Source organism: Panthera pardus, unplaced genomic scaffold (assembly GCF_024362965.1).
Source record: "Panthera pardus isolate Hobbes unplaced genomic scaffold, ASM2436296v1 HiC_scaffold_21, whole genome shotgun sequence".
Taxonomy (NCBI): Eukaryota; Metazoa; Chordata; class Mammalia; order Carnivora; family Felidae; genus Panthera; species Panthera pardus.
Genome location: NW_026526777.1, coordinates 1204902 through 1440932, shown reverse-complemented (window position 1 = coordinate 1440932; position 236031 = coordinate 1204902). Strand labels below are relative to the sequence as shown.

Below are 236031 nucleotides of genomic sequence, written 5' to 3'. Positions count from 1 at the left end.
TAAAATACTCTCGATAAGAATCTGCTACTTACTACACAGCTATTACCTCTGGGTCCTTGTTCAGTATATTACCACACTTTTTCTTGCTGAGCTCAGAAAACACTTCAGAATTCCTCCTGGCGCTCCTGTTGGTTGTCACTGCCAGCCGTTCAGACTTCTGCCAGATCTCGGGATCTGGAGAGAATATAGGCCTTCTGTACAAAATGGACTTAAATAGCAGACCTTGGGGGCACCCAGGTGGCTCAGTCGGTTAGACGTCCGACTCTTCGTTTTGGCTCGGGTCGTGATCTCACAGTTCATGGGTTCAAGCCCCACGTTGGGCTCTGCGCTGACAGTGCAGAGCCTGCTTCGGATTCTGTGTCCCCCTCTGTCTCTGCCTCTCCTCTCCCTCCCACGCTCTTCCCCTCTCTCTTTTCCCCCCTCTCTTTTCCCCCTCTCTCTGCCCCTCCGCTGCTTATGCACACAAGCTCTCTCTCAAAATGTATAAACTTTAAAAAAAAAAAGGGGGGGGGGACACCGGGGTGGCTCAGTCAGTTAAGCGTCCGACTTCAGCTCAGGTCACAATCTCACACTCCATGAGTTCGAGCCCCGCATCGGGCTCTGTGCTGACAGCTCAGAGCTGGAGCCTGCTTCGGATTCTGTGTGTCCCTCTCACTGACCCTCCCCCACACTTGCTCGTTCTCTCTCTCTCTCTCAAAAATACATAAACATTTTTTTTTAATTAAAAAAAATAAAATAGCAGACCTGAGACTTGTATTCTGAGAAAGGCCTGCTTGCAAGGTTGGGCATTGGCTGGCATCTGGGAACTTGAATATCTAACGTTTTCCTGTCAATACAAAACTTTCCTGCACGCGAATGTCTTCGTGTGCCCGCTGTGTATTCACTGTATGGTTTCTGCTGAACACCTGCTTTCATTTGAAGAGTCTAGAATCTGGTACATTCTAGACAGAGAGTAGCTGTATGATCAGCCACCAATCAAAACCTTGAGCACTGAGTTTGTAATGAGCATCCTTGATAAACATTTCACACGTTGTGTTCTTCCCATATATTGGCAAAGATTGTGTCCTGTGTGACCCCACTGGGGGGAGAACTTGGGTAAACTTGGGCCTTGTTTCTCCCCCCGTTTTGCCGGTGCATTTTCTCCCTTTACTGATTTTGCTTTGTATCCTTTGCTGTAATGAAGTACAGCAGGAACGTGACCACGCGCTGGTCCTGTGAGTCAGCAGACCCGAAGGTGGTCTCGGGGGCCTGGACAACCCGCGCAGGCCAGCCCTCTCGTGGCCAGATGGTCTTGAACAAGTCACATACTCTTCATTTTACCGTCTTCACGTATGTAGCGACTACCTTCAACCTGACCTGTGAGGACAGAGTGATGCTTACTTTGTATTTAGCACAGGGAATATAAATTTAAGGGTATAATCCACGTTTTGACAAATAAGTATTTGTCATGAAAAGTAAAATTTTATTTGAAATGTACTTCTGTAATGAAACAATCCTGATTTCCTTAAACATTTAAAAAAACTGATTTGTTTATTTTAATGTTTGTTTATTTTTGACACATCAAGCATGGGGGGGGGAGGGACAGACAGAGAGGGTGACACAGAATCCGAAGCAAGCTCCAGGCTCTGAGCTGTCAGTGCAGAGCTCAACGTGGGGCTCAAACCCATGAACCATGAGATGATGACCTGAGCCAAAGTCAGATGCTTAACTGACTGAGCCACCCCATCGCTTAATGGTGAAATATTCAGTGTTTCCTCCTAAAACTGGAAAGAAGGTAAAAATGTCCACCCTCACTACACTATTGCACATTCTTCTGGATGTTCTAGCCCGTGCAGTAAGGCGGGAAGATGACAGAAGTTATGAAGACCAGGAAGGAAGAAGTAAAACTATTCCTGCTTACAGACCACATAATCGTAAAGTCCAAAGAGCTGCACAAGAAAGCTACTGCAACTGTTGAGCAAGGTTACTGAAAACAAAGTCGTTATATAAAAATCAGTTGTATTCCTATAAAACTAAACAGGCTCTCACCATACCATCCGACATTTCCACTTTGTTATATTTACCCAGAGGAATTGAACATTAATGTCTACACGGTAACCTGCACACAGATATTTTATAACCGTCTTGTTCATAACTGCCCAACCTTGGAAGCAACTGAGATGTCCTTCAGCAGGCGAACGGATAAACTGGTCCAGCCAGACAGTAAAATGTTATCAGCACTGAAAGGAAATGAGCTATCAAGCCTTGAAAAGACCTTGAGGAACCTTAGAATCATTATGACAAGTGAAACAAGCCAATCTGAAAAGGCTAACATTCTGTAGGATTCCAAGTATATGACACTGTGGAAAAGGCAACACTGTGGAGGCATTAGTGGTATCGGGTCGGGCAGGAGGGATGAATCAGCAGAGCACAGAGATTTTTGGGTCAGTGGAGCCATTCTGCATGATTCAGTAATGGTGGATAGCTGTCATTACACAGTTTTCCAAAGCCATGGAAGGTACAGTGATGATGATGTGTCCGTACCGGCCCATCAGCTGTTAAGCAGTGCACGGTTCTAGTGAAGAGTGTTGGTGACACTTAGGGCCGGTGTGTGCATTGGACATCTCTGTGCCTTCTGCTCAGTACTGCTTTGAACCTAAAACTACTCTAAAAAACAAAGTATTTTTTTTAAAAAGCATGTGTAGGGGCGCCTGGGTGGGCCGGTCGGCCAAGAGTCCGACTTCAGCGCCGGTCATGATCTCACGGTTCGTGAGTTCGAGCCCCATGTCGGGCTCTGTGCCGACAGCTCGGAGCCTGGAGCCCGCTTCGGATTCTGTGTCTCCCTCTCTCTCTGCCCCTCCCCCACTCATGCTCTGTCTGTCTGTCTCTCTCTCAAAAATGAATAAACATTAAAAAAAAATGGTTTTTAAACCATGTGTAGTAGTGTAATGAATCCACAGTAATCAGAGGGGCACCCAGCTGGCTCAGTTGCAACTCTTGACCTCTGGGTCACGAGTTCAAGCCCCATGTTGGGTGCACGAATTGCTAAAAAAAAATTAAATAAAAATTTAACACAATAATTAGAAATAAATTTATCTAGTAGGCAAGAACTGTATACTGAAAATTAAACATTTATTGGAGAAATTAAAGAAGACCTAAGTAAATGGAGAAAATGCCACAGTTAGAGATGGGGAGCCTCCGTTGTTATTACTTCAGTGCAATGTAGATTATACTATCAGTAGGCTTTTCTGTAAAAATTGATAAGCCGATTTTCTTCAGTGTTTATTTAGAGAGAGTGTGCAAGCAGGGCAGGGGCAGAGAGAGACAGAATCCCACGCGGTGTGCTCACTGTCAGCACAGAGCCCAGTGTGAGGCCCGAACTCACAAACCATGAGATCTGAAATCAAGAGTCAACATGCTTAACCAACTGAACCACCCAGGCACCACCACCCCCCCCCCCCCCCCCCCGTAAGCTGATTGTCTAAACATTATGTGGAGATACAAAGGACATGCAAAGTGATCTTTTTGTTGTTGTTTATGTTTGGGGGGGGGGGGGGTTACAGAAGATCCGAAGCAGGCTCTGCACTGAATGCAGCAAGTCTGATGCAGGGCTCAAACTCATCAACTGCGAGATCATGACCTGAGCCGAAGTCAGACGCTCAACCGACGAAGCCACCCAGGCACCCCTGTTAAGTGTCAACTCTTGATTTCACCTCCAGTAAACAATCTCATGGTTTGTGAGATTGAGCCCCAAGTGGGGCTCCCTTTTGCAACACAGAACCTGCTTGAAATTCTCTCTCCCTCTTTGTCTCTGCCCCTCCCCTGCTTGCAAGCGTACATGACCGACCTCTCTCTCTCTCTCTCTCTCTCTTTCTCGTTCTCTCTTGCTCTCAAAATAAATAAAGTTTTAAAAAGCATGAGTTGCCATAAAACAGTTTAGACTTAAAACTGGCATTAGAGGCGCACCTGCCCGGCTCAGTTGGTGAGCATGCGACTCTTGATCTTGAGGTGGTGAGTTCGAGCCCTGTGTTGGGGGTAGAGCCGACTCAAAAGTGTTAGTAAACTTTTTAAAAAATAAATAAAATATAAAATAAACTGACGTCAAAATAGATCTCCGGAACAGAGTAGATAGCCCAGAAATCGACCCACACCTTTGTGGTCATTTAATTTGGACACAGGCATCAACGCAATCGAGTGGGAAACAGTGCCCTGCAAGGAATGGTGCCGGAACAGGGAAACGTGCACGTGAAGAAAATTAAACTTTGACATCAACCTCACAGCTCCTACAGACCGGATTCGGCACACATCACAGACTTCAACAGAAAAGCTTAAACGTAACAGGAGGTGTAAAACTTCTAGAAGAAAGCGTAGGAACATACCTTCATGGCCTGCAGGTGACCAAACGTTTCTTGGACGGAGCCCAGTCAGCAGTGACCGCCAAGCCAAGCGCCGGTGGTTGATACGCTGACAAGATGGGAGCATGTCCGTCACAAGACACCATCTCAAAAAGAAACAGACGCAGCACAAGCTGGGAGAACATATTCGCAAACTGTATGTGTCCTGAATACGTAACTCCTACAAATGTATTTATTTAAAAAAAAAAAAAAAGACAACCCAACTTTAAAGTGAGGATTTCAACACTTTACCAGAGGAAACTTCGTACACAGGCCAATAAACACGTGAAAAATACTCAGCCCCATAACTCATCAAAGAAATACAAATTAAAACCACAATGTGTTGGCACAACCAGATTGTTTATAAACAACTGTGGCAGAGTAAAATGATACAACTTATTTTTAAAATATGGCCGCTTTTGTAAAACTAGACTTAAACGTACATACACAATACATATGTGTGTAAGAGTGTGCATAGTAGCTTCATCCATGATGCCGTGAGCCGGAGACAGCCCAGGACCCCAGCAATAGGGCGGATTAACAAACTGTGTGTTCATATGGTGGACTATTGGCCAGCAACTAAAACGGGGAGAAAGTCCACTGCCAGGGTGCTGCCTCCCTGGGCCTCAGCTGTGCCCCGTGCCCCACGCTGGGCTCCATAGTTGCCAGGCTCTGCGCCCGCCCTGCCACTCCTGCACCCGGGCCCTTGGCGCTGGTCTGAGCGCACATGGACCTCCTGCTCCCCCGAGGGCCTTCCCGCTGTGGCACCACTGAACACCCACGGACGCAAAGCTTGCTTGAGTTCCTGAGTGCTGTGAATAAGGAGGAAAAGAAGATCTAGAAGCATAGGTCCCTCCCCAAGATGTCTGGGGCCTGGGAGCTGGAAGTGGATGGGATAGAAACCAAATTAGCGTGGAAAGTTTCCGGAGGAAAGATGACTGTGACTTTCAACATGAACAACAGCATCCCAGCAACGTGTGATGGGGGAAGAGCCCTCCCAAGGGCAGAAGGTGGAAGAACAGGAGCCTGAACTGACGTCCATTCCCAGTTTTGTGGTGGAAGGTAAGAATGGTGGCAAGAAGGGCCTGGTACTGGACTGTCCCTACCCAGAAGATGAGGTGGGCAAGAAGAGGAGGACGGCAGTGACATTTGGCCATCAGAGAGGTGAGCGGACAACATCAGTCCGTTGTCGAGTCTGAGTGAAAGGACACAAGTTACAAGCTCACCACCGACTCCCTGGCCTGGACCGTTATGACACCAGCTGGATCTTCTGGCCAACCGGGGTTTGGGGGGAGGGCAGTTGGACAACACTTTTGCAGGTGAGCACAGCCCTCGAGCACCAGGAATACGTTACTTTCCTCAAAGATCTGAAAGGTTTTGTCAAGAGCCAGTAGAGCAAACAAGACAAGATGTTGAACATCTCAAGTTTATGGCAGGCTCTGGCCAGGGAACAAGCCTACTCTTAAACCAGACACACACACACTTTGAGATGGTTTTCATCTGAGCACCGTGGAAAATAGAGCAGATACAAAGTAGTTGCATTGCCCTCTTTTTTACTGTTAATCTCTTTCTTTCTGTAAACTCTGTTGCTCCTCGATTTTTGTATAATGTAATGACGAACAGTACAATTGGCTTATGTCCTCCAGAAAGAGGTAGAGAGAAGAAGGCGGACCAACTAGGGACCTTAGGACTGAGGAAGTTCATGGTGATGAGTTCCCTGAGTCTTCTTTCTACCTCCTGTATCCCAAACTTGAAGCTGAGAAAGCTAGCGACCTGGAAACGCCATCGGGCAGAAACAAAGCAAGCAAAAAGACGCCTGCTTTCCGTAGCCAAAAGAAAGGGAAAGGGGCAACCTAGCAAGACAGAACACTTTTAGGCAATATCCTCCAAACCCTAGTCAAATGGCACAGAACAAAAAACCGTTCCGCTGCCCACACTCTCACCAGCAGGTGCCAAGTGGGGAGCCTCAACTTCCATGCCCGCCTGGGAGTACGAAGGCATCCCTCCCTGGCCCGTGACCTGTGCGATGTCAGAGGAAGGCTAATACGAGTCAGGACTTTTACCATCACTAGTAGTGACATGGCCACTCCCACCATGGTGTTGGGGGATGCTGCGTGGGAAGCTAGAACTCCCACCATCCCCTAGCAGTGACCAGGAGCAACACTCAGGTTCCAGGAGCAGGTGTGGAAAAACCCACCCAAAATAGAAGGTTTTTGTAAGATCCAGAACCTGGTAACTTAATACAGAAAATATCTAGGTTTAAACTGAAATTCCTGTGTCAGGGACCCCTGGGTGGCTCATTCGGTTAAGTGTCCAACTCTTGATTTAGGCTCAGGGTGTGATCTCGTGGTTGTGGGATCGAGCCCCACATCAGGGCTCTGCACAGTACCTGCTTGGAATTCTCTCTATCTGAGGTTTAATAAATAAGCTTTAAAAAGAAAAAAATTAAAAAAATAAGCCAAGAGGAAAAAAATCATATGTCATACTGAGAACCAGGGAGATGTTAAACTGAAAAATTTTTTTAACTTTTTAGAATGTTTATGTATTTATTTTGAGAGAGAACAAGCGGGGGTGGGGGGGGGGGGGTGGGGGGAGAATCCCAAGCAGGCTCCACGCTGCCAGTACAGAGCCCAACACAGGGCTCAGTCTCACAAACCATGAGATCATTACTTGAGCCGATATCAAGAGCTAGACTCTTAACTGACTGAGCCACCCCCTTTGACTGAATTTTAAAAAACGGTCAAGGGGCAGCTGGGTTGCTGAGTCAGCTAAGCATCCGACTTCGGCTCAGGTCATGATATCACAGCTCATGGGTTCGAGCCCCACCTTGAGCTCTGTGCTGACAGCTCAGAGCCTGGAGCCTGCTTTGGATTCTGTGTCTCCCTCTCTGTGTCCCTCCCCCACTCGCACACACTCTCCCTCTCTCTCCTTCCTCTCTCACTCTCTCGGTCTCGAAAATAAACATCAAAAAAGTTTTTTCAAGGCGGTCAATATATGCCAACACCAACATGTTAGAATTACCTGACAAAAATTTTAAAGCAGTTAGATTGAGAAAAAAAAAAAAGGCACTTCAACAAGCAATTATGAATATGCTTGAAACATGAAAAGAAGTTGAAGCCTCAGCAACGAAATCGAAGACATAAAGAAAAACCAAACAGGAATTTTAGAATTGAAAGACGCAGTAACTGAAACAAAAGCTTAGGGGTGTGCTCGGCAGCAAGGTGAGGAAGACCGAAGAATCGTGGGCCAGGTGATGGAAGATGTCTGACCTGAACAAAGGAGGAAGTAGACACTAAAAAAAAAAAAAAAAAAAAAAAAAAAAAAAAAAAAAACCACAGAGGCTACGGGATCATGACAAAAGCGAAATTGGTATTCTCGGTGTGCTGGATGGAGAGAAGACGGGCGGACAAGAAAATACACTTGCATGAACAGTGGCTAAAGGTTTCCCAGATTTGGCGGGAGACACAAAACTACTGGTTGAGGAAGAGGGTCACACCCAACAGGACCCCATTCAGGAGATCCCTGCTGAGACAGGGTCGTCCCATTTCAGCCCACTCACTGAACACAGAGCAGCTTTACATCCGCGCGAGAGAAATGGGTCCCCACCGACCTACGGAGGTGAGACAGCTCGGACGGCAGTGGTTGCTCGTGCGAATCCGTGCAGGTGGCACTACAGTGCAAGCGCTGAAAGAGAGACCGTCTACCCAGATGCCACACCCAGCAAAAGTAGCCCTGCGGGGATTGAGTGGGAGTCAGAGCACTCCCAGACTGAAAGAGTGTGCTGCCAATCGACTCACCCTGTGTGTAAAGAAAGGAAGTCCTCTAAACAGAAAAGAAACAGGGGCACCTGGAGGGGCTCAGTTGGTTAGGCATCCGGCTCTTGATTTCGGCTCGGGTCATGATGTCACGGTTCATGGGTTCGAGCCCTGCGTCGGGCTCCGCGCTGATGGTCAGAGCCTACTTGGGATTCTCTCTCTCCCTTTCTCTCTGCCCCTCACCTGCTTGTGCTCTCCCTCTCTCAAACTAAATAAACATGTTTTTAAAAAAAAGAAAAGAAATAAAGAAGGGACCTCGGAACCTCAGGAGGGCAGAAAGAACAGTAAGTAAACTTACGGGCTTTCCTTCTCCTTTGAGTCTTCTGTGTAACTTTTTAATAACAAATGAGGCAAAAAAATTGACACTGCTGTATTTTTAACAACTTGTTGAGGCATAATTCATATATCCTCCAATTCACCCATTTAAAGCATACAGTGGTTTTTGATACATTATCTTTCTTGTAGTAAATTACACGTAACTTAGGATTTGCATTTTGCATTTCCACTTTTCATTGTAAGGTTCGGTGACGTAAAGTACATTCATACTGCCGCGCAGCCGTCACCCCAACGCTCTCCAGAACTTTTTCGTCATCCCAAATGGAAACTCTGTGCCAATTAAATAATCATTGCCCGTTCCCTCAGCTCCTGGCAACCACCGCGGTTCTTCTCACTGCTATGAATTTGACTGTTTTAGGATCCTCGTACGGTGGGGCCTTCCAGCGTTTGTCCTTTCGTGCCTACCGTAGTTCGCGTAGCGTGACGGCCGCAAGGTTCTTCTGTGTTCTGGCGTGTAGGAGACTTTCCTTCCTTTTTAAGGCTGAATAACACTCCTCTGTGTGGGTGCACACACTCCGTGCCCTGTTTTCGCATTCATCCGCCGACGGACATCTCTGTTGTTTCCACCTTTTTGCAGTTGTGAATAATGCTGCTGTGAACATTGGTTTACAATTCTCTGTTGAGGACCCTGCTTTCAATTCTTTTGTATATATGCCCAGAAGTGGACTTGCTGGATCCTTTGGTAAGTCTGTATTTAATGTTTTGGGAAGCGCCGCACTATTTTCCACAGTGGCTGCACCATTTTTATATCCCCACCAGCAATTCTTGAGAGTTCAGTTTCCCCACATCCTCAATAACACTTGTCATTTTCTGTTATTTTTCATAATAACCATCCTAATGAGCGTGAAGTGGTAATCTCATATGGTTTTGATCTGCATTTCCCCTCTAGTGATGTTGAGCGTCTCTTCGTGTCCGTTTTGGCCATTTGTATGTCTTCTTTAGTGAAATGTGTATTCAAGTCCTTGTCCGCTTTTGAGTTGAGTCATTTGTTCCTTGTTTTTGAGCTTTAGGAGTTCTGTATATATCTGGATATGAATTATCAGATACATGATAAATAGAATATCTTTATGACATGGACACAGAAGACCACAAAATGTATAAACACCACTGGAAAAGATCGATAAACTTAATGACATTAACAACCATATACAAGAGAACAGCTCTAGTAATCAGGGTTGAATATGATTGTTTATGATAACTATGTTAAAATTACAGACTTTTTTTTTTTTTTTTTTTTTTAATTAGATCAGGGGAAAGGGGCAGAGAGAGAGAAAATCCTGAGCGCAGCACGGAGCCCAACGCAGGGCTCGATCCCATGACCCTGGGATCATGGCCTGAGCTGAAATCAAGAGTCGGACACTCAACCGACTGAGCCACCCAGCACCCCAGAATTACAGAGTTTTAAGTAAGGGTTAGAATGAGGCAAACGGACACCTGGCCGACTCAGTTGGTGGAGCACGCAACTCTTGATCTCAGGGTTGTGAGTTCGAGCCTCACGTTGGGTGTAGAGATTACTTAAATAGAAATAGAAAGAATGAGGCAAATGGCTTAGTTTGGTGGAAAGGATTCAATTTTAGGTGGGAGAAATGACACATGAGAATGTGAAAGCAAGAGGAAGCTGGTTGTGTTTAAGAAATTGTGCTGGTACAGCCATTATGGAAAACAGTATGGAGGATCCTTGAAAAACTAAAAATAGAACAATCAAATGATCCAGCAATTCCATTTATGGATATATATCCAAAGGAAATGAAAACACTAACTCAAAAAAATATCTGCTGTGCCCTCCCCGCCATGTTCATAGCAGCATTATCTACAATAGCCAAGACATGGAAACAACCTAAGAGTCTGAGGGATGAGTGGATAAAGAAGAGGAAGCATATACATACAATAGAATATTACTCAGCTATGTTAAAAATAAAAGGAAAGAAAACAAAAGGAAGGAAGGAAGGAAAGAAAAGAGAAAAAGAAAATCCTGCCATTTGTGACAACACGGATGGACCCTGAGGGTATTATGCGAAATGAAATAAGTCAGACAGAGAAAGACAAATACGGTGTAACCTCGCCTGTACCTGCACTCTTTGGGATCTACGAAACCAAAACAAACTCCTAGAAAAGGAGATCAGAGGCACCTGGCTGGCTCAGTCAGGGGAGCAAGCAACTCTTGATCTCTGGCTTGTAGATTCAAGCCCCACGTTGGGTCTAGAGATTACTTAAAAATAAAGAATAATAACAACGCAAAATCTGTTCAAGAAAAAAAGAAAGTGGATCAGATTTGTGGTTACCAGAAGCAAAGGGAGGTGGGGAGGGTATTAGGAGAAAGGTGGTCAAAAGGCGTAAACTCCAGTTACAAGACAAGTAAGTATCGAGGATCTACTGTACAGACTGATGACTGTGGTTAACACTACTGTTTGCTGGATCGGAAGACTTAAGAGAGTAAATCCTAAGAGTTGTCCTCACAAGGAAAAAAAAAAAATTGTTGTCTTTTTCTGCTTCCTCTTTATCGTATCTATAAGAAATGCCTCGTGGACACTAAACTTCTAATGGTCATCACTTCGCAGTATATGAAAGCGAGTCCACTGTGCTGTACATCTTTAACACGTACAGTGATGCCTGTCAATTTTATCTCAATAAAACCAGGGGAAATTAATTAGAATGCCAGGCAGGAAGAAAGAAAGAAGAAACTGCTTAGGAAGAGTAGAATTCAAGAAGCAGTGGGGATGATGGGGATTAAGGGAGCACTTGTGATGAGCACCGGGTTATTAAGATGAAAACTTACTAAAAAAAACCATACACACTGTGGGGACGGGTGGTGCCGCCTGACAGCTGGTGCAGTCCCTCGGTGTTTGTTCCTCAGAAGACACCTCTGCGTCCGTCCGTTCCAAAAATACTTGTTCAGCGCTGCCTGTCGTTTGATCAGGCAGTTTCCTACCTGCTTGGGATACACCCGTAAGCAACACAGGTGAAGATCCTTGCCTCTGGGGCTGGCAGTTTTCCACTGGGGGGGATCACACTATCCCTATGTTTCTGGGTCTCACTTCTTTTTCGTCAGGCTGACAAAACAAAAAACTTGAATTCTAGTGTTTTCTTTCGTGAAATTTAAACAGTTTCCTGTAAATATCTTTGATCCTTATTTATAATCTCCTAAATGGCCCACACCCCACTGATAATACTATGCCTTTCAGTGACCCACTACAGCAGAAGGCGCATGCGAGTGGGGAGGGCAGAGAGAGAGAGAGAAAATCCCAAGCGGGCTCCACACTCAGCACAGAGCTCCACGTGGGGCTCGATGCCACGACCCCAGCATCGTGACCTGAACTGAAATCAAGAGTCAGACACTCAACCGACTGAGCCACCCAGGGGCCCCTGCTACAGTTTTCTTGGGAGAGAATACCAGAGCCATTTACACAGGATAACAGAGGAAATGAATAATTCTTATCTGTTTGTAAAGTGATGTTAGAATTCCGTACTCAGGTTATATATAAGCAAACAGCTTTATCTCAGGCCCGCCGTTTTACTTAAAAAATGCCAAGTTTTCGTCATAGTTTAAGATCTCTTCTTGAAAAGGAAGTTCTCTTTCTCCTGTCTGTTGAGTAGCCCCCTCTCCTTTGAGCTCCTCGCCTGCCGGCTGCCTCATTAACAACTAGGCTTTGCAGTGATGTTCTCAGTCCTCCATTCCTCTTCGTGTTAGGATTGATGTTATGAAAGGAAATCATCGTGACTTCCCCCGTTAGATTTCAAGGTCAGCACAGACTTTAGAGCTTTTGTAACAAGTCTCCTCTTTAAAATGACTTTGTTGCACAAATTCCGTTTTCTTTCAAAGAGAAAAGGATCTCTTTGCTCCTTCCCTAGCGAGCAGTGGCAGTACTTAAGATCTCAAGGCTTTAGCACACAATAAGAAAAATCCACAAAAGATGTGATTTCATCTAATTTTCACATGGCTATAAAGTGATTTTTCCCCCAGTTTTAAAATGCGGGTTAGCTACAGAATCACTGTTGTAAATGAGATTTTCCTGATTAGCTTCCGCTGAGGTATCATCTCTAGCAGAATTTGGTTAAGGAAACCGTTCAGGTAGGTCTCACTTCTTAGAAGTGAATCACCCGGCGGTGGTTTCAGAGATGTTGGAGGACAGAAGAGTGTGCCATCATTTCTTCCTCCGGCTCTCAGGGTGGGGACTGAGGGGAGGGACACAGATCGGGCCAGGAAAGGCACCGGGATTCATCCGAACGAACTGAGAGGTCACTGGCCTCGTCCCACAACACATCCCAGCCAGCAAGTGGACAGTTGCTCCCAGGAGCTGCACAGAAAGGCAGAAGGGGGGAGGGGTAAGGAAAAGGGCAGCTCACCCCATGTTCCTCAGGGGGATCTGGAAAATGGTCTGTGTAGCAGATTTTGTCACTGGTGCTGACCCGTTAAGACTGTATTTCTGGAGAAGATGTAAACAGCTGTTAGGTTAGAGAGCAAGCCCTTGTGTGGTGACTTGGCTTAACCCAAGTGACTCCATTTGGGACCTGTCGTCTGTCTCTCTCTCTCTCTCTCTCTCTCTCTCTCTCTCTCTTTAATGTTTTTTATTTATTTTTGAGAGCATGTGAAGGGGGCGGGGGGGGGGGGTTGGGAGCACAGAGACTGAGATAGAGGATCCAAAGCAGGCCTTGCACTGACAGCACAAAGCCCAACACGGGGCTCGAACCCACGAACCAAGAGATTGTGACCTGAGCCGAAGTCGGACGCTCAACCGAGCCACCCAGGCACCCCTCTTTTTTAATACATCTATGGAAATTCATTGCGAGCAAAAGTCAAGATGTTGGACTGTGGGAAAATTATGTCTTTGAGGTTGGATGAAGTGGATGTGGAGGATATGGATGCTTTCTTAGCGAAAAAGTATTCTTTTAAAAAATGCATAACTTACTGGATTCTCCTTCACTCTTGGACACACCCTTCAGAAAACATACCAGATACTGCTGGCAAAGAAAGGAGTTAATCCTTCACATTAAGGGGTTTGTACTATTTCTGGGGACCGATTTTGACTTTTTAAAAATTATATTTGTATTGTTATTAAGAAACAGTACAGGGGCGCCTGGGTGGCTCAGTCAGTTAAGCATCCAGCTTCAGCTCAGGTCATGATCTCACAGTTTGTGGGTTCGAGCCCCGCGTCGGGCTCTGTGCTGACAGCTTGGAACCTGGAGCCTGCTTCGGATTCTGTGTCTGTCTGTCTCTCTCTCTCTCTGTCTCTCTGCCCCTCCCACGCTCATGCTCTGTCTCTGTCTCTCTCAAAAATAAATGAACGTTAAAAAATTTTTTTCTTAAATAAAAGAAAAAGAAAAAATCTGGTACGTAGCTAAAATCTGGGTTAGTTGTGTGACCTTGGAAAAGTGACTTCGTCTCTCTGATTCTCAGGTTTTTTTGTTCGTTTTTGTTTTTTTAATCAGTAAATGGAGACATTGTGGAGTTGTGTGTAGGGTGAAGATGTGAGGTAGTTTGTGTAGAATCCTGGTCTGGGACCTGGTACACAGTCGATACTCAATAAATGTTAGGCAAAAGTAAAAGTTCTGTTGTTAAGTAATTTCAAGAAGCAATTATTAAGCACCCGTTGTGGTCGCACAGCCCCGCGTCCAGCTCTGTGCTGACAGCTCCGAGCCTGGAGCCTGCTTCGGATTCTGTGTGTGTGTGTCTCCCTCTCTCTCTGCCCTCCCCTGCTCACACTCTGTGTCTCTCTGTCTCTCAATAATAAATAAATGTTTAAAAAAATATATTTTTTTAACGTACCAAAGTTTCCCCTCTTGATAAACCTTTAAGTTGTTTCCACTTTTCACTGCAGACTTTGTAGTTAGGTATTCAGCTTCACTTCCCTATCAGCAAGTGGACTCCAGCTGTAACCCCAAAATTATTGTTACGTTAACTCCACACATCTGATCTCCCAGGATACGCCTGTGATCCGTGCTGCTGTATCCTCAGATCTGTCCGATAAACTCATTGCACATTACATGTTGACGTAAATAACATTTTTATGAGAAATAACTTTCCCAAAGAAAAATTTAATGAGAAAAGTGACTTATTTCACATTTTTGCAAATCTCTTTGATGTCTGATTTAATGTAAGACATCTGGATTTTCTAATCTTTTTTGCATTCAATCTATTAGGATGTTACTGTGGTTCAAATACATGAAGAAATCTGTTCTCATGCAGATAAGAATATTTTAATAATTTCAGATAATTCTTCTTTGACACTGTAGCAAAAATATAAACGTAATTGTTCCTTAAAGGTGAATTATAATGTGGAGTATGAATACTGATGAACTTCTTGTATTCTGGTACATTAAAGTGATTGCTCTCTCTTGGTATTTAAATGCATTTTTTACCTGGGTGGCTCAGTCGGTTAAGCGTCCGACTCTTGGTTTCTGGTTTCGGCTCAGGTCACCATCTTGCAGTTTCGTGAGTTGGAGCCCCACGTCGGGCCCTGTGCTGGCTGCGCAGAGCCTGCTTGGGATTCTCCGCTTCCCTCTCTCTCTCTGCCCCTCCCCCACTTGTGCTGCCTCTGCCGTTCTCAGGATAAATAAGTAAACTTGAAAAAAAAAATTTTTTTTTCACAAAAATAAATGGGTTTGTTACCCGTGTGTGACTTTATTGCTTCACGCATTGGCCAGTAAAACAGTTCTGATTCACTGAATTGTATTGTTCTTCCATTCTCTGTGTGTATCCAAAACCATTCGCATTTGTTAATCTTGCCGCTTACTTCACGAGGAGAATTTTGTTGCAGTTCTAAAGACTCGCGTGATAGTCGCCACGAGTTTTCCAAAACGCCAATGTCCACGCTCAAATTTTATCGCTGAAAACAGACCCTTTCAGCTGTTTCTGAAGTAACCGGCTCACTTCGCTCATTTTCAGTTCCCGAGTCCGAACAGCCACAGCTTGTCAGTCATCTGTCCAAGGACAGGTGGTGCCGCGCGGGAAGAGGCTAGCCCCGCTCGCCATTGTGTCTGCGCAAGTGTGTTTCCCGGACACAGCCGTCGAGGATGCGCACTTCTGTTGTGCCGTGCGGGACATTACCATTTCTGACTTGCGGGTCAACATTCCGCAGAATTTTCGTGACTTCATCGAAAGCGCTCACGATGTTTAATGTTTTTATGCTGCCGGCCTGGCTCATTTCCAGTCGTCTCGTTCTCCTAGTCCAGTTCTGTGCCACTTGCCTGAATTCCTGCTAAGATGCCAGCACTTGTACCCACCATCACTTCCCCCGTTAGCACGAATGGCCGCATGGCGAGCCGGCACGTGCCTCCGTAGGACTGGGAGGGCAGTAGACTCGCAGTACTTCGTGGCGTGAAGGCAGTCTTTGCCCCTCGAGTCCCTCGGCATCAGCAGAGTGTCCGCGAACTGCTGGTCCGGAGACAGTGATGGGACGAGCACCCAGGTGACGGAGAAGTGCTTGTAGTTCCTGCGCAGACGAGTCACCTCAAGGACAGAAAAGTCAGAGAGCAAGGAAATAGAAGCAGCCTCTTTAAAGCAGAAAGGGGGCTTTTGACTTTTAATAGAAGGACTGTTCTGATAGAGAGCGGAAAAAATGTTAACAGATCATAAATTGGAATGTAGATACTCTTGAGTTATTTAAATTCAGGGACTCCTAGTTTAGAGAATTCTTATACTTCCCATTTTTACAGACCATCTTAGGTTATTTATAATAATGGAGAACAGACGCCAGATGCTCTAGGAAATAATTTTAATAAACGAACAGTTCTCAGTTTTCGGTTTGCTTCATAACGACCTGTGTCTTTTTTGGTATGTTGTTTCATATAGGCTACTATTAAAATTGATCTTCAGCAGATACCGCATGAAGCATGCTGGAAAAGTGTAGCTAAAATTCAAAATCTGTGATGGAAAAATCTATAAAATTAGAAATTAAATCTTTGTTTTCCTAGTCCGTGTGTATTAGACCTTGTGGCTGTTTGACCCTTTGTATGAACAGATACCGAAATTGATAGTATTTTTTTGTTTCAGGAAAGTATCTAAGGCAAAAGAGAATTGACTTCCAGCTTCCCTATGACATCCTTTGGCAGTGGAAACATAATCAGGTACAGGAGCCTATCTTACAGGTTTTGTTCTGGGGAGGGGGGCCTGCAAGTCTCTGTCTCTGCCTCCTTGTTACGCTCTCATCTTAGGACGTATGGAGAAGTGTCCCTGTGAAGGTTACGGACTAAGGAAAATGAATTTGCATCCATATTTAATGTGACCTATTTGCCTGTATTCCTACTTCAGAATAGCAGTGAGTTCCTGCTTCCCTGGGCAACCTTCTGCATTATTCTGGACTCTTATTCTGGTAGCAGAGATGGTTCTGTAAGAATCCTGTTTGATGCAGGTCCCGGGAGAATTTAGATGTACTGCCAGCGGCACTAAGAAATCTCAGGCTTTATTTTTGTTGGCTCCTTCCCATCAGTTTGGAATTTATTTTTCACATACAAAAGAGGTCTTCTACCAAAGGAAACAAGGGAAACGTTTCAACACTCGTGTACTTTTAACAGATCTTTAAGTGGGGAACTAAAAGTGGGAAGGTGCTTTCTTTTCTCTCCTTTGCCCTAACTGGAAAGTTTCCCCAGTAATGTTTGTGGTGAGCTGGAGCCCCCGGCCCCACGTTGAAAGCAGCAGTGGAAAAGAGTCATGCAAATGTGATGAATAGACTCCTGAGCTTTGCCCAGATTCCACCAAAGTTTAATTTTGGAAAGCCAGAAGCAATGGACCTTCTCTACATTCTCTTCTCTGGTGACCTCTCTTCAGTCTGGGAGGATCGATACGTTAGACATTTGTGTCAGAGTTCATAACCATGAAGGAGACAATGCTCTGACTATCCCCACTGAAAAGTGATGGTGGGGCTTCTCTTACAGGTTAACACGCCCTCTCTTAGGGCATCTGGGGGGCTCAGTCGGTTAAGCGGCCGCCTCTTGGTTTCCGCTCAGGTCCAGATCTCATGGCTTGTGGGATGGAGCCCCGCGTCGGGCTCTGCGTTGACAGTGTGGAGCCCGCTTGGGGTCTTCTCTCTCTCTCTCTCTCTCCCCTCCCTGCCTTGTGCTTGCTGATGCACTCTGTGCCTCTCTCTCTCTCGAAATAAATACGTAAACTTTTTTCAAGTTTATTTTCTTAATTGCAGTATGAAAGCTTTATTTCCTGCCTTCCCTCTCCCCTTTATTCACTAAATTAATTGCCTTAATTAAAATGTGAAATGTGTTTTTCTGGAATACCCACCCTGAAAAGGTCAGGGTGCTCATCTTTTTAATTCCATATATTCCCCCAGACCGTCTCCACAAGCTCTGTGCAACTTTTCCTTTCTTTTCATAAAGGCGAATCAAGCCTTAAGCAATTTTTGTTTAAGTCTAAAACATGCTAAAGAAGCTTATAATTGAAAACGCATTTTCATTAAAGTGTTTACCGTTTCTTCTGTTGTTGAATCTCTTTCTCAGCTCACCCTCCTCTAGTCTAGTAAGTCACTTTTTATTTCAGGGTAAAAAGTGATCACACCAAGAAGTTCCCTCAGATACACACAACCCAGAAAATCTTATAAATATTCCCATGGGAGCAGGGCACATGGATAATTTCTTGTGTTTTTAGTGATTGATGCTGCTGCCTGGCATTTGAAGTTAAATGCTATATCAGGATTTTTCTTTTTTTTTTTCTTCTAGCTATACAAAAAGCCAGATGTCCCGCTATATAAAAAAATCCGTTCAAGTGAGTAACTTGGGAGCTATTTTTTCTGCCATCATACCATCAGTGTTCTTCTTGGCCTGGCACTTAAAAAATGATCTTATATGTTTACAAATTACTCTTTGCTGTCTTCTCTCAAGATGTCTACGTTGATGTCAAACCCCTTTCTGGTTACGAGGCCACCACCTGTAACTGTAAGAAGCCAGATGATGATACCAGGAAGGGCTGTGTGGATGACTGTCTCAATAGGTACTGTACTAAATTGATTTCTCTAAAAGCACAGGCTTCAAGACCTAGGACACTTCATTTGGAGGGAAAAGTTAAATAAGCTCTTTGAATTGCTCTCATGAAGTTGCATAAAGATACATAAAACCTACTTGACGGGCTGTCTTAATCTACTTGGGCTATTACGGCAAAATACCATTGACCTGGTGGCTTAAACAACTGAAATTTATTTCTCACAGTTCTGGAGGCTAGGAAGTCCAAGGTCAAGATGCAAGTATTTGCTGTCTGGTGAGGACCCACTTCCAGGCTTATAGACAGCCACTTTCTGCCTGTGTGCTCACGTGGCCTTTCCTTAGTGGGTGCTCAGGGAGGAGAGCTCTCTGGTCTTCCTCCTGTAAGGGCACTGATCCCATTGTGGGATTCCCACCCTCATACCCTAATATAAGCCAGTTGACCTCCCAAATGCCCTACCACCAAATAACCATCACGCTGGGGGCCGGGGCTTCAGCTGTTCGTTTTGGGGAGACACAGACATTCAGCCCATCACATGGGCTGCGTAGAGTAACAGGGAAAGAATGAGACTTAAGAGTCTTAACCATACCCAGGTTTAAATCCTCTTATTACTTGTAAGACCCGAGGAAGGTTATTTAACCCCTCTAATAAAATTAGTACCTTCTTTATGGGGGGTTGGGAGGGTAAGGATCTTAGGAGACGATGTTCATAAAGTATTCAGCACAGTTCTAGAAACTTTCCTAGATCTCCGTACAATGTCGCCATAATGAGGGCATAAGGTAGGATGGTGGCAGTGAAAGAAGGGCGTGATGCGTTTGGAAGGAAAACTGGTCTGGTGACCCACTGGCATGCGCACAGAGACGGACATGTGTTGACTGAGTCAGTGTTGCCAATGAGCGATGGTAATCCTGTTGCCACAGAATGAAAAGTATGGGGTCTGATTAGTTTGGAGATGGAAACTATTATTTTACTCTGGGGCCATTGAGTTCTAAATGACATGGAGGTTTCAAAAGGGAAATGTCTGATAGAGACCCTGGAATGGAGATCTAATTTGTTGGTTTTAGTAACATAAGCAAATTTACAGTAAAGAAGAACCAGTGATGAACTTTACATCGATACTTCCTGTTCTAGATAGTTTTCCTAGCCAAAGACAACTGCTTCCCCAGTGTCTAGTCAACTGTCCTATGGGCTACGGGAATCAATGTTCTAGTACCTCCTGTATCAGCGTGACATCTGAGAAACTCTGCCTTACACATCATTGTAAATTCACATCTTATATATACATACATGCATACATACGGTTTTACATAGGAGTCATGGCTGCTGGTATAGTCTGTGTTGTGCACTGATTTTTTTCCACTCACAGATGCTTTATATACACACTTTTATGTATCCGTGTGGTCCGCTCACTCACCATTTTTAGGTGCTCTGTTATCTTGTGTAGGTTGATAGCCCCTAGTTTGCCAGCCTCCTGTGGTTCATCATTCACATGACTCCCAATGTTTTGCTATTAAAAATGGCACCACAGTGAAACTGGGCACGTTCCTCTTTCTTTAATTCTTAGGGTGCTCTCTCCGAAGGAGCCTTACCTATACGGACTGTGAATGTTTGCATAATTCCTACTCTGCGCTGTCCAGTGGCTCGCATGAAACGATGAGTGGATTTGGGGTGTCACCACCAGTACCTGAATATACTCCCTTCCCCATAGTTCCATCCCCGCTTAGGGATTCACACCTAACTTTATTTTCGGTGCTTTATATTTCATTGGTTTAATATTTGGGAGTATCATAGATCTTTAAAATTGCTTAATTCGCATTCCTTTATGTGCTAACATTACTGTGTTTTTTTATATGATATTTATTATCTGTGAAATTGCTGTAATACAGCGACTGTCTCATTGGCTACTTCCCTCTCTTTTTCACAGTACTCCAGTGAGATAGGTAATAGTTTTATATTTTATAAATGAAGGATCCTAGAGTCTGGGTGGCAGATTGCTCCATATTGTACACAACACTTGAGTGACAGAGACAGAATTTGAATCCACACATGTCTTAATCAGAATTTGTGTTCTTTCCAGTATATACTCTGCTTACTTTTAAGTCGTTAGTCTTTTAATCACATGGAATTGGAATCCAAATATTTATTACCTTTACATAATTACGTTGGTTGTCTTGGGTCATTTTTGTTGGTATGGGTGTCACATTTATCCTTAACACCGTGTTGTCTTTCTTCAAAAACAAGCAAACAAACAAAAACCTCAGATACAATGCTGCCAACTTTATATCAGGAGAATATGGTTCCTACATATGCATGCATCTAATGAATGATGTGATAAATGCATACATTTAAATACAAATGTATTTATTTATTCTGTATTTAATAAAAATTAAAATTTATTTATTCTGTATTTAATAAAAATTAAAATATAGTATTCAGTGGGTGCTTCCTTATATATTTAAAAGTAACCCACATAAAGATTTACTTAAATGGAGCAACCTAAAATGTCTTTCCTGTCTTTGGGTTCTAGGTTTTGTAAATATTTCAGGGGAAAGCTCAAAGGATCTGTAAGATTCAATTTTGTGTCTATGTTAGGGTTCATATATCCACAGAAAACTAGATTCGGGACTTTTTATTTTTATTTATTTTTTGATGTTTTTATTTATTTGAGAGAGAGACAGAGAGAGAGCGCGCGAGCATGAGTGGGGGAGGGGCAGAGAGAGGGAGACAGAATCCGAAGCAGGCTCCAGGCTCCGAGCTGTGAGCACAGAGCCTGACATGGGGATCGAACTCACGAGCTGTGATCGTGACCTGAGCCGAAGTCGGATGCTTAACTGACTGAGCCACCCAGGTGTTTCAGGACTATTTTTAAAAGCAAGTAATGAGCTTTTATCATCAGTTCAGGTAGACACTCAAGAACGTGTCCAACATTGTTTATAACCTCAGTAACATTTTCCCTAGTAAATATGGTAAAACCTTGGTTTGTGAGCAATCAAGAAGGCACATAAAATCAAGGAGGCATTTTCAGGAGGGATGTTTAGTAGTATTCATGCAGCAAAGAATTCATCAGAAGAAAGCATAAAGGTGATGAATTTGACAATAAGCCAGTGCCTTTCACAGGCTAAGCTGATGGTCAGACCTTGAGGACCAGCCCAGTGGGTACTCTTAACTGCTCATTTCTGTGACAACACTGTGCTGTGTTTGCTCTTTAGATGGGGGTAATGTTGGGGCGCCTGGGTGGCTCAGTCAGTTGAGCGGCCGACTTCAGCTCGGGTCATGATCTCGCGGTCCGTGAGTTCGAGCCCCGCGTCGGGCTCTGTGCTGACAGCTCAGAGCCCGGAGCCTGTTTCGGATTCTGTGTCTCCCTCTCTCTGACCCTCCCCCGTTCATGCTCTGTCTCTCTCTGTCTCAAAAATAAATAAACGTTAAAAAAAAAAAAAATTTTTTTTAAAAAAAAGATGGGGGTAATGTTTATTTGAAGAAAGACTGTGACAGATTATAAAATGTTACATGCTTTTTTTTTTACGAGATTTGTAAGGTGTGTGTGTGTGTGTGTGTACATTATATAAAATATAATGTGATATTTCGATCTACCATTATATTCTTAATCATCCCTTGTTTTAATCCTGTTCAGTAGTCTTACTGGGATTTCAAACCCTATACCAAAACTAAATCACTTCTGTGAAAGATCTAGAAATGTAAAAGCGAAAAGCAGTGAGAAGACAGGTACACAACAACTTTGTCTACTGTGTTCAGAAATTTTGGCTTGTTAATTCACTAGTGGTTATAGGTTCAGCTAGTATATAGACTGGAAATGTTATTTCCAGTATGGGAATGTCATTTACACTAACAAAATATAAAATTCTTATAAAACGACAACAATGCAAATGTACTGAACTGTATGCTTAAAAATATTTACAGTGTGCAGTTTATGTGTGATTTTGCCACAATTTAAAAAGAAAACAAAATCTGTACATACCCATGAGCTGCTTCAAAACAAAAATGCTATGTAATCTGGAAATTATTAATTCCTCTATGGTCTGTGGTTTTATTCTTAGTACAGAGCTAAATATGATACTGTGTTTACCCAGGATGCTTAGTGGACAGTTAGTTTAATCCATCCGGTGTTTATAACTTGACTTGGTAATTTTCAGTATTATTAAGTTTTGGAGTTATGTATTAGTACCTTGTTAACCAATCCAACCTTGTTAAAATTAAAAATTTCGTGTGTTCCTTTTAAGAGTTCCTATAAAAGAAAAATGGGTCCCTGAAGGCATATGTAATATTATTTGACATGCAGTTCTCTCTCTTCTTTCTAGAATGATCTTTGCTGAATGTTCCCCCAACACTTGTCCCTGTGGTGAGCAGTGCTGTAACCAGAGGATACAGAGGCATGAGTGGGTGCAGTGTCTAGAACGATTTCGAGCTGAGGAAAAAGGTTGGGGAATCCGAACCAAAGAACCCCTAAAAGCCGGGCAGTTCATCATCGAGTACCTGGGGGAGGTTGTCAGCGAGCAAGAGTTCAGGTACAGTGATTAGTGGGGACACCCCAGGAAAATGGCAAAGAGACCAGATGAGAATGGAAAATGGAAGATTTCCAATTTACTTTCAACTTAATCATTAATTGGCTTTCGATTCTTCCTCTCCTCTTCAGGAACAGGATGATTGAGCAGTATCATAATCACAGCGACCACTACTGCCTGAACCTGGATAGCGGGATGGTGATCGACAGTTACCGCATGGGGAATGAGGCCCGATTCATCAACCACAGCTGCGATCCCAACTGTGAGATGCAGAAATGGTAAGAGAGCAGGGGCTGGTGAAGCCAAGAGTCCAGCAGCGCGGAAGACACGAGGGTATCACTAGAGGGATCTTGCCGCAGCGTGGGTCAGCCGGCACGAGACCTCCGGCGATCCCGTTACACCGTCTCCTCGCGGCAGAGAGTAAGCTGCTGCTGTTCCCTCACTTCAACCTAACTGCCCCCAGGAAACCACAACAGTACATACGATGCTACAACGGTAATACCCGACACATACTGGCTGCTCACTGTGTGCCGGGCGCTGTGTCACATGGTTCTCCTGTGAGTTTGCTCAGCATATTTATTACAAGCCCACTGGATTTGTCACAGTGAGAAACAAAAATTAGTAAAATAGACTAGAATCTAACTGAAAAGGAAAAAAATTACCTCTTAGATAATTACACGGGCAGAATATGTCTAACATAATAATTTTGGAACTCTGGAGCCTGTTGAAAGCTTGCAGCTACTAGGGGAAGGCTGAGATGGCAAGCTGTGGTTCCTTTTGGTCAGTTTCAACTTAGAACAGTAGCAACCACCCATCCTCTACCCCCAGCCACATGGCAGGCGGCTACGTAGGCATTGCTGGAACAGCTTGCTCACAGGTGGCAGAAGCCAGGCTGGGTAATGAGGACCCTGTCGTCCAAACGCCGGGGATCCCTGTCCTCCACCATTGTCGTAAGCCCCTCTTCCTCCACCTGAAGTGACTACCAAGAGACTTGAAGGGCCCTATTTTCTTCCCCTTCATTTTTCACTTTTCTTCCGCTTGGGAGCTAGAAATTAAAGGTCAGGATATGTAAACACTGGGAAAGGAGGGAGAATCTTATTTCCAGATGTACCACATTATTACGTTCAAACTTGCAGTGTTCAAGGAAAAATCACAAGGAATACAAAGAAACAGAAAACCGTGGCCCATTCAAAGGAAAAAAAATAATTCAAAATAATTTTTCCCTAAAAAAGACTCAATTGAGAATACATTAGACGATGACCTCAAAACAAATGCCCAAAGATGCTCAAAGAACTAAGGGATGATGTGGACAAATTTGTGAAAATGATGTGTGAACAAAATGGAAATACCAAAGAGATAGAAAGCCTAAAGGACCATAATTGAAATGAAAAATCCACTAGAGGGATTCAAAGGCAGATTTGAGCAGACTAAAGAAAGAATCCGTGAACTTCAAGATATGACAATGGAAATTCTCCAAGCCTGAAGAACAGAAAGAGAAAAGATAGAAGGAAAGAGAACAGACCCTAGGCGACCTCTGGGACACCATCCAGCAGACCAGCCTGTGCATCGTGGGTGTCCCAGAAGTAGCAAAGAGAAAGAGGCGGAGAGAATATTTGAAAAAAATAATGCTTGTAAACTTCCTACATTTGATGGAGGGCGTGAACACAGACAACCACAAAGCTCACCGAGCTCCAAGTAAGAAGAACTTAAAAGAGACTCACAGCAAGAAACATAATCAGACTTTGAAAAGATAAAGAGCACATCATGAAAGCAGCATTAGACAAGCACATCATCGCATACAAGGGATCCTCAATAAGATGATAGGCAGGTTTCTTATCAGAAATTTTGGAGGCCTAGGGCACCTGGTTGGTTCACCTGGTGGAGTATACAACTCTTCATTTCAGAGTTATGGGTTTGAGCCCCATGTTGGGTATAGAGATTACTTAAAGCCTTAAAGAAAAAAAAAAAAAAGCGGATGGCTTACACTCTCCAATCAAGTGACAGAGTGGAATTCAACATCCATTTATGATTAAAACTTTAAACAAAGTGGGGATGAGGGGCACCTGGGTGGCCGTTGGTTAAGCATCTGACTTTGGCTCAGGTCATGATCTCACAGCTCATGAGTTCCAGCCCCACATCGGGCTCTGTGCTGACAGCTCAGAGCCTGGAGCCTGCTTTGGATTCTGTACCTCCCTCTTTGAACAAAGTGGGCATGAGAGAACATATGTCAACATAATAAAGGCTACATACAACAAGCCCACGGCTAATTTCATACTCAGTGGTGAAAGTCGGAAAGCTTTTACTCTTAAGATCAGAAAACACTCGGGGTGCTTGGGTGGCTCCGTTGGTTAAGCATCTGACTTTGGGTCAGGTCGTGATCTCACAGTTCGTGAGTTTGAGCCCCACATCACTCTCTCTGCTGTCAGCTCAGAGCCCACTTCAGGTCCACTGTCTCCCTCTCTCTCTTTGCGCCCCCCCCACCTCAAAAATAAACAAACATTAAACAAAAACAGATCAGAAAACACTCTTACCACCTTTATTCAACATAGTACTGGAAGTACTAGCCAGAGCAGTTAGGCAAGAAAAAGAAATAAAATACATACAAATTGGGAAGGAAGAAGTAGAACTGTCTCCATCTGTAGATGACATGACGTTGTATACAGAAAACCTGAAAAAAGTGTTAGAACTGATCGATGAAGTTTAAGTTGCAGAATTCAGAATCAAAATATGCAATTCAGTTGAATTTCCATACTCTAATAATGACCTATCAGAGAAATTAAGAAAACAATCCTCCCATTTTCAACAGTGGCATAAAAAATGAAATACCTAAGTAAATTTAATCAAGGAAGTAAAAAGCATGTACACTGAAACCCTTAATAATTCAGTAATGAAAAAATTGTAGAAGGCACAAATAAATGGACGATATCATATGCTCATGGAATGGAAGAATTAATGTTAAAATGTCCACACTGCCAAAAGCAGTCTACAAACTCAGTGCAATAAAAATCAAAACTTCAGTGGCAAATTTCGGGGAAATAGAACAAAGAATCCCAATACCCCAAATAGTGAGACGAATCGAGAAAGAAGAATAAGGCTGGAGGCTTCCCACTTCGTGATTCCCAACTGTTACAATGCTATAATAATCAAAAGAGTATGGTATTGGCATAAAACAGAAATGGATGTAGTACAACAGAGCGCTCAGAGATAAAGCTGCATTCATATGATCAATTTAAGGCAAAGGTAGGGAGCAGGCAGTCTGTTCAGTAAGTTGTGTGGGGAAAACCGGACAGCCACGTATGAAAGAATGAAACCGGGTGCCTGTCTTACACCATACACAAAAGTCCAGTCGGGATGTCTTGAGAACTTAAAGGTAATACCTGAAACTATAAAATTCCCAGAAGTAATCAGGGGATGAGCTCCTCGACATCAGTCTCAGGGAGGACTTTTTGGGTTTGACACCAGAAGCAAAGGGCAACAAAAGCAGAAATGAGCAAGTGGGACCACGAGGAACTCTATACAAGGGAAACCATCAACAAAAGAAAGCAAAAGAAAGCACCCCGCAGAGTGGGGGGAAAGTAGCGCAATTCATATATCTGGCAGGTGGTTAATATCTAAAATACATACAGAGAACTCTTACGCCTCGGTAGCAACGAAGCAGTCCAGTTGAAAAAGGGCAAATGGTCTGAATGGACATCTTTCCAAAGAAGACATGCAGATGTCCAACAGGTGCATGAAAAAGGGGCTCAACATCCTTAATCGTCAGGGAAACGCAAATCAGAACCACAAGGAGATAGCACCTCATGCCTGTTAGAACAGCCATCGTGAAAAAGACAAGAAATAGCAAGTGTTGGTGAGGAGGAGGAGTAAAGTGACCCCCGTGCACTGTAGGTGGGAATGTGAGTTGGCCCAGCCACTGTGGAAAACAGTATGGTGGGCGCCTGGGTGGCTCAGGGTAAGTGTCCAGCTCTTGATCTCAGCTCAGGTCATGGTCTCACATTTTGTGGGCTCGAGCCCCACCTCATCGGGCCCTGTGTTGGCAGCATGGAGCCTTGCCTGGGACTCTCTCTCTTTCCCTCGCTCTCTGCCCCTCCCTCTCTCTCAAAATAAATAAAACCTTTAAAAAAAAAAACAGTATAAACTTTTCTCAAAAAATTAAAAATCCGGCTGCCTGGCTGGTTCAGTTGGTACACAGCATGTGACTCTTGATCTCGGGACCATGAATTCTAGCCCCACGTTGGACGTGGAGCCTGCTTAAGAAAAAATAAATAAAAAATAGAACTACCATATGATCCCACATTCCACTTCTGGGTATTTATCCGAAGGAAACAAAAACACAGACTCAAAAAGATACTTGCACCCCCATGTTCATAGGAGCCTTATTTACATAGTAGAGACATTGAAATAACCCCAGTGTTCACTGATGGATTAATGGAAGCTTGCTAGCAGAATAGAGCTTGAGCACAAGAAAACACTTTGTAATTGAGTGTGGGGATGGATGTGAAATAGAATTACTGTGGTGATCAGTTTGCAGTGTGGACCTTTATTGAATCGTGTTGTATACCTGAAACTAATATGTGTGTCAGGTTTTTTTCAATTGGTTTAAAAACGATCAGAATAGGTAACACATGATCCAGCTACATGCTGTCTACAGGAGACTCAACTTTAGATCCAAAAACAAACAGGCTGGACGTGAAAAGATCAAAAAAGGTATTTCATACAAATAGTAACCCAAACAGCGCAACAGCAGCTGCACAAAATGGACTTGAAACCGAAAATGGTTACAAGAGACAGAGAAACACATGGTGTACTAATAAAAGATTTTGTGCAACAAGAAGATAAAACCGTTACAAAGATTTACACACCTGGGACACCTGGGTGCCTTAATTGCTTAAGGGTCTTACTTGGTTTCAGCTCAGGTCATGATCTCAGGGGCGTAAGATCGAGCCCCTCCCTCTCCCGCCAGCTCTGCAGTGGGCGTGCAGACTGCTTAAGATTCTGTGTCTCCCTCTCTCTCTTCCTCTGCGTGGGTGTCTCCCCCCACCCTCTCTGTTAGAAAGATGGAAGGAAGGAAGGAAGGAAGGAAGTACAGTAAAACCTTGGATTGCAAATGTGCGAGTGGTCCACAGGATGAGCAGATTTTTTTTAATGTTTATTTTTGAGATCATGAGGGGGACAGAGGATCTGAGGCGGGCTCTGTGCCGAGAGCAGAGAGCCCGACACTGGGCTTGAACCCACAAACTGAGATCGTGACCTGAGCCGAAGTTGGACACTTAACCAACCAAGCCACCCAGTCACCCTGATGAGCAAACGTGTCTAATGCATTTTATCTTGATAAACAAGCGACGTCTTGCAATACGAGTACTACGTGATGCCCAATGTCACATGATCACAACTGAGCCAGTGGTTCTGGAAATTCGCTTGATACATGAGTGCTTTGGATTACAAGCATGTTTCCAGAACAAATTATGCTTGCAAACCAAGGTTTTACTGTACTTGGAGATGAATTAAAATAACACGGCACACCTAAACTTACAGGGCACAGCAGAGGCAATGCTGAGTGGAAAGTCTGTAGGCATAAATGTTCACATTACAAATAAAAAAGATCTCACGTCAACAACCCAACTTTACCACTTAAGGAACGAGAAAAAGAACAAACTAAACCCAAAGCTAGCAGAAGGAAGGAAATCATGAACATCAGAGTAGAGAGAAATAGAGTATAGGAAAAACAGAAAGGAAAATCAGTAAAACCAAAAATTGGTTCTTCAAAAAGATAAAGTCAACAAGCGTTTGCTGGATGGACTCAATAAAAGAGGACTCACGAAATTCAGGAATGGAAGTGGGGTCACCACCAATTCTACAGAGATACTAAGGATTGTAAGAGAACACTATGAACAGTTGTATGCCAAAAAATTGGATTACCTCATTGAAATGGACAGATTTCTTGAAACACAAAACCTACCAAGACTAAAATCATGAAGAGACAAAAAAATCTGAACAAACCTGTAACTGGTAATTCGTAATGTTATGCGTAATCAAATCCGTAATCAAAAATCTCTCAACAAAGAAAAGCCCTAGAACTGATGGTTTCACTGATGAATGCTTCCAGACTAATGCCAATCCTCAAACTTTTCCAAAAAATTGAAGAGAAGGAAACACTTCCTGACTCACTCTGTGAGGCCAGCATAGTCCTGATACCAAAGCCAGACAAAGACCCCAAAAGAGAACTACAAACCAAGCCAGTATGCTTTGTGAACATTGATGCACGAGTCCTCAACAAAATGCTGGCAAGCAGGATTTAGCAGCATATTAAAAGGATTGTATGCCCTGACCAAGTGGGATCTATTCTTGGAATGCAAGAATGGTTCAACGTAAGAGAATCGTAAGAGTTCAATGTAAGAGAAAGTGTGATAGGCCACATCAATAAAATGAGAGGAGAAAAAAAATCCTTTCAATTGGTGCAAAAAAAGCATTTGACAGAATTCAACACCCTATAATAATAAAAGCACTAAAAGGGCGCCTGGATGGCTCAGTCAGTTAAGCCTCCGTCTCTTGATTTCAGCTCAGGTCATGATCTCACGGTTTGTGGCTTCAAACCCCACGTCAGGCTCTTCACTGACAGCATGGAGCCTGCACGGGATTCTCTCGCCACCTTGCTCTGTGCCCTTCCCCTGCTTGCACTCTCTCTCGAAATAAACATTGTTTAAAAAAACAAAATAGGCATAGAAGAAAGCTACCTGAACACAATACAGTAGTCCCTCCTTATCCGCAGTTTCGCTTTGCTTAGTGTCAGTCACCGGTGGTCAGCCTTGGTCTAGATGCGGGTGACCCTCCCTCTGACATACGGCCAGAAGGTCAGGAGTAACCTAACACTATGTCACGATGCCTCCATCATCCACCTCACGTTATCTCATCACGTAAGCATTTCATCATCTCACATCATCACAAGGGAAGGAAGAATAAAATAAGATGGAGAAAGAGACCACATTCAGTTAACTTTCATTACAGTATATTGCTACAATTGTATTTTATTATTACTTATTTGTTATTCATCTTTTACTGTGCTAATTTATAAGTTAAGTTTTATCATAGGTATATATGTTTAAGAAAAGACATAGTATATTTAGGGTTTGGGTTTTGTTTTTGTTTTTTTTTAATGTGAAATTTATTGTCAAATTGGTTTCCATACAACACCCAGTGCTCATCCCAACAGGTGCCCTCCTCCATGCCCATCACCCACTTTCCCCTCCCTCCCACCCCCCACAGGGTTTGGTGCTGTCCACAGTTTGAGATATCCACTGGGGGTCTTGGAATGTATCCCTCATAAAGTCATGAGCGACATGAGGGTGCTTGGCTTCTGCGCTTCCGCTTCCGTTGAACACAGTTTTGAAGTTCTAGCCAGAACAATTAGACAAGAAAGAGAGAAAAGACATTCGAATCAGAAAGGAAGATGTAAATTTAACTTTATTTGCATATGCTATGATCTTATGTAGAAAATACTAAAGGCTTCACAAAGAAGCTGTTAGATCTCATAAACAAATTCAGCAAAATAACAGTACAAAGTCAACACACAAAAATCAGGTGCATTTCCATACACAGTGAACCTGCAAAGGAAATTACAAAAACAATTTCATTTACAATTGCACATAAAAAGAATAAAATACTTAGGAATTAACCAATGAGGTGAAAGAATTGTACCATGAAAAAACTGTAAAACATTGCTGAAAGAAAATTAAAGAAGACATAAATTGAGGCGCCTGGGTGGCTCAGTCGGTTAAGCATCCGACCTCAGCTCAGGTCATGATCTCACAGTTCATGGGTTCGAGCCCTGCGTCGGCTCTGTGCTGACACCTCAAAGCCTGGAGCCCGCTTTGGATTCTGTGTCTCCCTCTCTCTCTGTTCCTCCCTCCCCTTCCCCTCTCTCCAAAAAAGCTTAAAAAAAACCAACTTTTTTAAAAGACATAATTAATGGAAACACATAAGACTTAATATTGTTAAAATATCGGTATTACCCAAAGCCATCTACAGATTCAGTACAACCCCATCAAAACCCCTATGACTTTTTTTTACAGAAATAGAAAAACCCATCCTAAAATTCACATGGAATCTTGAGACCTGAACAACCAAACCATTCTTTAAAAGGACAAAACTTGAAGGACTTCACACTTCCTGATTTCAAAACTTAACCTCAAAGTTACAGTCATCAAAGCAGCATTTTATTGGCCTAAGGACAGACCAATAGACCCATGAAAGAGAAAAGAGAACTCAGAAATAGTCTCTCACATACACAGTCAAAAGAGTTTTGACAAGTGTGCCACAATCATTCAGTGGAAAAAGGATAGTCTTCAACAAATGTTGCTGGGAAAACTGGATATCCATATGCAAAAAAATGAAGCTGGATCCTTACCTAACACCATATACAAAAATTAAATACATCAAGGACCTAAACTAAGACCTAAGACAACCAAACTTCTAGAAGAAAAGTTGAGGCATGGGGCGCCTGGGTGGCTCAGTCGGTAAGCCCCTGACTTCAGCTTGGGCCATGATCTCGCGGTTTGTGAGTTCGAGCCCCTCATCGGGCTCTGTGCTGACAGCTCAGAGCCTGGAGCCTGCTTTGGATTCTGGGTCTCCCTCTCTCTCTGCTCCTCCCCCACTCACACTGTCTCTCTCTCTCTCTCTCTCAAAAATAAACAAACATTAAACAAATATATTTAAAAACAGGATAGAAGCTCACACAGGTAACCAGTGAAAATAGACAAATTGGATTTCATGAAAATTTTTAAATTTGCGCATCAAAAGACACAGAGTAAAGCGGCAACCCACAAAATGGGAGAAGATAAACATCCTGATTCAAAAGTGGGCAGGGGCGCCTAGGTGGCTCAGTCGGTTAAGCGTCCACCCCTTGATTTCTGCTCAGGTCAGGCTCATGATTGTGAGTTTGAGCCCTGCACCAGGCTCCACGCTGACAGCACTGACAGTATGGACCCTGCTTCGGATCGTCTCTCCGCCCTTCTCTCTGCCCCTCCGTTGCTCATGCCTGCTCGCAGGCGCTAGTGCGCGCTCTCGCTCTCTCTCTCTCAAAATGAGTAACTTAAAAACTAATAATTAAAAAAAAGGCAAAGGACTTGAAGAGACATTCCTCCAAAGAAAAGAAACAAACGGTCAATAACCATAGGAAAAGGTGTCCGAGAGCACTAATCCTTAAGAGCGCCACCTGACGCCTGTCGTGTGGCTGCGTCAGAATAACAGAAAACAAGTGTTGATGAGGATGTAGATCAGTTGGTATCCTTTCGCAGCCTGTGGGGATAGAAGTGGTATTTCCACTTGGGGAAACTCAAACAATTAAAAACAGAATTACCCTATGGCCCAGCAGTTCCACCTCCGGCTGCCTCCGGCTGTTTACGCAGGATTGGAAGCCGTGTTTGGAAGATGTGTCTGCACCTTCGTATCCACAGCAGCATTGTTCATAGGAGCTAAACTGTGGAAGCAGCCCAAGTGTCCCTCGGGGGATGCTGGGCCAGCAAAATGTGGTGCATACGTGTGACGGAATTACCATTCAGCTTTACGAAGGAAGGAAAATGCACAATATCCTACATCGTGGATACGGACCTTGATGTCATTATGCCGAGTTAAAAAAGCCAGGCACAAGAGACAAACACTGTACAATTCCACCCGCATGAGGCGCTCAGAGTCGTCAGCATCGCAGATAGTGCGGTAGTGGGGAGCGGTGGGAGGGTAGCAGGTTGTCACACGTGGGGTGTTCAGTTTCACAAGATGAAAAGAGCCATGAGCGTGGTTAGTGGTGACGGCTCTACAACAACGCGGATGTACGTAACACCACTTTTTATCTTATGTGTGTTTTAACACAACTTTTTAAAAGAGGAGAGTTTCAACAGCTTTCTATTTTTGTCAATTTTTTAAATTTACATATTACATAGAGACAGATTTTTTTTTTTTAGTATTTATTTTTGAGAGAGTGTGAGTGGGGTAGGGCCAGAGAGAGAGGGAGACACAGAATCTGACGCAGGCTCCAGGCTCTGAGCTGCCAGCACAGAACCTGACACGGGGCTCGACACCATGAGCCGTGAAATCATGATCTGGGCTGAAGTCTGACACTTAACCGACTGAGCCACCCAGGCGCCACCGAGACACAGATCTTAAATGTAAATCACCACCCGTTTTTACAGACGTGGACACCCACACAAGCCACATCCTTACCGACATATAGAACATTTCCATTGTTTCAGAAAGTTCCTTTCTGCCTCCTTAGAATCTCGCCATCTCAGAGGCAAACAGTGATGTGGTTTCTGTCACCAGATTCATCTTGCCTAGAGCCTGTTGCGGAACTGCATATATACGTAGCCTGTGTCTGGCTTCTTTCAGTTAGAATAGTGTTTTTACAGTGTACCTGTGTTCGGTACATCAGTGTTCTGTTGATTTTTATTCTGGACTAATGTTCCTATATATAAGTATACCACAGTCAGTTTATCCATTTTCCCGAACAGTTTTTTTCTATTGGGAAAGTTAAATGAACAAATTCCTTGAAAAAGCACACCTTACCAAAAACGATACCAGGATAGATAAAAAGTCTGAATGTCTATGAGAAATTGGGTATATAATTAACAGTTGCTGACAAAAGAGCTTCAGGCTCAAATATCTTCATTGATGATTCTTATATATTCTTTTTTTTTTTTTTTTTAACATTTATTTATTTTTGAGAGCTAGAGACAGAGCACAAGTGGGGGAGGGGCAGAAAGAAAGAGGGAGACACAGAATCTGAAGCAGGCTCCAGGCTCAGGGCTGCCAACACAGAGCCTGACGCGGGGCTTGAACTCACGGACCATGAGATCATGACCTGGACCGAAGTTGGATGCTTAACCGACCGAGCCACCCAGGTGCCCCTGATTCTTATATATTCTTAAAGAAGAAATAATGTCTCTACTACCGATATCCTATAAACTCTTGTATTTCATAAGGCTAGTATAACCTTCATCCAAAACCTAACAACAATGTTAAAAGAGAAAAAATATAGGCCAGTATCTCCCATGAACACAGACACAAAAATCCTGATTTAAATGTTAGCAAAAAAAAATAAAATTTTAGCAAATCAGCTCTAGCAGTATATAAGAAAGGTTAATACATCATGACTGTGTGAGGTTTACTCCAGGAATGAGAGGTTGATTGGCTGGTTGAACATTCACAATCAGTGTAACTTAACTACATTAACAGAATAAAGGCAAAAAATCACGTATCGTCCCAACAGGAGCAACAGAAAAAACATTTGATAAAATTCAGCAGTATTTATAGGGGCATCTGGCTGGCTCAGTCAGAAGAGCCACATGTGTGTGTTGATCTTGGGGTTGTGAGTTCAAGTCCCATGTCAGGTATAGAAATTACTTTTAAAAAAATTTTGGGGGTGCCTGGGTCGCTCAGTCAGTTAAGCATCCGATTTCAGCTCAGATTATAATCTCGAAGTTCATGAATTCGAGCCTCACATCGGACTCTGTGCTGACAGCTCAGAGCCTGGAGTCTGCTTCAGATTCTGTGTCTCCCTGTCTCTCTGTCCCTCCCCTGCTCACACTCTGTCCATCTGTCTCTCTCTCTCTCTCAAAAATAAACATTAAAAAAATTATTTTTGAAAATAATAAAAATTAAAAAATAAACTTTCGGGATACCTGGGTGACCAATTGGTTAAGCATCCAACTTCAGCTCAGGTCAAGATCTCGAGGTTCGTGAGTTTGAGCCCCGCATCTGGCTCCACGTCGACAGTGCAGAGCCTGCTTGGGATTCTCTCTCTCCCTGTCTGTCTCTGCTCCTCCCCTGTTTGTGTTCCTCTCTCTAAATAAATAAATAACTTAAAAAAAAAAAAAACAATTCGATTCCCTCGGTTATTAGCTGTGTGACTTCCGATAAGTTACTTAACCTCTCTGCCTCAGCTTCCTCATTTAGAAAATGGGGGCCATAATACTGTCTAATAATAGTATCTTTTAAAAAAAATTTTTTTTAATGTTTATTTAGTTTTGAGAGAGACAGAGACAGAGCGTGAGTGGGGAAGGGGCAGAGAGAGAGGGAGACACAGAATCGGAACCAGGCTCCAGGCTCTGCGTTGTCAGCACAGAGCCCGACGCAGGGCTCGAACTCACGAACCGTGAGACCATGACCTGAGCTGAAGTCGGACGCCCAACCGACCGAGCCACCCAGGCGCCCCTAATAATAGTGCGTTTTTAATACTGTTGTTGGGAGGATTAAATAAGTACAGCAAGATGTTGTAATTAATTTAACAATCACTCAAGTGATAGCTATAATTATTACACAAAGCATCTAGAATAGTGCATGGTAGATCATTAGTAAGTTACATAGAACGGAACCAAAGAGCGACTCCTGTACAGGTGAGAAAGCTGGAGACCAGTAGGAACTAGAAGTTTTACAGATTAACCATAAGAAATAATTTACTTAATAAGTAGACCTACACCATGTTTTAGAGGGACTTTGAATATCAAGCAGGAAACGTTAAGACCTATTCTCGCTGACAGCATGGTCCGTGTTTTCCAGAAAGCTGATTGAGGACTGTTAATCTGGCAGTGTTACACAGGCTGGACAGAATGGAAGAGAGATACTATACTGCAGAGTCTGGCCAGGAAACCTGGGTAATTGGACACAGAAACAAAGGCACATTTGAAATCAGCATACCCGTTTTTCTAGGGTTTAGGCAAGGTATTAAGAATCTCTACCTTCAGGGGCACCTGGGTGGCTCAGTCCGTTAAGTGTCCCAACTCTTGGTTCCGGCTCAGGTCACGATCTTGCAGCTTTGTGGGGTTCGAGCCCCCACGGTAGGCTCTGCGCTGACCCAGCAGAGCCCGCTTGGGCTTCTCTCTCTCTGCCACTCCCCCACTCCACTGTCTTTCTCTCGAAATAAAGAAATAAACTCTAAAAAAGAAAACAAAGGCTCTCTGCCTTTAACCCTGTCCTTTTCTCTAGGTCTGTCAATGGAGTGTACCGGATCGGACTGTATGCTCTTAAAGACATGCCAGCTGGTACCGAGCTCACCTACGATTACAACTTCCATTCCTTTAACGTTGAAAAGCAGGTGAGCATCACGAGTCCGTCAAGAGGGAGGTTGAGCGTCCTCACAGCGCCGTCCCCAGCACCGCCTTCTGTAGACGCATTGACGTACGGCCGCTGTGAAGTGAATCGGAGACGGTGGTTCTCACCCCGCTCGCCGACCCCCTTGCCAGCTCTCCCTGGTCTCGGAACTAGAAAGAGACTGCCCGGTCGTGTTTGGTCCTCGGTCAGTTCTTAACTTGCCTAGTGAAGAAGTTTTCCCGAATTTTAATCTTTCCTTTCCATGGAAACACATGAAGTTTCTCCTCAGTTATTTTCCTCTGTATGAAAATGTCCTGATTCACACTGTTGGGTGCCCAGGTGCTCGGGACTTCTGTTTGAACTTGTAAGTGAACTAGCAGCCGAGAGTTCTCTTCTCTTTCCTTTCAAAGCAACTGTGCAAGTGTGGCTTTGAGAAGTGTCGAGGGATCATCGGGGGCAAGAGTCAGCGCATGAACGGGCTCCCCAGCAGCAAAAGCAGCCAGCCTGTGGCCACTCACAAGAAGTCTGGACGGTCAAAGGAGAAGAGGAAGTCTAAGCACAAGCTGAAGAAAAGGGTGAGTCGTGATCTCCTGGCTCTTTCCCCGAACAACTACTTAGAGGCGCTTACTGGCGGGAAGAGGGGACGGCAGAGGGGCAGCCTCTTACGGCGGCTCTAACGTTCTGCGAGGGGATTTCTCATCGGTCCTTCCCTTCCCTCCCCGCATCTGATCCACTTTCAGAGAGGCCACCTCTCCGAAGAGCCCAGTGAAAACATCAACGCTCCCACAAGGTTGACCCCCCAGTTACAAATGAAGCCGATGTCTAATCGAGAAAGGTAAAAAGGAGCTTTTCTTACCTTGGTGTGATTTGCTCGTCGATTTAGAAAGTTAAGAACCACCTGTGTGGTTGAATCATTTCTCTTGTGCACGAGGTCTCCAGCCGGGAGTCAGGATATATAAGTTGGGGGGGGGGGGTGGGGATTGTCTCTGTTTTTCCTAATTTCTCACTGAAATTTAGCATTTCCGTCAAAAACGATGGTAGGCAGACAGTGCGTGTAGTAGCTGCAGCTTCCACGACTTAACGTTCGCATTTTCGTCGCTTGTAACACAGTTGTCACGGACATGGCAAAGTGTCGTTTACGTGCTCTCTCCCTCGAGGTTGCTGTGCCGGTGAAACCTACCACTGGATCTTGTCATGTGGGGAAAAAGGAACGTTTATTTCTGTATCACAATTTCAGGGGTTTTTTAATATTCTGCAAACTGAATATTTGGTTTCCGTTTAATCCTGTGTGTTACAAAGTAAAAACTGCTTATTAATTTAAAATGTTTAAATACTTTAAGACTTTGTTCAGAGAAGGGTCACATGGGCTTCACCAGCCTGCCAGAGGAACCACGGCACAGAAAAGGTCAAGGTTCCCTGCTTTGTTGATACAGTAATAGAGCAGTGAAAAGGGTCTTTAGGGTCATTTACGCTCTTCCTGTATTCAGGGGAGGTTTGTCCGTGTCAGAAGGAAGCGAAGGAAATATGTATGTCCTGGGTTTCAAATTGTCCTGGGACGTATTCTGCGTCTCCTGTGACCGTACGCTCCAGTATCTTAGAAAGTTCATCCTTGTTTATAACTTTACTGTAATTTTAGCCCCTTTCATCCTGTATCACTTTAAAGTCATAGAAATGTTAAACCTCAGTAAAACAGAGATGATCCAGTCAGGTGGTTTTCTGCTTTGGCCGCATATTAGCCCAGGGAGCTTTTGAGATTCGTGCCGCCCCGGCCACCGTCAGACCACTTAAACCGTAATTTTCAGACGTGGAACCCAGGCATCTACTGATGCCTTCACAAATCTCTTCAGGATACACCTGACTCGTCTAAACTTCGAGGTCTACGTGGAGGCACTTCACCTAACACAGTCTGCCCGGTGTGTCTGTTGTAAATGCCTGCCTTTACCTCCCAGTCCAGTTCTCCCTGTAACAGCGGATCCTGAGCCCATGCTGCATTTTGGCGGCTTCATTTAGAATTTGTGCACGCGCTTTGTAAATCACTGCCTTCCAGTCAGGCTGTCGCAATTGGTAGAAGTTTTGCAGCTCTTCAGTGGTATTTCGTGAGATACTTGTAAATAATACAGGGGAATGTTTTGGGACACCTGGGTGGTTCAGTCGGTTAAGCGTCCAACTCTTGATCTCAGCTCAGGTCTTGATCTCCGTGTCATGAGTTCAAGCCCCGTGTTGGGCACGCACTGGGCGTGAAGCCTACTTTAAAAATGTATATATTTTCTTATATGAATGTTTTATACGGGGAAAAAAAAAGCCAGGATGCAAAACTGAATTATGTGTCCCCATATATAATTATTTTTATAATAGCTGAATTAGCTGATAATTATTCATTTATATCATCTTAATAGTGGCTCATGTAGAGTAGACCTGTAATAAATGCTTATTAAATGAATAAAGGAACTTCCTTCCTTGCTTACAGGAATTTTGTGTTAAAGCATCATGTGTTCTTGGTCCGGAACTGGGAGAAGATCCGGCAGAAACAGGAGGAGGTAAAGCCCGCCAGCGAGGATGTTCACTCAGCATCGCTGTGTACGCGCTGGAACAGTGTGTGCCGAGATGACGGGAACATCAAGTCCGGTAAGGCCTGTTCATCCCGTGCCACGGTCGCAAAGGGATCCCTGCAGCTCCTTTCCGGCGTTGTATTCAAAGATTCTTTTCAGTCTACGCCAAAAATGTTAAGACCCCAACATACAAGCATCGGTCCACAATCAGTCGCCCGTCAATCGCAGACACGAGTCTGTGCCCTGGGGGATAGGAAGACTCCCCCTCACCAGCTTCCCAAACACTGCCCGCAGCCTGAGCGTTCCCAGACAAGTGACAGGCAGTGGGTCTTCTGTCTCCCTTCCTGCCCGGAGAATAACTTGCACACGGCACGTAGTGACGCCGAGCGCGGGAGACGGTGACAGCAGTGTGAACTCGGAGACTTTCCCCCACGTTCAGATGAGCGTTCTACACACAGACCTTGAGATTCCTTTATGCTTCTTGAGCGAATAACCTAACAGCACTCCTGAGTTCGGGTCTGTCGTCCAGAACAGACTGAAAACAGAGAAACTGGCCTCTCCAAGCACCCTTCCTAGGTAGAAATACTGTTCAAAAGCTCACGCTCCTCTTTGAGTCTTTCTTTCTGTCCCTCAAAAAGTAGACACATTGTGCATGGTGTGTGGGGGAACGAGACAGATTTAGAAATTTGCCTCCCATCCTGTCAGTAATTTGATTGGCATCAGTTCTCTGAACTTACGTCCCACTCAGGTCAGATCTTCTGACAATAGTAATTACTTCCTGAGTCTTTGTTACGGGTCAAGCCCTGAGCTAAACACACTAAGAGCGCTATCTGAGTCTGCACAGTTCTCTCACGAGGGAAGCCCTACCACTATTCCCACGTTGCAGGCAAGAAGCCGAGACACAGAGTACGAGTCACTCGCCCAAAATCACACAGCTAGGAGGTAGGGCAGCCAGCGTTCAAACACAGACCCATTTTGAAGCACAGGGTTTGCAGCTGCTGCTCTGTACAGCATTTGGCCACTGAGATCAGGCCCCTCTAACTCGTGTTTCCTGACATTCTTGAAGAAGGGGACAAAGAACTTCGTGATCACTAATCTATCTGACCACTTCAAGGACAGTAGAGCAAACAGCAAGAATCTGTGGGGGAACTGATTTTCACTTGACCCTTGCAGATGTCTTCATGACCCAGTTCTCCGCCCTGCAGACAGCACGATCTGTTCGAACGCGACGGCTGGCAGCAGCTGAGGAGAACATTGAGGTGGCGCGGGCAGCCCGCCTCGCCCAGATCTTCAAAGAGATCTGTGACGGCATCATCTCCTACAAAGGTGACCGCGTCCACCCCGAAGGCTTTCTCCTCCTCTTCCTGTACAAATCCTGTCTCTTACCCCCACCCGAGACACCCAAGATCAAGAACAACGGACGTTCGGGGCTAGGGGTTCAGGAGGTGACTTCACTCTTCCTGGTCAGAGTGTAGAATTCATAGGAGTGGCTTTCGTCTTTGGGGAGTGCTGACAGGGTCTCATTCCTTGATCGCCTCTGTCAGTCCTTGGTATTTATTGGAATTCTACCACAGCTAAGGACTACATTCAGGAATCACAGGTCTTAGCTGTAGAACAGAAAGGGCCAGTCTCTGTCTTGGCTGTAATATTCCTGAATGACACAGTGGATTAGCGATTCAAGGGGAAGGGTGTTGTGAACATACAACATCGGTGTTTCTTAACCTTGTTTTTTCAACTTTTTTTTTTAAGTAATCTCTACTTGGGGCTTGAACTCACAGCCCTGAGATGGAGACGCGCAGCTCCACCAACTGAGCCTGCCAGGTGCCCCCTTAAGCTTTTTTGATTGACCAAAAGACCTGTGAGAGTCTAATAAAAGCTGTGGACTCTTTCCCCAGAAAAATGTATAACTTTGCATGTATTTTGGAGAGTTCACAGGCCCTGGCCCCCACATTAAGGAAGAGGACGTAAAGTTGCAAGAAAATTACTTTAAAAGCATTTTCAGGCAAACACTTCTACCACATCTTTCCTCTTTCGAGACCTCTTTTGAGTATGTGTTGGGGGTGACCGTGGGGAAGGAGAGTTAGCTTGGGGAAGGTAGTTTGGTAACATTCGTGACTTTTTCTGACCAGGAAATTTGGAGATGTTTAGAATGAAAGGTTTTAGGGACATCTGGGTGGCTGATTTGGTTAAGCGGCCAACTTGATTTTGGCTCGGGTCATGTTCTCACTGTCATTAGATCGAGCCCCTCGTTGGGCTCTGTGCTAGATGTGGAGCCTGCTTGGGATTCATTCTCTCTCCCTCCCTCTCTCCCTCTCTCCCTCCCTCTCTCCCTCTCTCCCTCCCTCTCTCCCTCCCTCTCTCCCTCTCTCTCTCCCTCTCTCTCTCCCTCTCTCCCTCCCTCCCTCTCTCCCTCCCTCTCTCCCTTTCCCTCTCCCCATCCTTCCCTGTCTCTCCCCTTCTCCCCCTCTCCCTCTCTCCTTCCCTCCCAACTCCCCCCCTGCCCTCCACTCTTGTGAGCAGTCTCCCTCAAAAAAATAAGTAAAAGGAGAGAGTTTGACAAATACTTGCAGCTTTTTGTTATCAGTTTGGGCCTATTTCTCCCTCTGTCTCGCTAGATTCTGAGGAACTTCGCTTTCCCTCTCTTTTCTCAGTCCATTCCTTAGCTCCATGTTTTAGTGGCTCTTTGCAGTTTTGTTAACCTAAGGATATAGAGAAGAAAGGGGGACCAATCTGTCCTAAGATTTAGTTTTGTGGCACCTCTTCTGTTTCCATCCCCAAAAAGTCACACCCCCGTTGCCAGCCAGCCCTGCCTGTTGGGACGTGAGTCTGCAGCCAGCATGTCTGCATGTCCCCACCTTCTGGGCAGGAGACAACAGGCTTTTTCTCTTTAGTAGTTGCTAGAAAGAAAGGTGGTGAATGAAAGTCCCTCAAAAATTAAAGATGGAAATAGAAAAAGTAAATAGCTAGTAATACCATATGACCCAGTAATCACACTACTGGCATTTACTCCAAACGAAAATTCTAAGTAAAAAAGATAGGTGTGTCCCTGTGTTTTTTGTAGCATTATTTAGAAGGGCCAGGATGTGGGAGCAGCCCAAGCATCCATCCATGAATGAGTGGATAAGGATGATGTCGTAAATACACACGGTGGAATATCACTTGGCCATTAAAAAGAAGGAAATCTTGCTGTTTGTGACAACATAGATGGACTTAACAGGGCATTATGTTTAGTGACATAAGTCAGACAGAGATTTCACTTGTGTGTGGAATCTAAAAAGCAAAACGAGCAAATAAATAGATTCTTAAATACGGAGAACAAACTGGAGGTTGCTGGAGGGAGAGGGTGGGGGAGGATGGGTGAAATAGATAAAAGGGATTAAGATTTGCAGTTGTGAGATAAGTAAGTCCAGGGGCTAAAGACTGCGGCCCAGGGAGGGTCGCCCCCCAGGGAGGGTCGCCCCCCAGGGAGGGTCGCCCGTAGTCCTGCAATGACGTGTGTGGCCACCTGTGAGCAACAGGTGGCGTGTGGCATCATCAGATCACATGTCGCAGGCCTGGAACCAAGACCTCATTCTGTGGTAACGAGTCTTCAGTAACAAAGTCGAATTTTTAAAAAGAAAGGTGAGGTAGGTAGCAGCCCCACAGGTTGAATTCTGTTTTCATGGTCTGGAGAAACCGTGTTATAAGGAAACTGATTCCAGGAAATATTTACACTACCAAATTATTCACTATCTGGAATTTATTTGAATCCACACCAACAGAGTAATATTAACAGTGGGCCATTGACGGGAACTAGAAAATATTTGGGGGTAAGACGTTCTTTGCGTTAGTAAAACGTGGCGAGCGGGGAGTTGCCCTGAGCAGCTGGCTCTGCTGTGATAATTTCCCATCTCTCACTCCTCATAGAAGGTTGTTCTCCTTATCCAGCTAACAGGTGTGGCATTTCAGGCACATCTCCCTCATCTTCACATCCCAGGTAATCCCGAGGGGATCTTCCCTGCCTCGGTGCCCCCATTCCCGAAATGTCCATGGCCACCCTCAAAACACACTTGGATTTTTTCCCCCTAACTTTTAATTTTGGGGATCCTACGTTTTTGGCCCGCAGTTAGTACTGGCCTCTCTTGCATCATGTAGCCCTGAAACCTTGCCTTCTCTGCAGATCCTTCCCGACAAGTCCTGGCCGCGCCCCTTCTGAGCCTCCCCCCGAAGAAAAAGTAAGTTCACAAATTGGGGAATCATCTGAGTTGTAGACGGGTGCCGAGCGCAGCGGACTGATGCCCTGGCTTTGTGCCCCAGGAACGCTGATTATTACGAGAAGATCTCCGACCCCCTGGACCTGGCCACCGTAGAGAGGCGCATCCTCACCGGCCACTACAAGACCGTGGAGGCTTTTGACGCCGACATGCTCAAGGTCTTTCGGAATGCTGAGGTATTTTCCCGGACTTCAGACTTCAGACGTGCATTCACAGTTTTGAAGAGAACTTTTCCAGAAGTTAAAGATTTTTACCCTCTCTTATCAAACTATATTTCTGGCTACAAATGCAACAATTTTTTTTTTTTTTTTTTTTTTTTTTTTTTTTTTGAGAGGGAGAGAGAGAGCGTGCACACTCCAGAGCAGGGGAGGGGCAGAGAGACAGAGAGAGAGAGAGAGAGAGAGAGAGAGAATCCCACGCAGGCCTGTCAGCACAGAGCCCAATTTGGGGCTGGATCCCACAACCCCGGGATCACGACCTGATCCAAAATCAAGAGTCGGATGCTCGACCGACTGAGCTACCCAGGCGCCCCGAAAGGCAACAGTTTTTATTGAATACCCTCTGGGAAAGGGTTACAGCGTACTCAATATTGTAGAGTCTTGTGTAATAACGACACTGATGTGACCAGAATGGAAGGTTAAATTATATTCCCAAAAAAGAAATTTTTGTAAAAGCCTAATTTAGTATTGAATGTTTGTATCACATAATACGTATTACCTTACCACACTTAGGTTGTCTGTAGTTTCTTTCCTCAAGACACTAAGTGTATGTGAAATACACAGAAATATGTACAGTATATCAAACTAAATCTTACGGATGGGATTGAGGGGTGTTAGACCAATGGTTGTAGAATAGCCGATGCTCATTGAAGAGAAGGTGACCTCGACCTGATTTAAAGGAGAGGATGAAGTATTGTAGGGTACGTAGGGATGAGGAGGATTCTCGGTGATTTTAAAATACCTTGGGAAGGACCAGGAAGAACAAGGGGCTGCGAGGTAAGGGAAGAACCGAGGTGGAAGGCAGAAACGAGAGAAAGACGGGTAGGAGGTAAGATAGCTCGGTCTGGAATTACAGCATGCTTTCTGCTGAAACCCATGCATATGCAGAGCTCACGGCTCCGTCCCCGGCACGTGCAGGTGCAGGACAGAGTACGGGCTCTGCCCGCTGCCCCCACGACAGCTGCCGTGTTTGCCCCCTGATGCGCAGTGAGGCCTGTGGCCGAGGCGGGTGGCGGCGGCAGCGTGAATGGGAAACCGTCTTGCAGATTCTGACTTGAGTTCGTGTTAGTTGATATGTGATGGTATTGGAAATCTGTTACCCAGAGCGGGAGGATGAAACTCCTCCTGCCTCCTCAGGCTTGTCCGGAGGGAGCTCTTTGCCCACCACGGGGCTCCGCCTCCCGGCCCCGAGGAGAGGACTCGAAGCTGTGCCGACAGCCGGCCAGCTGCCCCCTCCAGGTACACGCTTGAGCCCTGCTGACAAGAGCACGCGCGTTTCTTTCCTCTGCTCCCTTCAGAAGTACTACGGGCGTAAATCCCCCATCGGGAGAGATGTCTGCCGCCTGCGGAAGACCTACTACAACGCCCGGCACGAGGCGTCGGCCCAGATCGACGAGATCGTGGGAGAGACGGCGAGCGAGGCAGACGGCAGCGAGGCCTCCGTCTCCGAGAAGGAGAATGTGCACGAGAAGGACGACGACGTCATCCGCTGTGTGTGCGGCCTGCACAAGGACGAAGGCCTCATGATCCAGTGTGACAAGTGCATGGTGAGCCTCGGGGGACACGGGCCGGGGCCTCGGCCCTCGCTGCTCCCAGATGACCTTTCTCCTGTCTTCTTCCTCTTTCCCGTTATCCTTCCCGCTTTCCCACCTCTCCCACCTCTCCATCCCCCTGCACGGTTCTTGGGGAGGCCGGACCCAGGGATTGTGTGGGAAGGAGCCGCGCAGAGCAGCACTGCCCTCTGTGGCCCTGACGCAGGCACAGCGAGGCTCCGCACTTGCCACCTTACCAGATGGGAAGGGGGCCACGAGTGACCCACAGGGTGGTCGGGAGCCCGGGATTAGGCCACAGCACGGAGAAACGCTGTGCGGGGCGCCTGGGGGGCTCGGTCCGTCAAACGCCTGACGCCTGACTCTTGACTTCGGCTCAGGTCATGATGTCACGGTCTGTGGGATCGAGCCCCGTGTCGGGCTCTGTGCTGACAGCATGGAGCCTGCTAGGGATATTCTCTCTCTCTCTCTCTCTCTCTCTCTCTCTCTCTCTCTCTCTCTCTCCCCCCTCTGCCCTTCTCTCTCTCTCTTTCTCACTCTCTCAAAAATAAATAAAAACTTTAAAAAAAGAAAAAGAAACATTGTGTGACTAAGGCCTCCGCAGCAGCCGGGTCACGGCTGTGTGCTACCCAGTAAGTAGTTTGTTTCTATAACCCTACGTCCCTCTGTCCTCTGTCCAGCTCCACATTTTATTTGCCCGGGTGTGTGTGTGTCCTAAAGCGATCGGTACATGTACGTTCACACACATTCACATCCCTTAGTTCCCGTTTGACCTCACCCTGTCCCACTGTTTCGTTTCGTTATTCTTTGCCCCCGGCCCTTCTCGGTAAGCGGAAGGCCCCCTCCCAACCGCACTTTGTCCCCACAGGTGTGGCAGCACTGCGACTGTATGGGGGTGAACTCAGACGTGGAGCACTACCTCTGTGAGCAGTGTGACCCGAGGCCCGTGGACAGAGTAAGCTGCCCTCTGGTGACAGTCTGATCGACAAGCGGGAGCGTCTGCGCGCGGCCTCCTACCTGCCCTGCTCCTGATGCACTGACTTTCCTTTGATAAGTTACCCAACCTCTCTGGGCCTCAGTTTCTTACAGTTTACCCTGAGGGTAACAGTTCCGCCCTTCCCTTTCTCAAGTGTGTGGTCAAAGGGGAAATAAAACACTTAGAAACCTGCGGAAGGAATGGTGCTCTATAAACACTGTCTGCTCTCCATGAAAAAAGTACTTGTGAAGTCCGAGCTCAGTACTCTAAATACCACTTAGGTTAAGTAGTGTTTAAGTGAAAAGAGCATTGAGTCCGAGTCCACAGGGTTAGTCTCAGTCCACTTTCCGGGGGAGGCGGTGGGTTGAGTGACTCTCCCACGTTACCAGGTGGGTGTTTGTCTTGTTCTGCTCTGTGTGTGCATGCGGTCTCGGGCAGGGCTCCTCTGTAAAGGGAAGTGTTGTGGGCAGAACGTCTTCGCGGCAGTGTCGTCATTTAGAGCGGCATTTCCGTGCTGCGAGGGACGCACTGCAGAATGTCTGGCTTCCCCGGCACGTGGGTTCTAAATGCCAGCAGCTTCCCTGCATCGCTGTGACACTGCGAGTGTCCCCCTCACGCGCTGTCCCGCTCCCGTGGGGCCCAGGGCAGCCGCACAAGCTGTGCTCCGTGCGGTCAGTCGGGAACGCACGGCCTTCGCTTTCCCGGTCCAGTAGGGTTAGGATGGAGACCAGTAGGCGGGACGTGGCGGTCACGGCCCTGACCCGTTGGCTTTTCGTCCTTACCAGGAGGTACCCATGACCCCTCGGCCCCACTACGCCCAGCCCGGCTGTGTCTACTTCATCTGTTTGCTCCGAGATGACCTGTTGCTTCGTCAAGGTGCGTACACGCGAGCTGGCCCCACCTTTCCTCGCAGCAGGACTGTCTGCCGTCCACACAGCACTGTCACCACACAGCCTTGCGTGGCCACAGAATACAGCTGACCCTGGAACACAGCAGGTTTAGGGGCACCAGCCTCCCCCCGCCCCATGCAGTCAAAAATCCACGTATGACCTTTTGTTTGCTTTTTTTTAAGTTACTTTATTTATTTTGAGAGAGAGCGCAAGCTGGGGAGGGGCAGAGTGGGGAGGGGGGGTGGGGAGAGAATCTCAAGCAGGCTCCACACCCAGCACAGAGCCCGACTCAGGGCTCAAACCCGTGAACGATGAGACTGTGACCTGAGCCAAAATCAAGAGTCGGACACTTCATTGACTGAGCCACCCAGGCGCCCCTAAAAAAGCCACATGTAACTTTTGACTCCCCAAGAACTCTACTAATCGCTTTTTGTTGACCAGAGCCTTCCTTACTGATAACATAGCCCACTAACCTATATTTTGTATGTTACATGTATTTATATACTTCGTGCTTACAATAAAGCTAGAGGAAAACAATGTTAAGAAAATCGTAAGGAAGGTTTTTACAGTACATCTACAGTCCTGGACCATATTTATCCAAAAAAAAAAAAAAAAAAAAAAATCTGCATTAAGTCAGCCCTGTGCCGTTCAAACCATGTTGTTTCAAGGGTCAACAGTATAGGTTTTATTTCCTTTAGTCCTTCAGCTTTATACATTTCCCCTCCACAAAATAAAGTGAATCTGGAGAGACAAGGCTGTCACAAAGCTAGTTTCAGGACTTGGGAAAAACACAACAGGATCCAAGAGCTGGGCACGCTCCCTCGTGGTGTCCTCACGGTCTAGCATGGACGGTCTTCACCGCGAGCCTGCGGCCGTGCTCTCTGTACCCGTTGATTAGATTTTACGTTCTCCTGGGTGGACCTGGGTGGGACCAGTGGACGCCTGGCAGAGCTCATGCTGGCCTCGTCTAACTAACCTCTCCTGTGCCTTCCAGGCGACTGTGTGTATTTGATGCGGGACAGCCGGCGCACCCCCTGACGGCCACCCGGTCCGCCAGTCCTACCGACTGTTGTCACACATTAATCGAGACAAACTTGACATCTTTCGCATTGAGAAGCTTTGGAAGAATGAAAAGTAGGTGTTGAGGTCTTCACTGTCTCCTTCCAGCAAAGAGCTGAATACTGGCCAGGGTCTTGCCAGTTGACTGACCCTGACCCTCTCTCTGCCCTAGAGAGGAGCGGTTCGCCTTTGGTCACCACTATTTCCGCCCCCACGAGACCCACCACTCCCCCTCTCGCCGCTTCTATCACAACGAGCTGTTTCGGGTGCCGCTGTACGAGATCATTCCCTTGGAGGCCGTGGTGGGGACCTGCTGTGTACTGGACCTTTACACGTATTGCAAAGGTGAGTGACCCGAGCTGCCGAAGAAATGACCTTCTGTCCCCTGTTCCTCGATGTGCAGCTGCCACTCCATTCTTCTTGTCTCCGTGTGATGAAAAGAGTCCTCAGGCTAGCTGTGAAGCTTGAGAGAGCTGAACGTTACATCGTTTCTTTCTTTTACCTAGTGCTTGGTATTCAGTGGCTCTTAATTCCTTGCCACCCCCCCCCCCCCCCGCCTTTTACTTATTTAGTTAACATTTCTTCCTTAATATCGCGTGCTCAGCATCCCATTAGTACTGTCGGAAGGTACGTTCTTTCACCCGCCCACTCCAGAGTCCCCAAGGCCATCCGCAACTCTGGACATTCAACCAACCAACCAGAACAGTGCAACGGTTTTATGAGCTCCATGGCCAACAGTGTAGGCTGTGGAGTCAGTCCATTTTCAAATCCCAGCCCCACCGCTCGTTACTTGTGCGTCCTCGGGCAGTCACTTAGTCTCCCGGAAGTAGGGGCTAGCCCCTGTCACAGCATTCTGTGAAGATGAAGCGAAGTGACACTCTACGAGCACTTGGGCCAGTTGGGCTCCCGGTGTGAGCTCCCACGTGCTCACCTGTCTCTTCCAGGCGCTCGGCTGCCTCACCTTCTTGGTATCACAGCAGCGTTGGCTGCTTGGGGCCCATGGTTCTGGGGACTGTGTCCCCCGGTTGTGAAGTGTTTATTTCCAGGGGCACCCAGCGGGCTCAGTTGGGGTCATGAGTTTAAGCCCCGCATGGGGCATAGAGAGGACTTAACGTAAGTAAATATTTACTAAATAAAATGTTTGTTTCCAGATGTGCTCCCTTCCTTTACACCTTTATACCTGCCCTTCTTCTCTGCTAACGTCCCCACACTCTGCTCTGTCTTCTCCGTCATGCCGGTGGCCGTGCTCCCACATTCCTGCAGCACCTGAACAAGCTGCCCGTCTGGTACCTTCCCGCCCTGTCACACACCCACGCACGCACCCATCTGGGGACTCTCCTTCCTTCTGCAGTCATCAGAGGCCTCTCGGAATTGCCATAGCGTCCCCTCTTCACGGTCCCGCTGCCCTCCCAGTGGTGTGGTGTCATCTCTGGGCAGCTCGGGGAGAAGGGAGGGAGACGGGAGGGTTCTTTAGCAGTATTTGAACTCCTAGGGAGACCCAAAGGGGTGAAGGAGCAGGACGTGTACATCTGTGACTATCGGCTCGACAAGTCCGCACACCTGTTTTACAAGATCCACCGGAACCGCTATCCCGTCTGCACCAAGCCCTATGCCTTTGACCACTTCCCCAAGAAGCTCACTCCCAAGAGAGATTTCTCGGTGAGTCTCCGTCCTTCCACCTGTCCGTGTCCAGGCCGCGCAGCTCACGCGTGCCGCTCCGTAGGGTGGGGAGCCTGCTTCCTCATCTTGTTCCTCTGTCCCGGACTGCGGGAACCGGGCAGTTGGGATTTCTAGACAGCATAAATACATTTCCACGTTTCTTCTGCATTTCCTGCCGTGGGCTGTTTCTCGGGAGTTGTCATCTTCCGTGTCGCAGTCGGGTTTCCCTCTTTTTTCTTTCTCACCTCTTTACAGTCTTAGCCCTTGAGCCCCCATCGTAGTTTTTTGTTGTGTTTTTCACATCCATAATTTTAAGAAGTGGAATTAGCAAACCCAGAGAAAACGTCAGTGAAAACAATTCAGTGGTTTTTCCTTGTATCTTTGCATTGAAAATGTAAGACACCATCATTATATAAAATGTGAAAACTACAGAAGCATTAAGAAAAAGTTGTACATTATCCCACTGCCCAGAAAATAATGGAGTTATTAACATTTTCATTTTCTGCCTTTCTCCTGTGTTTTTTCTTTCACTGTCGTGAACATAGTCCTCCATACGGTTATTTTGTGCCATTCATCTTCCCACAGAGGCTTTGGTTGTCCCCCCGTCTACCTACTAAAATGAGACCCAGGACTAAGCTGCTCATCCTTGACCCTGCTTTCTGTGGGCTTGTCCAAAACCGTGGCCATCCTCCTAGAATGGTTAGAAACCGTCTAGCCAGAAAGCAAGCATTCATGCCCCTGCTTTTCCTATTCTTGTTTTTGGATACCTCTGAACAGTATTTTATATTCTGCCCGCCTCTCATCTAGACTTCTTTGGTCTTGCTTGCTCGGGCAACAGCTCACAGGTTAGCTTTGAAGCCCCAACTTTCACTACTTAAACATCAGGATGGGGCAGACAGGACCGGGAGTCCGTCCCTCGTACTGTCGTCGCGGGCTCACGAGACCCCAAAACCACCGTAGCCTACAGACCGATGGAAGTACTGAACTTCAGACCTTACGACCCAGCCGCCCAGCCCTCACCCAGTGAGGGCCTCAGCCCTGTGTTTTCTTCCTGTTTCCTTAGCTGCCCCCCTCCCGCTCCTTGTCCTGAGTTGGCCCCGGGCCGCCTGGTCCAGCTTCGCCAGCCTCTGCCGTAGACTTACCACTTCCCTTTCTTTGCAGCCGCATTACGTCCCAGACAACTACAAGAGGAACGGAGGGCGGTGAGTCCCATGGGGACGTGAGGGGCCTGTAGGAGGCGGCCCACGGCTTGGGCAAGGGGACCGCCATCCACCCGCTCAGCCATACCTGAGGATAGGGACCCTCTGACAGGGTGACCCAGGGGAGGGCCTAGCTGACAGGAGGCACGGTCTCGTCACGGAGCTGGAGGCAGGGCAGGGAGGGAGGCTCACAAGGAACAGGAATAGAGAAGGAGAAGATTTGGGACAGAACTCTAGACAGATTCAGAAAAGTCCCTTTTCAAGGTTTCTGCGAGCTTTTCTCAGTACCCGAGGTGTTCGGTTCCTGGGACCTCAGTCAAGGGCGTGCTGTCAAGCCTCTGCAAGTGCAGGGTTTTGCCGAGCACTGTGCGCATGTGGCTCTGATTTGTCCTGGTTTTGTGCACGAGATGCTTGTTCTGGGAGAAGGGGCACCAGAGGCCTTCCTTCAGTTTCCTTTTCTGTTGAATGGGGGCCTGCCGCCCGCTGTACCGACGTCATGGCTTCCCCTGAGGGGGACGTCCTAGACCGCACATGGGGGGGGGGGTGGGGTACAGGAAAGGAAATGCTCCGTATGAAGTCTTACTGGAGTCAGACTGTGGGCCTCACGGCGCTGGGCCAAACCTCGCTATGCTCACGACGCAGTCAGAACTAGCTAAGCAGTGTTACCAGCTCTGGTACAGTTTGTGGATTCCTTGGATTTCCTGAAAGAAGGAAATTGTATTTTATAATTAGAAAACAGATTTCAGAGAAAGGTGGTGATTTGTGCAAATAATAATAAAGTCACAGCCAGCGCCAAGACTCTAAGAGCTAGACTCAGGGTCTGAAGCCACCTGAGGTGCCTCCCCACCGCCCCACCCCCGCCTCCCCTCTGCTCCCCTTCCCTCCCCAGTGCCCTCCTCAGCCTTAGTCTAAATTCCCACCTCTGCCTCACAGGTCCTCCTGGAAGTCTGAGCGCCCAAAGCCGCCCCTGAAAGACCTGGGCCAGGAGGACGATGCTCTGCCCTTGATTGAAGAGGTCCTGGCCAGCCAGGAGCAAGCTGCTGAGGAGATGCCCGGCCTGGAGGAGCCGGAGCGGGAGGGGGCCGCCGCAGAAGCGAGCGAAGGCGAGAAGAAGGCGGAGGAGAGCAGTCCGGAGCCAGCGCCTGCCTGTACCCCCGAGGAGCGACGGCACAGCCAGCGGGAACGACTCAACCAGATCTTGCTCAATCTCCTGGACAAAATCCCCGGAAAAAATGGTAAGAAGACTCAGGCTCATGTCTCGGGTTTAAGAGAAAGGGGAAATGAGTGCGGAAAGAATGGAAAAGAACAGCTTACGATTACTTGCCCGGAACGGAAAGTATCCTGTGAAAACCTCGCGGTTCTTTTGCGGGCCCGCATCCTGTTGCATGTCGGGAATGGATCTGCGGGTGCGGAGACGGTCCCCCGGAGAACTTCCCTCCCAAGCAAGGCCCGATGCGTTCACAGGCTGGAAAAGGAGTCCCCGGGCTCCAGTGCCCTCCCTCCAGCTCAGATGCGGAGGGAGGAGTGGGGGGCGGGGATTCGATGAGCCTCCTTGGTTCTGTTTTCAGCCATCGACGTGACCTACCTGCTGGAGGAAGGATCCGGCAGGAAGCTCCGAAGACGCACTTTGTTCATCCCAGAGAGCAGCTTCCGGAAGTGAGCCTCAGAGGAGGAGGTCAGGCATCCGCCGTCGGTGGAGCTAACAGTCCTGCCTCTTGTTCCGAGTGTAGACAGGGGTGGGAAGGGGCCGTGTCATTGGCATCAGGTACTTAATAAACCTTGGAGCTAGTGGAGGGGGAGAGGAAGGCGCCTGTATAAACACTCCCGTTTAACTTGTTTTCCTCTCCATTGCTTCGCCCTGAGGGTTCGAGATGGGAGGAGGACAGCGCACACTGGGGGCGGCCGTGGGGGTGGCCAGAGTCTTGGTACTTTTATAGCACTCGCCTCTCCCTCCAGCTTGGGTCTCTCTGTGTCACCCTCTGACCCCACAGGCACTGCTGCGAAGCTGCTTCCTTGTCCCCACGTGTAACTCCCCGTCGGCGGGAGGGGGTCCCTACCCGCCCCGGGCGTCCGTTCTCTGTGGGCTCCAGGAGCTACCCTAGAGACCTACAACAGAAACAGCTGCTGGGGCCTCTTTCCAGATGGATCCTTGACTGGGAAAGTTTCCTCGTCCAATCAGGTCCAAGTAAAACGTGAATTGACAGGTCAAAGCACTTGTATCTGCGGCCCTTTTCCCTCCCTCTCCCCCCCAGAATGTAACCACGGACTAGGGAAGGCCCCCATGGGGTCAGCAGGGCACAGAACTCATTGTAATGATTTTTGTTTTAACTTCATACCCTGCCCAACCTATCTTTTTCTAACGAGAAGGCCAGGCCCCCCGCCAGCGCCTCACCTGTGCCGTTCACGCGCTGTGGCTCTCGGGCGTCTGCTGTGCCGCGAGCGGACATTCGTCTCAGAATAGCCTCGTCGTAAAACCTCCGTACACGTGGACCCTAAACCGCCCCCCCAAAGTCACTACACAGACTGTTGAGCAGTGTTCGCCTAGCAGAGTATTTGTCGTGAGTGTACATTATCGATTGAAAACACTACTCCTGTTTTCCTCATTGTACAGTTTTCAGTGTCCACCTCTTAGAGACCGTGCTTGCCCACCCGCCGGCCTGGGTCCTCCGCCCTCCTGATGACCGCACAGGGGGGAGGGCACGGGCGTCTGCTTCCTTCCCAATCTCTTGGCCAGAACTTCCCAGACAATACTGTCTCTTTAAAAATGAAATTTAAAAAGCTTTGCTTTGTTATCTTCTCAGACATACATATGCATATACGTTTTAGATGTTCTTATAAGAGAAAAGATGGTTTTTAAATGTGCCAAGTTGTGTGTGTATATATATATGTATGTATGTATGTATATATATATATATATATCTGCCGCGTGACTAGGAAGCAATACAGTAGTAACCCCATCCCATTACTTTTCTCCAGTCCCGGACCAACGCTGTCCTAGCTGCACATCTCCCCCGATGACGACGCTCTGACTTGTTTAGGTAGAAACATGGACACCTTCCATTCCATTCAATCTTTTTTTCTTTTTCTCCTTTCTGTGTCAATCTTGAGGAAAAAAAAAAAAACAAAAACAGAAAAAAAAAAAAAACAAAACAAAAGAGACAGGGGAAGCCAAAGATCCCCTTGAGCAGAGAAAAAGCAGAATAAATATTTTATTAAAGAAAACAGAGAATTAAGAAACTAGTTTGGAGTATTTTCTTACCGTAGAGAGGCGCTGTACGTTACGACAAGACCTGGGTGCGAGGTACTCACGTGTGGAGCTGGGAACGCCGCATGTCCAAGGCCCGGCTCAGTGGCTTCCTTTGGTTTTCGTTGCAGGGAGCTGGGTGGGAGGGAGGTGGGAAATAGGGGCACTTTGGGGTGGGGGGTCTCCTTTTAGTCAAAAGCAGGAAAATGACAAGAAAGAGATTAAAATTCAATATTTCCTTGACTAGTGTTAAACACTAAAATTTTAAAAAAGACGAAAAAAGAAAAAAACTTTGTAAAATGTGAGAACAGAAGCAAAAGACACTACGCTCTGTCATTTTATCTTTCTTTTGTTGAAAGACTAAAAACTGAAATGTTTTTTAGACAATCAAATGTTAGGTAAGTGCAAAAACTTGTTTTTTCTTACTGGTGTAGAAATTAATGCCTTTTTTTATTTTTCGGTTATTTTATAATAATGAAATAAAAAGAACCCCCTAGCTGCCAGGCGGGTTTTGGTGTTTGAAACGCGGGGCAACGCACTACATCGCTGCGAATAGATACAGAGTTAGTCTGCATGTCTGTAGGCCGTGTGATTGCGGAAAATATAAATGCTGCTAATATATTTCCTTTTTACAAAAGCATATCTAAATAGATGATTGTTTTGATGTTAATCTTTGTAAATTATGTATTACCAATTTTAACATTGGATGTAATTGCAGAAAAAGCTTGCATCTCAATCCTTGAAAGTCTAGTATTAAATGGAAAAAACTTTTCCTAACAACAGAGTGGTGAGCGTGCCATTCTTTCCCTCTTCCCTATCCTCATCTATCTTCCAGGATCTTCTCCTGCCTGTTTCCAAAGAGGTCTTTTTCACACCGCAGCACCAGCATCCTGGGCCCCCTAGGAGCGCACTCACCAGTGCCGACTCCTAGGTGAAGCCGTTTCCTCAACATTGGGATCTTTTCGGTCTGAGCCCAGCCCAACCAATCAACAGAACGATCGTTTCCCCTTCTGTCCTTGCACACATGCACGCGCACACACATGGCCTCGTTTGATACCGCCTCCAAGGCTGGCGACAGTAACTTCAGGCCACCGTGCTAGACCGTGTCATCAGAAGCAGTCGACGTGTACACATTTATTAATCTTCACAATGGCCCTTTCAGGTCGGTACCAAAACCCAACGTCCCACATGAGGGACTTAAAGCAACAGGTTAGCGATAGTAACTTGCCCAGGGCCATCCGGCTAGTTAGACCAATGACCCTCGTGACAGCTCTGTAGTTCCTACTCCCATTTCGTAGACATGAAAACGGAGTCTCAGCAGCTTGCCAGAGATCACCTGGTACCTAGTGTTGGGCTCGGAATTCCAAAATCTTCATGTTTATCTCCAAATAGAAAGGTGTCCAATAGCCGAGTGTGACCCTACTAATGAGGAGGATAAATCCACTCCGGCCAACGACGGAAACACCTGACAAAATGTCATCCCGGACCTAGGTCACCACTGAGGCTCGAAGTCCAGAAGCATCAAGACCTTTGGCTGCATTCCCAGGATGCAAGGGTAGTTCAATATTTGCAAATCGATCAACGTGATACAGTACGTCCACAAGAGAACGTATAAGAACCACGTGATAATTTCCATAGACGCAGAAAAAGCATTTGACAAAGTACCATTTAATCCATTCATGATTAAAAACCCTTAACAAAGTAGGTTTAAAGGCAACATACCTCAACCTAATAAAGGCTGTATGTGAAAAACGCATAGTAGACATCCTACTCGATGGTGAAAAAGTGAGAGCCTTTCCTCTAAAGATCAGGAACAGGATAAGGATGTGCACTCTTTACCACTTTTAGTCAACATAGTACTGGAAGTCCTAGCCACAGCAATCAGACAAGAAAAAGCAATCAAGGCATCCAGGTTGATGAGAAAACAGGAACACACACTATTTGCAGATGACATTATACTATTATATAGAACACCTGAGAGACCACCAAAAAACCACTAGAACCGATAAATGATTTTGGTAAGGTTACAGGATACAAAATCAATGTGCAGAAATACATTGCATTTCTACACACTAATAATAAGGTGGCAGAAAGATTAATAATCCCCCCCCCCAAAAAAAAAAAAATCCCATCTACAATTGCACCAAAAACAAAAACAAAACCTAGGAATAAACAGAAGGAGGTGAAAGACCTGTACTCTGAAAACTACAGAACACTGATGAAAGGAATCGCAGAGGACATGAACAAATGGAAAGATTCCACGCTCATGGGCAGGAAGAATAAATATTGTTGAAATGTCTGGACAACTCAAAGCAATCCATGGATTTACTGCAATCCCTACCGAAACACCACCAGCATTTTGCACAAAACTAAAATAATCCCAAAATTTGTATGGAACCACAAAAGACTCTGAATGGCCAAAGTAACCTTGAAAAAGAAAAGCAAAACTGGAGGTACCCCAATTTTAGATTTCAAGATGTGCTACAAAGCTATAGGAAAACAATGTGCCCAAAGCAGACACAGATCAGCGGAACAGAGAGCCCAGAAATAAACCTACCATCATATGATCAATTTAATCTTCGACAAAGGAGGCAAGAATATACAATGGGGGGGAAAAGACAGCCTTGGGGCACCTGGGTGGCTCAGTCGTTTAAGCGTCCAACTTTGATTTCCACTCAGGTCATGATCTGTGAGTTTGAACCCCGCATCAGGTTCTGTTCTGACAGCGCAGATCATGCTTGGGATTTTTCTCTCTCTCTCTGCCTCTTCCTTGCTCATGCTCTCTCCCTCTCATTCTCTTTGTCTTTCTCTCAAAGTTAAAAAAAATTAGAGCCCCTTTAACAAAGACGTTGGGAAAGCTGGATAGCCACATGCAAAAAATGAAAACGACCACTTTCTTACAGCATATACAAAAATAAACTCAAAATGGATTAAGGACCTAAATGTGACACCTGAAACCATAAAAATCCTAGAAGAGAGTACAGGCAGTCATTTCTCTGACACTGGCCATAGGAAGGTCTCCTGAGGCAAGGGAGACAAAAGCAAAAGTAAACTATTAAGACTCCATCAAAATAAAAAACCTTCTGCATATCAAAGGAAACAACAAAACTGGGGCTCCTGGCTGGCCCAGTTGGGAGAGCATGTGACTCTTGATCTCGGGGGTTCTGAGTCCCACATAGGGTGTAGAGATTACTTAAAATCTTTAGGGACGCCTGGGTGGCTCAGTCGGTTGAGCGTCGCACTTCAGCCTCCCCCCCCCCCCCCCCCCCATGATCTCACGGTTTATAGGTTCGAGCACCATGTCTAGCTTTGCGCTGACAGTGTGGAGCCTGCTTTGGATCTTCTGTCCCCCTCTCTGCCCCTCCCTGACTTGCGCACGCACTTTCTTTCTTTCTTTCTCTCTCTTTCTCTCAAAAATAAACATTAAAAATAAATGATTAAAAAAATAAAACTAAGACATTCTCCTGAATGGGAGAAGATACTTGCAAATGATATATCCAATAAAGGGTTAGTATGCAAAATATATAATGAACTTCTACAACTCAACATAAAAAAAAAATCAAAAATAGGCGTAAGACATGAATAGACATTTCTCCGAAGAAGACATCCAGATGCCCAACAGACACATGAAAAGACGCTCAACATCACTCATCAGGGAAATGCAAATCAAAACCCCAATGAGGTATCACCTCACACCTGTCAGAGTGGTTAAAATAAAAAACACAAGAAACCGCCATGGAGAAAAAGGAACCCTCGTGTACTGTTGGTGGTAATGCAAACTGGTGCAGCCACTGTGGAAGATGGTGGGCACCTGGATGGCTCAGTTGGTTAAGTATCTGACTTCAGCTCAGGCCGTAATCTCATGGTTTGTGAGTCTGAGCCCCAAGTCGGGCTCTACACTGTGTTAACGTCACAGAGCCTGCTTCAGAGTCTGGGTCTCCCTCTGCCCCTCCCCTGCTCACTCTCCCAAATATAAATGAATAGACATTAAAAAAAAAAAAAAAATAGAATTACCATATGACCCAGTAATTCCTGTACTGGGTATTTACCCAAAGAATACAAACACACTTATTCGAAACGATACATGCACCCCTATGGTTTGGGGGGGCTTAAGATTTTTTTAGGTAATCTCTATATCCAACGTGGGGCTCAAACCCAGAGCTCCGAGATCAAGAGTCACATGCTCCACTGACCCAGCGGGCCAGGGCCCCCCACCCCTATGTTTATTGCAGCATTATTTACAGTAGCCATATTATGGAAGCAGCCCAAGTGTCCCTTGAGAGATGAATGGATAAAGAAGAAGTCGTATACACATACATTGGAACATTACTCAGCCACAAAAAAGAATGAAGTCTTGTCATCTACAACAACATGGATGGGTCTAGAGGGTATTATGCTAATCGAAATAAGCCAGAGAAAGGTAAATACCGTATGGTTTCACTCATATGTGGAATTTAAAAAACAAAGGAAAAGAAAAAAAAGACAAACCTGAAAACAGACTCTTAATTAGAGAGAACACACTGGTGGCCACCAGAAGGGAGGTGGGTGGGGGATGGGTAAATGGGTGACAGGGATTCAGAGTCCACTTAACATGATGAGCCCCGAGTAATGCACAGAATTACTGAATCACTATATTGTACATCTAAAACTAATATAGCAAAGTATGTTACCTGTGTTGGAATTATGACTTTCAACTCATTACTTTTTAAAAAAAGAGATGATCGCGAAGAGCTCGGCGTCTGTCAGCTCCCAGGAGGACGAGAGGCTGTCCTGTTGTCAGGCAACAGGATGCAGTCTCATCACGACGCAAAGGCAGCACGTTGGCAGTTTTTCTTAAACTTTGTACCCTTCATTACTTTTTAGCCTTTGGTACCTACTACAGCTGTTCTAGGTAATATGGAATAGTGCAGGGGGCGCCTGGGTGGCTCAGTCGGTTAAGCGTCCGACTTCAGCTCAGGTCATGATCTCACGGACCGTGACTTCGAGCCCCGCGTCGGGCTCTGGGCTGATGGCTCAGAGCCTGGAGCCTGCTTCCGGTTCTGTGTCTCCCTCTCTCTCTGCCCCTCCCCCGTTCATGCTCTGTCGCTCTCTGTCTCAAAAATAAATAAACGTTAAAAAAAAAAAAAATTTTTTTTTAAATGGAATAGTGCAAAGCTGATTCCGTATCAACATTTGGTCTGTTTCATGATGTCCTTCAAGGAGGTCTGTTACTCTTACTGCCTACACAAGCCTGAGACCCATTAGGCTGTGACCACAAATATCACCATATCTCAGCAATATCGTTTGAGGACACTTCCCAGTTGTTAGAGTTACGCACTGTAACACCTAGCACATGGGGACAGGAGTCAGAAGGACAGGGCAGGTGGGGTCCTGGAACATGACAGCTCCGTGGCATACCCAGGAACGGTGTTTCACTGGGCAGACCTCCCTGTGGGAAACACTGGTCACAAAGCCAAAGTCACAGTAGTCTTCCACAAGTACTGCTTAAGTTCAAACGCCAGAGGAGGAGAAAGCAGTTGGAGAGCCTCCGTGAAGGAGCGCTGCCCTAAGGCTGCAGCTGGCGGGTCCCAGCGGCTCTCAGAATCCGGTGTGAGTGAACGCCACGCTAGAGCACACCTGAAATGCAAACTTAGGCCTGAAATTGGGAGGGCAGCGACACTGGGAGGGCAGCCAGACACAAAACGAAATCAGAGCAAGATTAGTGACACAAGCCGCCAGGAACGGGGAGCAGGAACGGGAGCAGGAAGTCAGGAATGGGAGCAGGAAGTCAGGAACGGGGAGCAGGAAATCAGGAACAGGGAGCAGGAAGTCAGGAATGGGAACAGGAAGTTAGGAATGGGGAGCAGGAACCAGAGCAGGAAGTCAGGAACGGGAGCAGGAAGTCAGGAACGGGGAGCAGGAAATCAGGAATGGGGAGCAGGAAGTCAGGAACGGGAGCAGGAAGTCAGGAACGGGCGCAGGAAGTCAGGAATGGGAACAGGAAGTTAGGAATGGGGAGCAGGAAGTTAGGAACGGGAGCAGGAAGTCAGGAAACAGCAAAAGTGTAAGGCGTCAGGCTCCACGCCACCCTCTCCCTGCGCCAGCCTGTCATCCCCTTGACCTTCCTGCCCCAAGGTAAAGGAAAACGTCAGCATCTTCTCCTCTCCTGGTTCTGTTTCCCCTAGGTGTCCTGTCCTCTAACTTCCTGGTGACGCTCCCCACGGACTAACAGACGTCCCCTTATTGTGCTGTCTGAACCTCTGTCACCGCAGAGTGGGCGCATTACCTGGAAGGGCGTCCCTCCCTGCAACCCGCTAATCCGGCCCAGCACCTCGGTCGGGGTCGTGGGAGCACAGTCGGGAAGCCCAGGCCTCCCCACCCGCCTTGGTCCCTTCGGGCTCCTAAGACACGCAGTCAGGCCTCCACCGAGGAGCACCTGTGAGGTTCTGCACCAATCGGCCGCTTCTCCACGGAGCGGGGAGCAGTGAGGACCCAGGGCCGGCAGGAGGGGGCCTCTCCCCGACCCGCAGCCTCTGCCCTGGAGCCAGTGACACACACACGTTCAGCGCCCACACTTTATTGGGACAAAGGAGGGGCGGGCGGACCGGCACCACGGGCCCACCCGGCAGGGGGGTCGGGAGCACAGAATAAATACAAGCAACGTGGGCGCTGCGGGGTGTCCATGCGCAGGAAGGAGACCAGGCCCTTCCAGTGTGGGGACGGTCCGCTCGCAGACGACGAAGGCAGAGGTGCGGCTGGGAAGGGAAACGGTTCCTTACGCAGGTGGGAAGAGGAGGGAGGTGGAGGGAAATTCCTTTCGTACTTAGAAGACGAGCAGGTTTCAGGGAGGATGGAGAGCGGATCTCACATCGGCAGACACGGACGCGGGGGGGTCGGGGGGGCGACAGGTCGTATTGCAGACAGGCCAATGCTTCTGCGGCGCCTGCACAGGTCACCGTTCCCGGGGGGGCGACGCAGCCGGAAAGGCCCTCGGCCTAGAGGACCAGAGACGTGTACCCCACGGGCACCAGCCCCTCGGCGCCATCGCGCCCACAGCGGAGCCAGTCCTCGTCCACGGTGCCCAGGACTCGCAGCACCTCCCCGCGCCGGAAGCTCAGCTGACCGGGTCCCGCGGCCGTGTGGTCACAGAGCGCGCGCACTGCCCTGCGGACCGGAGGGACAGGCCAGGTGAGGCTCCGGGAGAGGTGTGGGGACCGCCTGCCCGGCCTCCCCACCAGTCCCCCCCTCAGGACCAGTTCCTCCTCCTAGGCCCCCTCGGTTGCAAACACACCCCCTTGCTCTCCCCCACCCTGGGCGGGGAGGAGGGGGGGGGGTCTCCTGCCAGAATGTGCAGCGTCCTGACCCCACATCCAATCGTCCCCACCCCCCGAAAAACTTGTTTGGCGCCTGTATCTCCTTCACTCCGTCTGCCCTACTCTTGGACGCCACTGCCGTCCTCACTCCTGGGCCCCAGGGCAGGGTCTGCTCACCTCTCCCTGCCCCCGTCCCCCCCAGGCTGCCTCCCAGGGCCTCAAGGATGGAGTCCGGGTTCCTCCCAGCCACTGAGGCCTCAGGCATCTCGCTGCTGCCGTCACCCTGGTACCCCCTACACAGCTGCGCCCCCAGACCTGGCCCCGAGGGACTCAGTCCTCCCCTCCCAGAGCATCCACCACTCGGGACTGCGCGTTCCTGCACCGGGGTCCTCCCTGGGCCACGAGCTCCGTGAGGGCACGGACTCCAGTGCCCGTGCCTTCGCGTTCCCTCCCAGAGCATAACGCCCGGCTCGTAAGAAGGACTTGAAAAGAATCGTTGAGCGAAGGAAAAGCCAAGAAACTGAATTCAGGGGCGCCTAGTGGCGCAGTCGGTAAAGCGGCTGACTCTGGATTTCCGCTTAAGTCACGATCTCACGATTCATGGGTTCAAGCCCCATATGGGGCTCTGTGCTGACGGCGCAGAGCCTGCTTGGGATTGATTCTCTCTCTCTCTGTCCCTCCCCTGCACTCGCGCTCGCTCTCCCTCAAAATAAATAAGCTTAAAAAAAGAAAAGAAAAGAAAAGAAAAGAAAAGAAAAGAAAAGAAAAGAAAAGAAAAGAAAAGAAAAGAAAAGAAAAGAAACCTAATTCGGTGCACTGAGACAACCAGGCTGAGGCCAGACTCCGGAGTAGAAGCAGGTCTGAACCTGAAAAACCCTCAGGGAAGCATGACCCCTCAAAGGACAGCAACAAGTGACCTGTCCCAGGCACCCGCGGGGCACCACAGGCCTCACACACTTAGGCTTAGTCTTCCTAAGACCATCGCCAACGGACGAGAGAGAAACGGGCTGAGAGGCAGCAGGGCACACTGGTCACCAGCTGACCTCGTGGCCCCAGGCCTCTGCGCCACGACCCCCGTGACCCCCACTCTCCCCAAGCAGAAGCCGCCCTCCTGACCTGTGGGTCTGCGGGGCGCTCGGGGCTGCGGCCTCAGGCTCCTCGGGGGAAGACAGAGTCTCTGGAGGTGGCGCCCGCCTCACCAGAGCCAACACGCTCACTGTCGGCGGCAGCCAGCTGGACGGTCTCCTGGACGAAGGACACAGGGTCACAGGGGTCACCGGGCATCCAGAAAAAGAACCCAAGAACCCGGGGTTTGGGAGGAGGGAAGACGTGGGGGGGGGCGCCTGACTGAAAAGAGGTCAGGGACGGGTCACTGCTGGGAGCACGGAGGCAGCTGCGGGACACAGGCACCCTCACGGTGATTGGGGGGGGGGGGGGGGGTTGCCCACTAAGGTCACTGATGCCCCGGAAGGGGCCTCTGGGACCAGCGGGCTCAGGGAGGCCCCGAGGCTCACTGGACAGGCCGAGGCCACCGTGGCCAAACCCCAGGGCAAGAGCACGGAGGGCACCTGCGTGCAGGGCGGGCCTAACGGGAACCACCTGCCGCTCGGGCCCTAGGGAAACAAGCCGGCCAACCTCTGGCGCAAGCGGTCTCTATAGTTTCCAACTGGGATGGCTGGGGGCTCTGAGAAGGGGCCAGAGTCCTGGAGGGGCCCGGCTACCCCATTACCTGGACTTCAAGGCTCCACCGTCGGCTTCTGTGACGCCCCCCGGCACCCCAAACAGTCTCCCCAGCCACACGCCTCTGCCTGGTGCCGCTTCCTCCGCGGGCAGGGGCCCGTCCTGGGCGCCTTCGGCGGTGCCGGAGGGACGCCAGGACCTCCACCGGGGGAGAGGGAAGCCCTCGCCGCTCCCGGACGCGTAGACCCGGGAGGCCTGGGTCAGCTGCTCCCACCAGCCGCCGGGTGCGGGGGGGCTCGCGGGAGCTGAAGGGCCTGGAGGCGTCTCCCCGGAAGCCCCCCGAAGGCTCTGGGCCAGCCGCCCCCCCCAGTGCAGCACAGCCCGCACGGTGTGCTGCAGGGCCGGAGGCGAGCCCGGGGCGGGGGCGGCGGGAGGCGGGCCCAGGGGCAGGTGGTGGTGGTGTTCGAAGAGCAGGTCCAGGTGGAAAGTGAGCACGGACAGCGGCTGCAGCAGCAGGAGCAGCTCGGTGGTCAGCGCGGGGCAGCCGCCGCGGGCCAAGGAGAAGAAGCCGGTGGGCAGATACAGGAGGGACAGCAGGCCTGGGGACGTGCAGGCTGCCGTCGGGCCCCGGTCCGGCCTCCGTCCACGCTGGGGGCACAGAGCCCACGCGCCCCTGCCCCAGCGGAACCAGGGCCCGCGGAACAAGGGTGGCACATAACTCGCACGAGGGAAAGGGGGCCTTGAAGGCCGAGGGAGCAACCCGGAGCCCCAGGGAAGGAGGACGCGAGGGATGAAGATGAACAGGCCTCCTGGGGTAAAGACGACCCAAGGAGGGCCGTGGGGCAGGAAGGATGGGGAAGAAGACTGCTCCGGGGCCTGGGGAGAGCCCCAGACCTGGAGGCCGGGCAAGAAGGCAGAGGCCTGCTAACCAAGCTTCTGGAGGTGTCGGTGAGGACTTGGGTCTCTCCTGTTATGGGCAACGGGAAGCACTGAAAGCCTGAAGCGGCAGGGTAATCAAAGTCGCGCCTGGGGCCAAAGTCACTCTGACGTCAGTGGGACCGACAGGAGAGGTGCCCGCCCCCCCCCCTCCCTGCGGCTCAGGGTCTGACCTGCGTCTTCCTGGAGGCTGGAAAACCACAGCTCCAACTGCTTCGTGCTGGGGGTGGCAGGAAAAACGGAGTTCGGGATGAGAGATGAGCTTCGCAGAGGCGACAGCCCTCTCTGGGAACCAGAGCACCGCTGCGTCCCACCAGTGCACCCGCGAGGTCCCCGCGGCTGGGAGGAGCGCCAGAAAACAGGGCCACTCACTTGAGGAGGCCCAGGATGAAGGCGTGGAAGCGGCTGCGGCTGCTGCTCAGCGGGGCCAGACGGCTGACCTGGCTGTACAGGGTCCCCAGCGAGCGGGTGCCGGAGCCTGCGGACGCCGCGTTATCAGCCGGGCCCAGGCCTGCGCGCGCCCCCGCCCCGCCCCGCCCGGGCCCGCCCCACCTGGCTTCACCGACGCCTCCACCACGCTCCAGGGGCTGCTCCGGCGCTGCCCGGTGATGAGGTCCTTCCGGAAAGGCTTCAGCCCGTCGGCCACCAGGGCGTGGAGGGCCGGGCAGAGGGTGGTCAGCACCAGGTGCCCCACGTCTGGGCTCAGCCGGCTGTCCCCCAGCTGCGCCTGGGGGCGGGCACAACGCGGCACGTCGGCCTCCCTGCCAACAGCGCGTGCGGGCCCCAGGGGTCCCCTCTCCCCCCGCTGCCTCCCCCACAGACACCTTCACCTTCTGAACCAAGTTCCGGGCGGCCCCAAAATGCGAGATGATCTTATCCACCGAGGCGCTGACGGCTATCAGGAGCCCTAAGAGGGCCGGGCAAGGAGGTCGGTGCCCGCGCTCACCCGAGGGCCCCGCAGACCCTCGGTTCGCGCACCGTGACCCCGGGGGCCGGGCGCCCACACCAGCCGCAGCCGACTCGGCAGCCGGGGTCAAGAGTCCGAGCGTCCTACCTTTCTTCTGCTCCTGCAGCTGGCCGGCCCCACCCTGGGTTTCTGCCATCCACCGTCGCTGGGCCCCGGGGGCTCCGGCGAACGACCAGGAGCTCCGGGCTGGGGTGAAGGAAGAACGCGGCGGCGTGACCCGAGGGTGACCCGAGGACGCCGGGCCGGCGCACAGGTCGCCCGCAGGCCGCAAGGGGGCAGGGCCGGGGGCAGGGCCAGGCGCAGCGCCCCCCCCCCCCACCCCGCCCCGTCCCGCGCGCGCCGCCCGCACCCGCGCCCACCTCCGCCCCGAAGGCCCCGGGCGGGACTGCGCGCTCCCCGCCGGCCGGACGCGTGTAGGGAGGGCAGCCCGGGGAGCACGTGGGGGGCCTGGGCCAATGGACGGACAGACAGACCGACCTCCGGGAGTGGGAGGAGACGCAGCGGGAGGGGCGGCCGAGGATCGGGAGGCTGGGAGGCGCGGGCGGGGCCCACCGGGTCCCGAGCCAGCCTCTCTCCCACCCCCCGAGCGAGGCGCGGCCAGCACACCGCCCCCCCCGCCCCGGTGCGCAGGGGGCGTGACCCGAGGCCCGTCGCCCGGCGCTAGCTGGGACGCCCTCGGCCCGCGCCCCCCACGCCCGGACCTCGAGGCCCAGGGCCCAGCCCCGCGGCGGGCGGGCGGGCGCGGGGGGCGGGCGGGCCCGGGTCCGTCTTACGTAGCCTGGGCGGAGGCGGCGGGCTCCTGGTCCGGCCGGGGGCCTTCGGCGGGCGCGGCGGCGGTGGCAGCGGGGGGGCGGGCACCTGGCGGGGTGGGGGGGCCGCGGCGGGGAAGGTGCTGCTTCTGGGAAAGAGCGGGGACAGCAGCAGTGCCAGCTCGGGGCTGGCCAGGCAGGGTAGGCCCCCCCGGGCCGGGGGCGATTGCGCGCCCACCGGGGACAGGCGCACTGGCAGCAGCCGCAGTCCCGCGCGGGGCGGGCCGGCCCGAGGCGGGGTTCCCACCGCGCCCGCGCCTTCCAGCAGGGGGCGCGCGTCGGCCGCGGCCCGGGGGGCGGGCGGCGGCGGCGGCGGGGGGGCACCGGCTGCAGCGGGGGGCGGGGCGGCGGGGGCGGGGCGGCAGCCAGGCGGGGCGGGCGGAGAAAGAGGGAGCAGAGAGTTAGTGCCGCGGCCCGGCGGCGCCCCCCAGGGTCCCCTCCCGGAGCGCTCGCCGCCGGCGGCCGGGGGGGGGGGGGGGGAGGCGGTCTGCGGGAGGGGGGCGGCGGGCGGCACCCACGGAGGGGGCGGGCCGGAGGCGGGGCCGGGGCCGCAGCCCGGCCCCCCCACCCCCACCCCGCCCCGCCTCCGCCCCGCGCTTCCCCGCGGCCGCTTACCCGCACGGCCGGCCTGCGCGCCCGGCTCCTCGGGCTCCCGGGCGGCCGGGGCCTGCTCTCCAGCCGCGGGGCTGCCCGGCCTGCCCTCCTCGGGCGGCCGCTCGGCGATGGGCTGCAGCCCGGGCCGGTTCTTCCTCCTCCGCGGCGGGACGGGCGGGGGCGGGGGCCGGGACGGCACTAGGGCCCAGCCAGCCGGGGGGTCGCGGGGCGGCAGCGGCGGGGGCGGGGCGCGGCTCCGGGACCGCAGCTCCTTGAAGGTGGTGACCTCCCGCGGCGGCGCCGGGGAGCCGCCCAGGGAGCCGCTGGGGGGCAGCTCGCTGTCGGGCGAGAAGACTATGAGCCAGTCGCTGCGGTCCTTCTTGACCTGCGGCGCGAGGGGCAGCCCCGGGCCCCGCTTGCGCTTCTGGGCCAGCTCGTGGAAAGACGTGACGGTCCGGCGAGCCGCCGGCTCCTCGCTGACGTCACGCCTGCACCCCGCCTCGGCTCTCCCCGCGTCTGCTTTCCAGCCGGGGTCGGCTACCCCCGAGGCGGTTTTGCGCCCGGAGTCGAGTTGTCCGGGTTCCGTTTTCCAGCTGGAGTTACTATGCCCACTGATTTTGCAGCTAGAGTTATTGTTCTCCGCGATTCTCCAGCCGGCTTCCGCTTTCTCCGTGTCAATTTTCCAGATAGGGTTGATTTTCCAGCTGGGTTCCGTCTTCCCAGCGTCGGTTTTCCCATCATCATCATCCGCCTCTGGGAGCTCGGAGGCAGGGAGGTCCTGCTCCCCACCCTCGTCGTCTTCCTCCAGCCCCGGGGAGGGGGGCTCCAGGCAGGCGGTCAGGGCGTTGCAGTTGGAGTCCAGGCCAGGGCCCGGAGGGGAGGACGCTCCGGAGCAGGAATCGGGCGAGCAGCAGAAGCTGTCCGGGGAGCAGGCGCCAGGGCCTGCGGAAGCCAGTGGGGAGCCCTGCTCCAGGGGGGTGATGCTGGGCCGAGGGCGGACATGCTCGTCGCCAGGGAGGCCCCGCGAGTACACGGAGACGGGGGTCTCGTCAGGGCTAAGATCTGAGCAGGAGCTGAGCGAGGAGGAGCAGCCCGGGTCCGAGGGGGAGGCAGCCCCCTCTTCCTCCTGGGCCGGGTCCTGCCGGTTTTCCAAGCCTGGCCCGTGCTCCTGGCAGCAGCGGCAGGGCACGGCTGGGCTGTTGGAATTGGCATCCACCAGGGCCCCGCTGCAGGGGCCCCGGCTCTCCTTGCCCCCGGTGTCCCCTGGGGGAGGGGACGTGCTCAAGGGCCCCTCCCGTAGCTCAGGACGGCGGGACAGGTGCAGGCCCAGAGAGACATGCTGGAGGTGGATGTGGTTGAGGTTGCAAAGTAAAGCCCTCTGAGGGGACAGCATTGTGCCGCCGGCGACGGGATGGCCTCTCGACAATCAGGAGGATCGGGCCTCTCACACCCGCCTACCTGGCAACCGCAGACGCAGACCTGGAAGACAGGGACGGTGAAACCCAGCCAGAGAGGGCGCGGGCCGCGGGAAGGACACCGAGGTGACTGACAGCTGCAGCAGGCATGAAAGGCGCCGGCCGCTTCGGACAATATTTAAATGAGATGCAAATGTCCACCGACTGACCATTAGTTTCCACTGCAGTATTTGCAGGTGGAGCCGAAGGGAGCCCCCCGGGAACGGGGCGGGGAGGGTCAGAGAATGCGGCTGCGCTCTGGATCTCCGTGGAGGTGCGGGGGCTTGAAAAAGGATGGGGCCCGGAATGGAGCCCCAGATCGTCTCTGCTGCGGTCTGGCCCTGTCCCCCCGCCCCACCCCACCCCACCGCCGCCCCTTCCCCAGCCTGCCCTTCACTCCCAGGGGAAGGGGCCGAGGGAGGCCCCGCCCAGATGCTCTGAAGCCGGGTGGGGGATGGCGCGTCTGGCCGCTCAATGCGCGAAAGGGGCAGCGTGTCGGGTCCGCGTGGCAGGTCGGCCGGCACGGAGCTCGGCGGCCTCGGTGCACCTGCGCTGGGACCCCGTGCTCGTCCATTCTCTCCGCGCTGGTCCCCATCACCCAGCCGCCGCCCCGCTCCTCCTCTATGCAGCTTCACTGCTCCCCTCTCCCGCCCCCCCCCCCTCGCGTCCCGAGGCCGAGCCCTCCTCACCAGGGGCCTCCTCCCGCAGCCGCTGCAGCGGGCTCCTCCTCGGCTCCCAAGGTCCCCGCCGGACCGCACAGACTGGAAGGTGGGGGGGGGGGGGGGGCCGCTGGGACAACCCGCCGGCGCTGCGCAGCCGCGCCCCTTCACGCATGGGCGTGGCGTGGCTCAGACCCAGCCCCCAGCGCCTGACGTCGCGCCTGTGTCACCCACCGAGGCCCAGCGTGCAGCTTTCGAGGTCTTAGGCTTTCGGTCCTCAGGGGTTCCGAAGGCAAGGCCCCCTGGTCCCCGCTTCCGTGCAGCCACCCCCACCCCTGCCCACCCTGGCCGGAGCCGCGTCCCCGACTAGCACAGCAGGAACAGGACCACGACAAGGTTCGACAATTTATTGAGCGCCTCGCGGCCCCGCCTCGCCCAACCCCTCCCGGTCCCCGGTCCCCGGTCCCCGGTCCCCGGGTCACTTTTTCCTCTTGTAGATCTTGTGCGCCAGCCCCAGGAAGATGGCCGGGGGCAGGGGCGCAGAGTGCTGCTCGATGAGGCCCATCAGGCGGCAGTAGCTGTCCTCTTGGTACTGCCCGAACACGGCCGGCAGCTCCAGCTCCTCGTAGAGCGCCTTCACCCGGGCCACCTTCTCGGCCTCCTTTTGCCCATAGTTCTCCTGGAAGGGTTTGGGGGCAGGAGAACGGGCTCAGCCTACCCCACCAGCGCCTCCGGGTGCCCGGCACGCCCCTCATGCACAGATTCCGGAACAGCTCTATCGCTGGTCACTACTTCCCGCCTCCGGTTTCCAGGGTCTTTGAGCGCCTCCGATCTTGAACTTCCGTCTCCCCACCCCAAATGCTCAGATACTGGCTCAGGACTCAGTTTCTTCTCCCCCGGGGCTTCTCAACCTGGGCACTACTCAAACTCAGGGCTGGAGACTCTCCCGCGGGGGGGGGGAGCCGTTCTGTGCATTCTGTGCTTTTGGCGGCTTCCCGGCCTCTACCCAGGAGGCACCTGTAGCGCGCGCGCACACCAAGTTACAACAGAAAAACGTCTGCAAAAGCACCCCCACTTGAGAATCACTGCCCCGTCCCCCTCCTTACGAGCCCGGGTCCACAGCCCTCTCTCCGGCACCTGAAGGACCTTGCGCTGCTCGGGAGAGGCCCGCTGCAGACACTGAACCACCAGCCAGCTGCATTTGTTGTCCTGGATGTCCGTGCCGATCTTGCCTGTCACACTGGGGTCCCCAAAGAGATCAAGGTAATCATCCTGGCAGGAGCAGAAAAGGCAGAGTGGAGAGGATCCGGAGACAGGAAGCTGTGGCCTGCTCCCCCCGGCACCTTCCTACCTGCACCTGGAAGAACTCCCCCATCTCCAGCAGGATCTTCCTGGCGCTGGCGTGCTCCTTCTCGCCATCGATGCCCGCCTACGGCGGAAAGGGGAGCGGTGAGCCCAACTCCAGTGGGGCCTCCGCTTTCCCTGCTGCTGCTGCTCTGGGGGGGGGGGGCTGGCCTCAGCACAGCCCCCAAATCATCTCCCCTCTCCTTTCAGACATGCCTGGCCGCCCGGATGCAGGGTGTCTGGACCGTCCCGACCTCTACCCGCTTATGCCAGCGGGGCCTCCGGGTGAGGGCCAGCAGAGGCGGGTCAGCCCCAGAGGCCTGCGGACCCCAGGCAACACTCTTCTTCCTAACCCTTCACCATTTACCACTTCTGCGCGATGAAAGGGAAATGGAGAAGCGGGGTCTGCGCAGGCAGTTAGCCCAGGGTCCTCCACATCACACCGTGTGACCTCCTCCCCACTCCCGTCCAGACTCGACGGGCTGACTGCTTTCACGTCCCTTGCCTTGGCTAATGGTCATAAAAATCCTGGGGAGGGAACTTTATCATCTTACAGCTGAGAGCAGGCTCAGACAGCTTAAGTGGCTTGGTCGAGGTCACACAGCCACGCAGTGGGGGCGCGAGACTGCCCGAAGATGTCTGCTTTGTGCCCTCTTGTCCAAAAGCCCCATCGGGGGCAGCAAGGGTGGGGAGGCTCACTCACCATGTACATGGCGGCAGCCACAGGAAGATAGAACGAGTAGAAAGCGGTCTTATACTTGACGATGGACTTGTACCTGGGCAGGGGAGAAGATACACCGCTCAGAAGGGCAGTGCCCAGCACAGCCCTCCCGGGCCGTCCAGATGCACTTCCCACCGTCCCTCACCTCTTTTCAGTGAATCTGCTGAGATCCACATTGCCCTGGGGGGCCGTGATGAGGTCCAGCGTCTGTCCGAGCTCAGTCTGATAGGAACTCTGAGGAGAAAGATGGCCCATAACCTTGCCTTTCTCCAGGGCTGGGAAACCCTGAAATCCTGGGACCCACATCCCATGCCATGGGCAGTCAGAGAGGCAGCAAGGACAGGGCCCTTGGGGTGCCCGGGGGGCACAGTTGGTTAAGCGTCTGACTCTTGATCTCGGCTCAGGTCATGATCTCACGGTTCGAGCCCTGTATCGGGCCCTGCGTGGTCAGTGGGGAGCCTGCTTGGGATTCTCTCTCCCCCTCTCTCTGCCCCTCCCCCACCCAGTGGCTCACTCGCTCACTCTCTCAAAATAAATTAAAAAAAAAAAAGAGGGAGAGGGCCCCAAGCCTCATGGCCCATACTGACCCGATCACGGAGACCAGGGAAGCCCTTCCTGCCACCACCCTGCCTGGCACCCTTGCCTGCTTTGTTCCCTTCCAGGCAGACCCAGCGCTCTCCCGCGCCCCGAGCGCAGCCAGATGAAAGTGGCCCAGGGAGGCCAGGCCTGCAGCACACCTGTAGGAAGAGCTCAATCAGGTTCAGGTAATAGGGCTGCTCCCGGCAGTAGAGCCTCAGCACGCGGTAGATACATGCTTCCAGAAGCAACGCGTCATTGATGGCATCCAGACCTATGCCTGGCTGTCAGGGACGCAGAAGAAACGTGCGGTCAATCTCTGGCCACCGTGGACACCTCGGCGGGCTCGAGGCCACCACCACCCCAGGCCCTTTGCCACGCCCACCGCTGGCTTCTCGCCCAGTAGTATCGCACCTTCTGGTACCAGCAGACCTGCCCCCGCCGGGTGAGGGATGAATCCATGATGTCGTCCGACACCAGGAAGAAAGCCTGGAGCTACAGGAGAAGGAAGAGTGGGTAAGACCCTCGGTCTCCTCGGAGGCGCTCCTTCTGCCGGTGACGGAGCGGCCGGGACATCTGTGCTGTGCTGTGGGACTGCGGGAAATCCTAGGACTTCGTTGGATCTGGCGTTCCAGGTATAACGTGGGGTCACAGCTCTCGTTTCCAGAGTGAGAGACTCCCAACGGATCTCGGACATCCCCAAACACGCAGCCCTAGACGACCCCGGGGTCAGGGAGGTTAGATCTTCACAGACTGTTCCCTGGCCAAAAACTTCCTTGAATGCTGAAGGGAAGATTCCTTCATGCAGTCTGACTTTACCTGACTTCTGGAATAAAAGGCAGCTGTTCCCGTGTCGTCCCCGGGCACTCTGCTTACACACCCGTGTGCGGGACAAAGCCCCACCTCAGGGAGCTCATCTAAGGGTGCAGGTCTAATAGGGACAGAACCGAAGTCTGACCCCTGGTAACTTTCACCATGGGTCTTAACCATTTAACCACTCAAACAGCAGCCCAGGGCTTCTAAGTCCCAGCCTTCCTGAGGTCCCCAGGATACACGAGTTTTCCCAGCGGGCTGTGAGGTCCTCGGAGGCAAGGCCAACATCTGCCCCCCCCCGGAGCTCCCAGAGGCTCAAACAGCCGGCCCCGGAGCCGATGTGTAACAAATGCATGTGTAACGGAGAGCGAAACGCCGCCGCGTACCCCAATACTTCTTGTAGTCAGGTTCCGAGACTTCGAACACGGCCTTCCAGAACACGGTTTAGATCTTCACTCCGCCCTGAACTCTGTGCACCAGCGGCCCTGCCTCGCTCGGAGCCCCCAGCGCCACCCGTCGGCTCTGCCGTGCCCCACACAGAAAGGACTAAGGTGGCCGCTGCTCTTTTCCCACGTGAATCCCCGGGGAAGGAGGCGTCCATCCACACCGCCATGTCTGCCCTCACCCTGGGGCAGGCTCTGGGCCCCCACATCGGAGGCACGTGTCCTACGTACATAGTGTTTACTCTGAGTGACATGCTTCCGCTGAAGCCCCCGGTCCACTCTCTTCCACCTGGTCCCAACCGTTCCCACTCAACCCACACGGTCTCCAGGGGCGTTCGTCCTGCGGCTTCCCTCAGTCTCCTCCGTCCCACTGCAGTTCGGAACCCAACTGCGCTTCCTGTTTTGTAGGGGACTTAAAAAATACACACCAGTACCAGAGTGTCAACTAAATGAGAAACCTATCCACAGTATTAGTCAGTTATGCTGGAGGGACTATTCTAAAGATTAAAGATTAAAGGGGCACCTGGGTGGCTCGGTCGGTTAAGCGTCCGACTTCGGCTCAGGTCATGATCTCGAGGTCCGTGAGTTCGAGCCCCGCGTCGGACTCTGTGCTGACCGCTCAGAGCCTGGAGCCTGTTTCAGATTCTGTGTCTCCCTCTCTCTCTGACCCTCCCCCGTCCATGCTCTGTCTCTCTCTGTCTCAAAAATAAATAAATGTTAAAAAAAAAAAAAATTAAAGATTAAAGATCGAAGAAGAACCCATTACTCTTGACTGGATCCTGAGTATTTAAAAAAAAACAAAACAACAACTTAGAATGGACTTTTTGTGGACAATGAGGAAATTTAACTATGAAATATACATTATGGGAATGCAACCTGGTGCAGCCACCCTGGAAAACAGGATGGAGGTTCCTCAAAAAACTAAAACTAGAACTACCCTACGACCCAGCAATTGCACTGCCAGGCATTTCTCCACGGGATACAGGTGGGCTGTTTCGAAGGGACACGTGCACCCCCACGTTTACTGCAGCGCTGTCGACAACAGCCAAAGGATGGAAAGAGCCCAAATGTCCCTCGATGGATGAGTGGATAAAGAAGATGTGGTCTATATATACAAGGGAGTATTACTCGGCAATCAAAAAGAACGAAATCTTGCCATTTGCAACTACGTGGATGGAACTGGAGACTATGATGCTAAGTGAAGTTAGTCAGAGAAAGACAAAAATTATATGACTTTCCTCATACAAGGACTTTAAGAGATAAAACAGATGAACATAAGGGAAGGGAAGCAAAAAGAATATAAAAACAGGGAGGGGGACAAAACAGAAGAGACCCATAAATATGGAGAGCAAACTGAGGGTTACAGGAAGGGTTGGGGGAGGGGGGATGGGCTAACTGGGGGAGGGGCACTAAGGAATCTACTCCTGAAATCACTGTTGCACTCTATACTAACTAATTTGGATGTAAATTAAAAAAAAAAAAAAAAATTCATCAGACTCTCCCAAGGCCAGAAGAGGGATGGATATTGGAAGAATTTTAAGGTCAAGGAGAAAGGAATATGACCTAAAGCCACCAGACAATATATTAAATTTGGCGTTTATGAAATAAAAAAAAAAGAAATATACATTAGATAATATCACTGTACCACGTTAAATAAATTACCCCGGAACGTTGCTATGGCCTGAATGTATCCTTGCAAACGTGTATGTTGAAATCCTAACCGTGGATGAGGAGGCGGGGCCTCCGGGAGGTGTGCGGGCACCCGGACAGGGCCCTCACGACAGGCCTCCAGAGGTCCCCGGCCCCTTTTGCCACAAGAGGGTGTAGCAGGAAGGTGCCCCCCGCCGCAGCCCCAGGACCAGGACGAGGGCCTCACCAACCACCCTAGTGCCGTGATCTCCCACCTCCAGCCCCCCGAACTCGGCGAAATAAACTTCTGTTCTTTATAAGCTACCCCAGTCCGTGTTATTTTGTCGTAGCAGCCCAAATGAACTGAGACACGAGTGATCACGGTACTGAGGATATACGGGCAAATGTCCTCGTGTCTAGGAGGTGAATCCTGAGATAGAAAAGTAAGAGATTGAAGGAAATGAGGCAGAGGTACAAAGATAAAAGCAGAGATTATAACAAGGGGCGCCTGGGGGGCTCGGTTGAGCGTCCGACTCTTGGTTTCGGCTCAGGTCATACCTCAGAGTTTCGGGAGTCCAAACATCGGGCTCTGTGCTGACAGCCTGGGGCCGGCCTGAGATTCTCTCTCTCTCTCTGCCCCTCCCCCCGCTCATGCTCTCTCGGTCTCTCTCAAGATACTTTTTTTTTTTAATCACCCAAACAAAAACAACGGGGGACAGCTCAAAAGCACCTTGGGGAAGGGACAGCGCTACCGCCACGTTTAAAAACCGAAACACTCACAGGTGCAGCTCTAATTCATGACAATTATCTCCAGCAGGTGAACCACTGGGCCCTCAAATCCTCCCCCGCCTGGTCCCCGAGCTCTGCGCCCCTGCTCTGCCCTGGGCCTCCTTGCCCATCACCCTCCCTCAGTGATGCCACTATCCCTTTACCTCCTTGGAGGCAAATCCCTCTTCTCCAGCCCCATCTCACTCACAAGCTACAGACTGGAATTTCCAGCAGCCACACGCCACAGTCCCGCCCGCGCTGCCCAAACCAAACCGAGAATGCGGCATGGCTGACCCCGAGCCCATCACGTCTTCCCCTGAGGCAGGCCACAAGCCTCAGCGTGTCCGTCATTCCTCATGTCCTAAGAGTCTTCCCTTCTGGGCTCACTGCCACCCTCCTCAGAGCCCGGCACCCCTCCTGGGACCCAGTCTCCTTGTCACTAGTGAAGGCGTTAGGCCAGGCCAGGAAACAATGCCCCTTCAAGGGCCAAATGAACCGGGCATAGGAGACGAGGGGATTGGAGCAAAGCAGAGCAGGACGGAGCCACACAAGAGAGCACGTGCCCTGTTGTGGGGTCAGCGGCTATGATTCAATGTCAGCCAGTTGTTGCTACATGGGTATCTGGGCCCGGATCTAGCAATTTTCCAAGCAATGCCAGAAATCTGGGGTTTTATGTGACATCTCTTCTTAATTAAATTTAGGGCCCTTAATTTTTGAAAACTACCAGTGGGCTGAAAGTTTCCAGTCTCTGCTTTGGACTAACCTTCTGGAAGAACAACACCGTTTGCGTGGTTATCCTCTGTTCGGAGGAAAGAGTTGACTTTTTTTTTTTTTTTTTTTTTAAGTAGGCTCCACACTCAGCATGGAACCCAGCTAGGGGCTAAACTCATGACCCTGAGATCAAGACCTGAGCTGAGATCAAGAGTTAGATGCTCGGGGCACCTGGGCGGCTCAGTTGGTTGAGCGTCTGATTTCAGCTCAGGTCATGATCTCACCATTCAAGAGTTTGAGCCCCGAGTCGGGACCTCTGCCGTCACGCTCCTCCACCTCGACCCGCTCTCTCTCTGTCTCTCAAAAATAAATCAACATTTCAAAAAAACAAACAAAGAGACACTCAACAGAATGAGCCGCCCAGGTGCCCCAGAGGTGACACCTTTATGTCCAGTTCCAAGGCCCTGGCCCACCGCTAGTTTGTGGATTAAATATGTACCCCCTGGCCACGAGGTTCTGCACATTTGTTAACCTTGGGGTAATTCGGTGTCCAAATTCGATTACTGCCGCACAGAAACACGTGGATAAACCAGTTTCCGGCTCATCCCTCCCCGCCCCCCAGGATGCCCCCGCCCTGGTAAAACCTCCGCTCCCCCGCCCCATCCTCTCACCAGTTCCACACACCAGCCCACGGTCAGGGCCCGCCGGAGACTGTCGGCATCCTGCTTCCCGGGCTCCACCAGCTGCCGGTAGGCTATCAACACCGTCAGGCCCCGCTGGTACTTGCCTCCGACAGCGTTGTACTCCAGGACCTGGGCGCAGGGGGGAGGGCGGGGCGGCGCGTTCGAGGAGGGCCCGCTCCGAGATTGCTCCCCACCCTCTCTCCCTTCCAACCGCCACGGCTCCTCCTCCAGGGAGTCTCTGGAGTGGCTCCCCCGCCCCCTCTGCTGCCCTCTCTGGGTGGTCTTCCTCGGTACACTTTTTTTCTTTTCCTTTTTTTTTTTTTAAGCAGGCTCCATGCCCAACATGGGGCTTGAACTCACAACCCTGAGATCAAGAGTCACACACTCTACTGACTGACCTAGCCAGGCACTGCATTCCTCAGTAAATTTAAAGCCTCCATACTGCACAGCAAAATCTGTCCCCGAGCCCAAAGCAGGGCTTGAACCCAGAGGCAAGGGTTCACGCCACGGAAATGGCTGACAAGTTCAGGTCTCTCTTTCCCAGGTTCCTGCCCCGTCCCCACCTCTCCTATGCTTCCCAGCCACCTCCTCCTATCCACAATTCAAACTGCCTGCAAGTGAAAAGCCTCTCTCACTGTATTAAAGACAAGGCCGGGGAACCTGGGTGGCTCAGTCAGTTAAGTGTCCAACTTCGGCTCAGGTCATGATCTCACAGTTCATGAGTTCAAGCCCCATGTCAGGCTCTGTGCGGACAGCTCAGAACCCGGAGCCTGCTTCCGATTCTGTGTCTCCTGCTCTCTCTGCCCCTCGCCCACTCGCATTCTGTCTCCTGTCTCTCTCTCAAAAATAAACATTAAAGAAAAAAAAAGACAAGGCCCCAAAGTAGGCCAGAAGAGAGCTCAGGAGGGGACCCACCCCCCAGCCTTCCAGGGGCGTCTCCTCCTGCCGGGAACTCCATTTTTGCCTTCTGCCTTCTGCCGTCCACAGGCTCTAATGCGTTGGGAGCACCTCCCCCTGTAGTCTCCATCCCAGGGTAGGCAAACCTTTTCCTAGCTTCAACAGTATTTATAAAAATTACTAAATAGGGGCGCCTGGGTGGCTCAGCCGGTTAAGCGTCCGACTTTGGCTCAAGTCATGATCTCCGGCTTTATGAGTTCGAGCCCCATGTCTGGCTCTGTGCTGACAGTGTGAAGCCTGCTTGGGATCCTCTGTCCCCCTCTATCTCTGCCCCTCCCCCCCCCAAAATAAACATTAAAAAAAAAAGAATTACTAGATACCCCCCAAAAGAATAAAAGAATTAGGCAACTTAAGTATCCCAGCCAGGGGGCGCCTGGTGGCTCCGGAAGTTGAGCATCTCAATTTCAGCTCAGGTCGTGGTCATGATCCCAAGGTTGTAGGACTGAGCCCCGTGTCAGGCTCCACAAACCTGCTTGTGATTCTCTCTCCCTCTGCCCCTCTCCCCTGCTCAGACTCTCTCTTTTTCTAAAATTTAAAAAAAAAAAAAAAAAAAAAGAATTCCCAGCCAGATTTCTCCTGGAGCAGGGGTTTCTGATGATGCCCTAGCTCCACCTGGCCCGCCTCAGGCTGCCTTCCTCCCGGGTCCCTGTCAAAATAGCATCTTGTGACCTCGGACACCTAATTCCCTTTCTCAACAAAATCAAAGACTTACCAGATTAAAGCCTTCACCCTCTTCGCCCTTCATGCAAAGCAGTCCTGAAGCACTAAGTATCCCTGCCCAGGCCCCGCCCCCTCCAGAGGAGACCCAGAGCCACTCAGGTAAAAGCCAGCTCCCCCCCTATAAGCCAGGACCCCCAGACGCTTATAGAATGAACCAAAGAGTCCCTCTCTGAAGTCACAAATCCCTCACCTCCTTGAGCCGGGCAACGGCATCTCCTATCTCTGGGTGGTCCGTGCCATCCTCGGTCAGCACCTTGACAATCTGGGAGAAGTGCTGGATGAAATTCTGCTTTTCTTGGGCATAAGGGTCCAATTTCTGGTTTCCATTCATTCTGAGGGAGGAGTAAAGTGCTCTGAGGAGAGGAGGCACAAGTCAGAAACCTGAGCGCTGCTCCCCTCCCCAAAGCCTCTCACCCCACCACACTCACCGAGGCTCCTCTGTCCACGCTTGGCACCAGCAGCGGGCACCGTGCCAGGCCCCCGGGGCTGGGCACCCGTGCACCAGGGAGGGCCGCAGGAGGGAACCCAGCCACCTCTCCTGGGGCGCCCAGCAGGGAGCTGGCAACCAGAAGACCCCCACAGATCTCAGCCAGCGGGACAGGGGCATCGCAGGGGTGGCATAGGGAGGGGGCACTGAGCACTCCCTGCAGGGGCAAGCACCACAGGCAGATGCTCGGCTGCGGCTCCCCAGGTCACCCCCACCACCCCCAGCCTTTCACCTCGGGGCCCAGAATGCCCCGCCCTCTCCCGAGCTAGGCTCCAGGGCATTTACAGGAAGAAGTTAATGCGGGGGGGGGGGGGGGGGGGAGTACGGCTGGCCGGCTGGCTGGAAGTCGACTGATGGCACTTAGGTACGCACTTAAAATAACTTAATGCCACCCAACTATATCCCCTCAACGTCAACCCTGCGGGGAACCTCTGGAATTGCTACTGCCTTGGCTTCTTCCCCCAAGTCCTGGAGCACAGCTGGAAGAGCCCAGACTGAAGGACCTGAGGACCAGGGGCTGGGAGGACCCTTAAAGCACCCTATTTCACGAAGGCCAGACGGAATCTCGAAGAGGCAGGAAGATACGTGACCGGTGGCAGAGCCAAATCTAGAACCCAGGTCTCCCCTGGGAGGCGGGGAGGGGGTGCGCAGGCTCGGAGATACCCCAAGAGGACGCAGACTACGCCGCAACCCCGGGAACCACGGACACGAGGTCCGTGGTCCCAGGCAGCGCATGGCCAGCCTCGGAGCAGCCATCGGGCGGCCGGGGAGGCTCGGAGCGCGCACAACGCACATCCCGGCGGCTTCCGCCCACCCAGAGGGTCAGCCAGTCCGGCCCACGGGCTCCCAACACCGGGGCCTCCGACGCGAGAGATTGGCCCTCGTGCGCCTCCAAGTGCAGCCTCGGAGCTGGGGCCGAGCCTCCCACCGCGGCCTGAGCGCCGGCCGGAGACCTGTCTCACCTGCTCCCGGATGCCGGCTCCTGCTCCAGAGTGTTGGCGGGGTACTCCTGAAAGCCGCCGGGCTGCGCGCGCGGCATGCTGGGTCTAGTAGTTCCCGAGCTCCCTTAGCTCTAGGCGGAAAGGCCCCATCAGACTACAATTCCCGGCATGCGGCAGGAGGGACAGGACGACGCGATCTAGCGCGGGCTGGCTGGGCAGAGACGAGCCACGCTGATTGGCTGCATCCCCTCGTGCGAGCATGGGGCCCTGCGTGGGACAACCAATGGAAGGGCTGCGTGCAGTGCCTGTAGGCCCTCTCTTCGCACCCTTGCAACTCGGGGTTACTCCACCCATCCAGAAAGGTTCTCGCAACTCGAAACCGCCGAGGACAGAAGTAGGTTTTGTTTTAAGGAGCGAAAGTCATTGTGGGAGAATACCCACTCTCACCACTGCTATTCAACTTTGCACTGGAAGTTGAAGTCAGAGCTATTAGATAAGAAAAAGAAATAAAAAACAGCCAAGTTGGAAAAGAACTGGTAAAAATATATGTATTTCAGAGACATGATCCTAACTATGGAAAAATCCACAAGACGGCTGCTAAAGCTACTAGAGCAGGGTACAAAAACAACATAGAAAAAAATCAGTTGTGCTTTGGCACACAGACAACGAACAATCCTTTTCTTTCTTTCTTCCTTTCTTTCTTATTTTAGTTTTTAAGTAATCTCCACACCGAACGTGGGCTCAAACTCAGGATTCTCCCCCCCCACCCCACCCCGAGATCAACAGTCCCTGTGCCCTAAAGGCTGAGCCAGCCAGGTGCCCCTGCAATAAACAATCTCAAAAAGGAAGAATGTAATTCTATTTTCAGTAGCGTCTACAATAATAAAATACCTAAGAATAAAATTTAACCAAGGAGGTAAAAGACTTGTACATAGAAAACTATAAAACATTGCTGAAAATTTTTAAAGAAAACCTAAATAAATGGGAAATGTTCTTAAGTAGAAAGATTAGTATTAAGATATTCCCCAAAACGATCGACAGATTCAACACAATCCCTGTCAAAATTCCAACAGATTTTTTTTTCCAGCTATGGAAAAGGCAATCTGCAAATGCATATGTAATTACAAGGGACTCTGGATAGCTCAAATAATCTTTTTTTTTAATGCTTATTTTTGAGGGGGGGTGGTGGCAGAGAGAGAGGGAGACACAGAATCTGAAGCAGGCTGCAGGCTCCAGGCTCTGAGCTGCCAGCACAGAGCCCAACTCAGGCTCAAATTCTCACTACAGAGCTATAATAATCAAAACCATGTGGTACTAGCATAAGGATAGACATACTGGCCAATGAAACAGATTTGAGAGTCAAGAAATAAATTCATACATCTATGACCAGTAGGTTTTTTATAAAGGTACTAAGTCCACTAAATGGGGAAAAGACATTCTCTTCAACAAATGACGCTAGATAAACTGAGTTGTCTTTCCTCATGCAAAAGAAGAATGAAGTTGGACCCTTACCTCACACCATATTCAAAAATTAACTCAAAATGGATTAAAACCTAAATATAAAAGCTAAAACCATAAAAAGTCTTAGAAGAAAACATAGGACTCAGCCTTCATACCTTGTATTTAGTGATGGACTCTTTCTTTTTTTTTAAATATTTTTTATTATTAAGTGATCCCTACACCCAATGTGGGGCTCGAACTCACAACCCCAAGATCAAGAGTCACATGCTCCACCGACTGAGCCAGCCAGGTGCCCCTAGTGATGGAATTTTAAATATGGCACCAAAAGTGTAAATGGCAAAAGAAAAGGTAAATTGAACTTCATCAAAATTAAAAACCTTTGTCCACCGGAGGACAGTCAACGGAGTGAAAAGAATGTGTACAGAATGGAAGAGAATGTTCCCAAATCCCGTATCTGATAAGGGTTTGATATCCAGAGTACATAAAGAACTCCTAAAACTCAACAACAAAAATACAAACAACCTAATTAGAAAATGGGCAAAGGACTTGAGACGACATTTCTTCAAAGAAAATCTACAAATGACCAATAAGCACATGAAAAGATGCTCATCATCATCAGTCATTGGGAAAAATGCAAATCAACCACAATGAGATACCACTTTACACTTATTAGTATGAATATAGCAAAAGCAAACAGATTTTTTTATTTTATTTTTTATTTTTTAAAATTTACATCCAAATTAGTTAGCATATGGTGCCAACAATGATTTCAGGAGTAGATTCCTTAGTGCCCCTCCCCCATCTAGCCCATCCCCCCTCCCACCACCTCTCCCATAACCCTCAGTTTGTTCTCCATATTTATGAGTCTCTTCTGTTTTGTCCCCCTCCCTGTTTTTATATTCTTTTTGCTTCCCTTCCCTTATGTTCACCTGTTTTGTCTCTTCAAGTCCTCATATAAGTAAAGTCATATAATATTTATCTTTCTCTGACTAATTTCACTTAGCTAATTTCACTAATAATACCCTCCAGTTCCATCCACGTAGTTGTAAATGACAAGATTTCATTCTTTTTGATTGCCGAGTAATACTCCATTGTATATATATATATAATATATATATACAATATATTATATTATATTATATATATACAGTATATTATATATATTATATATTATATATAATATAATACATATATAATATGTAATATTATATATAATAATGTATAATAATGTAATAATGTAATATACATTATATATATTATATTATATTATATTATATTATATTATACCACATCTTCTTTATCCATTCATCCGTCGATGGACATTTGGGCTCTTTCCATCCTTTGGCTGTTGTCAATAGTGCTGCTGTAAACATGGGGGTGCATGTGACCCTTCGAAACAGCCCACCTGTATCCCGTGGAGAAACGCCTGGCAGTGCAATTGCTGGGTTGTAGGGTAGTTCTAGTTTTAGTTGTTTGTTTTTTTTTTTTTTTTGAGGAACCTCCATCCTGTTTTCCAGAGTGGCTGCACCAGCTTGCATTTCCAACAGACAGATTTTTTTTTTTTTAATGAAAATAACAGGGGCACCTGGGTGGCTCAGTTGGTTAAGCATCTGACTCTTGGTTTCGGCTCAGATCATGATCTCATGATTCGTAGGTTTGAGCCCCGCATCAGGCTCTGTGCTGACAGTTCAGAGCCTGCTTGGGATTCTCTCTGTCTCCATCCCTCTCTGCTCTCTCTCTCTCTCTCTCCCTTTCTCTCTCTCTCTCTCTCTCAAATAAATTAAAAAACTTAGAAAAAAATTTTTAATGAAAATAATAAATGCTGCTGAGGATATGGAGAAGTTGGACCCCCAGACATCACTGGTGAGAACACAAAATAGTTCACCTGCTGTGGGAAACAGTGGTCTGTTCCTCAAAATATAAGACATAGAATTGCCATATGACCTAGTAATTCTCCTGGTATATACCCCACAGAACCGCAAAGACCCACACAAATACTTGTATGCCAATGCTCACTGCAGTGGTATTCACAGCAGCCAAGAGGTGGAAACAACCCAAGGGTCCATTCACAGACAAAAGGATAAACAAAATATCGTATATACTTAAAATGGAATATTTTTCAGCCTTAAAATTAAGAAAGGAAATTCTGACACATGCTGCCACGTGGATGGACCTTGAAGACATCATGCTCAGGGACTTAGGGCAGGCACCAAAAAACAAATATGCATGATTCTTACGTGAGGTCCCTAGAGGAGTCAAATTCGTAGAGGCAAAAGTTGAATGATGGGTGCTAGGGGCTGGGGGAGGCAGGAATGAAGAGTTTGTGTTTAATGGGTATAGAGTTTCAGTTTCAGTTGAAAAGTTCTAGAAATGGATGGTGGAAATGGTTGCCCGGTGTGAACGCACTGACCTCCACTCCACTGGACACTTAGAGTGGTTAAAAATGGTAAATTTTGTGTTATGTATATTTTGCTACAATTAAAAACAACAACAACAGCTAGGGTGCCTGGGTGGTTCAGTCTGGTAAGCATCTGACTGTTGGTTTCAGCTCAGGTCATGATCTCACTCTCTGTTTGTGAGTTCGAGCCCCAAGTCAGGCTCTGTGCTGCCAGTATGGAGCCTGCTTGGGATTCTCTCTCTCTCTCTCTCTCTCTCTCTCTCTCAACAAATAAATGAACTTAAAAAAAAAATCCTGGAAATCAGAAATCATGTGCTTTACCTGGAGAACTAGAGGGAGGCCCAGAAAAGGTCCCTTGTCATTACCCAGTAAACTACCACCCAGGTCACACGCAGACACTCCCAGAGTCCACCTCATCTGCCTGTGAATCTGCACACCTCACCACAGCTGCCTCTGAGGAGCCTGTGGATTCTGCCCCCAGACCCACCCCTTCCTCCCCTTGCCCTCTCTCTGCCAAGGCCCTGGGTCACTACTGCTGTCCCGCTCGCTCAGTGACTGCGGGCAGGTGGAAAATTAACGAAGGATATGGATACAGAGGAGAGACCGGCCCAGGAGTGGCAGGAATCCCCAAGAGGTCCAGAGAGCAAATGATACAGAGAGCAGGCTGGGGGAAGGCGCTTCAGGAAGGGGCACGGCCTCCTAGGTGGTGGGTAGAGGGGGAGGCGGAGGGCCAACTCTAGGAGAGCTTCTGGCTGATTCAATATCCACCTGGCTTGTCCTCTGTGGTCTGAAGAGAGTTGGGTGCGGCTCCCAGCTAGCTCGCCCCCAGGGAGAGGAGTGAGTGAAGCTCACGGGAAGAGAAACTGGTTCTAGGCGGGGTCCTTTCAGTTCCTAGCGCAGCTGAAGTAGGATCCCTGGGCTTAAATGCTGCCTGGTGCAAGCCTTGGCCCCACCGTAAGCAGCTGGGTGAACTTCAGCAAGCCCCGTGACTTCTCAGAGTGGGCTCTGAAGTCCATTGAGAACACTGGCGTATTTTCGGAGGCCTAGGTGTACTCTTAATGAATCAAAGCACAAATGTCCTATGTAACTAGCTTATAGAGCGGAGTGGACCGTCAAAAGTAGCAAACTAGGGGGAAAGACTTTATAAATATTCAAGTCCACTGAAATCCAAGGAGTTATTAATTCATTGTCATTGCAAACTCCAGGTTAAGGAAATGGGAGAGAGGATTAACATGGGGAAGGCAGTGTCCCCCAGAACTAAAGAACCAAAGGAGAACTCTCATTCCCTCATCCCCAGCCTGGGACCTCCAGGAAGTGATCTTCCCTAGGGGGCTTGGGAGATGTCTGGAGACTCTAGATCAGTGTGGGTAGGATAAGAGCCCTGGGCTCTCCCGGGCCAGCCTAATCCTTGCGGGGAAACGCTGGGCAGGGCCATGGGGGAAGGCCTCCTAAACACACCTTCCCTGGGAAGAGAGAAGGTCCTGGGGCCAGCCCCTCCCCAAGCCCCCTGAGAAGCCTCCAGGGCTCAAGGGAAGAAATGGGCAGGAAGATGTGTTCCTGGGTTCAAACTCTACTTCATTTTTTAATTTTAGGTTTATTTATTTAATTTGAGAGATACAGGGAGAGACCACAAACAGGGGAGGGGCAGAGAGAGTGGGGGGAGACAGAGGATCCAAAGCAGGCTCTGTGCTGACAGCAGAGAGCCTGATGTGGGGCTCGAACTCATGAAACATGAGATAATGACCTGAGCCAAAGTCAGATGCTTAACCGACTGAGCCACCCAGGCACCCCTCAAACTCTACTTCAAATCCTTATTGGTTGTGTGAATAGGGTTAATTACCTAGCCTTTTTTTTTTTTCATGTTTATTTATTTTGAGAGAGAGAGCATGAGCAGGGGAGGGGCAGAGGGAGAGGGAGAGAGAGAGAATCCCAAGCAGTCTCCGTGCTGTCAGCACAGAGCCCAACACAGGGCTTGAACTCACGAACCATGAGATCATGACTTGAGCCGAAATCAGAAGTGGGACACTCAACCCACTGAGCCACCCAGGCGCCCCATTGATTGATTTATTTATGTGCTTAAGTAAGCTCTACACCCCTGTTGACAAGTATCTTACATTTAACTGAAGAAGGAGGTAAGAAACCTATCTAATATTGACAGAAGGGAGGTGAAACTGGGGTGGTTGAACAGGAATTTTGTTTAACAGAAAAGATAAAGAAGGACACACAGGTGTAGGGAACAGTGTGTGCCAGGTCATGGCACTGAGAGAGAGCAAGTCACGGTTGGGGAGTATGGGGAGGGGCGAGCCAGGGAATGCAGAAAGGGAGGGGTGCAGCGAGAGAAGTGAGCTGGGTCTTTGCCTGCCCTGACAAGCCAGTGAGGTCCTAGGTCAGGGCAGAGTAGTCAGACCTGATTCGTAGACAACTTTGACCCCGGTGGGAGGGCCCCTGGCGGGGTGGGGGTGGGGCCTTACCAGCAATGGTAGTGACCACTGCACAGGGTGAGAGGGAGGGTTTGGGAAATGTTTGGAACGTACAGGTTTTGTTGACCGAGCTTAGCTTTGGATAGTGGGAGGCTCTCAGGTTCACTAAGATACAGACACAGTGGAAGGGGCAGGTCAGAGTGAGGGAAGGGAGTGAGGGAAGGCAGGGAAAAGAGGCTGACTTGGCTGCAGCAGAAGGTCCAGGAGGAAGTTGCCCCGCAGGGTGGGAGACGGGCCACTGGGCATGAGGGTCCACATCCCAGGGGAGAGGCTGGAACAGGTGAGCCACCCCGAGAGCTGGGCCCCTGGCCACGCGAAGTCACTTACTGAGCCCCTGCTGGGCGCTAGGAATAGACCAGGGCACCAGAGACACATTGTCCTGGACCGGGCTTTCTAGGTGGGGTGGGAACATGTCCGACAAGTCAAATGTATCACAGCTGAGGAGGAGAGGACAGCAAAGCGTAGGGGAAGCCCGCAGTGGTCAATGGGTGCTTGGAGAAGGCCTCAGCGGTGCCTGGAAAGACAAAATGGGCCAGAAGCAGCGAGCGGTTAGGCCAGCAGGGGGGAGGACAGGCCCCACAGACAGGGAGGGCACGTTGGGGCAGCCACCCTGCCTCGTGTGGGAATGGTGGAGGCCACCGTGCCTGCGTTAAAGCGACTGAGCAGGGGAGGGGGGTGGGGGCATACTGGGAAGGAGGAGGGCCTCATAAGGCCGTCAGCTGCACTCTGTGCGAGGGGGGTCATCGGTGGGCTGTGTTTGCTTCCTCTGCCCCTCCTCTCCAGACCCCTGTCCCTCTTCTCGCCACAGGCAACACCAGAGTCCGGGGGAAATGAGTCAGGCCTTCACGTAAGGCTCCAGGCCATGTACCCGCGTCCACGGCAACACATTCACCCCAGCCGACAGGCGGGAACAACCCGAGGGGCCATTCACACATGAAGGGAGAAACACAGTGTGGGCTAGATTGCCTGTGGAATATTATTCAGCCTTAAAAAGGAAGGAAATTTGACACCTGCTACAATATGGCGGAACCGTGGAAACGTGCTAAGTGAAAGAAGCCGTCGACTAGAAGTGCGCGGTCCCACTTGCACGAGGTCCCTAGAGTAGACAAACCCATAGAGACAGGAAGGAGAATAGAGGTGGGGGGGTGGGGGGTGGGCACGGGGAGTTAGTGTTTCATGAGGACAGAAGTTTCTGTTTGAGTCGGTGAGAAAAATTTTGGAAATAGTGCCCAAAATTGAGAATGTACTCGACGCCGCTGAATGGTACACCTAAAAATGGTTAAATGGTAAATTTTAGAAGATTTTATTTTAAGTAATCTCTATACCTAACACAGGGCTGGGATTTACGGTCCAAGATCAAGGGTCGCTCACTCCACTGGCTGAGCCAACTGGGTGCCCTGGTAATTTCTAGCCTGTGTATATTTTACACAATTTTTGGAAAAACTCAAAGAGACTTGGGCCTGGACTGGCCTCAGCCTATAGCTGCTCTCTGGGCAGAGATCACGGAGGGATTTCCGAGAGGCCATTACAAACGTCGTGGGCAAAACTAAGGGCTCTCTCCATATGCACAGAGTCCAAGCTCTAGGGTAAGGTGGGGTACAGAATGGAGGGTACAGTGCCCTGCTACCACTTGCGTAAAAAAGGGACAGGTTGTGTTTGGCTGGCTCAGTCAGTGGAGCGAGTGACCCTTGATCTCAGGGTCGCGCGTTCGAGCCCCACACTGGGCAGAGATAGGTGAAAAAAATCATAATAAAACAAAATGTTCTTATATCTAAAAGGGAGGGGAGGGATATATATTGTTTGTACCTGTATAGTCCATATCTGAGAGAAGACTCAGAAACTCCAGAAATCTGGTAGAACGCCCTGGAGCGGGGGGAGGGCTGAGAGGCGGGGGCGGGGCTGGGGGCGGGAAGGGAGAAACTTCACCCACACGCTGGACCTCTGAGTTTTGTATATTGCACAAGTGTTTATGCAAATAAACGTAAATATGTTTGAACAAATTCAAATTCTGGAACGTTTGGAAATACAGCCGCAGGGCCCACCCCCCATATTCTGATTCCGGAGGTCGGAGACGGCGGCCAGGCGCATGTCCACAACAGCAGCAACGCGGCCGCCGGTTACCGCGCCCCGCGGGGAAGCTGGTCTGTCTCGACGGAAGAGAAAACCGCCGCTCCGAGTGTCCGGCCGGCGGGGGCGGGCCCCTGACGCCTCAAGGGCCCCGGGGCAGCTCTCAGGCGCCCCCCGCCGGCCGGCCGGGGTCGTGTTGCCGAGCGAGCGTCCTCAAGCTGGGGGGCAGAGGGGGGGACCTTGTGCGCGTGTGAGAGAGCGTGTGTGTGCGGGAGTGGAAGCGCCGGTTCGGGGGTAGGGTGCGCGTGCGCGTGGGCGGACTGGGAGTGTCTGTGTGCACGTGTACCGGCGCTGGGCACTCTCTGTCCTTGGCCTCTTGCAGCAACCCTGCGGCCTCCAGGGTGCAACCTCCTGACCCCCTCCCTCACACACAACATGCCACCCTTCCTGTCCCCTCTGTGTCCTGAACACCACACGGTCACCGGCCCGACACACTTTGTGAAACCTCACTGCCAGCGTTCTTGTCTGTCCCCAGTCCCAAGGCGGGGGCCTGACTTTCAGGACCCAGCGTCGGGCAGCCTTGTGCGCGTCTCGGGGTGTGGGAGGGCTCTCATGGGACAGAGCCAGACAGTCCGGTCCCGCTGGGATGTGCAGGCCTGTGGGCCTGGTTTTGTCGCCTCCAGGCCTCCTGCGCAGAGCTGCCTGGCCCTGGATGAGGAGCAAAATACGTCTCACATGGTGCAGTCGCTTGTGGGCCGGGGGTCAGCCAGAATGCTTTTCCTCTTTGACCCGATTTCAGGCCAAAGCTTTGGTCCCTCTGTAGGACAGGGCCTGCTCTCGGGCATCAACCCCACCTCCTGTTAAGCTACTTGGGGTTTGGATCTCCCGGATTCTCCTCCCAGGTGGCCTTCCAGTCTGTCTGAAGTTGCCAGGCCAGCCTTAAATATCCCATGTCCCTCCCCAACCCCCAAGCACAAGTCCTAATCCCCCAGTCCCTAAAGTCTGTTACGTCCCTTCCCTCTGGTTACAGCTTTCAACCATCTGTATTTCTCTTGTCTTCTAGAAACAGAGCCTAGGGGGCGCCTGGGTGGCTCAGTCGGTTAAGCCTCCGACTTCGGCTCAGGTCGTGATCTCGTAATCCGTGAGTTCGAGCCCCACGTCAGGCTCTGTGCTGACAGCTCAGAGCTTGGAGCCTGTTTCAGATTCTGTGTCTCCCTCTCTCCGACCCTCCCCCATTTATGCTCTGTCTCTCTCTGTCTCAAAAATAAATAAAGGTCAAAAAAATTTTTAAATAGAAACAGAGCCTTGGATCTGTGCTCATTCCCCTTGGTAAGTCCCTCCTGCTACCTGACCCCTTTCTTTCTCCAACTAGAGTCTCACGGGAGGGATGGTGCTTAGGGGCTACAGCTCAGCCTCTGCAACCACTCTGAGTCCGAATCCCAGCTCCACTGCCGACAAGATCTCTAGCCCCAGACAAAGCGTATCAGGCAGGGTTCCATCAGGAACTAAGGGTTCTCTCCAATCAGATAAATTGAGCAACGTCTCCTAGCAGGGTTATATCCAAAGTTGTGCACAGGGTGCTGCTGAACCACAGGGGACAGAGCATTACCCCAGATCTAGAAACAGTGGGCTTAGTGCCACTTTGGGGGCCCAGGGGATGGGGAGAGAAGAGCCCCTAGAATCTGGAGAGGGTCTCTGGTGGCAGCCGTGACCTACAGCATCCTGGCAGGGAGGCGGGGGGGGTGTGTGGAATGCCCAGCCTCCCTCTCCTCCGTCTCATCTCCTGTTCTGTGGCCAAGCCCAACAGAAGCCATGGACAAGCCTTCAGCCTCCTGGCCCCCTGACAGAGCGGACAAGGGTAGAGGAAGGATCTGGAGTGGCGACGGAAGATGCTAGCACACCCCGCGAGCCTCAGTCTCCTCACCATCAAACAGGCTATCGATCCTCCCTTCCTTCTAGGCTGTCACGGTGATAAAGGAGAAGATACCCGTGAGGTGTCGACCACTGGCCCGGCACACCCACGGTGCTCAATGCACACATCCTAAGGTCTGCTTGGGGATGTAACGATTAATTGGCACCTTGAACTTAGCCTGGCTAAAACTGAAAGCTTGAGGGGCGCCTGCGCGCTCAACTTTGACTCAGGTCATGGTCTCGCGGTTCGGTTTCTAAGTTCAAGCCCCGCATTGGACCCTACTGTCAGAGCAGAGCCGCTTTGGGTCCTCTGTCCCCCTTCCCCGCTCTCTCTGCCCCTCCCCCACTCGCGCTCTCTCTCTCTCTCTCAAAAAAAAAAAAAAATAAAACTAAAACCTTGAATGTTTCTCCCACAAACTGGTTACTGGTCTCAGTAAATGGCACTGCCATCTACCCGACTGGTCAAGCCAGACCCCGCCCCCCCCCCCCCCCCCCCCCGCCAGAGCCATCCTTCAGGGGATGGAAGTCTCCATCTGCCTGTCCCCGCATCCTCCCCGCATCCATCATTCCACCCTGTGTGCTCTTGTCCAGACACATCGCACATCCGTCTCTCCACTGCCTCCCACCGGGCTTGCTCCTGACACTGGCCGCTGCTACTCTGTGATCCCCACCTGCCAGTGACAGGCATCTAGAGTATCCGCTGGGTCAGGCCACTCCACCGGTGCCCTCCAAGTCCCTGCTTGTGTCTCCAGCCTCACAGGGCCCATGCCCCTCCGCCGGGCACCCGGCCTCCTGACCCCTGCACATACTCCCCTCCACCGGGCACACGGCGTCAGTGCCCCCCCCCCCCCCGGCCCCAGCACTAGGCCTTTTCTTTCCTCAGAGCATCGACACATATTTCCAACCCCACAGAAAAACTCCTTTCTTCCAATTGTCCCCACTAGCTCCTTCTCATCCTTCAAATCTCAACTTAAATACGATCACACTTCAAAGAGGCCTTACCAAACCATCTCACCTAAAATACATTTCTCAGGACACCTGGATGGCTCAGTCGGTTGAGTGTCCAACTCTTGGTATCGGCTCAGGTCGTGATCTCCTTGTCATGGGATCGAGCCCCACGTGGGGCTTGGAGCTGAGCATGGGGCCTGCTTGGGATTCTCTCTCTCCCTCTCCCTCTCTGCTCCTCCCCCTTCTCAAAATACATAAACAAACTTTAAAATTTATTTTTAAAAATATTTTTTAATGTTTATTTATTTTTGAAGGAAAGAGAGGCAGAGTGTGAGTGGGGGAGGGTCAGAGAGTGAGGGAGACACAGAATCCGAAGCAGGCTCCAGGCTCCGAGCTGTCAGCAAAGAGCCCGATGCGGGGCTCGAACCCACAAACCACGAGACCATGACCTGATCTGAAGTCGGACGCTTAACCGACTGAGCCACCCAGGAGCCCCTAAAATTTTGTTAATGTTTATTTTTGAGGAAGAGAGAGAGAGACAGAGCGCGAGCAGGGAAGGGGCAGAGAGAGAGGGAGACACAGAGTCCAAAGCAGGCTCCGGACTCTGTGCTGACAGCACAGAGCCAGACGCGGGGCTCCAACTCACGAGCTGTGAGATCATGACCTGAGCTGAAGTTGGACGCTTAGCCGACTGAGCCACCCAGATGCCCCTAAATAAACTTTAAAATAAAATACATTTCTCTCTTTCCTCCCTGTTGACTTTGCTGCTCTGACACCCTGATCGGTTCTTTAACAGCACTTACAAACTTTGTGGTTCTATATTCATTTCTTTGGTGCTTGTTTATAGGCTGTCTCCCCACACTGCTAATTCCATAGAGGACAAAGGCCCTGTTTTGCCCACCGTTGTATCCTCAGGACCTGGCACGAAGTAGGTGGTGCATAAGTATTGGTCAATGAGCAAAAGGTAGCCAGCGTCCCGGTGACAGCGATGCCATCAGAGCCCGTCCAGAGACTGTCCCCACACCATCAAAGTGCTCCCCAGGCCCTTCCTTCAGGCTCCAGTCTCTACCATAAATCCTCCTGTTCCCGGATTCATCTAGGGCTCATTTCAGTAAAGGACAAAGGAAAAGGGGCCATATCACCAAAATCTCTATTCAGGTTGATGACAGCATGAGTGGATTGAAGACTTACCGGGAAAAATGGATGAGAGAGGGGGAATGCCAGGAGACGGGGCAGAGCACGTGCAAGCCTGGGGGAGGGACAGCGTGTGGGGACCCGGGCAGCCAGCAGGGCGTGCCCCTCTTCTCTTCTCTGGTCCCTTAGATAAGACAGTAGTTTGCCCATGCTCCCACCCCACACATAGTCCCTTCCTTTGTAGCATGTCCCGCCAGGAGAATGTGCCACCCCAGGACTTTTGGTCAAGGATCTCTAATTCCCTAAGGGACTTCATAAATACCATCCTGATCGGGGCTCCAGGAGGTAAGGAGAGGCAACAGAAGCCACTGCATAGGAGGCAACGAGGGTGGAAATCAGGAGCGGAGGTAGAGATACAAATAATAGACATCTGCTGCCGGCCGAGAGGGCCTTGGCATTGGGGCGGGGGTGGGGGTGGGGGTCTGTGTTTATTGGAGTCTCCCCGGTGTTAAGTTTTGGGCCCTGGCCTGAGCCTCTTTCCCAGCGCCTGTAGGCAGAGCACACAGGAGCCTGCCGCACGGGAACCACGGGGTATGCCCGTGTTGCCTGGACTCTGGCCCCTGGTGGTGACACTTTAACCAGCACACACAACTGCTCCCTAGCCCCGTGCCTCATGCCTCGGCCACAGACAGTGTGGGGCAGACACCCAGAGACAGGAGGGCACCCGGGAGCATGGAGGGTGCGGCTGGACGTGGGGCTCCTCTGGGCTGGGCCGGGTCAAGCTCCGGGGACCCTGGGACCAGAGTAGCATTGAAGGGGCTGGGGAACTCAGAGGAGGGGCTCGGGAAGTCCACCAATTGGAAGGAAGAAAACGGGAACCTTAGGAAAGGGGACTGGGTGATTCTGGACAATGAGCAGCCAGTGTGGACCAGAGATGGTGATGGGCCGAGGCTGAGGGAAGTCAGCAGCTGAAAGGCGGGAGGTCGGGCTTGTGAGGGCAGGCCGGAGTGGGTCAGACCCGGACACGCATCCCATCTCTGTTACTTAGAAGTTCTATGATCTGGGGCAATTTATTTAATCTTCCTCAACCCCTGTCTCCTTCTCTGGAAAATGGGGACACTTGTAGAGCACGTAACGGTACTCGCTCCACAGGATCCTTGGAACTAGGTAGGATAATGCATGTAGAGTGCCCAGGCCCGAGGAAGGACCCCGGGAAACCTGGAGCGCTCAGGGCGGGAGCGCAGCGCTGGGATGAAGGGGGGGGGGTGAGGCGGGGGCCCACACAGCCCTCTTCTGCTGCAGGGCCAGCCGGGTACCTACGGCGGGTCAGCGGGGCCCACCTGGCCCGCGAGCTGGGCACCGCCTTCTTCGAGCGGCAGCAGCTGTCGGCCGCCATGGCGGACACCTTCCTGGAGCACCTGTGCCTGCTGGACATCGACTCGGAGCCCGTGGCCGCCCGCAGTACCTGCATCATCGCCACCATCGGTAAGCAACCCCCCCCACCCCCCAGCCTCCCGGACCTCTGGCCGGGTCATTCATTCAACAGATACTTGTTGAGGCTTGGTAGCCAAGGTGTCAGGCCCAGGCCCTGGGGGTAGATCAATGAAGCAGACAAAGATCCTGACCCCTGGGGAGCTGACAACCCAGCTGGGTGAGACAATAAATACTAACTGTAGGGGCCCCGGGGTGACCCAGTCAGTTAAGCTAACCGTCCAACTCTTGACCTCGGCTCAGGTCACGATCTCCCAGCTTCTGGGTTCGAGCCCTACATGGGGCCCTGCGCTGTTGCAGAGCCTGCTTGGGATTCTGTCTCTCCTTCGCTCTGACCCTCTGCCACGGGTGCTCTTTTTCTCTCTCTCTCAAAATAATAAAAATGGAAAAAGGCTAAACATAATAACTTAAAAAGGAGTAAATATTTAGCACGTGAAAAAGTGATAAGAACAATGGAAAAAAGAAAAATGGAGTGGAGGAAGGGACCAAGGGCGGGGGGTGGGGGGGGGGCAGGCTGCCGTCCCAAGCGGGGAGAAGATCAGATCTGCGCAGAGACGGAAGGAGATGTGAGGAGGGCGGTGTCTGTGGCGGGTGGGGGAGAGTTCCAGACCAGGGGGCAGCCAGCACACAGGCCCTGAGTCAAAGAGGCTGGGACGGTTAGAAGACATCAAGGGGAGAGTGGCCGGATGAAGGTATTGTAGAGAGAAGGCCATGTAGGGCCTGGTAGCCACTGTCACAGTCTGAGTGGGGTCCCCCCACCCAGAGAAGTGGGAAACGACGGCCCAGCAATGAGCAGGAGAATGACTGGTCTCCCACTGCACTAGGGCCGCCCTGGCTGTACTGGGGAGACTGGGGTGGCGGTGGGGCTGAAGAAGGAATCAGAGAGGAGTCAACTAGAAGGTCCCATTATCAACTGAGCAGGAAAGACGGTGGAGGAGAGGTTTTGAGGGGAGGAGATAGGAGCTCGCTAGGGGCGGGGGAGTTTGAGGGGCACAGAGTCAACCAGAAACACAGGTCTGGGTTTGGGGCAGGGTCCGAGTGGCAGATATAAATGTGGGAGGTGCCAGCATCTAGATGGCATTTGAAGCCACCAGACTACCACCAAGGGAGCGAAGAGAATCAGGCATCTGATGTGAAGGGCGAGGGGGAGGGGGGAGCAACAGAGGCAGAGAAGGAGCGGCCGCCCCGGGAGCAGGAAGCCAGGAGGGGCGCGTCCTGGAAGCCACGTGAGGACGCGTGTCAGGTGCTGCCGAGGGGCCAGTGGCCGCATTTAGCGACACCGAGGTTCCCGGTGACCCTGGCAGGAAAAGGTGCCGGCGAGGCGGGAGGCCAGCGCCGACTGGAGCCCGAACAAGGAAGAACAGGGGGCGGGGGGAGGACCAGAGGCAGCGAGCTCTGAGAACTCCTGCGACGAGTTGTTCTTCAAAGGAGAGCAAGGAGACAGGGCTGGAGCCGGAGGGGAACTGGGGCTCAGAGGGTGTTTGGTGATGAAACCGAGAACACAGGCTTCCATGCTGATGGGAACGCTCCAGCAGAGAGGAGAGCACGGATGGCTCGGGCTGGGGAGGTCGGCAGAGCGGGGAGGGGGGGGGGAGGGGGGCAGGGCAGCTCGCTCGGGCCTAGAAGGCCTCTCGGCTCCAAAGGCCCAGACGGACCCCAAATGCCCGACCCGGCAGCCGTCTCCTGCCGTGCCCCCTCCCGCGCCGGGGGACCCCCGCCCTGCAGCACCTACATCGCCGCCCGGCTGAGGACGCTCCCCTCCGAGCCCCCCACAGCGCCCCCACCCCCGGGAGGCAGGTGTTGGCTGCAGAGGGAAGCAGAGCTGCTGACGGGGGAGTAGAGGCTGCTCAGGGAATAAAGGTCGGGTCTCCGGCCTCCCGTGGCGCGGTGATGGGTTTGCTGCCCCCCCCCCACCCCCCCACCCCCGGCTTTGGGAAGAAGGTCGCCTGAGCGGATCCCCGCTTCCAGGGCCGGCCTCGCAGTCGGTGGAGCGCCTCAAGGAGATGATCAAGGCCGGGATGAACATTGCGCGCCTCAACTTCTCGCACGGCTCCCATGAGGTGCGGGGCGGGGCGGGGCCGGGTGGGCGGGGCCAAGGCCTGCGCGGGACGGGGTGGGGGGGGCGCCCTGGCGACCTTCCCCTGAAACGCCCGCTCGCTGGTCCGCAGTACCACGCTCAGTCCATCGCCAACATCCGGGAGGCCGTGCAGAGCTTTGCAACTTCTCCGCTCAGCTACCGACCCGTGGCCATCGCTCTGGACACCAAGGGACCCGAGATACGCACCGGGGTCCTGCAGGGGGTGAGAGGGGCGGGGCTTGGGGGCGGGGCCGGGGGTGGGGGGGCCCGGGGGCGGGTCTCACGGCCCCTCTGGCCCCGCCCCTAGGGCCCCGAGACCGAAGTGGAGCTAGTGAAGGGCTCCCGGGTGCTGGTGACCGTGGACCCGGCGTTCCGGACGCGGGGGGACGCGAACACCGTGTGGGTAGACTACCCCAATATCGTCAAGGTCGTGTCGGTGGGGAGCCGTATCTACATAGACGACGGGCTCATCTCCCTCCAGGTGCAGAAAATCGGTGCGGATGGGCCTCCGCCCCAGCTGCGGGGACGCGGGGTGCGCTCCTTCTCCCTGGCCCCCTCGCCTCGCCTCGTAGACCCGCCGCCCCCGCCCCTGGCCAGCGCCCTCCCCCACCCGTCCCCGGAGCCCCCGGGGTCCAGGCTTGAGGGCTCAACCCGGGTTGGGGCCGGACTGCCGGGTTCGTCGTCCCTCCCACGGACGCCCACCGGTGCCTGTTCCGTGCACGGCCCAGGCCCCAAGGTGGCCAGACAATAGGACACGGGTTCCTGATTTCCTGGGGGCCCAAGCCCCGTGCCCCCCCTCCACGACTCTGCCCCCGGCTCGCCCCTGACCTACGCTGGCTCTTTCCATGCCTGCAGGCCCGGAGGGGCTGGAGACCCACGTGGAGAACGGCGGCGTCCTGGGCAGCCGCAAGGGCGTGAACCTGCCCGGAGCCCAGGTGGACCTGCCGGGGCTGTCCGAGCAGGATGCCCGGGACCTGCGCTTCGGGGTGGAGCATGAGGTAGACATCGTGTTTGCCTCCTTTGTGCGGAAAGCCAGTGACGTGGCTGCCATCCGGGAAGTTCTGGGGCCGGAAGGACGGAACATCAAGATCATTAGCAAAATCGAGAACCACGAAGGCGTGAAGAGGTGAGGCTCGGTCCCTGTCCCCACCAGGCCCCAGCCGTCCCCAAAGCCCTGCCTCTTCTCCAGCCTGCCTCTCCCTGGCGTCTCCTGGCCCTTCCTCAGCCCTGACACCCCAACCGCCCAGGTTTGATGAGATCCTGGAGGTGAGCGACGGCATCATGGTGGCTCGAGGAGACCTGGGCATCGAGATCCCACCTGAGAAGGTTTTCCTGGCTCAGAAGATGATGATCGGACGCTGCAACCTGGCGGGCAAGCCTGTTGTGTGTGCCACGCAGGTCTGGAGTGAGCCCTCGGGGGGCCCCGCGCGTTCTCCGGGCTGGGGGAGGGTGAACATCCTCACCTTCGGTCTCTAGCACATTTTGCCGTCCAGTGTTTGATCCTCAAGCGACCGAGCTGGGAAGAGACACTGTGAGCCCGCGTTTTGAGACGAGGAAACGGGACAGCCAGAGGCACACAGTTCGTGGCTGTGACCCTGGCTTTCAGGGCCCTCTGAGAGTGGCAGAGAAGTAGCTCGGGCAGGGACCCCAGGCAGAGTGTGACTGCTACAGCTCTGACGCCCAGATGTCCGCCAGATGCTGGAGAGCATGATCGCCAAGCCCCGGCCGACTCGGGCAGAGACGAGCGACGTGGCAAACGCCGTGCTGGACGGGGCGGACTGCATCATGCTGTCGGGGGAGACCGCCAAGGGCAAATTTCCCGTGGAGGCAGTAAAGATGCAGCACGCGGTAGGGGGCGCCCCGCCGAGACAGATGCGCCGGAAGCCCCGCCCCTTCCGGGCTCCAGCGCCTCGCCCCCGCCTGACCTCCAGGTGTTCGCAGATCGCCCGGGAGGCCGAGGCTGCCATCTACCACCGACAGCTGTTTGAGGAGCTGCGCCGGGTGGCGCCCCTGAGCCGGGATCCCACTGAGGTCACTGCCATCGGCGCGGTGGAGGCCTCCTTCAAGTGCTGTGCTGCTGCCATTGTCGTGCTGAGCAAGTCTGGCCGGTAAGGAGGACGCCGGCAGCACCGAGAGAGAGCTTTGGGTCAGGGGCACACTGGGACGGGCCCCGGGCCTGGGTTCGGCCTTGTCATCAGGGACGAAGGATAGAATTCTGGGGCCAGAGCAGAGGGAGCTCCAGGAGAGCGGGAGGCCAGCGGGGGCGGGCCTTGGGCACGGCAGGAACTGTGCTAGTGAGCTCCAGGGAGCTGGAAGGGCAGTGTGACATCACTGGGCACATTGGCTTCCAGGCCATCTGGGCATCTGGGGCCCCTGAGCAAGTCCTCTACATTCACCCCACAAAGCCTTACAGTGCTGAGTGTTCCAGAAGGTCCCAGAAGGTTTTAGTTCAAGTCTTTGCTCTCAAATCGGCCCTGAGACCTCGGGTAAGTCACCCAGGCTCTATAGACCACTTTTTCTCGTGGAGTCGTCAGGATTAACAAGAGACGTTTGTGAGTTAAGTACGATAGGGTTTCATGTTTCTCCAGAAGTTTCTTATTATCTGCCTTGACATGTCCTTCATTGCGTCTTATCTTCCTTATGTGGTAAGAAGGGCAGGCATTCTTATGCCCATTTTACAGGTGAGAAAAACAAGGCCCGGAGGTATATGATGACTTACCCAGGGCCACACAGCTTGTTTGTGACACCTGGGACCAGAACCCCAACTCTTGTTTCCTGGCTCACTACTGCCTCACTGTTCTGAGACCTTCTCCACCTCCTGCAGCTCAGCACAGCTGCTGTCTCGGTACCGACCTCGGGCAATGGTCATTGCCGTCACCCGCTCTGCCCAGGCTGCCCGGCAGGCCCACCTGTTCCGAGGGGTCTTCCCCGTGCTCTACAGTAAACCTCCAGAGGCCATCTGGGCAGACGACGTGGATCACCGGGTCCAATTTGGCATTGAGAGTGGTGAGCCACCTCGGTTTCCTCCCCACCCAGCCCTAGGTCTGTGTCATCAGGCCCCCGACCCCACTTTCCACACCCACTCGAAGGGCCTCGCCTCCCTCCTCTGGTCCCAGATTTTCCCTGAGAAGGTCACTAAGACACCGGGCTATTTGGGCCTCCGGGGGCCAGGGGACACACTGAGGAGGGCAGTGGGAGAGGGGTCGGCCCAGCCGCCGCTGCTGGAGCTGGATGGGACGTAAGGAGTAAGAGGTGAGAGTACAAGGGGGACCCCGTCCCCCCAGCTGTGTGGCTGTGAGCATACTCTGTCTCCTCCCGGGGGCGTGGCAGCACTGGCAGCAGGCCCAGTACTGAGCCGCCCAGCCCGCACACCCGCGGCGGCCACACTCTCTGTGGCGCCACCTATGGGACACTGTGCACTGGAGGAGACGGAGGGTGGCGGCTGGTTCTCACTGTGGGGCTGGCCAGCGTCCCCCAACGGCTGATGGTCATCTTCCTCCCGCACCCCTGCTAGGAAAGCTCCATGGCTTCCTCCGTGTTGGGGACCTGGTGATTGTGGTGACAGGCTGGCGACCTGGCTCTGGCTACACCAACATCATGCGGGTGCTGAGTGTGTCCTGAGATGCCGTGCCCCGCTGACACAGCCCAACCCGGACCCCCACCCCCTCCACCCCACACCCCTACGGCCCCACGGCCGTCTTCTCTGCTCTCCTCCCTCCCTGCCTAGGCCACATCTGCCATCCAGCCCCATCCCAGGGTGCCCCTTCCCCGCTCCATTTCACGCAGGCCCCTTAAGTCTGTGTCCAATTAAGCACTGGCCATCTGGAAGCACCAGTCCTCCCGTCCCTGCACCCAATGCTCTCAGCCTAAGATGCTCTGAGCCTTTAATCCTAGCTTAACTGGTTAATTCTATTCCTCTGGGCTTCCCATACCGGGGGGGGGGGGGGGTTGCGGGGAGGAGGGGAACAGGGCCATCATGTCCACCGTCTCCACAAAGTCACCATTTAAAAAATGTTCCATATCCATGCAGTCTGATACCCTCAGTGTGGCCCTCATGCATCTCCTGGGGAGAATGCCACCTCTTTCCTCACCGTGACACGGTGACGTCAAAGCACCACCGTTCTGGGGGAAACTGGGGTAGACCAGTGCCGGGGAGCACAGAGAGCCGCGTGGGCTCATCCCGTCACTGTCCTCACCAGTAGGCCGCTCCCTGGCTGTTCTCATGCCCACCTCGTGCCTTGCTGGGTCAGAGGCCCCGCTGCTTCCTCCTGCACCCAGACATTCCTTCCTGCCCACCTTGGTCCCCACACAAACCAGGAGCCAAGACAAGTATCTCTAGTTTCTTTCTAAACCCAGCTGTTTGGGAGTGATTCTAAAACCCAGGACTCTTCACCCAAGAGAAGGATGACTTAGGGTCCTGGCCCTGCATTCTCTGCTACTGTAGAGCAGATGTGGGGCCTGGGACGTGGGGTAAGGGGTTCCCCTTGTGCCTGCGAAGGCAAAGGTACTGAAGGGCCTGCCCTTCCCCAGGCTCGGATGTCTCGGGTCCTCCCCTTTCTCTCTCACCAATGGTAAACTCTAAACTCCGAACAAAACCCTTAAAAGTAGCAAGAGTCCACCCTTCTGCAGCTCCCTGTAGGGAGAGGGCTCAATATTGCTGCCTGCTGATAGAGCTGAGCGAGGACCCTATAAGGACAGGGAGGGAGGGAGGGATAACGGAATGGCTGAATAAAATGAATTAATGATAAATAAAACTAGCAAATGAATAAATACAATTATTACATGATTGAATAAATAAGAATAAACAAGGAAGGGAGGAAGGAAAGAAAAAAATGGCCACCTAAGGATTCAGCCGCTTGCCCCCCACCTGGGGGATCCAGGCTGGCACATTAAATAGGGACGTGCCAACCGTCCCTTGGCCTCAAGGGGGACACCACTGGGGCAGGGAAGAGGCTGCTCCCAGTTTACAAAGACAGTTGTACCACAGGGACAGAAGGTGCAGCGAACTTGACAGGAGACAGGTGTTCCCACAGTAGTGTGTGTGTGGGGGGGGGCAGGAGGTATGGAGGGGGAGGGGCCACACGCGGCAGTGATGGTGGGTGCCCACGCTGGGGAGCCAAGACATCTGTTGACAGAAGCGGAGGCACAGGTGACTGGCAGTGCCCAGCTGTGCCAGGGAGACAGAAGTCAACCCACAGCAGGTGGTTCCTGCGGGGTCAAGGGCAGGGAAACAGAGACATCTAGTTGCTTGGCAGTGATGGGGGGTGGGGGGGGGGACAAGGACTTGTGCTTCGTGAGGCGGGGGCCTGGGGCTGAGCCTGCGCCTGGCAGGACTATCGCAGGAGAAACCCTGCTCGGAGGCCTCAGAGTCACTTCTACTTGGCAGTGAGGACATGTAGCGCCTGGCACAGTGTCTTGAATGTGGTAGGCGCTCAGTACATTTGATGAACGGGTGAGTGGATTAGGAGGATGTCAGACAGACTGCAGGGTGCCCGAGCTGAGGACAGAGGCCATCTCCTGGGGAGATATTCCCACAGGGCCGTGTTTCGGGTCTCCCTGACCTTCCCCAAGAGGCATCTGCCCTCGGGTGCGCACTGGCGCACCCAAGAGCTTACCCAAGGGTTTCACATGTTGGCAGAGAGCTGGGGGCCCCGGGGGGCAGCTGGCTCAGGTGCTGATGGCCTGGGCGACTGAGCTGTCCCTGGCAGCTTGGCCAGGAGTCCTGAGGAGGACAGGCGTTCACTTCCCGAGCCCTTACGCCCAGGAGAGCCGTCACCAGCTGCCCGTTGAGGCAGAGAGGGTTGGGAGGCGGAGAGGGGACGGCCCCGAAGTCCTAGTCGCCGTCCACCTCCTCCTGGGGGGGGACCCAGCAAGGACACCTGGGAGCGCCCAGCCCGGGACAGGCTGGCATGAAGGGTTCGGGCAGGTGGGGCAGGCAGGCGGGAGGTGGATGCCCACGGGCCCCGGGCCAGCAGAGGGCCGGCTCGGACGGGCACTAGTGGGGAGGCCGGGGAGCCTGCTGAGCGTCGGGCAGAGCGAGCGAGGAGGGTAGCTGGAGAGTCAGGGGAGAGGGGCAGAGGGCCCCGCTGGTGAGTCAGGGCGATGGCCACACTGGAGGTCACGGCGGCCGCCTGCAGAGGCGCGTGCACCAGGGGCTCCCACAGCACTGGCTTTCCGCTGAGCCGAGCTCCTGTGCCCGGGGCTAGGCCCCGAACGCCCCGGGCCATGTCCCTGTCGTGCTGTACCAAGTGCTGCTCCATGGTGCCCCCGCTGCTGCCCGGACTTGGTTCGGAGCGTTTCCGCTGCAGGACAGAATTCTTCTTGCCTAGAAATGGTCCCGGGAGGGAGAGAGTGGAGATGGGGAAGGAGTCCAAGCTGGAGGTCGGGTATCAAAGAGCAGGGGCATGAGAAGATGAACTCGGAGGACGGCAGCGGGTGAGGGATGGGAAGGAGAGGACGGGGATGGGGGGAGGGGGTGGAGGTTGGGAGGCAGGGGTGGAGAAGGAGGGTCAGGGATGAGAGGATGTCTCTGAGAGGGCGAGAGGGAAGGAGGACTCGGCACAGAGACACGGGGCCATCTCTCCAGGGGCGGGGGACACTGTGCCGGAGGCCTCGCGGGGCATTTGCCGGGAATGGCGCGGGCCGGGGCGTGATGCCGAAGCGCCGGAGCCTGGGCCCTGGGAGGTTGGGGGCCCCTCGCGGGGGAGGCGGGGCGGGGACGCGGCCAGGACCCGGGGCAGACAGGCTGGACGAGGCTCACCGATGCGGCGCAGCCGGTCCATGGCTACCGTCTCGAAGGCCCGGCGCATCATGGGGAACTCTTCCAGCACGGCGTTGAAGTGGTCCACGCTGAGCGAGTACAGGCGGCAGTAGGTGTCGGCGCGCACGCTGGCCGTGCGCCGGCCCCGCGTCAGCAGACAGATCTCTGTCCAAGTCGGGAAGAGGCCCTCAGGACCGCGGTCCCCAGAACGCCCTCTCACCGGGCCCGCGGCAGCTGACCCGGCCCCCTCCCTGCCCGGGGCCAAGGCCCTGAGACGCCCCAAGCATCGTCTCCCTCCATCCTTCTCACTCTCTCCAGATTAAAGCCGGCACACAGGTGGGCATTGCTGGCTCCGTTATGCCAGTCATTTCCATTCCCGGCCACCTCCTCTGCTCTGGTCCGAGGGGCAGGCCTGGGGCAGTGCCCTCTGTGTACCTGCCCCTCCCACCCCTTTGCGTGAAGTCCAAGGGCAACCCAGAAGGAGAAGAGCAGTGCCAAAGGGCAAAGGGCATCCAGGGATGCTAGCGAGCAGGGGTGGTTTGGGGCCTGAGAGAGGACATCTGGTGGGGTGGCCCCCACTGACGCAGCCTGGGTCCCGGGACCCTCCCCACAGGGCACCCCACCAGGGAACCGTCCAACTCAAGCCCCTGGAACAGTATGGCTCGATTCCTGTCTTTCCTTCGTCTCCTAGGGTCCCCAGACTTCACCGCTTGAGGGTCTTAGAAGGCCCAGTGGCCCAGGAACTTTCCCCACCCCCGCCCTGCTGCTACCAATCAGAATCTCTTAGGAAGCTATTTAAAGCCACAGAGCTCCAGGCCCCAGGCCCAGAGATTCTGACTCAGGAGGCCTAGGGAAGGGCTAGAAGTCTTGGACTCTGCACACAGCCAGGCAGGAACAGTGATCCAGGGGAGCAACTGCCCTCCGTCCCCTGCTCCAGTCCCCCCACCCTCCCTGAGGCCTGCTGACCCCCAAAGTAGGATCCATCGGTGAGGCGGGTGTCCCGGGCACCGCGCGCCAGCACGCTGAGCAGCCCGTGCTGTATGAAGTACATCTTCCTGCCCACGGAGCCCTCGCGCACCACGAGGTCCCCTGGCTGGAAGACCTCAAAGTGCAGCTTGGTGAGCACCGCTGTGACGAAGCTGGGGTCGGCGTGGGCGAACAGTGGCATGTGGGCCACCAGGCCGCGGCAGGTGAAGTTAATGATCTCCTGGGCAGGGGAGGGGCCTGTCAGGCAGGCTGTGCCCCCTCCCCCGAGGTGCCCCCATCGAGCTCATCTGTCTCCAGAGGCCCCACCCCTGGGGTCATGATCTGCCAAAGGATGGGGATGCTTCAGTGGGCCTGGGACCATCCCTGCACTCCTGCCTCCAGAGCTCTCCCCCGTAATCCCCCGCAGGACCGTGCCCCCCAAACAGAGATCCCTGCAGGCCCCGCGTATCCTTCACCCCCGTAAGACCTTCAAGAAAGACCCTAATCCCTAAAAGCACCCCCCCCCCCAAGGCCTGGCCTCCCACGAGGCCCTCCGCAGGCCCCACTCCCTATAGGTGCACCTGCTGACCAGGAGCCCGTACCCCAGACGGCACCTCAGAAGCCCCGGTCCTTGCACAGCCCCCTCCGGGGCCCAGTCCCACCTCCCGAAGCGGCTCGCTCAGCTCGCCCAGGATGCTCTCTTCGTCGAACATCTTGCCCTGGTAGCGGTGCTCGTAGTACTCGTGGATGCGCTGCCGAGTGTCGGCGGGCAGCTTGTGGAAGGCCATGTACTGCTCCACCTGCTTGTACTGGGGGGCGGGCGACGGCAGTGGGTGAGAGGGTGCAGAGACACGCGTGGCGCAGGAGCAGTGGCGGGGTATGTGTGGAAGAAAGATCACAGACACAGGCCAGACCCGGAGGGGTGAGACATGGAGACAGAGGGGGTACACAGGGCCACAGAAGGACATGTGGGTAACAGTGGATACGGGGAGCACACACAGCACAGTGACAGGAAAGTCCAGACATGGGCAGGGGAGGGGCCCAGGGACAGGGACATAGGGCCAAACAAGGAAGAAGTTACACACAAACAGACACAGGGCAGGGAAGGACACGGAGACCCAACAGGAGCATGAGCACAGGCCTCAAGTTGAGCTACCCAGCCCCTAGCCCCCCTGCAGGCCCACCCCTTCCTTCTCCTGCCCCTGCTCACCTTCTCCTGGTACTGACGTCGGGAAGAGTCCAGGGACTGGATGAGGGCGGTGGCATGGCCGATGAACATGGCGTAGCATGTGGCGCCCACGATCATGCTGAGCATGGTGAGCCAGACGTCGGGCATGCCGACAGGTGCCTGCTGCCCGTAGCCAATGCACAGCATGTGGCTCATGGCCTTGAACAGGGCGTGGGAGTACTGGCGTCCCCACGAGTGGTTCTGGAGGGCAGAGTGTACTGCACAGCTGGGCACAGCCTCCTCAGAGCCTCCTTGTCCTCCTGCCCCCCCGCCTTCCCTCTCTGGTGGTCCTTCTGTGTGCCCCTTTCTGCTTCAGACTGGCCTCCCAGGAGGCACTTCAGTTTGGTTCTGGGGGCCTCTCCGCAGCCTGGGGTGGGGGGGTCCGTTTTGCCTAGGTTTCCTGCCCTGCCTGCTCCCTCCAACACAAAAGCACTTCCTGTAGGTAGCCTCCCCCACCCTCAGCTCCCCACCTCCTCGCTCGGCAGCTCCCGTCTCCGGCCCCAGTGCTCGGCCCCGCTACTCAAGCACGAGAGCCCTTCGAGGGCCCGGAAGGCAGAGTCGTGGGAGTCCTCACCGCCATGTGGTTGATGGAGACCCAGCAGTCAGGGGGGAAGTCCTGCAGCATGGGGACCAGGAACTGCAGGCAGCCGTCCCAGTGACACAGCAGCAGCATCATCCCGATGAGGTTGAAGATGCGAACCACCGCGCTCGCCAGGTCGTAGGTCATGTGAAAGATCTGAGGATTCCGAGGAACGGCGGCTGTGGACGGGACCCCTCCCCGCCGGTCCTCCTCTATTCCTGGCCTTGCCAATTCTCTCCTTGAACTCCTCTCTAGCCCCAGCCCCCACGGATCTTTAAAATGCGCTATTATTCGTTTGCACAGAGCTCTACAGCACACACGTACAGCTAATACAGAGTCGGCTGTGTTACTACTCTCTGATCTTACGGAGAGGGAATCGATGCCAGTCACGTGCCCAGAATCACACACAGTGTCACAGCAGAAACTCAAAAAAATCTACTGCACAAGCTGCCCAGGCTGTGCCCACTGGAAAAGAGGAGAGAGGGCATGCCCGGTGTCATGTCCTCGGGGCACGTGTGCGAGGATTCATGCCAACAGCCCCCTTCCCTCCAGTAACACTCACAGAAAACACGCTGACAACTTACTATGTCCCAGGCACTGTTCTAGGAGGTATTAAGTTACAGGTATTATTTCCTTTTATCCTTATGATACACCTCATCATGTGTAAGTGTATTTAACATTTTCATCTTCTAGAAGAGGAAACCAAGTCTCCTATAGCGTATAGTAAACTGGGATACGATCACAGGCAAAGAAACTGCACAGCCCACACTCTGCACCCCTAAATCCTGCTCCCCAGCCGCTGGAACTCCAATGTCTCCCACTCCCTCCTTCCAGAGTCCAGCTAACCTGCAAGCGCTCCTCCAGCCTCTGCGCTCCGCCCTCCTCACCTCCGGGTGTGTGTGGGGGGGTACCCCCTGAACCCTCACTCTGCCCCTGCTACTGACCCACCCACTTTGGAGGCAGCCCACCCAGCCGCCTCACCCCGTGGCATCACCAGGAGCCCCACCCATAGTGCCGTCCCGGAGGGGCCTGCGAGCCCCCCTGCCCACCTCCCTGCCCCACCTCCTCCCACTGGTGTATGTAGCGGATGAGGCGGGAGAGGCGGAGCAGCCGCAGGAGGCTGAGGATCTTGGTGAAGCGCACGATGCGTAGGGCCCGCGCCGTTTTGTAGACCTCGGCGTCCAGTCGTGGCTCCAGCTCCACCACCAGGAAGATGTAATCCACGGGGATGGAGGAGATGAGGTCGACCAGGAACCAGGTGCGCAGGTAGCGAGACCGGATGGCGCGAGGGGCCAGCAGGATTTCAGCACCCTCCTCTACCACGATGCCTGTGCGGAAGTTGAGTACCAGATCCAACAGGAAGAAAGTGTCAGAGAGGACATTGAAGACGATCCAAGGTGGGGAGTTCTCCTCCTTGAAGAAGGTGATGCCCACAGGCAGCACAATGAGGTTCCCCACCATCAGCAGGAGCATGATCAGGTCCCAGTAAAACCTAAGGTGGGGGTGGGGTGGGGAGGAAGGCCAGGATGACACTTCACCAGCCACCAGACAAACGGCAGATAGTCTGATACAGCCAAGAGCGGGCAAGGATTACCGAATAACGGGATGGCCACTTACAGCTGGCGGGAATGTAAACTGGGACCACCATTTGGGAAGCCAGTTTGCTATTATCTAGTAAAGCTAAACATTTGCATTCCCTGCCACCCAGCAATTCCATTAGGAGCATACACACGCTCAAGGGAAATATGTGCTCCAGGAGATGTATACAGAAATGTTCATAGCAGCATTGGATCTGGAAATGACCCACACGTCCATCCGTAGAAAAATGCAGATAAATAATATAAACACAGTAGGTGAATAGACTGTGGTATACTCACGCCCCAGAATAATAGACAACCCCGACACCACCCAACGGCAGCCTCATGCTGAATCTTGCAAATTCAATGTTGAACAAAACGAGAAATAAAAGGATACACAGTGGATGAGTTCACTTGTACAGAGTTCAAAAACAGGCAAGACTAAATTGCAGTATTTAGCAATTCACAGAAAAGTGGTAAAACTATGAAGAAAAGTAAGAAAATGAGTGCCTCAGAAGTTAGAAAAGTAGGTTGCAGAAAGGACTGTGGGAGCAGTAAGGATGCTTTGGGGTGCCAGCAACCTAGCCTCTCCTGACCTGGATGGTCGTTACAGGGGGGGTGTGCCTTGGAATGACATATACACATGTGTGTGCACGTAGACGTATATATATGTATGTATACACACACGTGCGTTTTGAATATATATGCAACATGATGTATCATTATACACTATCCTACCCAGATGCCTGCTATACACACGCACCTACTATATGTATACATCCTCACTGTATACATGTACATATGTACAGATACATATACCTGCTTAATACGTATAATGTATACGTAATATCATGTACATGATTTATGTCACTATATTATATATCTTAAAGTAAAATAAAAAGATAAACTACCCTGTGCTAACCTCCCAGGAGTGTTGAAAACACACACACTGAGACAATGGATACGATAGTGCCATACAAGCACTGGTTGGTTTTATGACTCACCCACCTTTTCTTCCCAGATTTCTGAAGAGGTTGCTGCTGCTTCCATCTCAGCTCTCTGCCCATTCCTAGTCTAGGCTTTCACGCCCTCCCCGGCCCTCCCCACCCCACCCCTCCTTCCCTTCCCAACCCAGCTGGACCCATAGTTCCTGGTTCTCTGCTGGGATCTGCTCATCTGTGTCAGGGTATGGAACGGGGGGGGGGGGGGGGGGAGTCTGTTCTGCCTCCCATCCGAACTGAGCTTTTTAGGGATGCCCCACCCCCCTCCCCAGCACCTCAGACAGGGTTGCACATAGAGAAGCTCCACAGGAGATCCTGAGGCAGCGCGGTGAAAAGCTCTGCACGCCTTTCCTTCCCTAATCTCCCTGTGCCTGCTGGCGCTCTGGCCAAGCCCAGACAAGGGCACTGGCAGGGGAGAGCCACACTGCTGTGGTGAAAGTGTGGAAAGGAGAGGTCAGGAGGAAGCTAGCGAAGCTTTCATGCGGAGAAGTCTGAAGTGGTTAAAAACAGCGTTAGCTAGAGTGGTTTAATTCCAGGACACACCTAATTGCAGTATCAAGTCAGGACTCAGCCCTTTCTGACTCTGACTACAAAATCAATCTCTTCAGCTTCTAAAAGAAGCACAGGGGTCCCCAAAGCCAGGTCTCCAGGAAGCCCCTCAGACCGTGTGCTTTCCATCAACAACAAATCCTTGACCCCCCCCCCCCTTCCCCTCCCTCCTGGGCCACTGGAGAGTCCTGTACTGTGTGCTGAGAGCAGAGGGGAGGGGAGGGAGGGGAGGAGAAAGGAGGGGAGGGGAGGAGAAAGGAGGGGAGGGGAGGAGAAAGGAGGGGATGGGAGCGGAGAGGAGGGGGGGAGAGGGGAGGGGAGGGGTGGGGAGGGGTGGGGAGGGGAGAGGAGAGGGCTCGCCCAGCCATGGAGCATCTTCACAGCCTGACTCACAGGCAGTCACAAGCTTAGCGGGTGATGCAGTAGAGAAGACAGAGAAGCGGCATGATAATACACAGCTTCTGGGGACACATCTGCGGGTAAAATGGGGGGGGGAGATCACAGGAGGCTAAAACAGGTGCACTGGTGGGGTAGGGATGAGGCAGTAAAGAATAGGGGAGAGAAAGGAACAATGGGAGAAAGAGGAACATTTAGGGAGTGTGTATGTCTGTGGGTTCAAAATGATGTCCAGGTCTCCAATTGTGTTTCCAGGCTCCTGATCCACACCTCATCTTTCCTGCTCATTTTGCTCCCCACCTGAGGTGCTTTGGACACACTGTTGCCTCATCCAAAAGCTGTCCTTCATTTCCCCCAAGGACAGAGCTGCTCTCCTCCCCTAGCGACCTTGATGTAGAGGTACAGCCTGACGGGGACTGTGAAATGGCCCCACCTCCACCCTCGGTCCCTCTGATAGGCACCTGGGAGGGTGCCCCTGCCGTTGCTTCCTCAATCGCTGGGAGTCCCGGCCCTGCCCCGCTACATCCCGCCTTCAGCACCAGGGACAGCGGCAAGAACCGCAGCCGGGACATCCCCGGCCCGCGCCCCGCCAGCGTCTCTATTTTTCCTGGTAGTCGGCCCTGTTGAACTAGGCAGGTGCTGGGGGTAGGAGACAGCAGAGCTCGGTTTCCCCCTCAGGCTGACCCCGAGCCTTGGGACATGGCATAATTTCCCAGATCCCCAGCCGGCAGGACTGCAGGAGGCAGTCGTCCCTAACTCCAGTAGTCTCTGTGGTCCAGGTGGAGTTCTGGATTCCTGAAACGGTAAACCCAGGTCTCTGGTGTCTCCTCTGGTGTCAAGTCACTGAAGACCTCCGGCTGGGGATCCCTCGCCCAAGAATTCCCAGGCTAGACTGGGGGAAGTGACTCTGTTGTCCCACCCAAGGACCCCCGGGCCGGAAACGAAGAGTCTGTAGAGGGTGAGGCGTGCCCTGCCTCCGTGTCGCGGCCCATGGGGGTGGGATCTGTGTCCCCCGCCCTCCTTGCTGGGGCCCCAGTACCGGAAGTCGCTGTAGGGGTGGATGATCCAGGCCCCCGCTGACTTGACCCTCTCCTGCTCGATTTCCACTGCCTTGTGGCTGCCGAACACGCGAAGGGAGAACTTGTTGACCGTGGGCTGGAGCAGCGTCCCGAGTTGCCTTCTCTTGGGCTCGGGCCCAGACCCGGGCAGCGGTCCCGAGGCCGCGGTCACAGGCGCCGGAGCAGCCAGAGGCGCCGCTTCCAGCCCAGGGGTCGCCCGTTCGCCAGCTCCCGTAGTCGGCCGCTGCTCTGCCTCCATGATGCCCGGTGGCTTACACGCTTGGCGTCCTAGACCCTGCCGCGGCCATCCGGGACGCCGACCCCTCCCGGAGCAGGAGCCGGCGCAGCCCGGCGGGCTCCGAGCTGCCGGCTTGCGGGGCGGAGGGGGTGTGTGCGCCAGACTCGCGGGCGGGAGGCAGGCGGCGGGTTGCGCGGCGCCCCCTGGCGGGAGCCTCCCCAGGAGGGGGCGGGGCCAAGGAAGCCCGCCTCCAGGGAAGACTCCGGCATGGGCGTGGCCTAGCAGATGGGGGCGGGCCCCCAAGTAAGGGAGGAAGAGGCAGGGAAACACAGCCGGAGTCACGAAGGGGGCGTGATCTGGTGTTGATGAGCTCTTAGCCAATGAGCTATAGGGAGGCGGAGCCGTCCGTGAATGGCGGGAAAAGCGGACGCTGGTTGTAGATCCCGGAGTCTCCGGAGGGCGAGGAATTGGGGACCAAAGAAGAGGTGGGGAACGGTCACTCCAATTCACGGACTTCCTGCATTTCACTGTCTTCCTCTCAGCACTCTCCTAGACATACTCCTTTCTTCTCGTCTTCTCCATATTCCTCCTAGTATTTCATTTGCAAATTCATACTGCTAACTTTCAGCAAGAGTGACTGCGGACACAAAGTTGAATACAAAAGTCCCGCTGTAAAGCCAAGCTCAGCTGTGCCCGTATGCAGACAGAACAAGGAGACTGCGGTGCTGTGTGATGTTCAGTGCTAGAAGTTCCCAAACATCTCAAATTCTTCCCCTCATCTCCGTTTCTTATTGCCACTGACTTATTTCAAGCCTTCAGCATTTTTTCACCTAGGTTATTTCAGAAGCCTCTATAAGGGGCCCTATACTCTCTCAGGCCAATTCTTTTCCCACAGTCTGCCAGAGTTACCTTCCTAAGATTCAAATGTAACATGTCCTTCAAACCTGTCCATCTTCTGTAGGGTTACCTGTAAGCTCCTTAAAATGACCTGCCAGGCCCTGCAAAATTTGGACCTAATTTCAATAGCCTCTCTTCTGATAGTCCCTCTCTTGAAAGCCAGGACTCTAATCATGCTGAAAGGCTTTATTCTACCTTGTCTCCAGCCCTCTGCAAATACTTTCTCTACCCGGTATTCTTTTCCAATTCACTTTCCAAGTGTTGCCTCACATAGTATCTCCTCTAGGAAACCTAGAAACACACTTCCAAGTCTCCTTTCCCCAACTAGATCTAATCCAGGGCTTTCTTTCTTTTTTTTTAAGTTTATTTATTTATTTTGAGAAAGAGAGAGAGAGAGAGAGAGAGAGAGAACACAACTGGGGAAGGGGCAGAGAGGGAGAGACAGTATCCCAAGCAGGCTCCACATTCAGTGCAGAGCCTGACTTGGGGCTCAAACTCACCAACTGTGGGATCATGACCTCAGGTGAAGAGTCTGATACTTAACCAACTGAGCCACCCAGGCGCCTCTAGTCCAGAGCCTTCTTACAGTGTTCATGGCAGCTCTTGTCACAAGGCTGCCATTATTCGTTTACAGGTCTTTCTCTCCCATTAGACTCTGGGGTTCCAAAGAACAGGAGCCTTGCGCCTGGCACACACCGTGGATACTCAGCAAATGCTTGCTGAATGAACGCATGATCCGGAAAGGTGTTCGTGGAAGAGGAAGGGAATTTTCCCCTCTTTCCTTCCAACCCCTTCATTACCCTTACTCTTCTATTTTAGGGAACCTTTCCTAAACCATTTCTGGCTAACCGATCTAATCTCCATCTAACTACCTTCCATCCCAGCTCCCCTCTGATATGTCCTGAATTAATATACTCTCAGGTTATTTTTTCTTTTTCGTTTCTATGTCTCAGTTCCTTCCATCATGCCTCTAACTCGGTCCAGTTTGTCTCAAGGTCTCCTCCTTCCTCTTCTCCCCCCTCCCCCTCCCTTTTCCAACTCAGTTCATTTACACTTCCCATGTATTATGTGTGAGTTCGGAACATACAGTTCTCGAGTGTCTTCCCCTCTTTCAGCACCTGATTCTCCATCCCTCCTTTTCTCAAACCCTTCCTCCACGGCCTTACCTCCTGACCCACAGGTGCCTACCTTTCGCTCAGGACAAAAGGGGGCCGCCCCTCCTTGCGGCGGCTAGGTAACCGGGCTGTTTTAAGAACTGGATATTTACTGGCTGTGCCGGACAATCAGACCTCACCACCGCGCCTCAAAAGCTGTGTGGAGGGGCGACACTCGTAAATGACAACTTCCAGGTCCCTTTTAAACCTCCAAACCTCACAAAGTAAGCCGCAGAAGTGTCATGAAGACGGCGCAAGACAGAGGAACGAGCCGAGCAGAAAGGCCGCGCGGCGGGACTGAGCGCGCCCGGCCGACCCCGCGCCCCGCCGCCGGCGCGCTGGAACCCCCGCGCCCCCGCACCCCTCGGCGCTCCTATCGCCGCGCCCGCCAGCTACGCGAGGACGCGGCGGCGTGCGCGCCCTGGGGGCGGGGCCCGGGGCAGCTGGGCGGGGGCGCGGGACGTGCGTACGTGCGTGCGTGCGTGCGCGCTCGCGGCGGCGGCGGCGGATCGGAGAGGCCAGAGCCGGAGACCGAGCTGGGATCGGGCCCCGGGCGGGGGCGGTGCGAGCGGCGCCGAGCGGACCCTGGGGGCGGGGACGGAGCCGGGGCGGGCGGGACTGGAGCGGAGCCCGGGAACGAGGCGGGAGGTCCCAGGGTCTCGGGTCGGGGGGGTGGAGCCGCACTTCGTCGCCGCGGGGGTGCCGGGACTCCGGCCGCAGTGCCGCCGCCATCACGGACTTCCTGTGGGACAAGCGCACGGGCCTCGCCGCCAGAACGGTGAGCGCGCGGGCTGGCGGGCCGCGGGGCCGCGCGGAAAGATGGCGACCGCGGGGCGGGCGGGGGTAGCCTTGGGCTGGGGGCACGGCGGCGGGCCGAGAGGAGAGGAGGAGGGTAGGGACCTGCGAAGCGGCGGAGGTGAGGGGTAGGGAGCAGAGGTGAGAGATGAGCGTGCCTCGGACGGACCCGGGCGGACCCGGGAGGACCTCCGGCAAACTTGGGAGGGGCCCGAGTAGGGGAAGGGGTGATGGAGCAGGGAGGGGAGCGGTTCCCGAGAGGAGAAAGAGCAGAATATCAAAGTTGGAGCTGGGCTGGAGATGAGGAGGACCCGCCGTGTCACTGGGAGGGCATGGAAGGAGTTTGACTCCAAGAGTTCGTTCTGGATTTCCTGAGCGAGAAAGGAGGGGGAAAGGTTTGTAAGTTGGGAGAGGTAAACTGCAGGTGCTTCTGGTGGGGAGGGGCGTGAGAAACTTTGGTGGCAGTGTGCCGTGTGCCGAGAGGATGTTTGTGTGGCTGTGCTGAACAAGCTTGGGTTACCCTGTGGCGGGGGGTGAAATCTGCAGCTTGCATCCTTGCCACAGGCCTTCTAGACCAGGACCGAGTCCGATATCACCCTCCTCAATTTGAGGAGGTTGGGAAGTAGAAAACTCCGAATGAGAGCCAGATGTTGGAATCATTAAGCCTTTCCACACCTAACCCGCACCCCCCCCCCCCCCCCCCCCCCGCCCCCAAGACTTCAGTCCCTGGGCCTGTTTAATTTTATTTTGCTGTCATATTTTTATCTCTCTGGATTGTGACAGTGATTTCTCTCTCGATTTCTTTCCTTTAAGGAAGAAAAGCATTTGTGCACCATGCCATTCCGATTCCAATAACTAACTGGAAGGAGGCCAGCTTTTAGCCAAGCGGTGCTGATACTAATTAAAAACCAGTTATTCTCTATTTCCTAAGCAGGAGGGGAGGGGCAGATGGAAATCAGACTGCAGCTTGGGGCCTTCCGTATTAAAAACTTTTGAGGGGAGTTTGGCCAGCGGTGATAGCCAGTGAGAGTTGATTAAGGCAGTTCAAGAGGTCAGACCCAAATCCCTGGAGCCTGCTTATATTTGGTGTATACCACCACATGTGGAAACCAGGTATGCCGGATTGCTGCCCACAGGACACAGAATGGTCTAGTTGGGGAGGTAAAGAACGTGTACTGTGATGGCATGTGCTAAAATGTTACCCTGGTGGGTTGTGAGGAACTCGCGAGGCGTCGATGGAGCTTAGACTCCGGCGAGGGGTGAACCGTGGCAGCGCCCGTCAATCACACAGTCTCACCTGGAATGAGCTGTGGCCCCGACCCGAAGACTTCACGGAGCCAAGTTTGAGGAGAGTCCATGGAGCAATGAGAGGAAAGGGCTGGGGGCGCGGGGCAGGCTCCTAGAGTTTTCTACCGGAGTCGTCAAGTGATACGTACTCCATCGAAGAGGAATCGTGAGCGCAAGGAAGTTGTGGGAGGCGGAAAGAGGGGGAAGTGGCAGCAGAAAGCGGCTTCGCGCCCCTGGGGCAGCCCGTCCTTGGAGGGGAGCTCCGAAAACTCCGAGCCTTTCTCCACTATTTGTCTTTCTCCTTTTCTTCCAGATGCCTCATCCCCGAAGGTACCATTCCTCAGAGCGAGGCAGCCGGGGGAGTTACCACGAACGCTATCGGAGCCGGAAGCATAAGAGACGAAGAAGCCGCTCCTGGTCAAGTAGCAGTGACCGGACCCGGCGGCGCCGGCGGGAAGACAGCTACCACGTCCGTTCCCGGAGGTGAGGCTTCAGGGGGAAAAACCCCTCCTCGGGGCCGCTCACTCATTTATTTATTCAGCAGAGATCTATTGGTTAGATGCTGAGCGGTTGGGGTAAGGGGCCACTCAGGACTGTTACCAGAATGAGCCATTTGCACTGTGGTGTTAAGAGTGCTATCATAGAGGAAGGGCGTGGTAAGGGGCCGAGGAAGCATCTGGCAGGTTTGGTTGGATTGGGGCAGGATGTGTAATTCAAGAACCAGGGTGAAGTGTCTAGGGCGAAGGGAGAGGAAGTGTGAAAGACTAGGGTCTAGAGACAGCTAACGATATAACAGACAAGACAAAGTGAGGTCTGCGTGTTCAGCGTGGGAGGGGTGGGTTAAGGATAGTTTGGAGCAAGATTGGATGTCGGTCAGGAACGACTCGGGAAAGAAATGGCTCTTTGTTCCATCTGTTATGTCACTAGTGGCAGGCGGGGGGCGGGGGAGGCCCCCAGAGGGAGTGCCTGTGTCCCTTCGGGGGTCTTGGTGGCCTGCAGGTGTGGGGATCCTCGTCTGCTCTTAATGATTTCACTCCTCTGGTCCTTGGTCCTCAGAATGACCCCATGAGTGTCTGAGAGCAGTTCTTCCGGCATCGTTCTTTGTCCTTGTTGAGGGAGGACCTCGTCCTGTCGTGGGGCAAGGAGTGTGGCCTGAACAGATGCACCTAACGGGTGTCTGTTGTCCAACAGCAGCTACGATGACCGTTCATCGGACCGGCGGGTGTACGACCGGCGATACTGTGGCAGCTACAGGCGCAACGATTACAGCCGGGACCGGGGAGAAGCGTGCTACGACCCGGACTACCGGCACTCCTATGAGTACCGTCGGGAGGACAGCAGTTACCGCAGCCAGCGCAGCAGCCGGAGGAAGCACAGGCGGCGGAGGCGGCGCAGCCGGACGTTCAGCCGCTCGTCTTCGGTGAGTGCTCGCCCGGGCCCTTCCTCTCCCCACTCCTCTCCGGGCCTCTAGGACCCTGGTAAGTGAGAAGTACCCTTGTTTTTAGCTGAGCACTGGGGCAGGAACACTGAGGCGGGCACTGAGTCTCTGCTCTCTCGGAAGCTCTCCAGCTCTCCAGCTCTCGGAGGGCCCTGGAATCTGCTTTGGAGGTGGACGGGCACGGAGCATTTGTACCCCGGTGCCTTCCTCGGCATGCTGGGCCTGTTGTGTTGGGGACAGCTCCTCTGTCCCAGACGCCTCCACTCTGTAGTGGAGACCTTGCCTGTGAATTGCCTTTCTCCCCCAAGCTCTGGGCTCCACGGCCCCTCAGTAGGTGGGCTCGGGTGGGGGCAAAGGGAGATCGGTGCCCGCCTGGAAGGGCGTTGTGTAGAGCATGGGGTTGCGGGTGACATTGGCAACGACACCACTTCTCTGCTCTGCCCGTTCCTCTCCCTGTTCCCGTTTTGGGTTTGGGGACCTGGGATTATGCGCCGCTCTCTCTTCTCACCCCGATCCGCCTTACTGCATCTGACGTGTTCCCTTCCACTGTCCCCCATCATCGTCTGTCCCCCCTGGCTGGGCGCCTGTGACCGGTGACCCCTCCACCACCCACCCCGCCTCCCTCCGGCCCCCGCTCCGACACCTGGCTTGCTCCGACCCCCCCCGCCCCCCGACAGCAGCACAGCAGCCGGAGAGCCAAGAGTGTAGAGGACGACGCTGAGGGCCACCTCATCTACCACGTCGGGGACTGGCTACAAGAGCGATGTACAAGCCAAATCGTAACAATCCTATAGCCTGTAATGGTCCCATAGCCATCCTAACGTCCCGAGCCAACCCAAGTCACGGCCTCTTGCCTTTCCTCAGTGGTGTTGTTTATCTGGGTGGTTTGAGTTGCTGTTGAGAATTGACCTCTGCTGTCCACTCCCAGCTCTCATGGCCCCTGGGTTAAAGGTGGTGGGAATCACACAGGGGTGTTCTTCCCCTGTGACCATCTGTATCTGTTCCCCCTTCCTTCATCTCACCCCAGGTTGTCGTACCCTTTTTTCTTCCAACTCAGCTCATTCCCCACCTTCTCTCCCTCCCTCTCCCCGACCCTGCTCTGTTTCATTTCAGATGAAATTGTCAGCACGTTGGGAGAGGGGACCTTCGGCCGGGTTGTCCAGTGTGTCGACCATCGCAGGTAACTACAGCCCCTCCCTGCTCCGTACTCCTAGGCGTGGCGAGGTGCTGAGGGTCAGTCTGGGGGTGTTTTTGCTGATTGGCCAAAGGTAGGATTTCTTAATCCCCGGACAGCCCCCTTCATTTTGAGATGTTCTTGATGACCCAGCAAAAACCTCTTCTGGCCACCACAGGGGTGGGGCTCGAGTCGCCCTGAAGATCATTAAGAACGTGGAAAAGTATAAGGAAGCAGCTCGACTTGAAATCAACGTCCTGGAGAAGATCAACGAGAAGGACCCTGACAATAAGAAGTAAGCAGCAGAGGGGTGTGGGGGGGTCTGAGAGGCTCCACTCCTGTACAGGAGAACCAAAACCCTCCCGGCCTGGCTTAGGCAGGCAGGGGAGTCCTGGGCCTTCTCATCCATTCATCTTTTCGTCATCATCTTAGACTAGTAGGACATTAGGGCAGGAAGAGAGGGTGTGTGACATTGTCTAGTCTGTTCCCCTTGTTTTCAGGGCACTTAGATTGCTCTGCACTTTGGCTCCAGCCAGGGTGGCCTCTGTAGAGCTCTGCCCCGGAAATGGCCCTGAGACTGAGAATCAACATTTTCCGTGAAAAATCACTTGAGCTTTTTGGTATCTAGAACCGTGTTGCTGAGGCGACAGACATTCACGTGTAATGTTTGTGTCCACGCGCCTTTTGTAAGCCCACGTGGAAGAAGGGCATTAAGGAGACGGCCAGTATAAACACGGGGCCCACTGGCAGCTGGTGGTGAATGGATCTCAGGAGTGGGAGCCGGGGTCAGGGTTTAGGAATGACAGTTTGACAGTTCAGGGTCCACACCGGAGACCGGCACCAACAGCTCTTCAGCAGATGGAATCTTTTTTAACTATTTAAAATGATGCAGGAAAATGGTATGAACCTTGGGTCTGCCAGAAAGGCCGTTCGCTGGCCGAACTGAATTGTGTTGGTCATACTGCCTGCCAGGTTTTTACACGCGGATGTGGACTCAGCAGCCCTGCAGCCCCTCCTTGTTGGAAGGGTGGTGGGCAGATAGGAGCTCATCAGACCTCCCCCTTCCCTCATCTCTTCTCAGCCTCTGTGTCCAGATGTTTGACTGGTTTGACTACCATGGCCACATGTGTATCTCCTTTGAGCTCCTGGGCCTTAGCACCTTCGATTTCCTCAAAGACAACAACTACCTGCCCTACCCCATCCACCAAGTGCGCCACATGGCCTTCCAGCTGTGCCAGGCCGTCAAGTGTGAGTGGGGCGGGCCGAGATGGACTCTGGGGCAGCCCCTCCCTCTGTTGGGCCTCTTCTGTGTCAGGGAGCAGTGGTGAAGCCCCTAAACTGTCAGCTCTTTCATTCACTGTCATGTTGACAACTCCTTGACTCCTTGACCAGTGTTCTCACCGTCGTTGATTGGTCTTCCTCCGCATCCAGCCTAGCAGGAGCTGGGAGAGAAAGCCTTTGAAATCAAAGCAGTGATTGGCTTACCTCTTTTTTCCTTCATTTCCCTTTCTTGGGAAAGTAGAAGTCAGGTTGCAAGCACAAAGAGACAAAAAGTCTGCCCGAGCTAGAGGCTTACATTTGTCTGAGCTGAGATGCTGTTTCCACCAGAGCAGGTGCGGCCAGGGACTAAGGCAAACAAGGGGCCAGATGGGGGGTCCAGACACAAGTACATGGTTCCCCTTGGGCCTTCCTGACTATGCAGTTTCCCAGAGTTGAATGCACGGGACGTCAGATAGGCACGCACATCAAGGAACAGAACTGCAATGCGTAGCAAACTCTTTGTACGTCAGTTGAGAATCATGTTTGTTCTCTGATACTGATAAGCATTGTGCTTCTTAGACCAGGCATTTCATTTGGAAGTAGGGCAGAAAGCAGCCTAGTGATTCTGGATCTGCCTCCTCACCAGCTTTGAGCCAGGTGACCAAGCTTGGGGTCACTGGTGCCAGTTAGCCCTGGCCACCTGGAACAACCCTGACCTGGTCTTCTCCCCTGCAGTCCTCCATGATAACAAGCTGACACATACGGACCTCAAGCCTGAAAATATTCTGTTTGTGAATTCAGACTATGAACTCACCTACAACCTAGAGAAGGTAAGATGGACAGGCGGCCGGGCCTTAAAGCCCCTCTCTCCTCCCTGTTACTTTCTCCCATGTTCTCTCCCAGTATGGCTCTGACTAGATAAGCCCGAATACCAAAATAGAGTGAAAGGGAGAGATTTAAGGGGCGCTTGGGGGGCTCAGTCAGTTAAGTATCCAACTTTGGCTCAGGTCGTGATCATGGTTCATGAGCTCGAGCCCCCGCGTCAGTCTGTGTGCTGACAGCTCGGAGCCTGGAGCCTGCTTTGGATTCTGTGTCTCCCTGTCTCTCTCTGTCAAACACAAATAAACATAAAACAAATTTTGTTTTAAAGATTTAAGAAGATATAATTTGGAAGAGAACTTGGAAGGAGGAGCTCAGAGAACTTTCCAATAGAGAGCAAATGCTTTCAAGATACTTGGTTGGGACTTTTTTTCTCTGTAGGAAAGCTCAGTTCTGGACCTATTTTCAGAAGCACCGTAGTACCAGTGCGTGGGAAATGTCCGCATACACAGGGACTTGTGTGCTCTCCCATGATCCCACTCCTAAGTTACCTGCAGGATACGGGGAAGCTGTAAAGCAGATTCTCCTTTGTGCATGGGAGCAAGCAGGGGGTGAAGTTGCTTTTTTTCAGGCTTGAAAGCACTCTAAATAGTGGTAGAATCTTGGTCTCAGGTGGCCGGGTCCATCCTCCTGCTCTGCTCCTAGAAACGAGACGAACGCAGCGTGAAGAGCACAGCTGTGCGGGTGGTGGACTTTGGTAGTGCCACCTTTGACCATGAACACCACAGTACCATCGTCTCCACTCGCCATTACCGAGCACCAGAGGTCATCCTCGGTAAGTGGGGGCGAGTAGGGGAATGAACTCGTCCAAGGGGGGGCGGTGCGGAGGGTGGGGCCCCCTAAGCACCGTCTAACACCTTGTTCCTCCCATTCCCGCTAGAGTTGGGCTGGTCACAGCCTTGTGATGTGTGGAGCATAGGCTGCATCATCTTCGAGTACTATGTTGGCTTCACCCTGTTCCAGGTAAGCGGTGGAGTGTCTTCTGTCCCCACCTGGCATTTTCCTGCCTGGGTTGCTTGTCTGCCAAGGACCTGTCTGCTCACCCCTCCCCTTTGCTAATCATCCCGGAAGCTGGTCCTCAGCAGCCCGTTTGCAGCACCGTGCTCAGTTCTGTCTTTGTTTCGCAGACGCACGACAACAGAGAGCATCTAGCCATGATGGAAAGGATCTTGGGTCCTATCCCTTCCCGGATGATCCGGAAGACAAGGTGAACCTTGAGTTGGGGGGAGCTTAACCCTTTTTCCTTTCTCTCCTCGAAATTGGTCGATTTCACATCATTTTCTTTTTTCTTTGACACCTTCCCTCCTCCCAGCTACTGTAAGATGGGGGAATAAGGGAAATGTCCCCCAACAAAAGGAACCTCCTGATTCCTCAACCTCCCCTTCCCCTCTAGGAAGCAGAAATACTTCTATCGGGGCCGCCTGGATTGGGATGAGAACACATCAGCAGGGCGCTACGTGCGAGAAAACTGCAAACCGCTGCGGGTGAGCCAGGCTGGGGATACCTTGCGCCCACTGGCCAGAGGGCATTTCCTTCTTCAGGTGGTTTGCCCCTGGAATGCACTTCACAAGAGAGGGTTAGGAAAGAAGGGGGAAGACTGAAATACCCCTTTGGGTATCGTAGAGATACGAGGCAGTGGTTTTGTGGAGGGAAGGAGGTTAGACAGCCATGGATTTCTTGAGCCAACCAGAGATCACAGTAATGTCCTGGGTTCTGTAGGTCAGACAGAAAAGAATAAACCACCTTTGAAGAGCTTACATTTTAACGAGGAGCTAAAGAAGATTCATGACGTTGACAAGGATATACAAGCAGAAAGAACCTTCAGAGAGTATGAAGGAGTAATTGTGCTAGTGGGAGGGAGTTGAGCAGTAGTAGCCGCAGCACTCGTGAGGTCGTGTTCCCGATAGTATTCATAACGGCAGAGGCTTGGGCCTCTGAGGTTGAAAGTTAGGGCCTTGAAGAAAAAGGGCAGGAACTGTAAGGCGTCGTGCCTCACCTTTTCCCTGCCCTCCACCACCAGCGGTATCTGACCTCCGAGGCAGAGGAACACCACCAGCTCTTCGATCTGATTGAAAGCATGCTAGAGTATGAACCTGCTAAGCGGCTGACCTTGGGTGAAGCCCTTCAGCATCCTTTCTTCGCCCGCCTTCGGGCTGAGCCGCCCAACACCAAGTTGTGGGACTCCAGTCGGGATATCAGTCGGTGACGATCAGGCCCTGGGCCCCCCTGCGTGTCCTGCAGCAGTGGGTGTCCAGTCCAGGACACTGGTGCTTTTTTATATAAGAGAACAGAGCCGGAGCCAGCTCCTTCCTCCTGGCTCCCTGTATACCTGTGAATATGTGAAATAGTGTAAATACGGAAGAACTTGTACCTACTGCTTCGTCCCCAGCCTTGTACAGAATGCTGTTCCTTCCCACACTCTTCCCGCCGTCACCTGCCCCCTCGCTGTTGAGCTGGACAGGGCAGGATGAGGTGACCGGGTGGCATCTATCCCGTGTTTTATAAGGAATTTTGTACAGTCTTTGTGAAATAAAAATGACGTGCTTCATGCGACCCCCACCCCTGGAGTTCGAGGTCTGGGACGCTGGGCTGGAGGGATGAGAAGACCGGCCACCCTTCTGAGTTTGTGGACCCAGGCGGTCCATCCTCCCCCCTGCACCGTCCTGAGCCCAGCCGCCGGCTGGTCCGGTGTGTCGCGAGAGGGTTGCGGTGGCCGCGGCCGGGGAGTTCCTGTGGGCCAGTCGGGGGCGCTCGTCTGAGTGCCGTGCCGGGGGACAGGGGCCCGGGCCAGCCGGACTCCGGGTGCGGAAGCGTGCGCAGGGCCTGCGGCGGCTCCAGCCGGTTAGCGGGCCCGCCCTCCGACGCGAGGCCCGCCGGGACGTGTAGTTCGTTGCGGGGCGGGGCCGCGGCGTCACGTGGGGCGCTTCCGTCCTCGCCCGTAGCGGAGGCGCAGGCGCAGCCGGCCGCCGCTGCGGGGATCCTCGGGACCCTTCCGGTCTCCGCGGCCAATCCGTGCACGGCGGAGCGGGCGGACCGACGGGAGCGGAGGGAGCTCCGGGAGCCGCCGCCGCCGCCGCGCAGGGGCGTGGAGGGCAGGGGCGGCCCAGGCCGCAGTTGCAAACATGGCTCAGAGCAGAGACGGCGGAAACCCCTTCGCCGGGCCCGGCGAGCTTGACAACCCCTTTCAGGTGACGCCGGCCTTCTTTGGGTAGCTCGGCCGATTCCTCTGGCTTCTGGACGGGCTAACTTGTTGTATTCCCATTCCTGACATTTGTGCCGGGGGAGGGCCGCCACGTGGGGGTGACGGTGACTCCAGACCAGTGAGCACGCGGGGGGCGGGCCGTGCCCCTGTAAGGAGCTGGTGCTAACAGAGCGCGGTGAAGGGTTTGGGGCAAATGTTGGGGCAACGGCGTGGCCTCCAACGAGCCACAGGCATTAGGAGAGGCCCCGGTCAGTTCCCCCAGAGGCGCCAGGTGCCCGCTGAGCCGCAGCTCTCTGCCCGCAGGACCCAGCTGTGATCCAGCACCGACCCAGCCCGCAGTATGCCACCCTTGACGTCTACAACCCTTTTGAGACCCGGGAGGTGAGGTTCTGGAGAGGATAGGATGACAAGGAAGGGGAGGGTGTGCCAGCAAGCTCACTCTGTCGGGATACAGGGGACTTTTCTGCATGCAAAGGAAGGGACACTGTGATCTTAACTCCCTGAGAGAGGCGGGTCCGCCCTGGCCTGCCTAATCCTTCTGGAGACACCAGGGTCAATGATCCCGTTTGAGCTCTCAGTGGTAGTCCTGGCGGGGGGTGGGGGGTGGCTGGAGACTGACAGGGCCTGAACCAAGGCTGTGTTTGGGGAGGCTTCTTTGAACAAAATAAATTATGGGACTGGTTGGAGTTGAGTAAACGAGTTACGCTTAGGTGTGCCTCCAGAAGGCAAGCAGTGAGGGCTGGACCTGTTGTTCCACTGGAGTAGAAAGTGCCAAGACTTTAAAAAAGAGAAAGAGGGGCGCCTGGGTGGCTCAGTCGGTTAAGCCTCCGGGTTTGGCTCAGGTCGTGATCTCGCGGTCAGTGAGTTCAAGCCCCGTGTCGGGCTCTGTGCTGACAGCACAGAACCTGGAGCCTGCTTTGGATTCTGTGTCTCCCTCTCTCTCTCTGCACCTTCCCCACCCCCGCCACCCCTACCCTCCACGCTGCTTTCTCTCTCAAAATGAATAAACATTAAAAAAAAAATAAAATAAGAACCAAGAGCTTTAAAAAGTGGAGGGGGTGGGTTCGGTGGATGAGTGTCTTGAGTCCCGGCTAAGGAATTGGATGTGAGGGGTGGTGAGGGCTGACCGGTTTGGCTCTCTGTGGGGGAGGGGGCGGGGAAGGGGACCCAGATGCAGAGGTAGACAGTCTCTGGATACCTGCGTCGGGAGGGATTAGGTGATCCCTAAGGCCTTTTCCAAAACCAACAGCCCCCACCAGCGTATGAGCCTCCGGCCGCGGCCCCGTTGCCTCCCGCCTCGGCTCCCTCGTTGCAGTCCTCCAGAAAGCTCAGCCCTACAGAACCCAAAAACTATGGTTCCTACGGCACCCAGGTAAACAGCAGGTGCGAGTGGGGGTGGGCTGTGGGGGCCAGACCTGGGCCCAGGGCTCACATCTCTCCCCCCTCCCCCCGCACACACTGGGCAGGCCTCAGCTGCAGCAGCCACAGCCGAGCTGCTAAAGAAGCAGGAGGAGCTGAACCGGAAGGCCGAGGAGTTGGATCGGAGGGAACGGGAGTTGCAGCACGCCGCCCTGGGGGGCGCGGCCGGTAAGCGGTCCGTGGGCGGGGCGCGTTCCACACTTTCAAGGAGCAAAACGAATGTGAGCCAGTGGGCTCTGGAACCACCTTGCTGACTTTGAATTTGGGCACTAACTGAACTTGGGTACTCCCTGCCTATGAGTGCTTAGGTAAGTTACTTAATCTTGAGCGCCTCAGTTTTCTTACCTTTTTTCCTAACATTTATTTATTATTGAGAGACAGAGACAGAGCGTGAGCAGGGGAGGGGCCGAGAGATGGGGAGACACAGAATGTGGAGCAGGCTTCAGGCCCTGAGCCGTCAGCACAGCGCCCGACGCGGGGCTTGAACCCACAAACTGTGAGATCACGACCTGAGCCGAAGTCGGACGCTCAACCGACTGAGCCACCCAAGTGCCCCTCAGTTTTCTTACTTTTTGAAAAAATACTTACTTATTTAAGTGATCTCTACACCCAGCATGGGGCTTGAGCTCACGACCCTGAGATCAAGAGTCACACGCTCTTACGACTGAGCCAGCGGGTGCCCCCGTTTCCTTGTTTGTAAAACGAAAGATAACATAACGTTTGTGCTTGTTGGACGGGACTGTTGTGAGAGGGAAACAAGGCCATCCGGGCAAAGTGCTTGACAGTGCTTCGAAGCCGCAAACAATAGAAAACAGTGTCGGCCTTGTTTTCGCCACTCTCTTCTGTCTCCTCGGACCCTGAACTGGAGATGGAAGAGAAGACCTGGGGTGCAGGAGAGGGTGGTGATTCCTCTGTTGGTCTTTGCCTCACGTCTGGGGTCTTCCCGCTCTCTCTGTGCCTTGCAGCTCGACAGAACAATTGGCCCCCTCTACCTTCTTTTTGCCCAGTCCAGCCCTGCTTTTTCCAGGACATCTCCATGGAGATCCCCCAAGAATTTCAGAAGACCGTATCCACCATGTACTACCTGTGGATGTGTGAGTAGTGACAAGCCTTTTCTGGAGGAAGAGTGCAGGTAGTACCTTTACATCTTTCCTGCCCCGGTGCCCACTCTCCGAGAACTCAGCATTTCATCTCTGCTCGACTTTTGAGGGTTTTTTTTTTTTTTTGATGTTTATTTTTGAGAGAGAGTGAGCAGGTGAGGGGCAGAGAGAGAGAGAGAGAGAGAGAGAGGGACACGGAATGCGAAGCAGCTCCAGGTTCTGAGCTGTCAGCACAGAGCCTGATGCAAGGCTCGAACCCATGAATGGTGAGATCATGACCTGAGCTGAAGTCAGACGCTCAGCCGACTGAGCCCCCCAAGCCCCTCTCAACTTCTGAGCTTAAGGCTAATTTCACCAGGAGTTTTCCTGGGTTACTCCTTTTGTAGTATCTAGAAGCTGTTCTCCAGCCTCCTAGCAAAAGTGCGTTCTTGTCTTCCCCCGCCTCTTCTTGTTCCGGTGCGTAAACATTTTCTGAGTCCTTTAAATGTCTTTGCAAAGAGACCTGTCTCCCCCGTTGAGTTGAGGATTTGGTGAAGGCAGGAGTCCTTTTCCTTACTCTGCCGTATTTGCCGAGGAGGGCGTGGGGGGCTCCTATGGGAAGGGGGGCTCTCGTTGCCATCCGGGCTCACCATCCTGCACCTCCGTCCCTCAGGCAGCACGCTGGCTCTTCTTCTGAATTTTCTCGCCTGCCTGGCCAGCTTCTGCGTGGAGACCAGCAATGGCTCGGGCTTTGGGCTCTCTATCCTCTGGGCCCTCCTTTTCACACCCTGCTCCTTTGTGTGCTGGTACCGGCCCATGTATAAGGCCTTCCGGTAAGCTGAGGCCAGGGGTGGTGGAGAACCTTAGATGGGCCCCACGTCTGCTGCTCCTGCCCTGACTCTTCTCCCACCCTCCCCATTTTTTCTGTCCCGCAGGAGCGACAGTTCATTCAATTTCTTCGTGTTCTTCTTCATTTTCTTCGTCCAGGATGTGCTTTTTGTCCTGCAGGCCATTGGCATCCCAGGTTGGGGGTTCAGGTCCGTGAAGCTGCCATCCACCCTCTCCTTTTCCCTCATTCCGCCAGACCAAGTCAGCCCTGGGTCCTGGGGTTGGGGTTGTTCAGGAGGAGGAGGTGTGGTGTTTTACGCTTGGGAGGTGCCAGCTTCACGAGAGAGATAGGACCTACTTCCAGGATAGAGAGCCCAGTCAGAATTCTAGACAGGCATGGGTCTGGGGGAGGAAAGGTGCATGTGGTCAACCTGAGACGGCTTCCTGGGGGAAGCATGTGTAAGCACTTTTGAAGAGGGGACAGAGACCCCTCTACAGAAAGGCCTGTTTGGAGCGAGGATGTCTGGAAAGGCTTGGAGAGCCCGCAGCCAGTCGTTCAGAAGCTGGAAGTGAACTTTGAAGAGAGTGGATGTAGTTTGGGATCCTGGTACTTGGAGAGCCGCCAGGCTGACAGGGGAGCGACCCCTGGTGGGATGGGTGGGAATAGGGCACGTTTGCTCCCTAACCAGCCAAGAAGCCGGGAAGACTGAGGCCCTGCCGGGAGTGGCCCCTCTTCACCGACGGCCCCTTCCCCTCCTGGCAGTGGCTGGATCTCCGCTCTGGTGGTGCTGAAGGCCAACCCGGCGGTGGCCGTGCTCATGCTGCTGGTCGCCCTGTTCTTCACTGGCATCGCTGTACTGGGGATTGTGATGCTGAAGCGGGTGAGAGGCTGTGTCCGAGGTGGGGAGGTGGGCGGGAAGAGTGAGATCATGGGCCCCGAGGGGCCTGGGGAGGGGCGGTCATTCTGGAGGAAGTCGGGAGGGCCTGGCTGACCGGAGGCTTCTCTGCTAATGGACCTCTGGGGAAGTGTGTGTGTGTGTGTTTTGGGAGGGAGCCAAGGACGAATGGAGTGGCAGCGAGTGCTGGTGGTGCTGTCGGGTGGGGATAACGGTAGCAGAGCGCACGGTAATGACCGCGCCATGTACTTGCAGATCCACTCCTTGTACCGCCGCACAGGTGCCAGCTTTCAGAAGGCCCAGCAAGAGTTTGCCGCTGGGGTCTTCTCCAACCCTGCGGTGCGAACCGCAGCTGCCAACGCAGCCGCCGGGGCTGCCGAGAATGCCTTCCGAGCCCCCTGACGCCCGTCGGGGCTGCCCTGGCCCTGCCGCTCCGGGGAGCTCACTTAGCCCCCCTCCCTGAGGCCTCTGGGACTTGGTGAGGCGCGCTGCTCGAGGCCTTCTTTCTAGTGCCCCCCGCTCCCACGGCCGTGACTGCTGACCCTGACTTCGGGGTGCGGGGAGCCCACTGTGACCCAGTCTCCGCTTGCCCCGCCACCCCCCAATTAGGCCACACTACTGCCAGCTCTTACACACCCCAACCCAGCGTCCCTCTGCTGTGCCAAGGCTGTTGCTTCGGTTATTTAAATAAAAAGAAAGTGGAACTGGAACTCAAATCCCCGTTTCCGGCATCTTTATTGGGAACCAGGTCTTTGGAAGAGAAAGCGGAGTGCGGCGGCGGGGTCTGAGGCGGAAGCAAAGCGTGAGCTTCGAAGGGAAGGCCGGGCGCGGGCGGCTTCGCCCCCGACGGCCAAGGCGCCGCCGCCCCTGCCAGGAACGCCGCGGGCCCGGGGCCCGAGGGGCTGGGCGGGGCCGGCGCCGGCGCGGGCGCCCGTTCCCGGAGTGCCCCGCGCCGACCCCGCCCCCGCGGGGCTCCCCCTCCCCGCCCCTGCGCGGGGCCTGCGGGCGGACGCCGACTCCCGGGGTGCACCGCGCAGGCTCCGCCCCCGCCCCCACCGCCCCCTCTGCGCGGGGCCTGCGGGCGGACGCCGACGCCCTGGTGGCACCGCGCAGCCCCGCCCCCGCCCCGCCCCGCCCCGCCCCGCCGCGGGGCAGGACCTGCTGCCGCCCAGGACTGGGGAGCGCAGCGAGTCGCGCGGGGGGAGCGGGGCGGGCGGCCGGGCAGCCGGCGGCGCCCCGGCCTCTCCCCGCCAGGCGGTCTCAGGCCCCTGGGACCCCTCCCCGCTTCTTCCCACCCGCCCCGTCCTGCCCCGCGTTCCCGACCGCCGCCTCTCCTCACGCCTGGACCTGCCCTTCTCGGCGCCCCCGTTCTCCAGGGAGATGCGATGAGCCGGCGCCCCCGCGTCCTCATCGCCGTCCCGGGCACGGTGCCCGTCCGGTGCCCGTGGTGGGGAGGGAGTCCCCCTCGACCCCTTCGTGACGCCCCTCCCTTGGGCCCCCGCCCAGCTGGAGGCCCTGGGCCATGCCCCAGGGGACGCATCCGGGAGGTCGGCTCTAGAGCGAGGAGGGTGGAGAAGAGAGAGGACGGGGCCTTGGGCGCCTCTGAGATGCTCCCAAGCGCCGGTGGAGCCCGAGCGAGGCGCAGGCAACCGCGCGGCAGGCATGATGCCCTCGCCCAGTGACTCCAGCCGCTCGCTGACCAGTCGACCCAGCACCCGGGGCCTTACCCACCTCCGCCTCCACCGACCCTGGCTGCAGGCCCTGCTCACGCTGGGGCTGGCTCAGGTGCTCCTGGGCATCCTGGTGGTCACCTTCAGCATGGTGGCCTCCTCCGTCACCACCACCGAGAGCATCAAGAGGTCCTGCCCGTCTTGGGCTGGATTCTCGGTGAGTTGGGTGCACGGTGGTTGGGTGGGGTAGTTCCTGGGGCCCCACCCCTCCACACTAGCTGCCAGTCCAGGAGCTGGTCCCTCCTCCCTCCTCTGGGCTTCTGGTTTTCCTATAGAGGTGGGCACACCCTGTGGTGAGGGGTCACTCAGGTGCCTCCCCCTGCCAGGCTGAGCCTGTACCCACTCTGTCCCCAGCTGGCGTTCTCCGGGGTAGTTGGCGTTGTGTCTTGGAAGCGGCCATTCACTCTAGTGGTAGGTGTTTAGGGTCTGGTGCCCACCGGGAGGCAGGTGCCCAGCACCCGAGGGGAGGCCCACAGACGCCCGGGAGAAGCGAACTGGTTGTGCAGTTTGTGCCTGCCAGGCATGAATGTCTGTGAAGGAGGGGCCCACCCGTGGTAGAGGATACCCACCCGTGGTAGAGGGTGCCCACCCGTGGTAGAGGGCACCTCTGAGGGCCCCAGCCCTGAGTGTGCACCTGATTCCCCCCAGGTCTCCTTCTTCTCCTTGCTTTCGGTGCTCTGTGTCATGCTCAGCATGGCTGGCTCTGTTCTCTCCTGTAAGAACGCTCAGCTGGCCCGAGACTTCCAAGACTGCTCCATGGTGAGACTAAGAAGGGAGGGTCAGAAAGAACTGGTTGGGGGAGGTGTGCAGGACCCCTGGGTTTGTCCTGACTCAGGCTGCCTCACCCTCCCCACTCCCACTCAGGAAGGAAAGGTCTGTGTGTGCTGCCCCTCCATTCCCCTGCTTCGGCCCTGTCCAGAGTCGGGGCAGGAACTGAAAGTTGCCCCCAACTCCACCTGTGACGAAGCCCGAGGGGCCCTCAAGGTGAGCGTGCGCGCCCCACCTCAGCCATTCCTTTCTCCCCCACCATCCTGGTTTTCACCTTTGCCTCACGGGCCCAGAACTCGGGGGATTTACCCTTCCCCGGGCCCCTCTCCCATCCGTCTTCCTCTTTCCTCCAGAACCTGCTCTTCAGCGTCTGCGGGCTCACCGTCTGTGCCGCCATCATCTGTACCCTCTCAGCTATTGTCTGCTGCATCCAAATCTTCTCCCTGGACCTCGTGCACACGGTGAGGGGGAGCTGGGGTCAAAGCCAAGCAGGTACGATGGGGGCAGGGGTGAATGTGCTGGGACCGGGCTCGAGGGGATGGGGGCTACGGCACTGGCTTCTGCGCACCGGAGGCTGCAGGCCATTTATTAGGCACGTCTAGCATCTAGCGTAGCGGTGTCGAGGGCGTCCAAGGGAGGACGAGGAGGAGAAGGACAGGGAGTGGGGAAGTATGTGACCCAACAGTGAGACCACAAGTTGGGCGGAGTCCAGAAGGAAGGTCCTACGTGGGGATGAGGATAAAGGGTCAGTGTTGGAGCAGGAGCAGAGGACGGGTGGCAATCTGGACAGAGATGGGGCCATAAAGCCAGGACTTTCTAGACGTTAGAGGAAGAGCTGGTGCTGGCTGGGGGAGGGGCCGGAGCCCAGCTGCCTGAGGGGGCAGGGCCAGGACTCCGTGGGGGGTGCAGGAGCCTAGGGGCTGTGTTCCCAGAAATCGGCCTTGATGACCTGCTTGCTCCCCAGCAGCTGGCCCCAGAGCGCTCAGCCTCAGGCCCCTTGGGGTCTCTGGGCTGTACGTCCTCGCCGCCAGCCCCTCTGCTACACACCATGCTGGACTTGGAGGAATTTGTACCGCCGGTGCCCCCCCCACCTTACTACCCCCCGGAGTATACCTGCAGCTCGGAAACAGACGCCCAGAGGTGAGGCCTGGCAGAGTCCTGCGGGGGTGTGGGGGTGGGGGCCATGCAGCCACCTGCGTTGGCGGGGAGGGAGCTTTGTGGAGTAGGAGTGCTCTGCCAGGCTCCTTCCTCTGCCTCCCCCTCCCAGCATCACCTACAATGGCTCCATGGACAGCCCGGTGCCCTTGTACCCTACTGATTGTCCCCCTTCTTATGAGGCCGTCATGGGGCTACGAGGAGACAGCCAGGTGAGAGCGGGTCCCGGTGTGGCCTGGGGAGCTGGGACAGAGCCTGAAAAGCTCAGTGAGCCGTTGTCCCTGGACAAAGAAAACAGTAGTGCTCATGGTCTTTGTCACCCCAGCATGTCCAGGGTCATCTTTGATCTCTCCGTGGTAAGGTCGGGAGGGAGCAGGAAGTACCATTTCCATTTTAAAGGTGTGGAAACTGAGGCCCGCATAGCTGACCCGCACAAAGTGACAAAGCTGGACTGGAATCTGGTGTCCAGAGCTCTGTCCCGCACACGGGGTGGCCAGGTCCGCGTGTAGGGCTGGCCCCTCGACACTCGTGTTTTCCGCAGGCCACTCTGTTTGATCCACAGTTTCACGACGGCTCCTGCATCTGTGAGCGCGTGGCCTCCATCGTAGACGGTGAGCAAAAAGGGGGGAGGCGGGCGCGGGCCGGGCGGCCTGGGACGGCCGAGCGAGCTGGGGCCGGCTGGGCGGCTCCGTGGAGCCCTGGCCTCGAGCTGCCTCCTCGGAGGCGGAACCGTGGGCAGAGTGGCCCCTGATGGGCCGGTACCGCCCCGCGCCCCCTGCCGCCCACAGTGTCCATGGACAGCGGGTCTCTGGCGCTGTCCGCCATCGGTGACCTCCCCGGGGGCTCGAGCCCGTCGGAGGACTCGTGCCTGCTGGAGCTGCAGGGCTCCGTGCGCTCCGTCGACTACGTGCTCTTCCGCTCCATTCAGCGTAGCCGCGCCGGCTACTGCCTCAGCCTGGACTGCGGCCTGCGCGGCCCCTTCGAGGACAGCCCCCTGCCGCGGAGGCCCCCCAGGGCCGCCCGCTCCTACTCCTGCTCCGCCCCCGAGGCCCCGCCCCCTCTGGGGGCCCCCACGGCCGCCCGCAGCTGCCACCGGCTGGAAGGCTGGCCTCCCTGGGTGGGACCCTGCTTCCCCGAGCTGAGGCGGCGGGTCCCACGGGGCGGCGGCCGGCCGGGGGCGGCAGCGGCCCCCCCTCCCCGCGCCCCCACTCGCCGCTTCAGCGACAGCTCAGGTTCCCTCACCCCCCCGGGGCACCGGCCTCCGAATCCGGCTCCCCCGCCACCGCTGCTGCTGCCACGGTCCCACAGTGACCCGGGCATCACCACCTCCAGCGACACCGGTGAGCATCCCCCCCGCCCCCGCCCCCCACCCAGGGTTCAGGAGCAGGCGGGTGGTCAGGGGAGTCTGGGGCCAGTGATCCCGCCAGGATCTGGGACACCGTTGAGGTGCCAGAGGCGGAAAAAAGGGTGAGTTCGCTCCTGCCCGGGGCACTTCTGGAGTGTTCGCTTCCTGAAAACGCACCATCATAACTGAGCGGCTAAAAGAGAGGATTTATGAAACCCCATTCCATGACTGGGCCCGAGTTAGTTACCCCCCCAGGCCTCAGCTCCCTACCCCCTCCCCTAGAGGTGTTGGGCAGCACAGCAGGTGCTCATCACTGCCCTCGGGGCTCCGGGAACTGAGGGGGGTGCCGCCACCAGCGAGACCACCTTAGTTCCTGTCCGGTGGGCAGGCTGCTGAGGACGGGGCTTGGGGGCTGGAGCTCTCCCCCGGAGGGTGGTGCGATCAGTGGGTGTGTCCACTGGGCACTTGCACCGTCTCCATCTCCTCCCCAGCTGACTTCAGGGACCTTTATACCAAAGTGCTCGAGGAAGAAGCTGCTTCCGTTTCCTCTGCAGATACAGGTGAGGCTGTGGTTGGTGCCCAGGGGCCAGGCGGTAGGGGAGTGCTGCCTGGCCCTATCTGCACCTCCCTTCCCATCTTCTCTCTCTCCTTCCCTCTCTCTCTCTCTCTCTCTCCAGGGCTCTGCTCTGAAGCCTGCCTCTTCCGTCTAGCCCGCTGCCCTTCTCCCAAGTTGCTACGTGCCCGCTCAGCCGAGAAACGGCGCCCTGTGCCCACCTTTCGAAAGGTCCCCCTGCCCTCGGGCCCTGCACCTGCCCACTCCCTGGGAGACCTGAAGAGCAGCTGGCCAGGCCGGGGCTTGGTCACTCGTTTCTTCCAGATGTCCAAGAAGGCCCCAGACCCCAGTGGCAATGGGGCCCATGGGCTTAAGCAGGTAGGAGTTAGGGGAGTCTGGGAAGATAACCCAGGAAAGCCTGGGGCTTCAGGCTGAACCACACTGATGGCCTCTCCTGCGTCCCCCTCTAGGTGCCCCACAGCCCGTGGGGCCGGCCAGGCCGAGAGAGCCTCCACCTTCGAAGCTGTGGCGACCTGAGCTCCGGCTCTTCCCTGCGGCGCCTTCTGTCTGCTCGCAGGCTGGAGCGTGCCACCCGCCCCCACAGCCTCAGCCTCAACGGGGGCAGCCGGGAGACAGGGCTCTGACCTGGGCTTCTTGCCACTGTGAACAGATCCGGGTGAATGCTGGGGCCACAGGCACCAGCTGGTTGGGACCAACCCCCAGCGCCCCACGCACTGGCTGACACAAAAAGAAACCCGCTGAACACCCCCAGAAGTATCCCTTTGCCTCCTACCTCCGGGGGCTCCTGCTGCTTGGCTCTGCCCCTCTGGACCAGGGGAGCTGCTGTCCTGTGCTGCATGGGCATTCAGGCTGTGGGGGAGAGGCCCCCGCTTACAGCATTGGAAGAAGAAGATAAAGTCTTATCCCCCAGCATGAAAGAGCTCTCTCTGATTTGACAGGGACACTATGGCCAGGGCAAAGGCATGGCCCAGTGCTTAAGCACAGGGGGCTGTGTGCCTGGGTAATGGGGTGGTAAGGCATGAAGAGTCCAAAAAATCTGGGTGACTCTCAGCTCTGCCACCTCTAGCTACATGACCTTGGGCGAGTTATTTAACCTCAATTGCCTGATCCATAAAACATTGTGAAGATGAATGTTTGTAAAGCTCTGAATACACTGAATAAGCCTTCAATAAATTTCAATTTTCCCCTTCTCTTCTGGATCATCTTGGTCACCGTTGAAATTTGTTCTGGCATCCTTCATAGTTAAGAAAATTGCCTCAAGACATTTATTTCCAGCTATCTGTGTTTCTCCTCCTTTTCATAGCAAAATGTTTTCTCTCTTCCTGCCCTCCACTTCTTGAACACTCCAGTCAGGTCCCATCCCCACCCCTCCCCAGGCACTGCTCTCGAAAAAGTGTTCGGTAGCCAAAAAGGTATCAGACCCAGTGGCCATTCCCCTGCCTGCATGTCTCTTGACCCCTGAGAAACGTTTAACCCGGATAATCAGCATCTTTCCCCTTGAATTTTGCCCTCTGAAGACCTCACGCTCTCCCATTTTTTTCCCCTCTACCCTTTCGGTTTCCTTTACCAGTTCCGACGCCTCTGCTGAGCGGTTTAATGCTGGAGGACCCCAGGACTCTCCCCTTGACCCTCTTCAGTCTTCTGTCTGCAAGAGGCACTCCCAAAACCTGTGGCTTTAAATACTCTACGTGTCCACGGACAACTCTCCTTGGCTCCTCCACGAGCTCTAACCTCCAACTTGACATCTCTGCTTGGATGTGTAGGGGACCTTTCAGACTCAACGTGGCCACAGGTGAACCCTTACATCCCATCCCCGGCACCTGTTCCTCCACTGTTCCCATCTCGATCAACAGCACCACCGCTCAGCCGGCTGCACATTCCAGAAGCTTAGGAATCATTCTGATTTCCTCTTTTCCCTCATCCAACACACCCAATCCTATCTTGAATTCACGCGTGTTTCACCACCTATCTAGTTCAAGCCACCCCCCTCCCTCCCAGCCTCTGGTCTCTTTCCACTCTTGCTAAAATCCATTCTCCGCTCGGCAAAGTGATAAGAAATCATGTCACATCGAGTCCTGCCGAAGTCTGATGGCTTCACGCTGTATTTACAATGGTCTCCAAACTCGCCAGCACACGATGGGGGCAGGCACAGCCTGTCTCGCTGCTCCGGAAAACTGCCTCACACGAGCGCTCCGCCCCTCCTTCCCCTGCACACCTGTGCCCTGTGGCCGTGCCCCCCCTCACCTTACTGGGCATCCCTGCTGCGTCAGTGCCACGTTGTTCTGCGCACTTGCCACTACCCAGCATCCGCTTGCTTTTGTTTTTGCTCACTGCGCTGGGTCTAATTGTCAAGTTACTGGAGCGGTGCTCGGGCGGCCACAGGGCGCGTACGAGGGCGGGGAGCAGGGCGGCGCGCTGCGCGCACGCGGCGTCAGGCGGCCAAGCTTCTGGAACAACTCCCCAGCACGACGAGCGGCCTCAGGGAGTGCTGGGGCGTGGCCGGACGGCCACGCGGTGGGAGGAACTGGGCACTGGGGTTCCCGCGGGACAGTTCCCGGGCGCTGACCGTTCCCTACCCCGAGGCTCCCAAAGGAGCCAGCTAAGGAACGCAGCCCAGCCCCGGCACGCTGGACTCGGCGGGGGACTCCGCCCCCCGTCGCCCGTTACAGTGCGCTGTCGCCGGGCGCCCGGAAGCATGCGCGCTTCTCGCCTTCCGCGCCCTCTTTCGCGTACACTCCCGAATACGCTTGCGCCCCATCGGGACTATGGCTGGCCAGCGAGAGCAGTCCGTCCCCGAGACGGCCAATAGGCGCGCGGAACGGGCCCGCGGCCGGCCTCCCGGCTATTCGAGGTCCCGCCCACGTACCGCCCCCCACATCCCGCGGCTGCGCGCAGAGGGGCTGCCGACGCCCTGTGCCCAGGCTCTTTGGGCCGCGCTTCCCGCGGTGCGAGCAGCGGAGGGGTTTCCCTTCGCCTCCGGTTGAGGTTTTCTTGAGAGGTGGAGTGGGAAGGAAGTCTGTAAAAGTTACCCATTCCTTAGTCATTCGACAAATGTACACTGCGCACGGGACCAGTGCCAGGCACTGTGCGGACACCGGTAATAAGGCACCCGGATAGGGCGCGGGGATAGGGTACAGGGATAGGGCGCCAGGGTAGACAGCGGGGATAGCGCGTAGGGACAGGGCGCCAGGGAGGCCGGGGATAGGGAGCAGGGATAGGGCGTGGGGATAGGTCTTTCGCGATAGGGCACCAGGGATAGGGTGCGGGGATAGGGTGCAGATCGGGCACCGGGGATAGGGAGTGGGCATAGGGCCTCAGGACAGGGAGCTGCGATAAGGTACCAGGGCATCGGGCCCAGGGGATAGGGCGGGGCACCAGACACACCCTATTGTGCCTACCCTATTGTGCTTACCCTGGGACACAGCAATTACAGTGGGACACATTGGTACAGTTAAGTCCAACGGTGGTGAGCTACACAAAAGACGTAAAGGCTGTGATCTCGTGTTACAGGAGGGGTGTGGGAGCTTGCGTGGAGAGAGAATTTCTAAGAAAATGGCATATGAGCAGAGTTCTGAAAGAGATGAACAGGCATAAAGGAGGCCAACCGGAGGAGAAGAGTGTTGCATGCTGAAGGAAGAGCCTGCAGGAGGGACTTAGAACAAAGGGGAGGAGGCTGGTCTCTCTGCCTTGGCACCTGCCCCTTATAGTCTGATTTCTACACAGCAGCCAACGTGATCTTTTAAAAATATAAATCTAATCTTGTCACTTCCCTGCACCAAACTCTCCAGTGAATTTCCATCTTAGAACAAAAGTTGGACTCATTATTGTGGTCACTGAGGCCCTACAAAATCTGGAGCCAACCAGACTCACTGGGTCTCACTCTCCCCCTCACTGGTTCTGACCAGCCCACTCTAGCTTTTATTTTGCTTCGTAATTCTTATGGTCACCCGAAACCTTCTGGTTTTCTCCCTTCCACCCTCACTTGAATATGAGCTCCGTAGGGCCAGGGACTTCATCCTCCTCCTCACTGCCATATCCCCAGGCTCGAGAACAGTGTCTGGCACCTAGCAGATACTCGGTTATTTGTTGGGTGTGTGAATTGGGGAGCCCATGGCAAGGACGCCTAACCCGGGCAGAGGTGTCAGGAGGATGGTTCTGATGGCAGTGACGTTAATGCTCAGGCCTCAGGGATGAAAAAGAGTAGTTACTCTTTTTTTTTTTTTTTCAAGAGAGGAGAAAAAGAAAGAATGCATGGCCAGAGGGAGAACAGGGGCCAGATGAAGTATGGCCGGTTAGAGGAAGTGTGGTTGGGGCATAAGGTGCGAGTGGAGAGGTGAGAAAGGAGGGGGAGCAAGGGCCAGGCCCCATAACCCCTCTTAAGGGCGGAGTGGAGCCATGGAAGGATCTAAGGAAGGAGAGAGAGTGGAAGCTTCAGAATTTGTGTTTTGGTTAGAACATCCAGTTCTCAGAGAATGGATTATAAGAGAAAAGTGGAGGTTAGGAGACCACGAGAGAGACGCTTCAGTAGTTTAGAGGAGAAATAATGGGGGTAAGGGCACAGAGAGAGAACAGAGTCAAAGATGAGCCCCAGGTTCTGGGAGGAAGGGGTTCCATTCCTGGGGAAAGAAAGCACAGGAGGAAGAGCAGAGTTGGCCGCAGGGCACAGTGACCTCGTGATGGTCCTGCTGATGGCGTCTGTGAGACACCCAGAGGGGAGGTCTGGAGGGCAGAGTCCCGTCACAGAGTCAATCCCAGGAGAAAGACTGGGATCGGAGGTGGAGATTTCGGAACCAAAAGCAACTAGAAAGGAATCAAAGCCACGGGGTTGTCTCTTTGGAGACAGCATGACATATGAGGAGAGTAAGGCCTAGACCAGACCCCCGAAAGGGACACCTGGACAGAAAGAGGGGGTGCTGCCTACAAAAGAGAAGGAGCAGCCAAAGGAGCGGGGGGACATCCGAACGTGGAGTAGAGGCTGGAGTTGTGAAAACAGGAGCAGGCTTCCGGAAGGGGGGAAGTCCTGTGTCGACCGAGGTGAAGAGTCAAGTCAAAGAAGGGCCGAACGCTACCCATGGGACTTAGCAACAGACAGACCATTAGTGACCTTGGCAGGAGCAGGTCTGGAGCAGAGAGAGGGTCCAGGGCAGGCCCGCGGAACGCAGGAAGTGTGAGAGGCGTGTAGCAACTCGTTCAGGAAGCCTGGCCACAAATAACCCCATCGCGTGCATTGCCCCGTGAAAGCCTCGTCACAGCCGCCAAGGCAACAGGAGATGAGCAAATTCGGCCTCTCAGAAGTCAGGTCGCTCCCCAGTGTCTCAGATCTGGTGAGTGACTGAGTGAGGCTTCCGGTCCTGAGCAGGCTCCCCGGGGGCCCGGCTCAAATGCCCTTCCATCTTGGCGCTCTTTAAGGGACAGGGGCACCCGGGGGCAGCGGAGGGAGACTTAAGGGTTTCGGACACAAGACGCCTCGGACTGTCCCTGGAGGGAAGACAGGCTGAGCAGCAATAAAGTACTGATTCCGCCCTGAGGTTTCCATGGAACTTTCCAGTCCACAGACATTCTTACCTTCCGTGAGCCTCATCACAACCTTGCACGAGAGGCTCGGAACAGTAGGGAATGTGCGGGCGGGTTCGCTGGTGTTCGCTGTTTGAATCCCTCCTCCCTGCAGCCTTGACCGCATCTCCCTGTTGGGCCTTCCTCGAAGTCTGACCCCCGCGTTCAGTTAGTCCCCCTCGGCCTGCGCGGTGGGGTCAGCGCTGCGGTGCTGGCTCAGCCAGACTATTTTTGTCCTTCTGCTTGTCGCTTATATTTAGCTCCCAGTCACCTTCTCTGGTGCTCAGCTAAGTCTTTTAAAAGTGCTGTGCAAAGGGGACAGAGGGATGCGTCCGCGGCCACCTCGTGCGCCCCTCGTGGCCGCTGCCAGCAGGCCGGCGTGCGGGCGGGGACTCCCCCGGGGCCGCGGTCCTCAGTCGCCCCCTAGGGGGCGTTCGCAAAATCTGTGTCTTTTGCGCGGTCCCGGTCGGGAGGCCGTCAGAGGTGTCGGCGGTGCGAGGGCAGGAAGGGCAGACGAGCCAGATGGCACAGGGCCGCCCCGCGGCGGGAACAACTGCCGGTCATTCCGCGGGACGTTGGAATGTTCTGCTCCACAACACGTGCAGAGCAAAAATCAGATTTCAGCCTTGCAGGGGCGCGTGGGGGGGGGGGGGTGCGGTTCTCCGTCGGTTAAGCGTCCCACTTCCGCTCAGGCCACGATCTCACGGTTCATGGGTTCGAACTCCCCTGTGCTCTGTGCCGATTCCGTGTCTGCTTCAGATTCTGGGTCTCCCTGTCTCTCTGCCCCTCCCCCGCTTGCACTCTGTCTGTCTCTCTCTCTCTCAAAATTAAAGACAAAATTAAAAAAAAACTTTAAGCCTTTCCATTTAAGCAAGCCTTTATTATATAATAATGCAGAGAAGTTTTACGCGAAGTTTTGTTGTTGTTGTTGTTTGGGGGTGTTTTGGATAGAGCCCAACAATTTAGGAGAAGATCGTGGCGGAGAGGGAAGCGTGGAGACAGTACATCGTCCTGACGCGGCTGCAGCTGCCTTCTCGGTGACCGGGAGCGCGTGCAGCTCGGTGACCGGGAGACGTGGTCGAACAGCCTTCTGCTGTGCCCTGTGCTCCTGCAGGTGCTTGCAAGGCCACCAGCCAGCTGCACATGCGACGCACTGTTTACTGGTTCAGTCCAGGTGTGACCTGCGGGGGGCCTGGGCCACTCGGTCGGTTAAGCGTCAGACCATCTGTGCTCAGGTCATGGTCTCTTGGTTTGTGAGACCGAGCCCTGCGCTGAGCTCTGGACTCTGCACTGACACTGTGGAACCTGCATGGGGCGCTCTCTCTCTCTCTCTCTCTCTCTCTGCCCCTCCCCTGCTCATTCTCTCTCTCTCTCTCTCTCTCTCTCTCTCTCTCTCTCTCTCTCTCTCAAATTAAATAAACATTTAAAAAAGTCTCTCCAGGGGCACCTGGTTGGCTCAATCGGTTAAGCGTTCAACTTCAGCTCAGGTCATGATCTCACAGTTCATGAGTTTGAGCCCCGCATCGGGCTCTGTGCTAACAGCTTAGAGCCTGGAGCCTGCCTTGAATTCTGTGTCTCCCTCTCTCTCTCTGTTCCTCCCCCACTCATGCTCTGTCTCTCTCTCTCTCCTTCAAAAATAAATTAAAACATAAAGGTTTTTTTTTAAAAAGTCTCTCCAGAGGAACCTGGGTGGCTCAGTCGGTTGGGCATCTGACTTTGGCTCAGGTCATGATCTCGCAGTTCATGGGTTCAAGCCCTGTAATCAGGCTCTGTGCTGACAGCTCAGAGCCTGAAGCCTGTTTCCGATTCTGTGTCTCCCTCTCTCTCTGCCCCTCCCCTGCTCATGCTCTCTCTCTCTCCTTCCAAAATAAATAAACATTAAAAAATATAAAAAAGTGGATCCGTCACTGGAATCTACTCCTGAAATCATCATTGTACTATATGCTAACTTGGATGTAAATTAAAAAAAAAATCAAGTGTTTGTGTTTCAAAAGACGCCATCAGGAAGGTGACAAGATGGGGCGCCTGGGTGGCTCAGTTGGTTGAGCGTCCGACTTTGGCTCAGGTCATGATCTTATGGTTCGTGAGTTCAAGCCCCACATCGGGCTCTGTGCTGATGGCTCAGAGCCTGGAGCCTGTTTGGGATGCTGTGTCTCCCTCTCTCTGCCCCTCCCCTGCTCCCGCTCTCTCTCTGTCTCTCAAAAATAAATAAATGTTAAAACATTTTTTACAAAAAGGTGACAAGATGACCCACAGAATGGGAGAAAATATTTGCAAGTCATATATCTGACAAGGGCCAAGGATCCAAGATATATAAAGAGCTCCTACAGCTCAATCATAAACAGACAACCCAATTTAAACATGCGCGAAGGATTTGAACAGACATTTTCCCGAGGATAACGTACAAAGGGCAACAGGCACATGAAAAGATGCTCGACAGTATTGGTTATTAAGGGAATGCAAACCAAAACCATTGTGGGCCACCACTGCGCCTGTGCTAGGATGGCTACTGGCTACAATCAAAAAGACAGTGACAACCGTTGTCAGGGATGTGGAGGCACTGGAACACTCATGTGTCATCGAGGGGAATGTAAATGGTGCAGCCGCTTTGGAAAACTCCTCAAGAGAAACCCAAGTATCAGGGGCGCCTGGGGGGCTCAGTTAAGTATCCGGCTCTCGGTTTCGGCTCGGGTGGTGATCTCATGGTTCGTGAGTTCAAGCCCCACATCAGGCTCCGCGCTGGAAGAGTGGTGCCTGCTTGGAATTCTCTCCCCTCTCTCTCTGCCACTCCCCCACGCGTCTGTCTCTCTCTCAAAATAAATCAACTTAAAAACGTTTAAAAGGAGAGAGAGAGAAACGAAAGTATGTCCATACAACGCAATACTATTCGGCGACAAAAAGGAACAAACAGTGAAACAGGCCATGACATGAATGATCCTCAAAACATGATGCTAAGCGAAAGAAGTCAGACAGAAAAGACCACATATCACATGATTCCATGTATATGAAATTCTAGAATAGGCTATCTTTAGAGACAGAAAATAGATCAGTGGTTGCCTGGGACTGGGGTGAGAATGGAGATTAACTGTTGCACGACTCAGTAAATTTACTAAAAACCATTAAACTATATACTTGAGAGGCTTTAAAAATTTTCTTTAATGTTTATTTTTGAGAGAGAAAGAGCAAGAGAGACAGAGTGTGGGTGGGGGAGGGGCAGAGAGAGAGGCAGACACAGAATCCGAAGCAGGTTCGAGGCTCCGAGCTGTCAGCACAGAGCCCGACGTGGGGCTCGAACTTACGAACTGCAGGATCATGTCTTGAGCCGAAGTCGGACGCCCAACCGACTGAGCCGCCCAGGTGCCCTGCACAAACACTTTTTGTTTTGACGAGTCCGATTTCTCTTTTTTTCTTCTGTCGTTTGTGTTTTGGAACCATATATAAGAAACCATTGCCTAACGAGATTCTAGACTTTGGCTATAATAAGATGAGATTGTGGGGGAGCTTGGGGGGAGGTAAAATATTTACGTGTGGGAGGGACATGACTAGTGGGGACCAGAGGGTGGACTCTGCTAGGGAGCCTCCTAGATGGCCCCACCTGGTGTTCATACCTTTGTCAGTCCTTCAGCACCGCCCCCCGTATCACACAGGGGAGGCCTGTGTGACCAATAGGGTGTTGCAGAAATGACGATGTGTGGCTCCCGGGGCTCCCGCCTGGCCGTCTCCCTGAGACCTCTCACGCTGCCATGTTGTGGGGACGCGCAAACAGCCCCGTGGATAAGTCCACACGGTGAGGACCCGAGGCCTCCTGCCAACAGCCAGCCTTCGGTCCGCCCGGTTCGTGTTAGTTAGCGGCTCACCGTCAGGTCGTCTCCGAGCCTGCAGAGGGCCACAGCCCCGGCCAACATCTAGGCTACAGTCTCATGAGAAACCTCAAATCTGAAGCAGCCAGCTAAGGTACTCCTGAATTCCTGACCCACAGAAGCTCTGTGAAATAAATGTTTCTTGTTGCATGAAGAAGAAGAAGGAGGAGGAGGAGGAGGAGGGTGAGGAGGGGGAGGAGGGAGAGGAGGAGGAGGGGGAGGAGGAGGAGGAGGGGGAGGAGGAGGAGGGGGAGGAGGAAGAGAAGAAGAAGAAGAAGGAGGAGGAGGAGGAGGAGAAGAAGGAGGAGGAGGAGGGGGAGGAGGGAGAGGAGGAGGAGGGGGAGGAGGGGGAGGAGGAAGAGAAGGAGAAGAAGAAGAAGGAGGAGGAGGAGGAGGAGGAGGAGAAAAAGAGGGGGGCCTGGTGGCTCAGTCCACTGAGCATCCAACTCTTGGTTTCAGCTCAGGTCATGATCTCACCGTTCATGAGTTCGAGCCCTGAGCTGGGCTCTGCGCGGACAGTGGGGAGCCTGCTTAGGATCCTCTCTCCCTCTCTCTGCCCCTCCCCCCACCTCTCTCTCTCAAAATAAAGAAATAAACTTAAAAAAAAACATATAAAAGCCTCAAGGGCAAATCACATTGTGAGAGAAATCTGAAAGATGAGATGATGTCTGTGCTGGAAACTCTTTACAAACGGAAGGGTCAGAGGGGGACACGAGACGCTCACCAACCGTGTGCCTGCCGAGGGGACCAGGGCAGGGACAAGGGCGCTGCAGCCTGCGAGCCGGCCAGGGCCAGGGGTATGTGCTTCACACACCGTCGGGCTGAGCAAAGGGCAGCGGTGAGGTGCGGGGTGTCCCCGCCCTCCTCCGGAGAGCGAGGCCTGACCGCACCTCCTGGAAAAACAGGAGACCGGCGCGGGGCCGGTGATTCGGCTCCCACTGACCGTCTGGCAGCCGCCCGCCCGGGGCCCGGCCAGCTGCACCGTGGGAGGAAGGCGCGTCTTCACGGTCGGCGAGCTCCCTCCACACACACGCCTAACCTGCTGCTGTGGTTGGTGCACACACGTGTGTGGCCACACGTCGTCACCCGGGGGTCCGGTCACCGCCGCCTGGCGCGGGATGGCACACAGGCCGCGCGCACGGGGCGCGAGGACTCCCAGACGCTGTCCCGGCCCCTCCCGGGGCTGCTTCCACAGAGACCCCAGAAAGCCCCCCTCAGCGACCCTGCCGACACCCTGCTCTGGGCCCAGTCCAACGCGATTCCCGCCCTGGAAGTGGAGAGGCTGGGTCTCCTGCGGCCTGGGAAGCAGGACGCGGAAGGGCTACGACCCGGTTCTCTGCGTGGAAAGACCCACAGCTCTTTGGGGGGGCGGGTCTGCCCCCTAACCAGACTCCCGCCGGGTCGGGTCAGGAAGCCCTCTGCTGCAGCTAATTTGCGCCCCTCCTTAGCCACTTACTGTCAGCGGAGATCGGGACGCCCCCCCCCCCCCCCCCCCCAACGAAGTCCGCGGTCGGGCTTGGCACATTTGGGGACATCTAAGGGACCGGCACCTCGGCAGCGCAGCGCGTGTGGCTTAGCGTGATGCAGGAGTTCCTTGAAGGTCACCCAGCTGGAAAGTGCGGGAGCCAGGATTCAAACCCAGCTTGTCTCACTGAGACTAGGCTTCAGGGCCGTAGGAACCTAGAGGCAATGATCAATTTTGCCCGGAGTGTGTCTGGAAAGTCTTCACTGAAATCATTTCTTTAATTTTTTTTTTTTTTAATTTATTCTGACAGAGAGTGAGAGAGCAAGCTGGGAAAGGAGCAGAGAGAGAGAGAGAGAGAGAATCCCAGGCAGGCTCCCACTGTCAGCGCAGAGCCCAACGCGGGGCTCGAACTCTCGACCCACGAGATCATGACCTGAGTCCAAGTCGGGTGCTTCTCCAACCGAGCTCCCCGGCGTCCCGTCACTGGAATGATTCAACAGACCACAGGCACACAGGAAACCAGCGGCTCTCCAGCCCCTCCTGGGCTCCAGGCGCCGCACTCGGCTTACTGGTCCCAGTCAGGGCTCCGTCTCACAGGTGAGGAGATCAGCCTCCAGAGCCACGGTTCGGAGCCGTGCGTGTCGCTCCCGCTAAATCAGAGGTGCCCAGGAGGCACCACTGCGGCCCAACCCCTTCTCACATCCACTGAGGACACAGCTGCGTATACTGACCGGTTTTGGAACCGCTTTGCACAACCAAGGAAAACCAGTTGTGACAGTCCTCGTCTGATGAGGGGCTTGGTGTTGGTGACTCCCGCCCTCGGCCAGGACCTGTCCTCCCTGCATTTCCACCCCTTCTCCTCCGAGAAACCTTCCTGGGTCACTCCCACCATGCACGGCCACCCCACGAACGCTTGTTACCTTCTCTTCGTCTGTAATTACATGTGATTTTTTTTTTTAGAAAACTTTAAATGTTTATTTATTTTTGAGAAAGAGAGACACAGAGCACCAGCAGGGGAGGGGTAGTGAGGGAGGGACACATAGAAGCCGAAGCAGGCTCCAGGCTCCGAGCTGTCCGCACAGGGCCCGACGCGGGGCTCGAACTCAGGAACCGTGAGATCATGACCTGAGCTGAAGTCGGACGCTCGACCGACCGAGCCACCCAGGCGCCCCTGTAACCACCCATGTTAAGTGTGTGACTCCCCTCACAAGGCCTATAGGGCAAATTATGCCTTAACCACTTCCAGGATTCTGGAGGTGAATCTCTTTCATTAGCATCACCTTTATTAGTATTACTTTATTTTTATTTGTATTCATTTTTTTAAGGAAGCTCTGTGCCCAGTGTGGGGCTTGAACTCACAACCTGGAGATCAGGACTCGCCTGCTCTACCGACCCAGCCAGCCTGGCGCCCCACCTTTATTGGCTGTTACTCACAAGCCTCTTTTCTTGGGAAAGCGGTGGGCCTGCTGTGTCGTCCATCCTCAGGGATTCGGGAGCCTCTACCCAACCTTCCGCGCGGATCCTTGCTCCACGTTCTTCCTGAGGCTGTCACCCACACGTGCCTCCCAGGACGTCCTAGGATGAATAATCGCCAACCGCCTGGAGGAGGCCAGTCGCCCTTTACAAGTATGGTTGCAATTGCCTCACTTCCTGTATCATGTGACACTCCCAGAGTCGTCACGTGACCCACCTACTCTTCCCCCCCCCCCCCCCCCCTTATGCCGGAACTAAACCCGCAGGGTTGATCGGGTGTCCAGCTACTGCCAGGACCTGCATCCCTGTTTGTATTTAGGGGACCCTCTGTCCTCCCGAGGCTCGGGAACCCTGCAGTGCCGTCACCTGGTGATGGAGCCCTCGACTCCTCCCCGAGAGGTGAGTGAGCCACAGCTCCCAGCCGGGTCCCGTCGCTCTGCTTCTGGAATCCTGGCCATCCGGAGGCTGGAATTCAATGGATGATAGTCTCCTCAAATCCAGGCCATCGTGGCTCTTTGACGGAGGGCCAGATGGAGGGGGGGTGGGGTCCAGGGAGAAGCGGGAGGGAAGAGGGGTGGAGAAGGGTCCTGGTCGGGGTGGGCAGAGGGCACGGTGGGAGGGCAGCACCCGGGTGTCTCTGGGTCCTGTGCCATCGCCATCAGAGGCAGGTGGGAGCCAGGCTGTGGGCCCCCCCGCCCACGGGAGAGTAGCTGAGGGGTGGAGAGCGGCCTTCCAGCCGGTCCTCATTCTGTCCTCAGGAGCGCCCCGAGCCCCCAGGCCGGGGAGGCGTCTTGGCTGCCAGGCTCGTGGGCCTGCTTTTCCTTCAGGCGGTGCCGTGGGCCTCAGGTGAGTGAGTCGCGAGGGGCGTCGGTCCTGAGGAGGCTCCCCCTGTCCGACGGTCCTGTGGGCGCCTTCTGGCACGCTGCCGTGTCAGGGGCGATCGGCAAACCTTCTGAGTGACTGAGACCAACCTCGCGGGGGCAGAACAGCGAGAGGAGTTTTGAAATGAGTGTCCGTTTCGTCCGGCCAGGTGCGTCCCTTCTCCCTGTCCTCCCTCAGCCCCGGCCTCTGCTTCTGCTCCTCCCTCCCAGGTGCCCGCCCCTGCAGCCCTAAAAGCTTTGGCTACAGCTCGGTGGTCTGTGTCTGCAATGCCACGTACTGTGACTCTCTCGACCCCCTGACCCTGCCCGCCCCCGGCACCTTCAGCCGATACGAGAGCACGCGCAGCGGGCGCCGGATGGAGCTGAGTCTGGGGCCCATCCGGGCCAACCGCACGGGCACAGGTGACCGCTGTGTGCCTCATCCCCAGGGCAGGCTGGGACGCTCCCGGAGCTAAGTCATGCCAGCAGCTCACCGCCCCCTCCTCCCTGTGCGCTCACACCGCCCCCCCCCCCCCCCGCCGTTTCCTGTGTATCCGCAGGCCTGCTGCTGACCCTGCAGCCAGATCAGAAGTTCCAGAAAGTGAAGGGATTTGGAGGGGCCATGACGGACGCCGCTGCCCTCAACATCCTTGCCCTGTCACCCCCTGCCCGGAATTTGCTACTCAAATCCTATTTCTCTGAAGAAGGTGAGGACGAGGGGGACAGGATGACACAGTGCGACTGACACTCTGGCCTTCCCGTGACCCTGACTTCCACCCCTCCCTGACGTTTGGGTCCTTCCTACCTTTCCCTGGGTGTTAGCTCAGAGGACCTGTGTTCCACCCAGGGGCCTGGCTCCACAGACCCCAGCCGGGACCCCAGGCTCCCTTTGGCCCGCCACAGACACAGTCTCGGACCGGCAGGTGGTAGGCAGGTCCCACATTCTCCTGCTGACTCAGACGCTCGTGTCTCGGCCTCCCTCTTCTGCAGGAATCGAGTACAACATCATCCGGGTACCCATGGCCAGCTGTGACTTCTCCATCCGCACCTACACCTACGATGACAGCCCTGACGACTTCCAGTTGCGTGACTTCATCCTCCCCGAGGAAGATGTCAAGCTCAAGGTGGGCACTCGGCCCCGGTGGAGTGGATGCCTGCTGGGTGAGAAGCCTCAGGCTAGAGGAGCCTGCAGGGGGACACAGAGCCCGCCCCCTGCGCTCGGTTCTGTCCCGGGGGTGGGGGGTGGGGGCTGGCGGGACAGGGCAGGGGCCGATGGCTCGGCCTGACCCGCTGGTCGGGCCGGTCTGCCCATGTTCCAGCTCTGGGTGTCTCTCTCCTCACCTCCACGGTCTCTAGATACCCCTGATTCACCAGGCGCTGGAGCTGGCCCCACGCCCTGTGTCACTCTTCGCCAGTCCCTGGACGTCACCCACTTGGCTGAAGACCAACGGGGCAGTGAACGGGAAGGGGTCACTCAAGGGGCAGCCGGGAGACCTCTACCACCAGACCTGGGCCAGATACTTCGTTAAGTAAGGCCGCGAGCCCTCGTCTCCGCGCCCCCTCCCTTGCCGTGGACCTGGGTCACCCCCAGGTCCGACTCCTCAGACGGCCTTTCTACCTGCTGGTCCTTTCACGCTCTGCCTGTCAGTTTTCCCCGCCTCACCGGGCCTCCTATTCCCCAGGGTCCTGGTCCCCCTCTCTTGTCCAGGGCCACTCACACCCTCTTCCCTGTCAGGTTCCTGGACGCTTACGCGGAGCACAGGTTACGGTTCTGGGCGGTGACGGCAGAGAACGAGCCTTCTGCAGGGCTGCTCAGCGGGTACCCCTTCCAGTGCCTGGGCTTCACCCCCGAACACCAGCGAGACTTCGTCGCCCGGGACCTGGGTCCCGCCCTCGCCAACAGTACGCACCGCGACGTCCGCCTGCTCATATTGGACGACCAGCGCTTGCTGCTGCCTCGCTGGGCCCAGGTGGTAAGGCCCAGGGCCTCCGGGGTAGCCCGGCGACCCCCAGATCCAGCCCCCGGGTGACCGGCTCCCACAGCGTCTTCCCTGCCTCAGCCCTTGATTCCTAGAACTCCCTGGGCTGGAGCCGGGCGCCCAGGCGGCCCCCCGGGGGGTGCTCAGGGGTCATGACGTCCTCTGCGTCTCCAGGGCCCCAGAGGTCCCCGTGGTTTGTCACTTTAACCCCTCTAGTTGCCTGCAGCCCACTGCCCATTTCTCAGGTCCCCAGGGCTGCTTCCGGAACCCTCCATGCAGGGCCCGGTTTGAGCAGCCCCTTCCCCATACAGGTGCTGGCGGACCCAGAGGCGGCTAAGTACGTTCATGGCATTGCTGTACATTGGTACCTGGACTTTCTGGCTCCTGCAAAGGCCACCCTGGGGGAGACACACCGCCTGTTCCCCGACACCATGCTCTTTGCCTCAGAGGCCTGCGTGGGCTCCAAGTTCTGGGAGCAGAGTGTGCGACTGGGCTCCTGGGACCGAGGGATGCAGTACAGCCACAGCATCATCACGGTGAGCCCCCAGGCCCCTCCCGCCAGGCAGGCGCAGACCGCCCTCATCTCACCGCAGGAGGGCCTGTTCTCCAGCTCACCGGGCTGACTCGCTCTTCGGGGCATCGTCATCCGTGCCTCCCCTTCATGGGCTCGCACATCCCACCACCGCTTTCCTCGAGTGCTGGCCTCTCTGGCCGTCGCGTATGCCTCCACGTGCCTCTGCTTCCTTGCCTCGTCCTCGCCGCCCCGCCCTCCTTAGGTGTTAGAGGTGCGGAGCGCCCCCCACGGGGCCGGGGCGCCGCCAGCCTGTCTTCCTCGACCCTTAACTACGTCGTCTGAGGACCCCACGTGGGGGCTGTCTCTGCCCTGCTCCTCCCGCAGAACCTTCTCTACCATGTGGTCGGCTGGACAGACTGGAACCTCGCTCTGAACCCCGAAGGGGGACCCAACTGGGTGCGCAACTTTGTCGACAGCCCCATCATCGTAGACATCACCAAAGACACGTTTTACAAACAGCCCATGTTCTATCACCTTGGCCACTTCAGGTGAGTGGAGGGCGGGCGCCCCGCCTCCTTGCCAGGCCGGTCTCCTGCGCGGCCGGGGACTCCTGGCGCCCCCCTCCCCCCCACCCACACACACACACACCGTGAGGGAACAGGAAGATGTTCAGGGTGGGAGCTTGGGAGAGGCGCCCCTGTGCCTCTTGCACCATCCAGGCAGGAAGTGACTAGGCGGTGGTGGGCGAGCCCGGCATGCCGGACGCTGGGGACCGGACGTGAGGGCAGGGCCTGCCCGGCAGGATAGAGCTGCGGTCTGCAGGTGGGGCAGAGCTTCGGCAAGGGTGCTGCCCTTGGGGGAGCGGGCCCCGGCCCGGGGAGGCGAGGCTGGGGTCCCGGACCACGCCCGTTCTCCCCCTACCCCCCCAGCAAGTTCATTCCGGAGGGCTCGCAGAGAGTGGGGCTGCTGGCCAGCGAGAAGAACGGCTTGGACACGGTGGCGCTGACGCGCCCCGACGGCTCTGCGGTCCTGGTCGTGCTAAACCGGTGAGAGCGGCAGGGCCCAGGAGCGGGCTGAAGCCCGGGCGGTGGGCTCGGCAGGACCCAGCGCTCAGCTTCTCCCTTGCTTCCCCAGCTCCCCGAAGGACGTGCCCCTCACCATCGAGGACCCTGCCGTGGGCTTCATGGAGACGCTGTCCCCCGGCTACTCCATTCACACATACCTGTGGCGTCGCCAGTGATGGGGCAGATACCCAAGCAGCGCCTGGGCTCGGCAGGGGCATTAAAGGGACAGAGTCGGCTCACACGCTGTCTGTGGCTACAGAGGGTATACGAGGGCCAGGGCGAGCTTAGGTGACGTAAGCCCAGGGGCCGTGGTTTGCGTGACTCACTCTCCCCCTGGTGGGTGCCAGGGCCTGGAGGCCCCTAAAGGGAGCGCAGGGAAGCCCCGGCGGCCCCGCCCCCCGCCTGTGAGTGTGTGCTATGTGCTGGCTCCCGTGGAAACTGGGCCCGGGCCCAGGGTGAGCTCACTGTCCGTATGGACACAAGCTGGGGGCGGGGGAGGCCGAGGAAAGGGAGATCAGAGAAGCTGGGCCCCAAACGGGGGTGTGGGGGAGGGGGGAACTGTGTCTTTCGCGGGCCGTGCAGAAGCAGTCACGGCGTCAGGGCACAGGCAGCCGAGAAGCCAGGCACCGGTGGGGGGCGGGAGTGGGGGGGCTCAGGCACCCGACGGCCGCCCCCCCACCAGCCAGCAGCTCCTGGAAAGATGACGGTCCCTTAAGAAAGAGAATGTGCGACTGCAGCCCGCGTGGACAGCTTTATTATGGGAGTGGCGCCCGTTTTCCAGCCGCACCAACAACGGAGAAGCAGAGGAGCCTCTGGAATGTGTGAGAGTAGAAAAGTCCGTCCCGGGAGCGCGCGAGGCGGGGTCACTCGTCTTCCTCCTCGTCGGCCATGCTCAGGGACCGCGTGCCGGGGGCCCGGGCGGGTGCCGCCCGCTGGATAGAGACGATGCCGCTGAGCAAGGCGTAGCCCGCCATGGCCGCCAGCCCCGCCAGCACGGACAGCACCTGGTTCCGGCGCCGGTACGGCTCCTCCTCGGCCTCGGGGCCCGCTGGCGTCTGGCGTGGAGGCGGCACCTCCGCTGAGGAGCGAGGCAGGAAGGGGGGGGAGGGTTGGTTCCCGTGTCCCCCCCGCCCCCACCAGCGCCCGGCCCGCAGCCGCCCGCCGCTCACCTCCATCCCAGGGGAAGTAGAGGCTGAGGATGTGCGCGCAGTAGGCGCAGAGGTTGTGCAGCCCCCGCAGGTGGGCCTGCAGCCTCCCGCTGGGCAGCCTGGCCTGCAGCAGCGGCGCCAAGTAGCCGAAGACAAAGGCGTCCAGCGAGGCGGGGCTGGAGCGGAGAGAGAAGGGCTGCAGGGGAGAGCCCAGCCCGGGGGCGGGGCCCTGGGGGGCGGGACGCCCCGTCCTGGACCTGTCCTGGACCCACCCGGAGCGGGGAGGGCTCCCCAGGTGGGGCCGGCCGGGCCCTGAATGGGACTCTATCCCAGGGCTGCATAAAGGGCACATTGAGAGCCCCGCGGCCCCTCCTGCGCCTGGCGGCCCTCCCGCCTCACACACAGCCCCACTGTCATCGGGTCCGGGCCGTCCCGAGGACCTCCTGCACAGCGCCCGGGCCACCCCGGGCCCCGCAGCGACGTCTGAACCTGCCTCTCGCCCCCCACCCCCCAGACCACCTAGTTTCCCCGGAGGCAGACTCACGCGTCCCCGAAGAAGAATTTCTGAGAGCCCAGGCGCTGGGAGAGCAGGGTCAGGCATTCCCGAGCCTCCTGGTACAGCTGCAGAGAGGACACGGGGCGGGCTCGCGGCTGCGGGGCCCCCGGGCACCCCCCCACCGCCGTCCCCGACCGTCCTCTTCAGGGCTCCGCTCGCACCGCGGCCCCGGCCCCAGACGCACCTCCTTCTCCAGCTCTTCCTCATTCTCGGGCCTGTGCTCCCCGCACAGCAGCTGCAGCCGCTCCATGAACTGCCGCTGCATGCGGCCAGGAAGGAAGAAGTTCAGGGGAAAGGGCATGGCCTCAGCATACCACTTCCGGGTCACCTCCACATAGTTCTTGGTGTCCACCCAAAAAGTATGGATCTGGATGGGGGAGCAGGCAGGAGGGACGAAGCAGGTCTGAGCCGGTGCACCTGCCTAACTTAGGGCGGGCTCCCCAGGTCTGAGCCGGTGCACCTGCCTAACTTAGGGCGGGCTCCCCGCGGCGTGCATGTGCGCCCCGCCCCCCCTTCCTGGCCATGGACGTCGGGAGGTTCGGTCACACTCACCAGCACCGGGAGAAGCTTCTCCTCCAGCAGAGACATGAAGGCCAAGGTGTCTGCCCCTTGTCGGGCCGACAGATCGTAATCGGCGTTGTACTTCTGTGGAGGAGATGACCGTGAGGGGGACGCCGGGAGGCTCCAGGGGCCCTTCCCCAAGGAGGGAGGCATCCTGTCCGGCACCACCCTCACCGGCCCCTGCGTGTAGCAGAGGGACGCCAGGCAGCTTTTCCCGCCGAGGCCCCCTCGCCTGGGCCCGTCCAGTAGCCTGTTGCTGTTGGCGGAGAGCCTGGGCCTTGGAGCCTGCTGGCCATCAAGGTCGGGCGCCCGCTGGGGGGAGAGGAAGGCCCCAGCCGCAAACCAGGAGCGGCTCCTGGAGTCTCCACGGAAAGCTGGAAGCACTCCCGCTGACGGCAACTTTCTAACAGGAACTTCCCAGTCCGGGCACCGCAGGGCTGGTGCAGTGGAGCTCAGATGCAGTGTGGGCCTCAGCCCAGGCCTCAGGAACCAGGGCCCCCTGGCTGGTTCTCTCAGTGCCCAGGTCTTGGCTATTTGTTCCATTTCATTCCATGGCCCGGGTGCCACCACCACACGTTGTACCCGCGCCCCATGTCTCAGCCTGCCACACCTCAGCAACCCTCTCTGCACATCCTGAGTGAGGTTTGTCCCCACATGACCTCTGGAGCCTGATCCTTAAAAAAACAAAAAAATCTCTCTGAACCTCAGTTTCTCCCCTGCAGAATGGGGTAACAGCCCTCTCTCAATGTGGCTGTGTTAGGAAAAAACCCTGCAGACTGGAAAAACTGTGCTCATACATAAGGAAATGGGGCAGTGGCCCAGGCCCTACCAGGAGCTTTGGTTTCTCCCTGGATCCCCTCTCTCCATGCCTCCCAGCTCCTTCACCTTTGGGAAAACACAAGAGGCTCCTACATCTGCCAAGTGTTCCCACGAAAGTTAGATGAGCCCTCGGAAAGCATCCCGGCTAAAGCCCTAGTTTTATAAAGAAGGGGCTTACAGCTCTGAGAGGTGAAGCAACTTGCCCAAGGTCACACAGCCAAGGACAGGAGGAAGGACAGTCAAGATATCCCCATTCCTCTTGTAATACTCTCTCAACTTCCCCACCCTGGCTCTACGCCTTGTCCATCCTGAGCCCCATATCCAGCCCAACCTGGGCCCTGAGAAAAGGACAACGGCCCTGACAAGTCCCTCTCCAGAGCCACCTTCGAGGGCCTCACCTGAGCCAAACGTTCTCTCCTGCCCTCCTTTCCCTTCTAGGTGTCATCAGCCCGTTTACCTCTCCTTCCCTGCCCAGCAGGCAGAAGGCCCTGTCCCTCCGGATACCGCCCCAGCGCCCCAGCTTAACGCCTGGCCGAGCGCTTACTGAATCCACACAGTGTGTCTGTCCCATCAGACTGTGTGCTCCTTGAAGTTGTGGGCCTCCTGCTTCTGGCTCGGCACAGATGACAGACGTGTGATGCGTTGACATGACTCAACCACTCTCACCGGCAGCCCTCCTACCCAAGCCACCTACCTCTTTTCGAAGATGGGTGATGATCTTGTGTGGCACCGAGATGACCTCGCCGTGACTGGTCCGAAGGGCAGGCAGAGTCCCTGACATGGAGAGAAAAGGACACCCACAGACCCTTAGCTGCCTATCCACGTGTATTTACACCACATTCCTGTCTGTCTCCTGCTCCTCCCCTTCCTCACCCCCCAGGGACACTGGGTACCTGAAGGGCTCCGCCAGGGGTTGGTGATCTTGTACACCTTGAGTGGGGCACCAGTAAATCTGGCATAGGTCTGCAGGGAAGGAAGCAGAAGGCAGAGAGGCCCCCACAGGGGAATCAGGAAGAGCAAAAACGGGCTCCTGGGTGGCTCAGTCGGTTGGGCGTCCGACTCTTGATTTTCGGCTCAGGTCGCGATCTCACGGTTGGTGAGTTCGAGCCCTGTGTTGGCCTCTGCACTGAAAGTGAGTGCGGAGCCTGCTTGGGATTCTCTCTCTCCCTCTCTCTGCCCCTCCCCTGCTTGCATACGCGCGATCTCTCTCTCAAAATAAATAAACGAAAGAAAAAAAGAAAAAATATTTATTGAACCCTTGTTGTGCTGTGCTTGGTACTTGCCTCACAAAGAGGTGGACGTTATGGTTTCCATTTTACAACGGGTAACGCAGGGCTCGGGGGGGGGGGGGGGGTTGTGAACCGGTCTCTAATACTAGGTCTGCCAGCAAAAGCCTTCCCTCTCCTGCCATCTACCTGATGTACAAACATCCTCATAAGTTCTTCCTACCCAGTATATCCCTTTTCCTGGAAGCACTGATCGTGCCCTTCTGAGGGAGTCTCTGTGGCCTGCTCCTACTTAAACCTTGGCACCTCAACTTATTACCTTTATTTGCTAACACGTTTGCCTTTCGGTAAACAACTACAGGGGAGGAACTAAGTCTTACTCATCTTTGCACTCCAAGGTGTGGTATCTGGGAGAGGCCTGATAACATGCTTATTAAATGAAAGAGTGAGTGAATAAAGTGAACGAACTGACTCCAAAGCTCTTTCCACAGAGCCTGGCGGGAGGCCTTTTGGTTCAATAAACGAACTCAGTAATGCTGTGTAGTGAGGAGGAGGTGGAGGTGGTGGTGGTGGTGGTGGAGGAGGAGGAGGAGGAGGAGGAGGAGGAGGAGGGGGAGGAAAGGGAGGCTGAGAAGACAGGAATGCCACGCCTGAGAACCCTCAGATCGCCGAGGCTCAGTAAACCTCCGGATGAAGAAACAGCCCTCAGAGACCAGGGATAGCCCCAAGGTCACACAGCCAGTAAATGGATGAGCAAGGACTAAAACCCATTTCCTGAACCCCCGATCAGGCCTCTTCCTATGGCTGCGCAAAACCTAGGCTGTTAAGCCACAGGGCACTGAGCCTACGTCGGCCAGGCTCAGTCTTTGATTGCCTCAGTTTCCCCCATTGAGCCCGTGCTGAGGCGCCCTGGTCAAATCCGGACGATCGGCTAGTTCGGCTCCCTCCCCAGTCCTCCAGGGCGCAGCAGAGGGCGACGGCGCCACCCCTCACCAGCACGGCCAGGCTGTCCAGGTCCACTGACGGCAGCCCCCAGCCCCCCGACCAGCAGAACAGCTCCATGGGCGCCGCCATCTTGCCCGCCCTCTGTCCCGGAAGCACCTCCCCCCCGCGCTTCCGCCCGCCCCCCGCGCGGCCCCGCCCCCCCAGGCCCGCCCCTCGCGCCGCCCGAGGCGCGGGCCGAGGGGAGGCCGCAGGCGAGGCGAGGCGAGGCGAGGCGAAGCGGGGCGGGGCGGGGCGAGGCGAAGCGGGGCGGGGCGGGGCGGGGCCGCGGGCTTTGGGGGAGGGCGGCCGCCGCCGGCTCCAGAGGCGGCTCCCGAAGTGGGGGAGGGTTCTCGGCCGGGCCCTCCTGGCGGAGGCTGAGCGCCCTGGCCGCGGGGAGCCCCGGACCCCCGAGGGCGCGGCGGGTCCCGGCCCAGCGGGTGTTGTGCGTCCGGTCGGGCTCTGGCGGCTCTCGCAAATCTGCACGCGGCTTGGGCTGCGCCAGGGCCTCGCGGGGCTCGGCCCGGAGCGGGGGCCGCGGGGGGGTCCCCCGCGCCGCATGTTTTCCACAGCGCGTTATGTTTGGAGCGGGCCCCGCGCCGCCTGTCGCCATGGAAACAAAACAGGGGCGGCGGCGGCCGGAGCCGGGTCGGGCTGGGGCCGGGGAGGGGGGAGGGGTGGGGCTCGCGCGCCGTTGCCGTGGTAACGGGAACCGAGGCGCCCCTGCGCTTCATCCGGGTCACGGCCTGCCGGCCAGTACCCGCTGTGTTCCGGGTCTGGCCGCGGCCCCTGGCCTGTCCCCTGCTTTACTCCTGTCCCCGGAGGCCCTTTCCTCCTTCCTGATTCCTGCCTCCGAGCACTTCGCTGACCACTGTGTTAGACGCGCCCTCCGCTTCCCATCGGACGCTTCTAAGTTTTCCTAGGAGCGAGTCACGTGTCAGGGGACCCCCCCCCCCATCCTAATGAGGGGCACTCGCTTCGTCAGAGCAGCAAAGTTCATGCCATGCGGGCATCCCCTGGGCACGATAGCAAGCTACTTTCCGCCACTCCCTTGGCACCCTTTCATGCCAGCTGGGGAATAATGCCCACTGTCTGGCGCTGCCCCTGCCAGGGGCTCCTGCCTTCCCCAACTGCGACTTACAGGAAACGGTAGCATTCGGTAGTGGCCCCCAGCAGCGAGACGCCGGGAGGGAGGGAGGGAGGGAGGCACCTGGGACTGAGGACCGTTAGGGAGAGGCAGGAGGCAGGGAGGCCTCCAGACTCTTCCCCAGTGCTCCTGGTTCCCAGAGCTGGGGATGCCTCCAGGCTGATTGGCAGCTCTTTGTTTCAGCCCCCCCTCACTCGCCTGCTGGCCCCCCCCCCTTCAACTCCCCCTTCCAGTCCCTCCGCCCCCCGCTCCTGCTCTCTCCGCCTAGCCTTTTCCCCTCCCAGCCGCCTGCCTGCCAGGGGTAGTGAGCCAGCTGAGCGGCATGGAGACGCAGGAACTTCGGGGGGCCCTGGCTCTTCTCCTCCTCTGCACTTTCGCATGTGCCAGTCAGGACCTGCAGGGTAAGCCCGTCTCCATCCTCTTAGACCCCTTCTCTGCCTCCTCTCCTTCGGCCCCCAGCCTAGTAGCAGGAAACATGTGGGCAAGGGGAGAGTCCTGAAATTGAGCCGGATGGAAGATTGATGAAATCATGGCCATGGGGGTAGGAGTGAACAGCAGAGGGTACTGGGTGAGTGGGAAGTGGCCAAGGTCAGCACGAGGCCAGGGCAGAGGACTCAGGAGCTGGATGCTAGGGCTGCCTGGCTGGGCTGGTGTCTGAGCATCCACAGGCATTCCAGGCTCTGGGAGAGCAGTGCAAAGGTGGGCTCCTTCACCCCCCACCCCCAGCCAGGGCTCCTGGCTGCCCTGGGACATGGGGGGTGGGGTGGGGACCCAGAGGTCTGGGCTCTCCCGGAGGTCTGGCTGTGGGATGGGCCTGTGGGTGTGGGAGAGGTAGCTGGAGCGGATGACACAGGCACAGATTCATTACTGGCTGGAAGGGAAACCACAGATTGGCCAGGACACAGGAGGCACAGGAGCCCGGTCCTACATTCCCGAGGGGGAGAGGCAGACAGGAGGGTTGGAGCCCTCAGTGGGCAGCTCTTCTCATCCAAAGTGAGTGTGCTGAGCCCCCAGGATGGGAGGAGGGGCATCTGGGTGTGGAAGCAGCCAAACGTAGCAGCATAAAGAGAAACTGCTTTTCCAGTTCTGTGCTGTGGGCACCAGGTGCTACTTCTGCGTGGGATCAGCACGGTGGCTCCCTTGCGCCACCTGGTGGGGGCATCTCAGGGTTGCCGGGCGCCGTTTCTGTATTTGCAAGAGCGCCTCAGGCCCGCGGGCTCCCGGACCCGGTGGGGAGGCACTACTGAGGGAAAAAGGAAGGCACGATGCCCTGTCTTCCCAGAGCAGCAAGGGTTGAGTTTCAAGAAGGTGACTAATACTGCCTGGTGGCGGGCGTGGAGGTAGTGATGAAGGGTGCTCCACCCCCGAGGGCTCGGGGGAAGGGCAGGCCTTAGCATTTGATCCCTTCACTGACCTTGATGATCCTTGCCTGCCAGTGATTGACCTGCTGACTGTGGGCGAGTCTCGGCAGATGACCGCTGTGGCAGAGAAGATCCGGACCGCCCTGCTCACTGCTGGGGACATCTACCTCTTGTCCACCTTCCGCCTGCCCCCCAAACAGGGTGGTGTCCTCTTTGGCCTCTACTCTCGGCAGGACAACACACGATGGCTGGAGGCCTCTGTTGTGGGCAAAATCAACAAAGGTGACTGCTGGACCTCTCTTTTCCTGCAGTGGTGCCCCTTGAGCACTTTCTCTCATCCCCACCCCTGCATCCCTCTTAATTCTCCTTGGGCCCCATGGACCCATCAGGCTGTGCTCAGGCACCGGGGGTGGGGGGGTGGTGCACCTGGTACGGGGTGTTTGGAGGTGCCTCAGAAGGCCAGGTACCCAAACAGTAGAGTGAGGCCTAATGTTTGTATGGAGTGGATGTTGCACTTGGGGAGGGGAGGCCTGTCTCTGTGTCCTAGCAAGGGTGTGAAGCAGTCCAGCAGATCCCTGGCACCGATTCAGTGGGTGCAAAACCAGCTGCCACCCTAGCAGGGGACAGAGCGATCTGATGCCACTGAAGAGTAAGAAAGTCTTGGTCTTTGAACCCGTTTGAAAAGCACGTATCGTGTGCACCTACCGTGTATGAGGTGTCGGGAGACGTTAGCTGAATGAGGACAATAGGTGTGTTACGCAGAAGAGTTGATGCGAGGCTCGGCTGGGAGGCAGGGGACGGGGGACAGTCCCCTACTGACCTCCCCTCCTGGGCAGTGCTGGTGCGGTACCAGCGGGAGGACGGCAAGGTCCACGCGGTGAACCTGCAGCAGGCGGGCCTGGCCGACGGGCGCACGCACACGGCTCTCCTGCGACTCCGAGGTCCCTCCCGACCCAGCCTCGCCCTGCAGCTCTACGTGGACTGCAAACTGGGTGACCAGCACGCCGGGCTCCCAGGGCTGGCCCCCATTCCTCCAGCGGAGGTGGATGGGCTGGAGATTAGGACCGGACAGAAGGCTTATTTGAGGATGCAGGTGAGCGGGAAGGGAGGCCCCGGTGTTTCTGCGGAAACAGTTTGCCCCCGTGGGAGGAGTTAGCGGGTCCTCCCACCCTGCTCTGCTCCTGTCCCCCCAGGGCTTTGTGGAGTCTATGAAAATGATTCTGGGCGGGTCCATGGCCCGGGTGGGAGCCCTGAGTGAGTGTCCGTTCCAGGGGGACGAGTCCATCCACAGAGCAGGTAACACGCAGACTTCCGTTAGCTGACATTCCGGACCCCAGATCACATCCTGTGGTCTTTATTGACTTTCATCTCCTCGATTTCCCCCTTAACACTCATTCCTGGGCTTCTGACCCTCTTATCCCAATCTCCTTCGCCTCTGGGTCTGTGATCCCCAAATAACCCAGCCTTCCCAGGAAGTGTGGGTCACAAAACTCTCCAGGTTCAGGCCACCACCACTCCCCCCCCCCCCCCCAACCAGGGTGGCTGGAGAAAACAGCCATCCAGAAGACCGGAGCTCCGTGTGAGGGGTGGGAAAGTGAACTGCTTGGTCTCAGTGGCTAAGAGAAGCGTCTTGGGTCTTACAGTGGCGGCTGTCACCCATCAGCAGTTTCTCTGAGCATCGTCCATCTGCCTGGTCTCCTTGACAGGGATGTTCAAAGGTTCTTGCTTAAATAAAACGCCCACTTTTCGCAGATCGGTCCAAAAAAGGACTGTGGAAGTAGGAGCTCGGCGGGGGAGGGGCGTGTGGAAATGGAGTGGATTGGGGCCCTGGCCCTGCTCTGGGTCACCTCTCACTCGGATCCCTTCTGCCCCTGCCAGGCCAGGACCGGAGGTGTGGGCTTTGACGGTCTTTGAGGCAGCCTTTCGCAGAGTCTCTCGCCCGGTGGGAGAGCTGGTGCTGCCCAACCCTCCGTCACCTCTGCCCTCCTGCCATCCACCTGCCTGTCCTTATTCTAAGACTCCTCCAGGCCTTTGTTCCTGTCCCTCTTTTCCTTCCTCCTCCTGGCCCTCTTCACGACTCCGCCCTTGACTGTGTTTTCTCCTCTCCAGTGACCAACGCGCTCCATTCCATCCTAGGTGAGTGGGCCACGAGGAGGTGGGCGGGGCCAGGGGCCAAGGTGGGCGGGGCCAGGGGCTATGGCCCGCCACCTCTTCCGCCAGGACAGGGTGGGACTTAAAAGGCGGGTGGGCGGGCAGTAGTGGCGGGAATTGGCTTCTGACCCTAAAGAGGGACCAGGGTGGTGGCCCGGTTCTGAGCCTCTCTGCACCCTGGGCTCTGACAGGGGAGCAGACCAAGGCGCTGGTCACCCAGCTCACCCTCTTCAACCAGATCCTGGTGGAGCTGCGGGATGACATCCGAGACCAGGTCTGAGCGCACCTGCACCAGGGAGGTGGTGCTGCTGGGGGAGGGGGGGAGCTGCCAGGAGCCGACTGCCCCCCCCCCCCCCGCCCTTCTGTCTGCCAGGTGAAGGAAATGTCCCTGATCCGAAACACCATCATGGAGTGTCAGGTGTGCGGTGAGTGGGGAGCGGGGCGGGCGCCAGGCGACCCCGTGCCCCCGGCCCCGCAGTGGCGGTCCCCCCCACCTCTGCGGGGTCGGAATGGCCGCCTCGGGGTGGCTCTGACCTCGCCTGCCCCCCAGGCTTCCACGAGCAGCGTTCGCACTGCAGCCCCAACCCCTGCTTCCGCGGCGTGGACTGCATGGAGGTGTACGAGTACCCCGGCTACCGCTGTGGGCCCTGCCCCCCCGGCCTGCAGGGAAATGGCACCCACTGCAGCGACATCAATGAGGTGGGGGCGGCCAGCTTGAAGGCGCACCGGCACTCGGGGTGAGGGAGGTGGGAGAGGCCCAAGGAGGTGGGGTACCTGTCGGTCGGAAGCACGAGAGCCTGGGCTTTCTTTGGGACACCGGGAGACCGGAAAGGAAGCAAGACGGGAGGGGACAAAGCCTGTGGCCAAGACCGGAGGGCCATTGGGCGGCGCAGGGCAGTCTGGGCCTAGCCGGGAGGGGCCCCGGGGGGCCCACAGGCAGAGGCGCCCGACCATCGTCCTCCCTTCCCCAGTGTGCCCACGCGGACCCTTGTTTTCCTGGCGTCAGCTGCATCAACACCATGCCCGGCTTCCGCTGTGAGGCCTGTCCCCAGGGCTACAAAGGCACGCGGGTGTCCGGTGTGGGTATCGACTACGCCCGCGCCAGCAAACAGGTCAGGTCGGGTAGAATGTGTAGACGAGGGGCGCCTGGGTGGCTAAGTTGGTTAAGCGTCCGACTTTGGCTCGGGGCATGATCTCATGGTTTGTGGGTTCGAGCCCCGCGTCAGGCTCTGTGCTGGCATCCTGGAGCCTGCTTCGGATTCTGTGTCTCCCTCTCTCTCTGTTCCTCACCAGCTAACACTCTGTGTCTCTCTCTCTCTCTCAAAAATGCGTAACCGTTAAAAAAATTTTTTTTAACTGAAAAAAAAAAAACGCATAGACGAGGTCGTGGCCTTGCCGGGGCCTGGTCGGCCGTCCGGGTTGAACATGGGGTCCTTGCGCTAACACCGGTTTGGGGTCTGGGCTTCGTGTCAGTGTCCACGGGTAGGGGCACGAGGAGATCCGTCATCGATCTGTCCCGTAGGTCTGCCAGGACATCGACGAATGCAGTGACGGTAACAACGGTGGCTGCGACCCCAACTCCATCTGCACCAACACTGTGGTAAGCCGAGCGGCCCAGCCGCATCCGTAGCGGTGGGACAGTGCGCCTACACGCGTGAGCACACCCACACCCCACGTCCTACTTCCTGCTTCCTTCCCTGGGGCACCACGCGCACACGTTCCCCGCACCGGTTTGGAAGCCGGGTCCTGCTTCTCACCGTGACTGGCGAGCCCGGCTTTTCTGAGTGTCAGTCTATTCACCTGAAAAACGGGGCCGGCAGACGCCTCGAAAGGTTGTCAGGGGAACCCGAGGAAGTGACTGATGCGTGGCCTCGAGCAGGAGCAGGGAGTGAGGTCCCGCACCGCCGGCTGGGGCACCTGGCAGCCTGACCTCCTTCCTGAGTCACCGCTTCCCTCCTCTTAGGGTTCCTTCAAGTGTGGTCCCTGTCGCCTGGGCTTCGTGGGCAACCAGAGCCAGGGCTGCGTCCCCGCCCGCACCTGCCACAGCCCAGCCCACAGCCCCTGCCACGTCCACGCGCACTGTCTCTTTGAACGCAACGGGGCCGTGTCCTGCTCGGTGAGCTAGGCCTGGGGCTTGGAAGGAAAAGGGAGAATCTGGAGAGAGGGGTAGGGCTGGTGACCCTGCTTAGGGCCTGGGTGGGGCCTGCGCAGGGAAGGGAGGTGGTCCTGGGCGCAGGTGCCGGTTGGTGAGAATAGAGGCTGAAGCAGGGAAAAGGGTGGGGCAGGAGGAGATAGCAGGGACCCTCATTCCTACCTGCCCCGCCCCACTGCCCCAGTGTAACGTGGGCTGGGCCGGGAACGGGAACGTGTGTGGGACCGACACGGACATCGACGGCTACCCGGACCAGGCCCTGCCCTGCATGGACAACAACAAACATTGCAAGCAGGTATGGGGCAGGTGGGCGGGCAGTGGGGGGGGGGGGGGCGGGGGGCAGGCACCCTGGCTGGGACAGGCCACAACCCATCCGGCCTCTCTCTCCTGCTCTTTAGGACAATTGCCTTTTGACCCCCAACTCTGGCCAAGAAGATGCTGATAACGATGGCGTGGGGGACCAGTGCGACGATGATGCCGATGGCGATGGGATCAAGAATGTCGAGGTGCCTCCTAGCCGTCCCACCCCTTCCAGTTCCTCTGCTCCCCACCTTGCCTTGCCCCATGACCCTGCCCCCCGTTGGTCCCTGGCAGCTCTACAGGAAGGGCCCCAGGACTGTTGGGGGGGGGGCACACGCCCTCTGCCAGGGCAAGATGGTCACGTGGAGGCTGGGCTAGCTGGCTGTCAGGATGGGGTCAAGGGTGTGGGGGTGAGGAGGCCAGCAGTGGAGAGGAGGCCTGACCCTTTTTCTCCCACCCCAGGACAACTGCCGGCTCTTCCCCAACAAGGACCAGCAAAACTCAGACACAGATTCATTCGGGGATGCCTGTGACAACTGCCCCAACGTTCCCAACAATGACCAGAAGGACACGGATGGCAATGGGGAAGGGGATGCCTGTGACAACGACGTGGACGGGGACGGTGCAGGACGGGGCTGAGGGGGGTGGGGGCCTGTAAGAATTTGGATGCAGGTGGGCACAAGGGGCAGCTAGGAAGTCTGAGACTGGCGTGGGGCAGGGGTCAATGGGAATGTGAGGAAGGGGGGCAGGGGGCGCAGGCAGGGGTCTTGAGCAGCCTTTCTCTGAGTGGGAGGTGAGCTCTGGGCTCTCACCAACGCAGAAGAGGATGTGACGTGTCCTAGTGACGGCTCTGTGCTATCCCCGTGTCTTATAGGTATCCCCAACGGACTGGACAACTGCCCTAAAGTCCCCAACCCCCTGCAGACAGACAGGGATGAGGACGGGGTGGGAGATGCGTGTGACAGCTGCCCTGAAATGAGCAATCCCACTCAGGTACGGCGGTGCGGGGTAGGGGGCCGGAGGGTGGAGCCCCAGCCCTTCTGATAGGAAGTGGGCCAGCCATCCTCCAGTTACCAACAGATGCTGAGAACCGGCCCCTCTCCCGCAGACAGACGCAGACAGCGACCTGGTGGGGGATGTCTGTGACACCAACGAGGACAGGTAGGGTTGGCAGAGAGCTAGATGGTCCTACAGGGCTTCCTCTCCTCTCCTCTAGCACACACTCAGTCTCCTCCGTGGTTTAGCCTTGACTGTCCACCACTGTCGAGCAGGAGGTCTGCCCTCCACCCCTGCTGTGGGACTTCACCCCACCTGGCTGACGGCAGGGGGTGTGGCCGAATGGAGGGTACACCCCAGTCCCCACCCCGAAGAGAGGGGGCCGTGTGGCCGAATGGAGGGTACACCTCAGACCTCACGCCGAAGAGCGGGGATGGATGTGGTACTTTTAGAGCCTTTATCTGGTGCCTGTTCTGGGCAGCGACGGGGATGGACATCAGGACACCAAGGACAACTGCCCACAGCTGCCAAACAGCTCCCAGCTGGACTCCGACAACGACGGCCTTGGAGATGAGTGTGACGGGGACGATGACAACGACGGGATCCCAGATTATGTGCCTCCCGGTCCCGACAACTGTCGCCTGGTTCCCAATCCCAATCAGAAGGACTCAGATGGTAAGGCTAGGGCCCCACAGAAGGTTGGCCCGGTGTGGGCCCTGCCCGGGGAGGGGTGGCAGCGCGGCCTCGGGGCCACGGCCAGGCCTTCCCAAGTGCCTGGCCTCACTCTGCGCAGGCAATGGCGTTGGTGACGTGTGTGAGGATGACTTTGACAATGATGCGGTGGTTGACCCCCTGGACGTGTGTCCCGAAAGTGCGGAGGTGACCCTCACGGATTTTCGGGCCTATCAGACGGTTGTCCTGGATCCTGAGGGTGATGCCCAGATTGACCCAAACTGGGTGGTGCTCAACCAGGTACTAGGGCACCGGGTTGGGCAGGTGCTGTCAGACCAGACTGCCGGGTGGGGGCTGGCAGGGGCGGGGGGGCGGTCAGAGCACTGGATCAGGGCTTCCTTCCTTCCTGCCACGACCAGGGCATGGAAATCGTTCAGACCATGAACAGTGACCCCGGCCTGGCCGTTGGTATGTAAGGGACACCCAGCTCAATAAGTTCCAAGTGGAGAAATCCCACAGGGGCGGACGGTGGGGGGCTGAGCTGGCCACATGTACAGCTGGCGTCCCATCGCACCCCTGGCCCACAGTGGGCCACCGGTAGCTCTGCCGGCCCTGACCTCGACCCCGCCCACCCCCAGGATACACAGCCTTCAACGGTGTGGACTTCGAAGGCACCTTCCACGTGAACACGGTCACAGATGACGACTACGCAGGCTTCCTCTTCAGCTATCAGGACAGCGGCCGCTTCTACGTGGTCATGTGGAAGCAGACGGAGCAGACGTATTGGCAGGCCACCCCTTTCCGGGCGGTGGCTCAGCCCGGGCTGCAGCTCAAGGTCTTGCAACTGCCCAGACCCGCCACCTCCTCGGGCCCTTCCCCAGACTCCCCACCCCCCACGCGAGTGGAAACCCTCTTTCCCAGCTATCTGGCCTGGAGGTTGGCTCCCGGGGTCAGGGGGTGGGGGGCCCTCCACATTGTTCTCCCGCCCACCTTGACTTCCTCCGCCACCTGCACTTACCAGCCTGTGGTCCGGGGCCTGTGGCTAACGCACCGTCCTCACCGATCCCCTCCAGGCAGTGACATCCGCGTCTGGCCCAGGTGAACATCTCCGGAACGCCCTGTGGCATACTGGCCACACCCCTGATCAGGTGCGGCTGCTGTGGACCGACCCCCGGAACGTGGGCTGGCGGGACAAGACCTCCTACCGCTGGCAGCTACTGCACCGGCCTCAAGTCGGCTACATTCGGTGAGGGGAGCGCTGAGCCCTCCTGCCGGACCCCAGGCCCCGCCTTTCCTTCACCTTTAGCTGAGACCCACCGGACTGCCCCTCCACTGCGTTCCTCGGTGCCCGGTGCCCTGGGCCAGGACCGGGCCGCTGCTCTCTCTTCCCTCTCGCCACAGATGTACCGCCTCAGCCCCGCTCTCCTCGTCCTCAGGCAGCCGGGGCTCTGGCGCGGGTGCTGCGGAAGGAAGACCTGTAGGCAGCGTTGGGAGAGTCCTTCCTTTTCAGTGCTCCGTTTCCCCCTCCGTGCAATGGGGCGATCTTGGGAGCCTCTAAGCCGCAGGCCAGTCTGTGGAGAGGCCCATCACTTCCAGCCCCTTCCGTGCTCCATCCCAGAAGCTGCCCCATCAAAGTGTCTGACCTGGAGGGGGTCGTCATTTGCAGAAGAGTAAACCGAGGCCCAGATGGCACATCTCTTAGTAGCGGAGCTAAGGCTTCTGGGTTCAGTGCCGTGTGCACAACCGCGCATCTCCTAGTCGGTGGGGATGACAGGGAAGGGACAGCCAATGGCAAGAGCCCAGGGTCCCGGGACTCGGGTTGGTTCCCCTTTAAGGTGCCTGGGGCTGCAGGGTGCCAGGGCAGGGGATGAGGGAGGGTGGACTAGAGCCTGGGAAGCGGGTGACTTCACCCCCCAGCCCATTGTGCTCATTGTCATGACAACCCAATCCTCGCTTGGAATGCGGCTGGTGCTTTGAGATGCAAAGGGGGCGGACAAAGAGGCAGGGGCCCCAGGCCTGAGAAAAGCACCCCCGTCCCTCCCCTTTCCTTCCTCCCTCTCCCTCCTTCCGTTCTCTCTCAGGCCCGGTGAGCTCGAGGGGGGTTGGGGATGAGCAGGGCCCGGGCTTGATGGCCCAGTGCCCACTGGGCACCCTCGCACCAACGGACACCCCTCTCCCGGACAGGGTGAAGCTCTATGAGGGCCCTCAGCTGGTGGCAGACTCCGGGGTGATCATCGACACGGCCATGCGAGGGGGGCGCCTTGGCGTATTCTGCTTCTCCCAAGAGAACATCATTTGGTCCAATCTCCAGTATCGATGCAATGGTGAGGCTGAAGACTGGACCAGCCTGACCTTCCGGCCCTTGTCCCTCCTGGGAGGGTCCCATCTTCTGACCCTAGTGACTCCTCCCTCCTCAGACACCGTGCCCGAGGACTTCGAGCCATTCCGGAGGCAGCTGCTCCAGGGAAGAGCGTGAAGAGGCGGCCGCCGGATTCAGAATCCTGGTCTTTGCCCCTCTGGCCTTGGGGTCCGTCCTGGAGACCCTCGGGTCTAACCTGCAGCCGCTCAGCCAAACGCAGACCCTCCTCCGGCACCCACGGGAGTTCAGTCCCAGAGGGGTGGTGACCCCACTGTTCAGGAGATGGGAAGTTTTCAGGGGGTATTTCTCAGGCACTAACCCCAGGAAAGAGAACACATTGCCATAAAGTTCCAGTGGTTTTCCACACGAGTTGGTGTTGCTTATTTTAGGGATTTTCCGGGGTAGTGTGGGGAGGAGGAGGGCTGGTAGGATGAGAGTTAGAGATCTAGGGGAGGTTGGGGGCCTGGTGGAGGAAGAACGGTGCTGGACTGAGGTAGGTGAAGGATGAGGGGCTGGTCCGAAAATGGCTTAGGTGCTCCCAGCCCCACTTACTCACGGTGGCTGCGGCGACACTCCAGTGGATCTGAGGTGGTCCGGGTCGAGAGCCAGGAGGGCTGGAGCCGGCCCGCTCGGGGTGAGGGGGGGCCGGGGGGCCGGGGGGGCCGGAGGCCGGGACGAGTGCAATATTGGCGGGGGAAAGAACAACACTGCACCGCGTCCCGTCCCTCCCGCCCGCCCGGGGCCCGGGACCCCGCTCCGCACCGCTTGCAGCCGGACCAGCCCCAGAACCGGGGTCGCGCCGGGGAGTTTGGTCCACTTCGGAAGCCAGAGACTCGGCGCCCGGACGAGGGGGAGGGGACGGCCGGGGGAGGGGGGCGCGGGGAGGCAGAAGGGGAGACCGCGGTGGCCCGGAAAGCCGCTTTCCGACACCCAGCCGTTGCGCGCGCTTGCTCTTTAAATACTCGGAGTGCGCGGCGCGGAGCCGTCGCCGTGGCGACGCGTGTCCCAGCAACCGGACTGAATGGCTGTTGCCTGGCAACGCCGGGGCAGCAGTTTTGGGACCGCCCACCTAGATGCTCGCGCCTTCTCGGGCGGCCGGGCGGGGGGCTTCCGCGCCCCTCGGGCCTCCGCGCGTAGCCGCGGCCCCGCTTCCTTGCACCCCGCCGCCCCGAGAGTTGTGAAAGCTCCTTTTCCAGTCTGTACCCGCGGCGACTGGGAACGGCTTTCCTAATGGCGTAGCTGGGGAGGGGGGGGGGGCGGTTACCTCTGGGGGGGGGGCCCGACCCCCACGCTCCACGTGCGCGGCGCCCAAGCGTTTGCGCCCTTCGTTCTTCTCGCCACCCCCCCCCCCCCCCGCCCAATCACGCACCCCCCCATACAGTCCCCGGGTCACACCGTGTGCTTGTCTACCCCCAATGCCACTCTGGGCCCCCAAATACCCTTCGGTTGCCCCACCTACTCTCTGCCGCCCACATGCGTCACTAACCTGCCCCGTTTCCCCTCCCACATTCCGCTGTCCTCTCCCACATATTTGGGTGCCCCTTCCTCGTACCTCGGGACCCCACCCACTGAGCGCCGTCTACTCCAGACGCCGCCCCCACGCGCCCCGGGGTCCCCCTCTTGCCGCCAGCCCCTCCCGTCGGTGGAGCCGAGCGTCCCTGCCCTCTGCGTCTGAGCCCCAGACCTGCGCGCCCGGCCCCTCGGGCCGCCCTCGGGCACGCCGCCCCCTCCGGCCAACCGGGCGCCCGGGGTCCCCGCGCGCTGCCGCCAGGGGGCAGGAGAGCCCCGCCCGCCGCGAGCCGGAGCCCCGGGCAGGGGAGACCCCGGGGTGCCGCGGAGCCCAGGTTTCGGCCCGCGTCCAGTGGGACTTCTTCCCCGCCCCCTCCTCGGGAGGCAGCCAAGGCGGGAACGCGGGCCCTGGAAAGCCCGGCAGGGGCGGGGACTGTGGGTTTCGGTGGATCTGCGCGCGGAACCCGGCAGGGAGCGGCGATTCCGGGAAGTGGCGGGGGGAGGGGGTCCAAAACTGGCCCCCGGCCCCCCCTTTCTCAAGCCTTCTCGTCCCCCCCGCCAAGCCCCCACGGTGGGGCTTCAGGGGGCCCATTGAGAATGGGGAGCGGGGTGAGGGACGCGAGGGTGAGCTTCCTCGGCCCGCGGTCCGGGACCCTAACCCGGCCCACTTCCTCTGCCCCTTTTCTCACCTCGGCTGTTGCCCGGAGGCTAAAACTAGAGCCGAGGAGGCCCAGGTCCTCGGTTCCCCCCCCACCCCCCACCCCTGCTCCTCTTCTGGAGCCGGGCAGTGGCCGGTGATGGGAGCACCCGCGGGATGTCAGAGGGTGGAGTGATCGGAGCCCACGTACCCCACCTGAGGGGCCAGGAACGGTTGGGGAGGAGGAGGAAGAGGTAGGAGGTAGGGAAAGGGGGAGGGGGCGGGGTTTTGTCACCTGTCACCTGCTCCGGCCGAGCCTAGGGCGGGCCGGGGACCGGTATAAAGCAGCAGGCGCCACCTCACACGCAGCTCCTTCCCGAGTGTGTTCCGCCCCCTCCCCACCCAGCTCACCACCACCATGACGCGGCGATTCCTGGCCCCTTGCTTCCTCCTGCTCCTTACAGGTGAGGGGCACACCCGGGGAGGGGGCTGCCTTGCTCGTGTGGTCTTCTCAGCGTTTGCGTCAGGTCTCTTTCCTCGCAGATGGCATCCCCGGGGGCGGCCTGGTCTGTGCCAGAATACAGGAGGGCGGCCAAGGGCAGACAAGAGCCGGCCCCTCGCCCCTGGGGAGAGCTGGTGCCAGAGGCATAGAAAGACCTGGAGAGAAGTCTGGGGAGGTGTAGGGGGGGCGTGGGGGGGTCAGGAGACATAGATCTTAGGAGCAGAGAAATGGACAGCTAGGAGCAGGGGTGTGGGGGGAGAGGGAGGTTGCCAGCCAGGAAGGAGGAGGAGGGCCCGACCAGGATTTGCCCCACTCCGAATCTTCCCGTGCCATTGCTTCTCAGGAGGCCGAAGGATGTCTTTCCTCCTTGTTCTGATTTGACCCCAACCCAGACCTGTCCCCTCAACCTCTTACACTTATCACTGCAGCCCAAGACACCGCTGGCACCACGTCCCTGGCCATCAGCCCTACCTCAAGCTCGACCTCCGCCCCAGGACTCCCTGACACCTCGCCCCTGACCACCACTCACACCTTGTCCTCGACCACCACTGACAGGTCGTCCCTGACCACCACTCACACCTTGTCCTCGACCACCACCGACTCCCCGTCCCCGACCACCACTGACAGGTCGTCCCTGACCACCACTCACACCTTGTCCTCGACCACCACCGACTCCCCGTCCCCGACCACCACTGACAGGTCGTCCCTGACCACCACTCACACCTTGTCCTCGACCACCACTGACTCCTCGCCCCTGACCACCACTGACTCCCCGTCCCCGACCACCACTGACATGTTGTCCTCGACCACCACTGACTCCCCGTCCCCGACCACCACTGACATGTTGTCCCTGACCACCAATGACACCACGTCCCTGACCACCACTCACACCTTGTCCTCGACCACCACCGACTCCCCGTCCCCGACCACCACTGACAGGTCGTCCCTGACCACCACTCACACCTTGTCCTCGACCACCACTGACTCCTCGCCCCTGACCACCACCGACTCCCCGTCCCCGACCACCACTGACAGGTCGTCCCTGACCACCACTCACACCTTGTCCTCGACCACCACTGACTCCTCGCCCCTGACCACCACCGACTCCCCGTCCCCGACCACCACTGACATGTCCCTGACCACCAATGACACCACGTCCCTGATCACCACTCACACCTTGTCCTCGACCACCACTGACACCTTGTCCCCGACCACCACTGACACGTCGTCCCCGACCACCAATGACACCACGTCCCTGACCACCACTCACACCTTGTCCTCGACCACCACTGACTCCCCGTCCCCGACCACCACTGACATGTCCCTAACCACCAATGACACCACGTCCCTGATCACCACTCACACCTTGTCCTCGACCACCACTGACACCTTGTCCCCGGCCACCACTGACACCTTGTCCCCGACCACCACTGACACGTCGTCCCTGACCACCAATGACACCACATCCCCGACCACCAATGACACCACGTCCCCGACCACCAACGACACCTTGTCCTTGACCACCACTGACACGTCGTCCCCGACCACCACTGACATGTCCCTGACTACCAATGACACCACGTCCCTGACCACCAACGACACATTGTCCCCGACCACCACTCACACCTTGTCCCCGACCACCACTGACACGTCGTCCCCGACCACCACTGACATGTCCCTGACTACCAATGACACCACGTCCCTGACCACCAACACCTTGTCCTCGGCCACCACTGACACCTTGTCCCCGACCACCACTCACACCTTGTCCCCGACCACCACTGACACGTCGTCCCCGACCGCCAATGACACCACGTCCCTGACCACCGCTGGCACCTCATCCTTCACCAGCAGCCCCGCCAGCCACAGCGCCAGGACCACCACCAGCGCCACTAACCACAGTGTGGAGCCCGTCACCTCCTCCAATCATAAGACTTCTCCCCAGTTGTCCATTAGGATCTCCTTTTTCTTCCTGTCCTTTTCCATTTCGAACCTTCAGTTTAACTCTTGTCTGGAAGATCCCAACACTGGCTACTACCAGGAGCTGCAGAGAAACGTTTCTGAGTGGGTGAGTGGCTCTCTTTTCTCTGTCATGCTCCCCCAGCAGCAGCCCCAAAACCGCCTGAACGGTTTGCATCAAGCCTTAGTCCCGCCCCTCTCACCCAGTTTTTGCAGGTTTATAATCAGGAAGATTTTCTGGGCTTCTCCAACATCAAGTTCAGGTACAATTCCGGGCGTGGGCCCTGTGGGGAGGGCGGAAGTTGCCGCCACTGTGGGGAGGGCTGGCGCACTCACAGCCCCGGGGTGGGGGGCGGGGGGGATCGCTGGCCCGGACGCTGGGACTCCTGGCTGAGTTCTCTTTCCCCGGGAGCAGGCCAGGATCTGTGGTGGTAGAATGCACCCTGGCCTTCCGACAGGGCACCACCGATGCCCTCAACGTGTGGACACGGCTTGACGAGCACAGAGCAGAAGCAGCCAGATACGGCATGTCCATCTCGAGCGTCCGTGGTGAGGCCCCCGCCTCCCGGGCCCCTCCCTCCCGCCTCCGGGCTCCTGCTCTTCCCCAGGGTGCTGGGAGGGCAGGGCCACCTCCCTGGGACAGTATTTTGACCGCTGCTTTTCTTCGTAGTACGTGACGCGTCATTTCCTTCCGCTGCTGGGTCCGGGTCCGGGGTACCCGGCTGGGGCATCGCCCTGCTAGTGCTGGTGTGTGTCCTGCTGGCACTGGCCGTCGTCTATCTCGTTGTCCTGGTGAGTGTGCGGCCTCCGGCCCTGACCACAGCTGCCCCCGCTGGAGGGAGCTCCATGGCCCCCCCTGACACCCTGTTTCCCCAGACCGTGTGTCAGTGCCGCCGGAAGAACTGCGGGCAGCTGGACCTCTTTCCGCCCCGCGATGCCTATCACCCTATGAGCGAGTACCCCACCTACCACACCCACGGGCGCTACATCCCCCCTGGGAGTACCAGACGCAGCCCCTATGAGGAGGTGAGGGTGGGGCTCGCGGTGCTCTGCTCGGGCCGGGCAGGGGCTCGGGAAGGATGCTTGCAAAGCCCGGAGAACTTGGAAGGGAAAGGTGGTGCGGAGGACGCGGCACAGGGCCTGGCGAGCATGGGGTCAGAGGTCAGAGGAGGCCTGGGGAGGGGACTTGGGAGGAAGGGGACCTCCAGGGAGAGGGTCCCCACTCCCGGCGTCTCCAGCTAGCGTTCCCTGCTCTGCCTAACGAACGGGGATCTCAGACACGAAAGGGGTGAGGCTCCGTGCCCAGGGGAGCCCTTCCCGCGGGGACTCACAAGGGAAGAGGCACCTGTGCCCCGCCTCCCCTCCAGGCTCCTAAGAGTGGAGAGTAGATTGAGAAAGGCTGGCAGGAACGTGGGCTAAGACGTCTGGCCAGGCGAGCCTGGGCGCCGTGGGCCTCTGGCCTCTGGAGGAAGCGAGGACCCCTCCTCCCCCTCTCCTCACCTGGCCTTTCTCTCCAGGGCCTGGTAAATAATTACTCGGGCCACCTGGGGCTGGAACGCCACTCCAGGTGGGGGAGGGGAGTTTCCTTCCCTTGACCCTGTTTTCCTTCGCCCGGGGACTTCCTTCTCCCAGTTTTACGGAGACACACGCATACACCTGCCGGGGCTGGAGGCACGGAGGATGGAAGGAGAAGGGAGCAGTAGGGGAGGGCAGGGGGGCTGCCGAGAGCCCAGGGGAGGGAGTGAAGGGGAGCGGAGGGAGGAGGAGAGGCCCCTGTTTACGGTCACCTGGCTGCCAGCAGGTGTTCTTCCAATTAACCCTTCCAGAGTTAGTGAGAGTCTCGGGCCTGTTACCCCGCCTGGGGTGGGACCCACAGCCCCGGGAGGCGCTCTCAGCCGGCGTCTCCCCCCACCCAGGTCTCCGCGGGCAACGGCGGCGGCAGCCTCGCTTACACGAACCTGGCGGCCACCTCTGCCGACCTGTAGGGCGTGTTGCCTGCCTGCGTCCAGCCGGTGCCAGCTGCCTCCCCCGGGCTCCTTGCTGCCAGGCCTCTTCTCTCAGCTCCGTCCCGGGCTGGTGAGCTGGCAGTTCAGCTTGGGCCACTCACAGGCCCCACCACGTCCCCTCACCGGCCTCGGCCCTGCCGAAACCCACTGGAGCCCCTTGGGGACAAGCCTGGGACAGTGGCTCCCAGGAAAACAGGCCCAGAGAGCCCTGAGAGGGAAGTTAGCCCCAGAATGTGGCTGAATAAAACGTGGACCCCCTCTGTGCTGCCACCTTGGGATCTGTCGTCTGTGGCCCCTCGTGACCATCTGTGACCCTGTGATGGGGGCACCGAATGTGGGGAGGGGACCGGAAGGGGTCTTTGCAGGGGATGGGGGGGGTGGGAAGAAGGCAAGAGGTGGGGTTCATCTGGAAGGCAGGAGGCGTGGTGAGGAGACGACATTGGGGTGCCGGTCACCTCTTCCCATCCCTGGCGGCGCACGAGGAAGGAGGAAACGAAACCGAGGCGGCTCCGAGGCTGGCGTGACCCAGCTCCACCTGCACCCGCGGCTGTCCTCGCCCCTCTCCTGGGCTGGGGGCTGGTGGCGGCCACACCCTCGCCTCCCCTTGGCCCCGTGCCCCTGGCGGCTCTATTCTTAGCGTCCCGGGGTGTGAAGTAAGCCCCTGGGCGGCGATAACGCGGGCAGAGTCAACACGGCCACCACGATAAGCTGCATCAGATCCCAGATCCGGAGGTGCTGGCGCCAGGCCCGGCCCCCTCCCTGGCCAGCGGGGTCGACTCCAGGCGCCCCGGGAATGGGGAAGTGGTTCTGCTTCCCTGACCCCTTCGGGCCCAGGCACGGGGCCTGCCCTCTCGCCACATCCCCTGGGGCCCTGGGCCCCCGCCGGGCCGGCAGCCACCGGGACGGCGGGTCCCCTGAAGGCCGCCGTCAGCCTGGGCCTGAGCGGGAGCCGGTGTGGCGGGAGGCCCAGAGCACCCGGCCAGGGACCTCCTTCCCTCGGGCCCCGGGTCCGCCCAGCACCCCTGCTCTGAGCCACGGTGCTGCACCCCGGGTCCTTCCCGTCTGCTACGCCCAGCACAGGAAACAAAGGAATGGAAGGCGGAGATGTGCCGGCATCACAGTTTATTGTTTATAAACCATGAAAATAACAGCTGTTGTTCGGCACGGGCCGGGCAGTGCCCACTGCAGGGGGGCAGCAGCGGACCCCAGAGGCCTTGCCTAGCTCAACCCACGGGGGACACCCAACCTCAGCTGGGGCCCCACGGGAGACTTGGCACGTTGGCGTGGGTGTGGGACGGGGTAAAGCATGCAAGAGGGAGACAGGGGATACAGGCATGCGGCCGAGGGGCGTGGGGACCCCAACGACTAAAGCAGGATGACGGGGCCCCCTTCCCCTCACCAGGGAGCGCCTGGGCAGTGTCTGGCCAAAAAAGCCTGCCCGCCCCAAGGCTGTAGTTGAGGACTGACGGGGCAGGGAGCTGGGCAGGGCAGAGTGCAGAGGGCAGACTGGGGATCATGCCCAGAGTTCCAGATGCCTTCCCTCCCCGGCAGCCGGGGGAGAGGCACGGGACAGGGATGGGGAAGGGGGCCCCTCCGTGACTCGGGTAAGATGCCAAGGGAAGGGTGCGGGGCAGAGACTCGGCGGGGGCTGGAGGGAATGAGGGATATCTAGAAAGGTGAGCAGAGGGGAGTCCCCCGGTGGAGGGAAGGCCCCAGGAATACACAGACATCGGGTAAGGGCCGAGAGGGCGCGGCAGGAGGAGCGTGAGGGGGAAGCTGCCGGAGGCATAACCCAGCTCCAGCAGGCCTGGGGGGGCAGGGCCTGGGTCAGTCCAGTTTGGCAAAGCCCCCGATGGTGACCTTCCTCTCGGGCTTGGTGCCCACGGGCTCCTGCAGTTGTACGGCACCGCCCCCGATGAAGCAGAAGGCAGGGCACACGGGCCCCGAGCAGTCCAGGGGGCACTCCAGGAGCCCGCGGAAGGACACGGCGTCCAGGAAAGAAACTCGGCCCCGCTCGTAGTCCAGGCAGATGCCCAGGCGGGGCGGCAGGGGCACGGTGCAGCCGGCCGCGGGGCCGTCCCGCCCCGTCAGCCCCGCGTTGGAGCTGGCCCCCGACCCCAGCAGGATCTTGCCCATGCCGATGGTCAGGAAGGCGAAAGGTGGCGAAGCCTCCACGGTGGCGTCCTCGGCACCGCTGTCGTGTCCGCTGTCCGGGTCGTACCTGCGGGAGCCGGTGGGTGGGAAGGTGTTGGGAGCGGAGGGGGGAAGTGGGGCACGGGGGGCGGCGAGGGCTGGCTGAGACACAAGGGGTGGGGTGGGGCCGAGGGCTGAGACGGTGAGAGGACGGGATGTCGGGGAGCGAGTGGTTGAAAGGATCGACTCGGGACGCGTCGCAGACACAGGGGTTAGAATATGGGGCGGGGGGGGGTCTGAGTCCACGAGGAAAGCGGTATCGAAGGGCAAGGACGTTGGCACGAGAGGTAGGGGAGAAGGAGGTGAGGATCAGGCACCATGAGGAGGCAGGAGACAGGAAGGGGTGAGGAGAGCAATGGGGGAGGGGCATCACGCCGGCAAGGAGCTCGAGGAGGGTTTGAGGGGGTTGAGACGGCTTAGTGACCGAGGGGCTGGGGAGAGAAAGGCTGTCAGGAAGGCAGGTGTGGGGAGAGAGCTGGGGTGGAGGGGTGTGGGATGGGGGTGCATTTCAGGGAAATGGGGTGTTTAGGGACAGTGCGGGGAGAAAGGGTTCGGGGAGGCGCACGCGTGGGGGACGTTAAGCGGGGCGCTGGCAATAGAGGGGGTGGAGACGGCAACGTCAAGGGAAGGATTTTAGGATGTTGAAAACAGACGTGGTGAAGGAGGTCCTGGGAAGAGTGGGTTTTGTGGAGACAGCACGTTGGGAACGGCGTTGGGAGATGCAGAGGCCGGACGGGTGGCCTGGTGGGCCCGAGGGACAGGTGCTAGCAGGTGGACGGTGCCCTCTCCTCACATCCCCTTCCCCAGCGACACACTCCTCCGAAAAGCAAGCCTCCCAGCCCCTTGGGCGGAGCCCACGCCGGGCTCGGCCCGGCGTCCCTGCTCCCGATCTCCCGCTGCCACCCCGTCCTGGGCCCAGCTCCCCCACCCAGGGCCCCCACACCCTGTCCCTCCCCGAGAGGCCTGACCTGGGGCTGACCACGTCGGGGGCTCCCTGGAAGCTCTCCTGAAGCTTGCTCTCCAGCCCGACGCCCACCTTGACCAGGTAGGAGGCTGGGTCCACGGCACAGGCCCAGTAGCTGCGGCCCTGGGTCACGGCCACGTCTCCCAGGACCACGTCCACGCTCAGGTGGCAGCCGGTGAGCAGCCGCTCGGCGGCCAGCAGCAGGGGCAGCCCCGGAACACTCCGCACCGCTCGCTGGTCCTTGCTGATGGCCAGACGCTCTCGGCTCGTGCCCCAGCGGCCGTCGAGGAAGAAGTGCAGGACTGCAGCGGGGGAGGGAGACAAAGAAAGGGCTTCAGGGACAAACACAGGCCTTGGAGGACACTGGGGGGTTTCAGGACATGGAACAAGCTGCTGAGGGCTGGGCGGGGGCTCTGGGGACCAGGGCCTGGAGGACCACCATCGGGGGCATGAGGGGAAAAAAGGGGGCATCCCAAATGGGCTTGGGACCCCAAATAGAGTTTTAGGAGTGACTAGTGGGTCCAGAAACCGGTCTCCCAGCGGGCCTGCAGCGCCTCCTCCTGGCCCTCTCCTGTGGCCGCGCCCCCCCCCCCCCCAACAGAGCCCCCACTGCCGCTCCGTCCCAGCTGTGACACCCCCCTCCCCTCCGACCCACGCCTTCCAGCCCACACTCTGGTGCTCACACCCGGCCCTTACACCCACTTGGGTGGTGATGCTCCTGGATTCCGCCCGCGCCCCAGGGGCCAGACCATTTTCTGGAGAGTCACTGCCCCCACGTTTACTACTGGGAACGGACCTCAGTCCCTTCTCACAGCAACAATACTGCTATTGTCCCTACGGAACAGGGACCCGAGGTTCAGAGAGGACAAATAGCTTGCCCAAAGCCACAGCTGGCAAGAGGCAGAGCGGGCGTCCGAACCCAGGTGGTCCAGCCCCAGAGCTGGCGCGCGGCCCGCTGTGCTGCCTCGCCGGCCGTCGGTGGCCTCAGTGGGTCCCCGCGTACCCTACGCGCCTCGAAGGCCGCACTGTGCCCAGCCGGGCGCCGCTCACCGGGTGCGGGGGGCGTGTGCAGGTGCACGTCTTCGCTGTACTCGCCGTAGCCGGCCTTGTTGCAGCCCCGCACGCGCAGCACGTACACGGAGCCCGTGTCGGGGTTCTCGAGCAGGGCGCTGGTGCCCCTCACCTCCTCCCGCCGCTGCCAGCGGGTGGGGCCCGGCTGGGCGGGCACATCGGTGCGCCGGAACTCGATGGTGTAGTGCCAGGCGGGTGGCGAGTGGGGGGGCAGTCGCCAGCACAGGAATATCTGGTCGTAGGCGAAGGTGCGCTGGGTGTCGATGACGGGAGCCTCGGGCACTGTGGGGAGAGACAGAGGGGGTCAGTGGGGGCCTGGTCAGCGGCCTGGCGGGGAGGGCGGGCAAGGGAAGGGGAAGCAGCGGGGGCCGGGGGGGTGAGTGTGGGTGAGGGGGAGCCGCGGAGAAGGCCGTCTGGGGGCCGGGGGCCGGGCAGGGGGCGGGCAGGGCACAGCCCAGGGGAGAGACGGGTGTGGATGGGGCGGGGGGCAGGGGGCCTCGTGCCCGTCCTGGCCTGCCGTTCTCTCACTCTGGCCTTAGGTCAGTTGCTTCCCTTTTCTGGGCCTCAGTTTCCTCCTCTGTCAAAAAAGGTATTAGACCAGATGGGGACCCTTCTTTCTATGACCTTGTTTATTCTACGAATAAAGAAGGGCCCGGGGAAAGGCAGACAAAGGCCACTGGAACCCAGGCTAAAGGGCACGGACAGGAGGAGGGGGCGGGGCGGGAGGGAGACAGACGCGAGGGCCAGCAAGCCAGAGAGCAGGGGCCGGGAGGGGGCGAGTGAGAGCAGGACAGCAGCAGGAGACCAGGGTCAAGGGGAAGAGGAGGCAAGTAGAGAGGGCGAGGGTCCGGAGGACAAAAGGTCAGAGGGCAGGGATTAGGCAGGAGCCCAAGGCAGGCAGAGAGAGAGACAGAGGGCGCTGGAGGGGGAGGACCGAGAAGGAAGCAGGGGTGGGTGGCCGAGCTGTGTGGGGGCGGCAGGGCAGGGCCCCCGGGGCAGGGCCGCTGACTTGCCTGGGGTGCTCCGGAGCGGAGTCCGCGGTGGCCACAGCCTACAAACAAAGAGAGGGAGAAGCAGCGCTGAGCGCGGTGTGGCCGGGCGGGCGGGCGGGCGGCGGCGGGGAGGGGCGGCTAGGCCGGGCTGGGCGGGAGGCCGGGACGTCCCGGTGGGCGCTGCCCCCCGGGCCCGCTGCTGGGGGGGTGGGGGGGAGACGGGGGAGGGCTCTAATGGGGCACGGGGCCTGGCCACCTCCTTACCTCGCAGGAAGTTAAGCTCTGTCAGCAGCTTCATCTCACGCCCCACGTCCAGCTGGCAGTGTCGGAAGGAGGAGCTGGCGGCCGGCCGGAAGGTCTGCAGGGCCTCCGTGGCCCGGGCAATCCTGCGACGGGGTCAGCAAGGGTCAGGCACTGCCCTCCGGGCCGCCGCCCTTCCCCTCCGCCCGGCCTCGCCTGTCCCTAGAGCCTCGGCCCCTGCTGTGGGTCTCCTCCCGTCCCCGCAGGCGAGCTGGGTACCGGTTGGGCCCGGTGTTAAAGCCTGGGGACCTGTCTGTCCACCGGGCAGCATCTCGCACGCTGTCCCCGACACTGGCCGCACCCCTGCGTCTGTGCGGGGGGCTGCACCTCGCATGCCGTCCTCGACACTGGCCGCACCCCTGCGCCCCCGCGCCCCGGGCCGCGCCCCCGGGTACCTGTTGTGCAGCTGCTTGGCTGCTTGCACAAAGCAGGGCTGGTCTGTTTCCTTAAGAACCTCCTGGGCATAGCCCACCAGGCCTGAGCCATCCAGTAGGCTCCGGTGCTCCTGGATCTGGGCGCCGAGACGGGCCAGGCGCTCCTGCTGGCACTCCTCAATGGCCTGAAGCAGCGATGCCCGCTTCTCCTCCAGCACAGCCCCCAGCCCCCGCACCAGCTGGGACACCTCCTCCTTGGCCTGCTGGCCACTCACCTGCCCAGAGAGCAACACTCACTATCTTCCTCTCGAAGGCGGCACTTGTGCCTGCCTCCTGGGGCGCCACACCGGGGCGGGGACCACGGCAGATCTGGGGAAACCCTACCCGCCCGTTCCAATAGAGCCAGGCTCGCGTCTCCAAAGACCCCCGGACACCCACATGGGTTTAACTTCTGAAGCTCTGTGCTGACCTTCCTGGATGCCCACACCACAACCCTGAGCCCTTAAGGAGTCCCCCAAACAAGAGAGGCCACGACTGCACTAATGTCCACCGGCCTCTGCCCCTTCCTTATTGTCTATCCCCACGTCGGCCGATTCGAGCCATCTGCCGGAAAGTGTCAGAGGTGTGTGCCACCCTCAGCGGCAGCCGAGCCTGAGGGCATCTCAGCTATGTCTCCGGGGCTTTCCAAGCTCTCCCTGTCCTGGGTGACCGCCGCCCTGTCCCCACTGTAGCCCCAGGTACAGCCTGGTCTGGGGCACCCATGTCCCAGGCAACCTGGCTTAACCAGAACCCTAACACATCCCTGGACCCCACATGGGCCTCCTGAGCTGGCAACCAGGTGATCGGGCCATGCCCACGCACACCCCCCTTCCGGCTCCCACTCCCCGGCAGGGCCCAGGGCCCACCTCCATGCCCTCCCTCACCTCAGTGTGCCTCACGGTCTCCTCCAGCTCACAGATCTGGGTCTGTACCATGTCCTGGTTTCCCAGGATGTATGTCAGGCTCTTTGTCAGCTTGTCCTGAGGGGGAAGAAAGAGGTGGGCATCGTGCCTAGCTCGGCAGAGGCCAGCATGTAGGAGGAGGTGCCAGAGGGCGTGAGTGTGGGCTGAGCGAGGCAGAGTCCTCACCTTGAGGGCCTGGTAGGCGCTGAGCACCGGTGTGATCTTGTGCCCACCGTGGGTGCGCCTCACCCGGCAGAGCTGGCACACCAGCCGCTGGCACGTCTTGCAGTAATGGGTCACCTCTTCCTTGTGGTCTGGGCACATCAGGCCCTAGGGACAGAAAGAGCAGTGACCGCGTCAGCCGCCGGCGGGCTTGAGGGGGCTGACCGACCACCCAAGCGCTTGGCCCTGCCTCTCCACGGCCCTGTGGGGGAGCCCGGCCGGGGTGCTCCACAGTGCCACCTGGTGGCGCACACTGGCACCAAAGGGAGCCTGGCCTGCACCAGGTCTTCGCCTAGCTCCGCCCTCCCCTCTACCTCTGGATGCGTGCTAATAGCAATAATAACGATAATTAATCTCTGCCTTGCGGCTAATAATTAACCTTGCCCATCTTGTTCACTGCCCTGTCCCCGGCGTCTAGAATAGCACCAGGCACCAGGCTTGATAAATATTTACTCAGTGAACGCGTGAACGCAGACAGATCTTTTCAGCCTACAGGTAACTTTCACAAACACTATCTCATGTGATCCCTTCCACAACCCTCAGGGCATGGGGACGGCAGGGCAGATGTTATCGTTCTCATTCAGCAGACAGGATGGAGGCTGGACGATGTTTAAAGACTCGTCCGGTGCCTTTTTGTTGTTGTTGTTACAGAAAGAGGAGCCCGGCAGAGGTGAACCTCCACCCACCTCCTTTCGCGAGCCCACAGAGCCGGGCTTGCCCCCCAGCATGCGGCACCACCGCGTCCCTCCCTCCGCAGGCTCTTCGAGGGCTGGCTCACCTTGGGGCGGAAGGAGAGGGTGGGCAGCGTGGGCTCGTGCTGGGCCTTCTGGGTGCCCCAGGGGTGGAAGAGCTTGAAGCACTCGTTGCAAAAGGTGGCTCGGCACTCGGTGCAGCCCTTGGTGGCCTCTAGTGGCGGGGGCTTGCACAGCTGGCACAGGATGGCGCCGCCCACACTCACACTCTGGCGGTACCGCTCTACCACGCGCTCGAGGGTCAGGTTCCGGAACAGCCCTGCCAGGCCCCGCTCCCCCAGATCCACATCACCCTGGCAGGCTGGGCACGGGAACATGATCACCTGGGGGTGCAGGGCGCCTCGCTTCCGCCCGGGGTACGTCCCAAAGCCTGTGGAAGTGCAGGGAGGTAGGGAGGTGAGCATTTCGGCCGGCCGAGGGGCAGGGAGTCTGCTCCATGGAAAAAAAAAAGACTTTTTATTGTGCCAGAGCTCAGCTCGCATTAGAGCCTGTGTGAACGGTCTCCTCACCCCCCGCAAGACAGACAGATGCCCCTGACCGGCGACAGAGGTTTCCATCTTCCCCGTGGACACCCCAGCGTCCCCACCCCCGGTCCCCGGGACCCAGCCCCACCTGACTTAAGCAGCCGATCCAAGCGGTCCGGCTTGGGGAGAGTTCTGCGCCCGAGGCGGGGACTCCGGGTGGAAGGGGTGGAGGCAGGAGAGGTGGGCTCGGAGCTGGGGTCCCCACCGTGGCCTATGTAACCCTGCTGGCCCAGCACCTCCCGGGCACAGGCCTGGCACACGTTGTGGGTACAGGGCAGCACCAGTGGCTGCTTGTACATCTCTTGACACACCGGACACAGCAGCTCTCTCTCCATGTTCTTCATGCTTGTCTGTGGAGACAGCAGGAGGCCGGCTCAGAGCACGACACCGGGCACATCTCCGCAGGCCTCTCGGCAGCCCTCAGAAACCCAAGGGGTCTGGAGCAGGGGCAAGAAGACGAGCTGCCTAAGGCTTTTCCCCAGCACCGGCCGGGGCCTGGTTCATACACCTTCCCGGCTCTGTCGCCTGCCTCTCCTGCTCTGGCACAGAGCTAAAGCCCACGGGGGGGGGGGGGGGGGGTTGGAGCGCCAGCCTCCCCCAGCCTCTAGCCCCGCCCCTCTCGCTCCCCCTGCGGGGGAGCTGGGCCCGCAGCCCCTCTCCCCTGGCGGTTGCCCGCCTCCCCCCACCTCTGGGCCGCCAGCTGCTCTCAAGGACACCGCCCATTCTGCAGCTCGGTGCGGACCCCCGCCCCCTTCGGGGGCACCCCCCTCCGCCCCGGCGTGACTCCTCCCTATAGCCAGGCGCCGCTCGCTCTCCATCCTCCTGCTCACCGCGTCCATCATCTTGCCGCGGCTCGGCCCGCGGCCGCCCCAGGCTCCATTCCCCAGCCTTCATTTCCCCACCCGGCTCCTCGGGTCGGCGAGACGAGCCCATTCCCTTCGCCCCCGACCGTCCGGCCCTCCCGCCCCCTCCCCCTCCCCCTGACTAGCCGCAACCCCCTCCCCAGGCGACGGGGAGCCCAGCTCCCGCCTACTTGCCCCCTCCCCACCGGAAGTACCCCTCCCTTTTTTGGTGGAGGGGGTCCTCAAGCTATGCCCCACCCCCCCGCCTCACCTTGGTCCCTCTCTTCGCAGCCATCCCGGTCAGGGGCGCAGCTGACACAAAGGAGGGAGGGACAGGCAGGGAGGGGGAAGGAAGTGGTGGGGGGGGCAGGGTTGGCACCGCCCCTGGGAGAGCCGGGCACGGGTTGCCATGACAACCGCGGGCTCCGAGGCAGCCCTGAGTGGGGGCGCGGTGGGGTGGGGTCTCGCCGAAGGGTCCAAATTTGGAACTGCACCGTGGGGCGGCTCCTTCATCGCCCCTCACCTAGCCTCGGTTTTCTTGGAAAACATCCGAGCTCACACACGCCCCCTCCTCGTAGCGTACAGAGCCCCAGCCCTGGTGCACTGCCGGCGGGCACCCCAGCCCAGCCGCTGCATCCGGGCGGCTCCTGGTTCCTCATACCCCAGCAGATGGACGCCACCTCACTCACCTCCGGGCTGCCTCCGGGCTTACCCTCTCCAAACTACACCCCGAACCTCCCGGTCCCCTCTGACCTCCCCAGGCCCCTGCCTGCATCCCGGCATCTTGCCTCATCTCCACCTGTTCAAGGTTCCGGCCGGCCCCGGACCCCTGTGCCCCCCCACCCCCCGTCCTCTCCCCTCGACCCCACCGTAACTCACACTGATGCGGACCAGCGCGTCCATGATGGAAGTGAAGGTCTGCATGTCCTCACCCTCAGCCATGGCCTTACCATGCCCGCCCGCCCCCGGGTGCCCGATCCCGGCTGCGGCTGCGAACCCCGGGCTTAATGCGGGAGCCCGGTGGGGGTGTGGGGAGGGGTGGGGGTGAGATGTCACTGCGCATGCTCCAGAGACAGCCTCGAACAGCGCCCGTCGAGGTAGGAGGTGGGAAATAGTTCTCCCCACGTGGTCCTCGGAAGACGGTGGGGGGGGGAGGTGTGGGTAACATGGAATGGCATTGGAGGGGGAGCCATTTCTTATGTTGCCATTCTTCGTTGGCTCCGTAGTCTTACTTATATAAAGCGGGAGGAGAGTTTCAGAGAAAGACGGGCTCCAGGATGGGAGGACCAGATTTTGGTTTGGGCAAGAGTCCACGGGAGATGCCCAGCCAGCGATCATGGCGGAGGGAGGTGTGAGGAACGGGCACTGGAGACGACATAAATGGCAAAGAAGACACACGTGGGCTAGAGGCTAGGGGCCACGGGCCCAGCAGCTTGCGCCGAGAGGCGGCAGACGCTCCGGGTGCGGGGAAGGGCCGGGGACCAGGGCGGTGGCCACGGCCCCTCCTGGACGCAATATTTCCTCCCTGCCGGCAGGGGGCGCTGCGGCCAGGCGCCTAGAGGGAGCGCGGGGAAGACGTGGGGGGGAAGCGAGCCCGCGGGCCGGGCTGACGCATGCGCACGGCCGGCCGCCCCGGTTCGGCTCCATCCGCTCTCGGCTCGTCCCGAGGCGTCCACTGGACCGGAGGGCAGGACATGATGGGTAACGGCGCCGGCGGGATCCCCCCCCGACGGACGAGTGTGGTGGGGTGGGGGCGGCCCGGCTGTGGCGGTCCTCTGCCCGCAGAGCTGACGTGTCCTGGGCCCCGGGGGCGGGAGAGCTCGGGCGCCCGGGGCGAGGACGCCGGGGGTCGCGAGGGGGCGCGGGGCCCGGGGTGGGGCGGGGAAGCGGCTGTGGCCGCGGCCGGGGGCCGGGCCGAGCCCGACTCGGCGCCTCCTGTGGTCGCCGCCCCTCCAGCCGTGGGTACGGGCACCTCGCTGGCGCTCTCCTCCCTCCTGTCCCTGCTGCTGTTCGCCGGGATGCAGATGTACAGCCGCCAGCTGGCCTCCACCGAGTGGCTCACCATCCAGGGGGGCCTGCTGGGCTCGGGCCTCTTCGTCTTCTCTCTCACCGTATCCTTCCTGCGCGGCGGGGCGCGGGGGGAGGAGGCGGCCGCGCGGCTCTGCCGGGTCTCTCGTCCCACCCTTAACTCCCTGGGCCCAGGCCTTCAACAACCTGGAGAATCTGGTCTTTGGCAAAGGATTCCAAGCCAAGATCTTCCCCGAGAGTAAGTGCGAACCGGGGGGGGGGGGGGGGGGGGTGGAGGGGGCGGTGAGTGAGCCCTCTGCTCTAACCTCCCCCAGCAGGGGACTGGCCTCCCAGGCGCTTAGTTGGTCCGGGCTGCGTAGGGGAGCTGTGCTTGCCGAGGCTGTCGGAGGCGCTGACGCTCCCGGAACACGTCCTCTAGCTCTTGGAGGAGCTGGAAGGGAAGGCCGGAAAGCGCGAAACTTAGTTGCCTTTGGGCCACTTCCCCGGGGAGGTCTGAGGACAGGGCGCGCGCCTTGCCTACGTCCTTGGGGACGGTCTTTGTTCCCCCCAGAGGAAGGAACAGGACTGACTCTATGAGGGGTTCTGATGTCAGGTTGAGCCGGTGTTCGTGGATTCTGTGTATTTGACAGGATCGTCAGTAGCTTAAGCGTTAGAGCCTCCAGATTTCACCTCAGCAGCGACCCTGACCGACTTAGAATAAACGTGAGATCGTTTCCTGTTTGAAACGTACTTGTTATTGCTTGCGTAATGGAGACTTGATGATTTCGCTATTTATGCAGAATTAAGGTCAGAAAGCAAATCAGACGTCGAGGCCGGGTCACCTAAGGAGTGTCACAAGCTTGAAAGTGACAGCACATGCCGCCTCTTGTGGAGCCTTCCTCCCGTAGAACAGAGACCTGGTTTCTGCACCCTTCTCAGGGCCTTGCTCTCTCCACTCAGCCCTGTTGCAGTCTCCCCCAGCTCCTTCCCTCCTGCAGCCTCAAGCCTTCGGAGGTTTTGTTTGCATGTGTTCTGTCTTCCTGTGCTTCGGAAAGAGACCTTTGTTGTGGGGCAGGGCTCTTGGCCTTCTTGTCCTACGCTGCCCTCCCCAGCTGGGCGGTCGGTGTTTGCCCTTCCTTTCTACCCTCTCACTTTCTCTCCAGTCCTACTCCGGATGCCCCGGAGACCCTTTCCTGCTTCCGTGGGCATGGGTGTCCAGACCCTCTGCCCTCCAACCTGTGTCCGGGGACTGAGGCCCTCAGCTTCCACCGCTGGACAGCCAGTTGAGCGAATCAATCCTTAGTGGCTGGCTGTTGTGGCAAAGGCCTCACCCTCTTTCCCAAACAGCAGCAAACCTTGCCCTTCAGATGCTGCTGTCACTTTTCCTTTTCCTTTACATTGGAAGAAAGCCAGGATAGAGAAGTTAAGTGACATTTGTGACAGAGCTGGTAAGGAGCATGCGTCTCCTACCTCCATGTCCCGGGCATCATTAAGGCCGTCTGAAGTCCTCCTGCCAGTGTCATGCCAACTCCCTCCAGGCAGGTCCCCCAAGATTCAGAGCGCCCCGGGTGTCTCCTAGAATGCACATATGAAGGCTTGGTATTTCCCACTCCGACCAGCACCCTCCTTGTGCCGTCTTGCCTCCCCAGTTCTCCTCTGCCTCCTGTTGGCTCTCTTTGCATCCGGCCTCATTCACCGTGTCTGTGTCACCACCTGGTAAGTGCCTCGCAGCTGGGTAAGGGGCGCAGCGTGCTTCCCCCTCCCTCCTTTCCCCTTCCCCACTTCCCCAAACCTGATCCAGGATTCTTGCCCTACTGCCGCCGCCCGCCTGCCCGAGGAGGCACCAGGCTGGCCGGATGCCCGCCGATGCCGTGACTTTCCTGTCTTCACCCGCAGCTTCATTTTCTCCATGGTTGGCCTGTACTACATCAACAAGATCTCCTCCACGCTGTACCAGGCAACAGCTCCAGTCCTCGCCCCAGCCAAGGTCACGGGGAAGGGCAAAAAGAGAAACTGACCCTGCGTGTCCAATAAAGTTGATTCTTTGTAGTTCTGTGAGCCGTGATCTACCGCGAGCCTCTTGTGCCGTCCCCGCACACGCGGGCTGCCGTGGCAGGCCGATACCTGTGCTCTCCAGCCATGGGGGTGGCGGGGCTTCTTCCTCTAAGGTTCCTTTTTAGCAGGTGTTGATCGAGCACCATCCACGCCAAACGCTTTGTGAGGCGCTGGAGCGGCGCGTGCTCGTGTGAAAGTCTCCTCGCGGAAGTGAAGTGCGTGAGTGACCTGCTGTGTTGACCTGTCGGAAGAGGGGTCGGGGCTTGAGCGCAGGAAGCCTTCCTTGCCGGTCAGGACGGGACTAGATCTTGGAACGGGAATGAGGGAAGGAAAGGCCCCTCGCCCCTGCAACACCTCTGGGGGCTTCGTTACTCTGACTACCCACCCTGAGCAAACAGGGCCCCTGCCCCTCCTCCAAGTCCTCAGAAGGGAATTCTCTACCGACGTCGTCCTCCCGGCCCCGTCTGTGAAATGCCAGTGTGGACATTTGTCCGTGTTTGGAGACTCCCGAGGTTGATCACTGCCCATCCTCTTTGTCCTGGTGCCTTCATTTCTCTCCTGTCTTGCAGCCGAGATAGGAACTTGCTGTGCTTTAGCAAAGCATACAAAATGGTAGGGACGAGGCCATCGACCTTGGAGCCAACCTTGATGGAAATGAAGATGTGGTTGGGCGACTGGGTGGCTCAGTCGGGCGTCTGACTCTCGGTTCCGGCTCAGGTCATGATCTCGTGGTTCATGAGCTGGAGCCCCGCACGGGGCTCTGTGCTGACAGCGTGGAGCCTGCTTGGGATCTTCTGTCTCCTTTCTCTGCCCCTCACCCGCTCACTTTCTATCTCTAGCTCTCAAAAATGAATAAATGTACGTTAAAAAAAAAGTGAAGGATGTGGTTTCTCAGGTCCTATGCTGTGTCCTGCCCTGAGGAACACCTCTCTGTCCAGAGTACTTGTCCTTTGAGGCTCCTTAGGCAGCCCCTCCCGGAAGCCGTGGTCTTTGGGGTGTGCACCTTGCCTTGGTCACTTGGTACTCTGCACTGTGCTTGATAATGGGCAGTAAAGACTGGTGGGCTGGTTGAAAGAATCTGCCCGTCTGGTAACAATACTGCACGTGGGATGTGTCTAAGTAGGGACAAAGACCCAGTGGAGATGAAGAAGTGAGTGGGTCCAGGATTAGAGCCCCTTCTCTCTAATCAGGGGCCAACCCCACCCACTCCCATCTGTGGCGGGAACCCCAGACGCCAGGCTCCTCCGTCCCTAGGTTAACGAGTGCTCTGCAATTTCCCCAGGATGCCTGCAGAGGGCGCCACTAGCTCGCATCTCCTGGGGACCAGTACCATTGCCCTGAGGGCTGGGGAGGGTTCCTGCTGGGTCTCTGGTGAGCCTCTCTCGGGGGAAGCCAACCCTGGAGACCCTGAAGGACTGGCCCATTGAGGGGGCCTGAAGTTGGAGTCAAGTCTCCCTGGGAACAAGGCAAGGAGAGTTCAGAGGAGACCAGAGTCTCCCCGAGAGGAACTTACCTAGTGATGGTGAGGGGATGTGTGGTATGTGGGACCCTCTGGGGGAGGATGACAGCCTATTCCAAATGGGCCCTGGCTGTAAGAGGAGGCTGGGTTGGTCCGAGGGCCCCCTCTGTCAAACCTTGACTTCCTCCTGAACTGGGGTGGGAGCTGTGGCAGAGGGCCGGGTCCCAGCCCAAGGGAACATAGACACCCAGGGGATCTGGTCACCTGAGGGTACCCTGGCTTCCGAGATGAGAGTTTGGGTGGGGCCAGGCTAAGGCAGGTGGGGAGGAGCCGGAGAGTAGGGTCCAGGTCCCTGCCAAGCGACCGGAGCACCTGCTGCCACCTACCGTGTAGGCACCAGTGACAGCATGTGGCTCAGGAATAATGACCCCTTCTTCGGGAACAGGTGCATTTACGAGGCCGAGGGTGCCGATCTCAGCTCTCCACCCAGCCTATCTCTGGGGTGCCTAGTTACCTAACCTACCAATTAACCCTGGCAGGGGCATTCTACCCACTAATAACCATCATTAAGCAAGGGGGTATGAGGCCACAAAGGCTTCTGCAGGCCCGAAGGTGGGAAGGGCAAAGGTGCTAACCTCTGGGGCTTGGCTCCCCCCCAGGGGCTGGAGGCCTCCGGGCTGGCGAGGCGGCCCCTGGAGGACGAGGGAAGCCAGATGTTTCCTCCTGCTCCCTCACACGTGGCCCTGACACCCGTCCACCCGCTGGTCCCGCCACCAGCTCCGGAAACAGGAGTAAATAATACGGGGGAGGGGGCCTTGGATGTGTGGGGGGACAGGCCGGGGAGGACGTCCCGCGGCTCCGCCCAGGAGGCACGGGCTTTGGGGCAGGAGGTGATGCCACCAGAGAGGAGGTCGGTGGGAAGGTGAAGCAAAAGTGCTCCCTATCTCCCCCCACCCCCAGCAGAGGCTGGACTCCTCCCTGACTGGCACCGGAGGGAGGGGACACCACAGGGTTGGATGGGGCGGGGGGGGGGGGGGGGCGCCCAGGACAGGCAGGGAGCGAGAGTCCGCGCCAGGCCCTGGCTCCAGCCCTTTCCGGCCCTCATTGTCCTTGGTGAGAACAGGACACAGTCCGGTTCCCACTGCCAGGCCCCCCAGCTCTGCTCCCCAGGGGCTCGGGAAGGATGTTGGGAAACAAGAGAGAGCCAGAGACAGAGATGCTGAGAGACACAGAGACAGATACAAAGGGGAAAGGTTCAGTCAAAAGCCAGCATTGAAGTCCTTTGTGAGCAGAGAAGGCCCTGGGCCTGTGGGAACCGTAAAAGAATGAGAAGCCGGAGGCCCTGCCCCCTCGGGAAGGCCCCTCCACTCCCCTCCTTGACTTAGGGTCACTCACAGGGCCGCCTCCTAAGCAAACAATGGCCGGAACCCTCTGCCGGGCACAGTCGGTGGCACTTAATTGCTCTGCTTCAGGTACCTTTCTTTGCCTTTTCCTCAGGGGGCAGGGCCAAGATGGAGATTGTGCTCCCAAACCCTAGTTCCCCAGTCCCCCAACCCGCCCCCCCCCCCCGGGGGCCACACAGACTGTGCCGGGAACGCTACTTGGCTGGGTTCCTAGAGGACAGAGACAGGTGCCCCTCATCACCTGGAGTGACAGCAAAGTGTGGGGCAGCAGGGATCCCCGGAGTCAGCCGTCCCCCCTCTCTTGCCTTCGCACCCACGGGCGTGGGGTGGGGTGGGCGTCGTTCCCTCCAACCCACTGTCTTCCACCTGGGCCTGCCGTTCAACAACTACCCCCTAGGACACAGGTCCCGCGTGTCCGTTGAGGCGCCAGAGGTGCCTCAAGATAAAGAGAAATGGAAACACATTCGCAGTGTTTGCATTTAACAAATTAACACTTCTTTTTTTTAATGTTTATTTATTTTGAGAGCGGGGGAGGGGCAGAAAGAGAGGGACAGAGAATCCCAAGTGGGCTCTGAGCTGCCAGCCCGGACCCCGGTGAGGGGCTCGAGCTCACAGACCCAGAGGTCATGACCTGAGCCCCCCAGGCGCCCCAAGAAATTAACACTTGGTAACACAAGATTACAACACAGTATAATCATGCTAGGAACGATACCATCACAGGATCTTTAGAAAATTCTCCTTCACGGGGAGCTGCAGGCCCTAGTTGAGAAGGTCAAGTCCTACGGTAACGACACATTCATTGTACGGTTCTTTCTAGTTTGTGTACATTGGGAAATTCCATAATAACACGTCCAACCACTGTATGGTGAGCACCTTCCTTCCGTTCTGTCAGCGACAGGGTGACTACTGTGGCGCGCTTGGGGAGGACAGCACGAGTCTCGGTCTGAGGCCCTGTGGGGACAGACCTCAGCACACGGCCCTCGGGACCCGTGAGAGCTCTTCTCCGAGAACCCCCTCCTCCAATGAGCAGGGAGAGCAGGGAGGTCCCCCGCCCAGGTGAGGGTGAGGCTGTGTGTCCAGAGGCCAGGATCCCACGGAAGAAACCTTCCACATACCCCTTCTCTGGGCCAAGAGCGCCGTGAGGGCTGACCTTGGCTGCTTCACGGGAACTTCTCCCCAGCGAGACTCCCCCCTCCCCTCCTGCCTCAGCCTCCAGTCCCCACTTCCAGCCTCTGTGACTCGGGCCTCCCGACTCGGAGAGTTCAGGTTCTGGACAGCACGTGCAAGTGGAACGGCCTGGGTCTCGAGATCAGCCTGACCTGAGTTCTGGCTCTGGCTTTGACACTTACCGGGAGAGAAGGCCCTTCGGCAAGGCGAGCCACCTCTATGCACCTTCCATTCTGAGGCTGTAAACGGGGGTAATAAAACCGACCTCAAATTGTGGTAACGAGGCCTCGAATTAAATATCGCGGTGGAGGCTCCGCGCAGAGTGCCCGACCCACTAGGCATTCGACGCGCGGTCGCGCTCAGTGACAAGGACGACCGTCAAGTCGGCATCTACCACCTGCCGGTCAGCGTACTTCGTGCCTGATAGATATTCTCCATCTCAGCTCTTGCACCCGAGACCGACCGCCCCAGACCAAGAGGGAGTACAGCAGCAGGCGGCCTTCACACTTGACCACCAGCCTGCTTCCTCCCGGGTCTCCAGCCTGCCAGGTGGCCCCACTCGCCCGGGCTGCCGCCTGGCCCTCTGCCCACGGCTCCCCACCGAGGTCAGGAGGAAGCCAAGTGTTGACAGAGGGAGACCCTGCGGATTTGGGACTTGTCAGCCACTACACTTGCATAAGCCGGTTCCTTAAAAATACACGTTACTTCTACGTATGCACGTCCTATGGCTTCTGTTTCTCTAGAGTCCTGACCGGTACACCCGTTTTAGTGAAATGAAAAGAGGTAAAATGAGAGAGAGGCTAACATAACCTGCTCAAGATTACAAGTGCAGGGGCACCCGGTCAGCTCAGTCGCAGTGTGCAATCTTGATCTCAGGGTTGTGGGTTCGAGCCCCACGTTGGGTGTTGGGATGGCTTAACACGTTTAGGGGCGCCCGGGTGGCTCAGTGGGTTAAGCGTCTGACTCTTGATTTCGGCTCAGGTCACGATCTCATGCTGATGAGTCTGAGCCTCACACTGGGGCTCTGTGCTGACGGCATGGAGCCTGCTTGGGATTTTCTCTCTCCTCTCCCTGTGCCCCTCCCCCTCTCAAGCTTGCAGGTGCGTGCGCGCGCTCTCTCTCTCTCTCTCTCTCAAAATAAATAAATAAACTTAGGGGCGCCTGGGTGGCGCAGTCGGTTAAGCATCCGACTTCAGCCAGGTCACGATCTCGCGGTCCGTGAGTTCGAGCCCCGCGTCAGGCTCTGGGCTGATGGCTCGGAGCCTGGAGCCTGTTTCCGATTCTGTGTCTCCCTCTCTCTCTCTGCCCCTCCCCCGTTCATGCTCTGTCTCTCTCTGTCCCAAAAATAAATAAAAAAACGTTGAAAAAAAAAATTAATAAATAAACTTAAAAAGATTAAATAAATAAAATAAACTCTTTACAAGAACAAAAAAGCATTGAAGGCGGGGCTGCAGGCGGCCTCCCAGTTGCCGGCCCCACCCCCCTCCGAACCCCTCTGACCTTGCATTCTTCCCAGCTGGGCCTCCTCGGGCCCCCAGTGCCAGGCATGCTTCCGCCTCTTGGCCTTTGCACCTGATGTTCCCACTGCCTGGCCACTCTTCTCCAGGTCGCTCAGGGGTCCCGTCCCTCCGGGGACACCTTTCTGAGCACGCGTGTGATCGAGTGTGTTCCTCGTGCTTCCGCCCCCGGCCTCGCCCGTGTTCCCTTCACGGTAGGTCTCATTACTTGATACGTTAAATATTGATGTGTTTCTCGTCCGTCTCCCACCACCTCACCGAGGCAGGCAATTTATCCGTTTTCATTGAATGCTTCATCGAAAGCGGGGAATTTGCCTGGTTTGTCCCCTAGAACGGGGCCTGACGCGGAACAGGTGCTTGGCACACATTTGTTACCTCTGTTCAAGCTTCTCTTAGCAACACACCATTGTCACATTCCGGCCCTTTGCTGAAACTCCCCCTCCCCCCCCAACATCAGTTCCAGACTGATGAGTCCCCAGGATCAGCCTCCCTCAGGCCAGCCTCTTCCCCACCCCCCCTGCTCTGGGAAACCCTGACTCAGCCAGGCCCTCCACCTCTGGTCTACCATTTCCCCTCAGGCCTGGCTACGGTGTGGCGGGGCGTGTGTTTTTGTTAATAACACGGGTGTCTGTCCTGTGGCCTCTGTGCGACTGTGGGGCCCTCGGGTCAGGCACGGAGGCAACACAGCCTGACTAACTGGAACCTTCCCCAAGGACCCAGTAATCAGCATGGCACCTGTGGGCACCCAGTGTTCTTGGGGTGGAGCTGCTGACCTGAGGGACCGACACCCTGTCCCACAACACCAGTCTTTGAAGCTGTCTCTAGTAGCCTGGCGAGGCCTGCTTTTCTGGCCTCGTCTCCGGCCACGCCCCCACGAAGCGGTCTCCTTCCAAAACACAGTCAGCAAGAGTCACTGCCCGTGAACTCTCGAATCTGGGCCTTTGTTCAGGGTTCCCCGGGCCGTGGATGCCACCCCACCGCCACCCGCCCACCTGGCCATCTTCCTGGTATCGACTGGGGGCTTTGGGGCCTCCGTGAAGCCTCCCCCCTGGCGGTCAACCCCCCTCTGTGCGGTGTGGGATTCTGTACTGTTGGCTGAGGACGTCGTCTTCCTCTGACACCAAAGCTGAGAGCCGCCACGAACATGAGCTTAGCCATCCACAGAAGGAGCTTCCCTCAGAAGATGGCAGGGAGTCTAGGGAGGCTAGGGGTGCGTCCTCGGCCCTGACAGGTGACTCACGACCAGAGGGCCTAACACCCCACGCAGGCTTCCCAGACTCTGCACACCGGTGTCAGCGGCCTCCTGTGTCACCTCCCTTTATCCTACCACAGAGGACCAATGATTGGTTCCATTATTTAGGGGGAGAACCTAAGGCTCAGAAAAGTATGTTCCTTGCCCAAGGTCATACAGCTAAGTAAAAGAAAGAGCAAGGACCCAAGCACATGACAGCCAAGCTCTAAAACCCCAGACTTTCAAGTCCCAGGCCGCACTGCCTCTCACACCCTGCCACAGTCACACGTGCGCTGTCCTTCTGTGGCAGGAGAGGAGAGATGATCTTCAAAAAGATTGAAGATGAGGAGTTGGACCATAAGAATCTGCTGGCGTTTGTCCCCTGCTATCCAAGGCCAAGGACCCTGTGTCTGGCAGGCGGGAGTCTCTAGAGTGGTTCCATTCGACGGGACCAGGAAAGCCGGGTCAGTTTCCCTGGAGGCCATCAAATGTTAACCTGTCCTTGCCTCTGGCCCTCATCTGACATCTACAGAAGCCCTTGCTGGGTTTCTTACACGGTGCTCCGACCGTCCCGGAGCTGCGCTGTCCCCGGGCAGGCCATGCAGGGAAATAAAGACATGGTCAGTGTCACCGGTCAGACTCTGGGCACTCAGAGCAGGAGCACAGGGGCTAAACCTGCAACCCTAGAGGGCGTGAAGCTTGAATTAAACACAGAGAAATATGTACGCACATTTTCTTGTGCATATTTAGGGTTTCCATTGGTCACTTTTTTTTTTTTTTTAATGCACTAGGAATTGATTTTGGGATAAGGTATGAGGTTGAAATCTAACAATGTACTTTGCAAATGGTTCTCAACCTGTCCCTCTCCCTCGCTTGCTTGAATTGCTGTGTTTATCCCATGCTAAATTGGCATATACGTTTCTTATTTTTATTTTTTTGAGAGGAGGGGGAGGGGCAGAGAAAGAGGGAGAGAGAGAATCCCAAGCAGGCTCAGCACTGTCAGCGCAGAGCCCGATGCGGGTCTCAAACCCGTGAGATTGTGACCTGAGCTGACATCAAGAGTCAGACGCTTAACTGACTGAGCCACCCAGGCGCCCCTAAATTGGGATCTTTTTTATGTATTTCTTCACTTTTTATTTCCTTCCATTGGTCTAGGGAGAGAAGTGCTATATTGCAGTGGCAGAGTTTGCAAGCTCTGAAGTCAGATTATGTGGGTTTTGCCTCGGTTTCCTCATCTGTGAAATGGAGATAATACCAGCACCTGCTGCATACGGTGGCCAGGAAGACTGAACGAGATAACGCCCGTAAAGTACTCATTACAGTGCCTGGCACAAGGCAATCAATCAGTGACTGTCAGCGGCCACGGTGATCCCTCTCTGCCCCTTCCTGTACCAGTAACCAGGAAGGTGAAATCACTAAGCGCAGAGCTTTGAGTCCGATGGCACAGCTCTGCCACTCGCTATTTTCAGGACCTTGGGCAAGTTACTTACCATTTACCATCTGTCCTAGTTTCCTCATTTAAACTTGGGGGTGTAAAAGTACCTACTGCCGCTGTGAAAATTAAATATAACAATGTCCCACAGGGCAGGCCATGTAATAGCCCTTCGATGAATTTTTATCCTGCTGCCGATGATCATTATGATAGTATAATTTGTTATCTGTCTCTATGTGTCGTAGGACAAGCCCTATCTTTCCCCAAAAACTGTTGTGGGGAGTGGCAATCTTTCAGGGCCAGGTCTCCCGTGGGTGAACAAACAGAGTTTCTGGATCTACATTGCTGATGCCCAGCCCCTGGACTGTGCCGGAAGTCGCTGTGACTAGTGAGGTCTTGAGTGACCAGTAGGATTTTGGGTGAAATTGGGAAGCAGGTGGGGTGTGGCTTTGAACTGCATACAGCAAATTGGTAAAAGTGTTTTTATTTTGTCTTAATTGTTTACGTTAACAAAGGAATTTGCATAGTTTAAAAAGCCAACTAGTTTTACAGGGCACTTAATGCAAAATACCAGTCCCCTGTGCCCATTCTCCTGCTCACCGTACCTGCTACCCTCTAAGTCACTGCTGGAACTCTTGGCTGCTTCCTTTGGTACACCTCCTATTTGTTAGTAATGTGCTCATATTAATATTTCTTTTCTTCCATCTTAGATCTAATTAATTGACCACCTGCCATGGATGATGAGGATATGGTTCTCTTTATTCACGACCTTTCTAATACACTCCCCTCCCCCACCCTCTCAATTCAACTATATCCCGATGTTTACTTAACTCAGTATTCAGTGTTTACATTATTAGGGCTGTGAAAATAGTCTTCACAGCTGAGTTATATAACGTCTGTACTAAGACTCTGCGAATCTGTAAAAATCTGCTTTTGTTAATTAACATCAAGGACATGAGCCTGAGAAATTTTGCTCTCTGAAATGGCTCAGTCATGAACTTTACAGTTTGAAACCAGTGAGACTGGAACACCCGCCCTGGGGGGGGGGGGGGGGGGCGGGCGCTGAGCCTGGCAGATTACTTTGACCCAGAGAAGCAGCCTCAATTTCCAACCTCTGTGCAAAGCTTCAGATCTGGGGGTCTGGACACAAATTCTACATTTCTCTTAATTATGTAGTTATCTCTTATATAATTCTCTACGATTCATTATCTTTGTTAAGGTCAGGCTTCGGGCAGGGTAAAGATAGGAGTCAGAGGCTAAAAAATTTTAGCAAAGGCTTTATTGGGAACTAAGGTCTCGGGCGAGGTTCCGTGACTCAGGGAGAAAGAGAGAGAGAGGAGTCAGGGAAGTCGCGGCCGGGTGTGGCGGGATAGGGTTTTTAAGCTGCAGCGGTTCCTGGTTTAGCTCGGGGTGGGCCTTTTTCGCGCCAGGTGGACTCAGTCCACCTCTCAGTCCAGGCTTGCTGATTCCGTCACTTACATTCACGCTTAGCCTGAACATATCAGAAACGCTGCTTCTTTAAATATTACCTGAACTCGGTCCTTTCCCATATCCTGTAATGACCCTGTTGCCCCTGTATGATGAGGGGCCCGCAGTTCCTCCGGTGTGTGCTCTCTGGCAGCTGCGTGCTGATAACCCTAACTCTGCTCAGCTACTGTTCTGTCCAGAGAGGGCTTGGCCAGGCTCTTATCCATTCTCTTTCCTTTGTGAGTCTTTCCCCTGATGTTGATAACCGCCCGCCTTTTCTTTTACTCTATATACCTGCCATGAATTCACTCTTTATGTGATGTATTCACCTTCTCTCAATACCTTAAACTCATCAGGTAATTCCTGTCCGCACACTTTTTTCCGAAAGACACCCCTCCCCATCCCGCACCCCGCCCCAGAGCCCCTCTTCCTCTAGCTAGCTCCAAGCTGCACTGGCGCTCCCTGCGTCTCTCCATTAAATTATGACCACTTCTGTTCTAACACCCATCTCACGGCATCATGGTCAGTTGCGAATGCATCTGCACTGGGGCGAGTGTCTTGACATCTCTGTTTCTCCAAAGTCTGTCGCGGTGATCAGGTAACGTTCGAGTGAAGGAAAGAATGAGTGAATAAATGGGATTTCTGTGCAGAAGTTTAAGGGGGACGAGATTACATTCCCATCTTCTTGCAAATGTTTGAAGGTGTCCTCAGCAGGACGCCAGCTTCGAGCGGGGTCCTGGGGGACAGAAGCTGCACCGAAGCCCCCGCGGACTCAGGCCACAGGCCACAGTCGGAAGCTCAGCGAAACTCGCCCTGCGCTCAGGCGGCCGCCGCGCCCAAGCGCGGCCGCGAGAACTACAACTCCCAGAAGGCCGCGCGGAGGCACCGCCTAGGGGACTACAACTCCCAGAAAGCCGCGCGAACCGAGAGGCCTCCGGGACGCGGACGTCGGGGCCGCGCCGGGTTCGGGAGAAGCGGGCGGAGGTGAGTGCGGGTTGAGGGCCGAAAGCGGGGGGCGAGCCGGGCGGGCCCGGCGGCGGAGCGGCCCTGCGGCAGCTGGAACGGAGGGCGGGTGGGGGAGGACGGAGACTCGGACTCGGACGGCCGGGGGGGGGGGGGGGGGAGTGGGAGCGGGGCGGGAGGGAGCGTGAGCCGTGCCTTCTCTTCCCGCAGTGCCCATGACGAAGCTAGCGCAGTGGCTTTGGGGACTGGCGCTCCTGGGCTGCACCTGGGCGGCGCTGGCCACGGGAGCCCTGGGCCTGGAGCTGCCGTCGGCATGCCGGGAGGTCCTGTGGCCACTGCCGGCCTACCTGCTGGTGTCCGCCGGCTGCTACGCCCTGGGCACCGTGGGCTATCGCGTGGCCACTTTTCACGACTGCGAGGACGCCGCCCGCGAACTGCAGAGCCAGATCCAGGAGGCGCGAGCCGACTTAGCCCGCAGGGGGATGCGCTTCTGACACCCTAACCCCATTCCCACCCGACAGCCTTTCCTCCCGTCGCCCATTAAAGAGCTTATTTTCTAACTCGGTTTAGTTTGAGTGTGGACGGTGGGGCTGGGGACTCTGTGCACCCGCTGTGGAGGAGGGACATTAAGGCGAGCCACCGTCCTGAGGTCGTCTCAGCTTCATCTTCGCATCCTTGCTTGTGGTCCTCCTTTTTGCTCCAAAGGAGGCACAGACCAAAAGATCTCTCAGGAAGGACACGTCATTTCACTCTCTTGGTCCTTTCAATCTTGCTTGCCATGTCAGGAAGTACTTCCTGAAGTCTGATTTCTGTTCTTCATAGCATCCAAGCTGTGTTCTTTGAAGGTCTTCCTAGGTCTTTCCAACTTCGGGGTTCCTTCAAATACCTCTTCTGAGCCAGCCCCTACCAGTCCAAGAACAGCTGTGGGGCAAGCACCGCGTCTCTACCGTCACCAACCAGGCAGGTTGAGAATCACCAAATAGAGACTCAGCTTTGATGGGCAGGGGTAGCAAACGATTTATTTTAAGGCACATTCTAAAGATTGCACCCCAACCTCCACAATTAAAAAATATAATCTGTAAAAAATAAGTGATTCATCTCCCAAGTCCCAGCTAGTATTCCAAGCAAAACACTTTCTTTGGCCCCTTAATTCTCACAGTTGTCCTTTTCTTTCCCACAACCCCCTGCACTCATGGAGCTGGTCAGCAGAAGCAGCGGAGTCAAGGAACTGTCTTTGGTGGCAAGTTGGCATGAAGGTGCCCGGTGGTCAGGCGAACTGCGTCAGGTTTGCAGGAGCGGATAGTTCCTGTCTTGCCCCTGGGAGTACTTCCAGAAAAGCCAGAGGCGAATGAAGCTGGTGAGGATCCCCGGAAGGTTGGGCACCTGAGACCGCAAGGGTTGCTGCGAGCAGAGGAGCGGATTTTCTCCCCGGCACACCTGTCCCCCGTCCCTCCCTGTTCTGCTTACCATGATGTAGGGGTCGCGTAGCTGAAACCCATAGAGGGTCCAGGAGGCAGAGGTGAGGAGGGTGGCAATGGTGAGTGAGAAGGAGAGGCGTTGGGTTGATTTAGTCTGAATGACCTTGGCCTTCGGAAAAAGGATCAAAGACACTCCTGTCCCAGGCACATAGCAAAGCTCCTACTTGTCTAAGGATTTCCTCAGGAGAAAGGTCAAACATCCTCTCTAATCTCTGTTACCTAACCTTTGCCTCCTGCCTCCCACTCACCTACCTCTACTGCCCTGTCTTCCAGGGTTTGGGTCTTCCCTTCCTTTGGAGTGTAAGTTACGGTCTTATGTCCCCCACTTCCCCGGACAGCCCCCACTCACCAGGTCGGCCAGTGGTGACAGGTACATACTGATGGTGAAGGTACTGCAGAAGAGACCCAGCTGCTGAAGCCGGGCCTCCGGGCTGGGCACCAGGAGCCAAAAGTAGCCGAAACCCAGGACAAGGACCCCAAGCAGGGTCGCGGTCTGAAGGAGCATGGGGCGCTGCAGGGGAGAGAGCAGCCTTATGGCTAACTGTTCCAGGAGCCTGACTCCCCTGCTGGAATTGGTCCATCCTGCTCTCTGCGAGGCTCCCGTGGGGGAGCCGACCTTCATCCCGGCCTCCAGTATTGCACCCGTCACAGCCCTTTCCCCACCAGTGCTGAACACGTGTCTGATCCACCCACATCACCAGTGGTTTCTATAGGAGAAGGTATCTTTTGTGTGTGTGATCTTGGTACACACAGTGGGAACTTAACACATGGTGGTGTGAGTTGGGGAGGGAGAGCTAATCAACCCATTTCTCAGCCACTGGCCCTGGCTCTCAAGGAACTATCAGAGATAAGGCCCCTTCCCCTCAGTGTGTTGGGCAGCAAGTCACCCTCAGGCTAGGCAGAAACACCAGTTTGCCAGAAATGGGGCGGCGGGGGAGGAGGGGGTGCTGCTCAGCGTGTGAGTCTCAGGCTGGGCCTCACGGAGGGCTTCAAGCCTGGAGGAGCCTTCCAGGAAAAGGTGGCAGTGCCAGCCTGTCATAATCTTCTAGGAAGCAGTGTTTACCCTGCCAGCAAGGCAGGGCGTGCGGCAGAGAGGTGGGTCCAGGGGAGGGCCTCTACCTTCCGAGGGCAGTAGTGCAGATACACCGAGATATACAGGGTCTGAAGCACAGCGCCCGTGGCGTTGACGAAGATTAGGGTCCCGTCACCCTTCAAGGCCCCGTAACTCAGCCAGCTCAGGTTGCTGCAGGGTGGACAGGAGGGCCATTCCCCACGGAGGTGAGGATGGGAGGGGGACCCCAGGGGCCCCTACAACGTTCTTCCTCCCCCTCCCCCTCCCTCAGACAGCCTTTCCCGCCGCAAACGTCGCCCCTCTCACTTGATGTCCGTGGTGAGAAAGGGCAGGAACTGGACACTGTCCACGCTCCGGGTCATCCGCATGTGCCTGAGGTCCGAGCTGTAACGGGGCCCCGAAAGCAGGGGTGAGAGACGGGAAGGGAGAAGCAGCCTGCTGGGGAATCTAGACCCCCGATGCCTGTCGTCCCCGGACCACTGCAGGTCCCGGCCCCACCCTCAGCTCTCCGGACTCTCCCTCAAGTGCCCAGCCTCGCCCTTGGGCCCCGGATCCCTCAACCCGAATCCACTTTGACCCGGGTTTCGGACGCAGCTTGGGGCTGCAGCCACGTCTCTGTCCCCTCTCTGTCCCTTCCTGGCTTCCAGGTCCTGCCCCAGCCTAGCCCGGCCGCGCTCTCACAGGCCGGTGGAGTACATGATGAGGGTGAAGAGCACGCAAGCTCCGGAAAGGAGCGAGTCGGCGACGCCGCCCGCCTCCATCTCCCCCTCGGTCGGATCTTGAGCCCCGCGCGGCCGTCAACTAGCTGGGCCGGCAGCCCGCGCCGCCGGAGCCCCGCCCCTGCCCCCGGGGCCCCGCCCTCGCGCGGCGCCGTGCGCCGGAAATGGGTCGGCAGCCCCGCCCGCTCCAGCGGCGCGCCGGAACTGGGCCCCGCCCCCCCGAGCGCCAGGCCCCGCCCCTGCTGGCCTGCTCGGAAGCCGTCCTCCGGGTCACGCGGGTGACGGCGGGTCCCCCTGGTCGCGCTCGGCCTGCCCCTCGGCCCGCCCGGACCCCAGCCTCCACCCTCTTGCCGACGTGGCCGACCTCAAATCAAAGCCTCTGGGCCCTTCCCGCCCGGAGCTCCGGCTCACAACCGCAGCTGCCCAGGGCTTGAGAGGTTTCCCCCTTTGTTGAAGCCTCTTCCCAGGGTCTCCCCTCCATGAGTGGGCTTGCCGGGAATCACCGGTCTGTCAGGCGCCCTCGCCTTCAGCCACACGGCCAACCTTGCGTGATGTGGCCCACCCGCCCAAGCGCCCGTCACCGACCCCCTAGGCCAACCCACAGGAACTTTCCTGCGGCCTCCCACGTCCCGCTGCTTGGGCTGTGCTGGGCTGTGCTGGGCTGTGCGCCCAGGCCGCGTGCCCCCGAGCACCCACCTGCACCAGCACCCGCACGGTTCCCGCCAAACCCCAGAGCCTCGGGAGCGCGAGGGGGCAGGGGATGGGAAGAACTTCCAGAGTGAAGTGCAGCCCGGAGCCCCAGAAAATCCTCAGACGGGGAAGCACCCCACCCTCTGGTGACGGTGGGGGGGTCCTAAGTTAGGACGGAGGAGCAGAGAAGTATGTCCAAATAAACACGTTGTTTTATTATTTGTATAAAAAAAGTCCAGTTGTAGAAATCAGCACAGACACACATCAAGTTTATATACAGATCCTGTCCACGTGGGCCCTGCCCCTACACCTAAACTCTAGACACAGGTTGGCACAGCCCCCCTGCTGGCACAGCTCTGCGGAGTGCTACCCTCAGATGGGAGAGGTCGGGGCGCAGTGCCTGGCTGCAGCCCTCTCCCCGGCAGCTCCAAAGACTTCCGGAAGTCTTGGGGAGGTGCTGGATCAGCCCAAGCGCGCTGCCTCTCCCGTCTCTGGTTCCCAGGCATGAAACTGTCTCACACTCCTCCTGCGGCCAGTGCCTCTGGGCATCCTGGCTCTCTCTGGAGGGGCATCTTTGCCAAGCTCAGTGTCCATCTGTATGACCGCAGGCTCCCTCCAGCTCGGCCTTCTCAAGAGGCCACATCTTGCACAGCTTGTTCCTTTGGCTTGAGGGCAGAAATGGTGGGGGAAGGCCTATCCCCACTCCCCTGTCCATCCCTCGAGGTGGAGGCAGTGATGGCACTACCAGGCTTGCCGACCCCCTTTGGGTTGAAACTCTTGATACCCGTTTTGAGGCTGCTGGATGGCAGCTTGTGCATGTGGTGGGAATGGTTCCCAGGAGGACTGGGGCCGTGGGAGGGGTCCCCGAACAGGTGAGGGTGCCCATCCTGCCTCCTCGGCCCAGTTCTAAATCCTCAGGCCAGGTGTGGCCTATGTCTTCATGGGGTTTGCAGCAGCAGGAGCGGCAGAAGCAGCACAGCCCAGGCAAGTGGGAAGAGGCGGGGGGCAGCGCTGTGCCCGATGCTGTGTAGGACCTGTACCTCTGGGTCATCTGCAAGATGAGGGGGCGGAAGCCCCCAAGGTGAGTGGCCCTACTGCTGGCTCTGGCCCTCAGCTCAGCACGGTCTCCCCAGCCCCTGCCTGGCAAGGAAGCCACGTCCTGTACCCAACCTCTTTAAGCAGACGCCCTCTGTGCCCCAGGCCCACTTTTCTCTGGCTACGTACCTGCTGGAAGTCTCTTCTCCTGTGGGTTGACATGGGCCTGAGGACTGGGAGCTGAAAGGCAAGGGTGGTAGTGGGTCAGGTGCCATGCCGGGGTGGGGGGGCGGGGCTCACGCGCGGCGGCCGGCTGGGCCGTTGGTGGCACTTCCCTGCCATCCCGGCTCACTAGCCCAGGATCAGCAAAGAGGTGCGGGAAGGAGGCCCACAGGGCTCTGACACTCACTGATTTTGCCACTGACGATCACCTTCAACCTCAAGCACTGGTCTTCCTGGTGGTGGATGGGTTTGGCTGCAAGATAAACCCACAGAGTGTTAAGGGAGGAACCTCTGTCGGAAGAAATCACAAGTGCAAACTTCTCCGCCTCTTTTCCCCGGCCCCGCTCATTCAGACCCCTCTCTTCCCGCTCATCTTTCATTCCCACCTTCCTTCCTTTGCCCGCTTTCTGCTTCCCGCTCAACGTCCCATTGTCTGGGATGACCCTTGGCTTTGGAGGCGGTGCTTAAAAGGAGCGCAGCCTTTCCCTCACGGCTCCCAGCCTGGAGTTGGCCGAGGCCTTCACAATATGCTCCCCTGCCTGATATTCTCCCTGTCCAGGCCCCAGTGACGAGGCGAGGCCTGGATCCATTCTACACACAGCTGATTTGCTAACTCCCGAATCCACCAGTGCCTCTCGAGCGCCTTCGGCAGAGTGCAAACTCCTTAGCACTTCCTAGGCCGCCACGACATGTGGTGTGTGCCCTGTCCCCTGCACCCCTCCAAGCCTACCTCTCCCCACGTGCAGTGCCCCCCCTACTCCAGACTCGACCACATGGCGTTCCCTGAAGGTCTCCTGCACCCGTTGCACGTGTCCCCTCGTGCCCGGCCAACTCCTCGGCTTGTCCTAAGCTCTTGGGTCCTCGTCCCCAGGAACCCTTCTCTGAGCCTCCTGAGCCTGGCAGGTACCCAGGTCGTTTTCCCAAGGCCCCCGTGCCCACATCTTCACATCACATCGTTCTAACGGTCCGTTCACCTATGCGTGTTGCTTTCCAGCTTTCCGGGCTACAGGGACCCTGTAGTGTTTTATTGACCTCTGTGCCTGTGGTGCCAGGCAGAGTGCCCAGTACACAGAAGCTCATACCACGTGTGTAACGTGAGTGGATTAAAACAATTCCGGATCGGAAGGGCCGTGTGTGGCTTCGTACTGAGCACGTGCATCACACCTGCTGCGTCCCCGTGTGGCCCGTGCGCGCGCCCCGGGGACTCACAGATGTAGTAGTAGCTGTGTCCCTCTTTGAACTCCTTGCCCAGGGTGAAGGGCGTGAAGCGCTGGAACTTCTCCGACAGCTTCTCCGGGCCGTGCCTGGCGCTCGGCTGGTTGCACTGCCAGCGGACCTGGTCCCTGGACTGGGGTTGGCACAGCTGGTACTGCTCACGCTCCACCAGATACAGGGTGTACCGCTCCATGGCGGCGGCCGCCACAGTGTCGTCCTCGTAATGCGGGCAGATGATGTCCAGGTAGTCATTGAGCCGGACGTGTACTGTGTAGTCCTCGCTCCGGAACCTGTTCCCGGGAGGCAACAGACGGTCACTCAGAGGCCAGGCTCCGGGCCAGAGCCGCGGGCCTGCGAGCGGCTACCCGGCCCCCCACGGAGATTTCTGAACAGCCTCAACTCCCAGTATTTTCTGACCTCGACCTCTTCAGTGTCTTCTCGCCATCTTCGAACGTGCCACCCCCCCTCACTGCGTCCGTCCTCTAGATTGCATCCGCCTGGCATCCTTCAGGTGCCCGACCACTTCCCGCAACCCCCCGGGGGTTCGCCCAAGGAAGGGCTTCTGAGTGTGCCCTCGGCTCGCTCACCACTTCCCCAAATCCGTGCTCCCGGCTGCTCTTCTCCAGCTCCGTCTGGGACCCAGCCCGCGACGCCCTCCCGTCGGGAGAGCCGCGCTCAGCCCCCAGCACACCTGCGGCGGGGCCGCCCGCGCCCTCGCCCGTGCCCCGGGGCGCGTTCACACTCGTCGGCTTCACTTCCGCCCCCCGCACACCAGGCCGGCACACACTCCCGGATCCGCCACTCTAGCGCCTCCTTGTCCGCTCCTCCCAAAGCATCCCAGGCCTCCCCGTCCATCGCCAAAGCCACGCTCGGACCTCCGCGGAAGGAGCTCCAGAAACGCCGGAGCTCTCGGCCCGGCGGAGGCCGCCCCAGGTGCGGCCAGCGCCCTCCCCGGGGCCCCAGCGGCTCCGGGCCGGCTCCGCCCTCCGGCCCCAGACACCTGGCTCCAGGCGCCGCGGGGCGGGGTCCGGGGGGTGGGGGGAGGGGCCTCCCCCCCGCCCTCCCCCCCCCCCCCCCCCCGAGCCGGTCGGCCCCTCCGGATTCCCCCGGCGCGGCCGGCCGCCAACGCGCTTCAAACCCGGGCCCCGGCACGGGTGGGGGAGGGGCAAGAGCTCGGCCGAGCGGCCTGGTCGGGGTGGGGGTGGCACCCCCTGCCCGGTCGGCGGGCGCCCTCGGAGGCCCGGCCCGGGGGCGGCGAGCACCCGGGCCCCTCCCCCACCGGGGAGGGGGAGGAGGAGAGCGCCAGTGAGGGAGAGGCTTTTAAAATTCCTCTCTGGAGAGATAAACATAGAAGCCATTTCAGAACAGGTATTTCAGCTCTGGGCCTGGCGTCTTTCCCCCATTCCCGTGACGGGCACTGACTCATTCCTCTTCCACCTCCGCCACCCGCCCCAGCACTCCTGAGAACCTGTGAAAATCTACCTGGTCAGAGGCGGCCGGCCCCCAGGACCTCAGGGCCAGGGCTCGCCCCGGGCACAGTCCTCCAGGCCCGGGAAGCCGGCGCCGGCCCCTCCAGCGCCCAGGAGCCCAGCGCCCGGCTCGCAGCAGCCCCGCCCTCCTCCCCACGCGGCCCTCCCGCCCGGGGCCTGGAGATCCCGCTCCGGCCCACCGCCCTGAGTCACCCAAGCCAGCCCCACACCCACCCAGCTCAGGGCCACCTCGTCTGTGCCTGCGAGCCGGGCCTGGCTCGGCCCCTGTGCACTCCACTCTGGCTGGTTTCTCTTTAGTCCTGGGTATGGGAGGGTGTGTGTGTGTGTGTGTGTGGCCAGATGGACAGGGCAGAAGCTGTGCTTGGTGGGGGCACCCATTATCCCCCTCCTGGGGGTGCAATCTGTTCCACTTAGCACTCCTTCGACTCTGGCTCTCCGTCTGGGAAAGGGGGGCAAGCGGCGTCAGGGAAGGCGGGGAGGGGGGGCAAGGAAGAGGCTCCTTCCTGAAAGAGAGGAAACCTGGGAGCTTGGGAACGGAAAAGGCCAGGGTCCCCCCCTCCCTACTCATGGCTTCCTGTCCCCTCCTCCTCCTTCAGCCAACACCTGGCATGGGCATAAACAGGGACTTTGCTCTCTCCCACTAGGGCGAGACTGGGTCAAGGAAGTACAGAGCAGGCAGGTGGGAGCAGCAGCGGGTGGGGAGGGCGGACATTAGGGTTGCCCCTGATGCCGAAGGGCAAGAGGGCATCGCCTCCTGGGCTTGGCAGCAGCTGGCAGTTCCCTCCCGCCCCACAAGCCACAGCCTACAGACCCCCCACCAGGCAGCACTGCCACAGGGTCAGAGGAAGCTGGCACCACGGATTTCTCAAGCGGACTGGGGGGGCGGGCATGCAAGGGCTGGGGGTGGCCAAGCTGAGCGTTTATCCTGACCGGAGCTGCCCAGCCTCCTCCCCCTGCTCCGCCCTACCCACCTCTTGTGTTTTCCCACAAATATTGTTCCCGTAACTTCAGAAAACTCAAGGGCAAGAACAAAGGGTCCAATGGGGCTTCTCCCTCCCAGGGCCATTTGCCTCCTAGCCCTAAACCTGCCCAGGATGAGTTAACTCCTTCCTGCCCAGAGCCCCGAGTAACCCTTTTAACCCCTTCCATTCCTTCTGAACCTTTCCCATGACCTCCCTCCTCCGTCTCTTAATCTCATAAACAGGTGACTCCCTCAGCCTACTACACAAGGCATGCGCCCCACTCATGCCACCTCAAAGGATCCCTGGTGTGTGGAGGGGAGCTTTCCAGGGTCATCCTAAATACGGAGTGCACAAGCTTGAAGCCAGAAGGCCAGGCCCCTCCTGAGGGGTCCTTCCAGGATTACAGTGAACATTCTGCTTACTCCCCATGTCACATCAGGCACCTATCTGTGTGGGCAGACGTCCAAGCGACAAGAGGCACAGAGGCTTTTGTCGTGGAAGGGCCTAGAACGAGAGCCGTCGGCGCCAGGGAGGGTGGTCCAGGCTGGAGGCAGGAAGTGTTCAGCAAGGGTCCCTCACTTCAGAGTTAACAGGGGGCCAGGGGGGTGGAAAGGAAGGGCAGAGATAACCCAGTGCAAGTAACTGGCAGGCAGGCTCCTGCCCAGGGCTGGGGTACTCCTAGTTATGTCCCAGTTACCGGGGAGAAGCGAGGGGAAGAAACTCCACGGGATCCCTCCCGCCTCTGGTCACGGCCCCAAGACTCAGGTCGGGGGCTGGCCGGGACAGTTAACCGGGCCACGGTGGGGGTGGGGGTGGGCAGTGCCAGCCGGGCGCCCGGGCTGCCGGGCGGAGACTCGGGGCTTACTTGGGGTTTGAACTGTTCCAGAAGACGGTGTGGCGGTCAGCAGCGGCCAGACTGCAGCACAGGCCCAAGAGCGGGGCCCAGAGGAACTCCATAGCGGGGGGCCTGGCCAGGCCGGGCGAGGACGAGGGGCTCCTCGGGGTCCGGGTTCCCGCGGGCTGTCTCGGCGGCGCAGTCGGCACCGCGCACAGCTCTGGCCCCTCCGCCCGGCGACTCCGCCTTTTGGGCCGGCGCCGCCCGCCACCCCGCCCCGCCCCCGCCCCCGCCCCGCCCCGCCCGGCGCGCGGCTGCCCCGGGGCTTGGGGGCTGGGAGGTGGAGGAGGGGAGGGGAGGGGAGCGGAGCGGGACTCGTGCCTCGGCCGCGACGGAGGTGCCGTGTGCCGCGAGTCCGCTCGCCTGTGGGTGTGCGTGCGGGCCGTGCGGGGCGCTCGGTGGCGCGCGGGAGAAGGGCTCCAACGGCACGTGCAGGACTGCGAGCGCGCGGCGCGGGACCCGGTCGGGCTGCGCCGCGCGCGGGTCCTGCGGGGCGCGAGGTCGCGGACAGGGCCCGCGCCTTCCCCGAGCCCAGCACACCCAGGCTCGGGCGCCCGCGATCCCACTCTCCTCCCACCCGCCTTTCCCGGACTCCGCGCTCGGCTGCTCCTCCCTACGCACGCGGCTGTTTGTTTTTGTTGGGTTTGTCAATGTTGTCTTTGTTCGCGAGATGGTGTCATCGCCTAGATGCCGGGAATAAAGCGCGACCCTGTGTGATCGGGTGTGTAACGTGTGCGGCTGGGGCCAAGGGCGCCCCTGCCCGTCTCCGCCAGTGACAGGGAGGGACACCCGGGCTCCTGGGTCCCAGGGGCGCCCTCTCTTGTTTCTAGTTGGCCAAAGGGCACTACTGACGTGTTCGTGAGTGCGCGCGCGCGCGTGTGCGCCAACACACGTGTGTGCCGTGCGAACGGGCTTTGGATACGGACTGTGAGAATCTGGGCATTCCCAAAGTGTGACAAACCGCAAGCCCGCATGTGCATCTGGCACGCGTCAATACGTGTGATGGCGCGCGAGTGTGAAGGCATCTGTGGGTGGCTCCGCAGCCGTGTGTGCAGCTCCGGCGTGAGTGCGCAAGTGTTAGTGAACCGCGTGTGAAGAGAGGCGGCCGTGGGGAGGGGCGGGGGCTTGCACGGCGGGCCCCTCCCCCTCGCCCGGCGCCCGGCCCCGCCGGACGCGGCCCCCCGGGGCCCTTGTCCCCGCCGGGATCTGCCGCCGGCCGGAGCAGGGCTGGCGCCAGGGCGGGCAGGTGTTTGCTGAGGCTCGAGTGCGCGTCCGGGGCGGGGGGCCCGACGCTGCGTGCCTGCGCGCCTTCGGCGGCTCCCGCGTGTGACTGCGGGGCTGTGTGCGCGCGCGGCTGGCGTTGCGAGCGTGTGCGCCTCCCCGGCCGGCCCGTCCCCGCCGCCGCGCGTCGCGGGAAGCCGGCTCCCGGCCGGCTCGGACGCAGCTCCGGGGTTCCGAGGCCGTTTCGGCCTCTTCTTTTACGGCCGGGCCTGGCGACAGCGCCTGTAATTACGCGGGGCCGGGACGCCGCGGCCAGTCCGGCGCTGGCCCCGCCGGGGAGGAGCCTGGGGCGGGGAGAGCCGGGCCCGCCTCCTCCTCCCACACCCCCCCCCCCGCTCCCCCGCCCCGACGGCCGCAGGCGGCGGGAGGCGAGACCCCCCGCGCGGACCGTAAACACTTCCCGAGCGTAGCCGCGTGGCTCTGCGTACGCCCCGCCCCCGCCCCGGGCGGCGGCCCAGCCCCGCGGCTGCAGACGTGCAGCGCGTCGCTGCTGCGGGGCCGAAGTCCACCCGGCCGCCCGCCCGCCGGCCCCCCGGCGGCGCCTCCCGCGCGCTTGGCTCACCTGGGAGGACCCCTGGGAGGAGCCCTGGGCGTGGGCCTCCCGCGTGCCCCCGGCGAGAGCAGCCGGCCCCTGCCCGGTGCCCCCGAGCACCGCAGCTCCGCGAGCGCGGGCTTTGCCAGTCCCCCGCGGCGTCGGCAGCGCCTCGCCGGGCACCCGGCACACGTGGCACACAGTCACTACGTGTGTGCGGAGGGAGGGGAGTCCCCGCCGCGGGAGGTGCGGCCCTTCTGCGGGCTCCCCGCTCTGAAAAGCAGCCCGGGGAGGGGGAGGGGCGGCGGCTCTGCAGAGACGGTGGCCCAGGTTGCCCACCGCCGGGGCCGGGCCGGGAACGTGTGAGGTCCCTGCGCTGCGCCGCCCGGCCGGGCAGGTTCGGGCGAGCTCAGCCCAGCCCGGCGGGGCCACGTCCGTTCGCTCTCTGCGCGCGTCTAGGGCTGGGGCGGGGCGGGGGCGAGCCGGCTGGAGAAGGGCGGGGGGCCTTCCCGGCTCGGCGCTGTCCCCAACATTCCCACTCCAGGTTGTGGTCCCTGCACTGTTCGATCCATGTATTGTGCGTCGGGGGTCGCTTGTCAGACCTGGAGGGGCGCTCAGGGGCCGGGCGTTGTTATTTATGGGCACCGAGGGTGACGGTGGGGCTAAGACAGAACCCCTGCCCTCGGGAAGCCTCCGGACCCGTAGGGGATACAGACGAGCCACCGTTCGTACAAGCTGACTAGTTTGCTGTAGGTGCTGTGGCCCAGGCGGCAGTCCCGCCCGCCGCGCCCCTCGCCCGCCCCGCCACCCCTAGAGCCGCGGCGACGCCTGCTGGACCGAGAGGGGGGCTGCAGGCACCGTGCGATCCAGACGCAGACCACACCGGGCACTTCCGCTCTGAGACTCGGCTTCCTCCGGTCCCCTCCCGTCCCAGCCCCAGCCTGCCCAGGCGGCGCTCCTCCGGGCTCCTGCTTTGGACTACCTCTCACCGCTGACTTATGCGTCTGTGTTGGCTCTCGGCACCGCCACCCCCAGGCAAACATCTGGGCTCAGTGGCGGGAGCTGTCTGAGGTGGCTGTCTGTCTGTCTGTCTGTCTGCCTGTCTGCCTGTCTGGGAAATTCCCCTAGTGAGTCCTTTGTGGGAATTCCCGAGGGACAGGGTTAGCCTTCCGAGTGCCCTAGGAGAGCCCGGCCTCTGGGAGACGTGCTATCCACCTGTGAGGGCGGGGCGCTGCCCTCCTGCGGGCGCCAGTTTCCCCGTCTGGACCAGGCAGAGAGTGATTGCCACTCCCTTGCCCAGCGCCCTGTGGTTGGAGGTGGGGAAGGCCAAGGCCAGTGTCCTGGGGCACTGTCTAACCCCAGCAGCCCCTGAGGGCATCTCTGGGCAATGGGGTGAGGTGGGAGGGGATTCCCTGGTGAGTCCTGGGCCCAGAGCAGCCTCTGCTCTCTGTTCTTTTGGAAAATACAGCGTATATTTCCCACTTTATTAGTGAGGTGAGCAGTTTTTCACAAGTTGGAAAATAGAGAACAGGAGTACAGAGGGGTGGGGCCTGCCAGCCGCCCCTGGGCTGACACCTTTGTCCCTTGCCTGCCAGCCTTTTGCTTGAGATTTTGTTTGCTTGCTGTTAGCTAGTGTGATAAGTATGACTCATTTCTGCTGTGTCCTTCTTTTTGCCTTTTAACTTCCATCTTATACTCTTTGTAAACAGCATTTTTAATGGCAGCGTAAGTGTCTCTCAGAGTTTGCCACTGTAAAGAGGAGGGGGCAGAAATAAATAGCAGCATCCACACGCACACACTCAAGCACTCCTCAGTTGCTAAGCAGGGCTGATTGCTTCTTGGAACTTACAAACAACCCTGACATTGACTTTCAGTCAGCAAGCATGTATGGAGCGCCCGCTCTGGCCTGGGCCCTGGTTTAGGGCTGGGGGCTTCGTGCAGGACAGTAGGCGAGGGGCTCACATTGTAGATGAACTCGACATCTGCTTCCTTCGATTTTGGAGAATTTTCATGTTGCCACACGGAAGCCAGATTCTTCTGACCACTGGTCCAGTTCTCTCCCTGAGGGCGCAGGTGGCCAGAACCTGGTAGATCTGTCCCCTGGGGATTTTCCAACTCCAGAGGGGGGCCAGGCTCAGAGAGAAGGTGGAATTCTTCCCCTGGGAGTCCCCTCGGGGGAGAGGAGGTGGGGCAGGACAGGGCGTAGAAGGTAGTCGGGGCCTGGGCAGTGCTAAGAAGGATGGGATCCTGGCTTCTGCACAGAAAGCAGAAACACCAGGAGGCATTGTGTACAGGTGCCTCTTGCACCAAAAACTGACTAATCACTCCCGTCACTGTCCTGGGAGGCCCTGGGGACTCTGAGGTATATCCTTGCCCTAAAGTAATCTAGTCTCTTGGCAAATACGTAATTAGAATATAAGATAAGAGTTATAATAGAGGCATAAGAGACAACAGGCTGTGGGCTCAGCGAGGAAGGAATGTTTACTTGGGATGAGGGGGCCTTCACAGAGGAGGGGATACTTGAAATGGGTTTTGGAAGGTGAGTAGGCATGCACATCGAGAGAGGAGGGAGCAGGCAGAGGGGTGGGAGGCTGTGCAGGAGCACTCCGAGGGAGCTACAAGTACAGAATGGGTCTGGGGGTGTGACAGGAGGTGAGAACAGGAGGTGGTTTGGGGGCCACATTGCCAAGGTCATTGAGTCCAGGCTTGGGATTTTGACATCGTTCTGTGGCTCACTGATACTTGAATAGAGCACTAGGATTTGTATTTTAGAATGTGGGTCAAGGAGGGGGAGCTGGGGGGTGGGGTGGCTGGCTCCCGTGGGAGTGTGCGGGGCCAGGGGACGGGTTAGATGTTGCTGGAGGAGAGCCGAGCCCCAGGCACCGGCAGGGAGGAGGCTGGGGGGGGGGGGGCAGGAACGCCGCTTCTGCGTAGGGAATGCAGGACAGGAACAGACCTGGGGGGCAAACCAAGTACCGGTTTAAACAGGAGGTTTATGTTTCCCGAAGCACAGAGCGCTCTGGAAGCAGGATGGCCGCTCGTCCGTGTGGTCATGGAGCCAGTCCCCTCTGCTTGTCCACTTTGCCGCCCTCAGCACCCTGGTCACAAGGTGGTGGCCTCGGCCACAGAGCTACAAGCCCGAGGTGGGAGGGGTGGGGGTGTGAGGTCTTCTCCTTTTAAAGGCCTCTTTTTATCTGGTAAGGAAATCTTTTCTAGCAACTTCCTAGACCGATTAGCCTCAGGGGAAAAAACTGGCTCAGTGTTCAGGGCCCGCCCTACACCTTCCTGGGAGGGGAAGGGACGCTCTGTCTGGGGCTGGGGCCCACCTCCCCCACATGGGGCCTACTCTGCTCCCAGTAGAAACCTGTTAGCCTGGGGGAGGGGTGGGCACCGAACAGAGCCCCGTGCCCCTCTGGGACTTCCACGGGAGGGTCCCAGGGGGCAGCCGGAGGGGGGTGGTCTGGAGCTCGGGAGGGGTGGGGGGCTTTGGGACATCGTGCCGAGCCTTGAGTCTCTAGGCAGGGAAGAAGAGACTGCTGGATGTAGGGCTAGGAGTCCCTCTGAGCCGGAAGCGAAAGGGCCCCACCAAAACTGCCTCTGCTCTTGCTAGGACCCTCCCCCACGCCTTACACGCGCCTCCCGGAGGAGTGCATATCCTCCGGTGAAGGTCAAGGGGTCAGTGACCTCTTCCAGCACAGCAGTCAGCGCCTAAGGAGTGACAGGGCAGGATCACGTTTTCCAAGACCACGGACTCCCCCAGACCCCAGGCCAAAGTGAGACTCACTCTCCTCTCCTTCCCGAGTCTCCTGGATGCTCTGTTCCTGTCTACTCTCTCTGTCTCTAATGAGCTCTGTTCTCACTTCCTCTCGGCTCAAGTTTGAGCCCTGCGGCATGAAGCCGCGACCCTCTGGGCCGCTCCTGTGGGGCCCCCCTTCTGTGTCCTGGAACCCAGTCGGTGTGGGTGGGGGGAGGTCCCTGCTCTCAGCTCCCCAGCCTCCGGGCCCCCAGCGTGGACAGGCCCGTGCAGGTCGGCAGGAGAGCATTCGCCGGACAGGCCCATCAACCTCCTTTCCACCGCTGGCCGGAAGCTTTCACCGTGACATAGTTGCTACAAGGGCAGGACCTTAGGTGCTTTTATCTCAAAAGTGTTCCTTTTACACACTGTTTTTTTCTGATTGCAGAAGGACTAGAGGATCAGCGCAGAAAACGTGGAGAAGCACAGAGGTGACAGCGGGCCCAGCCGGCCCCTTCCCCACAGCTCGGCAGGTTTTATGGCGAATGTCTTTGTGAGGCTGCGGTTTAATGCCCGTGTTACGGCCGGCTCGGAACCCCTTGCGTTTGTGTAACATTTTATGACCTTCCAGTGTGTTCGGCTGCGTATTTTATCACGTGCCATTTCATTTTTACAGACTCCTCACGTTGTGAGGTAGGCACAGGCAGGAATTGGGCCCCCACTGACCGGGCGAGGAAACCCGGGCGGGGAGAGGGGACGGAATCAGAGCTCACATGGGTACGCCGCGTGTGGCTGCCTCCTCCCTTCCGCACCTCGCTGCCTGCCTGCCCCGGGTGTGAAGGAAGGGCCTTGGCACCCAGTGCCGATTTGCTGTGGGCCAACGGAGGCAAGTGGACGGAAGGGGTGCAGGGGGGAGCTCCTTGGCACCAAAGCCCCTGGGCGGGGGCGGGGGGGGGGGGGGAGGAGAGGGGACCCCAGGGGGCTTGTGGGACAGGCCGAGGAGACACAGAGCTCCAGGGCTCAGCCCGCCCTGGCCGGTCCCTGCAGTACAGCTTACCTCCCACGCCACCCACATTTCTGGAGGCCGGTTTGTGTGCCAGGCACTTCCGGGGAGGCCGGTAATGACCTGCGAGCAGGACAGAGCAGGAGAGACGGGGCGCCCCAGCTTTAGAAACGAGAACACTCTTTAACCTCTCTGAGCCCCGGTACAGGTGCTGGGGGGCCCCGGGAACACACACACTGGTCCTACGGGGCGGTCCTTGGTGGACTCCCCAGGAGCACGGCTGCCCAGAGCCCTGAGGTTCATGGGGTGCAGACGAGAGGGGGAGTCCCCAAGTAGGAATGGTGGCCAAGGGCATTCCATGGCCTGAGGGTTGGGACAGGCCACTCTTCCCTGAGCTGTGGGTGTGCCAGGAAGGACTTGGGGGGTCTGTGCCTCCAAGCCTGCTCTTCCCCTCCAGGCCTCTCATCCCCCCCCCCCCCCCATGGGCTGGGCATCATCACCTTCACTAGTTGCCGGTCCTGGGGAGCTGGGTCTCACGGAGGAGGAGGGATTGGCTAAGAAAAGGTGGGGAGGGACACACAGCCTGGTTGGGTGCAGGGAGGGCAGGAGCGTACAGAGCTGATGTGCAAGGCGGGTGCGTAAGTGCTGTGGGACCCGGCAGGAAAACTCCCCTCGGGCGTGAGTCCCTGCGTCAGGGAGGAGTCGGGTGGGACAGACATCCCGGAGGGGGCCTTTTACAGCAGTCGTTTACAGGGAGGCTGGCTTCCCATGGGCCGCGGACGGGATGTTCAGACGTTCAGATTGGGCCTCAGAGACAAGCAGGTGGGTTGTATTCTTTGGGGAGCCATAGGCTGAGGGAAGGCAGAGCCCAGAGAAGGTTTGGAGACTCCAGTGTGGGGAGGGGCGAGGCGTCCCAGGAATAATAATCAGCTCATGATACAGAACCTTCTGGGTGCCGGGCTCCTTTGAAGCTCATTGTGCACATTAATGTGCATCGTCTTCACGAGCACCATATGGGGCGGGTAGCTGTAGTGTCCTCACTTTACCGATGGGCAAAGCTGGGAGTGCAGAGAAGTTAATGACTCCCCTGAGGTCACACAGCTAGTAGGCGGTGAAGCCGGAATCTGAACCGAGGCAGTTGGCTTGGGAGTCCTGCTGTGACCACTGTCCCGTCCTGTCCGGCCGTTCTGGTGGCTGCTCCTAGGAAAGGTCAATGAATACTGGTCTAAGGTGCAGGCCACTGGGGACACAGAGACGCGAGGCCATTCTGGAAGGATCTCTGTGGGATACAGTGGCTGTTAGGATGGGGAGGGAGGGTGGGGCTGTCCGGTCAGCGTTGGGGGCCCAGGCAGGAGGCAGAGCTGTGGAGAAGCCTGCTGGCTCCCTGTCCCAGGCCTTCCCGCCGGGCTCAGTCAGGCAGGCGCTCCACCTGGGGCTCCTGATGCCAAGGAGGGACTCGGGATGTGGGGACTTGAGGACTGGCTTCCTGCTAGGCTGTTCCTGTGGTCTTGGCCGCGTCTCCGGCTGCCCCTGGTCCCTGCCTGTCACCCAAGGCATGTTCCCAGCCTCTCCATCCATTGTATGAACTACTGAACTTCCTTCCAAAATAAACCTTTTCGGTTTTCAGCGGCCTGGAGTCCGTTTCTATTGTGGAAGCCAGCGGCTGGCCTGCAGGGGAGCTCTCCTCGAACGGGTCAGGTGTGAAGTTCTTGCGGAAGGTTGAGAAGTTGCACATTCAGGGCCGGGCCTGGGCAGGGCTCTGAGATAGCAGCCTGGAGGTGGGGCCGGGAACGCGGTTGGAGGCCCTGGAGCCCATCCCGGAGAAGGCAGAGCAGCCTTGCAAGCAGTGCCTGCGGGGAGGGGGAGCCAGGCGGGCATCCAGGAAGGAGGGGACCAGGGAGGCAAAATGCCGGCTTTGGGCTGGCCTCCTAGGACCTTAGTCATCCCAGAGGAACCCTCCGCCGTTTAAGCAAGAGCCAAGAAGGATTCCCGTGTCCTGCTGTGGGCCACGTGCCCGTTCCCAAAGCCATCCCTGTGCCTGGGCACTGCCGTGCTGGGTGAGGCTCAGGGCACTGGATCACTCCCGGCCCTGGAGGCGGGCTGGGGATGAGCAGTCCTACAGGAAAGCTGGGCTTCTGCCCCTGGGAGCAGCACAGGATAGAAGCCGGGCAGGCAAGCAGGTGTCCGTTAGGACAGCTTGGTGGGTGCGAGGCTTTCAGAGTGCAGGGAGGGACTGTTTCCAGATGGAGAAATGTGGGCCCAGTTGTAGATAAAGAGGAGAGAACCAGTGGGCCCCCCCCCCCCCCGCCCCGTTCAGGGAGCCTGGAGATGCATAGGGGAAACTGAGGAAGGGGGCCCCAGGAGGAACACGTGGGGACAGCTTTCAAGACAGAGGGTGGGAGTCCAGCTTGGTGAGGGGCACGGCTGTGTTTCAGAGGAGGGGGGAGGGGAGGAGTGTGGGAGGGAGTGGCCGGAGGCACCTGTTCCCTGGCCACCTGCTTCTCCGGGCCTCACCTGGCCTGAGAGCTTGGGCTTCGGAAGCAGACGGCAAGCTGGGGTCCCAGTTCTGTACAGGACTGCACTAGGTCACTCCCTAGGATGTGACCCCGGGCGCATCACATCTGTGCCTCGGTTTCCTCATTTATGAAATACTGAAGGGTCACGGCGAGGGTTAAGTGAGATGATGTACCGAGAAAACAGAGCGCGTGGAAAGCTGGAGAGCCTGGCTCGTGAAGAGACTTCGGGACCAGACCAGCTGTTACTGTGGCAACTGTGACTTTACTGCAAAGGCCCACAGCGACAGTGACGAAGTCCAGTCCACGTGGCTGCCGCTCCTGCCTCCTGACGTGGCCCCCCAGCCCCCCGTAAGGTCCCCCTCAGACGGGGCTCCTCATCACCTGTCCCAGCTGGCCACTGCTATTGGGCTGGGGGGAGGTGGGCGGCAGGGACCGCCCTGTCCACCCCTCACCCCCACCGCCTCTGCCGGGCGTCCCGTGTGTCCCAGTTCGGAGTGCTGGCGATTCCAGGTTTCCTTTGCGCTGTTCCCGGGGCCGGACCAAGGGCAGACCCGCCACGTTTTGTGTCGCAGGATGTCCGGTCCTGTCTGAGGACGCGGGCTTTGCCGCCGAGCCCTGGGGGAGCAGGGAGTGTCCGGTGAGGTGTGCCTTCCCGCTGCTGGGTGGTTTTCCTCCTTGGCACACACTCAGCCAATGGGCTCCCAGGAAGCGTTCTCTTGGCAGAAAGCTTGGGCCCAGCTTGAGAACCACCCTGCCCTGGGCGCGAGCGGCCGAGGGCATCATCGGGCAGGCAGAGGGGGAGGAGGGCTGAGCAGCCCCAGGTGGGGTTGGGTCCCTGGCGCAGGTTAGGGACAGGCCACCTCTCCAACTCTGGGCTACACTCAGTCACCGAGGACCCAGACTCGGGCCCGGAGGCCCCAAGGCCCTGGTCAGCACCTGATCTGCCTTCTGTCCCTGCCATTGAGGAGGTCGAGGACACACCTGAGACCTCCCTCTGTCCCAGCCGCCTCTCCCCCGGCTCCCACGCGGGACTCTCTGCATGTAGACCGCAGCAGCAAATCCCTGCACGCCAGTAGACGCGCCTGGCTTCTCTGTAGGACTGGAGAAGGCGGGCGCCGGGAGAGAACAGCCTCTGACCCCAACCGAGGGCTGCCGTTTCCAGAGCAGGCACGTGTAATCACAGTGACCAGAAGCGGGCCAGCGGTTGACCGGGAGAGGGGGGCGCGGATGGGGGTCTGACTGGAAGGGGCAGGAGCAGCTCTCTTGGGAGACTGAAGCGTTGTTTATCCGGACGGGGTGCTGGTCGCCTGGGGGATGTCGAAAGTCGCCGTCATCCTGGATCCTGAACACGTGTGAATGTTATTGCACGTAAGTCGTGCTTCGCCAAAGGTGATACAAAATACAAGGAATAACGACAGGTTGACTGGACACCCCAGTTTGTGAGCCAGTGACAGGGCTGCGAGTGAAATGGCCCTGGGCCCCTGCGGGTGAGGGCACCGGGTGGGAGGCTGGTTGCCCGGGAGGGGCCCTTCTCACCCGGCTCACTCTGGGTGCCTCCCCACTCCCCCCCCCCCGCCCCCGGTCGCCACTAGGAGGACAGGGGCCCTTCCTTTGTTGCGCAGCCGCCCCGACCCTGGGGACCCCCAGCCGCCTGGCCGGGAGGCTCTTTCCCTGGGTGTTTCCCCACACAGGCCGCCCGGGCCGTGCAGGGTCTGTCCTGGGCTGTGTGTGTGGCTACCGGAGCACCTATAAAGTAAACACGACCGAGAAGGCCAGTGACCGCAGAAGACACAGATGAAATGAAAAAAAAAAAAAACCAAAATAAACAAAACCTCCCAAACTCACCCCACGCCTCACACCGAAAAGCCCAGAGCCCCGAGCTGGGTGGGATAAAGAGTGGGCCTGTTTGGGTGATATTTATATAAAGGGCTTGGTTCCTCCCCCGGGCGAGTAAAGCGAGTTGTAAAATTTGAAGGCACATTTTAAAATTGTTTAAAATCCTTCAAATGTGTTTCCTGTCTGGCGCTGCGTATGGGGAGCTGGTAACCCGTGTGCCTGTGTGGCCCGGAGCGCGGGTTAACGAGGGACTTTAGAGGCGGTGATGCGGAGGGGCCGGCCCACTCCGGCCGCCAGAGAAGGAGCCCGTTGTTGGCCCGGCGTGTGTTCCCAGGGCTGGAATGTGCGGGAAGGGCCTCGGGACTTGGGAGGGTGGTTTAGTCTGGGAAATTCGCATCTTTGTAAAAGCCACCGTACTTATAAATCATCAGTTAAAGGCCCGTAGGGGTCATAATGCAGGTGTGTGATTTTTACTTCTGAAGCGAGAGGGCGTGATAATGTTTGACAACACGTAATAATTAGGATACTGCGTGTACATTTGATGAGTTAGATGATGATCGGGATGACCCTCCTGCATCATGGCTCCTCTCTACCTTTGCTGACACTTCCCTCTCTCAGTCTCTCTCTCTGCCTGGGCCACCGTCAAACTGAGACCTCCCAGTGGCTCAGCACCACCTCCCCACGGTGTGCATGAAGGCCTCCCTCCGCTGGGCCCCCTTGACGTTTTTCCTTTTTTTTTTTCTTTTTTTAAGTGTTTATTTTCGAGAGGGAGCCGGTTGGAGGAGGTGGGTAGAGAGAGGGGGACAGAGGATCTGAAGCCAGAGAGCCCGACGCGGGGCTCGAACTCACAAACCGTGAGATCACGACCTGAGCCAAAGTCGGACACTCAACCGACAGAGCCACCCAGGGGCCCCGACATTTCGTCTTTAGCAAAGTTCACTGTGTCCTTTCCCTTCTGAAATTCAACTGAATGTGTGTCTGTCGCCGTCACACGCCCTGTGGGGACCGGGGCTGGGTCTTAGCGGTGCCTCCCTTTCAGCTCCGTGCCCAGAGAGGGCTCTTGGTCCATATCTGTTGGATTAAACTGTTTTTTTTTCTTTTAAATTTTTTTTTAATGTTTTATTTACTTTTGAGAGAGAGAGAGACAGAGCACGAGCAGGGGAGGGGCAGAGAGAGAGGGAGACACAGAATCGGAAGCAGGCTCCAGGCTCTGAGCTGTCCCCACAGAGCCCGACGCGGGGCTCGAACTCACAAGCTGCGAGGTCATGACCTGAGCCAAAGCCGGAGGCTTAACCAACAGAGCCACCCAGGAGCCCCAGTTTTGCTATACTTTAATGTTTTCTTTCTAGTTTTTTTAATGTTTATTTATTTTTGAGAGAGAGAGACAGAGACAGACAGACACAGTGTGACTGGGGGGAGGGGCAGAGAGAGAGGGGGAGACACAGAATCCAAAGCAGGCTCCCGGCTGCGAGCGGTCAGCACAGAGCCCGACGTGGGGCTCGAACCCACGAACTGGGAGATCATGACCTGGGCCGAAGTCCGACGCTCAACCAACTGAGCCACTCAGGCGCCCCTAAACTGTTTGTTTTTTTTTTCTTAACAGGATTCCTGGGCAGACCTAATTTGGTAACAGCCATCACACTTTAAGATATATTTTTAAATTCCATTGTCCTCGAGCCCTGCCTCGATGGAATATAGATGTAATTGTGCTGAATTTAGAATTAGTGGAATTCAAGGTACAGTTTGAAGACCATCTGGTTTTGTTTGATTGTAGTTCTGAAACACAATGTCTATCTCATGTGGAAACCCCTTGGGGACAGCATTTGTGGGGGGCAAGGTGACCTGTGGTAGATCTTCGTCATGACCTTCCGTGGCACCTGACGGATGAAGGGCGTTTCTCTCCGCACCTGCGCCCTCTTCTTCGTGCTGGTCGCGGGGATGGATAGAGCGGAGCCCCACACCGAGCAGGGAAGGAACATTCGATTCACGTGAGTGCCCCGGGCGCAGCCTGGTTCCGCGCAAGCGTTAAAGGGAGTGGCAGTGTGGCAGGCTAGGTGTGGCGGTCAACTCTCGAAAAGAAACAGCCACAGCAACAACAGCTGGTGGTGGTCGGCGGCCGGCCGTGAGGCTGTGTTGGAGCAGAGTTCCCGGGACAGGGGCCGCCCCACGTGGGTTGCACGTGAAGGTGGCCTTCGTGTCCTTTTCCTTGGTTTCCCCCGCTGCCCCAGGGAGACGGTGCCTGGAAGCCAGGAAGGCTGGGGGTTTAAACACGAGGCAGCAGCGGTCCTGGGTCTCGGTTCCCTCAACTGCGACAATGTGAAGAATAATGCAGTGTCAGCCTGCTTGCTTGTCCCCGTTCCCCCCTCTGCCTGGCAGATCCCCTCCTCCTCCTCCCCTGCCTCCCGGCCATGCAAGCCGCCCTCTCTTCACGTTCAGGCTTTCCGGATTTAGCAAACGAAAATAGGGCATCCCCAGTTAAATCTGAATTTCAGATAAACAGTGAATACTGTTTTAGTCGGAGTAAGACCCAGACAATATTTGGGGCACACTTCTACTGAAGTATTCATTTTAATCTGAGATTCAGACTCAGCGGAGGGTTCTGTCATTGAAACTGACAACTCAGTTAAGTCCCACTTCTCCACGGAGCCGCCCTGGTGAACTTCGTGCAGCTCTGAACTCCTGTAGCCTTAGTGACGCCCACACTTGACCGACATCTGGGAAGTACCACCACCTTTATCTGTTATCAATAACCCTGACCACCTGTTGAGCTCCCGTGATGTGACGTGCCAGGCACATAGGAACTTTGCACAACCTGTCGTGCTATCCCTCACGGTAACCTCATCAGGCTGGAATCCGTGTCCCCGTAGAGGCCCAAGGACGGAGGACGGCCCCGGTGGATGCACGGTGACATCAGGCTGCAGGCCTGAGGGTGCGGGACGGGATCCTGAACCCCGCACTGCCGCTCCCGGTGGGACAGGGACGGGGTCTGACGCCGACCGTCTCTGCTGGTGCCTGGCTGACAGCGGCCCGTGTCTGTTGAGAAGAGTGATGCTCCAAGGGAAGAGTATCAGGATCGATTTGGGGACCGGGGGACAGGTCTGTATCCAGAGTCCTAAACAATGTGACGAACATAGGGGTTTGGGGACGGGACCACGAAGTTTCTACACTTCCAGCAACTTCTAAAGTGCTGTTTGCTTTCGTGTGTGGATAAATGCATTGCTGTTTGTGGAGTATTGTGACACTCGTCCCTGAGCAAAGTCCTCTCAGACGCGGCCCATAGGGTGTGGGACACGCGGCCAGACGGGGCGTGTGGCAGGCAGCTGGGGCGCCCCGGGCTCAGTGTTCCTGGGGCTCAAGTTTGGGAATCGACCGAAGGGCACTGTGGTCGCAGAGGAGAGGGTGTCGGGCACAGCCACGCAGCGGTTTCGGAGAGAGAATCTCCGTGGATGCTCTTTCCCCAAGGGACCGGGTGGGGGACGTGCGTGGGCGCAGGCTTGCGGACCCAGAGTGGAGGCCGAGCCCCCGCTGCTGTCCGGGTCTCCCGGGTCAGGTCAAGGTCATTCCCGCACTCGGCCTGGAAGTTAGACACACGCCTGCCCTAGGCCCAGGTGCAGCTGGTTCCCAGGACGGAGGGAGGGGGAGGGAGGTGGGGGCAGCACTGCGCAGGCTCCTGAGCCTCGGGCAGCGCCTGCACCCCTGCCTGGCGGGCCGCCTCTTTTTCCTCATCCCCCCTTTGTCTAATTTTAATTTTTTTTCACATATATTTTTGAGAGACAGGGACAGACAGAATGTGAGCAGAGGAGGGGTTGAGAGAGAGGGGGACACAGGATCTGAAACAGGCTCCAGGCTCCGAGCTGCCAGCACAGAGCCCGACGCGGGGCTCGAACTCACGAACCGCGAGATCATGACCTGAGCCGAAGTTGGACGCTCAGCTGACTGGGCCATCCAGGCACCGCCCCCGCCCCTTTTGTCTATTTTTATTCCCGTTCGAATGTATGTGTCCAGGGGAGCTGGCTTTGTAAGGAGGTGGGGAGAGCGGGCTCAGCAGGTGGGGATCAGGCTTCACCCCCACCCCGGAGTTAGAAGCCTTTCCAGGCTCGGGATCCTCAGCTCTTTCCACGGTGACGCTCAGACCCTGTCCTTCAAGAGACTCCGGGGAACATGGGGCTTAATCGTGGGTCTATTTCTCAAAGCCACAGCACAGTGAGTGCGAATCGAATCGTGATACGGTAACGGTGTGGCTCCCCCAGGAGGATACCGGGGACCACCTGACTGAGAGGCTGAGGGGGGAGTGGGGCCCATATCCGGAGGGAAGAGGCGCTAAGGTGGGTGCCTGCAAAGTGAGGTCTTGCCGACAGGGAGGCCGCTGGCTCGCCAGAACCAGGGAGGGCTCAGGAGTCGGGAGAGGAAGGCATCCGGGCCAGGGCTGCCAGCGGGGGTGGGCTTGGGAACGGGGAGCCTAGGGCAGGGGAGCCCCCAGCTCTTTCCTGCACCCCTAGCCGCTAAGCAACGGCACCCCTGCAAACCCCACCCCACGGGAGGCCCCCCGCCCCCCGCCCTGCCGGAGTCCAGCTCCAGCGGGTCCAGGGGTTCCCGAAGGATGAACGGTGTCGGCAAAAAAGCGAAAAAAAAAAAAAATAAATCAGAAACAAAAATGGACACAGACCACAGCAGTGGGTTAGACTGGCCACTTTATTGTGGCAAACATGGCATTATATTTGCTAGCAATTTCCTTGTAGCGTGCGTCATCTATGTTTTCTGGCATTACCTGATTCTAAAAACGTTCCCATGTGTAATCACCCTTTAAGGAACAACATGGTTATTTTCTCATAACGTTTCCTCCTGCCCTTTGCTTATTGATTAATTTCTTACATTATTTTCATTACGTATCTACGTTTATCCATAATCTATAGAGCATTTGCTTTGCTGTTTTCATGAAAGGTCATCTATCTCTCAACACCTCAAGTGGAACAGTTATGGGGCCATGACCTCTTAGTTGTTTCCCCGAACCATTTGTGGTTTGGGGAACAAAGGTGTTCGTCTCGGTCCAAGGTGCTAGAAGGGGGCCAAGAGGGCCTTAGGAACCCACGCCTTACACATTCTCAGAGAGACAATGCACCTAGGAACTAATGAGCCGTTCTGTACTTTAACCGACTAGGATCAGTCATCATCTGGAATGCCTCCGGGGGGCCAAGTGGGCCTATGGGTTGGAGTGACTTGTGCCCATGGATACACTTCTTTGTTGCGGGAGTGGGGCTTTCAAGTCCATTTGTTCCTTCCTTGGCTGGGAAACGTAGGAGGCTATCCTTCCTTTAGGTAGAGGAGTCTTTATAGGGGGTGGCAAGGGCTAAATGCAGGGCCGCACAATTTCCTTGCAGAACCTTATTTTCTTTCCCCAATGGTTCTTTTCCCAGGGGGCCTGTGGAGGGCAATTCCCCAAAAGACAATTCCCCGGGTACTTTTATTAAGGCCAAATTACATAAAAGCGGGAATATAAGAAGCTTCGCTGTCGGTGGGCGGCCTGCGGTCCCGATCCATCCACCGCCCGGGCCCCGCCATCAGGCTGGTTGGATAGCTCGGCTTCCGGCACAGCCCTGAGCCCCCAAGCTTCCAGAGAGATCATGTCAAGCTCCCTGCTGTAAGCCGCATCTACGCACCGAGGACTCACGTCGGACCTGTACAGTCCCCTAATGTCCACACTTACCGGCCGTCTCCACCCGGATGCCTAACCGGCCCCCCGCACTCAACACGGCCCGATGCCCCCTTGATCTCCCCCCTAAGCCTCCCCCCTGCCTCCCGCCTCCGAAAACGGCACTGAAACAAAACGACAGGGCCGAGGCCCTCGACCTCTTTTCTCTCATCTGTCATCCAGTCCTCAGCAAACCCTGTCAGCGACCTTCCAGTACGTCCCGAATCCCCCCAGCTCCACCTCCCAGGCCCCCAGCCACCAACAGCCGGCTCCTGTTTTGTACACAACAGCCCAGGGAGACTCTTTCTTTTTCAGTTTTTTTGAGAGAGAGGGTGCAAGTGAGCGAGGGGCAGACAGAGAGAGAGAGAGAGAGAGAGAGAGAGAGAATCCCAAGCAGACTCCACAGTCAGTGCAGAACCCTACTCGGGACTCGATCCCACAAACTGTGAGATCATGACCTGAACCGAAACCAGGAGTCGGACGCTTAACTGACCGAGCCCCCGGGCGCCCCACTTAGAGACTCTGTTTGAAAATAATCTCTGCACCCAACGTGGGGCCACTCGAACCCACACCCCTGAGATCAAGAGTCACGCGCTCCATCACTCAGCCAGCCAGGCCCCAGAGACTCGTGAATGTAGATTGTATTCTGGGCTCCCGGGGCCAAACCGTCCAGTGGCCCCAGCCACACTAACCATGAAACTCAGGTGCTTACTGTGGTCGCCCAGGGCCTGTGCTGTGGGGCCCCTGGCTCCCTCCCTCGCGGGCCAGACCACTTCTACCCTTTCTCCTCCTTCTCCAGCCACGGGGCAATTTGCGCTCGACCCTCAGGCTGGAACCTTTCTCCCAAGATACAGACTCGGCCCGTCCAGCCGTCACTCCCCAGGAGAGGTCTTTCGGAGGACTCTGGGCACACGAGCGTGTACGAGCAAGTTCACACACACTCCTCTTCCTCGTCATTCTCCTGTTGCTTTACTGCGTAGGACCTGAACCGGAAGGAAGGGCATGACTGTAGCGTCAGGAACACCAAGCAAGTCAGGTCAAAGGAACCTCTGCATCAAAACAGCGTCTGCATGCCCACGGGAGTGCGGAGACCCCTGCCCCTTCCCCACCCGCTTCCTGGAGGCGGGACGGTGCCCTCAGGAATGAGATCAGTGGGCGCTTTTCTAGAAAACGTCCCAGAGAAAAGGTCAACGTTTAAAGATGAGAAAATCGGGGAGCCTGGGTGGCTCAGTCGGTTGAGTATCTGACTTTGGCTCAGGTCATGATCTCGCGGTTCGTGGGTTTGAGCCCCGTGTCGGGCTCTGTGCTGACAGCTCAGAACCTGGAGTCTGCTTAGGATTCTGTGTCTCCCTTTCTGTCTGCCCCACCCCTGCTTGCTCTCTGTCTCTCTCAAAAATACTAAACATTAAAAAAAAATTAAAAAAGAAAAAGAAAGAAAGAAAGAAAGAAAGAAAGAAAGAAAGAAAGAGTGACTGAGGGGCACCCAGCGGGTTCGGTCTGCAGAATGTACGGCTCTTGGTCTCGGGGTTGTGAGTTCAAGCCCCACATTGGGTGCACAGTTTACTTAAAACAAACAAATAAATAAATAAATAAATATAAACAAAAGAATAACCTCAATTAAAAGAAATGGTAACTGATTGTTTTTTTTTTTAAGTTTATTTTCTTTTTCAGTAATCTCTACGCCCAACGTGTGGCTCGCTCATGACCCTGAGGTCAAGAGTTGCACACTTCACCGACCGAGCCAGCCCGGTGCCCTAGTAACATATTTTCGGAGGTAAGTCAGGATTTATGAAACAAGAAGATGATATTAGAAATAAATTAGAAATTCAATTACTCAGAAATTAAATGTAGGTTAGTAAAGACAATCAAAGGAATGGGAAGCCCAGGTGTGGAAATCCCCAAGGAAGCACTTTAAGTAGACGAAGACTTGAGGAATGAGGGAGAAAAATGTAAACGAGAAACAATTCAGCATCCAACTGGCAGGAGAACGGGCGTGGGAGGAAGTTCTCAAAGAAACAGTACAAGAAACCTTCTCAGACCTTTTCAGATTCACCTTCATGCAAAGGCTCCAAGATCAGTTGCAACTCGGGGTGCCTGGGGGGCTCAGGTCATGATCTCACGGTTCACGAGTTCGAGCCTCGTGCTGGGCTCTGTGCGGACAGTGTGGAGTCCGCTGGGGACTCTCTCTCCCTCTCTCTCTGCCCCTGTCTCTCTCACGTGCTCTCTCTCTCTCTCTCAAAAATAAATACATAAACTTTAAAAAAAAAAAGAAATGAAAAAGAATCGGTTGTATCTCTGATTTCCCAGTAGCAACACTGGGAGCTAGGGGACCGGGGAAAACCCTGTACAAAATGTTTTCCACCCCAAATTCCTACCCCCAGGCAAACAGAAAGAAAGAGCGGGGCAGGATAAAGAGCCCGCCCGCCAGTCGGTGACACAAAGCCTTCCCCTCCCAGGCACCGGGTTTCGGGGAGCTCTTGGAGACGTGCCCCACAAAGTGAAACGTGCATCCGGGAGCCGGGTCTCACACAGGCAGGGTGGGAAGGGCATTCGTTCCCAGATGTCGGCGAAGGGATGCCCCGAGGTGCGGCACAGCATGGGCCACAACTAACGACCAACCAACCCGAGCGGCAGCAGGAGACTGGGCACCAGGACCAGTGGCTCCAAGAAGGCGCTGCGGGGAAGCCTGGCTGGCTCAGCGGGCGCTCTGTGCGACGCCTGGTCTCGGGTGTAGACATGACCTTGAAATAAAATCTTAAGGGGCACCTGGGTGGCTCGGTTGGTTAAGCGTCCAACTCCTGATGTCGGCTCAGGTCATGATCTCTCGGTGCACGAGTTCGAGCCCCGCGTCGGGCTCTGTGCTGACAGCTGGGAGCCTGGAGCCCGCTTCGGATTCTGTGTCCCCCTCTCTGCCCCTCTTCCGCTCACGCTCTGTCTCTCTCAAAACTAAACATTAAAAAAAAAAAAAAAAAAAAGGTAGCACTGCCAAAGTGCTGGATGAGTTTGATCACATTGACAGCAAGAGTCAAAGAGACAAAGAGTTTTGGGATGAATTGGTAAAATCAGGAAAAGAAAAAGCAGGAAAATAATCCAGGCAATATTGTATTTTATTTTTAAAGTTAAAAAATGTTTTCATTATTATTTTTTAATTTTTTTAACGTTTATTTATTTTTGAGACAGAGAGAGACAGAGCATGAACAGGGGAGGGGCAGAGAGAGAGGGAGACACAGAATCCGAAACAGGCTCCAGGCTCCGAGCTGTCGGCACAGAGACCGACGCGGGCCTCGAACTCACGGACCGCGAGATCATGACCTGAGCTGAAGTCGGACGCTCAACCGGCTGAGCCCCCCAGGCGCCCTTCGTTCCAGTGTTTTTTAATAAGGTTCACATAAATGTGTATTTGCTCTTACTTTTCTTGTGTTCTCTTGTTTTTTAGTTTATTTTTTCTAGTAATCTGTGTACCCAACGCGGGGCTCGAACTCACAACCCTAAGATCAAGAGCTGCGCGCTCTTCCCACGGAGCCAGCGGGCGCCTCTTTTCTTGTGTCCCGTATACACCGTTTGCACTCGGCTCCTGCCGCCTCACACCGTACCCGGGACGTCTTTCCATGGGGAGCTTCCCTTTCTCCTGTATCATGTAGCACAGTCGTGTATGTGGCCAGCTCTCTTACAAAGACACTTGGGTGTCTCCGGGGCTTTGCTCTTACACGCGAATGCCACGGTAACCGGATACAGGCAGTGCAGCTGCACGACAAACCCCCAGAGGCGGGCTTGCACCTGACCTCGATGTCCGCACAGGGCCCGCGCAGCCCCGCCTTCTGCCCCCATCCGCCCCCATCGATGAAAGCACCTGTTCTCTGAGGTCTCATCCATGCGCCGGGTCGTAGGCTTCTGGGTTTCTGAGCTGATAAATGAGGAATGCTCTCCCGATGTAGTGTTAATTTTGACTTCTCTTATGTGTGAGGTGGAGCGACTTTAACATTTCAGAGCCGTTGGCGTTTCTTCCCCGTGGACCCGGCGCGCGCTTTGGCCGGTTTTCTCTTCGGTTGCTGGTCTTTCCGGATCGTTGTTGCCTACAAGGGAAGTGGAAAGTGTTTGAAGACAGAACGGATCACAGTATACGACGTGGCTCAACCGTGAATAATTGTTACAGTTTCCTGACACTCTAGATGCTGAATATTGATGCACCCCAAATTTTGGATTGGAATGTATAGAGAAGGTAGCAGCAAAGGGTGTGTGTTCATGCATGCAGGGGTGGGGAGCAGAGGGCCAAGTCCTCACCCTCCATCAAAAGGAGTCAGTCTGTTTCTCTAGAAAGTCTAAGGTTGGAAAACAGGGGCGCCCGGGGGGGGAGCTCAGTCCGTGAAGCGTCTGACTCTTGGTTTCGGCTCAGGTCATGACCTCACAGTTTGTGAGTTTAAACCCCACGCCGGGCTCTGTGCCGACAGCCGGAGCCTGCTTCGGATTCTCTCTCTCCCTCTCTCTGCCCCTCCCCTGCTCATGCTCTCTCTCAGAATGGGTAAATAAACTTAAAAAAGAAATCTTTAAAATTGGGGGAAAGAAAGAAGGAGAAAACAGCAGTAGCAGCTGAACAAGATTATTTAGAAACACGAAAGTAAATATGGGTGGAAACAACCAGAAGTTTTGAGGGCGGTCGCCCCTGGAGCCAGGGTGGGAACGGGGAGGGGTGTGGCGGGAGCCCTCATTCCTCGTCAGAACTAAGTCCCATCGTAACCGGGCGCCTGGTCCTGGGAGCCCAAGCAGACCAGGTTCGGGCCCCGGCTGCTGGTTTCGACCAAACCCAAAGGCGGAAGGTGGGCGGTGGTGACGCAAGAGGGGATCTGCTTCAGCAAGGCCACCGCGAGGAAGCAGCCGACCAGTGTCTCGGGGACTGTCTCCGAGGTGCCGTAAACGCGTCCAGGTTCACGCAAGGCAAGTGCGGGACAAAGGTGGGGTGGGTCTGCAGGTGGGCGCCAGAGGTCAAGGTGATCACTGTTTCGGGGTCAGTCGCACAGTGGTCCCTGCTGCTGGAGTAGGTAGTTGTGACCCCGTCACCCGATGCTTTGCCTGCTGGGTCTTTCCTCTCCTTTCCTTTCCTTTCCTTTCCTTTCCTTTCCTTTCCCTTCCCTTCCCTTCCCTTCCCTTCCCTTCCCTTCCCTTCCCTTCTTCCCTTCTTCCCTTCCCTTCCCTTCCCCTTTTTTAAGTTTATTTATTTATTTTGAGCAGGAGGAGGGGGGAGCAGAGAGAGAGCATCCCAGGCAGGCTCTGTGCTGCCAGCGCAGAGCCCAATGTGGGGCTTCAACCCACCAGCCGTGAGATCGTGACCTGAGCTGAAACCTAGAGCCGGACGCCTGGCCACCGAGCCACCTGGCACCTCCAGCCCGCTTGGTCTTTTGTCAGAGTTAAGAGAGAAGAAGCTGAGAAGAAAATAATCAGAAAGTAGAGACTGAGGTGAGAGTGGACGTGGCTGACATCCTCCTCGCCCACCATTTGGCCTTTTAAACTATGTAACGTGTTACTGTGATAAAAGGAATTACATACAATGAAAAGAGGTGGTTTGCACACGGCCACGTAAATGGAGGGATATTGCAGAGTGTGACAGACGTGCGAGTCTGTGCCAGACCAAGAAAGGGCTGAAAGACTGCAGAAGACCCAGCAGCCTCTCTTTCCTTTTCCTTTTCCTTTTCCTTTTCCTTTTCCTTTTCCTTTTCCGGTACGGGCCACACCCAACGTGGGGCTAGCGCTCAGGACCCTGAGATTGAGACTCACGCGTGCTCCTGACTGCACCAGCCGGGTGCTCCCTTATGGCTTAATCCGGCAGGTTTTGGGGGAGACAAAGTCACATTTGGAGGAAAGCCTCTCCCGAAATCGCAGGTCGACCCTGACCCCGGCCGCGGTGCCGCAGCGGGGACTGCCCTCCCTCTACCCTCTAGCCTCAAACAACTGAAAACCCAGACGTGCTTCAAGACACAGTGATGTCCAGACGTTGGACAAGGGGCAGAACAGGGCAGCGATCCCCGAGAGAGGGGAAATAAATGAGGTGGGCTCGAAAATTGCCCAAACTTACTGCCTGCGGAGAGTTTCCAGGCTGGCTGAGCCCGGTGGCCTCCCGGCTGGAGGAGAGGGACAGGGGACCCTGGGGGCCGTGGGGGCCGGTGCGCAAGGCAGAGCCCTGGAGAGGGGCAGGCTCCGCAGAGAGGGCTCCAGAAGCCGGCGGAGGGCCCACCCCAGGCTGCGGCCTTGCAGGGCAGCGCTTGCATGTACGGAAGAGCCAGAGGCGAGAAGGGCCAGTGCTGAGCGCCGCCGGGGCCAGGATTACTTTGTGTTCCCGTCAGCCCGAGCGGAAAGACCCCCCCCCCCCCCCCCCCCAGTTATCGCTCTGTGCCAGTCGTTAGTTTATCGCCTCTCAGCTCTAAGCTTATTTTACTGCCTGCTCCGTGAAAATGGAGCTGAGCCCTCCGAATAGTTCCTGTGCCGGTGGGCGCGACGCCAAACTTCGTCAGTGGAGGGCGCTGGAGAGACACTGCCGGGGGGAAGCCGTTTCCTTCGGATTCTCCAATGGATTCAGTCCACCGGATTCAGACGCGGCGGGGATGGGGGTGGGGGTGGGGGTACGGAGGGGGCTCCTCCTTGAGCGCCCTGTCTCCCCCTAAGTGTGGCGGCTCCTGGTACCTGTGGTTCCTGGGCGCCCTCAGAGTTCTGTTTCTGATCAGCCGATCCCTTGCGACACAGGCTCTTGTTACAAGCAACGATATTTTATGTTAAACGTTCCCTGTTCAAGTCACCATGTGATTTCTATCACCTGACCGGATTGTGGCAGGTACACAGGCTTGAAGCTGAGTCCTCAGAAGGGTATCACCTCTGGGGCTCCTGGGTGGCTCAGTCGGTTAAGCGTCCGGCTTCGGCTCAGGTTGTGATCTCACAGCTCCTGAGGTTGAGTTCGAGGCCCGCGTCGGGCTCCATGCGGACAGCTCGGAGCCCGGAGCCTGCCTCGGATTCTGTGTCTCCCTCTCTCTCTGCCCCTCTCCCACTTGTGCTCTGTCTCTCTCTGCCTCTCAAAAATAAATAAATGCTAAAAAAAATTAAAAACATTAAATAGAAGGATGGCACCTCACTGGCCAGACCAAATTAGCCCTAAATGAAAGGCTGTTTTGGTCTTGGTATATGGTACTTAAAAGTGAGTCTGAAGGGAGTCAGTCTGTTTCCAAGTAACTGTGTCTCTGAACCAGGCTCGGAAATATTCAAAGCGATTAAAAAAAAACAGAGTTTGGCATCCAATGATAATTAGCACACGTGCAACGAAGGAAAATATGACCCAAAATGAGAAGAAAAATCAATCAAAACAGATCTAGAACTGACACAGATGATAGAATTCATAGACAAAGGCTTGAAAATAGCTGTTATAGGGGCTCCTGGGTGGCTCAGTCGGTTGAGCGTCCGACTTCGGCTCAGGTCACGATCTTGCGGTCCGTGAGTTCGAGCCCCGCGTCGGGCTCCGTGCTGACAGCTCAGAGCCTGGAGCCTGTTTCGGATTCCGTGTCTCCCTCTCTCTGACCCTCCCCCGTTCATGCTCTGTCTCTCTCTGTCTCCAAAATAAATAAACGTTAAAAAAATAAAAAATAAATAAAATAGCTGTTATTAAATATATCTATATATTCAGGAAGCTAAAGATACACACGGACGTGATTACAATAGATGTACAAGATGTAGAAAAGACCCCGACTGGACTTCTGGAGACGAGGGTTGCCAGGTCTGAGATGAAAAGTGTACTGGGCAGAATTAAGAGCAGATTAGACACTGGAGACAAAAGATTGGTGAGCTTGAAGACTTAGCCACAGAAACTCTCTAAAACGAAGCACAGAAAAGGACGAGAAGAAGAAGGACAAGGAGGAGAAAAAGGAGGGAGAGGAAGGGAAGGAGGGGAGGGAAAGTCGGTGAGCCGTGGAATCCTGTCAGGTCCACACATCTGTTTGGGGACCCAGACACACGGGAAGGGGCTGACAGCCAAATATTTGAAGAAACAGTGGCCCAAAGGCTTTCCAGTTTTGATGAAAACCATAAAGCCAGATATCCCAGAAGCCCCCAAGCCCCAAAGCACGAGACACATGAGACAACTGCGCGCAGACACGTCGGAATCTGCCGTGAGCAGCAGTGATAAGGAGCAAATCCTAAGAGCAGCCGGAGGGAAAACATAGTACGTAAGGAGGACAAGCGAAGCAGACTTCTCGTCAGAAACGACGGAGGCCCGAAGACAGGGCGGCAACGTCTTCATAAAAGTAAAGACAGAATTCGGGGGAGATGGCAAGCGCTGAAAGGATCCGTCGTCACCAGCAGGCCGGCACTAAAGAAAGTAATTTAAGTCCTTCAAGCAGAAGAAAAATGCCAGATGGAAACATCCATCTCTCCAAAGGAACGGACGAAGGGCACCAGGCAGGTAAACATGTGCCTGAGCATAACAGGCCTTTTTCTTGTTTCAAAATTCTCTGTAAGAGAGGCGCCCGGCTGGCTCAGTCGGTAGAGCACGAGATTCTCGGTCTCGGGGTAGTGAGTTCAAGCCCCACGCTGGGTGTGGAGCCTACGTAAAGAAATGAAGTGAAATATAAAATAGAACAGAATAGAACAGAATAGAATAGAATAGAATAGAATAGAATAGAATAGAATAGAATCTCTTTAAGTGAGACCTGAGGGATTGAAGCAGAAATAACGTGTGGTCCCACCCGGCGAGCAGGAGGGAGAAGCGAAATGCTATCCCTTCAAAATGGAATGTAACACGTTCAAGATGCATTCTGTAATCCCAGAGGAACCGCGAAAACAAGTTTTCCAAGAGTATAGTTAATAAGCTAGTAAAGGAGACAAAGCAGAGTGGGGGTCACTGGCGTCCCCGGGACTCCGTGGCCCAGGGGGGTGGGTCCCCAGCGCCTCCAGATGCTGGGGACAGAATAAGTACTCAGAAAAGAGCTTCCTCTCCTGCCACCTTCTGGCAGTACATCCAGCCTATTTTTAACTTGAGTCTCTGTTTAAGTGCTTTTGGCTAAAAGAGAGCCCGCCGCTTCGGAGCCCCGGGCCGGCCACGGACTCCCCGGCTTCCCCAGCCCCGGTGGCCCCGGCCGCTCGGACGCCCCCCTTCCCAGCCATCTGTGCCCGGCGCGGGTGAGACACCTCCAGCGGGCGCGCGCACACGGCACCTGCAGGCACCTGGACACACGCGCACGCCGTGGGAGTGGTGCCCGCAGGGGTGCCCTGGGCCTCGGGGGCACTGGAACTGGAGGGTGCGCGGCAGGAGGGCGGCCTGCGGGGAGGCTGTGGTCTGCCGCCAGGGAGGACGCGGTGGCCGCTCGAGCTCTGTAGGAACCACAGACACCCCCAGCCCGCCGTCGCCGGGTCTCCCGGGCCCCGGCCGCCCCTCTGGCGTCTCCTGTCTCCAGAGGCCCTCCGGCTTCGCTCGAAGCTCTGCCCACCGGCCGGCCAAATGGCCCTTTGATTCGGGGTGAGGACTAGGATGCCGGTGTGCTTGGCCTCACGCGTGGAGGATGCCCCTAAGGCCGGTTTTAGGGGCCTTCCTGGGGGTTCACTGACAGCACCCCTTTCCCACTGGCAGACCAGGTCCACCAACCACAGGCCTCAGGACCCGGAGCGCCAGGATCGTGCTCCAGGCCCACGGCTGGGCCCGGGCGTCTGCGCGCAGAGTGGGCGGTGCCAGCGCGGCGTGGCCCCACGTGGGACGCGGCCGCTGTCCCTGGGCGTCTCCCCCGGGCTCAGGCCTGGCGTGCGTGCACGCGTGTCCGCGGGGTGGAGAGAGGGGCTCTCTGGTCCCCAGCGCCTCTTCCTACGTGCTGTCTCCTCCTTCCCCAGCTAGGGGTGGGGGGCGCTGGCGGCACCCGGGAGGGGGTGTGCTGGGTGCGTGTGCGCCAGTGTGGATGCGAGCAGCGCCTCCCTCACCTGCTGTTTGGGGGGGGGGGTGTACATCCTCGGGGCCCTAGGGGTTGTTTCTGTGTCCGGGGTGGCCGTCGGCCTGACCTGTAGGTCTCCAGAGGGTGTGAACGTGGCCTTGGTCTCCCCCACCGCCCGCCTCCTCCCTTCCCTGGATTTTCCTGGACTCCGGGCTTCGTCCAGTCGGTTCAGCGATGCCGTTCCTTGCGCGGACCCCTATCTGTTGAGTCGCGGCTGGCTGCCAGCCCCGCCCCGGAGCACGTCACCCTGTGAGCCCCCGCCTGTGGGTGGGCTTGTGTGTGCAAGCATCAGGGTGACCCTGCTGTGTGTGCCCGCGGCCTGTGGAGGGGTCCGCGTGGCTGAGCGAGCTGAGCAGTTCCTGAACGTGTCAGCCATCCTGCTCCGCGCCGGGAGGGCCCGCGGGCCTCAGGTGCCCCTTCCCTTCAGCTGTGTAAACAGACCCCCCGCCTTCCCTTCCGAGGCCCCTTCAGGACTGTGGCCCCGGCCCCCCTCCCTGAGCAGGGAGTGTGATGGACCGTGTGGGTCACGAGGTTGCAGGTGTGTGAGTGCGTGTGGGTCGGACTGAGCAAGCGCGTGTGGGGCGTGAAGGTGAGGCCCGAGCGTCGCCCTCGCCAGCACAGCCCTCATGAGCAGCTTGGGGGACCCCAGGCCGCTGGGGCCTAGCTCCCCCAGGTCTCTGGGCTGCTTCGTCCTCCCTTTTATGGCCAGGATCGGTGACGGTCCTGTAATTACCCCGAGCCGGACGCTGTGCGGAAAGCCAGGAGCTTGGCGCTGACCCCGCCCCCGGGGGGCCAAGACACAAGAGGCCGGACCTCCCCGAGGTCCCACCCCAGGCGAGTCATGGCCTCTGCCTGCTCTTGCTGCCCCGGCTGGCCCGGTCCCGGCACCTCTGGGCTGTTCCCCGCGTCTGTCCGGGGCTGAGCTACCCAGCCCGTGCGTCCCTCACGCCAGCCTTGGCCTCTACCTAGCTCATGTCCTTTATCCCACCTGTATCCCCCCCGGCCCAGCCTTGTTCCCTGGTCCCAGCCCGTGTCCCCCCGGCCCAGCCGTGTCCCTGGTCCCAGCCCATGTCCCCTGGTCCCAGCCCGTGTCCCCTGGTCCCAGCCATGTCCCTGGTCCCAGCCCGTGTCCCCTGGTCCCAGCCATGTCCCTGGCCCCAGCCTGTGTCCCCCCCCGGACCAGCCGTGTCCCTGGTCCCAGCCCGTGTCCCCTGGTCCCAGCCCGTGTCCACCCGGCCCAGCCATGTCCCTCGTCCCAGCCCGTGTCCACCCGGCCCAGCCATGTCCCTCGTCCCAGCCCGTGTCCCCCCAGCCCAGCTGTGTCCCCTGGTTCCAGCCCATGTCCCCTGGTCCCAGCCCGTGTCCCCTGGTCCCAGCCAGTGTCCCCCCTAGCCCAGCCGTGTCCCCTGGTTCCAGCCCATGTCCCCTGGTCCCAGCCCGTGTCCCCTGGTCCCAGCCAGTGTCCCCCCTAGCCCAGCCGTGTCCCTGGTCCCAGCCCATGTCCCCTGGTCCCAGCCCGTGTCCCCTGGTCCCAGCCAGTGTCCCCCCTAGCCCAGCCGTGTCCCTGGTCCCAGCCCATGTCCCCTGGTCCCAGCCCGTGTGCCCCCAGCCCAGCTCAACCCATGCTGCTAGGTTTGCCAGCTGAGGAGAACGGGCAGGGTGGGGGAGACCGTGTGAGGCTTTGGGGCGGAGCAGCTCTGGCCAGACAGGACAGGACGGTCCACTCCCAAGGCCTCAGCGCCTAAAGTGGGAGGGTTAGGGGAGCAGGCCGAAAGGGGCAGGAGAGGCTGTGGGATGCGGGAGGTGTGGGGGCCTCACACCTTCTGGCAGCCCCCAGCAGGTGGTCCGGACACCGAAGGGCCCATGTGTGGCAGGGGAAGGAGGTGGCTCAGCCCTCCCTCCCCCTGCTTTGTCCAGTTTCTTCCGCCCAGCCCCCAATGTCCCTGAATGTCGTGCTCGGTCCCAGATGCCACAGGCAGGGATCCTGTGCTGGGCAGGCTCGGGGTCGCTGGTGTCTGTACATCTAAGTGTTGGCCTGTGTCCCCACCTCTCCCAGGCTCTGGGAACAAAAGTCTTGCCTGGGGGGGGGGGTGTCCCAGTAGGACCCTTGGCTGAAGGGGAGAGGCACTTTCTCTATATTCGCTTTTTGGGGTGACTTAAGAGGTTTCAAATATCAGCCTTCAGTCCCTGGGAAGTTTTAAGTCTCTGGTGGGGCAAGGCTGCCTGGTAGAAGAGACGAGAACTTGGGATACCTGAGTCCTGGGGCTTCTCTGCCGTGGACACCCATCACTTGCCCTTTCTGAGCTTTAGTTTTTTCCTGTCTTCTTTTTTTTTTTGTTTATTTATTTATTTATTTTGAGAGAGAGAGAGAGAGCCGTCATATGTGCAAGCAGAGGAGGGGCAGAGAGAGAGGGGGAGAGAGAATCTCAAGCAGGCTCTAGGCTCTGAGCTGTCAGCACAGAGCCTGATGTGGGGCTTGAACCACAACCATGGGATCATGACCTGAGCCGAAATCGAGTCAGACACTCAACCGACTGAGCCCCCCAGGCACCCCAAATGTCCTTTTTTTTTTCTTTAAAGTTTTATTTATTTAAGTAATCTCTACACCCAACAAGGGGCTCGAACTCATGACCTGGAGGTCCAGAGTCACATGCTCCTCTGATGGAGCCAGGCTAGTTTTCCTGTCCTTAAAATGTGGGGTTCAGGGGCACCTGGGTGGCTCAGTCGGTTGAGCGTCTGACTTTGGCTCGGGTCATGATCTCACGGCTCGTGAGTTCAAGCCCGTGTCGGGCTGTGTGCTGACAGCTCAGAGCCTGGAGCCTGCTTCAAAGTCTGTGTCTCACTCTCTCTGCCCCTCCCCCCACTCACACTCTGTCTCTCTCTCTCAAAAATAAATAAACATTAAAAAAATTAGAAAGAAAACATTAAAGCATAGCAAATCTGGGGCACCTGCGTGGCTCAGTCGGTTAAGCATCCGACTTCAGCTCAGGTCATAATCTTGCGGTCCGTGAGTTCGAGCCCCACATCAGGCTCTGTGCCGACAGCTCAGAGCCTGTTTCCGATTCTGTATCTCCCTCTCTCTCTGCCCCTCCCCTACTTGCAGTCTGTCTTTCTCTCAAAAATGAATAGACATTAAAAAAAACTTTTTTTGAATCTGGGGTTCAGACTGGCTCAGCCAATCCAGATTGGAGGCCTTTTGCTGTCTTTCTCCAAAGACCCCGAGTGACTTTGGTGGAGGGGCCATCAGGATTTGTGGGAAGCAGTTCCGGGCGGTGGTGCAGGCTGTAATAGAGCGTGGTGTCCATCGGACCCACCTTGAATGCCAGCCGTGCCAGGATGTGTGGCCCTGATCGCAGGACACAGCTCCTTAAACTCTCAGGCTTCCCATCTGTGCTGTTGGGACAGCGAGGCGTCCAAGGGCACGGAAACACGGGGTGCAGCGCCTGGCACGTAGCACGTGCTTGGTAAATGGGAGCTGGCTTGTTCTAGTTCCTGCCCCCAGATGCCCGGGCCTCTGTCTTCCCACGGCTGCATTTTTGAACCTACTAAGCCCTCCCCATCTCAGCGCTCTGCCCCCCCCTCTCGTCCCCTGTGGCCCTGGGATTTGAGGACCTACAGCTTAGGCCCGCCGCGTTGGCTCCTTCAAGGCCCTCCACTCTCCCCAGGGGCTGCCAGCTACGTGTACCTCCTCCCAGCAGCCTCTTTCCTGTGTCCCCAGGCACAGGGGTATGTTCCCCTCCACGTTCCCACGGCCCCCTGGCATTTAACCATGTAACACTCGGTGTTGTCCTGTGTGTGTGTGTGTGTGTGTGTGTGATTGATCCCTCTTCACATGGCAACACACGCTAAATTATGAGCTTATTGGAGGCAGAGACTGTGTCTTTGCACCCCCAGCACCCAGGATAGAGCCTGGCCTGGAAACCATGACCGAATGGACGAACCTACCTTTTCAGTTGTGTCTCCAGGTGGGGAGCCTCAGACTGGTGTCCTGGCTGCCCCCGGTCCTTTCCCCACTGCCCTCCCTCCCCTACTGCTCTGCCAGCAGGAAACCTACCCGCTGTCCACGGTCCAGAAGAAATTCCAGTTCCCGTGTTTCATGAGTACAGAGTGAAGACCCAGTCCCTGCCAGAGAGGGGCTCGTTCTCAGGATGCAGCTGGTGAGAGCCACCGGGGGCCAAGGCCCTCACCCAGGACCCAGCCTGCCCACACAGTGCCAGTCGGAGAACCAGGGTGCGATGGGGCCCCAAGGGTGTGCAGCTTGGAAGAAGGCGCCCCCTCCCTGGGGGGGTTCGGCCTGTGTCGTCACCCACACTCAGTGCCCACCCTGGCCTCACCCAGCCTGGCAGGGCCATGTGACCTCATCACCTGCTCGCCTGTCTTTTGTTTTCTGTCTCCTCTCTCCTGACAGATGGAGGGTGGCAGAGGCCCCAGCAGCAGCAAACTCAGCCCTTGCGCCATAGTGTTTTTTTTTTTTTAATTTTTGAGAGAGCGAGCGAGCGAGCATGCGAGCAGGGGAGAGGGGCAGAGGGAGAGAGAGAGGATCCCAAGCAGGCTCAGTGTGGAGCCTGATGCAGGGCTCAATCCCCTGACCCCGGGATCGTGACCTGAGCTGACATCAAGCCCAGCTGACCGATCCACCCCGGCGCCCCCAGCCATAACGTTTTAAATGAACAAAATAAAATCACAAAGGATTATGAAGGAAACCAATCACATGGAAACACAGTTAACAAAACATTTACATTTTTTGGTATAGTAATATGTACACTTCTTTATTAATACATGAAAAACAAGGCAGGCCTAACAACTCCGGTCGTTTCAACGCAGGGATGAGAGCGAATGGTTATTTTGAGAGATGTTCAAAACTGTAACGCAGCCCGAAAACATCTGAGATTTCTGTTGGTTACAAAGAAGCAACTATTTTGGCTTGTGGCCGGAGCACATAAGAGAATGTTTAATTTCAGTTACAGGTGAGTGAAAACAGAGATGTCACTTTTATCCCG

At 56.5% G+C, this 236031-nt stretch overlaps 17 protein-coding genes, 1 non-coding gene and 1 pseudogene across 50 annotated transcripts in view; 12 read left to right on the top strand and 7 right to left on the bottom strand.

The window, feature by feature from the left end:
* The window catches only part of ASH1L (ASH1 like histone lysine methyltransferase), a 189973-nt gene extending 137462 nt beyond the window's left edge, over positions 1-52511 (top strand). The window contains 23 exon segments of the mRNA XM_053908771.1: positions 9102-9206; positions 16515-16588; positions 18188-18233; positions 18350-18458; positions 22763-22969; positions 23098-23244; positions 35942-36050; positions 36457-36621; positions 36787-36881; positions 38514-38671; positions 39769-39921; positions 42755-42809; positions 42892-43024; positions 44365-44613; positions 45485-45571; positions 46378-46468; positions 47477-47514; positions 47516-47616; positions 47714-47886; positions 49034-49200; positions 50362-50402; positions 51333-51634; positions 51968-52511. Coding sequence (XP_053764746.1) covers positions 9102-9206; positions 16515-16588; positions 18188-18233; positions 18350-18458; positions 22763-22969; positions 23098-23244; positions 35942-36050; positions 36457-36621; positions 36787-36881; positions 38514-38671; positions 39769-39921; positions 42755-42809; positions 42892-43024; positions 44365-44613; positions 45485-45571; positions 46378-46468; positions 47477-47514; positions 47516-47616; positions 47714-47886; positions 49034-49200; positions 50362-50402; positions 51333-51634; positions 51968-52059 — 2897 coding nt within the window. The 3' untranslated portion in view covers positions 52060-52511.
* LOC109256232 (complement component 1 Q subcomponent-binding protein, mitochondrial-like) lies at positions 3541-6933 on the top strand (annotated as a pseudogene).
* A 7672-nt stretch (positions 52512-60183) lies between the features above and the next one.
* RUSC1 (RUN and SH3 domain containing 1) lies at positions 60184-68199 on the bottom strand. Of its 4 annotated transcripts, none has more exons than XM_053908781.1 (11): positions 68065-68199; positions 65943-67400; positions 65220-65654; positions 64606-64704; positions 64382-64458; positions 64104-64278; positions 63924-64029; positions 63725-63771; positions 62665-63214; positions 62052-62180; positions 60184-60786 (listed from the first exon to the last, which is right to left on the bottom strand). In XM_053908781.1, the coding sequence occupies exons 2-11, from the start codon at positions 67312-67314 to the stop codon at positions 60618-60620; spliced, it is 3159 nt and encodes a 1052-aa protein (XP_053764756.1). In that variant the 5' UTR covers positions 67315-67400; positions 68065-68199; the 3' UTR covers positions 60184-60617. The 4 variants fall into 4 exon arrangements, with proteins under 4 accessions (XP_053764756.1, XP_053764757.1, XP_053764758.1 ...); XM_053908782.1 differs by having other exon boundaries at positions 65292-65654; XM_053908783.1 differs by lacking the exon at positions 65220-65654.
* Positions 68200-68427: 228 nt separating this feature from the next.
* Positions 68428-78970, bottom strand: FDPS (farnesyl diphosphate synthase). Of its 4 annotated transcripts, none has more exons than XM_019431266.2 (10): positions 78849-78970; positions 77590-77752; positions 75711-75851; positions 71090-71170; positions 70837-70959; positions 70245-70333; positions 70082-70154; positions 69386-69463; positions 69172-69306; positions 68428-68713 (listed from the first exon to the last, which is right to left on the bottom strand). In XM_019431266.2, the coding sequence occupies exons 1-10, from the start codon at positions 78923-78925 to the stop codon at positions 68513-68515; spliced, it is 1161 nt and encodes a 386-aa protein (XP_019286811.1). In that variant the 5' UTR covers positions 78926-78970; the 3' UTR covers positions 68428-68512. The 4 variants fall into 4 exon arrangements, with proteins under 4 accessions (XP_019286811.1, XP_019286812.1, XP_019286808.1 ...); XM_019431267.2 differs by having other exon boundaries at positions 77590-77731; positions 78849-78963; XM_019431263.2 differs by lacking the exon at positions 78849-78970 and adding an exon at positions 77828-78109.
* Positions 78971-91456: 12486 nt separating this feature from the next.
* On the top strand, positions 91457-99569 carry PKLR (pyruvate kinase L/R). 3 transcript variants are annotated; one of them, XM_053908790.1, is made up of 11 exons: positions 91457-91571; positions 92529-92711; positions 94686-94777; positions 94886-95017; positions 95102-95288; positions 95650-95920; positions 96042-96192; positions 96490-96642; positions 96736-96902; positions 97619-97800; positions 98309-99569. In XM_053908790.1, exons 1-11 carry the CDS (start codon positions 91472-91474, stop codon positions 98413-98415), a joined length of 1725 nt encoding a protein of 574 aa, XP_053764765.1. In that variant the 5' UTR covers positions 91457-91471; the 3' UTR covers positions 98416-99569. The 3 variants fall into 3 exon arrangements, with proteins under 3 accessions (XP_053764765.1, XP_053764766.1, XP_053764764.1); XM_053908791.1 differs by lacking the exon at positions 91457-91571 and adding an exon at positions 91855-91965; XM_053908789.1 differs by lacking the exon at positions 91457-91571 and adding an exon at positions 92005-92393.
* HCN3 (hyperpolarization activated cyclic nucleotide gated potassium channel 3) lies at positions 99557-111554 on the bottom strand. 3 transcript variants are annotated; one of them, XM_053908786.1, is made up of 9 exons: positions 110545-111554; positions 108891-109784; positions 105391-105820; positions 104323-104484; positions 103731-103949; positions 103183-103329; positions 102521-102761; positions 101555-101719; positions 99557-101119 (listed from the first exon to the last, which is right to left on the bottom strand). In XM_053908786.1, exons 2-9 carry the CDS (start codon positions 109166-109168, stop codon positions 100419-100421), a joined length of 2343 nt encoding a protein of 780 aa, XP_053764761.1. In that variant the 5' UTR covers positions 109169-109784; positions 110545-111554; the 3' UTR covers positions 99557-100418. The 3 variants fall into 3 exon arrangements, with proteins under 3 accessions (XP_053764761.1, XP_053764762.1, XP_019286893.1); XM_053908787.1 differs by having other exon boundaries at positions 111233-111554; XM_019431348.2 differs by lacking the exon at positions 110545-111554 and having other exon boundaries at positions 108891-110395.
* Positions 111555-111689: 135 nt separating this feature from the next.
* Positions 111690-120584, top strand: CLK2 (CDC like kinase 2). 6 transcript variants are annotated; one of them, XM_019431343.2, is made up of 13 exons: positions 111690-111976; positions 113594-113763; positions 114475-114700; positions 115399-115483; positions 115832-115898; positions 116071-116187; positions 116974-117140; positions 117888-117982; positions 118677-118806; positions 118912-118994; positions 119159-119238; positions 119425-119515; positions 120052-120584. In XM_019431343.2, the coding sequence occupies exons 2-13, from the start codon at positions 113594-113596 to the stop codon at positions 120235-120237; spliced, it is 1497 nt and encodes a 498-aa protein (XP_019286888.1). In that variant the 5' UTR covers positions 111690-111976; the 3' UTR covers positions 120238-120584. The 6 variants fall into 6 exon arrangements, with proteins under 6 accessions (XP_019286888.1, XP_019286887.1, XP_019286886.1 ...); XM_019431342.2 differs by having other exon boundaries at positions 111691-111976; positions 115396-115483; XM_019431341.2 differs by having other exon boundaries at positions 111691-111976; positions 114472-114700.
* A 395-nt stretch (positions 120585-120979) lies between these two features.
* SCAMP3 (secretory carrier membrane protein 3) lies at positions 120980-126171 on the top strand. Its single transcript, XM_019431347.2, has 9 exons — positions 120980-121219; positions 121537-121614; positions 122483-122605; positions 122700-122820; positions 123618-123746; positions 124405-124564; positions 124667-124768; positions 125323-125440; positions 125711-126171. The coding sequence occupies exons 1-9, from the start codon at positions 121154-121156 to the stop codon at positions 125855-125857; spliced, it is 1044 nt and encodes a 347-aa protein (XP_019286892.1). The 5' UTR covers positions 120980-121153; the 3' UTR covers positions 125858-126171.
* A 415-nt stretch (positions 126172-126586) lies between these two features.
* ENTREP3 (endosomal transmembrane epsin interactor 3) lies at positions 126587-132226 on the top strand. 2 transcript variants are annotated; one of them, XM_019431332.2, is made up of 12 exons: positions 126587-127342; positions 127540-127596; positions 127834-127944; positions 128050-128169; positions 128307-128414; positions 128918-129093; positions 129221-129320; positions 129650-129719; positions 129897-130448; positions 130945-131013; positions 131131-131384; positions 131477-132226. In XM_019431332.2, the coding sequence occupies exons 1-12, from the start codon at positions 127118-127120 to the stop codon at positions 131648-131650; spliced, it is 2016 nt and encodes a 671-aa protein (XP_019286877.1). In that variant the 5' UTR covers positions 126587-127117; the 3' UTR covers positions 131651-132226. The 2 variants fall into 2 exon arrangements, with proteins under 2 accessions (XP_019286877.1, XP_019286878.1); XM_019431333.2 differs by having other exon boundaries at positions 126589-127342; positions 128921-129093.
* Positions 132227-143611: 11385 nt separating this feature from the next.
* Positions 143612-148034, top strand: GBA1 (glucosylceramidase beta 1). 3 transcript variants are annotated; one of them, XM_019431336.2, is made up of 11 exons: positions 143612-143777; positions 144137-144224; positions 144470-144661; positions 144799-144945; positions 145229-145362; positions 145595-145767; positions 145974-146211; positions 146529-146753; positions 147116-147279; positions 147661-147777; positions 147866-148034. In XM_019431336.2, the coding sequence occupies exons 1-11, from the start codon at positions 143751-143753 to the stop codon at positions 147969-147971; spliced, it is 1611 nt and encodes a 536-aa protein (XP_019286881.1). In that variant the 5' UTR covers positions 143612-143750; the 3' UTR covers positions 147972-148034. The 3 variants fall into 3 exon arrangements, with proteins under 3 accessions (XP_019286881.1, XP_019286882.1, XP_019286883.1); XM_019431337.2 differs by lacking the exon at positions 144137-144224 and having other exon boundaries at positions 143657-143777; XM_019431338.2 differs by lacking the exons at positions 143612-143777; positions 144137-144224; positions 144470-144661 and adding an exon at positions 144263-144408.
* A 493-nt stretch (positions 148035-148527) lies between these two features.
* MTX1 (metaxin 1) lies at positions 148528-153226 on the bottom strand. The gene is made up of 8 exons (XM_019431346.2): positions 153099-153226; positions 151773-151842; positions 151574-151653; positions 150052-150144; positions 149684-149866; positions 149488-149564; positions 148965-149119; positions 148528-148873 (listed from the first exon to the last, which is right to left on the bottom strand). The coding sequence occupies exons 1-8, from the start codon at positions 153177-153179 to the stop codon at positions 148659-148661; spliced, it is 954 nt and encodes a 317-aa protein (XP_019286891.2). The 5' UTR covers positions 153180-153226; the 3' UTR covers positions 148528-148658.
* Positions 153227-153761: 535 nt separating this feature from the next.
* Positions 153762-164590, top strand: THBS3 (thrombospondin 3). 3 transcript variants are annotated; one of them, XM_019431325.2, is made up of 23 exons: positions 153762-154634; positions 155670-155876; positions 156431-156687; positions 156788-156890; positions 157704-157730; positions 157937-158019; positions 158119-158170; positions 158296-158444; positions 158717-158857; positions 159268-159345; positions 159709-159861; positions 160082-160192; positions 160296-160403; positions 160660-160819; positions 161072-161190; positions 161306-161358; positions 161675-161868; positions 161987-162165; positions 162285-162333; positions 162504-162700; positions 162939-163111; positions 164050-164189; positions 164283-164590. In XM_019431325.2, exons 1-23 carry the CDS (start codon positions 154556-154558, stop codon positions 164339-164341), a joined length of 2871 nt encoding a protein of 956 aa, XP_019286870.2. In that variant the 5' UTR covers positions 153762-154555; the 3' UTR covers positions 164342-164590. The 3 variants fall into 3 exon arrangements, with proteins under 3 accessions (XP_019286870.2, XP_053764760.1, XP_019286871.2); XM_019431326.2 differs by lacking the exon at positions 153762-154634 and adding an exon at positions 155318-155541; XM_053908785.1 differs by lacking the exon at positions 157937-158019 and having other exon boundaries at positions 158119-158163.
* A 2027-nt stretch (positions 164591-166617) lies between these two features.
* MUC1 (mucin 1, cell surface associated) lies at positions 166618-171107 on the top strand. Of its 7 annotated transcripts, XM_053908769.1 has the most exons (10): positions 166618-166834; positions 167301-167763; positions 167836-168165; positions 168334-168381; positions 168589-168940; positions 169039-169094; positions 169247-169380; positions 169502-169623; positions 169708-169857; positions 170748-171107. In XM_053908769.1, the coding sequence occupies exons 1-10, from the start codon at positions 166789-166791 to the stop codon at positions 170814-170816; spliced, it is 1770 nt and encodes a 589-aa protein (XP_053764744.1). In that variant the 5' UTR covers positions 166618-166788; the 3' UTR covers positions 170817-171107. The 7 variants fall into 7 exon arrangements, with proteins under 7 accessions (XP_053764744.1, XP_053764742.1, XP_053764739.1 ...); XM_053908767.1 differs by having other exon boundaries at positions 166623-166834; positions 167836-168381; XM_053908764.1 differs by lacking the exon at positions 168334-168381 and having other exon boundaries at positions 166627-166834; positions 167836-168321; positions 168439-168940.
* An 837-nt stretch (positions 171108-171944) lies between these two features.
* Positions 171945-181518, bottom strand: TRIM46 (tripartite motif containing 46). 5 transcript variants are annotated; one of them, XM_053908757.1, is made up of 10 exons: positions 180892-181512; positions 179259-179520; positions 178673-179016; positions 177859-178002; positions 177655-177750; positions 176753-177006; positions 176322-176443; positions 175045-175347; positions 173999-174296; positions 171945-173058 (listed from the first exon to the last, which is right to left on the bottom strand). In XM_053908757.1, exons 1-10 carry the CDS (start codon positions 181348-181350, stop codon positions 172665-172667), a joined length of 2676 nt encoding a protein of 891 aa, XP_053764732.1. In that variant the 5' UTR covers positions 181351-181512; the 3' UTR covers positions 171945-172664. The 5 variants fall into 5 exon arrangements, with proteins under 5 accessions (XP_053764732.1, XP_053764735.1, XP_053764733.1 ...); XM_053908760.1 differs by lacking the exon at positions 180892-181512 and adding an exon at positions 180284-180498; XM_053908758.1 differs by lacking the exon at positions 180892-181512 and adding an exon at positions 180001-180113.
* Positions 181519-181581: 63 nt separating this feature from the next.
* KRTCAP2 (keratinocyte associated protein 2) lies at positions 181582-184068 on the top strand. Its single transcript, XM_019431579.2, has 5 exons — positions 181582-181713; positions 181969-182123; positions 182215-182278; positions 183669-183735; positions 183916-184068. The coding sequence occupies exons 1-5, from the start codon at positions 181626-181628 to the stop codon at positions 184034-184036; spliced, it is 495 nt and encodes a 164-aa protein (XP_019287124.2). The 5' UTR covers positions 181582-181625; the 3' UTR covers positions 184037-184068.
* Positions 184069-194636: 10568 nt separating this feature from the next.
* DPM3 (dolichyl-phosphate mannosyltransferase subunit 3, regulatory) lies at positions 194637-195273 on the top strand. The gene is made up of 2 exons (XM_019431536.2): positions 194637-194734; positions 194924-195273. Exon 2 carries the CDS (start codon positions 194929-194931, stop codon positions 195205-195207), a length of 279 nt encoding a protein of 92 aa, XP_019287081.1. The 5' UTR covers positions 194637-194734; positions 194924-194928; the 3' UTR covers positions 195208-195273.
* Positions 195274-195705: 432 nt separating this feature from the next.
* On the bottom strand, positions 195706-198102 carry SLC50A1 (solute carrier family 50 member 1). Of its 3 annotated transcripts, none has more exons than XM_019431533.2 (6): positions 197945-198100; positions 197570-197647; positions 197311-197434; positions 196541-196702; positions 196181-196300; positions 195706-196096 (listed from the first exon to the last, which is right to left on the bottom strand). In XM_019431533.2, exons 1-6 carry the CDS (start codon positions 198022-198024, stop codon positions 195995-195997), a joined length of 666 nt encoding a protein of 221 aa, XP_019287078.2. In that variant the 5' UTR covers positions 198025-198100; the 3' UTR covers positions 195706-195994. The 3 variants fall into 3 exon arrangements, with proteins under 3 accessions (XP_019287078.2, XP_019287079.2, XP_019287080.2); XM_019431534.2 differs by having other exon boundaries at positions 197960-198098; XM_019431535.2 differs by lacking the exon at positions 196541-196702 and having other exon boundaries at positions 197945-198102.
* Positions 198103-198866: 764 nt separating this feature from the next.
* Positions 198867-204672, bottom strand: EFNA1 (ephrin A1). Its single transcript, XM_019431531.2, has 5 exons — positions 204462-204672; positions 201139-201434; positions 200117-200182; positions 199897-199947; positions 198867-199723 (listed from the first exon to the last, which is right to left on the bottom strand). Exons 1-5 carry the CDS (start codon positions 204551-204553, stop codon positions 199611-199613), a joined length of 618 nt encoding a protein of 205 aa, XP_019287076.1. The 5' UTR covers positions 204554-204672; the 3' UTR covers positions 198867-199610.
* A 24905-nt stretch (positions 204673-229577) lies between these two features.
* On the top strand, positions 229578-229650 carry TRNAE-CUC (transfer RNA glutamic acid (anticodon CUC)). Its single transcript has one exon. It is a non-coding gene; the product is annotated as a tRNA-Glu (tRNA).
* Positions 229651-236031: the final 6381 nt, after the last annotated feature.

Coding starts and splice junctions, on each gene's coding strand:
- RUSC1 (XM_053908781.1), bottom strand. CDS start 67,314: ATGCTGTCCCCTCAGAGGGCTTTACTTTGCAACCTCAACCACATCCAC. Junction 65,655..65,942: donor CGCGCAGGCCGGCCGTGCGG/GTAAGCGGCCGC, acceptor CCCCCGCTGCAG/CCGGTGCCCCCCCGCCGCCG. Junction 64,705..65,219: donor GCTGGGCCCTGGGCCTCGAG/GTCCGGGCGTGG, acceptor CCTTCACCCCAG/CCCGGAGCTCCTGGTCGTTC.
- FDPS (XM_019431263.2), bottom strand. CDS start 78,006: ATGCCCCTGTCCCGCTGGCTGAGATCTGTGGGGGTCTTCTGGTTGCCA. Junction 70,960..71,089: donor AGGTCTGCTGGTACCAGAAG/GTGCGATACTAC, acceptor CGTCCCTGACAG/CCAGGCATAGGTCTGGATGC. Junction 69,307..69,385: donor GGGAGTTCTTCCAGGTGCAG/GTAGGAAGGTGC, acceptor TGCTCCTGCCAG/GATGATTACCTTGATCTCTT.
- PKLR (XM_053908789.1), top strand. CDS start 92,282: ATGATCTGGGGCAATTTATTTAATCTTCCTCAACCCCTGTCTCCTTCT. Junction 96,643..96,735: donor CAGTAAAGATGCAGCACGCG/GTAGGGGGCGCC, acceptor AGGTGTTCGCAG/ATCGCCCGGGAGGCCGAGGC. Junction 96,903..97,618: donor GTGCTGAGCAAGTCTGGCCG/GTAAGGAGGACG, acceptor CACCTCCTGCAG/CTCAGCACAGCTGCTGTCTC.
- HCN3 (XM_053908786.1), bottom strand. CDS start 109,168: ATGGAGGCAGAGCAGCGGCCGACTACGGGAGCTGGCGAACGGGCGACC. Junction 103,330..103,730: donor GACGTCAGTACCAGGAGAAG/GTGAGCAGGGGC, acceptor CCCGCCCCCCAG/TACAAGCAGGTGGAGCAGTA. Junction 101,120..101,554: donor GGACCGGCTGCGCCGCATCG/GTGAGCCTCGTC, acceptor GACCATTTCTAG/GCAAGAAGAATTCTGTCCTG.
- CLK2 (XM_019431339.2), top strand. CDS start 113,594: ATGCCTCATCCCCGAAGGTACCATTCCTCAGAGCGAGGCAGCCGGGGG. Junction 114,701..115,395: donor CGTTCAGCCGCTCGTCTTCG/GTGAGTGCTCGC, acceptor GCCCCCCGACAG/CAGCACAGCAGCCGGAGAGC. Junction 119,239..119,424: donor CGGATGATCCGGAAGACAAG/GTGAACCTTGAG, acceptor CTTCCCCTCTAG/GAAGCAGAAATACTTCTATC.
- SCAMP3 (XM_019431347.2), top strand. CDS start 121,154: ATGGCTCAGAGCAGAGACGGCGGAAACCCCTTCGCCGGGCCCGGCGAG. Junction 122,606..122,699: donor ATGGTTCCTACGGCACCCAG/GTAAACAGCAGG, acceptor CACACTGGGCAG/GCCTCAGCTGCAGCAGCCAC. Junction 124,769..125,322: donor ATCCCAGGTTGGGGGTTCAG/GTCCGTGAAGCT, acceptor CCCTCCTGGCAG/TGGCTGGATCTCCGCTCTGG.
- ENTREP3 (XM_019431332.2), top strand. CDS start 127,118: ATGATGCCCTCGCCCAGTGACTCCAGCCGCTCGCTGACCAGTCGACCC. Junction 127,945..128,049: donor ACTTCCAAGACTGCTCCATG/GTGAGACTAAGA, acceptor ACTCCCACTCAG/GAAGGAAAGGTCTGTGTGTG. Junction 130,449..130,944: donor CACCACCTCCAGCGACACCG/GTGAGCATCCCC, acceptor TCTCCTCCCCAG/CTGACTTCAGGGACCTTTAT.
- GBA1 (XM_019431336.2), top strand. CDS start 143,751: ATGGAGCCCTCGACTCCTCCCCGAGAG. Junction 144,946..145,228: donor ATCCTATTTCTCTGAAGAAG/GTGAGGACGAGG, acceptor CCTCTTCTGCAG/GAATCGAGTACAACATCATC. Junction 145,768..145,973: donor TGGGCCAGATACTTCGTTAA/GTAAGGCCGCGA, acceptor CTTCCCTGTCAG/GTTCCTGGACGCTTACGCGG.
- MTX1 (XM_019431346.2), bottom strand. CDS start 153,179: ATGGCGGCGCCCATGGAGCTGTTCTGCTGGTCGGGGGGCTGGGGGCTG. Junction 151,843..153,098: donor TGGACAGCCTGGCCGTGCTG/GTGAGGGGTGGC, acceptor CCTTCCCTGCAG/ACCTATGCCAGATTTACTGG. Junction 149,867..150,051: donor AGAAGCTTCTCCCGGTGCTG/GTGAGTGTGACC, acceptor TCCCCCATCCAG/ATCCATACTTTTTGGGTGGA.
- THBS3 (XM_019431325.2), top strand. CDS start 154,556: ATGGAGACGCAGGAACTTCGGGGGGCCCTGGCTCTTCTCCTCCTCTGC. Junction 161,869..161,986: donor CAATCAGAAGGACTCAGATG/GTAAGGCTAGGG, acceptor CACTCTGCGCAG/GCAATGGCGTTGGTGACGTG. Junction 162,701..162,938: donor AGCCCGGGCTGCAGCTCAAG/GTCTTGCAACTG, acceptor GATCCCCTCCAG/GCAGTGACATCCGCGTCTGG.
- MUC1 (XM_053908762.1), top strand. CDS start 166,789: ATGACGCGGCGATTCCTGGCCCCTTGCTTCCTCCTGCTCCTTACAG. Junction 169,381..169,501: donor GTCCATCTCGAGCGTCCGTG/GTGAGGCCCCCG, acceptor TTTTCTTCGTAG/TACGTGACGCGTCATTTCCT. Junction 169,858..170,747: donor GACGCAGCCCCTATGAGGAG/GTGAGGGTGGGG, acceptor CCCCCCACCCAG/GTCTCCGCGGGCAACGGCGG.
- TRIM46 (XM_053908757.1), bottom strand. CDS start 181,350: ATGATCGCTGGCTGGGCATCTCCCGTGGACTCTTGCCCAAACCAAAAT. Junction 179,017..179,258: donor GGATCGGCTGCTTAAGTCAG/GTGGGGCTGGGT, acceptor GCACTTCCACAG/GCTTTGGGACGTACCCCGGG. Junction 177,007..177,654: donor AGACCGTGAGGCACACTGAG/GTGAGGGAGGGC, acceptor CTCTCTGGGCAG/GTGAGTGGCCAGCAGGCCAA.
- KRTCAP2 (XM_019431579.2), top strand. CDS start 181,626: ATGCGCACGGCCGGCCGCCCCGGTTCGGCTCCATCCGCTCTCGGCTCG. Junction 182,279..183,668: donor AGCCAAGATCTTCCCCGAGA/GTAAGTGCGAAC, acceptor TTGCCTCCCCAG/TTCTCCTCTGCCTCCTGTTG. Junction 183,736..183,915: donor CGTGTCTGTGTCACCACCTG/GTAAGTGCCTCG, acceptor CTTCACCCGCAG/CTTCATTTTCTCCATGGTTG.
- DPM3 (XM_019431536.2), top strand. CDS start 194,929: ATGACGAAGCTAGCGCAGTGGCTTTGGGGACTGGCGCTCCTGGGCTGC.
- SLC50A1 (XM_019431533.2), bottom strand. CDS start 198,024: ATGGAGGCGGGCGGCGTCGCCGACTCGCTCCTTTCCGGAGCTTGCGTG. Junction 196,703..197,310: donor TGCACTACTGCCCTCGGAAG/GTAGAGGCCCTC, acceptor TCTCCCCTGCAG/CGCCCCATGCTCCTTCAGAC. Junction 196,097..196,180: donor TACGCGACCCCTACATCATG/GTAAGCAGAACA, acceptor TTGCGGTCTCAG/GTGCCCAACCTTCCGGGGAT.
- EFNA1 (XM_019431531.2), bottom strand. CDS start 204,553: ATGGAGTTCCTCTGGGCCCCGCTCTTGGGCCTGTGCTGCAGTCTGGCC. Junction 199,948..200,116: donor GATCGTCAGTGGCAAAATCA/GTGAGTGTCAGA, acceptor CTTGCCTTTCAG/CTCCCAGTCCTCAGGCCCAT. Junction 199,724..199,896: donor GGAGAAGAGACTTCCAGCAG/GTACGTAGCCAG, acceptor CTCATCTTGCAG/ATGACCCAGAGGTACAGGTC.